The 241,609-nt window shown below is 43.2% G+C and overlaps 3 protein-coding genes across 28 annotated transcripts; 1 reads left to right on the forward strand and 2 right to left on the reverse strand.

Annotated features, from left to right (window-relative positions):
- Nucleotides 1-1,231: 1,231 nt before the first annotated feature.
- On the reverse strand, nt 1,232-46,693 carry CLMP (CXADR like membrane protein). The gene is made up of 7 exons (XM_049799836.1): nt 46,309-46,693; nt 11,090-11,247; nt 10,185-10,386; nt 9,188-9,355; nt 8,690-8,812; nt 6,929-7,070; nt 1,232-5,500 (listed from the first exon to the last, which is right to left on the reverse strand). Exons 1-7 carry the CDS (start codon nt 46,334-46,336, stop codon nt 5,206-5,208), a joined length of 1,116 nt encoding a protein of 371 aa, XP_049655793.1. The 5' UTR covers nt 46,337-46,693; the 3' UTR covers nt 1,232-5,205.
- Nucleotides 46,694-84,728: 38,035 nt separating this feature from the next.
- Nucleotides 84,729-222,969, forward strand: GRAMD1B (GRAM domain containing 1B). Of its 11 annotated transcripts, none has more exons than XM_049801343.1 (23): nt 84,729-84,783; nt 136,233-136,310; nt 188,419-188,629; nt 190,165-190,185; nt 193,444-193,467; nt 196,007-196,027; nt 197,097-197,120; nt 204,441-204,525; nt 205,422-205,525; nt 205,683-205,778; nt 206,238-206,318; nt 208,480-208,595; nt 209,083-209,239; nt 209,942-210,131; nt 210,503-210,646; nt 211,316-211,434; nt 212,897-213,039; nt 213,698-213,801; nt 214,241-214,444; nt 214,663-214,753; nt 217,144-217,251; nt 220,411-220,528; nt 221,271-222,969. In XM_049801343.1, the coding sequence occupies exons 1-23, from the start codon at nt 84,758-84,760 to the stop codon at nt 221,358-221,360; spliced, it is 2,355 nt and encodes a 784-aa protein (XP_049657300.1). In that variant the 5' UTR covers nt 84,729-84,757; the 3' UTR covers nt 221,361-222,969. The 11 variants fall into 11 exon arrangements, with proteins under 11 accessions (XP_049657300.1, XP_049657306.1, XP_049657295.1 ...); XM_049801338.1 differs by lacking the exon at nt 84,729-84,783 and adding an exon at nt 122,612-123,072; XM_049801339.1 differs by lacking the exons at nt 84,729-84,783; nt 197,097-197,120 and adding an exon at nt 122,612-123,072.
- Nucleotides 218,493-236,299, reverse strand: SCN3B (sodium voltage-gated channel beta subunit 3). Of its 16 annotated transcripts, none has more exons than XR_007506123.1 (13): nt 236,103-236,299; nt 234,382-234,545; nt 232,568-232,793; nt 231,384-231,522; nt 230,681-230,777; nt 229,704-230,172; nt 229,281-229,617; nt 225,893-225,998; nt 224,304-224,417; nt 223,977-224,112; nt 222,971-223,131; nt 221,822-221,960; nt 221,268-221,356 (listed from the first exon to the last, which is right to left on the reverse strand). XR_007506123.1 is itself a non-coding variant. In XM_049801350.1 (6 exons), the coding sequence occupies exons 1-5, from the start codon at nt 236,158-236,160 to the stop codon at nt 230,714-230,716; spliced, it is 651 nt and encodes a 216-aa protein (XP_049657307.1). In that variant the 5' UTR covers nt 236,161-236,299; the 3' UTR covers nt 227,595-230,172; nt 230,681-230,713. The 16 variants fall into 16 exon arrangements, 1 of the variants encoding a protein (XP_049657307.1); XR_007506118.1 differs by having other exon boundaries at nt 229,281-229,420; nt 229,518-230,172; XR_007506121.1 differs by having other exon boundaries at nt 229,281-229,423; nt 229,518-230,172.
- Nucleotides 236,300-241,609: the final 5,310 nt, after the last annotated feature.

The raw sequence follows: 241,609 nt of genomic DNA on the forward strand, positions 1-241,609 counted from the left end.
GGTGTAGTTTGGAGTGGGAACTTGGGTGTACAAGGTTAGAGACAGGAGGAGCAGCAGTAAAAGGAAAGGGGCTCCATATCATGGAGCGCTAACTGTCCCTCTCCTGTGCCTTTAAAGATAAGGGCAGTCAATAGGAACCATCACCCTGTATCTGACCAGGTATGGCACGCAAAGCACACTCCACCCTGTCCAGAGTACGCCCTACTGGAGCACTCAGCTCCCAGGCTACACAGGAGATGCTTCTCAGGAATGCAGTGCTAACTTGCCCTGAATACATTGCACGCCAAGTCTCACAGGAGCCATGCTGTTAGCAAGGGATTACGTTTGCATTTTGTTTTTTTAAATCATGAGCAGAATTTCAGTAGGACCCAAGAATAGCACTACCTGCACCTTGAAATTAAACAGTGATATTTAGATGTGCAACTGTACTTTGCTCCACAGACTGATAGCAAGCGAAGGCAGCCTAAAACAACAGTGAGTCAGTGCAGGGAGGAGGGCAGTTTTGCAAATGACTCATTACATTAGAAATTAAAAGCTGTTAACATACTGGACAAAAGTAGCTCATTTACTGTGTATCAGAACAATTAAGGTTCAGCAGGCTGGACACTGACAAGTATTGTGTGTGGAGTTTTTTCAAATGATGAATTCCAACATTATTTTTTGAAGCCAATTTAGAGATCTCACATTAGAGATCAAGCACTGCTTCTCCTTTAAGTGTTTAAAACAGAATTGGGAAGAGAGTGGAGATTGTATCAAAGACACACTTCCTATTCACAACAGAAGTGTTTGTTATGAATACAGCACTTGCATCTGCGTGCCCCGGTTGAAGTTTGAAAATCACACATTTCCATGGCAGTCCCATCCCTTTCCCACCAGGCTCTCCTCCTTCAGTGTGTCAGTACAAACTGATCGAGGTTAAAAATAACCCAAGATTCCCGATACTGTACAAAAGTATGCAGTTGCACAATTCCTCTCAAAATGCGTATCACCTAATCAGGATTTTGGATGTCATCAACTCAGGAGGGAGCCAGTAAATAGCATTTCCTCATGAATCAGGGATAGACAGAAGGACACACCTATGAGACCACTGTGTTGTCACTGTGTTTTGTTTTAAATACTGTGTAATTATGTTGCAATTTTTACTCCCAGATTTCAGTAAAGAAGATGGCTGATGATGGGAGACCTCTGCGCAAAACACCCCCAGGGAAAGAAGGCTGAAGCACTGCAAGAGAAATCAACCACAGTTATGTTTAGTTACACTAAATTCCGCCTACATCTCCCTGACCAGAGATTCCTGTTAGCTAGTTAAAAATGTTTATCTGCAGAGATGATCTAAACTGTCTGAACACAGCTCTTCAAGGTTTCATTGTCATCTCACGCCCAGTTCTGGAGATGAACTGAAACTCAGCGGCTGGTTCAGAAGTAAGGTTGCAGATGCGGGAGTCCAGTGTCACTGGAGTTTTGTATCTGTGCCGTGTCTATGCTGGCACTATTAACCGTACTAGCTTGAAGCATCTACATCCTCAGCCAAAATATCTCAGGTGAAATAGCTGCATGGAAGTCAAAATGCCATTTACTTCAGTACACCCAAGGTTTCACATACTTCATACCATGTCACATAATTCAGACTGAAAAAATACCCAGGTAAAAGACCAGCTTCCCCACACTTTCTACACAAATATGCATGTAGTCATAAAAATGGTATTTTTGACTCTGTACTTCTTTTCCTTGGATTCAGCTTGACAGCATGTAACACATCATACCACAGAAGATGGAATGTTAGTACAAGTTTAGTTGAGCTGCAGCACTTCAGCTGCAGCACATTTATTTATAAAACAACCAACCAAAAAAAAAAAAAAATTACGAAATCATTGATTCAAAGGAATCAATAATAAATATTTGCTTTCCTCTGAGTTGTTCAGACACAGTACAAGTACACCAATTATAGCAGGTAGAAGAGATGTAAGCTTAGTTTAGCTGCTGAGAAACAAAAGCAAGCTACATAACATTGTATGCATTTAATCACACTAGTAATAACTGGTATATGACAGTAAATGCTTTAAGTACACTATTTTACAAAACAGAGTTTGGCTTATGGTTCATTTGCTTCTCTTGTGCAACTCCTGATATTATCATCCGGAGCTCAGAAAACGTCCCTTTGAAAACAGAATACCTTTGAAATGATCCCTTTCTTGTATTTCCTTTGAGTAATGAACTTTTCCCTTTGGGCTTTGTGCTAGCAACTGAAGTGCAGAATTGACTTTGTGTTCACCTGCGAGATCACTGATGTGTGGTCTGAAAAGCACCGCAGCATTTCAGACTTAGTGATTTTAAATCATCACGGTGCCCACATTTTTTAACCAGGGCCACGCATCTTTGCACCTTTGTTCCATGGCAGGATTGGGGCACGGTGCTTCTTCTGACACAGCGGGCATGCCTGGACAGCGGGCATGTGTACCGCCTGCTTCCCAACAGGGCTAGGAACAGCCTGGAACGATCACCCACACCAGGCTTCAGCAATTGCTTCCAACTAACTTCTTTTCCCCAAGGTCCATATACCTTTCGTCCCATGCAATCAGACAGATGGCTCATATGATAAGGAGTGACTTCTCTGCTCCAGGAGAGTTGGAGACCAGGAGAGGGCTGCCACAGCTGATCTATCCTGCAGCCGATTCCCAAAGGCCTCCAGGAAAGAGACTGCCAGGAGCAGGCTGGGCAAATTCTCCTAGCCGGCAGCAAGTGGCTTCTAGGCTGTAGACAGAGCATCCTCCTCTTTGCTAATTGCAAGTCTGGCCTGTGACTCAAAGCTAACCTACAGCATTTGGTATTCGGACTGTAGCCAGCTCAACTGTTTGAATCGTTACCCTTGCTTTGTGGTAATAAGCTTCTGGTTGCTCAGGCATGTATTCTTTACTGAGAAAAGTGCTCCTGTTTTTATATGCATAGAATAAGTACCCTCAGATGCAACACAGGTAACATTAAGCGAAATAAGCAACCACAGAAAAAGCCACGAACTACTTTAGCAGTCCTGCTCATGCTCTTTGGGACTTTCCCAGTTCTGGAGTACCTTGTAAGCACTTTGCAGTGCCTAAGCCTTCGGGGTCCAGGAAAAGAGCAACTGCAGAGGAATCGCAGACACTTAGAGCTGCTGCTTCCCAACAGTGACAGCCACTACCAAATCCACCAAAACACAGCTGATCCAGGAATGTGCCTCTGCAGTATCCAGGGAAACTGTGTAAGGAAAATGACACAGTATCCAACACCAGGAGCTGTCACAAAAGTAGAAGCTTATCAAACACCTAATACCAGATGTGTCTTTTGTTTAAATCTGTGACTTAACTGCACAACAGATCAGTACTTTGTCCTGCCAAAGGTGGATAGGTTGACTCTGGGGTAGAGAGAGCAAGTGACATTTTGGTACATGTGATGAAAATGGGTGACCGCTCCTAGGAAGAGAAGTTCTCAGATAGTATAGGGCAAGTTTGAAAACTATTTCCCATAAGGAAGTAGCCCAAGCAGGGCTTGGCTTTGCTCAGATTGTCTAATATCTCAAGTAAAGAAGCTAGCATTCTGGGTCTCAGTCAGAAAAGGAGATTAATTACAGTCCCTGGAGTGAAAGAATTACAGATCTGTGGTTCTTCTGTGCTGATCCATCTCCTGTAGGTTCATTCCACAAATTGCAGAAAACTTTCCCTCCCTCAAATGAAAAAAAAACCCCACACCTCATTTTTTTAAATAGAAAATCATCAGTCCAGGAATACAGGAATCTAGAACCTACAAGCTCAGTGTCTTGTGTGTAGTAGAGGTCAGAGCCAAGTTCTTCAGAGGAAAATATCAATGACAGAATTATGTGAACATCTGCTTCCAGAGGAAGCCTCTGGAGTCCCCACCTCCTACCGTGTCCTGTTGGCCTTCAACTTGAAGTGTAAGACTTCATATTCCTTGGAAATGTTTATTCTGGTTAATTTAATCACATAAAATATTTTATGATTCTTGCAGTTTTTTAAGAGTCTTGCTAAGGTTTAAGCCTCAACAATAGCATGTGGCCCAGCGTTTGGTGTATAAATGGGACAACACACACAAATATTTTCTAATGGAAGCAGCATTGCGCTTGTTTCCCTGTCCCTGGTGTATTTTCCTCACTATGTGCTCTGTCACTCTATCCTTCAGTCTTACCTGGATGCCTGAAGGTCAGCTCAAGAATGCTGTTCGTTCAGTCTTGGGAAGAGCTCTCCATAAGGCTTCTTTCTACAGCATGGCTCACCCCAAAACTGGTGAATTCACAACTTGGCAATAGCAAAGATATCTTCCAAATGCTTCATCCAGGCTTTTTGGTAGATTAGTGGCCCTCACTTTTGGAGGTACTGCCTTCCTTCTGGATTCAGTGGCCAATTCTCATCACACTAAGGCTCATTTGCCACAGATACCACTCCAGTGGAGTTACTGCGGCTTTGCAGTGCTGACCATATCTCTCTGCGTGCATCATTAAGTTTATTCTGGCAATTAAAGCACCTCTGTTGCCTTGACATTAAAGGGTCCTTTGTCTTTAGTACAGAGATTAGTTCAGACACATGCCTTAATACTGCATCTCTTGACCTTTTTGAGTGATCCTTTCATTTCCACTTCAGTTACAGCCTTCAGAAGTATTTCACTAGAAGACTGAATGCAGAAAACATGAAGCGTCTGTCAGTTCCCTTTGAGGTTGAACATCAGACTACCCTCAGCAGAGAGTCTGCCTCAAAATCTTCAGATAACACAATGCATCTTTGAGAAGTTCTCCGCAACCAGTACAAGAGACTTTTCCCTCCCCACAAAACCTCTCTGGAATATTATGCATCTTTATGTCTCTGTTGATCCCTTTTAAAAAATCCTGAGGTTTGGCTTCATTTCATTTGTACAGCACTTAGCTGTTGTAGTTTTAAAATGCTCAGTGTTCCACTTCCAAAAAAGATAATTTAAAAAGAAGGCTCCCTTTTCCCTCAAAGGTATCTTTCTTAAAAAAAAAAAAAAATTCTGTATCAGAACCTCAGTGCTGGAGGATGTAAGAAAGAGTTGAGTGGGAGGGCTTCTTGTGGTGTGAATAATCACAAGTGATTAAAATTAAGCTGACCAGAGAAATAACTAGCTAATCTAACAATTCCTATGTGGCTGGTGGTACGTGAAGTGTTTCTGGACAGCAGGAGTCTCCAGACAGCTGGTGAGGAGTCACACGGTCTGGAACGCTCGGCTTTGGGCAGGCACCATGACCAGCGTTGCTCCCATTTTCATCAGGTTAGCATAGTCGACTTTCTTTGGCTCAATTTCTTTTCCTTCCGTCTCCCTCTGGCTGTACTGGGGAGGAGTTAGATGGGGAGTAGCTTCCGTTGACAAAGTCCGTTGGCTGCGAGAGGCACTGTTGGCTGTCGACCTGGTTGAGGAGGAACCTGAGCGTGAGCTCCTGGAACCAGATGAAGAGGAACTGGGCTTGACAAGATGGGCCTTGGGTGCCTCTGCATCTTCTCTGCAATCAAACAGATGACAGGGCTCAAATACGGGAACAGAAACGCTTATACATTTTACCAGGCAGAATTGCTGCTGCAATAAGCAGTTGCTTATTGAAGCTGCAAATCACCAGGACATATTTGTCTAGCAGTTTGAGCAAGGTGCAGGGTTTTCTGAATTCTGTGCTGCGTAACTTTGTGGACTGAACTCCCTATTGGTCAAATGGATTTAGAATACATTGCTGCACACGACTGGCTCTTTGTGTGTGGCTTTGAGGTCTGTGGAACGAATGCCAAGGGTCAGTGCAAACAGTTCTGCTAGAACTGTCTGCTCTGTAATCCTTACTCATAATGACAAGTGACTTAGGGCTAGCTGAGACCAGTTTTTCTAGTTTTAAAAAAAATGTGGGTAGTGAAAGAAGTGTGAGAAGTGGGCCCAGAGAGAAAGAGAAGAGCTAACAGTCATGCATGAAAAGGTGATAGAAGAGGCTGAAGCTCAAACTAAAAATGAAAAGGCATGCAAGATTTGAAAGCAAAGAGAACAGGGAAAAGAGAAGGGAAGAAATCAGCAGAGACTACCTTTTTGCTGGCAACCTGACCATCAGAGTAATCAGCTGCTGAATGGATTATAGAGATGCCTAATGGTACATAGATGTTGTACAAGGGCAGGCAGTCTTTTACAAATAGACATAAGGATGGAGCAAGGCAAGGGGTTTCTTCAAGGGCAGGAGCAGCTAAAACTCATTCCTGGAAATTTCTTTTCCCAGCACTTTCCTTCCTGAGAAGTTTAGGCTCCATTGGCTAGAGACCAATCTCTGCCTAGGGGAGTTAAGTGGCAGACCTCACATGCTTGTAACAGATGAGTTCAAAGAACATGCGTCAGCATTCTTGGTACACCCGCTCAGGGTGAGGCTTCTCAAGTCTGCACACAGCAGCTCAGGGGATTTTTCACCCTGAGCTAAATCCAGAAGCACAGTTGTTCAAAAGACTCAAGAAAGACTGTGAGAACCTGCCTGCCTCATAGCATTCCCAACAGAAATTGCAACTGGAAAGAAAAAAAACCCAAACCAAACCAACAAACCTCTCAGAACCACAATGGACAAGTGGGTTTAATTTAGTATGGGAGAGGATTATGCAAATGCTTTTAAATGCTGAAATTGCAAGCATGAGAGAGAATATTTTGCTGAGTTTTATGCTAATTTGTCGGGGGGGGGAAGGGGGGGGGAGAAGGGGGGAAGACATTATCATCTATCTAATTTTCTGGAAAGTCTTCACAAAGATTCTCACATTCAAGAAATGTGTCACTGGTATTTCAGGGAGACTTTAAAAGCTTTTTAGAACAACCTTTTAAGACACTTATACCTAGGTTACTTAAAACTGTAGTGAAAAGATGTGTGAAACTGAAAGAAGGGAGGGTGGGAGGTGGGGGATTAAATAAAAGGCGTTACCTGATTTCATTTGGTGCCTCCTCCTCCTCATATCTCTTCTTTTCTTTCCTCCTGATTGTCAGCCTCACCACCAGGAAAAGGAGGGAAAGTCCCACCACCACGCCACAAACGGCTCCAGCAATCATGCTGATATTTTGTGCATCTGTTGTCCAGAAAACAAACGTGTTAGTCAGTAAACTCTCACTAGGGTCATATGGTCAGATTCTAGTCCACACTACAACTTATAGCACTGGGTATAAATCAGAACAGAATGTATTAGTCTACTTATTTAGGCGTGTCTCCATACAGAAGTTGAACCAGTTTATCTTCAGGTATTGTTTCTAAACCTGAGCTGACAGTGGGATAAGTACTCACCTCTGGAAGGGTGGGATCACAAGTGTTATGCCTTCAGCTATCGGTCAGAATTGCAATGAGGAGGGAAAATCCTCTCTTAAGAGCACAGAACCACAGAAAATACAGAGACAGACAGGACAACCCACATGCGAAACAAAGCACCAGGCAGTTTGCTAGAGGCAGAAGAGTGTTTGAACTACAGATGTTTCCCCATGATGATTTTTTTTCCCCCCGTCAACTCACCCTGAAATGATTACAATCCACTTGCAGAATGAATTATTCAATTGGGGGAAAAAGTGACCTGAGGGCGGTAGAGAGGAAGGAGGAATGGAAGACATATGTGCAGGTGTAAGGCATTTTTCATCCAAAATAACAAAGTTAATGAAAGGATACTTCCTAGTGTATATGGGCCCTTAGTTAATACTTTATGACAACTCTTTTGATAAGAGTGGTTAGACTGGGTTTGGCTGCAAGTTGTTTAAGGCTTGTCCCTATGGAGGGTTTAGCAAACCAAAGTGAGGTTTTCAACCAATTCAGTTCAATTGGCATAAAAGCTGCCTGGACGCTTTTACTTCAGATGCCTGAGGCAAACAGGTTTTCCTTGCTACATGACCATATTCCAGTTATTTCAGGCCTGGCTGGGCAGAAAAATTCCAAAGCTATGGAATCTCCAAGAGACTTCTCTACTAGCAGTCCTTTATCACAGCACTTCCAGCTCCTGCTGATGTCCCCTGAGAGCTGCATGTAAAAGAACCTGCTAAACTGTATTATTTGGATTTGTCCTCAATGCTGATGCTAAACTCCACCCTTTTCCTTATATGCAAAGTACGTAGGTACCTAGACGTGCACACACCCTTAATGGTGTTAATCAGGTAAGACGCTGATTTTAATCTCTGGTGTTCAGGACAGGATTTATTAAATCTAGATTAAAACCAAACTGTGTCAAAAGTGGCTTTTTATTCTGCACACCATTTCATGACAAAATCAGCCTTTCCAGCTGCCTTTAGATAGTTCACTGTCCCAAGTGTGAGAGAGATGTAATTTGGAATTGGAATGATAGAATATCCACACCAAGGTTTTATGCTTGAGAGTGATCTCATGCAATCACTCCACCCAGAAGTACCTCAAAAGCTGGAGACTCTGGAACATCTCGCTCACTGTTTTTTCCCCTCATATTTTCATTAGTCATTCTCAAAATCAAAATTTCTAACAGATGAAAACATCTGAGCCCAAATAAGGTATTTACCCCTTCTGATTATACAGAGGACTGCTGTACAAACCGTAAGTGTGATAAATATGGACTACTTCATGTGATTCAAGTAAGAGAGAGCAAAGGCATGGCACAGAGTTTACCGGTCAAGATGAGACAGCTGTGAAGCAGCACTGCTCATACAGTGGTGCGAACACCAGTTACGTGCCAATACTTACGCTGCACTGTCACTTGAACAACACAGCTTTCTTGTCCAGCCTCGTTGGTGGCAATGCATTGGTATAACCCTGTGCTCATCTGTGTAAGATTCTTCAGTAGGACTTGCCCAGGATTAGAAATGTCTGAAACGGGAGAAACGCCACCAGGATTAATCCAAAACAGACTAAGAAACCTTAACAGCCGATAGGACACAGAAGCCTAAATTGAACTTCCAGATCAAATCAGTTCAAGAGCAATCAATGGTGCCTCACAAAAGATCATTTATCAGCCTTCAGCAAAACGCTAAACAAACTCCTCACACACTTCCTTGCTCAGGGTGGAGCACACCACAACGTCCAGCTGCAGTACTGAGAGGTACTGTTATATCGTTGCTATCGCTGCCACCAAGTAATCCCCATTTAAAAAGCAGGCACTTGACTCTAAACATGCACGTACGTGTGGGCGGCTATCTGGCTTTGAGCGTACTGAGAATTCTACGAGGAAATGACCTGACTTACTGACTCTTGCTGTAGGCGGGAGATGTTCCGCTCTCTCGTCTTCCTCATTTATGCGCTGCCATCGGTAGGAGATGGGTGCAGTGCCAGAGGCAGAATGGCACTGCAAGGACAGTTCCTTTCCTTCCAACAGCTCCCCTTCTAGCCAGCATTTGGGCTTGGAAGGCTTTTCTAGAAGAAGCAGAAGACGGGTCATGTAAACGCAGCAAATGATTTTCTTGGTGGAAACCCTTTCTTTGGCAAAGTATGTAATTTAGGCAGCTTCCAAGAGCTGCCTTCTCTGGAATTCATTAAGGAATTCCACCAGTGATGTTTGTTAGGGGACTTTAGCTGCAACTGTGTGCAACTTCATGGTCTAAGTGGAGCTGGCTGGCTCAGACGTAGAAATGACACATTATAATACTCTGGGGCAATTTGCCTCACAGATATCTGCATCAGGAGCTCTATCACTGTGTTGCTCTTCTAGGTACTATTTAGAGAACATCCTTTCCCTCCCCCTACTTCTCCATTTCTTCCTTCTCCCCACAGCATCCGGCAGGCCGGATTCTTCCACAGGATGACAGTGTACATGAAAAAGCCAACCAATAAACTGAAATCAGGGAAGAGAAATTCTAACCCCGGCAGTTTATTTGTCACCTCCACTGACTTGGATCAGTTTGGGGTCCTGGGACATGAACCCAGAGTCCTCAGCTGGAGATCTGGACAGGGCGATCGCCAACTAAGCTAGAATATCAGTATAGTTTGTGTCATGAGATCATAGAGATAATTTGGAAAGAACAGTTCATATGATTTTGCAGGTGATCATACTTACCTCAAAACAGTTCTTTAGGCTCTTCCTGCGTCCTGGCCTTTGCCAAAAAATGCAAAGTCAGAAACGGAACTGGACAGTGAAACCTGATCATGAAATGTCTTTGTATTTATACCCTGCTGAAATAAATCTCTCTCCAGGAAATGAGCCTAGCTATTTTTTTTCCTTGGAAGAACAATAAAATGACCTTACCTACAACCTTCAGGGTGATGCGAGCCCATTCGTACTGACCAGCATTTTTAACCTTACATATGTACTTCCCTGCATCGCTGGACTGCAGTGATATGATTTGTAAGGATGCATCTCCAGCAAGGAAGTTGGATGTGAAGGAAACACGCCCCTTCTGTTCTTCATTCAGGTCATCATAAACACGGCCTCCAGAGTAAGTGATCACCTGAGGAGCAGAGAGTCACTGATCAGCCAGCTGTAAATTTACTTTCACATGGAACAACAAATCAAAGCATTTCCAGGAACTGCAGACTAAGGTTCTACATGGTTAAGTGACTTGCCAAGGGTCACGCAGGAAGCCTGTGCCAGCGTAGAAAATTAAACCTGCATTTCAAGTCTGAAACTAATACATAAAACTGTATTTGTGCTAGAAATGTATATTGGAGCATTTATACTAGTGTCAAAACAGACGTCAGCTTATGCCACAATATATAAAAGCAGTTCTTAATTTTGGTGGGGTTTGGCTAGATAATTTAAGCTACTGCAGACCTGATTTTATAAGTATTAAACTACTACATTTTTATGTGAAACCAAGGTTTCAAAAACTGGGCCTGCAAAATCCAAGGTCATTTTTGAAAACCTGAAGGGCAATTCTGAAGTTTGTCCAATAATGATTACATAACAGTGTTAGTTTAAAGAAAACTCGATTGTAACACAACCTGTTCCAATACAGCATGCGTGAATATCAAATAAGTTTTACACATTATAAATCTCTCTAAATAAATCAGCTGTTTTCTAAACACTGCTTACTTCATCAGAATAAGTTGCAAAGATCATCACAGAAGTCTCTTTAAATCAATGGCTGCTGCTGACGTCAACATAGAAATAAGACAATTTTCTCAGCAGAAACTAATTGTGGCTCAACCTACCGCTTTTTGTACTGTTTCGGAAATGTGCAGCAGCCACTCAATATCCAGGCTCCCTTGCTCCAGGAGGCCCAGGCGGTGATGACAGGGCAAAGTCACGTTTTCTTCAGCTACTCTCTTAAATTCAGTCTGAGCCTCAGACAGCCAAACAGAACAGGAAGCTGAAAGACAGATGCCGGTGGTCAGAGGCCAGGATTAAGGATGCACCTCTGCACTGAAAAGCGTTGCTAGCTTACGTTTCCCTGGATTCTTCCTCATTTGCTTCACAGCACCAAAGAAAACCCAACAGCTTGGCTTCCTGGACAGATGGCAGCTGATTAAAGGGGACATCTATACATACATAGGTAGTTAGTTTCACACTAATATTTAAGCACGAAGAACAGATGGCTTCACGCTCCAGGGCTGTCAATACCAAAGTTACACCCACATCCTCTATGCACGCAAAATTTCAAATAATCTCCTTGGTTTTGCCTTCACCTTTTACTACCTTAATTCATGAGCAGTATTTCCTCCCAGAAGACCTTCAGAACCCATTCCTTTATTCCTGTGTCAGTCCAGCAAGGCTTGGAGTCTCTTTCCTAATGCTAGATGATGTTTGCTGTGTGCATTTCAGCACTGGAAATAAGAGGCCAGCCTGGGAACAAGAGGGTTAACCTTAAGAAAGGCACGGTACAAGTAGGCTAGTGAAGTGTCTTTGAATAGCAACGTCAAAAAAAAAAAAAAAAATTATAACTTGTCAAAAGGGGTTTGTCAGGATTTTTAAAAAAAGGGGGGGGGGACGGACGAAATTGCCAAGCTGAACCACTAGAGGGAAGCAGAGCCTTTTAAATGTTACCGGTAAACCCCCCAAACGCATGTTAACTGCCTAAAACTTGGTCCAGCAGACGGTGCGCCGCAGAGAAACACGGTGTTCGACCAGCACTGCGTTAGTCACTGTGAAACTCGCAATTTCTTTCCGAGTGTTTCTATACTGCATCCTTACTAAAATTGAACAAAATCAGGGATAGGTTCTTGGCTTTGCCCATCTCTAACTTTTGATAACACGTGGACTCACCGTGGTAAATTCAAACTCAATTAAAATTGACCCAAAAGATCAGAGGTGTGGAAAATTACAGGCACTTAGGTCAGGGACCCCCCCCAGGTCTGCTGTGACACCAAATAAAAAATTTTCCAGCCAAGTTTCCTTGGGGATTTCTGGGGCACAAATGCCATCTGCCTTTCGCGCATGAATCTTCAGAGTGCAGTTGGGTTGTTCTTAAGTTTTGCTGTGCAAGAAGAGAGACTAAAACTGGTTTGTTTTTCCCCTCTATGAAGTGAGATGAAATGTCTTGCTTCTTGGACTAATTACTGTGAAACCGATGAAAACCAGGAGAGTTGGCAGCACCAGGGAGTCACATGTGTGATTGAACACACAATCCTGTGATTACATAGCAAGATTAGTGGCAAGAGCATAAGCAGCTCTAGTTACACAGGCTGAATGTGTTCCTATACTTGTATTTAAACAGTGGATCTTTAACCTTCCCTTTACCTTTAAATGAAGAAAAAAACCCAAAACCATGAAAAATTATGTCCAACATGACACTTCCTCAAGCTTTTTCTATTGCTTCAGGACCAACTCTGGTTTTAGAAAATTCATTCGGCTCCTGCTCCCATTCTCAGATCTGCCTCCGAGTTGTTAGCATGACCATCCCTCAGCTCCTGAGCTTCTGATATTTAATCGATACTTGCCAAGCACTTCTATGAAAGGTATCGTGTACTATGTGCATGCGCACATATAAAACACTTGGAATTTTAAGACAGGTGAAGTCTTGCAAAGGATTAAGCTCTCCTCCCCTGCACAGATCTCTGCATGAATTGATGGAGAGTAAAAGCTCCTTTTCAGCCACATTAGCTGTTTTCTTTAAACGGAAAAGTAATCCAGCTTATCACTGGATGCACTAGTCTCAAAGCTCCATCTGCCAAATACAATTATACATTCTGCCTAAGATGAATGCCTGCTTTCTCCTACAGCCCACATTGCTGCGGGCTGCCTTCGTTAACACACTGACGGTCACTAAATGAGCGATCAATAAGTTTAATCTAAGCACCATGCTAGTGAGCATTCACATAACATTTGCAACATTTTCAAAGTCCTGTGCCAGCAGAGCACTGAGGTTTTGTGCACACCTCACAGGGTATTCTACATTTTAAAATGTAGTTTTACATTAAAAGCCTTAATCAGGATTACAGATCCGTTTTGAGGGATTCTAACAAGCATCATTTTCATTCCTCTCTGGCTTGGACAGACTGTTTTTAGGAGACTCGTTCTGGTTCTTGTTGCCCCTAGCAAACATGGTCTGGATTTGAGAAAGAGCCTTGTGCTCATCTTCTAAATGGAAGTAAGATCAGGGAGACATCCAGCGAGATAGTGACTGCAAGTTTCTAAAGCACACTTTGTTTTTTCAAAGGTACATGCAATCAGAGATAATTTGGAGCTGATTCACCACTGAACTGATGACCAGACTGTTGCGCACATTTCCTACTTTTTCATGACGTGTCAGTCTTAGTAAGAAAAAAAACCCCAACAACCAACCAAACAACCAAACAAAAAAACCCACAAACACTTGTCCCTTTAGTCCTTACTAGTTCTTTAATAATGCCATGAGCTCACACGGAAGCCTGTAAGTTTTGCAGGTGTTCTAGGCAAGACTCTCACTTTATTTTCTTTCCAGTCATCTATACCTATACAAAGTCAAAAGGAAGCTCAAAACACAGCTTCATAAAAATACCCAAGATAGGGTGCCAGTGATGGAAATTATGCAAGAAAAATCCAAAGAGAGCTCAAAGTGAACAAATCTCCTGCCTTGCAATAGTTTGGGTAGGGTCTCAGTGTAGCAAGCAGAGATTAAATGGAAATTTACCTTTAGATACATGCCAGAATTTACAGTATATGCCTCAGAAAGAAAAAGGAACTAGAAAATATATCTAAGTCCCCTCCAGCTTATTTTGTTTTATTATTTGACAAAGAATAAATGCTGTCTGAAGTTCTCCTGCATTTGTGTCGATGCCACCTAGGAAGAACAGGTCAAAGAAATGAGATTTTGCTCACACTGCTTTTACCACCACCACCTTCCCCCAACCAGTTTAAGTTTCATTTAAACGAGTACTAAAGCAGAGTGCCTGCTTATGGACAAGCCCCTACAGCGGCAAACGCCTCCGTATACCGGCCAGGACACACATTGCCTGGATTGCAAAAAGCAGCTTGCTCCTGGCATGGGCTTCTGCTTTGCTAGATGGGGTGGCACAACTGGCTCCATACCTTTCCCCCTTCAAGAGGCTTCGCAGCCACACGAGGGCAGAGTCTACTCAGATCGAACACCTTAAGGGCTGGCTCCAGCAGACAATAGATTAAGACAATAGATGGTTTTCCCAGAAGTCGGATCCAAGATATTTGCGGGCTCCTCAGTTCTTAGCCCCCAAAAACCTCCTCCCCTTCCACATCCTGTGCGCGGGCGGCTCTTTATGCTGCAAAGAGCAATTCGGGAATTGCTTCTTTCAGCTTTACTCAGCCTATGTCCCATGACTTCAGAAGGAGGTTGGTTTGTTTTTCCTGCGGAGCAGGAATCCTAAGCTTATTGCAAACTGCAGCATTTTGAAAGCACTGGCCGTGGGCCTGAAAAAAGAGAGTCTTGAGTGCAGCGCCAGGCTTGCTGACACACCACAGGCAATGCAATGCTCTGTACTTGGGGGGGAGGAGACCCCCGTAATATTTAAACATTTGCTCTATTGTTCAGAGGACAATAACTCACCCAACACCCTGCAGGCAGTGGAAAAAGATTTTTGCCTTTGATCCCTCACTCATGTTTTAAATATCCAAGAAATACAGAACAACAAATACTTTAAACAATACCGGAGCTAGCGCACCTAAACAGACGGTACCTAACCAGCACAAGCACAGATGTGCTAGGGGAAGGGCGCAGACGGAGCCAGGGCACACAAAGGGATTCTGAGCCCTTTCAACAACAGGCCATTCTGCCTTGCCTGCATAGCAGATTTTAAAGAAAAAAATTGTGGACAATATCCCGCATCTTTCTCGTGCAAAGATGCCAGCCAAAGTATTTCCTCGAACTCATTTCAACATTTTTAACGGACTACTGATTTTGAATGTATATAAGAGGGTTTGAATTTCAGAAAAGTCAGCCCTTTGAAATGGGTGTCCCGGGAAGGAACCATTTCCTGGGCAATGCAGCCAAGTGCTTGGCAAATTGGGCCTGTGTGTTTGGTCTTATCACAGATTATGACCATCCACAATAGTGTTTTCCTGTCTGAATCCTTAACATGATCACATATGCTTTCATATACATGCCATTATGAAGCACAGTTTATTCTCATGCCCATCCAATAACAAGTATATGTATATACACAAATGCACGTATATACCAACAACATCAAATATACATAAACATACAAGCAGAATCAAAGTGAAAATAAATGTTTTGCTGACATTTTTATTTGTAGGCAAATTCATGTGCTAAAAGCTAGAGAGCTTCCAGATTTAAATCTTTCATTAGGTTCAGAAGAAGGTTTGAATTAGGGAGCAATGCTAAATATAGATTATACTTTAAAAAAAAAAAAAAAAAGGCAGTAAGTTGTGCTATATCACTGCACTGCTGGAATTAGGAAGAACAGCCCAGAAAAGATTCAGAGAATTGAGATACAAGAAATCCATAATGATGCTTTGTAAACTTGGCCCAAACCATACCTACACCAAGTTCATTTAAGATATGAATATCCAAAATGGGTCTTAAAAAATTTCATTTGCTCCAAGAACATTTGTGAAGTTTATTTTTCAGCTACACTTTTTATAATTTTTATTTTGGCTTTTTATCAAAGACAACATTTGCAATAGGCTATTCCAAGACGTTCATGTCCAAGGAGAAGCAGAAATGCAACCTATAATTTTCCTGCAACTCAAGACATTCTGTACTAGCACCCGACTGAGGGAGGGGACTCAAAAGCAAGTGGCTCAAACCTGCTGCTGAGGAAAACCTTCAATACCAACAGCAAAAGTAGGAAGTCCAATAGTATCTACACACACAGTTTATAGCACTGTCTGGACAATTTCCATTTCACCTGTGATAGGTGCTCTATCTGCTTTTGTTCATTAATATCAAAAAGTTTCCTGGATGAAAGTGTGACACGAACGGTGAATGGCTACTGTTGTCATGGCACATCACATTCTTTCTGAAAGAACAGTCCCCTACAGACAAGTTTTCTCAAGTGTAACCAGTAATTTTGTGGTCTGATTTTGAGTCCTTCTTGGGATACTCTTGAACATTATTTTCACATCTGTGTGATTCCACTATCTGAAAATGGGGTCCTTCTGAGAAGGAAGTTTTCGTCCTGTAGTCCTCCGAGTAACTCACACATTCTTCTCAAAATCCAGGTAGGCTGTTGGAAAAAAAACACCTCAGTGCATCCAACAGTCCCATGCTATAGCTGGTCTCAGCTAGATCTGCAGGCTGAACTGCTTGTGTAAGCACTTCATTTTAGTCAAAATGATCCAAATTAGCAAAAACTGTCTACTTAAACATTTTAAATTAGCCCAAAGAGAATAAATATCCAGAGAATTATTCAGGCTTGTAGTGTTCCTCTAGCTGAATAATCCTGCACATTTGACTCACTTGTGCTAAAAACATTTATCCCACTCAAGAAAGTATTTGAAAACAAAGTATGTCTAAATTAGATATATACAGAAATAATATGTTTGACAGTTAAGAAACAAAAAGCCCAAGACAGCCTGCCATGTTGCAACTTTGCACCACTCCTCCATGCCAGAAATTTAAGATGTTTCACATCTGTTAGAGTTTGATCTTGCTACAGTCTTGTAGGAAATGATTTACTAAGCTTCTTTATGGAAAAGCAAAAGCCTGTCCCCACTCTGTCCAGTCATAACGAGCAAAATCTAAGCATTTTGCAATAAGCGAGTTTAGAATTTTACATGCTTAAATAGAAGGCTGACAACTACTTCTGTGGCCAAAGAATTACATCTTGACTAAAACTTTCAGAGACACTTGAGTGACTTGAAAGCTCAAATCAGCTAAGCGCTAAAGGCACTACAGACACTAATTCTACAGTTAAGTATTTAAGTCTCAGCAAGCCTTAAAATTAAGGTATCTATTGAGAAACCAAGCATTCGCCCCCTGCCCCCCCACTATTACTGTTCAGTAACGATGACAGACACATGCACATTAAGGCTTTTATCTCCCCTTTGACTCTTTTCCCCATTTCTGCTGTGGATAAACCAAGAAAGATGGAGAATACCTATGTTGGTTTGTTCCAGAGCTGTAAGGAGAACCCACAAGGTCAGCACCCCCTGCTCACCCTCAGACCACACTAGCCCTAGCAGTTAGTTACCCTGACAGTATTTTAGGCCAAAAGAAATATAAAGTGGTGTCTCCTTACAGACAGCTATTTTGCATTCTTTGCACAAGGGAGGAGAAGCTGGGGGAAGCCGAACTCTCCTAAGGATAATTAACTCAGCCAAGGCTGTGCTCTGGGACATCTGCTTTCTGTATTCTTTGGCTGGCAGAGACATAAAGGCCAAAGGTCGCCTTCTCCCGAGAGCTCGAGCGCTCCAAGTGACCAAGACCTGGCCCCCAGTGCATGCTGCCTGCAGCCTGCTCCCCTCTGCCTCCCTTTGATTTCAGGAATTTTGGTTGTGAAGCAAAAGCATCTCAAATAAGAAAAATGTGAGCTAACAGTCAGCTCCCACTGGAACAGGCTCGCTGTGTTAAAATAAAGAGGTCAGCCTATCCCCATCCATATCCTCATAGCATTGCAGAGGTTCTCTGTAATTGGAACCACATGTGCTTGGGGCTGGGGTTTGAGGAGGCTGTTAAAACGGAAACCAAAGAGGACGGGTCCTGCACGTTGCCGAGTTTCCAAGGGATGACGTGAAGCATTTGGAATTGAAACCGCCGAGGAGCTAGGAATGCCCAAGGAGAACAGAAAAAGCAACATTTCAGAAAGCAAAGCCTCTGATTTTTTAGAAATTTGCAACGACTAAGCAGGAGTGCGGGAGGGACCTAGAATATGGCTGGTGATACACAGGCTCCTACCAACAGAAATGTCACCATCTGTGGAAGCACGGGCAGGAGTTGGCCACCAATCCTTCCCTGGGCAGTCTTGGATGAGGGGGAAGGGGCATAGCTGTTACCAGCATAGCGGCAGTGCACATGATGTGCGTTCTAAATGCACTACGTCTTCACGCTGGCCCTAGGCACGAATGAGGTGGTTCTCCCAGTGCGGGTCTGGGTCTCACAAATGGTCCCAGCAGCAAGGATGCAATATTTCCTGGGGAAAACTCAGGGTTTCTCTAGTAGATTAAAGACAGATGAGAGACCGATCCTGTGATACGCAGTAGCCACACGCATTCTAAGGATCTTACCTATACATTCCTAGAATCAAGAGGTAAAATTCTGTCCCTGAAAACGCCAACAAGAAGTTTGTCTTCAGCACCACCACACACAATTGAATCCAAAGCCTGGAGAGACTTTGGAATATTGGAAAAACATTGAAGCTTTCCATTAGCTGAGGATCTTCACAGGCAGCCAGCAGCTATGTACATACTGTGGCTGTCCCTTTCCTCATTGCATTTTAAAATCAAGTGCAAGCAGGAGATTCTGGGTTTACATCCCTGGAGACCAGAGAACAGAAAATAAGGCATCAGAACTGCATCTTACTATTTAATGGTTCACAGAACCTTTGTACAGAGGAATGTGTGAAGTCCCTTTAGTCCAGGCAATTTTATCAGTAAAGTGGTCCAGGTGTCTTCTGTTTACAGTAACACAGCTCAGCTAAGCCTTTCAGTAATGCAGCTGGTGATTTCAAGCTGTGTGGACTAGATCTGTACAGAGAGCTTGTCAGTACATATCACAGATTCCTTGGGGGCTGAAGCACCTATGGCTGTTTGATAGTCCCTTTCTCTGCAAGAACCTCTGGGCTGCTTTGTGTACCTTACAAAGCTTTGCATTGAAGAAAGCAAGAGAACAAAGACATTCCACCCCTCGATAACAGAAATTTCATACCTTTTGCCTGGTTTCAAGTGAGGCTTGAAAGTATGGGAAGAAAAATGGTTTCAGTAATAATTTCTAGGGTGCCTTCTGTCTGAGAAGTATGCTTAGGCCTCAGTCTTTCAGTGAGCCTATTGTTGCTGTCAGTTCACGGACATAAAAATGAAGGCGCACAGAAATGAAGTTATCTGCCCAAGGCAGACACCAAGCAGAATCCAGAATACAAACCCAAAGAGACAGCAACAAAACTGTTTTCAAAATAGTATTTGTCCGTCAGATCTTTCTTCACCAATTTCAAAGTTCAAGGAGTAGGTTGCATCAGCTGAGGTAACTGAAAATCAGGTAGAGAAGAAGATACTTGAGTGGTTGGTAAAGATTCCCAATAAAACCATTCTTATACTGAGGATTCCCTCTCCTTTTTTTCTCCTCAGCAGAGTGTAAGACGTTAACCAGCAAGTACTGAACTGATCATATTTTTCTGCTGCTTTTTGTCATAGAAATTCCACTTATTTTAAGCTTGCCAAAACATGTACCAAGAAACCCAGAAGATACTCAAAAGTAAACTTCATCTTTACTTTCACCTCTCTGGATCTTTCTCTCACAGAGATTTTCTATAAAGTTTGATGTGGTTTTAAGGTACAACCTTCAGTCTCTGTTTAGCACATCCCTGTTACCTCAGCGAGATGTTCAGTTGCATACTCATAATTGCACATAACAGTATAACATCTCACTTGTCCACTACAAGCCCTACTAATATGATACAAAACGAATGCCTAATGTATTAGCACTCTGTCACTTTTCATATTCTCATATTCACTCAATCTCAAATCCTCAGCTACAGCCTACCCTAGGGCAGAAAATGAACAGCAGCGGCAGCTCCTCCCCATCACGCCCATAAGTCTTGTGAACAACATACATTAAACTCCGCAGCACTTCTGGGATGAATACACGGTGCAGTCTTCTGGTCTGAGCACAGGACCAGGAACAACAGCAGCTTAACTCTGTAAGAGTTATGTTACAGATACTGTCTAGCCAGCTGTCTGCAGCCACTATTTCTCACCAATGCTATAGTAGTTAGGATCAATTACTTGATATTTACTAAACCCATCAGAGGTTCAAAAATTAAAGAAACCTCATTCTCTTAATCCTCATCCTTGCACTGACTTCAGTATGAACTGGAAGGAAGAAAAAAGGAGGATAGGGGTCTGAATTTTCTTATCACTATGATTCAACTCCCTCCCTGCGTCTTTCCTAGAGTTTGGCACAACAGCATACCAGCTGCAAGCAGACTCTGAGAACAGATACATCTTTTCTCTTGTTTTTTCCACTGTTACCAGGAGTTATGGCATCTGGACATGTACACTAAGGTCTTGGACAAGTGGAGGCGGAGCTCTGTAAATCTCACTTTCTGAATCAGAGCTACAAATTCAACAAGTGAGGATTACCAAGGAATGCAAACCCCAATGTAAACGCTGGAGGAGACACCCACCAACTCCATTTTAGGAATCTGGCATCATGTACACAACTCACTAAATCTCTGCACACTGAATATTAGTTTACATCGTACTGAAGAAAGTCTGATCTTGCATACGGTGAAGCCCTGTGCTCAAAATGATCCCGAGCTTCTTCCCAGTAACATTTATAAACCAAAGACTAGACTGAATACTATACTCGTGAGAACTTGCATTGACTTTAAAAGAGACAAGCATAATTTGGAAGGCATTCTCCCTTCAGAAGGACAGCTTTCTGAAAAGGAGCACAACAGCTATTTTAACTGACAGCAACACTACACAGCTGCTGCAAGTGATTCTGAAGTTAAGAAAAGGACTGAAAAGTCAGACACAGGAAATGAGGAAATGTTATTTAACACAAATTATGATAGATTCCTGCACTTTTTTTTTTTCAGTGACTGTCAGGAGTACAGCTGAACCTAAGGCATTCTCGTGCACTGACAATAGCCAGAGACAGCGAAGTCCGATGAGGATTCCACTACCCACAGGATTGCAGTGTGTGAGCTAAGGGCCAAATTCCAACTTCTGGATCCATTCCACTTAACAGCCTACAATCCTAAAAAGGACATTACTATATGATAAAGTTATATTAATCAAGTTGGTTAAATGCAGCAACAAAGCTGCACCCTAAGAAACAATGTAAGAAAATGATGAGGTTTTGTGGGGTTTTTTTTGCTTCTGTGAAAGTTTTGGACCATTTAAAAGCATGTGGAAAGGCGTGTTGTTTATTTGTTTTCAACTGTCTACTTATTTACTTAAACCTTTGTTCTTTCTTATTTAATCTTAGTGTAGATTTATCAAGACCCTAGTCTTTAAAAGTTCAAAGCATGAATTCGGTTACCATGTAAGCCACTTGGAAAAGGCATAAGGACTAAAACAAAGCAGATCTATTTCACTTCCCTCAGAAATGGAAGCACGCTTAAAGTACTGACTTTGCAAATCCAATTTTAACTGGCTTTCAAACATGCAGGTAGAAAGACTAAAACAAAGCTTTGGTATTATTTGAGCTAAATAAAACCTGCAAACTGTTGGGGCGACAACAGGGAGAGATACTATTCCAGAGTTCAACATCTCAGAATCTATCAGAGCTTAACCACACTGAACTATTTCATTTCTAATGGGCATATCAAACGAACTGTCTCTGCAATAGGAATGAGATTGGCAGGGAAGCAATTTTCTTCTCTGCTCACCTTTGGGCTCCAATGCCAGCAGCCGAAATGCATATTATATATATTTTGCATGTTTGCAAATACCAAGGGCTCTGCAAAGCAACAAAATGTGCAGAAGCCTAGGGCCATTGCTAGGGGAAGCCCTGAATGAGAACATGCAAGCATCATGCCTGCCAAATATTCCTGTGACCTTTGCTCAAAAGAGCAATCTAGTTTTCCTCTGGCACATGTCCCTTCCCTAAAGTGAGGGATGCCCCAAGTAAGACTGGAGAGGCAGAGCCCTTTGTAAAACCAGGCATTGGGTATTGGCATTCTGAGAGAAAAAAAGCCCTGTCTGAGAGCTACAGTACATCATCCAGCTCCGGTGAGCAAGCACAATGTTTCCAAGATGCTGAACAGGAAGAGGGGTTTGGAGGGGGAGGAGGGTAAAAACGGGATTCAGGCAACAGTTGAACAAATCTGCTAATTGGATGTGAAAAGGTCAGACATCTTATCAACATACATGCTGTAAAGGTCAGGTGAAGTATACAGAAGTAAGCCTAGGAAGAATGGGTAGCACACGACCAGCTCTGCCACTGGGACTCTAAATTTTCACCCTCCTGATTTTCAGTTTATCTAAGAGCTCTGACCAACTTAAAAGCATCAGTGAACTTTTCCTGTGTTCTTATTCAGAGGGGTCCCTACCACAACTTGACAAACTGATCTTCTCAACATCAAGAAGCACTTCTATCAACAGCCCTGGCTTATCATAAAGCAGATGTTGAAGAAATCTTGAAGTGTTGGAGAAAAGGCTAGTCTTTGAAAACAAAAAGTAAACTATACTACATTTTCTTCCTATCCTGTGAACCATGTTTTGGATTGTTGTGATCAAAATGTGCATGCATCATCTTTCAGAGTCACTTTTAAAATTGCTGTTGAGGACAACAAACAATATCTGTAGCAGCTACCATAAACTCCTGATGTCTCAGTTTCATCAGAACTGCTTCAGAACCACAGGATAGTGGAGGTCAGAAGGGACCTCCAGAGATCATCTCATCCGATACCCTGCTCCAAGCAGACACTACAGTCCCTTAAACATCTTTGTGGCCCTTTGCTGGACTCACTCCAGTATATTTGTCTCATATTGGGGAGCCTAAAACCAGGCATAGTGCTTCACATACGATCTCATCAGTGCTGAGTAGAGATGAAGGATCACGTCCCTTGACATGCTACCTATACTCTTCCTAATGCAGCCCAGGATGCTGTTGGCCACCTTTGCTACAAGGGCACATTGCTAACTCACATTCACCTTGTTGTCCCAGAGAACCCCAGGTATTTTATCTGCAAAGGGCAAAGGATATAAGCTACAGGATACAGGACTCCAGAGCTAGTTCAGGAATACAAGCATTCCATGGAAACAAGGATCTCAGTGGTTCCGTACTGTCTAATGAGAAGTGATGGAGGAAGAAATTTCTACTGAATGATTTGAGAGACCTGGTAGAGGGGGGAGTTCCCAGGAAATTCACCTAAAGTTCCTGGTAGGAAAGCTCAAGCTAGAAAAGGACCTCAAGCCCTGTTGCAGAAGTATGGTCTCCTGGACAAGCTGCAGCTTTTCTGTACCTCAATTCTGTCTTTTTCAATTTGTGTAAGAAAATCTGCATGCCTCAGGGATGCATATGTAAAGCTTACAGAGGGAACAACAAAATTCTAGAGAAATCAGAGCCAGACTTCTCAGAGGTGCATGATGAGTGGATGAGAGACAATAGACAAGTTCTAAAAAGGGGAATTCTGGTCAGATACTAGTAAAAAAATTCACTATGAGAACAGTCAACCACTGGAACAGGGGGTCACAGATTGTGGAATCAGCATCCTTGGAGCTATTCAAAACTGGACTGGCTGAAAACCTGATCACCCTGATATAAGCTGACCCTTTGAGCCAAAGACCTCCAGAAATCCCTTCCAATTTATGCTATTCTGTGACAAGCTCTAAGTCTTAGAGCAGGTCAAGGAGAGACCCATGAGACTCAAGTCCCACTCCCTAAGCCTTAGGCCTTCCTGCTTCCCTGCAACTTTTAGACTGCCCAGAAAAAAGCATGCAATGCTCCTCTCCCACTGCCTTAGCTACAGAGAAGTTCCCAAGTGCCACAGTTTGGTTTCAGCCACCATGACACAAACTGTGTACACAGCTGTTAGATCAGGGTGGTGGGGTCTTCAATGATTAAGTCCATTGTAATGTCTGGCAGCCATCTGTCAGCCACATTTACAGTAAACCCCAGCCCTCCTAGCATGTGTGGTCTGTGGGGATAACTAAGCACATAATTTATTTGATGAATTCAACCTCTTTTGCTGCTGAGAGTATCTGTGAGCAGGTCACAGCTGTCTCCAGTTTCACTCCAGTACCAGCTTTTTTTATTTTTCTCTCCACATGATGGAAAAAACAATCTGTTATAACTGACCAGATACATCACCTGATATTGTTTCTTGATTGCCTGAATTTGTAAGACATAGATATTTAACATTGAGTTTTCCCCAATATTTGCTTGGGCAATACTGAAATTTATTTCAAAGTGCCAGAAAAATAACTCAATCATTAATTGACTACAGAAAGTGGCAAAGCAAATGTGCTAAGGTAAAACCTTAATATTTGCACAAATGCTCTGATTTGGGGAATTAGATATCTGGGGAGCTCAAACACTCCAGTTTGCTTCCTTTGTCTCCATACCTTATTGGTCACCCTGGAAATCCATATAAACTCAGGTTTGCAGGGAGGTACCCTCTCTGAAAAAGCCACAAAATATGCTTTCCTGCAAGTGGAAATCAGCTTTTTATATTATTGCAATTCAGTGTTCCAATGGGTTAGTTTTGTCTTCAAAAATTCCCAGTGTTCCCGAGCCAGATTTGCCACAAAAAGCCGCCAAAATATTTGGCTAGTCTCTGCAGTACTCATGGGTTTTTGCTGGTTTGGCTTCTCTAGGAAAATCCAGTTCTTTAATAGGAGCTGACACAGCTTCTCCCCCCCTCCCCCCCCTTTAAGAAGGGATTTTCAGTCAGAAGAAAGACTAGACAAAACCCACCATCTAAACTGAGCCCTCTGATCTTTGTCTCCCAAGCTGCTGTTCACTGTCATACCCTTCACTGAGGGCACGCACAGTTGCAGGTTTTCAGCACCTCTGCAAACCAGCCATCAAAAAATCTCAAATAACTTGTTTGTACTTGCATATCCAGAAATTTTGGATGCTCAAGCCTATCTATTACACTTCAGGGACCTGGATATCACCAAAGAGAAATAGAAAAGTACAAAGAAAAGGAAATAGTATATTGAATGAAGCTTGTCACTTATTTACTTTTTTTAAACCTTACAGACTTCATCCAGTGGCAATCAATTAAATAGTTTCATATGGCATAAGCAAAACCATCCTTAACATTACCTTCCCCTACTGGTGCACCACAATGTGACTTGTGCACATTGTACAATGAAAAGGACAAAATCATGACTCTCCCATTGACCCTCCCACGCCAAGGTCTCGGTGTTCTTTTCACAGCCCCTTAGTGAAGGGCCTAACTATCATTGTTTTCAGTTTGCAAAGGAAAAAGCAGATATTGAAAGCTCAGTTTGCCCATGGATAGCTAGGGACGCAGCAAGACTGACCAAGATCACAAGGAAACAGTGGCAGAGTTGGAAATAAGATCTACAATTCACAGAGTCCATCCAAATCAAACTACACACTGGATACACCTCTTGGCTGGTTGCAGAAGGCAGGAGTTCTCAGCGCCACTAATCGCCAGGCCAAGCTTTAACTCCAGCTAAATTAACTTACAGCACAGTCCTTTTGCTTCTTATAAAAGTTAAGTTACATTGAATCTCATGCAAGTTACCATTCTGTGCCAGGAAGAGGCCATGGAAAAAGGCTGTATGCCCACTATGCTTACACTCACAAAGACTGGCACCCTATACAGACCGGGGGGGGGTGTGGGGTGGTGGGTGTGGAAATCAGCTCATGTCAGCTCACTACTTCTAGTTTCCAAATAGGACAGAAAGTGAAGCCAGCACAGAGCTCAAGCTGCAAGGAGGTAGCTGGCTTCTTGCCCAACACATCAGTTCATTTTTCTGAGGCCCCTTCAAGCCTCACATTGCTAAAAAAGGAAGCTGGAAAATGTTATACTGGAAACAAGAAATGCTGCATCTCTCCTTCTCACTCCCTGCCTGGAGGGAACATCTCTAGGTAAGCTTCGGCCACCCAAAGAAAGAAGAGCAGGCTGCTATGATTTCACCTGATTGTTGCTTCACAAAGTAAGCATGGGAATAGTGACCAGCCATCGGCCATTCCTGACGCTCATCATATTCTTGGCGGCTGCTAAAGAACTTGGCTGTAAAATACCGGTGTCAGGTTATACCGCATCCCCTCCAGCTCTTTGAGAAACTCCAGGTCCTGAAGAAAAACAGTCAGATTTTTCACTTAGTGCTGGTGCCACATGAGCAGATCTGGCAACTGACAGTGTTCCCTTCTGAACCTTGCACAATTGTTACAAAAACTAAATATTTTCCAATTTGACTAAAAATGGCAACAATAAAATCCCTATTCACTGCAAGAGCCAGGTTTTCTTGCAAGGCTGCTTCTGCCTGGCACCGCCATCACAGAGGGAACAAACACTCCAGAACAACTCCATCAGCTCTGCTGCTAACACCTCAGTGGTCCCTTTCATCTTCAACCTTCTGTTGCTGATTAGGAAACCAATGTCACCAGTACTGTGTTGATTTTCAGAATCTGACGCTACTTCACTGGATGGAAGATAAGCCAGCCATGTCACCCCAAGCTATGAAGCAGTGAGTTCGAAGAAAACGCCTTCTCCTTTCCAAACCAGCATCCCCTCCCTCCACGACACCTCCCTGCACAAGGTTTTGGGACCAGTGGTTGTGGAAGGCAGTTACGTAAGCGCTGCGGGAACCGAGGGGGAGAACAAATGTCAAAACTTGCTGAAACATGAACCCGGGAGCCTTGTGGATTCAGTCTCTAACATCCATCAAACATGATTAATTTTAATGTCAAAACATTTTAATGTCAATTACTTTTAATGTCACTGCTTCTTATTTACTAGTGCAACCGCATTTTAGAGCTGATAAGAGATTCCCCCAAAGAACTTTTAAGATCAAATAAATAAACAATCAAAAATAAACGCGACAAACGCAAGCAGCAGCCTGGTGCCTCTCTGCCATTGTAAGGCTCTTGATGTGGTGAATCTGACTATTTCAAAGGCTGAGGCAGTTGAGAAATAGAGCATCTGAGGCTTTCATGTTTAGGGCTAAATTACTACTTAGTAAAAATTTGCTTCTACTCCTTTTTTTTCCCTGACTACATAATTTGGCTAATTGAAGATGTCTGTTAGACATGTGGCTTGATATTATTTACATTAGGCTAAGCCCTCAGACAAGGATATATTTTGTTTAGATGCTGCATAGAGTAGAGAATAACAAAGACAGTTGTGATTCTGGGTATCTTAAAATTTGTGTATAAAAGAAGAGACAACAGGGAAGTTGAGACTGATGAGGAAACTCACAGAAGTGGACTTGAGACTTAAGATCTTTAGGTTGTCAAGTGGCTGGGGAAAAACTGGACAGCTGAAGATTTTTTTTTTTTGCACAAGGATGTTAACTCCTCACATAATTTCAAACCCATTCAAATGTTGCAAATTTAAAAGCCTGTACTTTGATTCAAATTCTGCTGGTTTTATATGCTCTTTGGCAGACACTGAGAAGCAGCAGATAGATGGGAAAAGTAATAGCACAGAACAGATACAAAAAGAGGGGCAATGAAAGAACACACTCTATACCCTACATATGCATAGTACTTGCTTGTTGCCTTCTGAAGAGGAATTAAAGCACCTTCCTCTTGATGCAACATTCAAATAGCTGCTCTATATCCAGAAAGTCCATTGTTTTTACAGACTTGATTCAGGCTGAAAAAAACTTGAGGGTACAACAACAGAAAAAACTGATATGTGAACTTCTGTTTGTTAAGCATTTTTTTAAATAGCTGGAGAAGTTGACAAAGCCTCAAACCCCACGGGGTTTCTCAAAACAACAAAAGAAGCCTTGTACATATCTTTAGGATAAATTATAAGACTAAGGATAAGTCAGGCCTCTGTTCTAATACCAAACTTCCATGGGTAAGAAAAGAAGATATTTAAACAGACAAACTAAAGAAAACAAAGACACTGGAGAGTCAGTCAGACAACTGCATGGTCTTTTTTAGAGTCTAAGAACTGACTTGGTCCACTCATTGATATATACTTGTCTACCCACTTTTGCACTTGCCACCTCACTTAATGTTAACACACTCTGCAGCTCAGTGGAACTACAGCAGTTTTACTTCAGAATGCATATTTTAAGCCCATAACAGTTCAACGGGACATTGTAAGTGTGTAGCTCCATCAATGTTAGCAAATTAAGTCTCAATCCATAACACAATTGTAAGAATGAAATGCAACATTTATTAATAGATTTTCAAAGCCAGAATGGATGCGTTTTGATCACCCAAGTTTTCAGTACAGCAGAGACCACAGAACATCACCAAGATGTTTGCAGTTTGACAGCTTGCAGTTCTATTAGCATCTCTTTCCAAGAAATAGCCCTACTTGCTGGTTCAGTCACACATCAGACTCCCTGATAATTCCTTGAATCTTAGCTTCTATCCTGCATTTGTCTGGGTTCGACTTCTAGCTACCAGCTCTTAAAGACCCTTGTATTCTAGATTACACAGCCCTCTGAACAGTTATCTAATAAAGACAGCAGGGGCTGCCCTGATCTTGGGCACGAATCCAGGAAGGCAGAGGTTTAGCATGAACCGACCCTAGCTGTCGGTCGATGTTCGGATCCAGGGCTCATTCAGAACCGAGGGTGGGATTTACATAACTTAATTCTCTCCCTCTTTTCAGGGAATTAATCACAGCACCCCAATGCCTTTATCTGGGCAAAGTGTCTATCATGTCATCCTTATGTCTGTGTTCACCTGGAGACATTGGTGCTCATCAGAAAAACATTTACTATAAAAGGTAAGCAGGTAAAACATGAGAGGTGCCAGCAGATGCCAGACAGCACATTCTGAGAGAGCTTTGTGTATATCTGACAGCAAGCATAGCCCAGAGTCTTCGCCCAGTCTTCAACAGTTCACATTCCTTCCTTGAGCTAAACCCCACTCCGCTGCTTTGTTTCGACAAGCTGAAAAGCAGCCTTGTGCCAGGGGTTTACTGCAGGGACCTTTACCCTGACCCAGACTAAGCAAAACTCTCCAGGCACAAGCTCCTAACAAAGCACCACATTCCAATTATTTACACATTTCTTCTGTCCTGAACCAGCCAGAGAAAAAGAGCATGGCTGTAAGGCTGCGGGGGAGATCTGGAAAGCCAGCTCTTCACAAGACCACCCCAGGCTACATCAAACTCTCCACAAAGACAAAGTTCAAATTCCTCAACAGGTTCCCCAGCCTATCTTTGTTTCAACTCCTCTGTCAATCTGAGAAATGATCCAGCCTGTCTTTTCCATTACAGTCGACTCATCAGATTCACCAAAGTTCAGCAGTTCAAAGCTATATACTCAGCCAGTGTCCATGCCTTTCATTTATACTGAGATACTGGCCATGAAACATTTTTTCCAATAAAATCTCAGTAAGCTCACACTGAAACACACCTTAGGCAAGTTCCCTCCATAGATTGGTTCCTTCTTTTCCATGGCAAGCTGGGTACATCATGTCAAGGATATGTATGTGCTAAATAGCATCCCAGTTTTTTCTCTGTGCAGATATACTTCTGCCACTGACTTAAAATCCTTTAGAAGACAGACTTGCAGTCACAGTGGCCTTGTAATAGAACAGTATACCTGCAGTACCAGCAGAACCTGACACATTGTCCTTTCCCACAACACAAGAACAGCAAAAGCAAGACTTGAGTTTGCAGTTCTTCAAACAGACATGATGGTAAGCACCTAGTGTTGCCGAATTACAGACTAGCAAAGGCAGAAGACCCAGTTTGCTTGGGAAGGCAGATTCAGAAATGGAACATCCAGCTGCCAGAAAATAGATTCAAAGTGCTTAACTTCTGTTCAGGAAGACATTAGATATTCAGAAAGCTCAATCACAAGTTACATTAGATTTATTTCTTCAAGTGTATAAATACATAATTTTCCCTAACTGCCTAATATTCAGCAATAAGTTTCCCACATAAGCATGTGATTCCACACACTATCACTTGTGGGTTTTCTTCCACCTCCATCTGATACTGGACCATTTTGGAGTGAAACAGTCACTTAGATAAACTGTTAGTCACATCTGGTCCAGTAGTTCCTAGCTCCTTATTTCCATGTTTGCTCTCAGGCAGGACCCATCTGACTCACCGGGTGAATCTATGTAAGAGAAGTGAAATACTTATTAGGGTTATTGTAGAGTTTCCAAGGCATCTGTCAGAGTCTGATGCAATTGCGACAGCTCACAGAACTGAATCAAGGGCACGAATAACTGTGGCAAACGTATGGACCGCAGTAGGAAGTATGAGTACATTAGCCATTCGCCGACTATAAGTATCAAGAAAAATCTGGCCAAGGAAGAGTGCCTTTTTTACCCTGTTCCTGTATTCCTTTCCTCAAATCAACTCCTATTAGTAACTGGAAACAAGATAACAGGCTAAGTGGGTATCCTAACCCTTATTGTACCTCTTATTCTGTAACACATGCTTATTAGTTGCTGGCATTCTGTGCAGGACACAGTTTTAATGTGCGAATCTTGCACTGACAATTAACTTGCCTATTTGTTCTTTGATTGCCATATCTGGAGTGACAGGATATATACACCCCTCATTTCCCTATTACAAGCCTGAGTTTAACCTCCCAGTCTCTGCCTCCTGTGTTTCTTCAGCCCAGCAAGCTCAGCAAATGGAAAAGTTGCAACAGCTTCGTAACACTGAGAATAGTTTATTATGTTTGCCTAGTAAAGAAGGGAAAAGAAATCAAATGGCTCCATACTGTAGATAACAGCGGTTCATCAGCCCCAGACCACACAAGTCTCTGCATCTGACCCTCATTAACATCTAGAAACAAAACCAAAGTATGTCTGCCAGGCAATGGGTCTTTCTTGACATTTATGCAGAATAAGCCAAATAAGATGTGCCCACTTGCAGGGTCCCAGTTAATCCTTAAGGATCATTTGGGATGATCATAGGTACCAGCATGATTGGAGCAGGAATAACAGGGTATCCTGAGTAAGATTTACAGTCTGGTTTGTAGTGAGGCCAATTCCCTTGATCAGTCAGCTGCTTCTGGCATCCTTCAGGATAGAAACTGCTGTTTTGGCGGGGGCGGGGGGGGGGGGGGGGCGGGGAGAGGCGAGGGCGGGGGGGGGGGGGGGGACGACATTGTCATGCGTTTGCTTAGAAATGTTTTATTCAGGCTGTTTATCCTCAAAAGAACATTTCCCTTTTAGATAAAATTATCTGGATTATGTTTATTCTAAACACAGGAGACAGGACTAAGGCATTTCCTCTTTTAGGAAGTATGGCTGAATGTATTTCCTACAAAATTTATAAAGAATTGAAGTAAGGACTTGCATGGCTCCTGAAGGTTTCAAACTCTTCTCCCCAAAATGCTGAAAGAGCTGGCTCTGTCAGAGCACAGTTACATCCCAGTGGCATGAAATACAAACACAAACAGACAGCAGCTATAAACTCTTTGGAAGGGGCAGGCTGATAAAAACCATAATCAAACTATTTACCAATACTTCGCATTGTTTTGTCTGAAGACCATAAACCACATCACATAATGAGACATTTCCCTTTTTACAGATGGGGAAACCAAGGCTCCAAAATGAATTGTAAAACCACCTACTGGGATTACGGTTGAGATGAGACAAGTTAATGAACAACAGATCTGAACCTTACCAGTGAGAAGTTTTCATTCCAATAGACTACAGAGTCACCACTGGAACTGGAAAGAAAACCACAGGTTCCTGTATTCCCATCTCTTCTCCTTACAAACAATTCTGACTCTCTTGCTATAAAGATATTACCAAGTTTTATACGTCATTTTCCATGCGTTGTCACACTGTACTTCCTACAGAAAGTCTCTACCTCCACCTGAAGCACAAAGGAAGTGTCTTGGTCGGTCTTCCAGGAGAGCTTAAAGCCAAATAATAAACAGAGCTCCTCTGCCCATAAGGCCAGCCTGTCTCAACATTCATAGAACAGCTCAGGACAGATGCAAGTGTGATGTTCCAGTATCTTTAATCTCTCACAGCTGCCTAGGACATTTTCCCTGGCATCTACCCTGAATGTTCATATATTATGTACTACTTCTGTATCAGAGGGGGATGTAGAGAATATATGAACAGTGACTGCTATTTAAAATGTCTGCAGAAATAACATTTATCTGCTACATCAAGTCTTCCCTGTCTGCACAGTATGAACGTAACTGATGGTGGGTGTTTATAAAGCATGCATAATCATTACCTGCTCAATTACTGTTGTTAAAATGCATGGTTGGCAGCAAGTGCTGCCCATTGTGTGGCTCCACCAGCTCCCTGTACTAGGGGAATTCTTCATGTTTTGTTTTTAATTCTGCATCATAATCAGGCCCTAATTTTATGCATATTGGCTCAGGATATTTTTCCTTTCTTTTACATTGTCAGTCTGCTTGCCACATCCTTGCTGAAGGGGATTCCTCACTTTAAGTCCTTCTCTTGGTAGGGCAGGATGGCCTCTTTTGGTTGAGGATTATAGGCTCTGACAGTGCTGACACAGAAAAATAAAACCCCAGAATGATTTAAAGCAATGAGCAGGGCTGTTCCCTCAAGATCAGGAAGACATAGCTACTACTGTCCTTTCCTCCTGTAACTCAGAACCAGTCTAAACCTGGCTACTTACAGACCTCATCCAGGGAGGGCAAGTCACAGACCCTTCGACAGCCTCCACCCCACCATGCACTCTTCACTTGCTGATAAGATTATCAATTTTTAGTAACAAGGAGACCACACACTGTGTCTTCCCTCCATGAACTAAAGCATTTATGGCCCAGTGTCAACAGACATTACACTAACTGGGGCTGGGACACTAAGGCATAAAGAGATGAAGAGACTTGGACATACTCAATAAAAGCCAAGAATATGACAAACCTCCTAAACCCAGGGTAATTAAATCATACTGCCAGGCAGATCCATACTGAAAGGGTGCTAGAAGACATCTTTTTAAGAAGAGAATATTGAATGAGCTCAGTTCCAATCTATTCCACACAGATGCTTTTGAAAAACAGAATTTATTTTCTTTTAGTGGATTTTTTTTTCCTCCATTCTGCTTATACAAGATCATCATAAAAAATGATGCAGCATTTAAATTGGCAGCAAAGATGGAAAAGCAGTGCCAGTTCCTCCCTGAATAAGCTCCTCCTTTGCAGGAACAGGAAATTAATTTCCCTTCCAAGGGTTAAAGATGTTCCTGTACCACACTCACTACATCAGGTGCTTTCAGCTTAGAGAGATTTTCCACGCCACTGCTATGACACTGCCAGAATCTGGAGATTTACAGCAAACATCCTAGACCCCATCAAAGGCTTATGAAGACCAAAACCACAAGAGAAGATACGCATATAGAATTAAAAGAGTTTCAGCATAACCAAAGCACGTCTCATTGGCATGAAGGACACCAGCAGCTATTGAAGTTGCTCTTTTTCTGGGTAGGCTAGGTTTTCCATGCACATGGTTGCAGAACAGGAAATTTTGAGAGGACAACCCAGAGGACAGGGACTAAAAGGAAAGCTATAGCCAGAAGCAAAGCGTGCTGCACACATGGTTTTGCACCACATAGTAAGGGAGAGGCTGCAACTCTGCTCTGTAAGTAGGGAAAACAGGCAGGAGCGGCACAGGAAGGGGCAAGGTTCTTTCATATGTCATATGCCATTGCAAAGTGATAAAAGTATTTGCATTCAAAGGATTCTCCTCAGGGAAGACAGCCTTTGTCAAAATAAAGGACATGCCTCTGCCCAGCACAGCCTCCATTAACTGAGAGTTCTAAAGTATATAGAAAGTGCTCACTATAGCTGTTTCAGCAGTAGTAAATCACTTTGAGCAAACAATTGGTTTTTTTACTATTCATTTAACATATTTCTGAGCTGGGGTAGGTTGTGCCGTACACCAGTATTATATTCTATAAAACTAGGCAAGCATGAATTATCAGTGCATTGGTTTCTGGAAACAAAGAATGGAACAGGGAACAGTCCACATCGGCAGGAGCCCTCAGAGAACCACTAATAAGGGAGAAACAAATGACAAGATGCCAATATTATCTAACTAGCTAGTTAAAAAGAAAAATACTTCTACATCCAGGAATAATCAACTCTTCTCCCCATCTTTTTGCTTAAAGATGTTTCTAAGGAGAAGATGAGGGGCAAATGAGAGAATGAATCTAAGCAACATTTTCATTACCTTTAAAAAACTAGTATGCAAATTTGCTCTGGGAGCTGAGAAAACCAATGTAAGAATATACCTGAAGAACAGTATTTATGACTTCCCAGATTTAAGAGTCTCTTTTATATAAGAGGACTGCTTAAAGTAACTAAGAAGAAATTTTTGAAATGCCCAGGTACCATGCTTTCAGAAAGGCTTCTAAAGGATCTGTGTTCAAGACCTAACAGATAAACCCCTAAATTAGTCCCAAGCACTTGGCAGAAATGCATGGTGCACAGCACCCGAGGTGTGGCACAAGTCTGCTCCATGCTACAGTAAATCTCTTTTTCTAGCCACGCCAGCATTAAATAAAGAGGAGAAGCACAAGGAGGTCAGGCAAAGGTAGAGAGGAGAGACGTTATAAGAACTGAAACCAGAAATATTCAAGTTATTCAGAAGATATATAATCTTGGTGACAAACTGATGGGAGACTTTTACTACCTGAGGCCTTCAAACCAAGCCTGGCTGTCTTTCTGAAAGAAAGATTTTACCAAAGTGATTAAAATGAGTGCAAGGATAACAACAATGAAATCCTCTGCCCTCCAATGTACTCTATCAACCTTCAACACTGCCCTCAATTTCCTTCTAACTTTACCTTTGAAGAGGGGCAGAGTTCTTTCTGCAAGACTGCTTGAAAATCCCTCTTGCTGTGTGTATATCAGGATATCTCAAGGCTTTCTTACAGGCATACCTTGAATAGATTTCTGTTACATTTTCTTCTGTGGTTTTAATGTGCTGAAATCCAGAGATGCTGAGAAGTCCAATAATCCTAATTGCACACTACAGGGCTGCTTAGTAGTTAGGACCATTAGCAAAGTATAATAAACTTGCTAGCAGATACTGCTTTGTGATCTGGCCAGAACAAGCCCAATTTACATAAACCCACAGTAAGGGAGCACCCTCAGCAACCCATCTGAATGGTTGTTCAGATGTCTGAATATCTCGGGATCCCAACTTTTCTGCCTTCTGACTGCCTGAATTTATGCTCTAGAATTACATGAATAGACGCTAACCTATTGCCTGGCTTGTTTAGACAGCAAGCAGGAACAAAACTAGGTTTAAGAGATTCTGGATTGCTATGCCAGCTTTCAAGTCTGCAGCATTGTAGGGAACAGTGCAAACGGGCAAAGAAACAGTCCCTGCCTCAGAGCACTTACAACCCAGAAAATATCATCCTAAATACTTCCATCTGGTACAATAAGGCTCAGTTTGTTCCATTCACGTTCTGGTTTTGGCTTGCCTCCTCTCTTCTGGTGCTTTCACAGAAGAGGATATGGGGCAGGGGAAGATGCTTGCTGACAACTTGAAAAAAAAAAAAAAAAAAACCACTGCAGCCTCCACTGCATTCAATGCCTTTTACTAATGGGTATGTATTCATTGCTATCCCACAATGGAAGCAACATGCCCAGGGCATTACTAAATAGGAAAAAGATGCAAGCTCAAGTAATTAGAGGGAAAAGTATTGTGCAATGCAGGATCATTAGCTCCAGAGCAGAGAAGCTCAGAGTTTTGAACTTCTCTTGTACTAGGTCATATTAGGTCTGAATTAACCAACAGCTGCAGAATAGTCTCTTCTGTTTACTCCAGGGGTAGCCTTGGGGTAAATGGAAGGAGGTCCAACAAAGCCAGATAAGCTGGGATCCATTTGCCACGCTGAGTGGCACTGATGGGAAGACTCTTCACCCATTAAACTAGTGCCTGACATGTCTTAACAGACTATCACTTTGGACTTTGCAGCTCCATTTCTACACTGATTTCAAAGCACTTCACAGTTCAGGAGGGAAAGGTTGCTACATTTCTGAGTGCTCTTACACTTACTCTGCAGAACAGCAGCTGAGGCACAAAGCAGTTGAAACCAGCATTTTCAAATGCACCTCCAAAACTTTGATTGCTTAAGGGACACCTGACAGCAACACATAGTTGGTGTGACCAAGCTCATGTGTCCCTAGACTTGCATCTTCAGAAGTACTGACCCTTTATAACACTTGAAATGGAGACACTCAAAACTAACAGATACTTAAAAATGGAGCCTGAATTACTAAATCACTGAGTCACCGGCCAAACCAAGGGTAGAATCTAGACATCCTGAATGCCGCTTTGACCGGAAAACACTCACAATTGCTTAAAATTCCCCTTTGGAAAAGAAATTTTAAATCACAGCATTTGTCAACACAAAAGCTATGCTTTGTCTGGTTAAAATTCCCCTTTGTCTCCAAGCAAGAGCTTGAAACAATAGAAATGAAGAAGGATTTTGCCCACAGCGCAGACCACATTAGAACAAGACAAAGCTGTACTGCGGAAACATCCATCCAGATTGGATGGATTGAGTAAAACAGTTCCTTATGTGAAATGCTGAGACTCCTAGGGCATTAGCATCAAGCTCTCTGCAAGTGCCACCTCAGTCACATTTTGCGATGGGTGCCTGTAATGGAATCGACCTACTCCAGGCAATTGAAAAAGAAAATGCCACAAAACCAGAACTGATGACCAGGAATACTTTGAAGGTCTCAGAACAAGCATAATGCCAAACTACTTATCTGGAATTGAGTTTCTGAGCTTTGCTGACAGAATGCATGTGGTCTGCTTTGTGCTAAAGTGCCAAATACCCAGTGTTTGTATGTTACAGAAGCATCAATTCTACAAAAAGACACATTAGGTGTCTACAGGAAAACAGATGAAGCTGGCACAGGCAGCTCGCCATGACATCCAACTCCAGGCAGACCAGAATAAACACACAACATGAGGAACACTACCAGCACTTGAGGAACAACAGGTTATTTATGGCAGTAATAAGTAATCACCAGAACTTCATTCAGCTAGATCACTGATACATATCATTTCCACTTTAAAAAGTAGAGGGTCACGGATCCTCAGTCACCCCATGAAACTACGCATTCATTTGATGCTGCTTTCAAAATCCGCAGAGGTCCAGCATGCAACTCCCATTGTAAATTGACTCAGGTTCCTAAATATCTGGCTCCTAACATCAGACCAGGTCTGCTGCTTGTCATCTACATCAACATAAAACAGTCTCTCCAGTGTTTGCAGAGCCCTGATCTTAGCTGGGGTCTTTAAAGAACTACTATAAAGCAAAGAAAGCAAGCAGCTGCTAATAATAACCCCTACACTCAGCAGGCCCAACTTCAATCACAGCCTAGTGCAGTATGACTAAGGAAATGAAGGGCTTCACTAAGTGTGATTGAAAGCTGTGACACCATTTTAAGACTGTTTTTACACTTGAGCAGTTTGAAGTAATGCTACCAGAGACATCTGAAAATTAGGTAGTGCTTTGACTTCCATTGGCAATCACGTGTTGCTTCATTTTCTGAAGGACACAATAGCTCATAGGCTCACCACCGGGTAAAACACACTGCACCAAATTATTCACTTCATGTACCTAAAGTCAGTCAAGTTCCCTCAGCAAACTCATTTCCCATTTTGAGCACACTAAGCTGCTTCCTTTCCATGAGCAGTACTTTTGCATGCTCATGTCTTACAACATCCACAGAGCATTTAGCAGACATACACTGAAGCTGCATGTTCCTGCACTGAAATGAGTCCTAGTGCCAGTTAATGCCTGGGGAAAATGAAGCAATTTCCTTAATATTACTCAACAAGGCAGGATCTACAGCAGGATTCCCAGCACTCTGCCAGACACAGGCCTCAAGTCTCACTTCAGCAGATTTGCTCTGGAATTACCCTACCATAGCAGAGTTTCAAATCTGGCTCTGCACCTTTTTCTGCAAAGATTTGATAAATGGTCCTTTGTTCAGAAAAAAAAGCCCTGATGTTGGAGAACATGGCTCCTTTTTCCTCTTGTCCCTGGAATTGTGATTGGAAATAATTGGAAGTGTCACTGGAAGTAATCAGAAGTGACAGTCCCTGGGCTATAAGGCTTTTGCTTCAAGTCTAACGATCCCCCCGCAAAACAAAACCTAAATTTAAACAATGAAGTCATAAAGTGATTTGCCTTCAAGGTTGAAAACCCTGCAATTTTTTTTTATTTTTTTATTTTTTTTTTTTAAACAAAAGAAGTGCCTGACTCTGGTTTAGTTCAATATTCAAGGCTTGCTGTGTTATATGAAAGACTTCCCCCGCACACACAAAACCACCCCACCATTTCCTGGCACTCTGCAGCCCTACCCTCCAGATAAAGGTTCATATCTATATTAAACATTTCTATGGCTTTTAAAATTTTATCAAGCCTTTAAGAAACAAAAAAAAAAGCTTAAGCAGTCTGAGCTATGAGATTCAGCCAGCATGGATCTCAAATATTCCAAATACTGGAAAACCACCTAATTCTAGTATTTTAGCTGAGGCACAAAGAGGGGAAGGGAATGGAGTCACTCCTTTTTTTTCTTTTTTCTTCACACTCCAGTTCTGGAAAGGCCTCTTACCAGCACAGTTTGCACTAAATGCCATCCAGGCACATAGGGAAAGACAGTCTCTGCTCAAAAGAACTTAAAGCCTAAATAGCCAAAGAGTAGAAGGCACAAGGCAGTGGAAAAAGAGCTACAGAGGGACCAACATAAACTTGTCAAGATCTAGAACAGAGCAGGGAACTGCATCCAGATTCCCAACCCATGCACTGACCACTCCCTAATGCTTTGCTGAGCTGTTGCTTTTTCTTTTACCTTCAGATACTCCAGCAAAGCACACCACTTCCCCCTACAAAGCAGCCTTTGAGAGGCATTTCCACTAATAGAGTACACTGTTGTTAGAGTTACTATGCCACTGCTGCCAGTTAAAAGATTATAAGGAGCAGTTCAATTTTTGAGTGAATGCTGGTGCTCATGCTTTAAGACAGACATAAAAATATTTCCTTTGTCAAAAGCCACAGGGAAGGACAGGAGACTCCCACCTAGCATTCAGTGTAGCTGGCTTCCAGGTTCTGCTCTGCCAAGCAGCTCAGCACAATGGACACCTTAACTACAAGTAATTACTCCATAGGTATATGTTAGCTAGAAAAAAACCTGGGTTTTCCTCTTTCATATGCAGAACAAAATAATTCAGAGACTAAGCATACAACCCAGAATTTCCTTTATACTAGGGCTGTTCTGGTAAACATAGGAGTCATTCACACTATAAGTAGAGTTTCTCAGCACATAGGTACGAAAAAGTCATTAATACTTTATCAAGTATTATATTATAAAGTAAGGATAAGTCAAACCTTCCCATTGCTTAGAAGTCATCCCTCCAGCTGAAGGGCCTCGGGTCGATAAATTGTAGCTGATGGACTCAGCTATTTGTCAATGATCTGCCCATCACTACTCCTACCCACATTTGAGGACATATTAAAAGGAAAACAGCTTTAAGTCAAAGCTGCATGGATTCTAGACACGCAACATAACTGCTACTTTACCTTTAGGCAGCGTGTGCCCACCCGTGTCTTGGCTTCCTCCTCTGTTAGTTGGGCTTTATATAATTCTCTACCCATTATGGCCCTGCTGGACTGAGTTACCCAAAGCTTTATGTAGGTGGGACACATCATAAAGCACGCTACAGAAGTAGTAGCAGTGCAGCATTATGGTAGACCAAATGCAGTCTAGTCATGGTCATCAGTTGCCTCTAACTGTGCACGCTCCATTTCAAAAGACTGTTTACAGGAGAGCAGCCTCTCTTCTGCCAGTGCATATTATAAGCACAACCAAATTTTCACTGACCTTTTCCTACCAAAGGCAATTAAACTGCAGGCGCTAAGCTGAACTTCAACCTTTCTACCTACTCAGTCAGGAACAAGTCACATACAGTAAGGCTTCATACTCATTTTCCAGCCACAAAAATGGATGTCAGCTACACAGGAGAAGAGAGGGGCTGAAAATACACTGTAATGTATATTGATTCTTGTAGGACAGCAATTCTGACATCATTAATCTGGGTCTGGCCCATTAAGAGAAATGCTGAGTTACAACATTTGCCTTGTTAAACTGCCAAATGCTTTCCTAGAGAAGATGAAGGAGCAGATGAGGACAGGACTCTTTTCATGACCTTCTATCACATTCACCACCTTCAATGCATCTTACAGTTGCTCAGTCCTCTTTGCAACAAAGAAAGGATAGAGCTACCTAATGAGTGGCATAAAGAAACCATGGTACCAAAAAAGTGGCTTAAAAGCCTAGCAATGGTGCTTTGCTGAGGCAGGGCGGTACCCATCCTCCTCACATTGCCTAGTTGTTTTTTGTAGTACTTCGGAGCTTCTGGGGAAAAAAGACCAGCTTTATTCTGGGTTACTAACCCACTGCTAGAGCTCCCAGTCACTATTCCATACACCTTCTCTGTATTCTGCCCAGGGAAGAGCATGTTTTAGGCAAGGTTTGAACTCCTGGCTAGCAGAAGTGGGCTGTTACTCCACTCAGCAACACTGAAGCAGCAGATTGAAGGGAGAAGAGAGTCTAAGAAATGAACAAGACGGAAATTCACCCTCCTCACTTCTGTTGACTTTCCATCACTTCACACATTTTCCATTGTTGTGCTTCCTGCACAGCCATTTCTGCATCCTCCACTATCCTGTCATTTGAGTATCTATTCACAGACCTCAGTGACCTGACTTCACCCTTGGCTTTTTGCTGGGCTGCTTCTGTAAACTAACCATTTCTAAAAACAGATGAAGAAACAGCTTTTGGGGAAAAAAAAAAAAAAAAAAAAAAGACCCATTCATCTTTTAGACAGGGCACCACTAAGTTCCCACTGCACCCAAAGTAGCCTCTTTTGCAACACATTAGTGCATGCAAGATAAGCACAATATTGTGCACACATGAGCCAAGCTTTCTCTGCAAGTGTATAAAATACATTACAGATACACAAGCAATGACTACTGCCTTGGCTAACAGAGGGGACTGATCTAGCTAGAAATCCAACATATAGTTTGACTAAGGCCGCAGGGTCTATTTCTGAGGAGAAAAGGCACAGAAAGCAGCTTGCAGCACCCCACCTCATTGGTACTAGACGCACACTTGCCATCATTTAGTATGGTGTAGGAAGCACACTTACACACAAAAGATTTTTCAAATACACACAAGGCTTTGTCAGAGTGACTGTTTACATTTCTTTTCAGGCAGCTCCTGAAAATTCAAACAAATCCCAGATTGCAAACCTGCTAAGTTCCGAATAAAGCCCTGTATTTGCCTTGAGGAAAACAGGGGCGTTTGTTGTGATCCTGAGGATAAACACCAGGATATCTCCAAGCCAGTTGTGCAATGACACTTCTGGGAAGCTTGTGCTTCTCTAACACAAAATGTTCTTCTGAAGTAGGCCAGAGTACCACAGACAAACAGACCACTAATTCTACATGGAGGAGACAAGGTCCAGGATGGGCACAAAGGCAAAACGCCACTTGCTTTCCATGGGAAATTCAGAAAAGTTGCCTCCCCCCTCAGCTCTATTTCCCATAAAATGAATTCATCTTCAGGATTTCAACTCCACTTTGGCATGCTGCTTTTCCTCACTCTGGAAGGTTACCTTTTTTCCTCCTTTTCTTCCTCAAGGTAAACCAGAAAAACAAAAAGGATAAAAATAACCCCCCAAATAAGCATTTTTTAAATTAGATGCTAAAAATCCAAACTATTCCATATAAACCAAAACACTACAAAGTGTCTTGACAGAAAATATCTGATGCAAACCATCCCTGGCTTTAGAAGAATTTTAGTGTCTCACAAGGAGTGTTAACCCTGATATCCCGCCAGATAGCAACTCAATTATGTCTAGCTCCTTTGAATTCGCCCTGGAGTGCCAAATGGAAACATTGCTTTTCTTTGCTCTCTTTCCTTAGGTATTCCTAGAGTAGTGTTCTATTAAAGAGCTCTTTCCTCTGTCCTAGAACTAAATTCACACTACTCTAACAGGCTGAATCTTGCATACGGTTGATGTTTTGTTGACTGCTTTTAGAGTTTTCATGACAGCAACATTGTCAATTATATGAAGCTGTCCTTGGGAAAATGGTCTTTTGAGCTAAATACACCAAGAAGTTACCTGCGTTCCTTCAGAATCCAGTGACTCAAAGAGAAAGTAAAACCCGCAGATCAAAATCACATACAAAAACCCTTTTCACAGCTACAGATTCTTCTTTTTGTGCTCTAGTACTGAGCCAAGGCTTTGTTTTTGTTAAGTGCTGTAAAAACATAGGGCAAAATCCTTGTCCCACCAAGCTTCTAAGTACATCATGAAGCAAACAGGCAAAAGCAAGAGAGAAGGAGCGACGAGAAAACTAGCAAATAGGAAGTATATTACATACTGTTAGTTACTGCTGAGAAATTCAGGAAATACCTGGAAAATCAGCAGAACTGTAAGATCCATCAGCTTAGTTTTCAGGTTGCTTAAAACAGTCTCCCTTGCTTTTTACTAGTTCCAGGCAGAAGCAGTCCATTAAAATGTAAAACTTCCCAGTAACCTCACTAGGAGCAGGAGTGCGTTTTTTTCCCAAAAAAACCACCGCAGTGGTTCTTGGCTTCGCTGGAGTGTAGCATTGCAAGGGCTTAAGGAGAAGGAACTCAAGGAGATGCGATAGGGCACACTGCAGGTTGCCTGTGCTTTTAAAGCAGAAGAGAAGGCCAGAGTCAGCACACTAGAGCACAGCCTCAGGCTGACCTACCACCGCTGAATGCTGCAGAGCTGCTTCCATATCATCACGGATTTTCAAGCTAGAAGTCTGGTGAATACCTAGGCAAGCGCATGCTGTCAGACCCAATTGCTCATGCCAACAGGCACTGGAAGGATCTGCGCCATAACCTTTTTCCCAGTGCAATGAGACAATCAGAGTCTTGGTGTTCAGTGCAGCGACTGTATACCCCTGGGACAGTGCTGTAAGAGAGTCATTGACCTCAGAGCTTAGAGGGCAGAGCTTGGCAATGTCAGTACAAAAGGTAATTTTACTATTACAGCTGCACCCACTCAAGCAACACCACCCCCATATAACATAGGAATTCTAATACACTGAACACATCTTTGTCAGACAATTGTTAAGTCAGACTCAATGTGCGTTGCGGTGAGCAACCCCTAACACTAATGTAAAGGTTCACTGCCAATAGCAGGATACCAGAAAGCTGGATGACTGCTTTGGCTTGGCACATCTACTGCTTTGAATCTCGAACCCATTTGTTTCTGAAGGGCATAGCACATACAGTAGCCAACAAGTGAAGAAAAAGCATGTAATAGAAGTGTCAAAACCAGGCATACAAGCATTACCCATGCGAAAATATTTGATTACAAGAAAATTAGCTTTTTACTTTAATGGAAGGCTCATTAAAAATATTAAAAATTGAGTTGGAGGGTGTGAAAGAAGGCAAAGGAGACTTCTAGCACCTGAAAATTTAAGCCAATTCAGTAAACCATTTAAATTAAAGCATTTGCTAGTTTTTTACCTGCTGAGGAATGCAACATTCTATTATGAAGTTTTTACACTCAGAAGAGAAGAATCACAGATATTTCCCTTGGAAATTTCCCTTTTGATTTTTGAGTGCAGCACGTTATACAAGGAGTCTGAAACAATTTTGACCAGCTGTAGACTGAGATAAGAATCATGTCACACTTACATGTAGGCATACACATTAGCATGCATCACCTTCCACTCCTCACTCCTTCCTGCTTCATTTACCTAGCCTTTACTAGGGAAGTAAGCATGGTCATGCTCTTGCCCACACTTAGGAAAGTCTTTCATCTTGTCTTGTTTTAAAAGTCTCCTTAAAACTAATTGGCTCCTGTTTCCTGTCTCCTCACACAGCTGTTCACTTGCCCCAGAGAGGTACACAGCGTAAAAGACAAGGACTGTATATATTAGCCGTGCTATTACTATGTTTAAGAATGAAAAGCCAAACCAGGCAACCTTCCTTTCAAGTTTGCTTGGCTTCTCTAACCCCCTTTTTCTACACTAGTCTCTCACTTTATCAGCAAGAAAAGCAGGCCATCATTGGCACTCCTATACCTTTTTACTGCAGAAAATCAATTAGGCTTTCTCTAGCTAGCAAAGGAGGCTCCCCAGCCTCCTTGTTTTCAGGATGATCTAGGAACAGGGAACCACAATACTTCCTTTTCCATGGAACATGCTTCTAATATTGGTGAAGGAAGCTGGACACAGAGCAGGAAGACCAAGTTATCTGTTGACAAGACAGGTAAAGCATGGGCAAGACAAACAGCAGTTCAATGACTAATTAGTACCAGGAAACAAAACATGCCAGGTTTTGCTGTGAGCTTTGGGAAGCCACTTGTCCAAGCATTGGTAAGTGGAGGACAACTCCCACAGAGAGGCTGAGAAACTCACCTCATGGGTGAGGGCATAAGCTGTTGATGGCAGGGACTGTCTTTTATTTTGTGTTTATGTGTTACTAGCATAGTGGAGATGCCTAGATGCCAAAGACATAAGAATAACAGTTATAAAGCCCGTTGTGTTTTATAGATAAAAGCAGCACTAGCCACACAAAGGTAAATTGTCATTACATTACAGCCAAAAGCACCTTTTCTGAAGCAACAGCTTATTCCTTTTGCTCCAAGCCTTCAACACATGGGAATATTCAGCAGCTGAATAGGTTTGGTGGACCAAAGACTGCAGTTCCCATTTGTCTCCATCAGTGAGGTAAGCAACCTATCCTTCTGTCTCCTAATTTCCACAGAGCTGCTTTCCTGGCCATTTCTGCAGGGCTGACCCAGCCCAGACACCTCTAGCAGAAGCCTAGCTGGTCTTCCTAACCTTGCTGTCTCATCTCCTGGAGTCTTCTTTAAATGCTGTCTCCACCATACTGAGACACAAATGGCCAAAGCAAATGTTCAGGGGGGACAAACTGCTGCCTGTACTCCCCTGCAGATTCCACAGCATGTCCAAGCCCACTGCCACATTCCTACAGATAAAACCTTTGCTAACAGCAGTCCCTAGAGCAAAAACCTCTTCTACAATTTATTCAGCACTTTTACAAATGCCGCCTATCTTTCAGATATCTCAAAATCTGGCTAGTCCATGTTTCACACCTGTGACCCTTAAGGAGCAGAGCTGTCCCTGCCACCTTTTTTATAGGTGTCCAAACCCTCTATTCTACCTGTGCCCAGCCACATCAGTCCACCACACTGCAGGGCTCAACTCTTCCTAGGGAATTAAAGACCAATGCACTTTTTCACACCTGTACCCAGGTTCCTGGGGGACAGGAAGAGCCAGGAATCACAGCCTTTGCCCAACCACAACAGATTTCAAGGCTGTCTGCCTGTCAGCAGGCAGAACTGGCAAGCAGAATGGAGACAGAAGCTCACTCATCACATTACAGTGCCTCTGGAGATGCAGAAACCCAGGCTGCTTCTGAGTCAGTCTTGCAGGCAAGCTCCCTCAAAGACCTCAGGGCTGCAAACTCTTTTCTCCATAGTCTATGGCTTTAACAAACAGCTCTCTTCAGCCCTTCTGCCTTCACTCTCCTTTAATGTCTTTAACATCTCCTTTCCCGCTCTCCGCTCCTCTCCTATCAACAGTCAATGTCTACCTCTTTTCTTTCCCTTCTTTCAGCAGCCCTCTTTCTTCCCATTTCTTGCCTTCCCCCTTTATCTCCCTTCTCCCATCCTTTCCCCCCAACTCCTCCCTCCTGCACTTCAACACATCTGTTTCTAATCTTAGGCATCAATTGGAAACAATAACCCCTTTTTATTTTAAAATCTGAATGTTAAATGCCCAAGCAAATCAAAACAGAGTTAAACAAATTTGACACTATGCCCGAAACAAAGACATTTTGTTCACCTTGTTTTGCCAAAGAGGTTCAAGCCCCTTGCTACTTCATTGCTTAAAAGCGCTGCCCTCTTTAAACAAGAAACATACATTCCAAAAGGAGTCTAACCACCACTTCTAAAAAATGAATCCAGATATTAAAAGATCTCTGGCTATCAACCTGCTAATAAAGCAAGAAGAAAATAATCAGAACCCAAACGACACTGAAATTGGAGTTTTCCATAAAAGTTTTTTCTTTACAAATCCCTTTCTCTAGCTCATCAGAAATGAATTTCAGTCACGCAGAGAGGGTGCGTGGAAGTTTGATTAAAAACACTAACAAAACCAAAAAGCCGACCTACCTAAAAAGAGAATTGAAAGTGCAGACATTCCGTCTCCAAGCAAGAGGGACTTTTCCTCCCTTTTTCTTCCTTTCTCCCAGGAACAGCAGACAGACCTGCACAGGATTCAAAGGAACGCCTCTGGAATGCACTGAGTGTAATTGCATCCATGTGCCAGAAAAATAACCAACTTCACTCTTTCTTCCCTTCTGCTATTCATCTCCTTGTCCATATTCCATCCAGATTCAGTGAGAGCTTTTAGACCTCTGCAGCTGGTAATTCAGGCCCTTGAGTTTCTGGAAAAGAAGAGACAGAGGCAGTGCAGCAAGGAGTTCACATCTACGGCAGCATAGAACAATTTTGCTTGTCTGAAAAGGAGAGAAGCAGGGGAAAACACTGTGCTCAATGTTCACCACATGGCTGCCTCCCAGAAGAGCCCCTCCCTACCATCAGCTGGGATTAATAGTGAAGACCAGTCATGTGGGTGAGGTACAGTTAATTTCTAGCAATAATATATATACTTACCTTTGAAGGAGAAACAAGAGGATTTCTCTAGTGTCAAAACAGTTAAGTTTGTAGGCAGTAAAAATCCAGCACAGAAAAAAATCAGATTCGTCACTCAAGGGCTAGAGAGTCTCTTCGGAAAAAAGCACACATGCTCTTCAGAATCATAAACACACTCACATGTATGCATTATCTTTATTCTCTTTTGTAGCGAGTAAATTGCAGAATTAAAGCTTTTAGTCTTAGTGGAATACTTTCTCCATTTGCTTAATGGTTTTCTTTTTTAATTTCTAGGAGAGAAAAGATTCCTAAAAATTGATTGAATTTTGCTTTTATCTGTGCTTCAGTGATGAGAGAAAAAGCCAAATCAAGCAGAAATTGGTTGTCTACATTTAGTGACTGCTATAGGATGCAACTTATAACTCATTCCCAAAGGCCATTTTAAGGCAGCCCAAGAGACATTTACAGCCCATCTTCAGCTTCACCCTAGTGCAGTTAGCAAGTGAGCAGGTTTTTAAAACTGGCTTAGTTACTCTATTCCATTTCTGTCATCATAGCAGTGAAGACAAACCTCTCAGTATCTGTAAGAAGGATCAAATGTGGTAGAGAATAGAGTTCACAGAAGATGACTTGGACCATCTACTGAGCTGAACCAGCCAGAACAGAACTTCTTTATTTTTTAGTAAAACACTTCTAAATCTCACTGCTCACAGCAAGGCTGTGCAAACAGTGATGTTATACATGTGAGCATATACACAACTGTTCTGATCTATTGCACTTTACACGTATACAAGTCATGCTTACACCTTTATATCCCTATGCCCTAAATACATCTGCTTTCCAGAAAAGCAAAGCACTGCCAGCTAGCCTATTTAGATATTAACAGTAGAGTAACACTGGCTACCTGAAACTCTACAGCAGCTATAAAACCATTCAAGAAGCTGAGTAAGCATTTGGGTGGCTATCCTGTGCTGATCTAGGTATTGCCACAGCTATGCAGATACCAGAACTCCAGCTAGTTAAAGTCTGCTAAGGTGCATCTACATAAGCAGTAACTGCATATTTTTCTAAAAAAAAATAGGCATACTCACAAAGAAATGTCCATCATAAACAGCTGAGTGCAAATCAAACAAATTTACCCATCTTGTGCAACTTGGGGACGGAGGAAAGCTTTGGAAGACAGAACAAAAGTACTTTCCTTTAGGAATACTTATGCAAGTATTTCTAAGACCTAAGAGAAAGAGCAGGCCATATGCAAGGCTGCCAGCCCGCAGTTTGACACATCAGACTTCAGTTTCAAGCTTTCTCATTAGCTCCCTGTGTAACCCCATCAACACATAGTTTCTATATACCTCCATTGTAAAACCAGGGATAGTATGCTGCTCTCCCACTTCAGGGATGAAAACAAATACAGCAATCTTCATGAAGTCCACAATGAGAGGCACTATGCTTAGAAGCTCTCTAGGAATTCAGTACCTTAGCTCCTCGTTAGAGTATAAGCTTTTCGAGCATTTACTGAAGACAAGAAACACTGCTACCCTGGGCAAAATTGGACCCTAGATTCAGGCAGATCCCATCAGAGAGAAATAACATGGATGAAAATTATCCTTCTGCATTCTGTTTCATTAAAGTTTCATTTGCCCCTCCGAGCCTTAGATAGAAAGAAAAACAGCATTTGGCTCCTCCTCTTCAAAACAGCTGTTCTCTCTGTAGCAGCGAGGAAGTGTTTTAAACAGCATATTCAACTAATACAGACTGATGCTACAAAAGCAATCATCATCAGGTGAATATAACAGTTCCTACAGAGCAGCCGCATCTATCCCATCCACCCATATTGTAAGAGCCAATTCCTTCAGAACTTTTCCCCACACACTTGACCAAACAGGCTGCTAGTTTTCAAACAGTTGAGTGGATCTGAGAACATCATTGATTTTCAGTGCAGGACATAAATCAATGGAGAAAAGTGCATTTAATCCCTTCCCCCACTCTCCAGAAGCCAAGCAGCACTGAGCTTGTCTCTCTGCATTACAAGTCTGACAGAAGACATCCCAAGCTATGCTGTAAATATCCAGCATACTGCTCTGCTTTAATAGAATCAATGCATCAGAAACCAAGACAGAGAGAAGTGTTGTCACCCTGCACTCACTGCCCAGCCTCCACCGAAATCCACAGAGCTGGGATGTTTGAGGGATGTACGCAGAGGAGGAGGGGGATGTGGAAAATGAGAGGAGGCCATGCATGCGAAATCTCTTCATCTTGGACGAGCCATTCCACAGCCTGTTCTCACATTACATTCAGCCCCTTCAGGAAGCTCCTCAAGAGCAAGTTATGCTTTGGGGTTCAGCGGGGATTCTCCCTCTGGTGTTCACGCCTATTATGGCAAGGGCATCTCACTTGTTTGCATAAGAGTTCCAGCAAGAGGCTAGTAAGGGCTGGTGTAAGTACATATAAGGACAGCCGTGCCACTCGCACCAGCACATGCTCTTAAAGCCTTTGCTGATTGTGTCTGGGGGGAAATAGATCATATCTACAGAACATTATTTTTCCAGAAAGGGCAAATGCTTCTCGTAGGCTTGTGAATGCTTTCACCTGGTACTATACAATGCTAGCACAGCATGGGAGATAAGCATCATGCACTCCTCAGCAGGGAGAATAGCAAAAGAAAGAAACTGATGTTTGATATCATAAGCATTAAGCAAAAAGGGTTCAAACAACCTTTATAAACCGAGTTTAGTTTTCAAGATGCCTGAACTGCTGTTGACAGGCCCCACTTTTAAGTCTGGGGTAGGTTCAGGTTAAAATACTTGTATACAAGAAACTGTAGGAATCCTCACGGGCCACAGACCAGCTTTTTTGTGGCCTTCCCTGCTGCTGTCACAGTTTCAGCCCCTTTCACATTAGCATGAGTAACCCCTTTCAGGAAAACATGCTGCCTTAAACCTTCATGTCCCAGGAGCCTGCCCCACACTTGCTAGCTTGTTCTTGCACCTCAACTAGTAAAAACACATGGGGGGATCCTTTCTTAAAGCCCTATTTTTCTGTATCAGGTTATTCCTTTCCCCTTGCTGCTCTTCCTCGTCCAGGGAAACAGCTCCTCAAGATGTAGCTGCCCACCATTGCTGCAGAGATGCATGCTATCTTCTCAACTCTAACTGTGCTGCATATGCCCAGCAGCAGCAGCTCTAACACACCCATCCCCCAAAACGTAGCTAGAAGCCCTATGTTCTTCTAGAACTGTTATTACATAGCAGTTACACAAACTATTGCTACACAGCTAGCCTCCTGCACTGATCTTTATTAAGTCTGTTCTTCGAGACTCCCAATACAAATTTCTCTCACACAGTAAAATTATTTCAGGAGCTTATTGATACAGCCAGTAGAACAGGGTTCATCCACCAGGAGAGCCAGATGAGCACACTGAATCTCTCAAGCAAAACTATGCCCTGTTCCGCTTTTGGCTTTGCAACTGAAAAAAGCACAAAAAACCCCACTCTGACAAAGGAAAGACAAACCACACAAAGAATCCAGTCTCTGAACGAGAAAACCCAAAACAGACAACAAGGAGTATTAGGGTAAAAAATAAAACCCTTCACACAGATTTCTTTCCACAATAAGCCACTGGTGGAAATGTTACTTTATACATCAGGACGTGGATATTGACTTATAAATCTGTTGTTTTTTAAGAAACTCTCATCTCTTAAGCAGGCTTCAATAATTGATCATAAAAGCACTATTAGTCATTTAATATTAGTTAAAAGTCTCACTTCAACATCCCTTAGCACTCACACTGTCAGTAACTATATGTGAGAAACACAAACAAAAAGCTTCTTAAAGCTCTAGCTAATTTGAAGTGCCTCAGTCCACACAGCTTGTTACTCCAATATATATTTTTGTTTGTTCTACAAGAAAATATGCTTACTACTTTTTTGGATGATCTTATTCTCTATGTAAGGACTTAACTTAATCTGCATTTATACTTTGAGGAACAAAAGTAAGAAGTTCCTTGTACGCAGAAACATTTTAAATCTTTATTGACTAGAAGCTGTTGTTAGAATAGCTAGGAACTGAGCACAACATAAGCTACTTGGATCGTACTATTGATTCTACAGTAGAAGCCAAACCAGGTCAGAATCTGCAAGCTTTCACTTTCATTAACACCAAAAGCTTTAAATACTTTCACAATAAAAGGCTTTTCTTTTTAAAGCCATTATAGAGCTTTCCTGAAAAAGAAAGCATTCCCTTAACTAAAACATTACCAGCAAATCCAATAAAACACAGAAACATTGTAAGCAAACCATAACTTCTCCACACCTCACACCCCAACCCCCCAAAACACAGGCTAATCAAGAATGCTGGGTTTTATTCTATTTCCTCTGAAAAACCTGCCAATGAAACACCATGCTTTAATTTCCCAGCTGTGAGATTGGAAAATTGTCAAGTAAAGCTTATCTATGAATCACAGGTGTGAAGCATATGAGATTACATAGGGAGGGTCTGAACACAGGTGTAGAGTGTATGAGATTAAACAGGGAGGGTCCGAACACAAGTCGAAAAGCAGGTGAGAAGGATGGTTGATTTTTTAGGTAGAGGAGATATTGTAGGAAAAAAGTTAATGGTTTATGAGTTTGAAGGTTTTTATAGTTTTTTAATTTTATATTTTAATGTATATGTAATAAATGGTGATAGAAAATGCTGGAGGAAAAGCTGACTAATCAAGCTAGGAAGAAATATGTATGTGAAAGTAATGGCTAAGAAAAAGAAAAGAAGAAAAGTTGTTTGCTGCTTTTACGGTAAGGTAACTAAACCCCACTTTTTTTTTTATTACTTTAGTATAAATTTATTTTCAAGTAAGTATAATTTTTATATGTTGGGGAATGGTTTGAGCATGTGGACTTAATTTTATTGTAAGTAAAACATAAGAAAACATACAAAGAAAGATGTTGGAAAAAGATTGAGTGAGATTGCTGAGGTGTTGCTCTGCCTGAACCTTAGCTTAGGGAGGCTTGGGTAACTGGTGTTTTTCTTGTAAGTGCTTGTGACTTCAGAGCATTAATAGTTTAGTTCTGATAGTGCTTTTTGTGTTGGTGTAGCTTTCTCTTGGAGAAGCTTTTGCGCTGTTGAAGCTCCTAATGAGAGAAGACGTGTATACAATTCTTACCAGATTAAACTTTTAAAGTTACTTTTCCCAGCATGTAGCTGTTTCTTTGAAATAAGAAGTTTAGTAACCTGACACATTTGAATTGAGCCTTGTTGATTTAGCCCTGTCACTGACCTTTTGTGTGCTATTTAGCACAGTACCCCTTTGGATTTTTTTTTTCCCCTTGTTTTTCTGTACTCCCTTCATATGTAGCACAGTAGTTGCTACTATAGTTACTAGCAATATCAAATCTATGTCTTAGCTGGAGCCTTCAAACATCATCGTGAAACAAAAACTAGGAAGTCTGTCTGCCAAGTGTTTTCACAGTACGGAACACTGTTAATTCAGGGTTCTTTCAGGAATAGATGAAACTAAACGTAAAGCAGAAATTTGTTCAGATGCTTAGAAGCAAAAGAAAGCAATAATGTTGCTTACTATAATTGAACAGGTAAGATATCAATACTGGAGGACAGAATGTTTAAATTAATTTTAATATATAGTCCTATAGCACTGATTAATAGACTTCCAATACTCCTTGCAGCTGTTTTTTGTACTGGAGTGTTTGTCTGTCTTCAAGGGTAATGAAGGTGAGAAGGCTCATCATGAGCACTGTCTGTAGAAATTTCCTCCTTCAAAGGACTCAATAAAGGTTGGTAGAGATGAAGTCTGACCCGCATAATAATTAAGGAGAATTATTTATACCCCAAGAAAAAACGTTTAAGCCTTTTTAAACAAAACTGTTGAAGGGAAAAGGTGAACTTCACATTAGAATTTTCTGTTTTTCTCAGCTTGAAGCAAATATTTCGATACCTTCAGTATAACTATCAGTGCTGCTTTTGAACAAAATTATAATATGCTCCAGAATAGCAAGCCATAATGTGCTTCTGAATTGCTTTCAGGTAACTTCTGTCCAAGTACTTCTGCTGTTGAAAATCTCTTCTACCAATAACTAAACTGAAGCTTACATTCTTAACTGCTTCCATCATAGGATGCAGTTTGTATGATGTGGTATTGCCAGCTGCCTGTAGAAAAGTAAGTCCTTTGGCTTGGTTAACAGAATGTAACGCATCTTGGTTAGCACACAAGATTTTCCTCTCCATATTAGAAGAGATTATTTAGAAGTGCTGACTTAGGAAAGAAGCAGCTTAAAAAAAAAATCAAGGGGAAGGAATAAATGCTTTATGAGGTCTTCCTATAAATATGTTTATGAATGCTTAGCAGTGAACTTGAAGTTGCTGTATATAGTAGGCAGGGCAATCTAAGAATACCCACGCTGAGACTGAAACTGCAAGTCCCAAGCCACAGTCTAGTTCTCTCGCACCTCTTGTTTACACTGCCTTAGAGAAGGGAAGAAGAGGAACCGGCTGGTCATTTCTATGTGGAAATGGTCACTCTGTATGATTTCCACATCCCTGCTATCTTCACTTCTGCTCTCTTAGAGCAGTCACCAGTTTGTTAGCAGCAGTGTTTAACAATTGGGCAAGATCTTCTGTGACCCTAAAAAAAGGAAAGATTCGTATCAAACCAGAAAAGGCAAAGAAGCAGTTTGTATCGTAGAAATTTCTCCCTCTTATCTAATAACCTTGTCATTTGGGATAATGGCATGCATAAAACTGATCTGTTGACTACTACCCAATCAACTTGGAAGCGGGCAAAAGTTTTTGGTGTGCAGTGGCTGTTTACAGAGCCATAGGAAACAAATTTGAAAACTTCACCCAACTGCTTAGTGGGTGTACTAATCCCACATGCTGTTACAATGATCTAGCAGAAGAGGCAGGGGAAGGATGAAGTTAAAATGATTAGTGGAGACTTGTGGGCTCATTCTTAAACATTTTTTTCTAGGTCAATGTTAAAAAATACTGTGAAGTGAAAATGACATGGGGGTAATGTGGTTTTGAATGGCGGCCAGGCAGAAGCCTTCTGTCCCTGGAGCTTTGTTTTAGTCTTCACTAACACAGAGTTTGCTTAGAGTATGTGGAATAACTAAAGAGCCTATTTAATCAAGGACAGCCCATATAAAACATTAACTGGAATGGCATGATGGACTGCTGTGGAGATGATTGTGTGACATTTGCGCACCTGTGTGGTCCTGGATTCTGTTCTTTCACCTACTCTCTGAGATACAACAGGCTGTTAAGCTCTGCCTCTGTTTAGATCGCCATAAATACATTGGAAAAGGTTTTTTCAAGCTGCTTAGAACCTGCTTTTAAGCACTTTGTCAATGTAAGATCAAGGTTGCCCATCTGTAGGTTATAGGTAGTTTGGTTAGGATGGGATCCGTTTTGTCCTTTGCCTTACAATTGTTGCACTTTTGTATTTTCTTTTTCAGCAGTCAGATTTTTCTAACCTCAGTGGCTAGAATGACTAGATAATTTAATTAGGTATCCAGTGTTGCAAGAAACATTTACAAAGCCATTAGGACAAATTTTTTTGTTTGTCAATGCCATGCTGAGCATGTAGTTCCTCGTGGAGTCAATTGTAGGAACTCTCAACAATAATGTCAATGCTGAAGTATGCATGTTTCTATTGTAATTGCTCAATATCTACATTTAATGACTGTTCATGGCTGTATTGATATTTTATTGGGTAAGACTGGCACATTTTCCTCCCTTGGTTGGAGCTGCTTGAATACATTGTTGAAGTATTTTGTTCATTGCTTTTCAGCTATTCTATCAATACTGTGTAGCGTGCAACTGTGCTGACAGGTGCAAATGTGTGGAGTACGTGTTAAGCTGACCTAAAATTTAAGATGTTTCACGGATGTGTTTGCATGTTTGAGTCGCCATAGCTGGCATTAAAATGCTACCCTTTGCCTACAGTATGAGCACCACCAGGTACTTTTTTTCTGCTTAGCCACATGTTATTCATTGATTGGGTACTTAAAAGTAGGTAGCTCCTGTTACTAGTCCATTGCTGCTTTTACTGGAGTTAATCGAGCTCGATCTGGGTACAAAATGGAAAAAATAGAGAGAAAGAAATCAGGAAAATACTTGTGAATGTGCTGTGTGTCTTAGTGTCTCAATGAATGACTTGTCTAGCAGGACATTAACTAAATTTCTTCAACCATTGACTGCAATTGCATTAACTTGCAGGTGAAAAGTTCAACATGTGTAACCCAACTCATCTTCAGTGCATGTGGTGATAAGTTCAAGCTGCTTATGTGTTTATCCATGTTTTCAATAGCAAACAAATGATGGTGAGCTATACTGGCCAGAAGAAACAGAACATTGCTAAATCCGGCAATGCCATGATTATAATGGAATATGAATACTATGGTTTCTATACCTATGTTTGTCTGAATCCTGACTTAAAAGAAGTCCTTTTAGAAAGCAGCTGTTGTGCAACCTGTCAGTTGATACCTGTGGCTTAAGTGGAATATGTATGACAGTCTGCTAAGAGGGGTCTGAGGTCCAGATGCTGAAGAGATACCGAACCTGAAAATGTCCCTTTGAATCAAAAGGAATGTTATTGAATTTGAGTTGACTTCCCGTGTTTTAATGAGTACCAACTTTCAGTCATGAAGCTTGCTCTCTGGACTTGCTGTCCTGGCATTTAAATATTCTTATGTAAATGTTATCAGAACGTTGCATTAACTGTGTGCTGCAGTACTGTAATTGGGCAGGCTCGCTACTGGTTAGAAGTAGAAAATGTGTTGTCAGTGAATTTCTCAGCCTGCTTTTATCTTGGTGTCTTGAACTTGATGTCCCATTCCTACTTACAGATGGTTAAGACTTCATCCAGTTTCCAGGATAGTTAAGTGATGCCTACATTACTCTGAAGGAATGTCTGGAGAGTCTGAACATAGTTTTCTTTGCCTTTTTATGTAGAATGTTCTCTCTGGGCTTGTTTTAGCAGACGTGGTCTTGTTGCATCTGAGGCTACATTGTGGGTACTTTCTCTGTATGTCACTAAATTCTGTATGCAATTCTGTGTACAAGGATTGCTTTATTTGATGACAGCTTTATTGTTCAGTTGCTGCTGTAGACTGTATTGCAGCATGCTGCTTAACGCTATATGTGACTGTTAAATTTAATTACAGTAAACTGTATTTTAGTGTACTGGTGCGCTAATGAATAAAGCTAGGCAAACCTCTGTGTAGGTACCCTGAGGCATTTCTCTTAAGATTTCATGAAATCCCTGAGACTTTTGGGTGTCTGACCCAAGAAAACCGGTGGTTCTGACTTTTAAGAAAAGTAGTCGTGTGCAAGTTTCCTGAAAATGGGAGGCCTCCAGCCTGTTCAAAAATGACTGTAACAATTATAAAATGCTGGCTTTTTGGTATGGGTTCTTAATGGGTTTGGGTTTGTGCCCTGTGTCTCCATATGCTTCAAAAAAAGGTTGAAGCTAGTGAACTTTCCTGGGCATACTTACATGTGCAAACATATTGTTGTACACTCATGCATATATGAGCTACATAATCTCTCAGCTTTTCTGTTGCAGTTTGCTTGAGGCAAATGTCCTGTGAGGTTATGTTTAAATAATGCCATCTAAGATAATCATTTAATGTATATTACTAATTTAATGTGAGCTGTAAGGAATGAAGGTTCCAAGACCTGTTCTTTCAGCTCCTATTAAAATGCCAGCGTGGTCACCGAGGCTATGACACTGACTCTGTATGGCTAAAAGACACTCAGAAAGGTTTACTGCTCAGTTGCTAAACCTTTTCTGACAGTCCCAGTTCTACCAATCAAAGCCATTTAAACCCAAAGGACTCTTTGAGAAGTGATAGGCTATCTTGAACACAGACAAGGGACACAGGTGATGGGAACCTATGATGCCAATGCAGGCAACATTCTTAAAAGTTCCTTTTACAGCTTTGCTTTGTTATTAAGTTGTGACTGGGTGAAATCCACCCCATTCTTCAGAAGAGCTCAAGCAGTGAATGCTGCAGGCTAATGCAGGAAATCCCTCGACTCTTTCCTCACTGTCCCGTGTTCTTGTGTGGTGATCCGAGTGACAGTCAAATCATTTGGGCATCGGGGGCAGGCTGGAAGAATCAGGACCATAAGCTGCTCAGGCCAGTACATTAGGGAGCAACTGCTTTCTGTACAAGCTAGCTGTTTCACAGGAGGTAGTACCTCAGTAGAAGCTGTCTCTCTTGACCCCTGTCTTAGCTTGCTGAAGTGAATTAAGGCTCCTGTCTCCTGTTGTTTAACAAGAACATCTATTCTGACATCTTATCTATTTTTCTTTTCATCTCCTCTGGGATATTATAGCCTGCTTCCTCTTGGAATTTTTTGTATAGATTTTAAGATGGGTGTGCTGGACTGACTCCATCCAGGACTGATCAAGTTCTGAAGCAGAGAGAGAATTAAGACTCCTTAATGTGGGTCTGAAACTTCAATGAACAGAGTTACTGTTCTAGTGTTCACTTTCTTCCCCCTACTGTGACTATTCTTGGGAGATGGCATGGGTTTAAGTATTTGGAAAAGGCTTACCACACGTTTACTGTGCTGTGAATTAATCATGTTATTAAATGAGTAGTCCTTCTCAAAGGTATTCCTGGATACTTGAAACTGGATTTCTGTTGACTGTAAGGTGTTCTAGTTTAAGGAGAGCAGATAGACAAGACGGGTTTGCTCGGGTTTCTTGATAGCTGAATTACAATGGCCTAGCATCTCTAAGGAAACCAATTTTCATGGTCTCAGCAGTAAGGAGAGAAGCAGAAAGATCTCCTTCCTGTGTGCATAGAAATATTCATGAAGATGTTGAGATTGCTAGGTTGGAGTGAGAGCACTCTATTAATAAATAAAGAGCATCAGTATCTTATGACATTAGTGAGGAAAGAATGACATCTTTTGCTTTTATTTTCTTCTATTTTGGAACATTTGGGTTATAGTATTCAGCTCAAAATGACACTTGAAGCAAGTTTCTGAGGATTTGATGAAAAAAAAAAAAAAAACCACAAGTACTTTGTGTTGCACTAAAGGAATCCATTAAACTCAGTGGGGGGTGAGCAGCTGTGTAAGACTTCCCTAAGCTCTCTCCACAGTCACCTCGGTGTCTGAGGTAGTTGGCTCACAGGTTTGAATGTCCTGACTTCAGGCTGGATGGGTCCTGGAGGAATATCAGGAATGCAGGTTCCCCAATAAGCATATGTAGGGAAGGAAACAGAGCCAGCTGGTGGATTTTTGGGATACCGTCAGGGACGGTAACTGTAGTGGAACTTCAAACCTCTTTTTTCAGAAGGATCAAGGTTTTAAAAAAGTAATTAGTCCAGTACTAATTAAGAGATGAGCACTATCTGGCTACTTTGGTATTTGATAAAATCTTGCTCTCATCACGTCACAGCTGTTATCTCTTACATAGATAATGAGGGAATCATTTTTAGACTGTTCTGTCACTGAGTTTCCCTCAGGAACTCCTTGCCCCTTCCAGATTTCCCCATTCAAGTGATCTCCTTGTTGGTCATTTACTTAAGATTTAGGCAGCCTACAGGCTATTGCTTGAGTCCTAATCTAAAATAGATCACCTGAAAGGCAGTATTATTTTTATTTGGAATTGTCTGCTTTTAGTGTATGAAAAGCTGTACCACTGTAGATTGGTGGTACCACCTTGCTGATTCTGTATTATGTAGTCCCCTTCTGAAGAGGAATGCTTCTCAACAGTTCTTCCATGCAATACCTCCTCTGCTGGGCTAGAGATCTTGATCTCTGAGATGGAATGGGGTGGGAGGGAATCCAAGTGTTTCAATGTAATTCACTTCTAATCCAAGTGTATTTAAACCTAAAGCTGACCAACCTCCATGAAAATGTTGAATATGCCCAATAGTCTCCTGGTTCAAGTAGTTCAGCTATTTACATGATTGTTTATTTCCTATTTGCAGCACAGAAATGCTTTGGAAGTGCTGACGTATAGCACAGGAGGAGGCTGTTCACTTAGTATCAATGTAGCCCAGGCTGGGAAGACTCAAAATGTGTAATCCTATAGGTTTTGGAACAAAACTGAGTTTTTCCAGCTGAGATTCTCCCCTTGACGATTAGTAAGGGCATCTGAGGGCTGCTAAGTATCTGGGAAGCTGGAGGTTCCCACATTGCTAACTTCTGGCATCTCTTCCAGCCCCTGAAATGAGCTGGTTCTTACTGTGAAAAAACTGCAGAGGAGACAGCATGCTGTATTCTCACAGAAGAGGAGAGTCTCATCAGGATATCATTAAAGCCCTAGCCTTGCAAATACAATCTGAGGGGCAGCAATCCTGTCTGTGCAGGCTGCATGCACCTCCCCTATAGAAGGTTGCCACTGAAAAGGTGATGCTTGGCCTAAGTACATGTGGCTGTTCCCGTACATCAGTGGAGTGGTGAAAGAGGAGGGGCTTGGCAGACAAACTCCTGTTCTGAATGACTTTACCTGGAGGTAATCTTTTCCACCAGGCTGAGTCTGACATTAAAAATGGAAGAGGCCAGGGACATTTTCCACCCAAAGCTCAATGGGAAGTGGCAGGTGTCAGATTTTTGCAAATTTCTTTCTCTTAACTCACAGGCTTCTGCTGACAGGGACTTGAAGGCTCCAACCTGGAAAAGCTCCAAACTAAATTTCTGCAACTAACTTAAAATACAAAATATTTTTAAAAGGTGAAGGGGAAGGACAGAGAGGTTAAAGGTAGAAATGGAAATTCTTTAGCTTGGAGAAGCAGTGTGGGGGAGAAATCTCATTTGTACACTGCTAGTCACCTGAAGATCTTCACTTGCATGCTGGTTTAGTCATTCAGAATACTGTGCCTTTGCCAAACACTGAACTCAGAACAGGATTTTCCTTCTCTTGTCATTCAAGTGCACATGGAGAAAACTGTTCACCAGTCAGGTCCTTTGGCTAACCCTTCCTGGGTTACCAGCTTCACCTTCTTTTGTGTATTAGATTCAAATATGTGTATCCTGTAAGCTAATTCTCAGCATCATGCTATTTAGGAGTCTACCATCAGATGAGGAACAGATGCTACAAGAAAGTAGATTCCAGATTTAGGTGACTCATTTCCTGCTTCTAACAGATACACGTTGGATCTGCCTTGGGTAACGGTTGTGTCTTTTGTCGTGGCAATAAATTTCATCAAGTTAATCAACCCTGCAGACTATGACTTGGATACGATGCAGTGTTAGAGGACTTGAGCTATGTCGTGAAGATTACATGCTTTAACCGGTTACTGTGTGTCTGTTGCATGGTGATAGTTACCCTCTTAGGCCACTATGATTGCAGGGTTATGCAGCTCAGTTTAGACTGTGATGGAGGAAGACGTTCAGTGCTTAGGCTGTGGTGCTTGGGAACCTCTGTATTAAGCTGATGTTCAAACCAGGTCATGTTTAATGTCAGCTTTCAGACAGCCACTTTGAAGCAGTATGTATATTCCCACCTGGGAGGGAGTGCTCTTCCCTCCTCACCTCCCACTAGTGCTTTCTTAGAAGAATAAAGTAAAACCAAATACTAAACCTTTGACTTAAGAGATGTGTTAGCCCGAGACATGTAATCTAGAATCTGTCCGGGCTTTATATGTAGGAAGTTTACTGTGTATTAACTGCTTGGAGGAAACTGCTTTGCATAATAACCACTTCAGTTTACAGCTAGGGGAATTAATCTGTGTACAATACCTTGGGAGATATTTGCTTGCTTGCATCTGGACAGGAACTAGATGGAGCAACTTGCTTTCAGATGCTTTCAGCTTTGGATTACTGAAACAGAAGAATGTTGGATGTGAATACTCTGGCTCAATTAGACATCTGAATGAAGGACTTGTATTAATAAATACAGGAGATGTATCGCGTTCACAGAATGTCAGTCTGTGGTTGGTTTTGTTGGGAAGGTTTTTCAGGTATGTGATGGGATAAAGTCATACAAGAGTGAGAGAGGAAACAAGGAAGGGAAGCTTTGCTGCCTAACTGACAATGAGATTAATCTGTTTCATGTACTCTAAGTGAGCTATCAGATAACCTGCTACACTTATTTTTTGCTGTCAATTTATATTGGTTCAAAACTCAAGTTCGAAATACTTCATTAAATAAACTTTTCTGCTTCAACTTCTAATTTCAGCTGGCTATATAGGTGGGTTTTCTTAATGAGGTATTCTTAGCCTAGGATTAGAACTTCCATTCCGTGATCAACAGCCATGTTAAAAAAAAAAAATTCTCCATAGAAACAAGCAGCTAATGACCTGTGCAAACTGAAAGTTGAATTAAAAATTTTCTTACAGTAATGTTTAGTGATATCACTTGGATGTTTTACTACTTAAAGCCACTGTGATGGTTTAAAGTAAAAAAAAAAAAAAAAAAAAAAAAAAAAAAAAAAGGAAAAAGTGAGGAGGAAATACCTTGACTTGTGAAATTAAATGTTCAGATATTTTTATTTCTACCCCTCTGTCCCTCATACCTTGTTGGTGGACAGGAATTAAGTAATTGACATTAATGGTCCTGTGAAACCTTCAGATTTCAGCAATACTGCTCACTTATCAAAGGAAAAGAGTTTCATCAGATATATTGCAGCTAACTGTATGAGCTTTAACTCTCCTTCTCTGGCTAGAAACTGCATGCAGAGGCTGTTCAGTTAATAGAATTCCTAGGCATCATTGCTGTTCTGAAAACACTAGAGCTGAGGTTTGGCTTCTTGCCCTTTGTTGTTCCTCATGTGTTACTAGTCTTGTTCCTTTAGATGATGATTCTTTCCTTTAAGTTTGGTAACCTGAGGATGAGGAGTTGGAGTTGGGAGAGGAAGAAAAAAACCCTAGTTCTTTCCTCTTGGAGAAATGTTTTTGGTTGCTTTTGTGATAAATGTTTTTAATGAACTTTTAAGCAAGTTGTCACAGTGTGTTGCTGTGAAAATTAACAAGAGTCTCCATAAACAGGTTGTATTGTGATAGCAATGTGAGAGATGCTGTTACTTTGACAGTGGCCCAAACATAAAAGGTTTTTAATTATACACCCACCCAGCCTCAGCCTAAGAGGACAGCTGCTAGTTGAGAGCTCACAAGGTAGCAGAAACCTTAAGGTGAAGATTGTGTGCATGTGTCCTGGTGAGGATGATAGTATTTCTGAAGCAGCAGCACATTTGTAATGGTATCATACCTGATTCAGCTACTGCAGGGTTACTTAGCAGTCCTGTCTTAGTTGTGGTCATGAACAAGAATATTCTCCTTGCCTAATGGAAGATAAAATCTAAACAATAGAACAACTGTACTTGATCAGAGCAGAAGTCCAGAAATTGTAGTATTTTGTGTGATGCTGGTTTTTAGCAAAATCTTAGTGGATGGGTGTAAGAAGCAGGCAAGCACAGTATGACCTTCTCCTTTGCATCACCCTGATGTTTTACAAGGAGCGATTTGAAGATTCCTTGAGCCAGAGGCTGTAACTGCCTCCCAATGTTTGACGGTTGAAAAATAAACTATTTTAACTCAATGGAGCTGGGGAAATTGGAAGATAAAACCTACTGTTTTCATCTAGTCTATTCATGACTCAGTACTGTTTTGTACAAGTATATGGCTCAATGTTTTATCTAGCATCCCATGACATTTCTGTTTCTGTAAAATTTCAGAGAGCATAAACAGTTTTAGGCTTTACTATGAGTCACTGTATGCTTAGTTATGGTTGTAACTATGCATTTAGATAAGGTGGCCTATCAACATCTTTTGTGTTACAAGTTAAAGTATGCTTGTGCATTAATGCAACTGAATTCCTTGAAGTACCTCATGTTTTTGTACTTAGTGCTGCATTATTCCTGTGCTCAAATAGATTTACATACTGTATGTAATAGCGCACAGATTACCATATCTATGATTCCCTATTAATGGAAAATTGGTCCTTTAACTCTAGTGTATGTAAAAAAAATTGAGCTTTGCATGTTCTTCCCGTATGTAGCTCTGAATTATTTATGACTGACCTTTAAAAAGCAAGGAAAAAAGAAAATGCAGTTAGTGGAAATGCTTTCAAAATGTAAATATATTTTGTAAGTACATTGTGTGTCTGTTTGGAGCTGAAGACAAAATAACATGTCTGGGAGATAAAGCAAAAAGCTCTTTGGAACTTAAATTATAGGAACTTGTGCCCTGCTGTCTCTGAGCAGGAGGATTCTGGGTGATCTGTCACACAGGAGGAAGCAAGTTCTGGCATTGTAAAGCATGCAGATGTAGCTTTTCTCTTATTCTGTATCCCATTGTTCATAGTGAGAAGAAAAACAGTGAGAAAGGGGAAAAGGGGACACTTGATCATTGATATTGTTATAGTTACCTGAAGGGGGATAGTTCTGGTTTTGCTAACAGACAGAACAGGCCATGTTCTAAGCCTTGCTTGACACTAGCATGGAGTTGAAATAGAAGTGACCTTGGCCTTTCAGGCAAAAGGATTTCTTCACTAGTTTTTGGCACCAACTTTTCTGTCACAGGTAGTTGGCTGTTTTGACTTTTAGCTCTTCCTGCACCACCACCTTTTGTTTGGCAGGAGGATTCTGATCACTTTACCGAATAACTGGAGTTGTTAATCCTCTGGTTTTGCCTGAGTTTCAGAAGCAAAGGAGAGCGAGAGGACGACTGTTGCTTTGGGTTCCACCCGCAGTTACTCTGCTGGACTGGATAGGCAGAGACACATTGCAAAAAAGCTGACATGCTTGTTAGCATCTGCTGGGCAATGTACTCTGTGTGATGGGGGCTTAGCTATGTCCTTCTGCTGAAAATTTCTCTTGTGCAAGCAATAATGCATGTGATAGTATCTTCTTTGTTTATGCAGATCACTCTTCCTTTCCCTGTTGTGTATTTTGTTCAGTCAGTTTTAAGTGAAGGCTTTGCTGATACTGAAGTGTTTGCTGTGAGCTGGCTCTTACCTTGTCTCACTTCAACTACAATGAGTTCAAGTAGGAATGCTGAGTAGTTAAAGGTTGGGGGCAGCAGCTGCATTAGTGTCTGAAATTGGTGCTCTTTCCCACAGTGTATAGGAAATCAACTCAGTGTCAAGGACAGCTGTCTGTCTGTATTCTTCCTTTCAGCTTCTTTGCAAAGAACCCTCATTACTTCCTAGACTGTCCCATTACTGTGATGTGAAAAAAAGTTTCCCCCTTAGACTGTGGGAGATAGGGGTGGGAGGGAACATTGAGGGGTGGGAATGTTGATGCAGAGGGAGCAGCAAATATTCCTCATCTTTGAGAATCAGAGGCTAGCTATAAAATGTAGAGTCTTCTCTGCACTGTCAAGGTCAAGTGATTTGTTGCTTGTTCTGTCGACTGATGCTCTGTCTTGAATGTGGATGTTCATTCAAAGTTCTAGATTGACAGGTCCGCAGCCCTTTAATTAATCCATTCCTCAGAATAATTTGGCAGCAAATTTGACATGACCTCACTACAGTGGAATGATGGGATGTCTGAAGGGAAGAAAGGGAGTTGAAGCAGTTATGTAATAGAGAAGGAAGACAGGAGATTAACTTGAATGTCTCATCTGCTGATCAAAAGTGTGATGTTAATGCTGCAATGTGAATTCAAGGCTGGATGTGCACCTCAAGAATTGCATTCCATGATGCTTGCTGATTTTTTGGGGGGGACTGCACGCTTCTGACATGGCTACATGGACATTTTGGGAGCTGTCCCTTGATGTCTGAATACAGAAGTTCTACACTCTGCTGAACTTAACTAGAAGCCTGTTAAAAGGAAAAGTATGTTTCAGGCAGATATGCAAGTTGTTACAGATACTGGGTTTTTTTTCAATGTCTAACCGCAAAAAGGAAAGAAAAATGTTGCTTAATGAATAATTCACAGGTTGTGCTCTGTTTGTTAGGATTAGTGCCTCTAACTGGGCAGATACCTATCAGCATTCCTGTTTTTCTGTAGCTTCTGTGTTGGAATAGTGGTTACCAGATGTTAATCTTTTTAAGTTGTAGGGTCAGATGGAGGAACAAATTGCAGGAACAATGAGGATGCATTGTTGTAACCAAACACCTCTGCCTTCATTTTCTAAATGAGCTGGGTTGTTATAGTGAAAGGTAAAAGAACTGAAATTGCTTTCTCTTCCAGGACTTTGTTGTTGAACAGATCATGAATTTGAGAATTGCAGTGGAAGCCACCTGTTGTGGCATAAATTCCATGCTGACCAATATCACCTGCAAATATTGTTAGGTTCTGTTGCTTCTTTTAATTAGACTTCCCAGTTTTTACGGGTTGATCCTCTCTCACTTAGGCCAGAGGGAAAGGTCTTCTCCCATTGGTTTTAATGCTCCATGTTTGCTTGGTTTGGTATGAGAACAGAACTAGAAGCTGCTGTTATCCAGGTGTATTTAAGTCTTGGCATTAGCTCACTTGTGCTGAGTGTACATGTAGGTACCTGATGAGAAGGGATGGGTAATTCTTGGGAGAAGGGCAGTAGTCTTGGGACTCCTGCAATCAGTGTTAATTTCCTGGCTCCACTACAAAAGTTGTGGGTAATGTGGAGTTATTTGCTTGATCTCTCAATGCCTAGGTCTCCCATCTTTTAAAGGAGGGCTATAAATTCATATTTCTTAACCCGTTAGTGTTTACAGAGCAGACAACTCATAATGGGTACATGGGGTAGCTGCCTCCTGGAACAGAGTTTTGGCCTGTATGGGGACTCTCTTTTCCACAGAAGCCTGGGGAAAAGCCAGTCCCAAGCTAGAAAACAATGGGGAGGATAAACAATAACAATGCACTGAGGGTGTTCATAGCCTGCCTTGCTATGTCCTCAGAGGGAGGACATGAGATGAGGGAAGCCTTCCATGCATTTTGTGGGTTTAGTGTTTGAAGAATAGAAACTTGACTTGTGTGAGAAAAGTCTGAATAAATTTTGGGCCTGTTATTTGCCATTCCTCTGGCAGGAAGGCATATACACCATCTTTCAGAGGGCTTCTGCCATTCATGCATGTGTGCACACAAAACATACAGTGTGTGGTATTTGTCTGTAAATTTTTTTTTTCCTTCAGTTGGTAAGGCGCTTGTGACTGCTGGTAGTTTGGGAAAGTAACCTAGTCCTACTTTGTGTTTTGCACAGTGAAGTAGAAACTGTCACCTTGTTTCAGATTCCCCCCTGTCACATTGATTACAATGATCTTAGAGAAGGACAGGAAGATCTTTAGCAGCAGAACCCATGGCTCTTACAGCTTTTATGCTCTGCAGGAAACACTATAAATTGTTCAACCTGGCTATCACTATCCAATGGAGTTGGAAATAAAATAAGACAATTTCTTATTCCTACTTATCTAGCACTAAGACTTTTTTTTTTAAATTAGGGATACATTCTTTTTCCCTGTTTTGTGCTTTGAGTGTAGTATTGATGAGGAAATCATTGAAGTAGGCGTCACTTGCCCCCTGTGCTCAGACAAGTGAGGTGAAGACAAGGACTGATTTTAACAAACTTTGATTTCAGCTTTGTATCACCCGAAGGTTTTGAAGATGTGAGATGATTGAAAGGTGATATCATCGTGGCTAGGCTGTGTCCTGGAGTTAAGACAGGGTAACATTGGATGTGTTTCTCTCTGGATCTTCCACCATAACTAGAGGCGCTACTTCATTCTATAGCCTACATCGAGAATGTAGGCTTCTGACTTAGATCCTTATCTAGTGGTTCGTAGTGGGTACAATTTTTGCTCACATTAGATACCTGCAGTACATAGTTTGTGGGTATTGACATTGTTGTAGGAGAGTTTGTTACAGTGCTACCATGAGAGAGGAAAAAATGCTAATATGTTTTTTTGTTAAGGAGAAGTATACCTGTTATCACTGAGCTAAACAGAAATGCAACATTTCTCAACAATTGCTGGCCCCAGCATTTTAACAGAAAATTAGAATATTTATCATTTGAAGGTGGAATAGGAAAAATCTCAGAGTTGTAACTTGAAATAGAACAAGGGACAGAAAGGTGGAAGACAGTGGTCTATTCCAGTCATTAAATATTGAGGCATATGTCAAAACCAATGAAACTGATGAGAGTGCTTCTGTTGATGTTATTGTTAGGGAAATTAGGACTGGAGAGGAGATGCACAACAAGATGAAAGCTCTGGGGCATAACAGACACAGGTTTATTAAAACTACACTCCAGACAGTAGCTGATGTTAAAACTAAAAATTATACTGAAGCAAGCCTCCATGTCTCATGCTGTCCCTCAGAGGGGGCAGCTGCGTGTTATTTGAGTTACAGTAGTAGTGAAGAGCCTCACTCAGAGCTATGCACATTGACATCAGATGCTCTACAAATGCAGAACGGATATTGTCTCTGACCTTTTTTTTTTTTTTTTTTTTTTCTTTCTCGGTGTTGGGTTAAGGGAAAACTCGGCCTTCAAAAGCCACTGTGTTTCATGAAAATGCAGTTTCCAACTTCAAAGCTCGGGGTTTTTTATTTGACTATTGGTTAATGGATTGTGAAATAATGAATTTCCCAGGGTCTTATTCTTTTAGTAACGATGCCACCTAGTGGGCTTGATCGGTAGGAAGGGCGGTGGGCTCTGCGAAACGGGGGGGCCAGTTGGACTGGGCAGGGCTGGAAACGAGGGAGCAGAGCATGTATCCAGTGCTTTGGAAAGGCTGGTATTATTTCCCTTTGTCAATGTTCTGCTTATTTCCCTTACCATTATACAGCCTTACCTAGCAACTTAACAATTACTTTTTGCACTTAATTACTCAGTTGCTATCTGGTTACTTTCAACTTCTTGCTGCTGTAGTAAGAGAAGGCCTGTTTGGTGGATTTTAATTTGCAGTTTTAAAAGCAGTGAGTAGTAACTTTGAATTTCTGGACATCTCTATCAAATACATATCAAAGAAATATAGTTCCAATAGCTCATTCATTGGAAATTTTAGGAACTTGTACTTCCTGAACACTGTTTCTTTACTCAAAATTTCAAAGGGCTTAGCTCAGAGGTTGGTTAATGTACTTAAATCCCCCACCCATCTGAGATAGATGAGGCATGGAGAAGTAGCTTCTTAAAAGTTCTTGGTATTTCTAATACCTGGGGCTGTCCTGTAACCCTTCCACTTAACAATATTGCTGAGGTACCATTGAAGAATGAGATCACTTGATTTTCTGTGCTGTTCTCAAGTCCTAAAAAAAGAAAAGAAAAAAAAAATCCTTTTGTGAAAAGAGTTGATACACCTTTCTTCCTCTTAGTGAAACATCTGGCACGTTTTCAGAGGCAAAGGGTGGTACAGAGAACACTTGGACTCTTCGGCCTGCAGCATCAACAAAAATAGTTGTGATTACATGCTGTGATATCTTGTGGCAGTGATGGACAGAAGAAAACACTTTTGTTAATAGCAGAGCACAGGGCAGTTACATGGATTTGTTCTACTCATTTGCTGGAGGAAAAAAGGAATCCTTCTCCCCACTATGAGTAGGTCTCCTTAATTTTTGTAAAGAAAAAAAAGATTTGAAAAATCCTCTAACTTCATAAAATGACTGTCTGTCTTGTTAAAGACTCCCAATGTTTTGCACACTGGCAGAACTCTTTACTGTTTGGGCTCAAGCCATGGGTCTCATGTCAGAGTTAATATGTCCAATGGCTTAGAAGTGGTGGATCCCATCCATGAAAGGAACAATCTGTACTCTTTCCTGTCATTTTCAAGGGGAAGTGATAAGAAAAGGGGGCTTAGCTGAGAGGCTTTGGCTAACAAAGAGCCACATGGGTTTGAGCCACGTGTGTGACTAACCTGGTCATTCACACCTAGCCCTGAACTGGAGTGGGCTGTGTGTCTCCAACCACTCAGCTGACACATGGCAACTTCTTACATGTCAGTAACTGAGTAACTCGTCATCTACCCCAAGCCCCTGAACATTGATAAGCTTCGATTCTGTGGCAGTAGTATAGGCATCACCTCATCTTTCCACCTCTATTCCTTATCTTTCTTTGGTTTGTTAGGAATCCATCCATGTATCACTAGGGATGAACCTTTTGTGTGCTGGGTATGTGACATTTAGACAGTTTTTGCAAGCTGAATCTATGTGGTTCTCCTATAAGGTGTCAGTAGTAACCTGTATATTTCTGTGTGCTAACTATGTTCTTGCTGTAAAAGCTAACCAAAAGAGTTTGTGGCCTGAAAAATTTGTGTACACATACCACTATTTTGATCTTTTCCTTAGAATTCTGTATTTTTTTTCCATTGTTTCACTGTAGAACAACCTGGTTCTGAAAGGGAAAATAGATGCTAAAATGTTGCATTTTTAACTAAACATTTTACAATATCATAAAGAATCTCCTTAAATGTAGAAGGTTGGGAGGAAAAAATAGAAATGCCTGCTTATTAGTTCATGCTGCCTTTGAAATACTAGATTTCTCTGTCACAAGGAACAAGTGTGTGTGAAAGGAGCTCGTGGGTTGCCTGCAAACCAGAAACATCCCTTCTGTTTCCATCTCATAACAAGCATTCCTGGGGGAGACTGCCAACAGTTTTTACATGTTAGCAATGATTATCTTGATACACAGACTAAGCACTGCCTGACAAGGATTTGGGCCCATCAGAAAACATACTTGGCATAGAAACTACAAATGCTAAGGGGATGTGAAGGTATGAAGTAAAAGAAAACAGGGGAGGCTAGCTAGCTGAGAGGTGTTTGCTCTGGTTTAAAGCTGGAGCCTCTGTTCGAATGTAGCCCTTCTCAGCAGGGATTGGAAGGCTCACTTGACTGCTTTGTGAAACAACTTTCCTTTTGTTCTTAGCTCTCAATCACAGATGCTCTGGGAAGGGTAGATCACTTCAGTAGATGAAAAGGTGAAAAATGAGTTTCAGTAGGGCTCAGAGCCTGAGTAAGAACAGGACATCTAATTTTGCCTTATCCAGGTGTCTGCCTCTTGGGTTTGCAGCTGTATGAACATTCTGAAGGTATGCATCAGTGCTGCAACTGTCAGAGGCAACAAACTGCCTGCTGGCTCTTCGTTCCTGTGTTGGGATGAAGCATCACCAGAGCCTGAGGCCTGCCCTGTGTCCCAGCAGATGGAGCCCTCGCTGAGCCTTTCCGTTTTCAGTTACTGCTGCATCTGCTAAACACTCCCTGGTCAGCAAAAAGTCTGGAAACAGTTGCAAAGCAAGGGTTAGTGGGGCAAGGAGGAAAGGGCAGTAGTTGAAGCTTATTTCTTTGCATGAAAGATCCAGAAGATAAAGAAATTGCTACACAGAACAAACAGAGAAAAAAGAAATTGCCCTGGTAAACCCATTGCACTTAACGTCTTGAAAAAAACTGAAGCAGTTTTGACCAGAGCCTAGTGCTTCATGCCTGCTAGGAATTTGGGGAAGAGGATGCAGTAGGTTGGATCATGATCTAACAACAGTTTATTAAGTCTACTCATGTCATACCACATTAAAGTTTAAATATGTTTCTCCCCAGGCCTCCAGAGAAACTTAATGCCTTTCCCTCATGCTTTTATCTTTCTGTTACTTGTACTTCAGTTACAAGTATGCTCTTTTGCTGCTTTCCACAGTAAATTTTTCTAGGTCATGATTTTTATCTGGCAGTGGAAGTTAAGCAAGGTTAGCCTAGGTTAACATTTGAATGAAGAGTTTTAAATAAAACCCACGAAGTCTGAGGAGAGATAATTCATGCTGGATATCTTCCGTGTTACTTTGGTGGGCAATGTACTAGCTGAGATACATTTGTGGTGTGAAAGAGTGAGGTCCTGATGGTGTATGGTTATTGGTATTAAATAGCATGTGGTACTTCTGTCTGAAGTTATTTTTGGTTTTGTTTCAAAGCGGATAGTATCTTGTCATCTTGGTTACTCCATCAAAAGGAAATATTGCCTGATGACTCTTACAGTTCTACAGTGTTTCAGTGACCTGCACTGGTGGCTGCTTTCCACAGCAGCTTAAAAGACTTTTTGTTAGGAGTGATATATATGTAAAATGTGCTTGCAAATGCTCCAGGGAACAAATGTTATTTTGGTGCCAAATGTCAGGGTTTGCACTCTGAAGCAAATTACTGGGTCATGTACGCTCGCAAACCCAGAATGGTCTGCAGGTATGTCTACTCATAGAATGGCCATTTCCCGTACCTGTATGTTTTGGTGGGCAGTAACAGGACTATAGTAAAACAGATTGTATAAAAAAACAGATGGCTGCTTCAGCTGTTCACAGATGTCACAGCAATGGCCTAGTAATGTTCTTTGTAAATACCTGTATATGCTTTTATCTGTTACTGGATGCTAACAAAATCCCCGAAGGGCAAAATGAGGAGCCAGGACTTGTGCAATTAACAAGATTTCATGCAATCATTTGCTTTTTGGGTGAAAGTCCTTTGTGTAAGACTAGCTGGGAAGGCTGCTATTTAGCATAGGAGGAAAGCAAATTCAAGCTGGAAGGTGCTTATTAGGCAATGCTAATTAAGAGCCAGTCTGGATGTGTTGTGTGTTGCTGGTGGACATTTTACCATGGAAAGGAATTTCATGCAAGTGAATGTATGCAAATATGTCTTCTGAATTGCTTAACATAAGAAGGATTCAAGAGGCATGGGTTTTGTGCTTTAGGCTACATAGTAAGGCATAAGAGGGCATATAAGGACTGTGGATTCTCCTGTATGACAGAAGCACACTTGAGAACTTAATTGGGGCAGAGATGTCTAAAATGAGGAATGTGGTAGAGAGTACACTGATGGTACAGGGTGTTGGGGGAAGAAGTGTGATGCTGTTAAAGAAGCATCGCCAGGGGTTTTGTATGAAATAGCGTTGTCTAAGTTTGCTAATCTACTTTCCTCAGCGTCATAAGTGCCAGAATGTCAGCTTCATAAAAGTGGTATTCAGCATCACTGAAACAGATGAACAGAAGCCCTCTCTGATGGGCACTAACATTACAATTTTCCATTTGACCCCAAGAAAGGGCTTTCAAGGGTAAATGGTTGAAAATGGTGTCTGGCTCTTGTCACATCTTGAAAGACTTAACTTTGAACTCCCCTGAGGTACTGTATTAATCCCCCAGGCCAGAGAGTTCAACAGTAGGGTGCATAAATCTATTCCTATTATCATTTAGCATGTAGGAGCCATAAGCATGGACAAGGAGTCTGTTTATCTAGGTGTTGTATAAACACTGAACAAAAGAGAGTTCCTGCCCTACAGAGTATACTGCATGCAAATTAAGTCAATTACTGAAAGGTTAAAATAACTCTAGCAATTGCTGGCATGCTGCAAAGAGGCTCAGCCTTACCACATCCTGTTCAATGGAATTTTGTGGTTGACATCTGAGCAGCTTGTCCAGGCTGAAAGACACAGAAGGCTAGGGAAAAAATGCTGGAGTTCCTCTTTTTGAGCACAATGTTTTTTTTTCTCAAAAGGGAAAGTTTCTGCTCCTTTGCAAGTGAGTAAAATTATCCTTCCCACTAGAGCTTTTAAATCTTCCCTGAGGACCTGTGGGAAGGGTGGTCAGCCTACTTAAAAACCAAGGTGTGCTGGAATACTCCTTAGTGAAGAGACTATGCTTATAGTGCTAGTCTCTTTTCCTGAATGGATGAAAGCAGTGGCACAAAAGCTGGAGCTTTGTCAAGTAAAGCCAAAATTTGTAAAGGGCTTTGACATCTTTAGTTGAGCAGTGGTATTCATTTATGAAGATAGTGTAGGTAGTGTGAGTTAAGATGTTAAGCAAATATTTCATGCGGGAATGCACGCATGCCTGCACAATGGTGCGAGTCTATGTATAGTGTCATGCTCTTGTGTTAAGTGGTATGCTGCCGCCTTTAATGCTCCCTTTTCTGTTCTGCTAGCTTCTGGTACTCAGACCTGAAATCTGACTTCTCAGTTGTCAGTGGCGTCCTGCTGGCATCCCTAGAGAGCAAATGATTTATAGCAATTGGTGTTTTCAGTAGCAATCAGTCTGCCTTTCAAGTGGATAGCAATTCAAGCTGCACTTCGAAAATGTTGATTGAACATGGAAGGCAGCATATATTCTTGATGGAAATAAGGAAGTCAAAGGCTTGCTCTGAAACTAGGTGGTTTGTAAGGTTAGCATGAAAAAGCACAGAAATTTCTGCAGCCCAGGGCATGAGGAACCACTCTTCAGGCTGGAAAACTACAGACTTGAGCACAACTGAGATGAATTAGAGCACCCCTTACATGTTGGAGTGAGGTATGAGTCCAGATACATACTTTACAAAGCAGCTTTTCTTGACCAAAGTGGAGGTCATAGTGAGTGAGGCCTGGAATGGCCAGGTGGTCTGAAAACAAAGGAGGGATTTGTAGGTGAAGTGGTGATAAACTTGGATTTACACTGACCTTGTCACCTGAATGCAATCCCAAAATACTTTGTGGAAGCATCTTGAGACTTAAGCACAATGACAGCTACCTCTGGGTGGCAGCTTCTGAATGCAGTGTGGCTATGCCACCTGACAGCTCGGGATGGGAAATTCTGTGTGTGTCTCCCTGGGAAATAACACAAACTACTTCTTGTGTGGTAACTTTATGTCCTGGCGGAGGTCTCTAGCTCAGTTATAGCTTTTAAGGTAACATGTTGGTATCTAAGGACAGCTCTTCCTGCCCCAACACCCTTTTGTATGCAATGTCTCTCTCTTGCCTCCCAGTTTTGTACAGCACAATGTTGCGGCTTATGTAGCAAAGTTCATGCTTTTTTCCAGTCTGTGTAAATCAACTTGGATGAGGCATGGATTTACTAAAGGAGGCTAGAAGGGCTGAAGCCTGTGACAGAAAACGGTCAAGGTAATGCATATTCTCACTTCACATGATGTGATAGCAGTTCTTCTTCCTCCACTCGGACTGGGGAATGCACATGGCACTGCCTTAAATAAAATAGGAAATGTAGCCTCTGGGAATGCTCTGGATGTGGTTGTGTAATAAAGCCTTATGGGGGAAAAACTGCAGCAGGAACATGAGTCTGGATAATACCGGCAAAAAGAATTAATCCTTCTATATTTGATACAAACCCTGTAGCTGTGAAAAAATGGTTTAGCACGAAGGTTCATGGTCATATGAAGGTCCATAATTTGCCATAGTACTAGAAACAGTGATTGTTCCAGTCTGGCAGACCTTCTACTGCCATAACCTCTCGGTAGTCAAAGTAAGTAATGTGCTGCTGGCCTTGCCTGGCACATTCTGACCCCCAAGGCTTACAGTCTCCTACTAGTTTTCCTTTACATACTGGAGACTGGCTGAAGACATCTACTTTTTAATTCTGGGAAACATGTTTTTATGCTTACTGCTATCCAACCTGTTGTCAACCAGGAAGCTGTTCCGTATCTCACAAAGCACAAATCCTGAAGGAAGGACATGCTAAAAAAGTGAATCGCAGCAAGATTTCTTAGAACAACTCCATCTTTTCTCTCTGTCTCAACAGACAGCCCACACTTGTGTTCTTTAGAGCATTTCACCTTAGAAAATGGTCTTGGTAAAAGATCAATGTGACCCAAGTGTACGTACCAGTACTGATAATGGAGACTAAAAATACAACTGAAGTAGGGGGTAAATAAAAAATTGCTAGCATATCTTGTGTGGCTTTTTTGGTTTAGGTTTTATTTGTTGCACTGAAGGGGAATATTGGCAAATGCCACCACATCTTTTTTCCTCCCCTAGGTTGTTTGCTGGTAGATATTGCACAGAATGATTGCTATTGAATATTGTACTGTTTGACAGGCTAAAACATGTTACCACGGGAAACTATGAATATGAATACTTTCTATTTGGTGAACAATATGTACATAATCTAAGCCTTGGATCAGAGGTGTTCAGATAATCTGGATCTAGGTAATGGAATAATGAATTTGTATGTGACTGGAAGGAACGATGTATGCCAGAATTCTCCAGCCTTTGTATTCAGACAGGCAAGAGGTTTCCCTCTATCAATTCTTGCATGTAAGGACTTGTCTCTTATATCTGGTTAGGAGAATCCTTAGATTTCATATCAACTTTTCTCTGTTACTGAAATAATCTAATCTTTACCCCTAGAAGAGGTAAATTTGCTGTTATACTGGACTGGTTTTTTTACCTGGTGTATTGTGTTAAGACATGACTAGAGCTTTTTTTTTTCCATAGAACTAAGGCTAGCATGCCTGGTTTTTTTGTTTGTTTGTTAATAAGTTTAAAAGTTCAGTCAAAGAATAGTGATTTTTTTTTTTTTTTTTTCTCTTTTACTAGTATGTCTTGGGGATGTTTGCGACAACAGCAACAAGTTCGTTCATTTGACGATAGGTATAAAATTTTCTGCCAAGGCAGCTTGTGTGTAAGACTATACAAAGCAGAACTGAGAGACAGGAAAGCTTATTCAACAATTCTTATTCACTGTGTTCTCCCTGTAATCTAAGGGCAGTTTTACAAACTATGTTCCTTGGGAGATTTACAACTGAGGCCCCAAGGATCTGTAGTAGCATACTACTTGCTTTACCTCAGAAAGTGTCCTTTACTAGAGAAGAAAGGAAAAGTCAAGCTGTAAGGAAATAAGGGTCAGAAAGGAACCTGTCATCCTGTGTTTCAGCTTGCCTAAAACTTAACTGATACTACTGAGAAACACCAGTGGGACTGGTTGTTGCTTCACATAGCAGCATCCTCAATTTACCTCTAGCTGTGAAAGGAGGAAAAAAAAAAAAAAAAAAAAAAAAGCCCTTGCCTAATAGAAGCAAGCTGTATTTTACTGTTTGTTTGAGTCTACTGGAATAATTAGAAAGCTCATACTATCACCACAATGACATGGGGTGACAGAAGGTATGACAGGGTAGCCTCTTGCTAGGATAAAAGGCATATATGCTGCATGTTGTTCTAGCTGAGTTTGTTTGCATACCAGGCACATGAGAAATTATTGCCTGTATCTTGAAACCCTTGATAATTGGCAGGTGCTTGGTGAGGGTTAGGGTTCCATGACTAGAATCACCTGTCTTTGTCCAGCCTTCTGTTCTCTGGTTTAGTCTTAATTCTCTCTGCATCAATGGAAGGAAGTATCAGAGAAGGAACTTTGTCTTTTTTTTTTAAAGCAGGAACTTTTCCCTACCCTTCTTCCAAAGGGAAAGAAAAAGGAACAGTGGCATATTAGCTCTATTCTAGTCCCTGCCTGGACACAGCTCTATTACTACTTAAATGAATTGCAAGAAGTAAAAAGCCCATAGCAACATGATCAAGCAGTTAAAGGAAGGTATTAAGAATTCAGCTGAACTCTATTTCTGACTCTGACAAGGCTCCCCAGGTGGCACACAGCAAGTCACTTAACTTAAATCTAGCTTATAGTAACCTTTCCCTAAAAATGATTCCTCATTGACCCTTTCCAGTGACAATAGCAGCTCTGACTTAAATAAGAAACAGGTCTATATGAATACTTGTGTTTGCTAATCTTGCAAGGCTACCAGTCTCCTCTGCAGGTGCTCTGAAGGCCTTGGAAAGGTGCTTGTGGAACTGCAGGCTTGGATGGAAAATGGCGTAAAGCAAGCCTTTTTCCTCACTTGTATCTTGGGTGGGCTAGGTTGGTACTCACTTGAAGTTAGTTTAGTATCTACGGATGCAATGTGGCAGCAAAGGCAACACCCCCTGCCCCAAAACAGGGAAGGTTCTTAATTTGGTAAATATTCATCTAGTGCAATGGGGAATTCAAACAAAAGAACCTTAGCTACTGAAAAATACCATCAGAGTGCCTGAGCAAAGGCGTTAGCAGTTGCAATCAACACACCTGCTGGAAACCTCCTCCCAAAATGCTCCTCATAGGAACAGTTGGTAGGGTTTTGTGTCAGATGGCAAGAGAAGGGTTGCAGGTGCCCACCCTGGCAAGAACATGGCCTGCCAGAGGTGCTGAAGCAAAGGGCTGCAGGACTGCAATGCTCAGCTCCCCTGACCTGTGTGTGGAGACAGTCATTGCCTGAGGAAAAAAATTTGGCTGAGAGGTGACAAAAGGCTGAGGGGGGGTTGGTTCTGAAGCCTTTCACCGCCCCCCCCGCCCTCGGCAGGGAGCCTGGGCACAGCTGTGGGGCCTGCGCTCCCTCAGAGCTGAGGGGACTCACCTGTGCGGCCTCACTCGCCTGAGGGGATGAAGGCTCCCCGGGGGTCCCGCAGTCTAGTGTGTCCCCCCCTCTGTGTGGCAGTGCCTCTCTGGGAACAAGGTAACTGTATTCCATTTTGTAGGATGAGGGCTGGGGTGGTGGGTGGGCTCAGCTTCTGGAAGGTTCTGCCTGTGTCGGGTGACCCTCAGAGCCCGGCGGGAGAGAGAAGCCTTCTCTGAGGGCTGGTAACGGCCACCTCCTTTGATTTCAGGGGTAATTGTGCAGAATGCAATAGGGTATAAACAGGTAACTTTGTTTTCTTCCTCTTTTTTTTTTTTTTTTTCCCTGTCTGAATCCATCCTGTGTGCTGAGGGCCAGGAGTGTCTGCCATGCTGTCTGGGGGTGAAAGTCCCCCAGGCTCGGGGGGGGGGGAAGGGCTGTTGGAGGGCTGTCTGCTGAGGCTGTGGCTTTTGTGTGTTTGAAAAAAAAACATTAAAAAAGAGGGGATAAAGAAGACTTTAGGACACTTGCTTTTTGGGGGGTCAGCAAGCCTGTGTTCAAGTCTCCAGTTCCATTGAATCCAGTAAATCATCTATGATTGCTACAATTCTTGCCTTCTTAGTGTCCTAGTGACCTCTCAATTGTCTCTGCTGCTATAAAGAGTATCTGTTACTGGTGGCTGGCTTTTTCCTGTCCAAAAAAGCAGGACTGTGAGGTGAAGTTGTACCTGTAGGCTTCTGAGAAGGGGTAGGTCCTTGAAAAATGAGAATTGTTCGAGTGCCTGATGTGTCTGATCTGCTGTGCGTTTGTTGTTCCCTTCACCTCAGGCTTGGTGATGTAAATGGTCATGAGTCTCTGCATGGGGAGGAGAGACTAGGAAAGAGGACTTCCTTGCAGTTATGCTTTATGATTAAGTGTTGGCCTTGACCAGTAGGGTTTAAGGGGAGTTTTTTGTCTCAACCCTGTTGTTTCATTGCAGGTGGGCCCCTTTTTCTGCCTAGTCTTCTGGAAACTGTCTAGAGGCTGATAGAAAACCTAGAGTAGGTGCTGTAAATCTGAGTTTAAGTGTTCTGAGTACAAATGTTATAATCTGAGCCAAATATTTCATTCCAGGTTTTGAATTGTATTAATTTGTTACATGATTTTTCTCCTTTCCTAACCTCATGGTTATTGGTGGATTTAATAGCAATAACTGGGCTTTTTTGTTAATCTGTGGAACTTGAATTTGCTTGACAGCTGCAGAGTTCCTTCTGGGCAGATAAAGGCAAGTACTTGCAGTAAGTGACTTAAAGAGGTTCTTCTGAAGGAAGAATGGATTAGCCGTTAAAGAAAGGGTTTTTTCTTTATCACGTGCTCTGTACATATCTGCATGTTTAAAAAGGTTTTTTTACTGAAACAGTATAGTAGAGGGACATGAAAATGATGAGCCGTTGTTACAAAATTGCAAATCCCCAAATGTTACTGGTGCTGAAGTAATCAATCTTCTGGTGACTCTGCTGGAATCTCAGTTATAATACCTTAGCTGGTGCTCTTGGTTTATAATTTGGGTAATAAAAATAGATGCCATAGTCAACAAATCCAAACAACCCTTTGCTTTCTAGTTATTTTAAGGTGCAAAAATTTTTAAGTTAGATTTGTGAATATCTGGAGTAGGCATGCTTAAATAACTTGAAAAAATATTATAATCAGCTGTTTCAGTGACTAGATCGAAGAGGTGAGAGCAGCTGTGACTTTATTGCTGCATTCTTTCAACTTCACTGTGTGAAGTGAAAGTTTGGTACCTTCTCTGTAGGGTTAAGAAACTCCCTTGGTTTGTGTAGGTATCAACCCCCCTGTTTTTAGGGTGGTCATGCTGAAGCTCTAGGCACCTGATAGTTCTTGTTGCCTAAGCACATGTCTTGGAGTTTAAGGCATAATGAGTTTTCAAGTGAGGTGGCTTGGGGTTTGGCATATCTATGTAAACCAGTGACAATCAATAGTATTCTGTGCTCCCAGGGTCAGCCTGGGGAATGTTTATTGTAGTTAGTTCTATCCCAGAAAGACTAGGAAAGTTAGAATTTTGAAGGCAGATGCTCTCCCCATATGCTCAATGCAATTACTTTTCTGGTATCGCATTGGAAGCTTTCTCATTAGATTTTTTTGAAGAGGAACTGTTTTGCTGTTGAGCAGGAATGATACCCTTGATATACTGGTGATTTTTCACTTGCTTTGCTGTTCTCTTTGCTGTTTTAAAGATTTTCTCAAAGAATGTTTTGTGTGTGGAAGTGCTAGAAAGAAGGGGAAATTGAAGAGCTAAATTTGGACAATGCATCTGTTTGTGTGGAATGTTTTTGGTATGGAGCAAACATTGTGAATATGCTAAATGACTTTAATAAAACAGCCTCAAGCCCTGTCTTTTTCCCTGAAGGCCTGCCCCGGTGGTGGAAAGCTGTATTAATCTTGCATTTATTATTAAACACCCTGTCCTTGAAAGAAGCCTTGAGGCCAGTTTTCCTCACGAACTTTTATATCTCTGGTATTTATTGTTTACTGCTGCCTGTCTGTCTCTAGTGTAATCTATCGGCTTTATGCTTATCTTGGCCTTGATGGCAATAACCACTCGGATGGGAGGGGAAAGGAGTATAGGGAAGATGTCACGACTCTTCTGTGTCTGGTTTCTGGCCTTTAAAGCAAAAGTCACTGGTTGTGGCCATTTCTCTGGCAAATGACTTGGATTCTAGCCCAAGAGGGCGCAGCTCCTAACTCTGCCCTAAGGTTAGCAGCAGGCATTTATGCATTCCCTGAAATGCACAATGACCTTCTATAAGGTTTTTTGCTGGTCACGAATGGTGTCGGGGGCTGAAAGTGGGTAAGTTAGCCATGTAACAATTTCAAAAAGGGCCATGTCAGCCTGTCAAGGACTTGATTGTCTTAATATCTTTGTTTCTTCTCCTTATCGAAGTGTTATGGATTGCAACAGAAACTGATAGTTTAAAAGTTTCGCTGATGTGTAGTTCTGCTATAATTCTGCCAAATACAAGATATGGAGTAATTTTACAGCATGCAAGAGTTAGATAGTAGGTTTATTTCCTGAGAAAAGGAAGCTCAAAGCTATCGCATTCTTTGCTGCCAGGTTTCTTTTGCCCACCCATGTTGTTGGGGCAGTAGGGCTTTTGAGACTATACCTTTTTTTGCATCCAATTACTCATCGGTGCTTTTTCGTTATTTTAAGTGCATGGTCTGAAGTAAACACAAGTTAAGAGTAGGATGTGTTGGTTCACTGAAGAAATTCAGCCACCTACAGTTGAGCATTTCTACCATGAGTATTCAATTGGAGAAAAGATGCATCTGTTAAAAGTATTTTTCAAATCTGGCCTGACCTCCATAACCTGAGGAATGTCTAGTTCTTCTGGTGTAAATGGCATGTAGGCCAAGAACTCATGAAAATGGTTCAGAGTAACTTAATACTTGTGTTTTCAAGTTCTCTGCAGTCTACATGGGCTTTAATTTCTCTGCTTCAGCACTCACAGGTACTAAGATGGCTTTTATTTTCTGAATTGCTTGATGTCTTTGTTTGAAACTAGATTTGGTTATATAGGAAGAAAAAAAAGAAAGGAAGGAAGGAAGTTAGGTCAAAGCCTAGGACCTGCTTCTTTGATAGAAGCACTGTATCTCAGAAAAAGAACCCGTTTCCCCAAGGAACTCCTTTTATGTTTGTATAGTATTTATTAGCTGGCAAATTGCAAATGCAACCTTGCGATCGGCTGACCAATCTTTTTTTTTTTTCTGGTAAGGGTGTTTGAATAGTTTAAACTTACATAATGTGGGCTAGCAAACAGTGAGCTTTTTGCTGAAACATTTTTTAAGAGATGTATCTGAGTTCACTGTTGTTTCCTAAAAGAGAAGGTGAATCCATCTTTGGCTCTGCCATTTCACATTAGCCTCTCCCAAACACTGGATTACATATTCTATCAATCTCCAGTGGGGAACAATCCTGCAGAATGCCCAAGGGAACTGAATAGATGTCTAGTGACCTCTTAAATCATATGAAGTCACTCAGATCCCATGCTCCAGCTGCTTTATGCAACACCAGAAGCTGCTCAATTTCTTCTTGAATTTCCTAAGTAGTCTGCTTTCCTTTCTCCTTCTTCCAGTTCACTGGTTAACTGGTTTGCATTCAAATTTATGGGTGGTGGGAAGGGGATAAATTCCACTGTTCTATTTTCTGTTGGAATGGAAGGGCCAAATTTCACTTCAGGTCTCCTCTAAGGACTTGCAAATGAAGAATGAGGTCTTTTTTGGCTTTTCTTTCTAATTGGCAGCTGAAAAAAGTAAAAGCTAATCACAGCAGTTCCTAGCTGGATGGAGCCAATTGGAGTTGTGAATGATTTAGGAGTTGTACTTGCGGTGCTGAGCTTCCAGCTGCTTTCTCTACTTGGTTCAGGACAGAAATGAACATGTGGCCCTAAACTAATGCTATCTGCAAAAAGCAAAGCAATGGGATAACTGAAGGAGTTCTCTAGTGCGGATAGGGTTTTGGTCCTAAGTTCTAATCCCATGTCTGCCCATCTTTTTCTTTTCTTTCTCTTTATGGGATGGTGTACTTCTGCTTTGAAGGGGTACTACTGTGGTGTTTTGAAAGCAGGGAAGACTACGTAAGGGCAAAGTCTAGTTCTGTGGTTGATTTCTCTAGGAGAGGTGCTGTCTGTGCCTGCTCAGGGCAGGGAGCAACAACTGTATTTGTGTAGTAAAAAAGCAGCATTTGACTGACTTTTGTCAGAAACTGAATGTTCGGCAAAAATGAAATACTGTTTTTACCCTTGAGTAAAGTCTTAGCAGAAGACTTCATATTTGGGGGAATAAATAGAAACCTGTTGTGCAGTCAGACTTAATCCCATGTCTAGGTGGGCTATTTTAAGTGTTTTATTTCTTGTTTGTATAACTGCTTTTCTTTTGCTGCTTATCAATATCCACAAGTCTTTGAGGTCAAATTCCATTCTCAGAAGCACTGGGTTAGCTTTGTGCTGACTCCCTGCTTGCAGAAGAGAGATTAGAGCCTGTGGGAGGTAAAATGGTAGAGTTGGCTGCAGTGGCACAAATCTTTTCTCTTCCCAAGGGAACAGATTCAGATCTGAAAATAGGCAGGTGGAAACCTGATGTCCTATTGCATAATTACTGTAAGCACAGGAAGTATGCTTTTTGGTAGTACTACCGTATTTTTTTACCTTTTAAAAACTTACCATCTCAGCTCCTATGGAAATCCCTGTGTCCCTTTTGTCATTTTAAGAATATTTTAAGCTGTGCCTTGACAGGTCTGTCTTCAAGGATGCTTTGCTGAGCCATCAGGGGATGCATGAAGGAGTAGGCTTTTAGAAAGGGTCAGCTTTGCTTTTTACAGATGATCACTCAAAACGAGAGAGGTGAAGATAACCTTAACATAACAAAACTTGTTTGAGTAAGGGCTGTTTTGAATAATGGCCGTATCTGTAAATTTTGGCTTCTGGGCACAGATATTTTTTTTTCTTCCAGTCTGGGTAGACTAACCCAAGACACTGATTACAATGTGAAGTTTGCAGTATGTCTGCATGATCTCTTGTAGACAGACCAGTGCTCATTTTACTTGTGCTGTCAGCCTACAGAGCACAGTGAACAGTGCTTTACTTGGGGATACCTGGTTAGCTGATGAGCAGTGGCTTTTGATTCTGTACTTGTATATAGTAAGGAATGTAGGCAAAACAGTTTCTTTAGTAAAAGGTCAAGGGATGGGGTGATATTTTGTGGACTGCTAGTGCTTTATGCTGTGATGGGCTTAAACGCTGGCTGCGCTCCCAAGAGAAGGCAAAGTTGCAGGAAGAAGTTCTTTGAGCAAATCTTTTTGCTTAACATCTAGAGAACAGCAGTTAACTGAAGTTGTTGCGAGGTGGCTCTGTTGCTTGTTAATTGCTAGCATGTATATAAATGTTGCTACAACCCAGTGGTAATCATAGCAGTGGTGCATCTTAGCATGTATAATGCTGCTATTCTGTATTAGATCAGAACAATGTGTAAGTTGTACCCTCTGTGAAGGGAGACTTTCCTACTGGGAATTAGGGGGAGACTGTCTTTTCCACTTGAAGGAATTGGGAGATGTCAGTTTTTGCTTTTACTTGCTCTGTACATGCTACTGTGTACGTGAGCCAAGTACTCTAGCAGCACAGTGTGGGTCATGCTGAATAGGCTAATGCACCCTGCTGCTCTGTCTCTGTTTAGATTGCATCTGCTATGCAAGATAACCTGGATATCTGTACTGCAGTGTAGACAAACCTTTAGTCCCTGACTGTGGTTTTGTCTGGCTGCTGTGATGCTCCTTCGTGCTTGATAAGGTTGTCCTCTAGAAGACTACTTGCTCTTTGGCTACAGTCTTTAACATTCTTGCAAAATGTGATTGCACTCAGTCACATGCCCTCACAGGTACTAAAGAACAAACACAAGTTTGCCAATATCTGACTTAAAACTATGTTAGGAAGGCTGAGGTTTGTGTTGAGAACAAATGGTATAGAAGCAGCCCTGAATTAGACTGTCTTGGGTGGGGGAAGAGTGTTGGAGATGGCTGGGGTTTGTTTTGTGGAGGTTTTTTGGTAATCTGCTGCCTACACCATGTGCTCGAAGCTACATTTTTGTTTCTCTGACCACGCTCTATTTGCAGTACATGTTTGGTTCTGACTAAATGTCTTTGGTGAAATGTGCTGCTGCTTTCAGTTTTTTTCTTTCTCTGATAAGGGTGGGTCACATCAACCTAAAAACCAGTCCACCAGCTTTCTCTGACGTGCATTGTACAAGTCAGTCTGTCCCCTGAGACTTGTCAACCACAGAATGGTATCTAGTGTTTCTGTCAGAACTGGAAGTCTTAGGTGCCGTACTGAACTGTGGTAAAAAGTAGGCCCAGATATTGGTCTCAGGCTACATGATGGATTTTGACTTGATCGCGGTTAATGCAGTCTTGGTGTCCAAATCCCTAGGGCATGTTTTTAAGGAGGGAAAACTTAGTCTGTGGTCACTGAATTAAGACAATGTGCAAAAGCAATGTAATCATGGTCAGGAAGAGAGGATCACATCAAAGCTGTGAGCTTGTTTTGACAGAGAGGAGTCGTATTCTCTACTCAGAGGCTTAATGCTGAACAAACCTGATTACCCATTAACCTGCTCTAGCTCAGTACGTATGTCTTCTGTATATCACTCTTGTCTGGAATATATAATCCTAGTGCCCTAACCTCTCTGACTCTGGGAACAAATAAATACTTAAAGTTCCCAAGAACTGTATTCTTGCTGCAGATGGTGGGGACAGATGCACAAGTCCTCTGACCCTCTCTAAATCCACCTGTAAATGGAGGAAGTATAAATATTTGGACCACTCCACTGTAGGATTCAAGCAGCTTGCTTTCCACCTCCAGTACTGTGTTTTTGGTAACAGTGTGGGATTCAGTAGGCACCCTCTTTCCATAGCAGACCCTTGTTCTGCTGATAATGGGTTTTGTTTGTACCTTCCACACCTGCAGCTCCTTTGGGGGGCGGGGGGGTGGTGGCGGTGTTGGTTTGGCAGCTTCTTGTCATTGCTTTAAATCTCTCTTTTAGATTACGTTGCAAAATTCCACCTGATGCGGAAGAGGGGTTTCTCCAGGCTCCGAGGGGATGGATTGGAAAGCACAGGGTAAGGAAGATGCCTTGAGAGAGCTCCTGCTTCCTGCCCTGCAGCCAGAAGAGGGTTAACACGGCGCACGGCTCCTGTGCAGGCAGCGTGTGCACTTGGCAGTGAGAGATGTGCTACAGCGTGAGAGGAGTGGAGCAGCTTTCTCTTGGCTTTGCCGGCTGTCAGACTGACCTTCCATCTCCGGAGCTGGTGTCCGGCTCGCATTGAAGGTCCCCGCCTCCCAAGCCCTGCATCCCGCCTCTCCGGAATGGGATCTTCCCCTCTTGGCACCGCGGCGTCTGACCCGGGCATGCTGCTGTGAGGCGCTGGCTGGCTGATGAATGAGTGTCCCTCCAAGCAGAGCCAGGTAAGACAGCCTTACTCTTGTTCCCCTTCCAGCCGGGAGTCGGTGGCAGTACTGTAGGCACTGGGTTTTGATGGTCGTTGGGAAGCCAGGCAGATACGTGACGGTGCTTGTCTCTTAGCATGGAATAAAAAGTACAAGTCTTGGAGGACACTGTTGTACTGTCCTCTCTGGAGGTGTCTATGAGGAGACTTTCATCGTCTTGTCAGCTATGTTCCCTATTTGAAGCACTGAAGTTACTGCAAGCCGATAGTAAAGCTATTAACATGGACTGTTGAAAAGGCTGTGATGGAAAAGATCAGCTTGTATTTTTGGAGGGATAAGAAATTCTGTTACTCTTCACTTGTTTGATTTCACAAGATTTAAATGTCTTTGAGACAGGTCTTTTAGAGTCACAGTATTAAAATACTACACACCATGCAAGAGTAGAAGGCACGCGTCTTTTCACACAGGAAGGGTGCTGTGTTCAAATAAGTGTATACATAATAACATAGTATTTTGTGGACCTCCTGGATATTGCAAAACACTTGTGCAGACAGTGCTTCAATTTTAAAAACAAGCTTTTTGCTCAGTTCTCATAGCTGCTAATTCAGTGGGGTTTTTCCTCTAATTTCTTAGTTGTTGGGGTTTTTGTGGTGGTGGTTTGTTTTTTTTTTTTTGTGGTGGTGGTGGTTTTTGTTTTTTTTTTAAAGAGCTTTTAGCTCTGTCAACACATTCCTGGCTTGCACACTTAAGCAATTGCCTTGGAAAAAGCGTGCTAAACGTGAGTTAGCAGGCTACTGAACACAGCATGTTAGTCTAGCTTTCTCATTTGAGTTGTCAGAAAAGCTATTACAACAAATTAATATCAGTCTGACCACACTTTTCATAGCTAGTTGTCTATGTGCTTTTAGAATTAACTTAAACAAGGCTCCTGAATGTCTTGTATAATTCATATATATACACCTGTACATATGGCAGGAGGCATTACTTAGCGCAGTAAAAGAACAGAGTTGTCAGAAATCCTTGGCTGGAGCGTGGGCTGAGCTAGGCAAGGATTTTGGCCACACATTGATTATTCTGTGAATACACTCAGCTCGTAAAATGTATACGCACCTAATCTTATTAATAGTGAACCTTTTCAGAAGCAGGCATTAGGCCTTAAATAAAAGATGACACTGTTAATCTTGGTTGTTAGCTGGTTCTGATTCTCTGAATGTTTGACAGAGAACATTTATAAGCTGTTAGCCCTGTATGTTTACAAGTATAGAGTGAATGAAGATATGGCAAACTTTATAAGCCACTAGAATTCTGACACAAATGTCAAACGGAAAGAAAAAAGCAGGTGAAAACTTGACTTAGGGTCTCGGAAGTATTCCCCGTTTTTTTGTTTAGTCTTCTCCACAGCTACTTAGTGTCCTGTTGCTTATAGCAATTGCAGGCATGTAAACTGGAATGAAAGAATACTATGGCTTGTGACCAGAGCTGATCTGCTTGTCTTTCATTTATCTGATAACAAAATGTTGCATGATGTGATATAAAATTCATTGTGCTTGTGTGCATGTTTCACGAAAAAGTGCTGAAGCAAATAGGGGAAAAGAAATTTAAGGTCTGTATGGAGAGATCGGGTGCTGTTACCATTGTCTGCTTTTGAGCTTTCCCATGTAAGAAGCCTGAAACAATTAGGTAAATGTTAAATAAGAGATCTGTTACAGAACTATGACTTTTCATATATTAAAGAAAGACTGTGATTTGGATCTTGATTTATCTGGATTAGATGACCTCTGAATCGTTCTTGTTTCTTTTCCTTTGCAAACCATATTCAGTGAATACTAGTGACAAGACTGGAGCTCAGGTCTTGGAAAGCCAAAAGCTTAAGGCTTGAAGCTCCTGTTGCCTTTTTACTCCTTAAGCATGGAAGCAGGGGAGTGAATACTTCAAGCTTTGGCCTCTCCTGGAAAGAACGTGGTCTCTTAGCACTTTATAGCAACGGTTTTTGTTTGTGAATGTAGGTCTTTATTACTAAAATTCATCTGGCAATTTATCAATTACTTGCTAGGAAGCCAAAGATCAAGGACTCCTAGGCAGAAGAATCTTAGGAGGGAACACAATTAGAACACTCCCTTAACGATGCTCTTGAGGCTCAGCAGCAGCTAAGAATGTGCGCTACTTAAGTACAAAATATTGCTGTAGGTAACATTACCTGGCTACCTTGGAATAATCCATGTGTGCTGAAGAAATGTCTGGTAGAGTTTCTCCATTTTTGAGATGGCCCTTGCTAATGGAAAAGGGAGAATCCTGTTGTCAGCCATTAGCACTGTTACCTGGGGCAACAACAGTCAATTGCATCTGCTATTGGACCTAGCCCGTGTCCCAGCTGTGAAACTGAGTGCTGGTGAAGTCTTGGGAGAGATGGTGGTATAAATCATTGGGCTAAGAGGAAAAGGGAGGCCTGTCCAATGGCATAGAAATGTCTGTATGTGACAGCAGTGGGGAGAAGAACCTTGAAGAGAGGTGGGAAATGGTAAACTTCTTGGGAGTGTACGGGCTTTAAGTCACCCCTCCCCCTGCTTCAAACACCATGCCTTACTGTTGGCTTAAAGTGTCTCTTATTTAAATTTCACAAAGGAAAAAGGATTCTGCTTATTCAGTTGAGAAGCAAGAGTGTATTTTTGACCTCGATGATCGGTACAAGCTGGAATATGTACCGTGTATAACAAATGATTTCTAGAGTGAAGAGGTATTTATGGAAAGGTTTTGCATGCTGCCAAAGGGCAGAAGACACATGATTCTGATTACCTTGCATCTTGAAAATATTCTGAAGCTTGGAGGAGACTGTCATTCCCAGGAAGAAAATGAAGCAAGTAAAGTGTAACACCTGACAGGGAATAATCTCATTGTGTGTTTGGCTGAACTTTCTATGAAGTTTCCATTTATAAAAGACAAAGAATTCATAGTTGGCTGTCTGGGAAATACTATGCTTGTAGTTAGACTGTAATGTGCCTATATCAGAGATGAATTTGAGCGGTGAGTTTGAGAACTTGTTCAATTCTAAATAGCACTACTGTTTACTATTTCTAAAGCATCTGTTGCTCTTTAATTACACGAATGCATTTTAAATGTCTTATTTCATGTAACTATGGCTATTCACACTCAATTCTTTGTCTGGGGTTTTTTTTTGGCTAACAGACTTCTGAAGCCAAGCTTTTCTCTTGAACCAAATCTGATTTACACCATAAAGGATGAGGTCCTGGAGTTCTGGGCTCTTGGTTAAGGAAGAACCTTAAATTGATTTGGGGATGAGCAGTGACTTGAAACATCAATAGTAAAAGGTACTGTAGGACAAGAGAAGGGACAAAGCGTAGCCTTACCTCGCCTAAGGAACGCAGTCGTATTTTGATGTGCTTTCATGGCATGTTTTATTTTTTGATCCCCAAAATGAAATTGCCGATTATAACACTGTATCTTTGGCAATGTGTGTGTTTGTCTGGCATGCCTGTGGTTAGCATGTTCTTTTAGTGCATCGTGCTTAATAAATGCTTCTATATGCATTGCTCTTGTGTGTTGCAGAGCAAGGTGCTGCCCCACTTTCCATATTGTCACATTTGTCACGCATGCTGCAGTTGTGTGAACCTGTAAGGTGTGTATATATTCTCCTGATACTACATATTGATGCTCACTTGCCCTATGCACTTCATGTCTGTCCCAAGCTACTTAATGCAAAGGGTTGTGGTACGCAAGTTTATTAGTAGTCTATTCTGGAAATACAGAGATCTCGGGTCTCAGAACAGAGTTGCATACTGCAATAAGTTTCTATGGTAATGAAATGCAAATCACTCTCCTGTGCTTCCATGCTCTGATAAGTCTTTATTGGGGAGACAGGTGCAGGGTGAAGTTAAAGGCATATTTTCAGTTTTCTAGTCTCTGAAATAACTTCCTTACAGGAGATGAAGTCAGACAATATGCAAATTCAACTGGATCAGGTGTGCATATTGTAAATTTCATTGCATTTCACATGTACAAATTAACAAGTGTGAAACTAACTGTCCCTGGTCTTTTGAAGGCCTTGGGTTTGTCTGCAATCTAGCTATTCATGAAAGGCAGGATCAAGCCTGCTGTTCTTGGATGGCAGATGAGCAGTAAGATTTATGTTTTCAAACTTCTATTTAAAGATATAATGACAGGTTGGTTAGAGAGCTAGCATAGGACGCTTGGAGGCTTAAGTTCTGTCCCTGCTCCATTGTAGACTTCTGGAGGGGACAGTAAGTAGGTCATTTAAGGTCAGCCATTTTATGGGTATGCTGGTGTTGATTTTGTTGGTATCTGAGTGTTGAAATACTGTTGAATGAGTGCGAGCTGTGCTGGCCCTCAGCATCTGGCAAGGAGGATGCCAGCATCACCCTAGAGGATGTTGTTGTAAAATGATAAATACAGAAGAAATAGAAAAGTGCTCTATAGCTGTAATGGGAACCAGATGAACAACTTAACCGATAGACTAGAGTTGTTATTGCTTCTAGACTAGCACTACAGTTTTTCCTTTCCTCTGTTGTCCTCCAGACTGCTTAGGTTTGCTTCTTTCAGACACAGTCTCTTCTCTTGCTTGTGGTAACTATACCATGACTGCCTCCGTGACCTCACGTGTCCTGGACCCTTTTACTTAGCTTTGAATACTTTGAGAGCACTTGCTATGCCATTCCCATGTCTGGTTATGGGATTTGGTTTGAAAATTTGATGTGAAACAAAATGGTAGCCCTGTCGCCTGTGGCAGAGCCTGCTGATGTTGTTCAATTTCGGAGAACCACTCTGTTTCTGTTGCTTGTCAGCCTTGCACAGCAGTGCTGTGGATTTGTAAACATTTCCCTGCTGCTGTGGGGTGCTACACATATTGCTGTGGGGTTTCTTGAGCCACTGAAGATGTATGCTTTATAATCAAAATGTGGCATTCTACCACTATAAGATTGCCAAAATATGGGTGGTGTCCTATGTAGTGCCTCCTGTCTCTAAACCAAGAATAGATGTCATGCTTTTCAGCTGTACTGTTCTGCAGCCTATCTAGTTCCTGTTGATCCACAGCCTTATTTTTGTTATCAGCTTTATGCTATTTCCAGCACTTCTCTCACATGCCTACATCTTTCTGCGTCCTTTTCTACCCTCTCCTCTTCCCTTGGGTGTTTGGCAAGATGGACAGCAAGGAATTGGGCTTTTATAAGGATGATGATACTTTGCTTTCTAAAATAGTTTAAAATGGAGTGACTCCTGTAAGGGATTGAAAATGTCGTTTCTGGCCATGTGTCTGTATCTGCTGCTGGCAAGGAAAAGTGTGGGGGTGGGGATGGAGGTGTTTCAGATCAGGCTGTAGAACATCTTGCCTTTTTTGCAGATGAGGCAGGAGTAATAGAGGAGAATTACCATGCTGTGTTCTAGCTTTTTAGCTCCCATGTTTTGTGCCGTGGTGTGTTAGGCTTTTCTACAACCTAGACCCAAATTCTGAACAGTTGCCCTACATTTTTTCCACCACCTCTTCCTTGTGAGACGAGTGGATCGTAGTGCTCCTTGTGTCCTATGCGTACTACATTGGAAGGAAGAGGGATTGGAAATGCTATTAGGAAATAATTATGACTGACTTCAGCCCTTATGTCTTATACGAGAAGCTAATGTGAAAGAACAAGCTGTTGTCTCTGTCTGTGGTGTGACACTTATTGCTGTGACACGTGATGCAGTAGAAAGGGCAGAGACCCACAAGCTGTAGAACCTTGCTGCCCTCCTGTGCCCTTAAGCAAGGAGGGAACCCATTCAAAAAAGAACAGTTTACCTGATCTGACAGGCTTGGTTTTCAAGTTAATTGTATAAAATGCGGAACAGAGCATGTACAGGGAAGGAGGATGCAAATCCCTGCTGTGCCTTGCTTGTCTAATGCTAAACTAACCAGGTAGTTCAGGTCCTGAAACTGTTTGTGCCATTCAGAGGGGTGTTTGCTTTTGGTAGGACAGAGTACAGCTGGATAGGGAAATGGAACTAAAGGCTCAGTGTGCTGTTGTAGGCTGTGGTGCTGACTGAGTGTGAGATTTCTGCAGAGTTCTCTCTTGCATTTCCATTTCTAACTAGGTCATTTACAGTAACCATGCCTAGCTGGCAGGCCTGACAACTGCAGTATAGCCACATGTTTTCTCTATTCCAATTCTTACTTAAGGAATAAGGTATTTAAGCAGCTCTCGTGAAAATCTGCAGTGGGGGGTCAAAAAGAACAGAATTGGTATGCTTGCAGGTCCCAATGTATATATTAGGTTATTTGATGATACCACAGGAAAAACTCACTCCTGGAACTGTGTTACTCTCTTTCTTACATTTTTAATTAACTCTGTGTCAGGGGAAGAGGACAAACAACCTCAAACATTAACAGATAATCTGTGTTGAAATAGATTAATCAAGGAGCAGCTCTGGTGGACTGCTGGGATTGAGGTGAAACTGCAGAGTCCAGCTAATGACTTACTAGTTGGCTGAGGCCTGAGCCCCAGGAGAGAGCCCTGTTGGGTTAATGTTGTTGGTTTTGTTTGGTTGGTTGGTTGGTTTTTGTTTGTTTGTTTGGTTTTGTTTGTTTTTGTTGTTTTTTTTTGTTTGTTTTGTTTGTGTTTTGAGGTTTTCTTGTTTTGTGGGGGTTTTTATCCAAATGATTTGTGATCTTTCAGCTTGCAGTATTTGCTGGCAGAATATTTTTAAGTACTAGAAAGGAAGATGGGCAAAGTGTATTTATTCCATCTGAAGTTCCTTGAAGCAGTTACTTCTATACCTGCAATTATCTATATGCAAGGCACCCAGCTGTGACCTTGGTTTGCAGTTTCTAGAAACTACCACAGTACAACTAACTATTATAAGGGAGAGTGCAAGTTCAAATAAATGACTTTGCAAAAAGGCAGCTTCTTCTAGACTATGTGTGAAACAGCCCACATAACAGCATCTAGCATGACAAAGGGCTAGGAAGATGGCCTTCAAAGATATCTCAAAGAATCCTGTGCAAATATGCATGTATTTGTCATAAGCTTTTTAAAATGTAGTGAGATGTGCTGTGTTCTGAAAACAGTTCCTGTTTGAAACATCTGCTTAACTACTGTTATGTTTGTAGTATAGTAGATTTCCTTAAAACATGCCACTACCCTCAAGAAAATAGAGAACTGGCTTTACGTCAGTGACTAGTCACGCAAGGAACAAGACATGAATTTATCGTGTATTTTAAAATGTTCCTGTGGAGGGTTAGAGATGGTGATCCTCTGTCTTAAATTCACCTTCTCAATCTGAATTATTATTTAAGCCTTGAGGTTGCTGATCAGGATACAGGTATTACTATGTTGTGATTTACAGATGCAGATCTGTTGGGCGAGCGTTTTCAAGTTTTATAGGAGGATTTGCATTTAAAGGTACACAAAACAAGTATTGCTCCTATGGCATCTGTGGATGCAGCACTGTAAATGTTGTCTGGCTTTGAAAACAGCTTGATCAAGTCTGATATTGTTATGTACATATCAAAGAGCACAATCCACTTTTTTACTTGCATGATGGTATTAAGGGTATTCTTGGATGCATACTTTGAACACCAGTGCCTTGCACTCCAAGTTTGCATGACATTTTGTATGGTATGATTCTGGGAAAGTTGCGTCCAGGTGGCGTTTTGTGATACAACCCACAACATCTAAGCTACATGTGTTGAGATGTGCTTACTAGTGTGTCTTTGGTAGAGCTTAGGCAGGCTGAGACCTGGCACTGTAGAGTTGGTGTGATGAGATGCACAGAGTATCTGTGATGCTAAAAATAGCTCTGTGCCCAGTAATTACTGCAAGCAGAGAAACAATCAGAAGCAAGTCCTAGGTTGCACTGAAAACTTTTTTTTTGTTAAATGCAACTCTGAGGGAATAAGACATACTGACAAATTCATCCAAGGAAGGCAAGCCTTATGCAGATTTCTTCCTCTTCTGCTGAGAGACTCAAGTGATGGATTTATGCCACACAGAATGAGAAATGCTACTTCTATCATCTGGCCCTTGTCTGCCTATTGTGTGTTCTTTCCCTTTGCTCAAATTTAGTTCCTGTCCCTTCAGTTGTCCTCTCTCTGAAGTCAGGCACACCTCTTCTTACATTTTCAATCTGTTTGGTCTGTATTTGCCTGCTAGATGCAAACCCATTTTGTGTTGCTAGTTTTACTCTTGTGACCTTAAATTCCAGGCAGGGAAATGGGAGCTCTGTTAGGCTTGGCCTGGATTAGCTATTGCATTTCAGTGATGATGCTTTGCCCTAGCACTTCTTACGTCTTATGGCCTCAATGTTTTTTATACTTTCTCTCCTTTACAGGTGAGGAAATGGGTGGAAAGAGAGAGCAAGTTATTTGTATAATGTCAGGCACGTATAAAGGTCAAGTTTTGAAAATAGCTTGGGGATTCTCTTTTTTTTGATAGAACTTTGTGGCCATTGCTCATAAATGACTTGTAACTCCTTGTAGTTTCACTTTAAGGTGTCCAGGACTACATTCTCTTTGCAGTATGTGCACTTTGGTTTGTGGACTCTCTTGGGTCACTTCCCTTGTAGGATTCTTAAGCATTTAAAATGTTAAAAAACTCCTATAGGTGATTTTCATAAACTTGCTGTGACATGCTCACAAAAAAGTCAGTTTAGTAATTCTTACCTGTCTTATTGTGAATTCTGAACTTTCAGTAAAATGGGAACAGAACTTGGACATGCTGTAATGCTATCCTGAGTCTTCGGAGCATAAATACTAGAAGGGCCTAACTTCTTGACTGAAGAGCAAGAGGTTTATTGGATTAGTAGAGATAAAAATGAATAGCCTGGTGACAGTAGTGTGTTCAAAACCCCAAGCCAACCCAGGCAGGTTTACCAGCAGTCTTGCTGTAGAGAAAGTTTTAAGACTGATACCTGACAATGCCAGGTCAGTGATCATGCTTAGGATTTACAGATACTCTGCTAAAAAATGGTCTTGAAACAGGACACCTGGAAAAGTGGGTCAGCAGGATGGAGAAAATCAGTGGCTTGTTCATTATGTCTATGTGATTGTTTGCTGTGATGTTTTCCATGGTTATGACTAGTGTAGCCCTAATAAAAGGCATGGGAAAGATGGCTTCTTTCCGTAATTGGTTCCACCCTTTGTGCTGGGAAATGATTACAGAACAATCTGTTTCTGATCACCAGGCTGGAAATCACAAACTAGGGTTGTTGGTGCTGGGTTTTTGGTTTTGTGTGGTTTTTTTGTTTTGTTTGTTTGTTTTTGGTTTTTTTTTACAAAATGGCCCTAATCCTTCTTTGTGCCTCAACCCACACCCCTTGCCTACATTTTCACCCTCAAGTTCAGCTGTGTTATGATGGAAAGAAACATGCACATAATTGTCTTGGTTCGTTTTTAACCTGTTATTCCATGCTTCACACTCTGGAGACCTCTTTAAACAACTCTGTTGGCTGTGTGATGTTTTATCATGAGTCACTGCAGCTGTCATCCAGCCAAGAGGTATACATATAAACTTTTTATTTTAGCCTAGTTTAACAATTTCTCCTCTATTCTTCCTGACTTTTCTTTCTTCTGCCAGTGTTGTTCTCCTTTCTAATATTTAGCTTTTCCTGGCTCTGGGGTACCCAATAATTAACCAGTATTTTACACTTTGGTTTCAGTGTCTTATGAGTGGTTGGCAAGATAAAATCAGTGCACTGGAAACACAAGTTCCTTAGGCCATGGGAATTTTTGTAGCCAAATTGCTTGGTTCTGCCACATTTTCCACTTGGTGGCAAAGTTGGCCAGTTTCCTATGATTGTGGGGGTTTTGGTTTTGTGGTTTGTTTTTTTTTTTTTTTTTTTTTTTTTTAAACTATAGAATCAGTTACCAAATTTGTGAGATCTTTTTCCCTGACTTTCATTTTAATCTCTCTGCTTTATTTTACAGGATAGGGAAACCAATAGGTAACATTTGTCTTTAATCTCATCTGAACTGAACATCTGCTCTTCCTTACCTTTGCCAGAGAAAGCTCTGGGGATCCAGGCTAGATAGAGGGGGGGAGAACCTAATTATTTAATATTAGATCAGTCTAACTGTTGAAAGAGTTACTTTCCCCTTTTGTAACAAGGGACAGAAAGGGAAAAAAATGTGACTAGTGTATACAGAGGCTCTGGGCTACCTTGGTAGTCTGAGAGAAGCTCCTGATTTTATTTTAATGAGACCTTGGGGTACAAAGGCAAGTCTATCTGAACTGTCACTTACCAAAGCTGGAAGAGAGCAAAATGGGTCAGTGTCCCTAAAGCTTTTAACTTTGAACTTCGGTGAGGCAGTCTGCTCTTTCACACCAGCAATGTTTCAGCCTCTGCCCTGCTAGGAGATCACTTGATACTCATGTTTCTTGGCTGCTTTTAAGCTCTGTGTGCAGTGCTATATAGGCGTTTCAGACCTGGAAATGCTCTATCTCCATCTGCACTTAAGTGCTGCCCCTGAGTTAACAAGAGCTTAGCTCAGGAATGTCTGTGCTCCCTTTCCAAGCCCTTGCAATATTATGGCTAGAGTAAGCAGATCAGGCAGCTGTATGTTTACTATTTGTGTAGGTAAGCTTTTTATCTCTTGATGTATCTTTGAGGAAGGGCCTATCTTTGAGTAGTTCAAATTTAAAGATGTGGGCCCCTAGCATCTACAGGAGCTCCTTGGCTCAAATGCCGTACAAATAACAGTGTTGTTCTTGTGTAGGTATTATCCCTGTATATGTGATGGGGAGACAGACATGAGAAATTTTCTGGGGAACAGGAGATTTAACTGGAGCAGGAAATAAAAAAATTACCATTTTAATCTCAATATTAGTTTATATGCCAAACTGTTGTCTTTTTCAGTGAAGTATGTTTGGTGCCAGAGCACAGATGATATGGATTGCAGCTGGGGGACGCAAAGCCAAGCTCCCCACTGCTCAATACTAGCTGATGTAGCTCTATGGAAATCAATAGTTGCTCCACTTTATGCCAGCTAAGAACTTTTGCCTGGAGTGATTTGCTTTTTAACGTGGTCCTGCAGGGCTGTCCATGTCACTGCAAGTCTCTGCTTTTATGTGGCCACATCTTTTCATTCGTTCATCTCCTTTCACTGGTAATGGCAGAAACTGAGACTGAACAGAGTAGGCCAGGTGGTATTACTTGACAGTATTTCACTGGGTGTGAAGAACAAAATGCATGTAAGAGGAGCCTTCCAGAGAATGAATAAGTGCTTTGGTTTTACTTTCTGCTGGCATTGCCATTGAGGGCAAAATTCTTTTTTTAACAGGTCTAGTGCTGTTCCCAAGTTGGCTATCTCCTTTGACTTGGCTTGTTGAAATGTCAATCAACACTAAAAGCTTTTTAAATTTGGATGTCAAAAGGGAGATGGGTTGAGATATCCCTAAATGCTATTGAATACTCTGAGTTTAAATACTATGGAGTAGAAGGGTTAGAGTGGCTGTGGACCTCAGCATTCTAAAGGCAACAGAAGAAATTTCTTGGATGTTTAAAATATGTTGTGAAGATCCTTTTGCTAAAGCTGATGTCATTAAGTACTGTGGCTCAAATTCCAGGCCCTTGAAAACCACTCCTCACCCAAATAGGGCACAGTCACTGTTGCTCTGTTTATTTCTACTTGCAGCTTAGTTTTTATACACTTGTTATTGTGAGATTGTGCAGTGGCTGGTTTAATCTGCCTGTTTTTAAGTGGCAATTGAGTTCTGCAAGCAGGGGTTTTAGGCTAGTTTTGTAGCTTCCCTTTCCGCCATTCATGTCTTTTTTACAAAGTGTAGGAATCTGAGGAGTTTAAGGCCTGTTGTTCTTCTGTGATGTTTATTGATGGTTTTCTGTTGGGTTTTTTTTGTTGTTGTTGTTGTTGTTGTTTTTGTTGTTGTTTGGTTTTTTGGTGTTTTTTTTGTTTGTTTTTCTCCTGGTACTCAGTGAAGGCTTAAACGAAATTATCCTGGGCTATAATTTAAATGTCAAGTGTAATTAATGCTGAAATGATCTGCTTACTAGTGCCCTTCACTCTCTGGAGACATCTCCTCATCCTGAAGGGTAAACAGAAAATGAGATTGCTTGAGGCCAAAACCTGTAAGCCCTGTCGGTAAGAGAGCGTTTTGTCTTGCCCTCTTTGCAATGTGATGGAACTTTTATATAAGAACATGTAATTTTTTATTAAAGGTACTATTAGGAGTAATTGAGTCTCTCTGATCTCTGGTGTAACCCTGAAAGAGAGCTGAGGTTAGCTCAGTGTAGGCTAGGGTTTATAGCAGCAATATGGGAGTCAGCATCTCCTAGGTTATGCCCTTCTGAAGATGGATATTGGCGAGTGGCTGGATGATTCTACACAATTCTGCACTACGTGTTTAGAGCAGATGTTTCTGGGGGTTTTTTGCAACACAAGATTACTTAAGAAAATTCATGAATTTGTATGTCTGTCCTTTCCCTTGCTGCTGTAAGAGCAGAGCTGTAAGACTACCAGCTCTACTTCCTCAGTTTTAAAAAGAAACCAAACCACTATTTATAAAACCTGTGAAATGGCTTTCACTTAATAAGCATATTTTAGTATCTTGTGTAACAGTACTCATGAATCTTATGGCATATTGATGCAATGGAGCAGGATTCTGATGACGTAGTTTAGCTGACTGCAAAACTGCCAGAAATTATTTGAATCTGTTTTAAAAATGGGAATTGGGCATGTTCATTTGCTGCATGGGCTGGTAAGCATGATAACAGCAAAGAACATCTTGTCTAACCTCTGTGGTGGATAAAGTACAAGACGCTTGGGCTTGTGTCCGTAAGAACTTTGACAAGTTGGCAGAGGCATTTAAAGGTCACTTCAGTGACTGCTTCCATGACCTGGGACTAAGAAAAGCTTCTGAAAGGGGTCTGTTCCTTTAGGTATCCTTTTCATGGGTTTACATATTGCTTTTCTTTTTCCATTGGCTTCTGGCTCCCTCCAGACTCAAGAGGGAGAAGAAAACAAATCACAGCAACATAGCAAATCCATGTTAATAGTTTTACTATGAGCATGCTCAAAGATATGTGCTGCATATGTGTTTAAATATGAAAATAAATGGGGTAGAGTTTTGTTGATGGCTGCTCTGAGTAACAGCTTGGTGTATTCAAATCCTAATGTGCTGCTTCCAAAATGTCATAAAATGTATGTGTAGCATTTGACTGTCTGTGTGCCATCTGTGTGTTTTCTAGTAAAGCTCTGAATAACTTGCTAATTGTTACTGTATGTTGTTCCTTTCTTTAGCACCCTTGGATCATAAGCAGAATTCCTGAGATGGTATTTTTTGTTCTTAAGGGTTTAATTCAGCTCATTTTTCTGTTTTACTGGAACTCTTATCTGAGGAGGAAATGAAGTCAGGAACTCCTACACCTACTTGAGTGTTTTGGATTAGGGAGGGATCCCATTAAAAAAAAGCAAAAGGCCCCCACTAAAACGGGCAGAGCTCAGCTTCTATATGCTGAGCAACAAAAGATGCAAGTTAATGCATCAGTATCAGACTAAAATAGAAGTAATGAAGTGATTTGAGGAGAGAAAGAGGGAGAGAACATAATGTAGGCAGTTTAGAGAAGATTACTTAAGAGTAGAACATCTAAACACTCGAGTAGTCTATCAAGGTAATTCTGGTCAGTGGTGGTAGTAAATCTGTTAGAAAGGCACCCCTGAACAATGGCTGCTTTTTCGGTTTGAATTTTGCTTAAGTTACCGCAAAACTGTGGACAATGTCCAACTGCCTGTAGTTCTAAACTGCTATCTTCATCATGTTAACAGATATAATTCTGCAACTGAGATGCTACAAACAGGCTATAAAAGTCATATTCTCCCATTATGGGAACACTTGAATTGTAATGCTAGCAAGGAATATGAGTAACAAAATTAAGAATTTGGAAGAAAATAGGGAATTTACCATTGGGCACTTGGGTGAGTTTCAGCTGTCATAGTATTGGCTGGAAGATGCAGTTAAGGGATACAAATTCTGTACTTTTGAGTCCGGGAGGAAAAAAAAATTGTGTATATATTTCTTTCCATAGAAAATACTGGTAGATGTTATTTGAAGATAGCATCTTGCCCGAGGCCCCCTCCAGCGCTTAGCCCGAGTGTTGCACTATATACTGAATTTTACATTTGTGAAGATTTACTTCTACATAGACGACATAAGCATTTTCTTAATATCTTAAATTTTCAGAACTGGCTAGGCGTAAATACTTGGGAGAAGAATATTCTATGCTGAGGTTTGGGGCAGAGCAAGAAGTACTTGTTTAGCTGTTGTCTTATTCTTGGCTGTTTAAAGCCGCTTAATGGCTTGAGTATTGTAAGTTCTGGGAAAAATGGAAAGGAATTCGTAGGTAAAGTTCAGACAAGCTGAAGAACCTGAAACATTTCACCAGGGAGATCTGCAATGTAAATTCCCTGTAAGTTTAGGACTACAGGTGTGTGCACATTTTTCTCAGGTGTAACTGAGGCTGTGACAGATGTTAAAAAAACTTGTACCTCTTTGTGAATAAAATGGAGCATTAGCTTTATGACACAGGCTGGACAGCTTTATCTGAGGTCTTCAATGCAAACCAAATTTAAAAGACAACAAAATGAAACACCCCTGTGAGATCCTACTGGTGTTTTTAGTCATTGCTACTTGGGATATTTTGACCACATGTTGTCCATGTGGGTGGTTTGCTTCTGAATTAAAGCAGCACCCCGGTAGATATCCCAATCCACTTACTGCTGGATCCCTGCACCCCAGTAAATGGATGCTTCTACATGAGTATTTTAGTGTGGATCAGAAATATATTTTTGAATCCAAACTTCCAATCTGACTTGGTGTGCATCACAGAGCATGCTATTTACATAGCCTGGATTGCTTTCAGATGAAGCTAAATTCTAAGATGTACTCCTTACCATTGAAGTGCATTCAATCCACATAACCAGATTGGGGGGGGAATTGCATCTGGAATGTTATCAGGTCCTCAGTATCAACTGTTTTCAGAGCTCTTTTCACCTGTGCTGCTTGCTAGTGTGGATGCAGCCAGTGAAATAACCTGTGTAATGTAGTCTGTGTGAGGCTTTTCTGCAGTTATGTACCTGCCTTGTTCTCTCATTGGTGTCTCACTGATTACTTTACTACAATTTTTCTTTGCCGAGAGAAGTAAAACATTTTCATAGAAGAAAACCGTTTAATTTGTGATCCAAAGAAAACACAGAGTCTTGCATGAAGTCCATTGGGAGCTGAAGGGCAGCTTGTATTCCATGAAGTCAGACCCAAGTCTTATTGCAAACATATGCATTAAAACTGTATAAATTGGCAAATGTGTGCTGGTATTCTTAAGGTCTTCCCTGATAAAGGAATAAAAAGGCTGCTGTAAGGGCAAAACTCTGAGAAATTCTAGTGATGATAGGCACTGGAACGAATGAATGACCTGTGAAGACTTTACCATTGCTGCAGCCCCAGCTGTAGCATTTTTATGTTCAACACTTTCCAATCCTGTAAGTTGTATTCCAAAACCTTAAGTTAGCTAGAATCTAATCTTCCTACTTTGTCTTTATAAAAACAGACAAAAGAGTTACCTCACTCTTCCTGTTCTGTTAAGTTCCTGGATTTCAGGCAGGCTGTTCATGCCATGCCCCTACTTTTTTCTGGCTTTTCTGCTGTCCTACTTCCGCACCAGAAATGGGTTTGTGTGTGAGGCAGAAGCTCTTATCTTCCATGCTTGGCAGCTTACTTCCAGATACGTGACTCCGCTATGTTCTGGACAGCGCTACTGAAGTGCATACCCTTATAAAACCAAGTTATCTTTGAAACACTTTCAAACTAGTATGGTAGCCAGTACAGTTCCCATTGGTCCTCCTTCCTTTTGTCATTATGTAGGACAACTGTCAATAGGTTGCAGATAAGCATCTATTCAACAGATTGAGCTGGTTCAAAGTAGGACTCCTTCCCCCAAAAATCTATTTGTATGGCACAAATCTTGTTAATGATGCTGGGTGAAAATGCTTACTTGAAATATTGGTCAACTCATTAATTTTCATGACTGTGGATATGCAGTTGGTCTAGGTGTAAAATATTTTGATGCAGCTCAGTGTCTTGCTGGAAAGAAAACTGTTAGGTAAACAAATTAACAAATTGCATCTTTTTTCCTAGTGTTTCTGACTTAAACTTTGCAGAAGAACTGCATGATAATGCTGCTTGTGCTGGGAAAAAACAGCTCTGATGAGATGAATTTGGAAGATGCTTACAACTTAAAAGTTGTAGAAAATGTTTCTTTAACTTCTGTTAATTGTGGCAAGGAGAGAAGCACAATTGCCCAAGAATTGAGAATGTTTTTCAGCTTCAGTCTGTACAACACTGATATGTCTTATGCCTATTTATACAACCTGTGTAGCTGTATGATTGGCAGTCCAAGATAAGCAAGGTTTGTTTGTGCTTTTGAGATGTGAAAGAGTGGTTATTAGAGGAGTACAGGTGTCTATTGAAGCTGTACATAACATAGTTTTATTTGGAAGGTGTTTACTTAAAATTTATTTTCTTGGATTACGTATCCGTTCCTGTTCACTTCACCAACTCCTTATTAAAAATGTTTGTCTGAATGAAACAGAAGGCCCCAGAAATTAATGACTTAAAGTTGTAAACTTACTTTGAGACTAGTTCTTGCTGTAATAATTGCTAGCCTTTCGCCCAAAGCTCAGCTTTGATCATCTTCATAAGCATATGGTGAAAATGAATTCTGAGATCCAAAGAGACCCGTTTCAAATAATATTTGAGTTTTGATGGTTCTGTTCCGGTGAACTGCAATTTGCCTTTTGTGATACCTTTTTTCCCATAGGTATGATTTAACATTCTGCAGTGGAGAAAGCAGAATTTTCCAGCTGTAAATAGCAGACCCATTATAAGGGCTGGAGAGATGGCTTAAACTGGATTTGGTGAAAGATAGACAAGTAAGGCTATTCCTGAGCCTTTAAGAGAGGGGAATTTTATAAGGGAAGTGTTACGCGAGTTAGGTTTTGGCAAACAGTGGGGGGAATGTGAAATCGAGCAGGACAGGAAGAAGATTGAAAGTTGTGGTGTAAGGTTGCAAAAACATGAAATAGGAGTGTTTGGAAAGCCAAGGACAGGGCAGGGTATTGTGAGTGGCTTTGAATTCTGGTCTTATTAGAGAAAAGTCTTGCATTGCATTAACTTCATGAAAAATGGAATAGTTTCTATGAGTTCTGTGTGTGTAGCCTGTCCGTCTGTGAGCTGTGATTGTGTGTGGTTTCACAATATTTCACAAGTTCAGGGTTGTGAAATATAGCTGGATGTTTCCAAAACAGTGTTTGAAGATAAAAGTTCTTTTCAGGTAAATATAATCTGAGAGAGAATGGAGAAGGGAAATGGAATGGGAAAAAAAAACTGAGAAAAAGGCTGCGACTGTAACTCTGTACCTTTTGTAACCTTGCACAAAATGTTTCTTCCCTAATCAGTGACAAAGCAGCCAGATGCTGGAAAAACTGATTATTCTTTTTTTCTGGAACAATTTGAGACACTACCATATCTGTTTGAATGTTTCCTGTGCTTTACTTACCTTCATCAGTGCTTAATGAATGAATTGGGTATTGGCTGAGATAATGTTCTTATTTTGCAGCTAGGGAGTGGAGGTGCAGATAACAAGCTGCTCAGATAGCTTCAAATAACCAGCATTAAATAATTTGAGGTTAGAGGACTAGCATGTGCTGATCAAGAATCAGGTTTGACTCATTTTGCTCTAGGCTTCTGAACTATTTAAAAGCTTATTTCACCATGAAATAACAGCATGTGTTTACCTCGGAGTACTACAGAAGGAGCTCAAGGTAACTGCATCAGACTTTTAGATGTTTAGGGTAACAGACACTTAGCCTCAGTGACTAGAGCACAATCCAACAATAATATGCATTGCTATGGTTTAGTTTTCTGTCTTGTGAAGAAAGTGGGAATTTCCAGAAGGCTTCTTGCTGTTTTTTACACGAGATGGTGCCTGTTTCAGAGTCTGCACTTCCAACATCCCCTCAAAGAACAAATACCATCTTATTTGAAAGTGTCTCATCTGGTGATATTTGTAGACAAGTGGGATGGAAATTTACCAGAAACCTCTTCGTATTTTTCTTTCAGAGCAGGCTTGCAGATTGGTGAGGTTGAGAAATTTTGTGTGTGTGAATTTATGGACCTCTCCTAACCTTTCTTAGCTTGGATCATATTTGATTATGCCAGGCTGCACTGGACTGGCTTCTAGGTTTAGTAGCAGTATGATGTATAATAAGGGTATAGACAGATATTTGTACCCCTCCAGTGCCTGTGGGCACTGGAATCACTGGCTGACACCTGATCTCAAGTATGCCGGGAGTTCTTACGCCATTAGGTCTCAGTGTCAGTCGTGAAGTAGGCAGGTACTTGAATGACAGCTTGCCTAGTTTGCCTGGCTTTTGTTTTACATATTTAGATGATGATCATCTTGACGTCTTCCCACACAACCCCCCTCCGTTCATTTCCTCTGATAGTCAGGGCTTGTTTCCATGGAGCTACTTCATCCATACCATAGGAAACCTTTTTTCTGTTCCCCTATAGACATAATTTGAGGTTTCTATGGCAACATCTGAGGAGGGAAGGCCCATGATATCTTAAGCAAGTAAGAACAGATTCTTGGTAAACCCCATGTATGATTGTTTGCTCATAACACAAATGCTGGCGGTGTTCACTGCCCTATTAGTTATTCTAGCTTATGTCAAATATCGTTAAAAAAAAGCCTGAGGGACTGCCTGACTTAATAAAGCTCAAACTCTGAAAGTTACAGTTTAAAAAAAAATAATTGAGCAGTTAAACTTAACTGTGTCATGCTGTGTATAGCTGTTAAGACATTTGAGATCAAAAATGAATGGTGCAATGTAACTTCATTCAATGGCAGCAAATCTAGAAGGATAGTAATAAGTCCTGTAAATTCATAAGCTTTTGTGCTTTGATATTTAAAGAAGTTCTAAAACAATATATTAAAATGAATTATTTAAAAATAAACTGATTGTCTAGAGAAAAAATAGTTTTTCCTTTAAATTTCTAATATTTATTTGGGGAAGGAAGTAAAATAGTCGCTGTAAATTATGTGAATGCCAACACCAACAGCATTGTGTAATTTCAGGAGAATCAGGAAGCAGAGTTCATTTGTGTTGGAAGCAGAGCAGAGATCAGGAAATGACTGTAGTTGAAATATCGGAGTCTGATCTGAGGCTCTGTGGTATGGTGGGATTGATACAAAGAGTCTAGACAGGAGCTGGTTAGAAAAAGCTACTAGACATTTTTGGGGGAAAACATGAAGGCAGGTCTTAAGCTAACTGAAACAGAGTTTTGCCACGTTTTCTCCTACAACGCCCCGGCTCCCCAGCTAGCTATTTGAACATCAGTTCAAACTGATTGAAAGTGAGAAAAATATAGTATGTTTAACAACAACTACTGATCTCTTAATTTTGTCACTGAAGACAAGTAGTCAAGAATAGGCATGTCCTTCATATGCCTGCATTTCACTGTACTTCTAGAGATGTTTTACTTGGTCTGATAGAGTAAGATGGGAAGGCTCTGCTAATGACTCGTAAAGAAAGGGTAGACTGTGGCAATCTTTGAATTTGAGTGAAGTTCTTTGAGTGTCTGGAGGTGGATTAGCAACCATTGCATTAAAGAAGTGCCAGCAGAAAAATGATGTGAACCTTGGAAGACATGGGCCTTGAGTCTTCTGTTAGAAAACTACAGCTCTCTGTATTCTTGTTGCTTGCCTTTTCTTGTACTGAAAATGACTAATGTGGAGTAACTCCTAGTAAGGGATCAGTTTAACATTCATGTGCATCTTTGCTACTTGGATTACTGACAGCTGTTGTTTCACATCAACCTTCGGTTCGCTTTTTGCTCCTGTTTTGTGTGTATTTTCATAAACAGCACTTAAGAGTGAAGGAACTTGCGTATAAGCCAAACTCCTGCTGCAGTCAGCTGGTAATTTTTGAGGGGGGGAAGAAACCCTGTCAGGCATACCCCAGTTTCTACACATCCAGTCAGACTACTGACCCCTTCTAGAGTGAAAAAGGATGTGTGGAATTACTAGTTGCTTCCGAAAAGTTGTATCTTTAACATTGATTATGTAAAACAATCTCGCATCTCTTGCTGCCTTCTGTCCTAAAAACAGATGCTGCACAAAAGTTGCTTCTTGGAGTACTCATCATCATCAGCGTATGCTTGCAGGCCGAAGGCTCACCTGACAACTGCTCACTTTCCTTCTAGTCCTTGTGGCAGCTGCTGTAGTAGCAGTTGCTGCTTGCAGTTGCTTTCTGTGCTTGCTGAAATGCCAGAGCAAGCTGTTAATTTACCCCACTTTCAGACAGGTGAGGGCCAGTGTTACAAATGTGAACAAACTTTGTTAGCCGTAGTCCTGTTGTTTGTTGCCTCAGGCTTTGCGACTGCTTTTAGGATAGCAGTGGGAAGAGACCCATGGAAGATCTTGCCTGATTCTCACACTGTATTCAGCAGGATTTCCTATGATCTGGTGATCCTCCCTACTCCTCTCTCTCCCTCTTTGCTGTCCACATACAAATCCATACAGAGTGTGCCTTCACTTCAACACCACTGCAGCTCCCAAAGGTGATGAAACGAATCTAGTGCTGTGTTTTAGAGGTTTTCCTGATGAAGACAGCCATAGAAGACTGCCTATGCGCTCTGCTGTTTGTTTAACCCCGTAAGTGCTGCACTACCATGTGCACTGCATACTGACTATTTGAAATGTGTACTCTACTGAGCATTTAACTATTTAAACTTAGGCAATTTTAGTTGAAAAAAGTTTCAGCTACCAGAAGGGAGAAAAGTGTGACAGAGGATGTGCAACAGTGGGTATTAAACAGTCTTGTTGATTCTAGCTTATGCGTTTTTTTTTATGTGAGGCTGTAAGGAACAATAACAGCTTCCTTTATATGTTTGTGAAGGAAACTGCAAAAAATGTGAAGGAGTTTGCTAGTGGAATTGGAGTATCAAAGTGCTATACAGAAGAAGCATAAAGATGTTACTTGGATCAATTTTGTAAAATACTGATTCTTGATCAGAGATGTACAGGTGAAATTACTTCAATACCATTGTGCATACTATAGATATTAGTCTGTAGTAGAATTGTATTTATATGAATGTTAGATGCTTTGTTATCCTCAAATAAGATAAGTGGTGAGAATACTTTGAGAGAGATGGAATTGGTCAGTAAAGTGTGAAGAGATCTCAAGAATGTGAGTTTATACAAGCCTTCGGTTGTTACTTAAATTGATGTTAACGTCTTTTGGCTTATCGGTGGCCAATTTGAGTGGAAATAATGGATCTTGGTCTCCTTTCTATTATACCTAGCTTAGGTTTAGTTTTGTGCTGGATCCCTGAAGTTATTCACCTGGCAGGTAAGTATCATGTTCTACATTGTATAGGACCTATGGCAAAGATTTGACCAACAATATACTGTAAGCAGAGACAGAACTGTGCATAAAACTTATGCTGTCAGTGGTTCTTTTTGGTGCTTAATAAGCAGATCATGTTGATTGTAAGAGGATGCTTATGTCAAGACCAGAAACGGTCTTGGTGTGGCAATCTTTGGAGAACTATGATTTTTGTTGTCATTTTGTCCTAACTGAATTGATCAGCCTTCGCTGGAATGTATCACATATGCAAAGGACAAATACATCACTGAATGCTTCATATATTTGTCAAAGTGCAATATAAATGGGAGAGTTGTCTGCTAGTAAAGTTGAAAGTCAAGGTACTACACAGAATAACCAGTATCAAGCTAATCTAGAGATCCATTTTGCCTTCACCTTTTGGGGTCCATCCTTTTTGCAAGTTGAATCATGAACCAGTGCTCCACTGCTTAGTATCTGAATCTAAGCTCCCTTGACTGGAACTGCTTAAATCAAAGGGTTGAAAAGACTCATTTCAAATGTCTGGCTCAGACAAAATTTTTAGAAAAGGTTTTAGAAAAAAAATAATATCCAACTTTCTGGTAGAAGTTGATGGTAATGATAAGACTTATACTTAGGAGCAGCTTTTAAAAAAAGCTAAATTTGATAGTGGTTATATGTTTGGTTAGTACTTCTTATTGAAAGATTTCACTGGACAAATATTGGACTAAGGGGAAATTGGAAAGGGGGAGAGTGAGGGTAGGAATATCCTGTCATTAAGATATGAGCTGTTCTAGAAAATATAGCAACAGTACCAAAGTATTTAATGTGAAAGCTTAGGATAGGGTAAGGAAGAACACACCTAGCTGGGCAGAAGATAATATACCTATGCTGACATGTTTAACACTAGCAAGGCTCGAGTGGGAAGTCCAAAATGTGAATCACCAGCCACAAATGGTCATCGCTTAGTTCTACATCTCTTTCTAGGCTGAGCAAGAAAAATGATTAAGCGTTTGTTGTTTCAGCTGCACCAAGGCCAAACTGAGCTTTGCTTTAAGGATTGTTTTGAGACGGTTTTAAGTGTGAAATAGTGCTTTGAATGTAGGTATCTGCAAGCAGCACAGTCTTAAGCACACATTGCAAGGCTTGTGCTTAGTGACTCAGAAGGAAGAAGGCCATGCACTGAGTCTTCATTGCCACTTCTTGTGGAAGCATGGGTTTTTCTTTGGCTCTGATCGATTTTTGGACAAAAATCCCCACCCTTGATCCAGCTCCTTGACAAGATGAGACCACAGAAGAGGTGTTGAAGTAGAAATGAAATCTTTAAGAATAGCATCCTACAGGTTTCAAGGCATTGTATGGGTGTAAATCTGGCACCTAAGAAGTAGTTGTTGTGGGCTGCAGTAGTGCAAATGAAAGGTAAAATAATTGCTGAAGGAAATGCTGCTGTGTGTTTATAAAACCTAACCCTGGACACTGTTTTCAGTTTAATATACTACTATGTATGGACATGGGGTTCTCTTATAATAATATAGCAGATGTACATTCAGCATTCCTAAATAATTGATCTGATTTGTGAGGTACATAATACTAAGTGAATAATTTGTATTATGCTTATGTTTTCTATGTATTGTGTGAACAGCTGACTTACTCTTCACAGCGTTAAAAACCATAAAATGCAATTGTCAGCTGATTCCTAGAGGGCTGGGTAACTGCTTAAACTTCCTATTTGGTCTTAACAGTTGATGTTTGCTTGAAATGTGTTATTTCTGATCCCTTGAACTGTTCTACTTGATCAGTTGGCAAAATCCGAGATGGATGAACATGTTCAAATCCCAGTAAATGAACTTCTTTGAAAGTCTGCTACCTTTATGTGGCTAGAACACAAGAAATGTAAGTTTTGTTCATGTCTTGGAGAAGCTTATGATAAAACCCATTAAAAAGGTGTAGCTGAATGCTTTCTGGTTTCTGTTTTACGTTGCTCTTGAGGGAGGTGGAGACCAACGAATATTTAGCCAAATGGAACTATTGTATGCTCTTGAAACAGGCATGATCACTTATTTGTCAATAGGGTGATGGCTAAAGAGAATTAACTTTCTCACCTAACTCGTAAGTTTAGGATGCTGTGTGGAACACTTATGTGTAACTTTGAGAGGAAATACTCAGCTCTTTCCTGGAGTGCAGCAAGGGACACTCGGCATGTTTTGCTGATAGTTTTTACTGCTGATCCCTCTGCTGCAGTCACTCTTGGACTTCCACAGTTTTCCCGCAATTTCTGTTAGCAGCCCTGAGCATCACACTTCAATGACAAACTTAAATTTGTGGCATCCAAATTCTCCACAGTAAATGAGTCAGATTAGTGTCACATCCACTGCTGTCACAGTTAACAACTCTATCTGAAAAGGAGCCCATGCTGCTTCCCAGCCTTTTCACAACACTGAGGTCAGCTGTGGTGGTGGCGAAGAGACTGAGATATCCTGACTCAGTTTGTGTTAACCTGTAAACAGCTGCAATGCTGTTTCTGGGCATTTTGTTCCAGGCTGAGAGGGAACACTGCAACATTGTGTTCTGATTTTACATCTTCATTTGTTTCTCCTTTCTCTTGATGCCCTTCTTAAAAGAGTGGGTTTTAAAAAAAGTCCTCAGACAAGTGATTTGTGGCTTTTCCTTGTTTTGGTCTTAATTTTTTGGCATAGGTTCCTTTGAAAAAATGGCTTGTGTAAGCACCTGCTGAGGAAATGTGTTCCTACCATGCTCACTTCAGTAAATACCTAATTCTTGCAGTCGCCTTTGAGTTTTATGTGGGAAACACCAGCCAGCAGTGACATGCAATGGAGATTCCCTGCTCCCAGGGCAGTGCTGACTTTTATGTTCACAGGTTTGGTGCAAGTCCTCTGGAGAAGGACTAGTTTCCCTAGAGCTGAGAATCTCAATTTTTTTATGCATGTGAGTTTAAAGTGATTTGAGACTGACAGATGATTATTTTTATTTGTGTGACAGAAACCTTCTGGATGTCTTGAGCAGATGCTATTGAATCCTCACTTCTTGAGGGGGAGAGACTCAGCCTGCTCATCCATCTGTCTGAGCTTCTGCCTCATTATTAAGTGCTTTATATTTTAGACGATGTGGCCAGATTGTTTTGATCTGAGATGTAATTTCATGTCTCGGGCATACAGCTCTTTGTGTAGGTATTTGAATACCTGATTTTTCTGTCCAAGTTTGGAAGAATGAAATAACAACTCTTGCATAGTACTTTATGCCACTGAGCACAAGTACCTTATAAAAGGGGTATTAGCAATAACTCTTATTCTAAAAACCTGCTTGGTATGGGAGCAAAAGTTTCACTGGAAGTTGGTGAAAGTTAGTGCTATAACACTCAAGGATTATCTGAAAATCCTGTTGAAGTATGACTGCAGAAACAAAGTATAAGAATACAGACAAATGACCTTCCCTCTATGCCTTAGTTCTATTAGGTAAACATTGGTAAAAGTATTAATTACCTGTGTTGTAGTGGAGATGAAAGCCAAATTTGCTATCTGCAGACTTTCTCTGGGATTCTAATGGTAATTCTATATAGTGGTCTAAGCACATGCTTGAAGCTCATGAGCTGCTTTCCAACGTGCTTAAACCAAGGGATAACTTAAACATACTGATGTGGCTTGAGACAATTTCACATCATTATGTAAAGATCAGAGATGCAACAGATCCAATCTTTTAGGTCACGGATGAAATTTCTGATTGTTCTCTTTGGAGGCAGACTAAGTTGTAGTGGAAGAGAAGGAGGAGCAATAGGTTCCCCGGCTCTGTCCCAAAAAGATGGAAAGAGGTTTGCTGCTTTCTTTGTACACTCTTGGTATTTAAATAAATAACTTTGCTCTGAGAAGTCTTTGGGAGTTGCGTTGGGCAGTTGGCAGCTGTCCTACTGCTATCAGTACCTTTCTAAATATGCCTAATTATAAAGCCCTTTGGTTAATTTTAGATCTAGATCAAGCACTTAAGCTCTGTGCCTTAGATTTAATTGCAAGATGTTATTCACATCAGGGACACTCATTCATCCCATGTAGGTAACTGCCAGATTGCAGTGTATTAAAGACAGAGATTTATCTCGTGCCTCACTGAGGTTCCGCTTACCACAGCTTTTTCTTTTCCATTTGATCTGGGCTTTTTTATTACAACTTCATAAAGGTGTCATTGTGCAGTTTAGCCATAGGCAAACTAATGAGAGGCCCAGAAATATAATTTTAAAATAATCTAATAAGTGTCATTGCTTGTATCTAATATTGGTTGGCTGGGAAGAAGTGGGAGTAAAATTGCACGCAGGCAAGAATGAATGGCAGATATATTTGTAACTACTGAAAAGAATCTCTGAGGAACTAAGTATTCATTCCTGCAGAGGTTATTGACTCAGATGCTGAGTCTGGGCTGAATAATTTCGTAACTAAGAGTCAGAACTTCGGAAACTAAATTCATGGTTCAAAGATGTCATCTCTGCTTTCCAGTTCTGTTCCAAATGCAGTGACGTGGTTTGCTGCAATTGGCTTTTTCCACCCATCCCTCACTACTGCTGGAATTTGACCCTGAGAATAAGATGTTGTTCTGCTTGTAAATTATTAGTTCAGTCTTTAAGATGTACTGCATAGCCTTATGTAGAAATTAAAAAAAAAAATCCCCCCAAACCAAATAACTTTTTAAGACAGACAAATAGTTCAAATTAGAAATATCTCAGAATTATACTATTTCCACACATGCATCCACACATGTTCCCTGTGTCCTCTATCCTTCCTACTTTATATACGCTTCTAAAATTAGCAGCGGTTAATATTTTAACATCCAGAAACAGTCTGCTCTGAGAAAGGAGCCCTTGATTTCTAAATTCGATAGACTGGGCAAAATGGGAGATGCAGACACTTTTGAAAGATTTGATTCAGTTAGTGATTAGCCACAGATGATTCAGCTAGTCTGTAGCAGATACTGAAGTTAAGGGCTGAAGTCCTGATGTGCTTTCCTTGGTTTTAGTAATTGTTGTCCCATTTTCTTTCTTGTATATTTTCTTACTTGCCTAGCAGAGCTATGAAAGAAGGATCAACTTTACCTTGAAAAGTTTTTTGACATCCTCTGCCCCCCTTCAGGGGTTAAAACTGATATCCTTTTTGGGTTTTTTTTTTTGTTTCTATTTTTTGAAACAGAAGAAGTTACTGAGGGGAGAAAAAAGTATAATCAAGCCTGCTGTTTGATCTCTGTGGAATTCAGTTTTTGGCAAAAAGAAGAAATAGTATTAACTCTGTAAAATGTAGTGGGAGAAGAGGATAAAATCTGAAATTGAATCTTTCCTGATGTAATTTCTTTGACTTCATTGATTTGTACCAGGGATTAAATTGTTTGTCAGCGGATGCTATGTACCACATCTTCCACACCTGACTAGCAAAAACCTATCTGTACCTAGCTAGGTCTTTCAGCTTTTCTTTAGAATGTCTGCCCAGGAAGAGCCCCCCGCAAGATTTTCTTGGAATAACCCTCTGAACCAGAAAGAAAGACAAAGGTCCCAACTCAGATACTTGTCTGATTGTGTCTCATTCTCTTATGCCAATTTGGTCCTTGATCTGCTAGTGCCTCCTCATAACGTTTTCCTTTTTAAGTGCATCTGATGTAACTTCAGAACATCTTGTACTCTGAGGCGAGAAGCATGCAAAAATCCTTAGTTTCTATATAAGCATTGAGACTCATGATGATTGAAGGATGTAAAATGAGCAACTGGAATGTTGGAAGAAATACCTTTTAGCTTATGAAGAAACTCTAGTGCTGAGGAGCTCAAATGCAGTTCCCAAAGTTGGTGAAGAGGATCAATAGGTAATCAGAGTTCTCAGCTCTGGGAGAAAGACATTCTGTGGCTCATGGGTAACATGTCTGGCTTGCCTTAAGACTCTGCTGCACCCCAGTGAAATGGTTGACAGATTTCTTGGGGTTAGAGATGTTTTTGCAGGTGGCTTATGAATTTACAGGCTCTTCACAAGAGAATAACACTGTTAAGCATGAAAGTCCGGCAACGTTTAGTGGCGGCCAAATGTTCAAACACTTGCAATGTTGTGTTAAAAGTCAATCCTGTGTGCATGTATTTAACAGCATCTTGGAGGCAAGGAACCATTTTAAATGCAAGCTCATTCTGACCGTGTAGTACAAACTAGGCTGTTATACAGCCTGCAGCTTCTCAACCACTAGAGAGCAGCAGGCTCCCGTTGGTAAAGGGTCCTCTAGCAGCTCTTTTGTTTCTGCCATATTTAGTCTTCAGAGAAACCTGTGGGGCTGTGGACTTTGGAAGGCAGGAAGAGGAACCCGGACCAAATGTCAAATGCATCTCGTTTTAGGGATTCATGACACATCCAAGGAATCTCGGGATGAAGCAGTGATCTGTCGTGGATGTTCCACTTAAATCAATTAAGATGGTGAGAGACAGACTTGTAATGTGAATTTAAGATGCTATCTTTTCTAAAATTTAATTACATGACAAATAAAAGCCACATTTAGTTGGATGAAAGAGAAAGTGCGTAGCCCCTGTACCAAGTAGCTTGTATCTTCTGGTGCTGTTATGGGTAGCTAATTTTAATATTTTTTTAGGTTATCTGTTTTTCTTCTCTTCGTGTAGATGGTGTTGCACATAGTACTGTTACATCGCAATCATCTTGGTCTTTGGTTTAAGAAGGACTTTAAACATAAATTTGTGTCCTTGCATTTTGGAAGTCACCTGTGACTGGAGATTATAGTAAGCATGTGGCAGTAGTCGTGAAACTTGGTAGGAGCTGGAAACAAAAAGCAGAGACAAACAGCAGAAGATACGTTACTGAAGTAGTTGGCATGATGTTTAAGTTGAGACTATTTTCTGTTGTTCACAGTTTCTGAGCTATAGTTCAGACATGGTAGGAGAGAAATTGGCATCACACATAATGTAACTAGAGAAGTTGACTGAGGAGCAAAGCTCAGCAAATAGTGGCCCACTACCCCCCCGCCCCCCGCCCAAATTTCATACGGAAAAAAACACAGGATGGTTAGACTGTCACCCTTACGAATTACTCATTTTCAGCAGAACAGATTTTCTAGTTCACAAGCAGTTGGATTCCAATGCATACTTCAGCTCTGATGAGGAGAGAGAAATAATAAACTACTTATTTTTCTATTCACCACCTTGAAATGGATGCTTGTTTTTTACTGCAGTTGATCTTGTTGGTGACAGGACATGGAATTTCCAGCTTTCATAGCTCAGATGAACTCTTCAAGACTCCTGGACTGTGCGTTTTGACTGTCTTCTGAAAAAGTCACATGACTTATATGCTTTCTTAAATGAAACTTAGGTGGCTCTACCACATCAGGCAGCTCTTTTAACCTCAATTTTATTTGCAAGGAAATTGAGACAAAACGTGAAGCGGCTTTCTCTGAAAGGACAAAAGAGAAAAGTAGGATTGTATCCCAGGAAATTTAATATGCAGTCTCAGCAACAATCTAAATAGCTTATGCCTCATCTCCCTGGCTTTAAGGAAAAATAAAGCCTTTTCAAATAGTTCTGCTTGCAGAAGCTTTATACTGTTTGCAACCCTGTGAGAATTGCTGAGAGGCTATTTACAGGGTAGAAAAGGTGATGTGTGGTGCAAACCCTTTCCTCTGTGATCACACATAAAACCTAGCGCTACTCAAATCTAACATGCTTGCTGGGTAAAAATCTTGGTATATAAAAAAAGAAATTATGATTGTTCAGCATTACTTAAAAACCCAAACAGCTGAAGAAGTGTCACCTGTTTGCTGCTGTTGCTACTTTTATATGAAAAGGCAAACAAAGGAAAGAATTTCTTTTAGTTTATGGTCATTACTGGTGCTTGTAGCTCTGGGGATAGATGAAATAGATAGAGCACAGTCTGGGCATTGTTAGTGTAAGCTTCTCCCCAAAGCACTTGACTCTGACCTTTATTGAGTGCCTCTACAGAGTTTGACCTTGCTATCCCCAATAGTCTCACAAAAGTGTATATAATGGTAAGTTAGAGGGAAAATACAGGAAGCAGACTTCTGGTGATTGCGACATAACCTGACAGTTCAAAACTATTTCATTAAAAGATGACCATTAGGCTGATGATCCTCAGCAACTGTTTGGAACTAGGTCAGTGAGAGACTTTGTGGCACTCGAAATGGTGTGTGTATATTTAGCTTATTTACAACCTATATTAGTGTAGCCTGCTCTGTTGCAGCAAAGGCATCACTAGCCATAACAAATGAAAACGGTAGTAACAGATTGCTGCTGGGAAGATGTAACCAGGAGGGTGGTGTCTGTCATGTCTGAGCAATAGCTGTAATGACTTTCTAAGATAATACAGGGTCTGCTACATTCCTTAGTGTATTGTGGAGGCCTTTATCAGTTGTTTTACACCTGTACCTGCGTACTCGGGTAAAACTTCTGCCCGAGGGGCATGTTCAATGCATTCTTGCTTATAGATGATAAATGTGGCATCTACTTTGACAATGCATGTGACAGTGCTTTGTGATCGCAATGTATAGAACTCTTCCATACTCATTTACTCTAATCTCTACCTGCTGATGCTGCAGATGTGATACATGTGCTCTGTTATGCAAACAAGAAACATGGGTATGAGTTTTACAGTCTGTGCATATTTCATGCATCAGACATGCTTATGGCATGTAATAAACATCAATGGAGAGATTTGTGTCTGTATCCTATGATATGTGCATGTCGAATATGTGCTGGGGAGCAAGAAATGCACGTGGCTGGCATCATTTCCATAACAGCAAGTGCAGGATTGTAAGTGTGAATGACAAAGCCAGCTGGAGGAGATGTTTTTCAACTGTCCATGAAGTATTTTCCAAAGATCTCTCTTTCAGAGATCATGAAGAAAAATGACAGTTGTCATCTGCCATTTGTTTAATTGAAGGAATGGGCTCTATCAGCCTTGCTGCTGCAGTTGTGGATAACTGAGGTGATGGACAAGAACAGTATTTAAATAGCAATTTCTATACGCTTATTATAATATGAGTTTACCGATTACAGGAAAGAAGCTTTTCTGTCCTGCCATTTTGGTGGCTCTGGGGAGTTCAGAGCTAGTTTTGGGGATTTCCATTTGGCCTTGTGCAGAATAAGACTCAAGAAAGTCTTTTTTCCAGTAGGCATTCCTTTCCACAGTATTTTTGCAGGACAAAAATGTTCTACCTTTTCCTATATCATAAAGAAAAAAAGGAGAAAGATGACAGTTGTTTCGGGATTGTTTCTAGTTGTCCTAAATATAAGACAGAAAGCAGAAATACTTAAGACTCTTCCACTTCCAACCATGCTGTCAGAAAATAATGGTCTACAGGTAATGTTACTTATTCTCTTTAAACTCAAGTTTTAGATTCCTCTATTTCCTGTATTAGTCGTGCAAACAGCATGCAAGTCATGAGTTGGGGACCGCTGCTCTTAGCCAAATACAAGTTTTAATTGGAGTCAGGCCATCCTAGGAAGGACAATACAGTACTCGCTAAAGCATTTGGTGTTTTTCTTTGTGAGCTAAAACAAAGGCCCAGGTGGGAAGCAGATCTACGTAACCCCTACTTACAGGAAGGGCACTGCATGTATTTTAGGAGTTTGAGATTCAAGTCTCTGAGTTCTGATTAAAGCTATCCTTTTCCAGACTGCTTTTTGTACAAGTAACTAGTTGCATCTTCCTTGAATGAGAAGAAAAATGGCTGATCTTGTGAGAGTCTCAGTCACCAGATGGTAGGGATTTCTGTACCAAAACATTGTTCCTTCTTTTTTAGTTTTGTTTGGAAGTTTTTCATTTTGTCCAGGTGCAGAATGGAAGCAAATACCGAAACCTAGTGTTCTTGTACTTTGGCTTGTCCTGTTTCTTATGAACGCTGAATTTTTTTCTCCTTTCAACTAGTAACACCTTGTACTTTGTGGTCTGTGCTTGCTTGATCAGAGGGGCTTTTTATCTGTGGAAGTATCTTCATGCTTTCATGCTAATAGTGTGCTTTTCAGAATAGTCTGTTGGGTGCTGATTTTCAGTCTTGGAAGAAAGGGGCTGTTTCAGTTACTTGTCCAAAACCCACAAGTGGTAAATATTACAAGAGCATTGTGCTGGGACTTAAGCCATTTACCTAATATTTGGTGGCTAAACTGAAGAGGGGGAAGAGTTAAGTTCTTACTGAATCTGTTTTGTGAACGTATCACAGTAAAGCAAAATGTTTTTTTTTTTTTTTTTTTTTTTTTTTTTTAGAGAGTAGGGGTTTATATTGCAATATTTGGGTGAATATGTGTGTGTAAAACCTGGGAGAACACTTAATCTTGTGGTGAGCAATGCAGTATGCTGTTTAGCAGTATGTGTTTGTTCACCCCTGCTTTCAGTTGAGAGTCTAACTTCTGTTGCTTGTGTTTGTGAGTATTGGCCGAGTTGCTCACAAATGCTACAAGGCCTAATTACTGCTATGCTGAACACTTGTTAGGGTGTGATTTGGAATCCAGCTTTCTGGTGTTTCTTGCATGTGGTTTAGCAGAGGGAAGCAAGGATTTATTTTTATCTTAACTTTGCTGGTCTTGGGGCAAATAAAATTCAGGCATATTCAAATTTTTAATGAGAACTATGAGAGTTTGTCACACCTGTGTAGGCAATGGGTTTTATCTTCCCAAATAGTTGAATGGAGTTTTTCAGTGTGCTTGGGGTCCTTGAGCTGGTGTCCATGTTTCTGTGTGCAGGTCTGGGTTAAATACAGCAAACTTGACTGACCTGAGCTAGTGAAGCAGGTGTTTTAGCTGGATAGGGAAGAATGTACTGTTCAGAGACCTTTTGTACTTACAGGCTTGTTCTCTTGTGGTTAATGGTGTGTGCTGTGAGCTATTAGGTAAGTGCTGTACAGGTAGAGAATTCCAAGGAATTTGGACAGAGTCCCCTTGTTTCCTTAATATACAATGTATATAGTGCAAACCAAATACCAAGCGTCTATGGAAATTTATTCTAATGGGTTGCCCTTTGTTTTATGAGGGACTATAATTTAGTTGATCCAGCCTAGATTCCCTCTATTAAATTTGTGAGAAAACATGAACTTCCCTTTCGGATGCTCAAGTGAGAAGGCTTTGAGCAGTGTCAATAGGCAGTGCCAAATAATTCACTTCATTTCTAAACTGCAAAGAAAACTCAAACTGAGAAATAAGTCCTGGAACCTTTGCCCTGTTGCCATCTTCTGATGAATTACTGTTGCAAAGTCATGACACTGGTTTAATTTTTTTTGCTTGCTATCCTTGGCTCAAATGTCTCCTTTAATCTGGAGGAAGAGCACTACCTGAAGAAACTAACTGTGAAAGTGCTGTCCTAATGCTGAAAAAATAGATCATGTGCTGTGCTATTTGAATCATGTTTGACGACTTCTGGAATTCTGGATGGCATCTGAAGAATCTGTGGTTTGCTACTGGGTACAAGGTCAAAATTTAAATGCCTAGTTACTCGTGGTACTCTTAGTAAGAATTCACGGACTGAAGTCTTTAATGGTTATTGCTGACATTAGAATTATTTCTTTTGGAAGGGAAGGCACAAACAGATATAGCTTAACCTCTAAGCACAAAGCCCTGTTGGGATCAGTGTTCTTCTCAGCTTCTTAAAGTATTGTTAAAATGACCAGCAACTTATATGTCATACAACGTATGTTCCACAAGTTTTGTTTGGCTTTCGTAGGAGAGTTTACATACAATGTGGCTAAGCCTATTGCAACCCCTTTCTGTCCCATGATGTTACCCACATTGTTGGTGATGACAATGACGTGATTCTGGTAGGAGTTGAGAGTTACTGCTCCTAGTTTTTGGATCAGGTAACCTCTGTAATGCACTTAGCACATGTGTAGGCTGTGCTTTGCACTGTGACTACGAGTATGTATACACCTGTATTTTAATTCAGAGGCCAATTATTATTGACCAAAGTGATATACATATTAAAATTTTAGGCCAGAGGCTGGTTTATGCAATTTATCCAAAAGCTGATTTCTCGCTGACTTGAGACTTGATTGAAAGCACTTCTATTATTTTTGGTCAAACTACAATGAAAACTGTTCTGTTCTTTGGTCAGGCAGCACGGAAGGGACATCCTGAGTCCTTTGGGGTAAAAATGCATTTATGTTCCTCCACAGCATGTTTTTTGGGAGATGAAGAAAGAGGTGCTGAGACAGTGTTTAATCCAAATAATCAGGATTTGTGGTCACTAAACAATGTGCAAGACTGTTTTCTGAATTGGGCTGCTTGCGGAAGAGGTCATGGCAGGTCCTGAGTAAATATTGTGCTTAGCAGGGAAGAACTGGGGAATGCATGGGCCACAGGAGTGCTTCCATCTTGCTTTGTAATACACTGAGGTATAAGCCTGTTGCTGGTATTTCTTGCTCTGCAGCCTGTGAAATTTGTGTCATCTGTCTTGTAACATAGTCCTTGGGATTCAGAGAACAACACATGCAGGTATCCGGTATCACATATCCAAAATAAAATTGACTGTGTATGTTCAAATGATAGCAACTGCTGGTTGGTAGTGCATGATTTAAAGGGACAGATCTGTAGGGCACTAAAGTAAAGTAAGAATGGCTAGCCAATATGTGCTCCTTGCATGTATCCACAAGTTGTCATATGTCAAATTGTAATAGGCCTCATTCTAATTTAATATGCAAAGATGAAGAGATGGCTGAAGTCCTAGTGTAAGGAAGTGTTCCAGTTTCAAAGATAACACAACTGTTCCTGCAGAAGACTGTTGGAATACAAAAGTAAATGCAGATAGATATATTGGGTTTTCGTTTAAACTCACAGAATTACTCTATAATTTTCACAGAAAAAAGAACACCATGCAAGTTTTGGAATTTGAAAATCAGAGTTTTGACCTAGCAGGGATTGCTCTGTAGGCATGGCAGGTTTCTCATGCAGAAGCTGCAACTTTGAGCTGCGTGCGCAGAAGGGAAAATAAGTTAAATATGCTGCTGAACTGTAGGAAAAGGTGAGTTTGGGAAGTTAAGGCTTGAATTTTTCCAAGTCTGTCAGTGCAGTCATCTCCCTGCCTGACCTGACAGAGCTTCTGTAGCCAGACATTGTGTGTCTGAGTGACTTTGTAGTTTTCTGAATAAGTTGTATTTCCTGTATTTAAAAATAACTGCTTTGAATTGATAAATTGTGTTCTTACAGTGTACTCTGTGCCATCTCCTACTCTGTATTCGTCTACCAGGGATGACATTTTGTTGTCCCTTAAACACATGTGAAAGCTGTTATGGAAAGGACTGCCAAGGAATCTGGGCTGGCATTAGTTCATGGTCTTCATTCAGGGAAGGGATTTTTAGTTTGTCAGAGGATTTTTCTTTCCTCTTTGCTTAATTCATAAGTCCTTTTCTAAGGACACTGGAAAACCCAGAATGTTTGAGCAGGAGAAAATCAGAGAGATTGTTGATCAACCTGAAGCATTGACAACCATTTGCTGCTCTAATGAATCCATCATTAGATGGATCATTAAACTACAGGAGTAGTCATTAAACAAGGATCTAGCAACACAGAGGATCTCATGGAAGCAGTCAAATTGTGCTGTTGTGATTTGCACAGAAATAGTGCTTGAATGTGGCTGGTATTTTTCACTTTGTGGGTCAGGTGTTTCAGCTGTCTGTCATTACATAGCTTCTCTTTTTTCTAAGAGCATCAGACAGGTGGCCAGCATCCTCTCTCCAAAATAAAAATGTGCTGAGAATGTTGGAGTGCAAATAAGTGTTGCTTACTAATCAGTGAAGTACTTGGAATTAAAGGGATAGTCTCCATGTATGTGTACCCTGGCCTAAGCGGAAGGAGTCTCATGGCACAGCCTGAGAGAATAATTCTTCCGTTTTGTATGTGTGAAGGGGTCCCTTGTCTCGCTGAAGTGAATTCCACTAATGTTCAGTGTGGCCGAGGGTGAAGAAATTGTACTGGCAGGGCCATGGTAACAAAAAGCAGACCGGTGAAAGGGCCAGTTCTTCCTTGCCAAAGAAAGTAATTACCAAAAGCTACTATTACCCAGAGCAGTGTGGTATGAGTCTCTTGTTGATTAATTAGATAACATCTGTGGGGATTTTGAGGGTTTGCAATGTCCACTGTGCAATTTATTACTGAAGAAAGCATGCAAAAGTGCAAACTTTGACCCTTCTTATTTGTACTTATTTCTACAATTGAATGAGAATCTTGTGTAGTTGATAAAAGATTCCACAGGAGATCAAGCTCATTAATACATGGAGCAAAACTTCTTTATGATAGCCTCCAAAGTGCTACTAATCCCTTCCCCTGAAGTTGCACATACTTACCCTCGGTTAAAATTTAGGAATGATATTGTGGGGTTTTGATTCCCAGATGCCATGGGAAGAAGATGAAAGTTAATTTTCTGTGTTAACAGGTAGCCAGTAATGTTATTTGCAGGTGGCTTTGGAACATGTGGTGATGTGATAGAAATCATGGCAACAGGTGGCTGAAGTACTCAGGTTCAGGTTTCTCCATATTGTGGAGGAGGAAGAAAAGGTATCAGGCCTTGAGAGGCAGAGAGGATGCACAGCTACCTGTGCAAGTCTTCAAATATGGAATATCGGCATTTTGGCTAATGTGTAGATTTTTGTTTCTTGGACTTGAAAAAAAAATGTGTTTTATTTGACTTTTTCATTTCATTGGATGTTTGTAGAAGGCATTCTGATTGTGCGCACCTGATGCATAGATAACAAGGTGAACAGGAGCTCCAGAAATTGATTTGAAGAGTTGCTCAAGCTATTAACTTACAGGATGAGCAGAGCAAAAAAGGACAGTACAACAAAGTAGAATATAGCAACTGAGGATTTAAAAACAAAACACAATATATGAAAATGTTTCCTTCCCCTTTGTTCCTGCTGTTATAAATCTTCCTTTTCTGACATGTTTAGTTATCTATGTCCTAGATGACAGTTTTCTGATGTTCAAAGTTCTTGTGAAGTTTATTTTAAAACAAAACAGAGGCAGTCCATGCAAGAAACTATTTTGATTTGGGTTGACAAATATTTTCTAACTTGAAACAAATATTTTTAAAGGTTCAGGCTGTTGAACAATGAAAACTAAAGCTGTGTAAGATTGGTTTAGAGGTTTGGTTTTTTTACAGCACACTTGAAATTTGCACAGCTGAATTGTAGTTACTCCCTTAAATTCTTTAAGTTTTCTGTCACTTTTCCACCTGAAAATACAGGTTCATTCAGGAGCATTCAGTGAAACTCAGGGGATCTTGATAGAGAATCTGTCACACTGTTTTTCCTTGTTTGGTTTCATTGCCAGAATTTTGCAACGCTTGTCCCGAGGCTGCTGTTCCTCCCAGTGCTTGAACATTGGTAGAGCTTTCTTAGTGTGTTAAATGCCTGGGAATCTTCCATGTACTATGTGTCTTTCCTGGTCTAAAATCTGTTCTGCATGGCTAATTGTCTTTATGTGGTGTGTTTGTTGGTTCCTGGACCTGAGACCATCCATCTTTCACTGTCATTTTGGAAGCAGTGCTGCCCCCCAAGAACTTTTATCAGCTTTCACTCATGTGAACCTGAGCTAAAAAACCAACCAGCCTCCCAGTTCTGATGCCACCTGCTGCTACTGCCTTTTTCGCTATTTCTCAGTCCCTCTCCTTCTTTGCCTTCTCTGTGAGCAGTCAATGGGGACAAAAAAAAATAAATCTATTTGTGAAAGAAGGCTGTAAGTCCGAGTTTGTGCTCTCCCTCCCTCCGTGGGGTGGGCTGGCTGAGCAGGAAGGTGGGACAAGGGGAAAGCCTGTCCAATTGGCTTCTACAGAAGGCTATTACCCCTTCTTACCTTTTTTCATTTGGTTGATTTGTAGTGGCAGCATATTTGGTAATATAAACCCTGTCTCTTGGGATTAAGAGTGCAGTTACACTTGCAACAGCTGCCTGCGTATGTCTTACCCGCTACAGAAAAAGAACATGCTGCTCCTCCTACTCTTTCTCCTGATTTTTATCTAGTATTGTTGCTTCCCTCCCTCTCTTTGTTTCTCTCTCTGACCTCCTCACAGCTCCACGCCGCTCCACTCCATACTTGCTTCGTCTCTCGAGAAGACCACGGCTGAGTTTCCTAGCACTGCCCCAGGAGATTTTTCTTTCCTGAGCCAGCATTAGGCAAAAAGGACAGAAGGCAAAGGGGAGGTGGGGAGGAAGCTGAAAGTGAGCCAAGCTGTTGCTGGCAGCCCTTGTCTCGGTGCTAAACCTACTGCTTTGAGAGAGACCAGGCAGGGGAGGGACTTTGTTTTGTTGAGAGGAGAAGGAGAAAAGAAACTTGAAACTGGCTTCCCTTGTGGCATGTCTGTGTCCTGAACATCCTCTCCCCACCCTGCTGTTTGTTAAATGAAAGCACGTGAAGAACATGAGGTTGCCTGCTTGAGAGGGAGGGCAGTACTGGACTGGGTGAGGAAGGAGGAAGGCAAGTTGTGGTTTTGTGGTGTGGTTTACACCGAGATCAGAGCCTAGTGTGCCTGGGGGTGGGAGCAGAAAGAGAAAGGGCATCTGATGCCAGCTGCCAATATGACAGAAACCCTGCAGCTCCCAGCACTGCAAGTCCCAGAGCAGCAGGTGGTGGAAGGTGGCCGTGCCTGGTCCAGTTCGTCCACCCCAACCCTGCGCAGGAAGCGCTTCAAGATGAGGCGGATGAAGAAAGTGCAGGAGCAGAGTCTGGAGGCCAGCAGGTATCAGGATTCTCCTTCCTCCAGCAAGGAATACCTGCAGCTCCCATCCATTGAAATCACCCCTTCCAGTGATGAGGACACTCCCTGGTCCAACTGCTCCACACCCAGTGCCTCCCCGCGGCGCAAGCGCTTCCTCCTTCGGAAGTGGCTGCGTGTGAGAGAGAAGAAGGAATACAGTGAGAGCAGGTATGTTTTTTGGCCGCTCGCCCTCCCCTGCTTCCAAGAAGAGCCTGTTCACAATAGGTAGGTAGGGTCTGTTGTTCCCCTAGTAATCTTGGCGTGCTTTTCCCTGGGACTTTGTCCTCACCTATTGGCTGGAAGGCGTAATGTAAGTTGATTGGACTTGCTGATGCCAGACCAGATGGCCTAATCCTTATGTGCAAACAGTAGGCACGTTAGGCAGCGATAGGATCTGTCCTTGCTCACGGTTCTCTGCGTACCTCCTATAGGTAATACAGAGCCAGTGAAAAGAACTTGCTTCTGAGTGAGGGAGGCTGTCCTGAAAAAGTGGGTGATCAGACTTAACCTCATTAAGATGTCCTGCAGAGACCCTTGAGAGAGAGGAGGTGACTTCTCTGCTGGGATTACCAGGACAGGGAGTGATGATGCCAAATCTTTGTCAGTGGTTTTTTTGGTGATGTTCATTCTTACCACTGAGATGTTCTCTGAAATCCTTCCTTCATTAGCTGATATTAGGAGAAGGTGAGGACAATAGAGAAACAAGGTAGCCTTGTGGCTAGTACATGGGTCTGCATGTCAAGATGTCTGGGTTCAGCTCTTGGCTGCTTTACAGGCTTGGGAGTCACTCAGCCCTTTGGCTCAAAAGGGGACAAATAATTAATAAAGACTCCCAAGAGCTTGTCAACACAGGAAAATTAATGCCCAGGGAGTTATTGTGTGGCCACATGAAGAAAAAGCTATACCTTATGTAATCAGGGTCTACAACAGGCAGTGTAGTTTACCTTTAATGGGAGAGTGGAATAATCTATCTTTCCTGGAGGCCCAAAATACACAAGACACTTCAAAGGTTTCTCTTGAGAAATTAGCACATTATAAATCCTTATACTAGCTTAGTGGGGGGCCAATTTTTCTTTTGTTGCTTTGCAACTCCCATGCAGCCTTCTGTGTGGGTTTATGCCTGAAAGTATGTACTGTACTTCCATATGTTTCTGCACCCAACATACTAGATGGACTCACTGACTGCTGTGTTGCTCGAGTGTTTATAGGACAGAGCTTTTTTTTCTACTAATATTCACTCTGATTATGTGGTAACTCTTCTCACATGAGGTCCCTTTAGCAAGGTCAGTCTGTGATTTTAAGTTTGGAGGAAGTTTCATCAATAAATGCATGCCATCGAGGATTTGATAATCCCTCTCTTAAAAAGTTACCATTGAACAACATCTCTGGTTGAGAAATATTACTGATTTTCACTTAACTGTGGTGATACAAGTAGTGATTCAGTTATAGAAAACAGGAGAAAGATAATGCACAGGGCATATGCTGAAGTGTCAGAATCACAACGTTAGTGTATGAAGTTCAACAGAGAATGGCTTTTCAGCTGAAAATGTGTAACAGAACTTGGTTCATTCTTGTACACGTGATATCTCCATGGCCATGCTGATAGCTTTCTGCTTATTCATCACTGAGGCATTTCTGCCTTAACCCTGGTTATGTTTTTGAAGCAGTGAGTGGAAAAAAGTTGATGTGGTTGATGGATTAAGTGGCATTAGCATACCAAAGCCAGCATGGCACCTCCTCTCTTCGAATGTAGCAGGCTCCAAATCTTATCCCTTTTGCAATGGGAAAGATGATGTTTTTCCAATGGAATTCTTCCTTTCTAGTGGGGGGGGGATGATGACAAAAAACAGTTTGCCAGTCACTTTGCACTGAGCCTCTGGGCTTGCAGAATGCAAAGATCATTGCTGGGCTTTCAAAACTCAGCAGGCATGGAAACAACACAGAGAAAGCAGAATCTGTGGGGAGTTAGTCATAGAAAAAGTGATGAACCCTAAAGGATTTTGTGGCGTTAATTTGCAAGAGACTAGCAGCTAGTGCTGTGGGGTAAACCTTCCTGTGCCCCAAAGCTGTTGTATGTGAAACCCTGTTCTAAAATAGCAGGGCAGGAAGCTGGCTTTATGAAAGCAGGTAGATACTGCCTGTTTGCCTTCCTCTACTTTAGACTGGGTCATCTAGAGCACTGGCTCTCTCTTGCTGCTGTTTTATTATGTTGTTGCTGTTTGTAACAGATGGTAGTTACGTCATTTACTGTACTTATCACTTGTTTAAATGCAACAGGGACTACCGTACTAGAGTAAAGTCTGAAACATATTGTCCAGCGGTTTCTCCACCAAGCCTTGTCTTGGGGTTTGAGCTACAGTGATGATGCTTGAACCATCCAGCTCGTTAACTGTGACAGTGGTTCCCGATGTGGTCAGTGTGCCATACATCTGCTAGGAGTGCAGGTGGCCTATTAAGTATGCAGGTTCCCAAATTTCACCTGGTAAAGGAGGCAGCCATCAGCATGAGGTTCCCACCAGAGACATGAATGCAGTTTGCTTCCAGTCACGCCCTCTTTCTAGTTAAATTGTTATCAAGCAGTTGGAACTTTTTTAGAGTCCGGTAACCATTACCCCCTTCATGTGGCGTGATATCTGCCTGTTTGTATGGCAGGGTTTTCCCAGGAAAGCTGGTAGTGGAGAGCAAACTGTGCACCAGCTGACTTATTCCAGTGATGCGTGTGTTTTCCACATGCCCCTGAGCAAGAGCAATAGCTCTGTGACCATTAGCATACAGTAAGCATCCAAGTGAATAAACAAATGCTTTTAGGACTCGAAATGCTGTCTGTAATGCTCCAGGTCTGGTGAAGGCCGGCTGCTTTTTTCATCTGTAAACTCCAGCCTACAAAGTGTTTTATCTATATCACTGGTTAGTTTTTAACAGCCTAGATAATTTTAAGGTTTGTTTACCTGCTGATGCTCTAAAAGCTGTTAGATGGCTGTAGTGAGAGCAGAAGAGACTATTTCTTTTCATTAAACAGCAGAGATGGCATGTAAGAGCTTTGCTTGCTGATGACACAGTTTTGTTCAAGGTTGAAAAAGCGGGAAACAGCTGTTTCTTGGGGGTAGGAGTTTACCTGCAACTTGTACAAAATCATGATGACCCAAGCTACAAGTTCGGTGCTCTGAGGGCCTATACAGATGATAAATAGGATGATTTTTATAAGGGGTGCAGGTAGCTTCTTACCTATACTCCTCATCCATCATTTGCTACTCAGGTAATGATAGATGTTATTTACCTGCATACAGCTTTATAAATTATGAACCCTGCACACAAGTGCAGAAATTTTTTATTAAGGAACGATGATGTTTCTTTCCTCACAGGCTAGTCGATGCAATCTGTTGGCATTTTGCTATGCATGTAATGAACATGCATTATTCATGTGGGGATGTGAGAGTGTCTCTGCTTTAATTTATTATTTATTTCTTAAAGCCACCCTTGCTAGTAATCTCCTGAACTGCATGTGATTCTTGATGTGTAAGGCGAGAACTGCTGAGAGGGTAGATCACTTGCGCTTACAGTACTGCTCTCCTGGCATAAGATCAGTATTGGACTGAGGTCCTGTGCTTCCACCTTGCTACTGGCAGAAGCTGAGAGTAAATAGGTGGTCCTGCACTATTGTTGCCTGACATAGGCTCCTCTGTGAATGCTCAACAACAGTACATTAGGCAATAGTTGAAGTATGGTAACTCTTTTGTTCTTGAACAGTTTCCTGCGAGGCAGTCATGCTGGGCAAATATCATACTAGTGGTAATCTGAATGTGCTCCCCTACCGTGAGAAGAAATAAGCCAGAATGCCAAGGATGGTAAAGGGTTTGAATCATCTTTTACTCGTCATTATTCCTTGCTGAATTTGCTTTTGCAGGAGGTTCTGGAAGCTGTGGTGTCCTGATGCCTGCAGTCCCTTCCCAGAGCTCCCTTTCCCTTGAGCTCTCCAAGATCACCCGGTTTGTCTTGCGTTAATGTTTGCCCTAAAGATAAATTTGGTCAGTCACAGTATCCAGAGTAGTTAACAATGAAGTGCAAAATGTTGGTGCTCCAAAGAATGTAAAACTTGCTGTGGATTTTGTTGGGTCAGTGGGGAAAAGATTGTGCTGTAGCTCTTGACATTTCAAAAGACAAATGTCCTCAGTTTGGTCTTCTGCTGGAGACTGCCACTTACTGAAGTCCTAAATGACAGGTTCAGCTAAAGGGAAAGACTCGCCTATGTCCTAAAATGCCTCTAACATAAGATGTTAAAAATGAAGTATATTATTGGAAGCATTCCAACTCATCTCATCTTAGAAAAGAGTACGTGCTCAGGAGACAGAGGTTTCTTGAGCTGCTGGACACACAACCATAGAGGTTTTACAGACAATCTTCATACCTTATCTGATAGTATGAAACAAATGGTATTAGGAAAATGTTTAGTACTGTTCAACTATGTGCTCTGTGGCTGCTGCTCTTCACATTCTGTGGCAGAAAGAGGTAAAACGTCAATTTTTTTTTTTTCTTAAGAAGAAAAGTTCATTTCTGAAGTCTTTTGGTCACCCTTGTAAGATATATCAGTTAACAGTGAACTGCTGATTTGTTGCAACATATGTGTAAATATTTTTAGCACAAGTGTCTTGTTTTGAATTTTCTTATAAAAATAAATGAATCTTTGATTTCAAGTAGGTCATAATGCTTTTGCGTTCCTTAATAAAATAGAAATTAATTCTGAATGTTTCTGGGAATATATTAATGCTTCATTCACCTTTTTCTTCCTTCCACACCTAGGAAAAATATTGTGGTGTGTTCTAGAGGAAAAAGCTCTCATGAAAGCCTGAGACAGTGACGTGATTTTTCTCCCCTAAGTAACTGCTGAATGTGAAAAATAATAAAAAAAACCCAACAAAACAAAAAGCTGCAAGAGTCAAGGCTATAGACCCTCTCACATTACAGAAATGCAATCCAAGAAGACTACTGTCTTTAGATAATATTAGTGGCAGTATTTACTAACCTCGTAAAAAGTACTTGATGAAGAGAAAACTGTTAAAGTCCTGTGCGGCTGATGATTAGAGAAGACTAGAAGGGCTTGGTAGACTAAGGTTTTGTTCACTTCATGCCACGCAATTCAAAGAAGATCCAAAATGAGTAACTGTAAATTCTGTAGTTCTCAGTTTCTCTGGCTTTCATGAACTTCCATGTTTCAGTTTTAAGTCAGAGGAGAAGTGGGGCTTCTCCTTTGGTAGAAATACAGCAAGCTGCTGCAGAAGTGGTAGGTGTGTGTACTGGGGTTATGAGCGCACTTTCGCTTTTTCAAGTTTTGACAAAATTCTTGTCAATCTGATTTGTGTGAGGAACTGATAGCTCCGTAGGGATTTCCTAATGGAACAGGCAAATGGGTTGCCTTTTTTCATGTTCTGCTTGTAGCTGGAGTTCGTTAATTGAGGTTTTCGGGATGACAAATGTCAGACGTGGTGTGTTTTGAAGTGTAGAGAGGTGTTGACAAATTATTTTTTAACATGTTTTAATATTGTCCCAAAGTTTTGGAATACATCTCCCCTTGTTAATCCTTTAAACTATGTGTAAAACTTTGCTTCTATTTGCTCCAGAAAACAGTGTGAGTGACGTGTGAATATCCTATGGATTGAATTTGGGACTTGAATACATAGTTTAGTATTTAACTAGTATTGTTACTCTTGCATCTTCAAAGCAAAAATGGCACAAGTTGTGGGGTTTTTTGGACTTGGATCTCTGTAGTAAACAGCCCATCTTCTCTGCCTTTGGTAGCTTTGGAAAGTCCGTAAGCACAAACTTCCATTTATGTGGTATCTCTTCTCGTCGGAAATGTGAGAGTGCATGAATGATGGCTATTAATGTAATGTGCAACTCGGCTGTTATCGTAGTCTCTTTCCTTTTTGAACCTGCAAGTTCAAATGAGACCTAATTTATGCTTCCAGTGAACTGAATTTTTTTTTAAACTGATGCATGCATATTTCTTATCAAGAGTACTGATGTACTGTTTGCTGTGACTGCAGGTTTTTGTCATTTGTTTATGATAATGTGTGCTAAGTGGCTGTGAATCCCACCAGCTTTTTTTTTTTTTTTGCTGAATCTTACTGCCTTTGTGGTTTTCTTTTTAAATATTTGCCTTTCGGTGTTTGTGTGGTATAGGATGACCAGTCACACAAGAGTGTCAAAATTAACTGGTTTACAAACAGCCTGGAACTTAAATGCTGTTGATCTTATCTAGTCAGCAAATATTTACCATTGTACTGACTGAATTTCATGTCTTACACAGGACTGTGCCTGTTGATGGTATTAAACAATTAATCATTGTGTTCATTAAGACAGTTTTTTCCACTGGATTCTATTTTGAAATTCAAGATGTCTGTTGTTCATGTTGAACATGATGTTGATGAAATGAATGCAGCGAGAAGAAGAAACTTGCCCATCCTGCCCCTTGTAACCTTTTCCAGCAAGGAGGGAAGATGATTCTGCTACAGATTCACACTCTGCCTCTCCAACTCTGAATGTGACTGAAAAGGACACAATTATTGCTAATTCGATGATGGTCTATATGATATATGCAACTGTCCCTTACCTTTTTTGATCATTAATAATGGGTTTAGACTGTAAACATTGCTTTACATCCCTCCCATCAATGAAACTGAGTTATTAAAAAGATATGAATGTCTGGAGTAGTAGGTGCCCCTTTGGTTCTTTGGGAATGCTGGCAATATGTTAGGCTCCAGGTAGTGCATACTCTAAGTTTAGATTAAAAAAGGCACTTGAAACTTCATCTTCCAGCTCTGCCTTCCATTTGTTGCACTGATTTGCTGCTTGAGCTTGGGTACTAATTTTCCTCTTGCCTCTGCATATCCATGTTTCAGCTTCAGTGGAATGTGCATAGAAATAGGGTGCTTGCCTCCTATTTCTTTGAAGAAACTCCTTCAGAGTCGGTCCTTAGATGAAGCAGGACTGTGTAAACAGAAAGGGTGCTGTCATTTAGAAATGTTGTGGTACTTGCCTCCCAGAGGGCTTGGTATCAGTTCAGCAGTTAGTTTGCTGAGCATGGATCTTCCTTACTTTATTAAAGAAGCCTGATGTTACCTTGCTGCCTTCAGTGTTAAGGATATGTTTCCCCTGAAAACTTTACAGTTGTTTACAGTTGTATGCTGAGAGTGGGAATTCGGAGCACCTGTGGGAAAGCTGTATCACTGAGAGGGTGCTTTGGCTCTTAATTCACAGACTGAAAGCTTTAGATCTATCGAAGGACAGCCCTTTTTGATGAGGGAGACTACTGTCCCTTGGAACTTGGGTCAGTGATTTCCAATGTATGTCCCTTATGCTCCTTTCTCCTTCCCCTCCACCTGGCAGTTCCCTGACATTTGTAATGGCACAGTCATTTACGTATCCATGCAACCATAGTAACACGGTGCTTTTGATGACAGGAATTTAATTTGCCAAGGACAATGAGGTGTTGTTAGGCAACTGGGACGTCTGTTTCTGCTGTTTCATGAGAAGCGTGAGGGGGGCTACATTCTGGGAAGGATGAACAGAGCAGGAAGGTGAAATCGAAAGATAAAATTGTTGTTTTGTCTTTGACGGGTTGCTAATGCCCCCTGTGGGAAAACACTCAAAGGGACCTCTTCTTCTGACACGAGGCTTGAAGTTCAATCTAGTTTTATTATCCTGTGTTTATGTTGCCAAGGAAGGATGGGCAAGCACATATATCAGAAGAGTTTTCAACTGAAGACTGCACATCATGGAATTCACTGTTTAAATACTCCATTTTCATCACGAATCTTTTAGACTTAATTAAAAGAGTTTGGGCTTAAAATAATATGGATTTCGACAATATAAAAATACCTTAAAAGATATGATGTATTTAATTTTTTTGCCAGCTTGGAAGTAACCATAACTCACACCAGATATTGGTACTGCTATACTCTTTCTGGTGGCAGTTCTTCAGACATCCTAGTTATTTTGTGATATATTTTAACACGGGTAGATTCAAGTCTTTATGTTTGTAGCTGTGAGAATGAGAAGAACCCTTTAGTTCAAATAATTAAAAAGCTTTGTAAATTTGAACAGAAACCTTGATGCAAGTCCACTGTTCTATTGATTGTCTGCATATCTTTTAGCTCCCAAATCTATGTTGATGACAACATTCATGTATTGTGAGATTTTTTTTAAGTAGTAGCTTTTAGTTCCAAAACCTGTTGCCACAGTTGCTGAAAGCAATTGAAGAATATAAGAATACCTGATTGTCAATGTCTATAATTCTCCTTTTTGAAATGGTTAATACTTGAACCCAAAGCATTATGAATATAGCGATTAATTAAGCAAAATGAATACAAAATATTCATCTGGGTTCAGACCTGAAAGTTTTGCTAATAGTTGTGGATAACAATAGTCTTCTGAAGGCCACAGAGTTTTATGAATAATTCTCCAAACTCATTAACTGATTCTATCTTCGAGGATACAGCCATTTCTTTCCCATTTCTTTGTTTGCTCCATTGTTGAAAAAATTTTCTCTGAATAAAGATCTGCCGAGCACACCTGCAGAAAGAAAAGTACGGTGGACTTCTCACCCCCATCTGGATGGTATAGAAGTCCCAGAAAGTTCCTTGTGTGCAAACATTGGCCCAAGTGTCTGAAGTTTGTGAAATCTGGACAAATAACTTCTAGTAGAAGGCCTGCTTAGCTTGAAAAGCCTGTTCATGCATAAAATAAGATCTCTTGGCTCAGCCTTATCATTCAGAGTCTGTGAAATCTCAGAATAAAATGAGACCTATTAAAAAAAAAAAAGGCAGGAGGATAAGAATAGTACGAAATCTAGTTTATAGCTCAGAACTTCTCAAGAACAAGTGCGAGAGAAACCTTTAAATATTTAAGACACAAAAGCAGGTTTTGAACTTTTTTTTTTAGTGCCAGCAGTCTGTTCACATTCACTTCTGGCAAGATTTGGAAAAGATGATTCTTTTGTGTAACTGTTTTGTGACTGTTCATTTAAGTATGTGTGTGTATGTGGGTCATGAAGTCAATAAAAACTGTTTAAGACTTGTAACAAATTACAGATGGTGGAAAAGAAAGGTAACAGAACAAGCATTCTTAGGAATGTGTTTTTTCTGTAGAAGAGTGGTGGTTGGGTCTTCTGATGTGGTGGAAAGATGAACTGGCAACTGAGCTGATATTGTTAAGAAATAGAACACAGAACACAAATTCGATTTTGAAGATGTTCGAGGATCCGTTTTCCTTTATACACCTATCACGACACACTGCTGCTGTTCAAACTGTATAGAGCTTCTTTCACTGCAAAATTGACTCTTATTTTTCTTCATTATACAGAAGTCTTGCAAATAGTGCAAAATTGATTTTTGTTTTTTTCATCTCCAGATTTGAACAAAGTGGCGTGTGATCAGAACACCTGTTTTTCAGTCAGTAGAAAAATGTTTCTTTTGTATTTGGGAGCAGTGAGATGGAGGAGTGGTGGAAGTAAACTCTTCAAAGATATAGTTGTTAAAAGGCATGGTTAATCTGTATTTAAAACTCTTCATTAGTTTCTGAAGTAGTAAGTAATGTTATGAGTCTGAGTGTTTGCATGAGAATTGAGGGAAAACTACAGGGTATAAACCTTAAAGTTATGTTTAGTGTCTTTGAAATTATAAGAGAGAAAGGGACACACTGGGCCTCTGTACCCTAAAATTTAAGCCTTGTCCAAAATCAAGTTTATTATTGGTGAGATTTGGAATGAGATAAGCTTGTTTTGCTGATTTCCTGAGTTTTTTTTTTTTTTAAACAGCTTTTGGCCTTCTCTGTAGATACAAAACTGACATGACTATCTAAAATCTTCCCCCCATTACTCTTCAGTACAAATCATACCTTTCTTACCTCCTTATATTATCTCCAGTATAACAACAGTAACTTCTTGTTATGCCATCTAAAAGGAACACTGTCATTTTAAAAGCAGGTCAACTTAAAATGGACTGAAAAGCATAATAAAACAATAGGCTTTGCATTCAACTGCTCTGTACGTTTTAGGGAATTGAATAGCTGCACTGTCTAATATTCAGAATGTTGCAAACGTTTTCTTTGTGTGAAAAGCTCACAAACTTTTGCAAAGCTTCCATGCAAAAACACTGTTGTAGTGAAACATAGCTCATGTTGAATACCATCAAATAGACAAGTGGGTAAAAACTAATTTCTCTCTCCTGGTCTGAGTTTGTTTTCATTGCTTGTAATCTGGTGTTCATATGTGACAAGGGGGTAAGGTGTTGTATTGCAATGTGTTGCAATATCTGGATTCCTTTAAATTTTAAACCTTGATTTGGAGGGCTTCCTGAACGAGAGTTTTAGTGATGGGTGGGTGAGCGTGAAAAGGTCTAAAATTTGTCTTGTATAGCTGTCCAAAAGTAAACTTTCACATGGGGTTACCAGCATTGCAGGTGCTATTATTAGGTTGTGATATATTGGGATTTCTCCTTTGGTAAGTTTTGATATACCTGCTTGATCTGAATTGATATGGCAAAGTTTTGTGGGAGGTTTTTTTAATGAAGAAACAAGTAGTTACAGAAATAGTTCCTGCCATGCTTTCTCCTATCAGAAGGGTGATATAATTCCTTTGAATTAGAAGGGAAAATTTGGTTCCTCTTGAGCTCTTTCCAAACCAGTTCACTGGGCCTTAATTAAGCTCAGCAGTACAGGAAAGATGTTTATTTGTTTTTTGAGGTATATTGCTCTTACCCAGCTGTTGATTTATAGCTTGAAGCCAATATAGAATTCTTATTCTCTGATTGTCCTTTCTACAATGAGACACTTAAGAATGACTAATTATATGGGTGTGGGAGCAGAAAAGTGAATCTGTCCCTTTGCTGAGAGGCTTTTGCAAAAATACTTGCCTGTCTTGGCTCTGATGGTAAAACTCTATACTGTGCAATGGGGAAAACAAGCAAAGTATACTCTATGGGATTGCGTGTATGTGCCTTCACAAGATGCATGCCTATGACTTCAGTGCAAAGCATGTACTTTAAATCTGTAGCTGAAAGTCATAAATATTATGTGATTCTTGTGGTTTTGTATGCTAACCTCAAAGGCTAGTTTCTATATTATTCGAGGATTTTGTAAATATCAATCACTAATTAGTTTCTTCTGAAAGCTTTAGGCTGCTCCCCTTTTTATCTTAACAGTAAGGAACAGATTTCTGCCTCATGTTCTGAACAGGCAGCAAAAATAGTGGACAGTGCCAGGTGTGCGTGGTGTCTCAAATGCTAAGTGGGTCCCCAAGACAGCTATTGTGTTTTTCAGAAAGGTCATGTTCAGTAAGATGGAGTCCTTGAAGATCTCAGAGCAGCAGCTGGTTAAAATCAAGGTGGTTGATGAAAATATTCAATAAATGAAAACGACTCGCTGGCTTTTTTTCTTTTCAGAGGAAACTGCAAACCACTTTGGCAAAAACTTTGATCTCAAGGGGGAAGAGAAAGCCCCTCCCTTTCTCTCTCTTTTATTTTAAGAGTGAAAAAGAAAAATGGTGATGTTAAAGGACTGTGATATGCTCACCTTAAAACTTGTGAACAGTTGTCCAGGAAAACAAACTAATTAGAAGAATACTTTGTGGGAAGGACAGGCATTTTAGGAGTTTGGATCCCCCAAAAGTGAACATGGAGGCTCGTTAGAGCCATTTATTTATACAGATTTGCTGAAGAAATGCTGTTTAGTACCAGAGTGTGTAGTTCTCATTGTGTCACTGAGGAACTTGATGGTTCTAGTTCCTCCCCTGCCTGCTTGGCTGTATTTTGTCATTCCTTGGAAGTATGAAGACAAGATTATAGATAAACTCCTAACCTTTTCAAGTATTTTCTCTGTTAATATTCTGCAATGGTAAAAGTAATCCTTTTTTTGCGTGGGACTTAATATATTCAAGTCAATATACATGTTACCTTTTGAAGTATCCTTTCTGTAGTTGAATTGTAAAGCCTAAGTAGGTGTCAGTAAGAATAGCCATAATTTCTTTGTATAAGCATAGAGTACATCTAGAGAAGACAAAAAATTTCTGTTAATTTTTTTTTTTGAGAAATCGGTTTAAAGAGGGACAGGGAAGGGAGTATTGCTGAAATGGAAAGAGAAGTTAGGGAATGGTTCTTGCACAGCAGAAGCAAGTGTTTTCTTCAAGAGATAGGATCCTCCTTATAGTGTTTGAAAAGGTCAAGGCCAGGTAAAAAACCCCCAACCAATGGACAAGTAGACTTCATGGAAAAATCCTATTGCAGTGTTTTCGGTACTACGTTTTCCCTCCAAAATAGATATAACTAGCTGAGAATTATTGCTCTTAAGAATGAAAGGGTACAATTTAGTCCACTTTGATACAGTAGTTGTATATCTGTGCCTTTTGGGCAATGTGCTGTGCAGATCTGTTGACAGTGCAGTAGAAGCTGAGATTGCAAGCATGCATATGCATACCCAAGCTAGCTTTATTTGAATGGTTTGGGTCCTACCAACAGTTGAAGCCACAGCATTTTTAGCACAGCCTGTGTGTGCAGGCAAGTGTACTGAGTGCCTCAGGTGGGACTGTGCAGTTTGTGTTAAAGCTGTGTTGCCATGGCTCCATAGCCAGTGGTACCCTGGCGAGGTAGATTGAAGCTAGCCCAGGAACATCTGCTCTTTGCGCTGCAGTCTGTTACCTGAAGGCAGAATCAGAGCTACCTATTGCTCAGAAGGAAAACTCTTGCAAAGAAATAAAGCTAATAGAAATGAGATGCAGGAACCCTCATGGGTTCCCGGAGCAGGCGGAGGCTGCTAGAAGGGAATAAGGCGAAATCTATACAGTAGATGTACACGGAAAAAAATCGCCCCCAAAACACCTATTTAAAGGGGCAGAGTGACATCTTGTGGGCTCAGCATGCAACTCTCCACCAGAAATTAAGTGTTGGCCCCTTCGTGCTTAGTAAGAGTTCATTTTAACTGTTTTGTCCTGCTGCCGAGAAGTGAGGGGTATATGAACATGCAGCAGTTTGGTGTTTGAATGTTAAGCTGTAAGAAGCTGTTCTGGGATGGCATGATGAAACTGCGTACAGGCAATGTGCAAGGCCACTTTTGTATTTCAGAAAGTTATTAAGTAAGTGTCACTCAGTGAGGTTAAGAGGCTTCAAACCAATCATGCCTGTTGTAAATCAGATATGAATTTAATGTATTCTGTTATTTTCTCTTTGCACTCCCAAATATGAACCTTGTGTTTTTCCTTGTTCTGGCTTTAAACCAGGGTGTTTTGTAGGGACTTATACAAATCTGTCTAATTGCTTCTGTTTTCCTGTCTCATACTGCAGCAGCCAGCAGAGCAGCCAGCAAAGCAGTCACGATGATGAATCATCCCGGTTCTTGAGCCCTCATGTGTGTGAGGACAGGTAAGTCTGTTCACGGCTGAATTGGGGGAACGCCTGGAACCGCTCAGTGAAATTACATGGGCTGGGCTGGTTGAGGTCCTTATTTATTTTCCTTGTATTTCTCAGAGTTATTTAACAAGAAATGTGCTTTACATTGGTCTTACCAACGTCTAAAAAGATGCATTTTTTGCCTACTTAAAAGTAGAACTTGTGGGACAAATGCATCCAACTCGTCAAGTACCCTGCACTTTCTTTTGAGGCACATTCCCCAAAACTGTAGCTGGTGTGGATAGCTTCATCGAACTTGCTGTGTATTGATTAGCAGCTCTGATCTTTAAAAATACAGAAGTGAAATTTTGTATGTGGTCCTTGTCCTCAGCAAAGACAATGTTGACCTTGGCTGCTGTATTTTACTTTTGATGTGTTGTGACAGTCCTAAGGTATCTAGAGCTTATGTGTAGCAGCTGGGTGAGAACTGCTATGCAGTTCCAGAAGCAGCCTAAGTTTCTTCTTCTTTAGGTTGATTAATGACTGCTTCAAATTGCAGCATTGGCACAAAAGCTGTTGAAATATGAATGCTTATTTTTGTGCATGATTTATTGTTGCTTTGCTCAGAGCTGTATGATTAAGTTTTGTTGTATCTTGTAGTTCATCTTTTGAGCCTGAATCTACTTCATTTTTTCTGCTGTGCATGAACTATGAGCCCTGAGCTACTACTGCCTTTCTATTCCAGGCCAGCTCCTGCAGGCCTGTGTCCCTGCTAATATCCTTGGGACCAGCGTTGCATTGGGACTTTGGTTTCTGAAATTCCCATTGTTTTGTTACTGCATTGCACAGTGGAGTTATGTTGCATTTTACTTGGCTGATCTTGTGACTGGGGGTTATGGTGAGCCCACAGGAGGGAGCATATGGTGAGATTTGGGAACGGCTTGCTTTGTGCTGCTGCGTAGTGGGTTACAAGAAGCATCTGAATGTGGTGTCTTCCACGCTGCATGCTTGTATCTGGGCGTGGTCCCTCACAAGAGCATTGTTTCAGGTCTGTTACTCAGTTACTCCACATAAGCTGTCTCTGAGGTCAGAGGTCTTTCTTACAAACTGTATAGTAGGGCAAATGCTTACTGAACTCAAGACTCCCCGTTGTGATGGCAAAGGCCAATGGATTGAGTAAGAACTGAGGAGCAGCTGAGTAGGCATCTGAGGAATTGACTCACTTGAGAGAACATCCTGACCCTGAAGAGCTAATTAATATCCCAACAGAGTTTGGCTCAGAATTAGCACTTGGTAGTTGTAGCTAACCTTTTCCTCCATATGTTTCACTTCAATTACTAGTCTCTGGTGCTGCAGAGCCTGGCATAATTGACTAGTGGGGATCGGTGTTTCCAACCAGGAAATAAAGAACCTGACAGCAAAGCAGATGGGTACTTAGGGGATACCTGGGCTTCCTCTATTTCATGTATGCTGTTATACCATTTGGTCTGGGATTTCATAGGTTAAACAGGGTTAGGCTTCGTTAATACTTAGATGGGGGATTTCTGAGCATAGCGAGAAGGGGAGTCATTTGGAAGGGCTGCCTGTTTCAGATCTAGATTAAACTGGAGCCTCTAGACTGGTGCTAAGAATACCTTCCTGTCTGGAACTGACGTGTTTTAGGCACAGCACAATCAGATCTCAGGCCTATTTATGCAGAGCTGGGGTGATGGTGAACCTTGTGACCTCTCTTATTGGGGACCTGCAATATTCCTGCTGCCTAGACTTAATTACAAATTACAAAAGTACTGTTTTCATGGAGGATGCTGATTCTTAAATAATCCATGCAAGGGCTAGTAAATAGCCTTTGCCACTTTGGGTTTTTTTCCCTTCTTTGCTAATGTAATTGCATGAGGGTCCACTGGTATAGTCTTCCTTTGGATACCAGTGGCTTGTGCTCATGAAACTTAACCAAAAAACCAACTCAAACACATTTTGAGTTTCATGTAAGCTGTGAAGCTGGACAGGAACTAGTGAGAAGGCTAACAAAACGTTTGAGAACTTATTTACTATTCCTGTTAACAAAGTTGAAGGTTGTTTCTGAGGCATCTTGAATCTGCTAGACTCTTGAGAATTGAATTAGGAGGGTCTTTCTTGCTGATCTTATGGTGGTATTTTTGACTGCTAACAAAAAGTCCTCCACCCACAGTTATGGAGCTCTCTGCTTCTGTTACAAAGAACTGCGGGCAATTCTGTTCACTTGATCAATTGACTATTGCACAGCAGCTCTCAAATCCCCCAAAAACCTAAACAAAACCACGACCACCTAGGGTTTCAGCAGGCCTGTTAATTGTGACAAAGGCTGAGCGGAGTAGGGCAGAAGAGGGGAGAGTAAGAAACCATGTGGTATGTACTGGAAGGTGCACCTTCTCTTGGCATGCTGCCTCTGCTATCACAGGCAGAAGGAGCCTCTGCTGCACTTGAAGGATTAGAGGAGAGAGCAAGCGAGAATCTGTAACAACCTCAGTACATCTGGTGAAGTGCTGAAAGAAGCTACTCCAGCCAAAAGTAAAGGGATGCTGAGTTGCTAAGTTGACTCTGGGATAAAAAAATGGAGCGGAATACATAACTGAGGATGGCTGAAATCTGGACTAGGTATAGCAAAGATTTTAACTGCATGCCTGCTCTTACTGTACAAGATGGTACCAGGGGGTGCTGCTAGTGGAGTTCAGCTTCTCAGTGATGGATTTCCAAGGACTATGCTCCAACCCTCAGGTCTGTTCAGAAAAGACTGAGAATTTTGTCCTGCTGCTGGCAGATGCATTCTGTGTTCTCTAGCAATTCTTTTTCTTGAGGTGTGAGTGCTGCTGTTGGCTTGTGCATTGTGAATTACTGCCATGGTCCAGAACCCATACCCTGAAAAGGCATCCTGCAGGACAGCAGTGAAGCAGGTCTGCCATCTGCATGTATCTTCACTGAGGAAAAAGCTTTCCTTCTGCAAAGTCATGTAAGTTGTCAAGTGTCCGTCATGCCTGCTTTATGCTGAGAGGGGGCCTATATAGATTTTATTTTGTTTTGGGGTAACTATGTGTTTTATGAGTATTTTTAGAGCCTCAGAAGGGAGAGTTTAATCAGACAGGCTAGAAAGAGTCAGGTTTTGTATGAATTTAGGGCTCAGTTCCTTGCTCTCTGCCTGGGTGAGTCATTTCATGTTGCTATTAATGAAATAAGGATAATTCCTTTTTTTACCTCACAGGAAAATAGAGGTGGTGAATTAAGTATGAGTTGCTCAGATGCTGAAACACCACAATTGTATAAGTACAAAGATAGGCAGAGCTGAGTTACTGAGTGTCCAAGTAATTGTGCTCGCAATAGCAGCTTTTCTTAAAGTAATTCAAAGGGGTGGGTGAGGTTGGGATGGAGACAGCCAGAGACTTGGATGAGATGTGTCTCACACAACAGACTCCATAATCACTGTAACAAGACAAGAGTATGTATGAATTACCTTGAGCTTTCATTTAGATTAAGTCCAAGTTCATGAGCCTGCTTCTGTTTGATCCAAGGATTTGTTCTTTGTCGTGATACGACAGAAGAGGCACCCATCAGGTTTAGGATGCATACTATGTTTTAATTAAGAATAAAAGTTAAGCTACTGAACCAGAGGAAGAATCCGTCCTTAGACTCATACTCAGTCTAAGGAGGAGGCAAACTGTTGAAGAGAAGAGAGCATGGAAAGTACAAGGATGGAAAGCAATAGGCAGTGGGGAAATGGAGGAGAGAAGCGAGTGGCAGTTTACATGAGATCATATAAAAATTATTTACATGAAAAACTAAATGTAAGTCAAAATGATTTACATTAGCGGTCATATCAAAATGCAGGAGATGGGGAAGAGCAGTTAGTTTCGAAGATGTCTCAGTTTGATACGTTCTACGTCTTGGCTGCAGCTTAATTAGCCCTCTAAACTGTGCAGTACCTTATTCTGCTAGTTCTGGGGCTGTGGGGCTTGTTTTTCCTTTGTGTAAGCTAGTAAGGGTTTCTCAAATAATGGATCAAAATTCACGAAAGAGAGCTTGCAAGATTAGGGAACAGCTTAAGACATAAGCTTATGTCTTAAGACTTACATTATAGACTTATGTCATAGACTTATGACAGCTTAAGAAATTCTGTCGGTTGCTTGGATTCCCAGGAAGTTCTGTAAAGATCAGAAAAGAGGTCAAACTTTGAAAATGTGCCAAAATGACATCCTTGGGGTGTGTGCAAGAGGTCAGGATAAATTCCGTATTTTATTTATGTACCCAGGGCTTGCTTATGCTGCATGTTCCTAGCCTGTGTCCCTTTCCCCTTGATACAAAGAAGTTGGCACTAACATACCATGCCCCTGTGTGCCTGCAAGTGGAGGCACAGCAAAGATTGCTACCTCTGTAGCTTCAGGGATAGTAGAAGGTTTTTTCTATTGGTTGGGGTACTTGCAGATAGACAGGTGAGAACTGAGAGCAAAAGGTGCCCGTGCATGCTGCGTCTGTTCTTGAAAGGGGGTCGGTGGGCAGGGACTAACAGAGCCTTGTTTGTGTGTCCGGATGTGATGATTTTGCAAGGAACAGAGCGCAGGAGCTCTCCGTCACCTGGGCTACGCCAACGCACGCAGCATGGTGCGGGCCTCCTGCATTATGGAGGAGAAGAGCGTATTGGAGTAAAAGGGAATGGATGCCCTTTTAAAGGTGAGGATTAAGTAGAAGCCAGCTGCTGCTTTCTAGTAAGAGCGTAAAATATGGGGGGACTAGCTCACTGGTCTTTCCAACTGTGCTAGCTGTAAGGGATGCCTGAATTTCAAGTCCTTGATAGGAAGGATCCTAATGCTAGTTAAATCCCTGAGTAACTTTTAACCGTCACAGATGGATGCCTTTATGGAGGTTTTCAAAAGTGGTGCTAAAGACTTTGTGGAGCAGACTTGCAAGCTAATGAGTTCTCAGAGGGTCCCAGACCAGAACCCTGGTGCTCTTGCAATAACTTTAGGGTGACTTTGGATTTAGATCTAGCTCCAAACTCCAAGTCAGTTGGACTTAATATTAAATAGAAAGTTTAACCAGAATGGTACAAGTCTCCTTTGTCACGTAGGAAAGATGGTTAATATTTAGATTCAGAACTAGTACTCTTTTTCCCTTTTCACCTTCTGGTTGCTGCTGCTTCCTGAGCCCCAGCATTGATTCTCTGCTGTAGAAGACAAGAGTAGCTTAAGATCAGCTCTCTTACACGTGGATCGCAAGATTGGCTACTGTCAGCAGAGTTAGCCTGAATGGAAGCATCACCTGCTCTCTGTTCCTCATATGCCGACATTGTTTTTTGTTTTAAAGATGGACTGTTGTTAATTGCAGAGTATGTCTACGGTCTGCTGTCAGTGGAGGTAAGGCTGTTCTTTTCGTAGAAAATCAGTATTGGATTTAATTCATCAAATTGTGCTATGTTTGCACTCTCTTTCATTCCCATTCTCCTTTTATTTTAAGGAGACTGAATTGAGAGCACTTTGATTTGAAGCAAATTGGGGATAGTTCCTGTTGTTCCCTCCTCTGTGACTGTGAGGGATATGGAAGGACAGATACCTCTCCTTTGTGTGTCTTACTGGGGCCACAGATGTGGAGGAGACCTTGCAGGATTAATTGGCTTCCTTGTGCCTTTTCCTGTACTGGTGCTGGTTGTTGCTCAGCGCATGGGAGCCTGGAGCTCTGAAGAGTTCAGAGCAAACTTGAGAACTGGGTAGTTTTATGCTATCTAGAGTAACGTAGTCAAATATCATACCTCTGGGTATTAGCTGATTGCCACTCTTGAGACAGTTTTGATATCATGGATAGGTTTTGTGCAGACAATAGGTGAAATAGATTGTGTGAATCCCCACCATCACTAAAAAGAAATAACTTTTAAAATTTGGCCTTCTGTTCCAAGCTATCATGGCAAAATGATACCTGCCTATTTCCGTTCTGAAAACAGTTAGCTCTCAGACAGCGCTTGTAGTGTGAGAAGCTGCATATACAGATCAGTAATGTAACTTCACAAGAAAAAGCATGATCTTAAACTAGATATAACAGTAGGACAAACCAGGATTTGGATCTTGCTCCTCCATTTCCTGATCAGTTCTGACTCTATTGGACTAGTGTTAGTTAAGATTAGATAAACCCTAATGTGCTTTGCATATCCCTGAATGCAGAGGAGGTCTGACAGACCTCACATGGCTGCGTCACTAGCTCGTGATGCTCAGGAACATGAGGAGGTGGTGAAGAGGCGTTTTAATGTCCTTCTTCCCTGAGACACTGGGCAGACTCTTTACCCTTCCTTCCTGTTCCCAAGAGCAGAAGTTTCAGTTGTGTAAGTGTACTTCACTTGCAGACCTTAAGTAATGGTCATGCCATCAGCTCTGTATCCTCTGGGAGTACTGTGATTCTCAGAATATTATGGCAGCTGTCTCGAAGCCTGTGGAGAAGTGGCAGAGAAGGGATGCATTATAATTAACCATCCCCTTTCATCGGTCTCCAGTTCTGTATGTAAGCCTCTTTGGCCCTTGTTAGCAGGCTGTTTTGTGAAGTATGCTGTCAGCTGCTGAGCAGTTAGCATGGTTTCACCTTGCAACAAAGCATTCACTTGTGCCTCCGAGCCTTCCCTGTGTTGCTAACAGCAGGTCTGAGGGAGTGAGGCTACCAGCTGGATGCTGAAGAGCATGCTGGTATCTACAGCTTGGTGTGAGCTACTCAAAGATATTTCCCTGTACTCCTTGGACGGGGTTTCTTGGTGTAAATAACGTGCTTTGAAGTGCCCAGGTTTTGCTGCTTCAACTCTACCAATGAGCGTTACAGTCGAGCTGTGGCTGTGGTGCAGAATGTATTACACTTCCAGCTTTGTTTTTCTGCTTGCATGTTCTACCCAGGACTTCTTTTTAAGTAGACATTGCTGTGAGATGCCAGCTGGCTGTTGAGAGTGAGGCTGGTTGTTCAGAAGACTAACAGATTTGTTCTGCTTGCACCTCCTTCCATTATAAACCAGATGTGGAGAAGGAGGGCATTCTGAGAGGAAAAGTGTTGGCATTAAGCCTGTTTTAGGGTCTTTTGAGATTATTTGGTCAACAATTGGACGGTTTTCAGACAAAGGGCAAGATCAATAAAGACAGACAAGGCCATTGTGGTCTTCTGTTGTAGCACTAAAACTTCAATCCTGCTGTAAAACTAGCCATCAGAGAGTCTCAGAACTTAACTGATTTCAACCTCTCGCAGCCAGAGCTAGGGCCTTCAAAGATGCAGAGAAGTGAGGGGGTTTCTAGGGAGCCTGATGCTTAATTCCGTTAGTGCGTGACCAGGTTTACACAGTGATGCAGAGAGTGACTGCTATAGAACCTGTATTGCAGACTTCTACTTTAAATCTCTAGGCCAGAGTTTCCCAAGGTGTGGAACACATGATGGGGGTGCCTTCTTAAGCTGGGGTGTGTCCTGGGACACATCCAGGGGCTACAACTGTCCTTCCAATTTTATTGCATGTGCCCAAACTGAAGGGTCTGGGAATTTTAACTGTACCAGTGATCTCTCCCCTTCTTGGTAACACTTGTAGAAATGAATGGATTCTAGAAATCAGTGCAGAGTTTCCTCAAAAAGAGCATCATGTAGGCAATGCCTCTTTGTCTCCCTGTCAGAGAAACCCACCTTTCTTCATACTGGGAACATTTCAACTGAGATGTCATTAGAAACCAAGATGTACCTATGAGTCATGTCGTGAATGTGCCTGGCGCTTCCACTGCAAAGAAAAGCTCTGAAAGTACGTTGTTTGTTGCTTCCAACTTATGTGATGTGACTGATTAATACAGTGCAGTAAAACAAAGGTGGTATTAAGAGAAAATGTGATGGGACGGTGTACAGCTCTTCAAGTCCCCTTTTTCTAATCCCTTTTCCATGTGAAGGGACGGGGATGTTTAGGGAAGCCTCTGGGCAAACAGCAAAAAAGCACATCTCAAAATATCGTTCTGAGTTCTGTGTTTCTTCTTTGGTCTTTAACCAGGTCTCTTCCTCTCTTTCCCCCCAGATAGAATAGCTGCAAATCTAGGTCGCCATGTGTTACTGAAATGTTTTGTTAATATTATTTGCATACAGCAATGCCTAGGATCCCTGGTTGTAGTTTGGGACCTGGTGTGCTATTTAAGTGGAAGCAAAAGGTGATCTTATCTGCACAGAACTCAAACTGTAAATCTAAGCCAACAGTCAATTGATGGAGCAGACAAATAGTATGGGAGAATGCAGGTAACAGAACTTGTCCTTTAGCTTCTCTGTGGCCTATAAAGCCAAAAAGCCAGTTTGAAAGGGGCATTTCTCTCTTCAGAATACTGCCTGGGAGGTAGAAATGAGGCCTGTGTATCCACTTAGTAATCACCAATAAAAGACTAAAATGTGATGCCAAACAGACATCCCAGCTGAAGAGGGGACCGTACAGTGTCTCAGCTTATGCTGCTGTTGACTACTCAAGTCAGCAGACTGAGATGCTGATGGCAGTGTCTGTAAGGAGTACAAAGCATCTCTTGCCATCCTTAGTACAGGGGTTTGTAATATCTGGCAGTGGAGTGAGAAGGGTGTCTCAAGGCAGTATCTGCTTGAGTTGCTATGGCTTTAATTTGCCTCAATTGTTAATAAGAGCTCAAAGCTTTCAAGCTTTACCTAACAATCCTGGAGACGAGATGGAGCAAAATCTCCTAATTTATAGTGACTTTTTTGACACACAGTGGGCACAGAAAAGAAGATAAATGCTCAGGTGACTAGGTAGGGAGGAGTATTGCAGGGATCAGCAAGTTAAAACGTACTTGTTGAGCCAGTAAATTGATAGACAGGACTGGCCTATGTTGAAGGGCAGAAACTGAAGGCTTTTTTTTCTTTAGCTCTCCTACTTCAATTTTTTGAGAATCTGGGACCATAGTATAAGTCTAATTCAGAACTGGCATTGCTGTTTACAGCCCTGGCTTTCTAGCTGATTGCTTAGGGAAGCTGAATGCCCAGAGGGAGGCTGATCATTCTGCCTAAGCTTCTGACTGCAGCTGGAGGAGAAAGTGCTGTTGACCCATGCTGCTGCTGCCTCAGCTTCCCCTGAGACTCTGGCAGGTTATACGAGTGGTGGAAGGGCATCTGGGAATAGCTTTTTTCAGCTTGAATGCATGTGCTTCTGCCCTTACAGAGACCTTTACAGGCCCTTGTTTACAGTGCAGACATCAGCTGTTTCTGAACCCCTGCTGCTGAGTGCAGGATATTTCTTCTTACTTTGCTGTAGGGACAGAAAAATTTCCCCAAAAATCTAAGGGCACTTGTCTGAACTGGGAAATCAAATTATTTTGGATCTGCTTGGTGAAACATGCTCTTACTCTTGTAAGATAGCTGCTATCTGTTGTACAGATTGCTCTCAATGTGAGTCCCTGAACAAATCAGCTTTTTCCTAACTTTCCAGTCAGTACATAAACACTTTATTGTAGTCTCTTCCATGCTTTTAGTGCTACGTATCTTTGGTGCGTGCAAGTACTTGCAATGGTTACCTTGGAAAATAAGTGCGTCTTTACACTTTATAGTTGGCTGTCTAAATGGGGAAATAGCAAGCATTCAAAATGAGTTGTAATACAAAATAAGCAAACAATATGGGGTGGGGAGGAGGGAAATTATGTGGTGATGGTAAGTATGTTCTTAATTCTTGCTGCATTCCATGACCATAGGAAATGAGATGCTATTTGGAAACGCACTGCACAAAGAAGAGCTCCTTAAAGTAAGAGGTAGTTAAATGTTACATACTTTACAAAGAGATCCCTGTAACTTTGTATTTTGCCTGCCTCTACATACTTGTTTCCACACTGAGATGAAGCCCATTTAGCAGAGCGTTGGACTCGGTAAGACGAGCTCCTCTGTGTGTCCCTGGGAAGAAGTGTTAATTGGTGCTGGTTTGTTGAGACACCGGGGGCACCTGAATCATCAAGCATAAAGTACACAGGTTCCCCTGTAGTGACCTGATAGCTCAGACTGAGCTGCACAGGCTGCTCTATTTACTAGTGGATCAGAGAGTCCTGGCAGAAAAGGCAAAGAGCAGAAAAAGTTCCTTGTAATGGGTCAAGCTGGGCTCGGAACATGCTTTTATGGACTCTATCTCTGCAAGCCATACTCTGGTGTCCTTCTGAGCTAAGCACTCATGCTTTTTACCAAGAAGAAAACTGGTGGTGGTGTTGATGCTCAAACCAGTTATTCTCCCCCCTGTTTCAGGAGACTTGGGAAAAGCTGTGTTAGCTTCCACCTGGTAATGGACAGCCTAGTTCAAGAAAAATGGTAGCTGGTTAATTCTGGCCTTGAGAATTTCCTTCTGGTAATTAGCCTCAAATTCTTTTTGTTTCTATAGAGAATTCTTAATTGTGTCTTATCTCATAGCAGCAGCATATCTGGCAGAGACTTAAAGGCAGCTGTGCCTTTAAAATTGAATTGCCTGTGATGGAGGAAATCTGAGAGCAGAGAAAGACCAGTGCCTCTTGCGCAGAACAAGCTCTTTGGAGATCTCTCCATAGCTCTGCCTTCTCATCAGCCTAGTCATTGCTCCTTTCCTCTGAGGCCAACTGCAGTGGCTACAATAATATCAGCAAAAGCGGTCCTAGAACTGTCTCAGTGGTGGAATTACATCTTTCCACGGTGGATTCTGAGGTCACTGCGCTGTGCCACTTTTCCCCCAAAACTACTGTGCTTGTGTAAACAAGCTGGGATTCTATCCTCTTTCAATTCAACAGTGTTTTGCTCCCTTGCTGCTGAAGTGACGCTTCCTCAGGGTGCTGGGGAGCACATTGGCACTTGGACAGACTTCCCCATTTCTACAGATGACTGTAACCGTGTGAGTGCTCACTGACCTCCGCATTTCTTTTCCTTCTCCTCTTTCCTTGTTTTTCCTCCCACCCATTTCTTTCTTGGCCTTTGCAGAGTATTTGTTGTGCGTTTTGGTGATAAGATGGCAGCATGCGTCTCCCCACTGCACCATGCATCATAACAAGGTCAGGCATTGTAATGGTACTAGCCAAGGTCAGTCCTTGAGCCCCTCTGCTCTTTTTCCCCCCACCCCCCCACCCCCTTTCTCCTGCAAGTTTGACCTAATACTTTTCCTTAAGACTTTTCTGCTGCTTGTTTTCCCTTTCTTCTGAAGTACCTTGGTTGTAGTATGCTCTGTTATGTGCTTTCTCTTTCTCTCCCTAACCCCTTCCTCTTGTTTACATGGTAGGCCATATGTAATATGGGCCTGCTTGAGGGATATGGGTCTATCAAAGTTTCCAGCATTGTAAGATTTTGTTATTTCTTTACTCTGAAAAAGAATCTTTGCTTCAGGCTTAGAGATGTAAGCACTCTGACTTCTTTATGTGAGCTTGAGCAGGCTGTTGCTTTGTGCAGCACCTGCCATGCGTCATTCCCCTGAGAAACTAGGGATCTTTATTCTGGGTTCCCCAATGGAGTGTAGCGTTGTGGTATGTGACACTGTGGGAAAACAGGCATCTTCTGTATTTGCAGCCTGGCATCCTTGGTTCTGCCCTGTTGCAGATGCCACTGCTACTGGAAGACCCCTTGAACATGCAAGGGGTAGTGAGTGTCTTGGGCCATAGGAGGCTTTCAATGCTGATGTGGAATACTTCTCTGTCTGCCAACTGGAAGCTTGTGTTTAAGACCTCGGTCTGGAGCCTCTCCTTTAGCTACTTTCTTCTGTCTCAGGTTTCAGAAATGAAGGATCCAGGACCTTTCTCTTCCTCATAAGAATTTGCAGCCATTCCTCTAGGGTTTTTATTCATAAAGCCAAAATATTGTGTTGTATGTTCTTGCTACAAGGTTTTCACCCATTTATCTGAAACACACGAGGTTAGTTTTTTGCCCAGGGTAGGATATTGCATTAGATGCCCCATGGGTCCAGATGACTTCAGAAGGCTTTGTTTCTTTGGTGTGCTACCTATGTGTGTCTATGGATTATCCCTTGGGTAGTGCCAGCCCAAAGACTGAAGGTTGTTGGACTCCATATAAAGATTTAGCTTGATGTACTTTTGGAAGACCTAAGTTACAAAGGATCTGAAGAGTCTTGGCTGTTAGGCACTGTAAAATACTCTGATTTGTCAAGACAAGATGTTTAGCATTATTCTGAGTGAAAATGGTGTTCTGTTAAGGTCTTGGGCTGTGGTGTGATGTGACTTGTTTCATGCTGTGAGTTATTTCAGAATAACTTGACCTAAATGAAAAGGGAGGTGATCAGGCCATAATGCTTCTGCCCAAGGTGATGAAGTCTTACTGCCTTTTCACCAGTGGCTGCAAGTTATTTGCAAAGGCAAGTAAAAACTAGAAGATGGCTTTTCATTTCCTGTCGAATTCACATCAAGGAGGAATTTCTCCATGAAGCATGCCATGAGTCATGAAGTATTCTGTTGTTAGCCTGCCCCTTTCAGAGTGAATGAGTTTCTTCTGGGGTGGGAGAGGTTATTGCACCATCTCAAGCAAATGGAAGGCTGAGAGTTCAAAACATGCAAGACAATGAAGGGAAAAAGAGCCAAAAGACTCTGTGTGAAAGCAGCAGTCCTCTTGCTCAAGAAAGCAGCAGTAGCAATCTGAATCATCCCAGTTTCTACCCTCCTGATACTGACCCTCTTTTTCCTTACACAATAGTATTCTTCCTTCTCCAAAGTCTCTATAGGGAATTATTTTTCTTCACCTTTTGATGGAGGGGATCTTTTCTCCATTCTCTTCTTCCAGGGTAGCTGAAGGTACAGTGCTTCTACTGTGGTGCTGTTCTACATTGCTGTCCTTTCCAAGACCCTAAGTTCTAACTTGCATGCCGTGACAAACACTGTATTCACATAGCTTAGAAAGAAATGGCTTACAGGCACTTTCTGTTCTGTGTACAGTTTGACTACAGCTCCCATGATGCCAAGAGTGCGAAATGCATATTTTCCTTCTGGAAATGAAGTCTCATGTGACTTCCCAGCTGCTGCAGCAAAGAGGGAGTCCCTTCTGAGATTTTTTTTTTTTTTTTTTTTCCTTCCCCCAGGGAAATGGAGGTGTGCCCTAGCTTGCAGATGCTGTGATTGCATATGATTTTTCTCTGACAGCAGAGGCTGTAGAGCTGCAGAACACTGACTTGGGAAAGGATTCAGGAGTTTATCCATCTGGCATATTTTCCTGGGGATCTGTACACCTGTACACTAAGGTGCATAACAGTTAAACTATCTCTTCCTTGCATTCTTTGTAGCAGCTCTTTTTCTCTCCCTGTAATGTTTGCTGATCTGCTTCTAGGTTTCCCTCCTGCTAGTTCTGTTACTAACAGGTTTTGCACGCATGTTTCACAGAGGCACAGGGTTGTTTGGGGGTTTTTTCGGCTTTTATTTTAATTTTTTTTTTAACTCCTCCCCCAAATCCTGCAGACTTTCCTTTCTTGCCATATGGGAGAATCAAATAGTAGCTGAAGTGGCGCTTCACAGGTAGCATGTTGCATTCTGTGCCTGCAGGTCACGCACCTTTTCTAGGGAACTAATCTGTCTGAGCCTTCTAAGCCCCTTGTTTCCACTGTGTGGGTACTTAAAGTAAATTTTTCTGTTACCATGAATCTTTCGGAGGTGACTCTGCTCTGGTTAGAGCAAAGCTAGAACTGTAATGATGGGCAGTAGTCAAGCCACAATGATGTATCTATACAGAGGATGCCCTAATGGCTGTGAGTTGTGACAGTTTTTGACTGTTTGAAGGGACAGTGACGCTTGCAGGTAGTGCAGTGTCAAGCAATGTTTTCTTATTTGTAAGATACCTTTCTGGAAGGAATTACAAGCTCAAACCCAGAGCTAACATGACTATTGCTGTAGCTATTTATAGAGCTTTGAATTCTTACCCAGACCTCAAGTGTGTCATAGTGGGTTGTACCCTTCCGAGAAGTAGACTTCCTCAGGAGATGTTTCCTGTTTGCTCTTAAGTTCGTGAGCTATTGCACCCTGCTGGAACTACAGATAGCCTCTGCTGTAAAAAGACTGCAACATGGAAATTCAGCTTTTTCTGAATTGCGAAGTCAGGCTTTACTGGTTCTCTAGCTTAGGATTCGCTGAAGGTCCTTCATGAGGCTGTTGGTTTGGTTTGGTTTTTTCTCCCCATGCTGCTGGGAATACTTGTAGCAAAATGCACACAAATGAGTAGGCTGCCATTAAGGGACTTCAGTGGCCCCATGAAAGAGGGGTTGGGGAGTAGATTGTCCACAGTGTGAGCATTTGCTGTTTGTGTATGTCTGTAACCACTGGATGTCTTGTGGTTACTTTTTGGATTACTGTCATCAATGTTATAGCATAGGAGGTATTTTGGAAATTCACCTAGTGCACAACAAGGATGACAATCCTTATCCTAGTGAGTGTAACTAACTCTGGTGGTGTGGTGGTATTTTTCCTACATGGCATTGGATCAGGTATGTTGAAGCTGCATTATAGCCACAGCAATGCTTGGGATGGAAATAGAGAAATATGTATGTGCTCATAAGATGGGCTTTATGTCCCTGACAAGCATGAGGTTGGTGTATTTGAATATGCTGAGTAAAAGAGTGAAGTGTGCCACCCTTGACTTGTATAAGCAGGTGACTGCATGAATGCATCACAACAGAAACACATACCAGAATTACACGTTCCCTGTATGCTGAGACAGGACTCGGTGGGAGAGTTCTCTGTGTATGTTGTATACTGATGGCCCTTGTTAGAGGTGGTTTAAGTGCTAAGTAATGTTGTCTGTCTGTGGATTGCTGGGCCCTCTTTACTGTTTACATTGCACATCTGCATGATGGTGACATCTGTTACATAGATTCCAGTGTGTACTAATGGCAAGACTGCAAAATACTTACTATAATAAAATGCAGTGGGTCTTCTCTGGGGATGTATGTGCATGTGTGTATGCCTGTGCGCAAGGGAATAGTAGTGGTATGGTTTTGCAGAGACTACATAGCTGCCCTTCAACGTGTGTAAACAGTTTAGTGTGTTGTAAATCATCTGCCGGTGCCCCTTGTCTTTGTGTACTATACTGTGGTGCCTGCTGTGTGCCTGAGCACAGCGTGCTGCAGTGTTGTATGAATAAGCACTTTCAAGCAGTGATGTTTCGAGCCCTCAGAGGCTCTTAATTTGACTGAGCTCTGCAGTGTTTTTTTTCTACCTCCCTCCCAGCCAGGATTGCTCACGTCTGTCTGGTTTGCTAGTGCCAGAGAGCTCTGAGGAGCTGCGTACAACGGTTCCTGGGCTGGCTAGCTAATAGGCTCCAGACTGATTTACTGTAGTAAAGTAGGCCAGGAGGAGCCTGCAGGACCGGGGAGGGAGAAGCTGGGTGATGAACGGGGCGGCGTGAAGTCACTCTACTCCACCAATCCGGGCCCGCCTCAGCCAGGCAGGGCCCCGGCAGCTACGGATGCCTCTGGATGCTGGGACAAATTTTACCTTAGGTGATGATTTGATATTTTCAGTCTGAGCTGAGAGTGTGCACCAAAGAGTTCCTAGTTTAGGCCCAATCATTTCTGAGTGTTACTCTGAGGTGAGTGTTCTCAGTAGGGTGCAGATGACTAGCCTCCACCTTGCATTTTTTTTCTCTGCACGTGCAAATCTCTCTCTTTAAATGGTCTGCCTCTGGTATGCTTATTTTGCACCATTGCTTCTCTACCTGTCTGGCTGAGCCCTTCCACTCTTTCCTTTCAGAAGCTGCCTCTTCCTTCCCTACTTCCATCTTCTCATGTCTGCTCACTCTTCCTTTACCTGTGCACTGCCCAGAATCCACTTGCTTTCTTCCTTTCTCCCGATTCTTTAAGTACCCACTTGGGGGGTTGGTTGCGTCACTCTCCCTTCTCATAGAGCGAGAGGGAGAAAGAGCAGCACGTCTGGAAGATGGGTGACTCGCCTGCTCCCTGCTGAAGCTCAGACTTCAAAAGGAAGCTGGGAGGAGGGTCCCTTCTGTTACTCAGCATCCTACTAGACCTTTGGGTGGTGGCAGGGGGGAGGAGTTGGGGCAGGGGGTGGTGGTGGCGGCAATGACTGAGGTCATGTGCCAGACTCCAGTCAAGTATCTAAATCGGGACCATCTGCTTGAGATGCTTTTTCTGCCCATCTCTGGGGGCAGGAGGGAGAACTTGGGACTAGCTCTTAAGTAATTTTCTTAGTGTTCTCATCCTCCTGTCAAGTTGTTTGTCTTCTCTTCTTCATCCTCTTTTGACTTTCCCTTTCTCTCTCCTCCCTTCTCCTTCAATGCTCTTGTTTACTAATAGGCCAAGCAGAAAACATGGAGACGTCTGATATGGCGACAGCAAAGGTAGGATGGAAATGCTGCCGGCCTCACTGTGCGTAAGTGGTTTCGCTTGGCAACTTCTTACTTTGTCTATCAACAAATTTACTTTCTCCTGACCCTTTTCCCTGATGCTGGGAGTGGTACTAGTGCTGGGGTTGATGATGGGATTCAGGTTCTGGGAGGAAGTTACATTGTGGCCACAGTCTTTGTTTGTTGCTTTTCTTGTAAGATTTGAGAAAATCTTGAAATGTTGATGTTCTAGGCGAAGGTCGTGGGTGGGAGAGAAATACAGGAGTCTGCATTACTGTCAGTGGCAGTTTGTCCATGAAGCCAAGAAGGGAGAGGGGATGCTGGAAGAAGCCTGCTTTGCTGCTGTATGAGAAAGGGACACTAGAGGGTGCTTTAGGGGCAGGATTCCCACTCCTGGGGATGATGTGTGAGTAGAAATGCCTTTTGGCAGCCTTCTTTCTTTCCTTTTTTTTTTTTTTTTTTTTTTTTTTTTTTTTTAGGATCTCGGCGGAGTGCCGAGTGAGAAAGTAATTCGAGCTTATAGATGCATCCGCCCTTTTCTGTGAGGTTTCTCTGTTGCCTGAGCTGCTTGCTTTTTACCAGGTTGTAGGTTTTCCTTTCCTGTGGGCTGGCAGACTGGAAATCTGTAGGAATGGAACTGGATGGATTGAGATGGGTTTGTGAGGTGGAAGTGGGAGATGTATACCATGCATGGCTTCAGCATGAAGCCCACGTGAGACCTGGGAAGCACAAGGCTGCCTCACCATTGACTGGTTGTATCTCGTGGCAGGGACCACTGATTATGTCACCATAGCATACGGTTTGTTTTCTAGTATGAGCCTGCCACTAATGTGACTTCCCTTGGCATCAGCACAAGGTTAAAGTGCAGGGAATGTGTCTGCAAAATGTATCTTGTGCTTTTATCTCAGCAGGGTCTGAAATTAAGCATGGCTGAAAAGAGCTGTAGCTTGGAAAGGGTAGTGGGAAATGGCATTACTAGTTATAAAACTCCTGCTTTTGAGCTTGCGCTGAACTGGATGCTCTAGCATGGCAATATAGCATGCGGTGTTCCAGGAGGCAACTGCTCTACCTGGGGGTAGAAGTCCATGGTTACCCACACCCCCACACCTCCCCCCCCCACCCCCCGCCCCGTGCTGCTGTTAACAGATTGTAGGGCTTATTCTTATGTCTTGGCTAGAATTCAAGTTGAGTTTGAGTTTTCCTTTTTTTTGTTTGTTTTTGCTAAATACTGTAGACTTTTCTAAATACTGTAGACTTTTCAGTTCCATTTTCCAGAAGCCTGAGTGACAATGGTGAACAGCTGCCCTGTTTTGCCCTGGGACTGGGTTGCATGTCAGTGCAGGTTTTGAGGTTTTTAGTGTCTGTCAATAAATGGTGTGAAGTACTTCTGGATAAATGTTGCTTTATAAAGGTGAAATCATCCTCGCTATCATGTTTGCTCAAGTTTCAACGGCTTGTCACTACAAACCCACTTGCAGTTGTAGTACTTGAAAAAAATTACCACTGAGAATGCTGAAGGGCCAGTGGCATTGGAGCCAATTGAAAATGACACTCCATTTCAGTTGCAGCTGTTGTGGCATTTTGAGGGACTCCAGGTTTTCTATGTTGAAACCCAGACATTTTCAAAGACAAAACCGACAAAGCCACTTAAAAATTCTTTTTGTCTGTACCTGTTTTTTTTTTATAGTTTCTTGGTTTTAATTAAAGGAAAACATGATCTACAGTGTTAAGGCACCATCTTAGTGTGAATGTACTGAAGACTGAAAAAAAATAAAATAAAATCAAAACCCCTGAAAAAATGTTTTGGGGAAAATGTATCTTGAGCGAAAAACTGAATCTAATTTGAACCTTCTAAACCAGATATGTCTTGGAAATTAGTTACGATGGAAATTTTACTGGAATGTGTACAGGTTTATTGGACTTACACTATGGCAAGTGCTAATGTTTAGTCCCCTATTCTGTGTTGAAACCCAAATGTTTTTCCATGGTCTGTCTTCTCCTCTGAGTTTGTGTCTGTTACCTCTGTTACAGTTGCTTTGCCGCCTCGGAGCGGTCCTATTCATTTTGCTTAATTTCTGCTGGGGTTAGCCTGGGCCCTGGGCTAGCAAAGAACTTCTGAGAAGGTTTAACAGATTTGTTTTCTCAGTCTGACATGATGCCAAAAGCGGCCATGGGATGTAATATCAGGATGTTACTTCCACGGCTGCTCTCCATTGTGTTGCACTGTCACTTCCTTTTCTGCTGGGGCACCTTTCAGGGTATGTCAAGAACTGGCATTTCCTGACATGCTGAAGAATGGTACCATATTTAGTGCATTAAAAATAGAGGAGTGCAGCTTTTATTCTTTTGTAGCCTGTGCTTTTAATCCCAGGGTAATCAGTCATTCATCCTCATCTTGAGGCTTTTCCGAACTGTTAATGGAATCAGAAAACTTTGTCCCTTGTATGCTATGGGGCACCTTGCTTTGGGATTGTCACATGATGTCATGTCACCTCGAAGCTTTGCTTATATGGTGCCCTGCTAAAAGTAGGAACCCTGATTGTTTTGTCCCTGCTCCCTGCTGAGTGCCAATGGGAAAAGTAGTTAACCTGTTAAAGAGGGGGGAAAAAAATATCAGGCCAATGTGAAGCTAGAATGCTTCCTGGGAAAGCATGAATCACTTTCCAGGTAATCAGCTAGTGGAAATGAGGAACATAAATCAGTGAGCTGCCTTTCATTGGCCTGACGCTAAAAGGTTCTTGTTCCTTGTACTGCAAGTACGTACATGGGAAGTCCTCGGACCTTTTAGGGTGGGGTGGGGGGAGATATTTAAGCACCTGGTTTACTTGTTCATCTTGAAGGAAATGTGTTCCTCTTATGAGCTGTAATGGGAATGATAAGCAAAGCCAGACAAGATGCCTATTTTACAGTCCTGCAAAGATTTTGCTTAGAGATTATTTCCTTGGTTTTTATTAGATAGCAGTTGCTCAGGTTGGAATTGCTTGGAGAAGTATGTGTAAGGGGAAAAGGATGATAGGGTAATGCAAAACAGCTGGTATATGAATAAAAGTGCTAATTGTTAAATACTGTTGTATGACTTTTAATTTCTGTAGCTGCCTCTGTGCTTCCAGCTTTCATCCAGGCCCTGACAAGGGAGGCAACATAAATGCTGCGTACAAATTGCCTGTTTCTTGCCATCTGACCAGAATGCAAGAGAACACCAAGACCTAATTCATTACTGCCTGTCACTTTGTACAGATGCTCTTGCCTGTGCAGAGGGCATGTAAAGCACTGTCTCATCTGGACAGTACCATTTAGTATTTCTTTCCTCCAAGCTGGAGGTCAGGAAAAAAAAAGTAACTCTGGTTTTGTGTATTACAGCCCTAACTTTTTTTTTTTTCATTCATGGCGCCTTGACAGTTACAAGTCAGGAAAGCATCCATTCTTTTTTCTAACTCCTTTTTTCTGCTACTCATAATCTCCAAGTCTGTCTTAAGTTTGAGAAAGTTCTGCATGGTTTTTACTCTGTTGCTGTTTTTAGTGTTTGTGTGTGCTGTTTGACTTCCTCATCCTGACTGGCGGTGGAAGCAACCAGAAGCCACAAGGGAGGCTGTATTCATGGTATTCTTGCTCTGGACCAGAAGTACTCAAAATGTTACTGGCAGTAGGCCAGGGTCCAAATTATCTTGCTTAATCCTTTCTGAAGTTTGAGAATTTTGCCTGGGGGAAGGGACAGGGGATGAGGCAGGACAACAGACACCATGTAAACTTGTCTTACTGTTATTTACTGTTTATGCTTAGCAAATGATGTAGCTAATATTTTGCAATTAAAAAAGGAGACCCCTTTCCCAAACAATCAAAATTGTATTGGAATAAGCAAATTCTTTGACTTACAGATTTTATGGCTAGAAGAGAAAATTATGAACATTCAGTCTAGCATCCTGTATGAAGGGTGGTCACTGGTGAAAATATACATGTGGCTTTGTAAATAGGTCAAATACAAGTACAAAGAAAGAGATTGGTATGGGAAGAAATGATGAAAAACTTGGGTTGAGGCAAGGGAAGAAGGTGATCTGATGACTTTAGATATGAAAGGGAGCTGGGAAGACAACACAACACAAAGATGTGAAGGCAGTCAAAAATGTTATGAAATAGCTGATGGAGGAGGGATAGAAAATAAAGAAGGAAACGAGAGGATAAGGAAGTAGGAGCAGGTGTAGAGAAGGGTGGTGCTTAGCAGGAGGCAAAAGATGCAGTTTTGATATGGGCGTAGAGGTGGCAGTCAACAGAGGGCCATGAGAGGCACAACTGCAGCGTCCCGTAGAGAGGGAGAGGTGTAGGTGAGGGAGGAAGAACCGGGGCTGATGAGAGGTGGGTTACAGAAGTTGCAGGAGCTCAACTTGTTTGATGATCCTGGTGCTCTAGTTAAGTATTTGTACTTTGGGGACTACTGCCTTTCTCAGCAGAAGTGAAGGGCACCTCTGTGTGTTTCAGAGCTGCTGTTGAATTTAGAGATTTTGGTTAGGCAAGGGAGGAGAAGCCGTGGTAGGTGAGACCTAAAGGAGACAACGTTGTTGTGGTGTCTTCAGGATTTTGTCATAGCTAATGTTGGCCAAAAAGATACCTGCTTCCAGAAATCTTTCACTGTTTTCAACCATTATGCTTGTTTTCATGAAACATGAGAAAAAAACTACAAGGAAAAACAATGTTTAAGCTTTTATTACTATTTTTGCTATTTTTTACTCTTCATATGGAAAAATAAAGAAATTTTACCAAAATAACAAAGGCTTGGGAAAGGTCTTTTGCATGCAAAACATATAGTCATCAAAGATTTGTCACTTATATTGACATTTATACAATCCAAAACGATGTATCATTGATGCTTATTACAACCATGTAAGGAATGTCTCCTTACGACTTGTAGTTCCACAGGTGAGTGAAAAGACATGGATTATAGGATTTACCCATTTTCAAAACAGAGTTCTGTAGCAGAGCTGGAAATGGGTTTGGATCTTTCAAGCCACGGTTCTGACTATGCCTTTTTCTGTTTTCCCATTTTCCTGTTTTGTGGGATGGATGCTCGGGATGGAGTAGGTAGATAATTTATCTGGAATTCAACTTGCGTATGCCTTCTAAGTATTCTTAGCACTGCGGAGGTGGACAGGGTGGCTGTGCATAGTCTATCTCTCTTGATACCTATATATGCTCTTTTGTTACCTTACTTAAATTTTAATATCTTCCCCTCCCCCACCCCCCCGGAGTGGTTATGTGCAAAGGATGGAGAAAAAGGAAGGGGCTTGCCCATGCAGCATTAGCTGACACAGGTGGACCAGTCTAGTGAATGTGGAATTGAGACTGTAAATAGCAGTGACAAGCGGGGGCATCTGCTTGGGGTTCTCTGAAGATGGTGGGTGACCCACAGCCCCTTCACCAAGGCTCCTGCTGCGAGGACTTGAGAGAGCAGATCCCAGCTGGATTGTGGCAGAGGTGGCTGTACCTGCAAGCCAGATGCTTAAACAGATAATTTCTTCTAAGTGGTCTGTCTCCTTTGATAATTTCCAAACTCTCATGTTATTTTAAAAAAAAAAAAAAAGGTACATGACTGCTTATCTCTTAATACCTTTCTTGCCTGAGCTTTGATTTCTAAACATGTGACTCTGCAGCATTAGTCTGTCCCAGATTTGCCGAGCTTGCAGGTCTCCTGACCCATTTTACAGCATTGTGATTTGCTTCCCTCCTTGACAACCTGCAGGCCACAGAAGCAAAGCATCTCATGGAGAAAAGCAGAGTCCAAGCCAGGCATCCAACATAGGTTGGACCTAATGAGGGCTGAATCTGGGATTGTGTGGGGTGAGATTTGAATGTGTTTTTTCCCATGCTGTTTGTCATGTGGAAATGCATGTGCCCAGCTTTCGGGCTAAGTTAATGCTTTTTGTCTAGAAATAAACAAAAAGGCATGTCATAAAGTTTGTGTTGGAAATAATTCTCAAAGCAGGTGTTTCAAGTCTCTCGGCCTTGTGTGGGGCTCTCCTGCAGGGTACTGTCCATCACTTTCTTCCACGAACAGACTGGAAGACAGTTTTATGCAAGATGCGGTTTCATACTAGTTGCTTCCTTCTGCAGCAGTCACACCAAGCATGATGGTATTCAATAATGAAGCAAACAGTACAATGTCACGAGTGTTTGGGAAGCTATTTGGATGGAGTTAGCACTGAGTAGAGCTTTCCCTTTGCGACTAACCTCCCCAAACAGTCATTTCAATGTTACTTGCACAGTTTCTGAAACTTCAGCCCCACTGCCATGATCCTGTTTCCCTTCACCTGCCCTGGCATGACCAAAGCCCTACAGAAGTGACTTTCTGCTGTATTCAGAACTGGAACTTTTCTTTTTTCCATCTGTTCAGGACTTGGGAGAATGAGTAAAAAGATCGGGTGCCTTTATTAAGCAAAATATGCAAGTGGAGAAGCATGTGTTCGTTACTTCCCAAAGGGGACATAGGCATCATGGTCTCAATGTTTCCTCGGGCACTAAGGACAAATTTCACAGAAAGCTTTGTGAACTAGAACAGAGCCTTTGAACTAGTACCCCTGGTACTCCCCTCTCCACTGTAGGGTGAACAGAACGGAGGTGGTGATTTTAAAGGTCAGGATTTTTGTATCATTCCCTCTGGAGACATCAGCTGCACTTATTGGCATGGGGGTGTGTGCACGTGTGCGAGTAGGTGCAGACCTTGAGTTTGGGTGCAAAAGAATAACAAATAGCATTGAAAAAACTCCTTCAGGATCCTAGAATCTCTTTATTTTTACATAGCCGACCGCAGTCTTTACCACCCCTGAAATTGCTGAGTTCCTAGGTTCATAAGCAAGAGTCTGTTTCTTTCCCTAGATGAAAGATGTGTGGCGGGGGCAGTATGGGTGTGTGTTCACCCTTGGACACTCCCACGCTTCCCTCTTTGAAGTTCTTTAGATGATCCTTTACTAAGCAATAGTTAACCTATAGGTTATTGGAGAGATACTGCCATTTTCCCTAACAATTTGTGTGCCTGGGCAGTGGAGCAGTAGGCTATGTTTAGATCCTGCAAGATAAACAGAAGAATTCCCAGGGAAAGTGTAGTGTATTGCAGGAAACGAGGGGGTGATGTAATAACTGGCCCTTCTTCCCCCTTTTGGTCAGGCCTTGCCCAGGGTGCCCAGCCCTCTGTGTGCTGCGGTGCCAAAGATCTTTATTGTATGGTGTGGGGGAAGAGGTCTTGACTCTACCGCGATAAGTGATGCTGTGCCACTGACTGTTGGTGTTTGGGGAATGCTGGGCGGTGGGTGTCGTGAGGGTAAGATCCCCCCCCCCCCCCCCCCCCCCCTTTCCATTTCAGCGCAGGAACTTGTCTCCTGCCTCCCTGCGAATTTCCCTTTCAATTAAGCACTCCCGTCGCTTTCTGGAGCGGTTGTTACGCAGCCTGCAGTCGGAGCGGCGGCTTAGTTAATCCCCACGCAAAGAACGAGGACGGGGGGGGTGGGGGGGTGTCGCACTCTGCCTCCCCGACCCCCGGCAGGGCCGAGAGGCCGGGCAGGCGCGTTCCCCTTTTCCGAATTCCCCCCCCCCCCCCCCCCCCCCCCCAAGGGAGCCGCGGGTGGGAGCCCCGCCGCAGGGCGGGCGGGCGGGGACCGAGGGCCGCCTTCTTCCCCCCGCCCCGGGGGGGGGCGGCGCGGCCCGGCTGCCATGGCATGCTGCGCGCCGCGCTGTCCTGCCGGTGCTGCACATGCTCAGCAGCGAGCGGGGCGGCTCTCAGCCCCTGGCGCTGCTAGTGCGGGGAGCCCTCTGCCTCTCGGCGGGGGTCTGGGGGGGGGGGGGCGGCCGAGGGCGGGAGGCGGCCGTGCCCCGGCGCGGGGGGTTCTGCGCATGGGGCTCGGCGCTCCCCGGGGGACGCTCGGCGGCCGGGTCTCCTCCAATATGTCCTGGGACCTCTGGAGCTGTCAGTGGGCAGACAAGGGCACGGGCATCGGATTATCGTGACTGTACTAATGAAAGGGTTCAAGCTCGCCTGGTAAGCAGAGCGCCGGGGAAAGGGGGCGATGCGGTCACCCACCCTCCCGAAATCTTCCTCCTTCCCAGCCCCGCGGCGCGCCGCAGCGGCGGGGGGCGGGGGGGGAGGCGGCGGGGCCGGCGGAGGGAAGGGATGCGCTCCGCTAAGTTGGCCGGTGCCTGCGCCGCAAAGCTCGGGCCGCTGCAGCACCGCCGCCGAGGGGGACATCTCCGTGTGTGCTGGCCGCCGGGGGCAGAGCCGGACTGCGGCTGGGAGGAGGGAGCCGCCGGGGGGGTCGGCGGGAATAGATGCGACGACGGGTCGCTCCTGTCCGGGCATCTCCGCATCAGGACTGTGCGGTGCCGTGAGCCTCCCTCTGGTCTGGCTGCATCTTCCTCCCTGCCGCCGCCACCCCTTCTCCTTCTCTTCCTCTTCCCGGCTTTCGCGATGGCTGTGCATGAATTTGCATCTGCGTCTGCACGCACATAACACCCGCACACCTGAGCGTCTGGACTCGGCACCTATTTGCGTACAGAGAAAAACATGTGCGGTTTTTTCCGAAGAAAGGCGGAGGAAACGTTTTGAATCCTGCGTGCGTGGAGTGGTTCCTGCTCGGCTTGTCACTTAAGTAGCTGCTTTTGGGGATGCACTTCACTGGCATGTTTCTGTAATAACGTGTTAGAGTTGGGAGTCGAGGGAACTAACAGCTTCCTGGAAGGTACCGAAGCGCTCCTTAATTTTTTGATCGTGCCTGGGTGTTTGGGGGGAAAACTCTCCAGGTTTGGACAAGCGGGCAGTGAAAGAAAACGTTGTGTGGGTGAAAAGTCGGTCAATAAAGCTGTGTGCGTATCTAAAATGTTGGCACGTAAATTTTTTTGTTGGTTAAGTTTGTATTTTATATGGCTAGGTAAACGTGTATGTATGTAACACACAGGGATGCAGTTATATGTATCTCTAATATAAACTTGGCCAGCAATGATTTATATGAAGTCTTGAGTGTATCAAAACTATTTTAAACCTCTAGTATGTCAAAACTACTTAGTTGGAGTAAATAGTCTTTGAATTATTGTGATGAAATTGATTTAATCGGAACTTTATCAGATGGGAACCATTCCATAGTTAATAATGGAATGTGACTTTGGATTGAAATTGCAAAGTGGATGACAAGAGCAATGTGCAGGCCTGTTTTTTTTTTTTTAATCCTTTTTCTCTGTAATGAAAAAGGAAGTAATCATAGAAATAACAGCTTCCCTCTCAAGTCTGCTGTTTTGCATCAGTATGAATTTAGTGCTTTGAGATCCTTGTCTGTAAAGTGTGAGAAAACAGTGAAGCTATTTTTTCATTGGATGTTTTATTTATTATCACTATTTTTTTTTTTCTGTGTAAAAAAATAAATGCACTGTAGCACAGCACTAGGCAGCATCTTGTACTGGGCCCCAGGGGACAGACTAGAGCCAGGGATGACTCAATAGGTCATCTCTTTTTCTAATTTCTCTAATTTTGTCTTTTCTTTAATTGTACTGAGAGCCTTTGAAATTTTCCGACGTGTACATGGCCATGTGTAACACAGACTGTACAAGCGATATAGCCATTAGCATTTGGAAATCTTACACAATTTTTTTTCTCCCCCCCCCTTTTTTTTTTAATTAAAAAAAAAGCCCAATTCTTGTACTGATTTGCTGCTTTATGTGGTATGCTATTGGGCTCATGAGTTGCATAATAGCTTAGCGTACTACCGGGAGAGCGAAGCATGTGTTATAAATGCCGTGATCATGTGTATCTGCAATAACATGGCACCCTACTGCATTCGTTTCTGTACCTACCCATGAGCAACACTGGACGTTTTTGTTAATCGTGTAATTGGAGAGCTTTTGCGTGCCCAGTCCTATCACAGCATTTATAACAATTAAGGTTGAAGCCAGTCTGTTAATTTTGTCAGACTTCAGAGCTAAGCAAGTGAGGCTGGTAGATACAGGAGCTGGATGGGGGACATAAGAAGATTACTCATGTGCTGGATGAAATGCTAGCGGTGTTTCAGTAGGTGACGCTCTTCCCTCTTAAGTTTTTTCCGTCTCAGGCTCCTGGCAGGGTCCTAGGGGCACTGTGCTGTCCTGGGTGAGGGTGTTCTGGTGGGGAGTGCAGTAAGGGCCCTGATCGGTTCCCCTGGCTCTTCCCGAAACGCTTGAAGAGTGCTAACTAAGCCCTGCTTGAGCTACCTCTTCAGCATCCCCCCTTCATCTTCCTCTGAATCCCAAAGAGAAACAAGTCAAATATTGTGATCGCTTATCTTATTTAATAAAAATATACAGTATTTTGGATCTTTGCAGTAGTTACTGTTCTTCCTCTAGGATGTTTACAGGTGTTTTTATTTATTTGATTGTGCTGCAACATCCAGGCACAGAAGGGTGAGTTAAGGATGTTATTTCAAGTCCTGTTTCATCTAAGTCTATGTGTTTGTCGCTACTGCACTGATTGGCATGGTTCTAGAGGAGCATAGATCTAAGTATGTAATACAGAGTTCCCTGCTCTTTGCTGTTTGTCAAACTCGGTTAGGGTACTTTAATGTGGGTTGTGCAGCCTCCAATACTTGCATTGAAATGGCTTTACATAGTTAGTATTTGTCTAAAGAAAAAAAACACGTCAAATGTATGGTGTACAAACAGATCTTTTGGTCCTTGCTGTAGAATTGGTGATTCCAGTTCTAGATGGCACTGCTGGGGTTAATGCAGATTTCCTTATGGAGCCGTTCTCAGAAAGACACATGATTTCTTTCTGTACCAGGAAGGGCAGTAGTACAGGGACAGAATGCTGTCAGCAGGAGCAGCCCACTCTGACCGTTAGGAAGAGGACTTGCTCTCGCCTGTTTTTAGAGTACCCGTTCATTTCGTGCTGTTAGATTGCACAAAACAACGTAGCACGTTTTACTGGGGAACTCTGGCCATCTCTGAATCTCGGTGCAAGCTTGTTTTGGCACAAGATAATGTGCTGATCTCTAATACGATGTCATGCGTTTTTGCAGTACGCCACCTAATTCTGCCCAAAATGATCTCATCACCATCTGGTATCGTATCACAGCATAGCTGCATACTGTGGAGTCATTAGGTGGTCACAGTACGCTGCAGTAAAGCAGAATGCTGATGTATAACCATCATAGCTTTATGACATCAAAACATAACTGTATTGTATCATGATACAAGGTCCTGATGTACTAGTGCAATATCATATTGTTCTGGTACAACATTCTGGTATCAGAAGTGATACTGCAGTCCCCTAGTACGTTGTTATTGTCATATGACAACATACGTTTGTCTCATTACAGGGCCTAGTATCTTGGTTTAATAGGTCATCTTCATGTCACAGTGTAATATTTTAATACCGTTGTAGGTGTCTTCATGTTGTGACACAGTATTACGAGAGAGAACTTTTTGTTTCCAGTCTTACATCACCGTTACCTCAGAGATCCTTAGGGACTGTAATGAGCCAGGCCCTGAGCTTTAAATTCCAGAAAGCCAGAAACTACAGCAGCAGGGCAGGCAGGCTTTCCCTCCCCTCAAATCTTGGGTAGTGCTGCTTGCCGTTGGCATTCTTCCTTGTTAGGAGTTGTGGGGAGCTCATAATCCAGCCTAGATGGATACTAATTTGGACCTTTTAATAAAAATAAGAATCAAAGAGTCTTGCAGGCACAAAAGCAAGTGGGTAGCTGACCTTAATGTCCCATAAACGGGATACTGAACAAAACTCTGCTCATCTGATTTTCCTTCCTTTCGTGGTTCCTTCTGCGTTGCTTATGCTGATTTGTTGACTGGAATGTTTCTGAGCCACAGAACCTGCTATATGGAACCTGCAGAGAAAATAAGGCCCAAAGGCTCTACCTAAAATAAATCTGTAATTCATTTTTTTGCTAGTGCCTGTGGGTGAGAAAAAAACCTCTCAATGTTCCAACACCCTACTTATCTGAAGGAAGGATCTATTATATAGTTGTGGGGGTGGGATGGGAACTAGGTAGGGTTACAGAACAGCAGAGCTAAAATTAGTTGTTTGATGTCAGGGAGCAGCGAAGATTAACATTAGACAGTTTTAGTTATGCATGCTGTAGGGCTGCAACTTCAGGAGTTCTTTGTATCTAGACCAGGCTAACGACACCTGCCCTTTTAATTGATTTGTCAGTGTCTCAGGGCCACCAGTATGTAAGAGGGGAGGGAGGGGAGTTCATAAGTTATCACACTAGTCCTACATAGCTCTGTCCTTACAGTTCAGTCTTGCAACTTCTTTGAAGCCTAAAATAACAGGTTAGTGAAAAAGGGACAGGAGGTATGTGTTCTGCCCTCAGCTGTAGAGAATTAGCACTTGCTGTAATACAGAAAGGTGACAAATGTGGGTGTTTGGGATTCTTGCCTTCTTAATTACGTAGTGAAACAATGAAGCCATTTCAATAGTTTTCAATTTCATATAGATACTGCAGAGACTTAAAGAGCTAATGTGTGCAGTGAAAATGAATTTTGTTCTAATGCACTGCAAATGAAAGATAAGTTTCCAAATCAATTATTCCTCAGTGTTTTGGAAAAGGCTTGCAAAGTAGTTCTGTTGAAGTTACATAATTGTGCTGTTGTGCATATCGTGCTGTTCGACCTTCGTGTTACAGGTTAAAATGTTACATTTCAGTGTTCTTTTCTTCTCTGTCTTCATTGATTCTTCTGCGTCTACCTCTTTCTTCTTTGTGCTTTTTATTCAAAAGGAGGAAATAGGTGCTGATAATCCTCCGCTAAAAACCATCAAAGATGACCCACATACATATAAATATCGTTCTAACATTTTAGAAGGAAGAGGCTTTCACTCCTTAAAAATTCTGCAAATGGATCTTACGAATCAGAATGTTCCCATTTGCTGTCGATGCGGTAGGAAGAGGAAACCGTATTAATAGGTCGCTTGTCTCTCCCTGCATCCAGAATATTCTGAACATTTTGACTGAACCTCTGTCCATAAAGTACAGTTTCTAACCTTTCTCTTTGAACAGGAAGAAATGTTATGGTGTTGCATAAGATGAAGACGACCTGAAGAACAACTTTGAGCAGTATTTGTAGATTTATTTTGTAAAGGGTTTCATAGTACAATGAAGTGGTTGGTAGCAGGTTCTGTGCTAATTTATCTGAGCTTTTCAGTAGTGGGAAGTGATAGTAAGCAGTTAGGAGCCTAACCCAAGTGCACTAACGTCAAGGAAAAATCTTGCATGCAGTTCACTTGGCCAGACAGTACTTGTAGTCGCTAACTGAGCCAGAAATAGAACCAAGATCAGCTCATTACCAGTTTTTGTCCTGGACTGCACACTGCCAAACTGAATTAATACCTTCAATGGTAATATGGTATAAAGTATAAGTGAAGTGACTATTTTAGTAACAAAAAAAACCCCAACAACCCCAAACCAAAAAACCCCAAAATTACATTGGAAGGAGACTATTTGAAGAAAAACTGACTGAGTCATTATGAAGCCCTTGATCTGAGATTTGGTTTGCTGTAGCTCTGTGTGATGATAGACTGGCACAAGTACCCCTTTAGTGTTTTTTGTTTGTTATGTGGTATGCTTCTGGCATCAGTTTTCTATTTAAGGTTGGGTAAACGTCCATTATTTTATTATCTTATATATATATGTGCTTATTGAAAGCCCTCTGAGGGCAACTAGACAGAAGAGTTCTTTGACTTGCACCATGAAGATGCTGTGCTTTTCAGAGTTTGCTGCCAACACCCAGAATCTCTCCTTCAGATCTCTCCTTGGGCTGCCGATTATTTTGGCTAATTGAATCCTAATCATTTGTTTTGCTCTAAAATTGCCTTTCCTGCTTATCAGATGGTAAAATCACCTTGCTCTCTCTCACTAGTCCTTCAGCAGCCTCATAAATGTCAAGTGAGGGGCAAACTGCTTGGAACCGTTCTGGAATTCTGCAGCCATTGCTTGCTCAGGGCCTTGAGTTTTGATGAATGAGGCTGCAGTGAGGCTTCTCCAGAGATTCTTTTCCTCACATATGCAGGAGGAAAAAGCACGGAAGGAGCCAAATTCAGCCAAGAAGAGGCTGTAGATAAAATTAAGCAGATACTGTTTTTCTCTCTCAAAGCCGAAGTACAGAGCTGAGACCATTGTGTGCTGTTTAACTGCTCGGTCCCTTCAGATGAGAAGCGAGGTTCTGGCTGTTGGAGCGGGAATTCATAAGAGGCCAGTTTTATACCTGGATCTGTCATTGACCAGTCGGATCACGATCTTGCCTCTGCTCCAGTTTCCCTGTAGGCAAAATGAGGCACACCATTTGTCTCTTCCGTCCCCCCTTGTGCTCCCTCTCACTGAAGCAGTTTGATGTTTACACGTGACAAGTGCTAGAAGCGGTATGTTGAATAGTGTTCCATAATTTGTAAGCATGTGATTCGCCCTGTGTGTGTGTTAATAGTTCTCTTGAACTAAATGGAAACACTCACTTAAAATTTCTGCTCGATCAGGGCTGTTCTGCTCAGCAAGTGGGCATGCTCAAGGTCCGAAAGAGCCATTGAAGCTCTTGTGGCACATTCTGCAAGAATCGCTGTGTCCTGGTCAGGATCTCTTTTGCTTAATCATATTTGCCAACTGAAATTCCCCTTGTGAACAGGACTCTTCTTCGCTCTCTATTCTAAACTAGTTAGTGGTATTCCTTTGGTTGATCAAGCAGCTTCTGTGTTTATGCTTGGATCTTCTCTTGCATGCCTCCGATTTCAGTCCTGGTTAGAAGTGCATCTTAATGTCAGACTACCATTAGTATTATTATAACTGATACTTGCAATGAATGGCAACCGCTAATTTCAGTACTTTGAGTCTGGTGAAAGTAAATTATATAAATTGAGATATAATAGCAATAAAAGTATCCAGGTATAAAATACCTAAGTTCAGGAAATGGAGAGACCAAAACAAATGTTGCACATAAATCAGTAGCTTTTCTTTTTGTAACTTCTGTATGCTCTTGCAGAGCCGTATGCTGAATACAAGATGGTGGAATGTCATCTGAGCTTCTCCTTTACTAAAGTTTTCCGTTTCACCATCTTTAGGTCTGTACTGTTGATTATACTTTACATTTTCCAGTGGTTTATTCTCCGTAACCATTTTTCCTGGACAGAATGTTCTCTGTGGTCACAGCCAAGTGACCTGGGGATAGATGCTCTGGCTTGTTTTTTCAACTAACACAAGAAGTAAAACGCTGCCATTCTCATTTGACAATGTCACAGCTGCTCTATGCATATGGCAAAGGAGTGGAGAAAGAGGAATTTGGGATTTTTTTTGGTGGGAGGGGGAGATATATATTTGGGGGATATATTTTGAATCATTTTCAAACCACTTGGAATACCAGGTTTGGAAGAATGTGGCTTGACCACACCTAATTTCAGGCCTTGGAACTGGAAGGAGGAAAATGGAGGAGAAAATTAGTTAAATGAAAAAGACTTGATGGGGAGGAAAGACGTATATATTCAGGAGTAGCAAAGATTTGGTAACAGAAAAAAATGTCCACATATGCACATAATATAAGACACCAAATTAGCAGGGAGCGGGGCAGGGAGGGAGGATTACTTGTATATCTTTAGTGTAAGGACAGCTCTCTTAAACCAGAATCGTTCCTTTAATGAAATACTAAGCAAGCAAGCCTGTGTTTAAATGGCAGGAGGAAGAGCTGACAAGGTCTGAGGATTCCAGAGAAGTCGTTTGCAAGGTCTCATCCCTTATTTGTGTAGCGATGACACATGAAGTGCTGTGAATTAAAGGGTTTGCATTGGAGACAGAGGCATTTTAGAAAGTTGGTGGAAAGTTAAAGCTATAATTTTGGTGTATTTCTGACCCTGTAGGAGTAGAAATAAAGCAGCTATAGAGGTCTGAAAGAAGTGCCCTCTGCTCATGAGGAGATTGGGTTGTGGCTGTGCAGGCCTCAAAACTGGAATTTATTTTTTTCAGAGCTGTCAACTATTAAGAAATGGTGTACTCATGTGGTGGCTTTCAATCTGATGTACGTTTTAGGAATGAGGTTTGGGATGTGAACTGTTGCTTAGCTGTAGGCCATGAAAGGAGGTATGTGTCTAGGGGTTGGAGCTTAGAGAATCGGAGCAAAATTCAGCAGCTGGTTCAAGGCAGTAAAACTACATCATTGCTTCAAATGCCCATGTTGTTATTTTTCCAACCTTTCCAACAGGAATAATAGGTTTCCCATTGATTCTTTCGAGTTTCTGTTTCAAAGACAGGTGATAGCACAACTGATTTTGGAAATGGATCTGTTTCTAAGATTGTGTTGTTTTACAGTGAGAGAGGCCCTTAAAAGAGGGGCCTTGCTGCACTAGGAGATTTTCATGCACACCTCCAGCTACAGTTTGTGTCCTGAAGAGCTTACATCCTAAAAAGTCAAGATGGACAAAGGGTAGAAGAAAGGAAGTAGTATTAACCTTGGTTTGCAGATGAGATACACAGAGATTAAAGGCGTTTTTACTTTTAACATGTTAATTAATAAAGGTGTACTAGAAAACTTCCCTACTGGAAGCTTGGCTTAGGTGAGCAAAAAATCGTTATTGTTGTTTAAAACAGTTCTTTAAAGAGCGCAAACTATATTGATGTAAGAGCTAGTATCAGAAATGCAAACCGGCCAGCCATATCCCCTGCACTTCTCATAGGTGACTTGTCCAAAGTCACAAACTGAATCGATATAATTGCCCCAACGCAACCTATGTCTTGCTCGTATTTGGAAATGCCGTAATTGTCGTAAGGACAATTGTTCTTTCAAGGATCACAGCCCAGATTAAGAACTTCAGATGATTTAGGTATTGCTTTGCAAGATTTCCCACGTGAAACTCAAAATCACATGGATGTGTTTCACTTGGAGGTTTTGGGAACAAAACCACAGCAAGTCACAAAAATTTTTTATATTGTAACGCTCAAATACCTGTAACACCAACCAAATACAAACCCTTTGAAGAGTCTTGCATTGCTAGCAAACAGCAGTAACCAAGAAGTCCTCAGGCTGGGCTGCTGCTTATTAGGAAAATTATGGAAAGCAGAACTGGAGACAGAAAAAAACTTGATGGAATTGAGGCATTGATCCACGCTCCTGACAATGTGGGACAGTTCCCTGCTTTGTCTTTATTAACGGTTACCTAATGCTGTTTATAAACATGACAAGTGAATGGGTTTATACCACTTGTCTCATGCTCTTGACTGCGAGGATTTGACTTCAGCCCATTTTTTTTTCCCTCAATATAATCCTATTGCTTGTTGTTATAAAACCTTTCAATAGGGCTTCTCTTTCTTTTTGGTATTTACGTTCTTCAGGTATTTGTTGACCACTTCACTTTGTTTACCCTTCAAGTTTCTTTTCAGAAGTGAGCCTCATGAATATTGTGATGTTTTTGTTGCTTTCCTTTGAACTCTGTGTTCTGTAATAGTATTTTTCTAGTTATATGGCACCTTTAGAATAAAGTTCCTGGTGGAGATTAACTGATCATACAGAGCAAATATTTCATCAGCTTCTATGCGATATGATTGATCACACTATGCAACTCTGAATGACATTAGTCTTCCCCGCTCCTGTATTGTGTTGCAAGAATGTGTCTAATTTGCTTTGTGTTCACCCTGCGCACTGTTGAGCTGTGCTGCTTTCTTGCTTTCTCAATTCTTTGAATTGCTGGACATGACCTTCTATTTCCTCCATTAGCCTGTTTGGAATAGGTACAAAATCAAGGGCAAAGGGGTAGGGTAGCGTTCTTCATGCTTTGCCCGGAAGAGAATCAGTCACAGTCTCTTGTTTTTCTTGTGACACAGGTTTTTGTATGTGTGTTTATATACACTTCCAGTATGAGTCACATTGTTACCTTCTGCATTTTATAACCTCTCTGTAGAGGATGGCCTTCCAAAGAGTTTATATTTGGAAATACCCGTGTGTTGAAGACAAATATTTCGCCTGTTGCTGGCTGTGCTGCCTGCTGTTGTATCGGGGAAGTAGATGGTTTGTGTTGTGTCTGATAAGGTTTAGAGAAGTGTGCGTAGTCCCTCTAGCTGAGCAAGACGAAGAGTCGGGATGTCTGTAGCAATGACGAAGTAGTCGGAGAAGAGTGCTTTGTGGGAGTAAGGAAGTTGACCTGAGAGGTAATTGGGTTGCTTAGGTCTATGCTGACTGCTTTGCTCCTTTGTTGTCACAGAAGTACTCCCTGGTTGTTTTTATAGCGGGGAGTACAGGGATATTTAATAAAGCTCTGCTAAAGTGCCCCTGCAAAAATGTTTGGGATGCCAGGGATGTGCGACAACATGGAGAAGCTGTACCAGGGCAGCAGAACAGGTAGGTAAGAGCCGGAGAAGAGAGGACGTCCTGGGATTTCATAGCTGTCATCAGTGGATGGAGCGAGGAGCAGCCAGGGTTAACCGAGCTCTAGTGATGTGGGCTGCAGGGCATTCTTAAAGAGACAGTGGGTGCTTTTCTTTCTAGTGGGCAGCAGCCAGTTCAGATGCCAGAGCTGGGCAGCAAGTTGCAAAGAAGGCTTTGTTTCAGCCATGCCAAGCCGTTATCAGAGTGGGGAATCTTTTTGTCAACCACTTCTGAGAGCATAAAATGCATCGGAGCAGTAAGATTCCTGAATGGTTTAACGATCTCTCCCCCAGCAGAATTGCTTCTGTCCGCAGCTTAAATGGTGGTTTCAGAATCGGAGAGCAGAGGAGCAGGGAAGACACGCAGCTGCGCCCCGGGAAATGCGATGTGGTAACAGGTGGCGATGCAATCGTTGAGCTCGTCCTTTTTCATCTCCCAGGCAGGCAGGAGGACTCCTTCCTGTGGATGCAGGTTCCTTTGTGTTTGTGCGTGTGTTGTGAGGTCAGGCGGTTCCTCAGGAAAAAGGATGCCCTGACGCAGTGCAGGACTGGGACGGAGATACGGAGGGTTTGACTGAGAGATCTAAGTCGGGGTGGAAGGGATGGGGCTGTGGGGAGAGATGCCAAGCAAGACTCTTACAGAGCAACGTTCTGTCTTCTTGGGAGTGGGGGCTGGACTGAGTAGCTGTTTAGTGTTGTTACGTGAGTTTCTGGGTGAGCCCAGCGCAAGGTTGCAGCAATCTGAGACCATCCTGGAAGAAAGGGTCAAGCAAGGTTAAGAAAGTCAATCGGTGAGAGTGGGGATGAATCCCATGTGTGTGAATGGGTGTTGGGATTGAAAATCAGAGGTGGCTCAGGAGGAGTCTGAAGGCAGAGATTGGGGTAGTGCTCTGGGGGAAGGCTTTAGGAGGCTGATTTTGGTTGGGAGAAACAGATTGGGAACAGTGTGGCGCAATGGAGAAGCTGGCATAACTGTAACTGAATTATACGACATAGAAGCACACGCTGCACCAGCCAGTGCTGAAGAAAGAGATCGGAGCCTATTAGTGCCCTTTTCTTCTTCCTTCTCTTCATAATCTCTTCACGGGTCTGAGCTGTTCCGTGTGGCATAGGGAGCGGAGGAGTGGTGGTGGTAGAGAGGATTGAAGGAGTGGGGCATGTCTGTACCAGGAGACCGGGTGTAGCCCAGCCCCTGGCACAGAACAGCCGACGTGCATTTTGCTCTCTCCAATGGCAGCTATTGAAGCTTTATCCAGATGTTAGGGAATTCTCTCTTTGTGCTGAGCTTGCGTAGGAACAGCATATATGAGCATTGCTGCCCAGTTACTGGGAGCGGGGGGGGGATGTGGCTTTCTCATATTCAGAGTGGTATCCGAATAACATGAATTGTTTGGGTTGGGTTTGAGGTGAAATTTTGCTGCTGCTTGTCCCCTGGTGGCTACCGTCGCGATGGAACTGAAAGTACAATGGCATGATGTTTAACTCTGCTCTGAAGGGATAAGAAAAGAAGGATACATAGATAATGGAGGCAGTACTCTAATGATTCCGTAGGGACCTGTAATTAATGGGTGGTCTCCTGTTTCTGTTGTTGTTTTTCTTTGTGTGCATGATAGTCTTCCCCTGGTCAACCTGTTGTTTTGCTTTTTTCTCTTCATCCTCTCTTAACCTGGGCACTGATCTTGCAGCTGGGATGCACTCAGACCCTGGTGGTCTAAGGTGGCTCCCTTGATTGCAGTAGGGTTTGAAATCATTGCGGCCTCTCGTCTTCATGCCTTTCACTGCACGGTTGAAGTCTTGCACCATGAGCTCCTCAGGGTGAGGGCCCTTTCTGTATGCAAGCTGCCCAGCCCTCAGCACGGTGCTATAAACAAATAAATACGGGAGTTACTTTTATTAGTGCTCGATCTCAGAGACATCTGTTAGCATTATTGATGTGCTTGTTAATCTTCATTTTCAAGTACACTGACTGTTGTATGAATTATATGTCAGTGGAGCGCAAGTGCTTCTGGGGTGAAATACGCACCAGCTTATCATCAGTGCGCTACAATAGAACATATAATGGTTTCAGAGGAAAAAAGAGATGGATTTAGTATTGAGTGGAAATTGGCAGGGGACTTAAGGATATGTAAGTGTCTTTGTAATATATGATTAGAAATTCAAGACAGAACTTGTGGGAGGTCAGCTCAGCCAGCCTTTCTACTGCATCATCCCGAACTGGTGGTTTCCAGGCCGGGAGCTATTACCTGTCCATGATCTGTGATGCATTTGCTTTGTGTTCTCCATTTATCCTGACCAGGATGCAATGCCTACCTATGTTGGGATGTGATTCTGTCAGTCTCAACCTACCGGGCAGAGCTGGGCCTACACAGCAAAATTGACTGGTTGCCCTTGTGCTGTCCTTCCTCATCATTTTCAGAGATCACAATGAATTAAAGAGGCCTAAAACTGTGTTAAATATCCCCATGGATAATACTGTTTATGAAAGTCATAGCTGTAGTTACTGTAGGGATCTTGGGCAGTTCCACATGTGATGGCAGTGGTTGCTGAAGAAACTGTCTAGATAAAGATACTGGCCATGCTAAAAATGCTTGTCCTGTGCGATGTAGGCTCCAGCTCCCACTCCAACACTTCGCTTGTTGATGCTGAGCCTACCTCCCCACGGCCTCTTTCCTAACATCATTTCACCTTTCCTGCTTTTGGCTTTCCACGTGCTGATTGTTTGGGCATGGTGTTGAGGACAACAGGTAGGGCTCTGTTTCCTAGGTGAGGTGGGATCTGCTACTTGTGAATGTCTTTAATTCTGTGTGGTTTCTTTTGTGCAATTAAGGAGAGCTAATTAGCTCCTTTTAGTGCAGCCTCCTTGCAGAGGTAGCTGACCTCTTGTTAATCCTGGATTAAGTTCTTACTAAGAACTGGCTCTTTGTGTGTCCCAGTTAAGACGTTGACACTTTGTTCTCTCTCTCCTTGTTCTCCTCCTCCCCCTCTTCCTCCCCATGCCTTTGAGCACATGATTGCCTGCCTCCTCCATCCCCCACTACTGTAGGAATCCATGCGCTCTTAGCAGCCACTGTGTCTTGCTCCATGAAAATGCCTTTGTCGGTTCAGTGGACTCTAAAAAGATTTTTGCTTGATCTGGTACCTGTCTAGGAGCCCATTTTCTGCAAGGGAGAAGGAAGAGTTTTGGCAATGCTCTTTATTGCTTAATAGGGTGAGAATACCGTGGGGTTTGAAGAGTAGCACCCATTTTACATGCTGGAGCCTGGAAGAATGTTCCATGCTCTGAGCAGGAGCTAGCAAACAGGACCGCATGTCCTAGTCAGAGAACTCACCCCGTACAATGCTGTGCATTCAAAAGCAGAGTCCATACATTCATAGTTAAAGAGGGTGTCCGGGAGAAAAGCAGCTTCTGTGTTCCAACAGTGGTATGAGCAAGAAAAATTAAATGTGCAAACTATTCATTACCACTCAGATGCGTCAGTTACCCACTAATGTTAATCCTACTTGCAGATCTTGAGGTTGTAGCACTACACTGAGGTTTTTTTACCCTGAGGACACGCTTTCTTGACATTTCTGATAGGTCTTTTTGAAGACAAGGCCAGAAGTAATATGGAGTGTGAGTGTCCCCTGGTTCTGTTCTGAACTCGGCGGAAAAGTAGAGATGTTGGGGAATAACTGTCTCAATGGCTTTAAGTTTTCAAAATAGATCGTATTAAAAGAGGGCAAAGAATTATTGGGGAAGGGGAAATGAGAAAGAAACGTTACGTGTTCTCAAATCCAGGTGCTCGTTGTTTCCAGACATTTTGCAGACGGACTTTTAAAGGCTGCTGTTTGTTTCCTTATTGCTGGTGTGGCTTACAGGGAGGGTAAGATTGCTCTAGCTGGATATAGAGTTTATCTGAAACCCACTCGTTGCTCTGTAGGCCTGGATGTTCAGGCACTGGACTGTCTCGCGTGTATGTATCCTCAGCCCCGGGCTTTAATTACTTGGACAGTGCATCATTTCCTCTCACCTGAGAGATGCAATATGTATGAGCCTGCTTGTGTTACAGCTGGGTCTGAGACAGTAGAGCAGAAACCAGCCCTGCCATTCAGTCCAGCAGGCGGTAAAGGTACAGCTCATGCTGTCTGCATGAGCACTGAAGAGCCTGCCACAGATAGGCATGGTCTAAATTAGAGCATCCTTGGAGGGAGCGCTCCCAATGTATGACTTTTCACCTTTCTCTAGGGCTTGGTTGTCCTATTTGTCCCACAGTACTTGGGCTGTGGCGTGTGACCATCTCATGCCATGAATAGCTCAGCAGTTCAAGCCCTCCTAAAGCTGTCCTTTGCACATGAAATAATGCCCTAGTGCTTGTCTTGATTCTTTAACACCGGTACCAGGGCAAGGGCTGAGACACATACGTGCAAGTAAAGCCAGTCGATATAAAATGGGTTCTGCAGCTCTTGAAAAAAAGAGGAACTGGTAGCTTTACGTTGAGAAGAGCTTCCTTAAAGGCTCCTGAAGATCCTTTTCTCAGTGCAGTATTATCGAAGTATTATCACCATGAAATAAGCTGTCTTCATAGTAATGCAAATGGTGCTGCAAAGACCCAGAAATGTAACAAGAGTATTTGTCCTTCTGAGAGTTCTGGATTGAATTTTGCAGATCTGATAAAGCTTGTAAAGCATTTGAGGTGTCGCATGTTTTCAAATTGCCCATAACTTTGCCTTTTGCACGCCATCCCAGATAAGCCTAAGAAGCTTTTCTCTCTAAGTCTTGCATTGTTACTACTGCTCTTACAGAGCTTTTGAATGCAGAACTTCTGTTTGATTCATCTTCTCTCCTGACTGTCTGAAGAGTGGGTAGGTCTTAAACTCATGTATTTAATCTATCCTACCACTTCATGACCTGCTCTTTGAGCCTTTGTGTGTTTTCCATGGTTCCAGATCTGAAGTAGCCATTATACTGAATTTCATCAGAGCCTTTGGGTCAGTGAAGCTCTTGTGTGACTGTTGAAAAATAATATCTTGTTCAAACCTTAACAGTCATTCAGACAAAACGTGCTAAAATTTGTAGAGGCTGAGAATCACACTTCCAACCATTTTCATACATCTTTGGAAGCCATGAGGAAAAAAAACAACACAAAACACTGAAAGATTCATAGACTGTAAAATGAAATGGGACCATTCAGATATCTCTCCTAAGTCCTGTCGAATGCAAGGTATAAGGCTTGCCTGAATTGATTCTGGCGTGAGGTACAGAACAGTATTTAGGAAAACACAAAACCTTGCGTAATGTTGTTTGCCACAGATGGATAATCGAGCCTGGAATTAGTTACAGTGGTTAGTTTTATTTACTTCCAAAAATACATCTCTCTAGTCAGAATTTGTCTAGCTTCAGCTTTCAGCACTTGGTACTGTTGCACTTTCATCTGTTATGCAGTATTTATCAGACTTGTGTTCCAGCTGATCATTTAAAGCTTGTAATTTCCTAGACCTCCAGTCTGCGTTGAATGGATTCACTGCTACCGCCTTTATCATTCGTTGCTCTTATCTGAACCCTGTCCAGTTTATCCACATTGTTCACCTGTTGAAACTAGATACGGTCCTAGACGTAGCGCTTCAGTGGGAATTATGCCGTCCTCGGATATGGAGGTGCCGTTGCATTGGACACAGGGAATAGGAAAGTTTATGTGTTACATGCTATTTTCTTTAAATGTGTTTGTAAATTGACCAATTCACAAACTTTTGTAAGCATTTGAAACTTGTAATGGTCACATATGAAAATGAAAAGTCAAGGTGCAAGTTATAGTGGCTCAGCTGATCTTGGTTTTTCAGACGGGATAATGAAATTTTGTTGTACTCTGGTTCGTGCTTAGGTTTGTATTGGAGAAATACTTTAATGGTTTTGGTGAGGACCACAAGACTGCTGCGTGTGGATTTCTCCAGTTGCAAAACACGCCAGGTTTACCCATAAACACTGTGAAACATGGTCAAATGAATTGAAGACTAAAGTCTTGAGAAGAAGGCATTGGAAAATTAAGAGAGAGTTCTGTGTTGGCAGAAGGTTAGTGTGTGTGAGGACAAGATGGTGTGGGATTTGGCCCTAACTCTTCATTGCCAGTTGTTACTTAGCTTTACCGACTTCTCCTGTTGGAGACAGTGCGTTTCCACATAGGTAGAAAGCTCCATCCTTATGGGGACTTGTAGATCTAAAGCCTAAATTCAGATGTTACTGGGTGAAGTGACAAATACTGTTGTCAGCTCTTGTGATTGTGTTATCGATTCATTTTGTTTGGTCCTCTTTGTATATTGCCCACACTTGTAGATGTGTAATGATATGAGAAGCTTTCTCATTTTATCCAAGGTTTCTCCCGGGACTGCAGAGAAAACCTTGAGAACACAACCTGAACACATGTGTGCTAATGGAATTAGAGGAATAAAAACCGGGATTGCTTTTATGAAATTAGATTTTGCGCGCCAGGTTAATGTTTGGAGTGAAAGTTGATGGGTTTTAGATGCTTGTGGTGGCAGCACAGTAAACGGAGGACGTGAAAAAGCTTGGTCACAAAAAGGACGTCACAAAATTGACATCAAGCTGGTGGATCTCTTAATGGGGCAATGCATTTGTTAAAATAGCGGCATATACACAGTGAACCCATGTGTGTTCTTTGAGTAATACGAGAAAATCGATGGCACTGTCATACTATCCAGATAAAGACGTGTATGGTGGTAGCATTTTCAACTTAAAATCACGTTCAGCATTTGAATTGCGTAGTGGCATGAGTCTGCTGGAACGCTGATTCTTAAGAGCAGAGCACCTCCTGCTCCCACTGATTTTGATTACAGTGAAATGATGGATAATCAGCCTTTTGGAAGGATGCTCTTTTGGGACGTTGGTACTGAAAGCTGCTGATTCTAAAGGGAAGAGAAAATGGTCAACCCCATGGATGGAGTGGGTAGGATGCAACAAAAGAAAGCAAAGGGCAGAGCGATGAGTATTTACATAATTTAAGGCACAGCTCCTTCTGTTAACAGTGGGGAGCAGTTAAGTCCCCGAGGGGGTCACTCGCAGCATCTAAATTTGGCTGTCGCCAGACTCCTGACTAAGGTACTCTAAATTATACTCTGGACTTGCTTGCCTGGCTCAGTTGATAACCCAGGGAACTCTGAAAAGAAACATCTAAGGTGGGCGATGTGAGTGTAGACTGGAGGAGACTGGTGAGGAACAGTAAGGTGTAAATTTTTGAAGTACTGTAGCCACACCGGTACAGGACCTTCTCTGGGTACTCTTTAAGGCTCATCTATGCTGGAAAGGTATTTCACATTTAAAGCCCTAAAATAACCCAGAGTACTTTCACACGTGGTCACTAGTGCTTCAAATTGAGGGTGTGAGTACGGGAAGCTGTTCCAGACCAGTTCTACATGATTTCCTTGCACAGACAAGGTCTGGTTTCAATACTGGAAGGAGAAGTGCAAGCTAGTTGGTTGTTTTGCTCTCTTCTTTTTTATCCTTCAGCATATGTAATTTGTGTCGTGGGGGGACTGAAACCCTTCTCCTTATTCTGGCGTGAAGATGTCCATGAGCGGGTGTGTAGGGATACAGCGCTGTGTACGTCCCCCAAAGTAAAGTCCAGCCTTGTACTAATGCTGCTGTAGAGTTGTAAACTTCGCTTGATACCGTTTCTTTAAAAATCCCAGGCCAGTTTACACATGGATGGGCATGAAAAATGAAACCAATTTAGCTTCCTAGATGAAATAAGCTAAATGGAGTTGAGGTCACCTTAATTCTAAATGAGTGTGTCCTCACAGTGTTTAATTCAGTTTAGATTATGCACGCTACCAGTTAATTAGGGTTTAATTTTCCTGACTGTTCTTGCATTGTACGGGTTTCAAAACTTTCTCCCACACGTGCGAACGGTCTAGTTGTCTAACAGGGAAGACGAATGTTGAATTTTTTTTTTCAACCTGCGGGATCTTAACCTGGAGGCTTTGCCCAAACTTTATAAACAGCATCTAAAAGCGACAGGAATAATGAGGGGGGGACCTCGGGGGGGAGAAAAAAAAGAAAATGGCAGGAGCTCCCCCTTTCCCCTCCCCGGCAGCCACGAATCCCGAAGGCGTTAAGGGGGTTGCGTTACGGAAAGCCGGCAGCCCACAGGCTGCGTGTGTGTGCGTGTGTGAAAGCGGGGGGGGGGGGGCGGGGGGTGGGGGAGAGGCGCGCGCAGACCTCGATCGTAATCACAAAGCCGGGAGGGGGGGGGGGGGGGGGCGGGAAGAGAGGCAGAGCCATGGCAGGAGCCCGAGCAGCATGCGAGGGAGCTGAGAGAGGGGGCTGTGGGTGCCCGTGAGGAGCCCCGGGCACCCCCCCGCCCCGTGGTCCCTCTTCCCCTCGGGGAGGGCTCGGGGATGGTGCGGGAGGTGAGCCCCCTCCCACCTCACCGCCGGCCCACCCGCGCTCTCCCCCCCCCACCCCGCACAAGTGCATGAATGAATGAATTCCCGTAGCCGCTCCGCGCCGCGCCACGGTCCCTAATGGCTACCAGGTTAGTGCTTGCTTTGCCGTTCCTTCTGCTGATGCCGCTCTTCCTCTCCCCTCGGGGGGGGTGGGGGTGTGTGTACGTGTGCGGTCTGCCGTCTCTGTGAGCGTGTGCACGCGTGTGCGTGGATGCACGGATGCGTGTGGAAGGCGGGGGCGAAGGGCTTGCGTGCGCTGTGCCCAGCTCGGGTCCGCCGAGCAAATCTGCCGCCCGAGACATACGCTTTCGAGGCAGATTAAATCTGGAGTCCATGTTGGTTGCTGCTGCTGCTGCTCCTTTCTGTTTGGGGGACTTGAAAGCAGGCAGCGTGACATCATGTTGCAGAGATGCTTCGTTTCTTTCCCCTTCCAGGGGCTGATTCCTTTTTTTCCCTTATTCTGCCCCATGCACGCGCCCTGCCTCTCCTGCAGTGGAATTGCTAAAGCAGCCTTTTCGATTGTTTGAAACAACCGATGAGCAAATCTGATTGTTGTTTTTTTTTTTTTTTTTTTTTTTTCCAGCTTTAGTTCCCCTCACCCCTCTTCCTTTTCCCTTTACGCCTACTGTCTCCCCCATCCCCCACCCCCGAAGGGGCACTTATTACTCTCATAACATCTGGGGATATGGAGGGAGGCAGAAGGGGGTTGAAGTTAGATGAACTGGCGATGCGTCACAGGAGGGCAGCTGGAGCTGCTGCAGAAATATGGTGTATTTGTTTGCCCATGTGCTCCCTCGCTCCTAAAAGGGCTCAGAGCATGCACACTGCTGTCTTGGTTCTGCTTTGCTTTCTTCTCTGTGTTTATGTATTTGCAGTGATGGGGAGGGACAGAATTTGTTTTGGTCTGATTTTTCAGGCTGTCCTCCAGAGTCTATACAGGTGGCTTTTTTTTTTTTTTTTTTTTTTTTTTTTTTTTTTTTGGGCAGGGGAGAGCAGTAGGAAACAAGGGCTCGTTGCACTGTGTGTGTTTATAGGCAATGAGAATCTGATGAATCCCCATTCGCTAAAAAATTGCTTTTTCTTAGATTACTGGTGACTAGCATTGTCCTGTCCATCATGGAAATGACTGATTCAGTAAAGAGGATATGTTCCTGTTGCCTTGCTCCTTTAAGTCACGTGTATCTGCAGGAGAACTCCTTTCGAAGCTGGTAGACTTAGGATGGAGCTTGTGATTTTGGCTCAGTAGGATGGAAGAGAACTTCAAGCTGAATCTCAGAGAGATACTTCACATCAGTGTAATAACTGTGGATGCCCAACGTTCTGCCAAGGGAAGCCCCCAACTGCTTGTGCCACTGAAAAGCAGAAACCTGGATAAGGCAAGCGAGAATATGGCATGTAGGGGAACAAGCCCAAACCAGGTCCTCAGGACAAAGGACTGTGTGTGACTTTTGCACTGAGGGTGTCTGACTCTTTCCAGTGTCGGCTGCAGCCCTTGACCCTCTCTATTTTTAACTTTCAGCTGGGCAGTGCTGCTGAGTGGTTAGAGCAAAGGGGAGAGATTGCATGGAGGATATCAGGGTGAGGGGACGTGAAATTGTTGCGTTGTTGCTTTCAGAACTAAAGGAATGAAACATGAAGGGGTGAGCAAAAGAAACTGATTTGATCTCAGCTTTGAAGATCATAGCGCCTTCCATTAACTTACAAAAGCTGATGAGCAGCAGGAGTGAGTGGGAAGATGTAAAGCTCGAGCTTTGTCTTCTACTCCTGGCATATACAATATCCCTCTCCACCCCTGCTTTGTCGCTGATAAGATATGGTGTGAGGCTTCATTAGGCATTTAATCTGTGATTTATAAAACCCCTGCCACAGGATTAGAATGTGTTCAGGTGGATGCTACCTGTGCTGCGGATAAAGTCCTGGGATGCTCATAGCCTTGCTGAAGTTATTAGCAGGAGATGAGCAGAAAGGAAGAGTGCTTGTGCTCTTCTTGACGTAATCTAAAAGTTGTTCCACACTTACGTCCTCATCCAAAAATGAGCATGGATCTTGTCGCTAGCTTTTTAGTTTTATATTGCATTTTTCTCACTCTCCCTTGAAACAAGACACGTGGATTGATGTAGGACAGCGACATTGCGTCTCCAAACCATTGAAAGATTTTGATGTTAGCTTGGAAATAACGAGGTTTAAAATAAGCATGCTTGGATTTATTTTAATTTTATTTTTTACTCTTTGAGCTGTCAAGTTTTCAAACCTTTCTTCACATCAGGGGTGGCTTAACGGTGTTCATTATTATATTTATTTTTTAAGCAAAACTTGCGAGCTCTATTTTGTCCCAAGATCCAGGCTCCGAGATTTTGAAGACAGCATCAGGTATTGCAATGCTTGCTTTTAATTACAAGATCCGTTGGCATTGTGGTGGGGAGGAGAGGAAACAAAGCCCTTATGTGTTCCTCTTTGGGAAGTACAGCCGTAGACTGAGTGACCTGCAGGTGACCATGTTGGGGCTGTGTCTGGAGCAGACATGCCGTCGACTTCTGAGGGATGTGAAATTCTTATTTTGCATTATTTCCCCTTTATTGCTTCCCAGATTTTGTTGTATTTTCCATCATACTTTGTTCCATGTGGTTTGTCTTCCTTTGGAGCAAATGGAATTATATTAATTTGTGAGTGATGGAAGGGTTTAGTGTATGATTTATAATACATGTTGGTTCTCTGCAGATTAACGATCCTCTCTAAATTACTCAACAGTATTATTAAGATCTGTCTTGTTCTATTTCAAAAACATTTTCCAACTTTTTCTTGAGATTTTTGCAATAACTCCAAGTAGGAAGGGAGTGGTGGAAGGATTGTTTCAAACACAGCACAGCGGGAGTTTCTGTAAGATGTCAGACCATTTGTCTATCAGAGTTGATAGTCTGTCTCTAGTGGTAACCAGTATCAGATGATTCAGAGAAAGACAATGACATCATTAATAATACATTTGACCAACCTTGCAGTGCTGTATATGGGCAGAAGGCGAATTCCCTCCTAATGCTTGCAGTGATTTGCTAATCCCCCCGAAGCATAGTAATTGCATTAATTTAATGCTTTCTTTTTTGTCTTTTTTACAGGGAGATGCAATATAAGTATAGCATTTTGTTATTGCTTATAGAGCAATGGCAGGCCCAGGGAATTGCTGGAGGGTATATGGAGGTTTTCGTTCTTGGATTATCAATTTGAAGTGAGTGTAGGTTGGTGATGATCAAAAGTTGTTACCATCTGCTTGCTGTTTGGTAGACTGCATAATGAGTTTCTGAATCTCATCTTTTTCCACTGATGTCAGACTGTATCACAGAAAAGTATCTTTGTAGGCGTCTAATTAACCCCCTTACTAGCTGTTTCTGAGGAGAATTAACTCTTTTTGTACTACAGCCGGGCTTGAGGTGCCTTCTTGACCTTGTAGTTTTTTCTGCTCTTTTCAAGACTTCATCAGTAGAGTTCTGTTTTATGCCTGAGGATCTCCTTCGTTCTTGTTTAGGAAAGCATGTAAGCACAGGCTTGACTTCGTTTGCACAGCCCATAGACTTCAGACGTACAGAGTTAAATATGTGCTTAAGTCCTTTGCTGGTCTGGGGACATAGCGCTCAGCACTTTCCAGAATTAAGCCCAACATTTGCAATGCGGTCGGTAACCCCAGTTTTGGGCCTTGAAGAGCTTACTATTAGGTAGGTGCTATGGACCGCAGGGAGATGTGAGCATCTTCAGCTCATCTTTACTCTTGTAAAGCAAGTTCTTTTGAGAACTGTGCCGGACCTGGAGGCTGCCGGTTAGCTTTCCAGATCAGAAGTTTCTTGAGGAAGTTCAAGGGGTTTAGAAATATACTGCAGGAAATGGTGTCGATGACCTGTTTCTGCTGTCTGAGAAGCTGGTGATCACAACAAAGGTAGGGGGAGCACTGTGTGCCTGAAGCTGCCCCTTGTTCAGATGAGCTGCCCTCGTTGTTACAAATCCTGTGGTACTCTTCGTAACACAGTGATTACTTCTGGCTAAATTCTAATTCATATCCTGCAACTGGCAGATTCAAATAGATTTGGGGTGTGTCTTCTTAATCGGTACGTATCGCTCACTACCTGAGGGGAGAACAACAAGCCGCTATTGTACAGTGCAGCCGCAGATGCTGCAACAGTGCTCTTCTGCAAGCTGTTTTGCCTGGAGGGTGGCTGCTGGCTATTTGGGCACGCGTGATTTGGGAAAGAACCGTTGCAGGGTGCTTGTCTGAAGCCCAGGGATGGCTGTGTTGTAGTGGCAGGCAGAGTGATTTATTTCAGAAGATCTGGTAGAATGGACAGACTTTTCATGTCAGTTCAGGACTGGTTGAATGTCATTCATGCAGAATTTATTTAACAGACTTGAACAAAGTCAGGTTTCTTGCTGAATATTCCATTAGAACATTGCAAAGAGCTGTAAAAATCCCAAGTTTAGCTTGTGGAGTACAGACTGTAGCCTTTCCCAAAAGCTACTCCTGGCTGAAGTCTCTATTCACCGGCTGGTCCAAATCTTTACAGGAAATACGCTGTTGGAGGAGGAAGTTTGGCCTTTTTGCGTCTTGCCTTGTGTCCTCGCTTTGCAGAGCTTCCAGGATAGGGCGTGACCAGGTAGCTTGTTCGTGCATTGCCAAATGTTCGTTCTTTTCCCACCACTTAAAGAAAAGCTCAGTTCTTTGCTATGCTGCTCCCGATATTGAGACTTGTCCTGCATGTGACTGAACAGAGTTTGGCCTCTTCCTAGCTGTGTCATACTTGCTCGTGGTGTTTTCACTGCAGCTCTAATCGTAAGACGAGGTGTTTCTCTTAGGCACAGTATAATCGTAAACCAAGAAGATGTACTCTGCCTTTTGTGCTTTCATATACCCCATGCAGAGGTTTCACCTAGGAGCAAGGGGCTGCTGCTTAGGTGGGCTTGTTTGTGTTCTGTCCCTGACTTAATCTGTTGCATCTACTAAAGGCTACACTGCAGGGGTATGTGAGGCCCTGAATGCGCTCTGGTCAATTAGGTCTGTAAAGCATTATTTATTACTATTATTTTTTTTCAAAGTGGGTCAAGTCGTTTTGGCATTTCAGGCGTTGATTCCTGGTTCAATTGCAGGCCTCGGTCACTATGGCAACTGCAGAAAGCGTTCGTCATGGCTGTGCCTTGGGTTGGATTCAAACTTCAGGGACTGAGCAGGAGCAGCGAGAGTGTTGAGGGGCTCAGGGCAGGGGGAGGCGAGCGGGACAGAGCTGTAGGCTTGTGGGTTTTGTGCCCATCCTCGCTGTGGTAAAGACGAAAGGCTGAATTAACAGGCTCTTTGTGTTCTTCATTGTGTGCACACCCCTGGAGTCCTTCATGTGAGAAATATTCTGTGTTGCCCAGTCATCAGATAGTATGAGGTGGATTCGGACCTCCTGAGTTTGATCAGCTCTCCGCCACTGACTTAAGGGACAGCCTGAGGAGGTGCCCTTGAAGCTATCTTTTTGCCCCTATCTCTGCAAAGGCGGTAATCCATACATACCTGACACAAAATATACGTGTGGATTTAGTTTTTTAAAGCATGCCAGCGATGCTAAGTGACTGGAACACGAACACGGAGGCCAGAGTCTGCCTGAGGCTGTGCTTGGCAGAGCTGGCACCAAAACATATGGTTACGGTAGTGTGAACTGAGCCTGGACAAACGTATGTACGCTAGCTTTAAGGTAGTTAGTGCTGATGCTGCTCCTGTGCAGCTGCGGCAGCATGGGTTACTCAGCCGTGACTGAAAAACCCACCTGAGGAGCTTTGTCAGACTATGGGTGATTAGCTTGAATTGGCCTCCATAGCTGCACACTGCTTAGCTCTATCTGGGCTAGGTGTAAGCCAGTTTTGGAGCATGCCTGTGCTTAGAGTGGAGAAAGCTGAGAATGTATCTTCCATGCCTGTGTGTGAGTAAGCGTGTACTGGAGCTAGCATTAATGTATTTATTGCAGTCCACAAAAGGCAAAATTTGTCTCATTTCTCATTTCACTACACTTTGAGTAAAAGAGTACTGAAGTTTTTAGCAGGTTTTGTCCGAGTTTCATATGCACATGGTGCAGCTGTACCCTGGTTTTGAAGTGGTTATTTTGTGCTTTACTTTAGAAGCAGTAAAAATGCAGTGCTCCTTCATAACTGTAACCTGAAAGCAAGCAGAACCTTGACTGAATTTGGCCTGCCCTTTATAGAGTTGCTTGAAGCTGAAAGTCAAAGTGAAACTTGTGAGTATGAACTCGAACTGAAAATGAGAAGGAGGTTGTGCATGATAAACTCAGTTTTTGTAGAGCTGTAGAAGAAAAAGGAGTATGTCTGTTCAAACAAATGGAGTGCAGTGATATGTGACTTGGGAGCATTGGCTTCAAATTCTTGCCTTGTATTTCTGGGGACCTCTCACATAAACCAGTTTATGTTGAATCAAGCATGCTGGGGGCAAGATTTAGGAAATTTGGTGTAATGCCAGGTAAGCAATAACAGCATGACCAATACAGCCTTAGAATTTAGAGTTCTTAACCATAGGAGTGGCAATTCAAAACCATTTCCTTCTCTGGAAACATTGCTGATGAACTTCAAGTCTTAGTACTATTTGCACAGCGCCTTCTGCACGTACACATAGTTGCTGATTGCAATTGGTACACTAGATGCAATTATGCTGGGTTGTTAAAAAAGTGTGTACATCTTGAGTTTAGCTGGGAGAATTAGCAGGAAGACAGAAAAGGTGAAATGCCCATTTTAACTGGATCAGCTGAAAGCCTGTGAAGAAACCTGATACTTTTGTACATTTCAATAAGATGAAAAAGCCCTGATAATTTTACTTCATGATATACCGAAACTGTTGCAGGCAATGCTGCTGCGAGAATGGTCCAGATCATCTTTTGCTCAATCTTTTGTTTTGTTTCAAATATGATTTGGAGGGATTAAAGCTTGAATATTGCTACAGTTGTGCTGTACACGTAGTTAGTATTCAGTATTCCTGTGTCTTGACCAGAAAAAGGGAGGACATGGTACGCTGTTGGTGTATTTCACTGATGAGGTATGCCATTGTCAGGTGTGAACTGTGAAGAAACAAGCCGAGGGAGGGAATTACTCTGCTGGTCTTCGCACTGGAGCTAACTTGGGGTTCAGGTGGCATTTGAACAAGCAGCTTTTTGTAATTCTATATCTATATGATCCTCAGTCTAATGAGTAGAAATAGGTAACAGAGTGGAGTCTGTAATTTAATCCATCTTTCTTCCTATTTACAGAACATTTTGCAAACCCATTTTCTCTAGCCTGTTCAGTATGTACGTGAACTTTCACACTTCATATTCTTGAAAATATCTTCTAAGGGTTTTCTGTGAAGTGCTGTGCTCCTGTTCTTGCCAATTGCAAGCTCGTTGTGTGTACCAGTGTGAAATTTGATTCTGTTAATGTTTGCATAAGCAACTTTGTTGCATGCTTTCTGCAAATTGTTTAGGAAAAGTGTCATCACTCCTGTGTTAACAAGCAGTGAGCAAATAGAGGATAATTTATGAGACCAGTTCATCTAGTACTAAACCAAACCAAACTAAAACTGGTAACTACTGGAGGAGCGTATTAAATTATCTACCTGTACCTGCTAACTAACTTGTTAAATGTTTTTGGCATCTTCAGACGTAAGAGGTAGATATGATTTTTATCTGAGAATTAATGAAACCTACAGCATGTATTCAGCTTTTCTAGATTCTCAGAAAGGAAACGATCCATTATAAATACCTCACTGTACGTCCCATGGTGAGAAGCAAACTTCGGTTTGCTATGTATAATTGGGCTTAAATTATAGCCCTTAAGAGTTTGATTGCACTAGCTTCTTTAATTCAATCCCTTACAGTTTTAATTCTCTCATCCTTTTTTCTGTTGCCTGCTCGTCTTTCGCTCAGACGTGGCCTGCTCTCTAACGCTCAGAAGATAACAGGGTACCGTAACAACTCAGCATGGCAGAGTTAGCACAAAGTTCATCCTTGGATCAGCCCAGGTTCCACCGTAACCTGCAGGCTGCCGAGTTGAACAGTACCAGCTGGAAAGGCCTCAGAGATGTTTGGGCCGGTCATAAATAGATTTGACTGCTGAAGGAAACGAGTTACGTAGGGAAAAATGGATGTAGCGTGGGGTATTTTGAAGAGTCTGGCAGGAAGAAGAGGCATCAAAAGAGAAGGAACAGTGAGGAAATCTGAGTTTTCCTGTTCTGTATAAATATGTAACTGGCTTTCTGATTTACGTGTTAGGGTATTTGCTGAAGATATCGGATGAGAAGTTCCATTCCCCTAAATGTTTCATAATTTCCATGAAACGACTCTGAAAAGTCTTGCTTTTCCCTGTTATGAGATGGGAATTTTTTTTTTTTTTTTTTTTTTTTTTTTTTTTAAGAATCATGAAAGCTTTTATATCATAGCAAAACATTTTCATGCCCAACTCTAACTGGTGTAGGAAAGAATGATGAATGATGTGATACAGGAAATCATGACTGCATTGTCGGTCATCATGACTCCCCTCCCAGTGCCCAGTTGTTTTTTATGATCTTTAATGGAGTGTTTTCTAAAAGATAGGAATTCATTTTTGTGTATCCTGTTGAGAATAGTTACACCTGCTGAAATAAAAGAAAGGAGGGACAGAGTGGGACTATCGAGAATACACTGATGTCTCCCTCGTTCTTGAGTACAAGTTTAAGTTTTCTAAGCTCAGATCATCATTTTAAACTCTCAGAGCCGACAGGAGAGAATGAGTTCATTCTCACAGGCATTCACCTGTGGTCGGATGAATTGAAGAGTGGGCGGAGAAAGACACTGGCAGGCTGTTGCAGTTCCCTCTGACACCGGTAAATGATAACTGTGTACAGCCTAATTTTACTGGGGACGTAAGTCCTAAGTATGGCATTGGGTGCATTGCTTCAGGAAGCCAGATTTGTCCGCTGTGCTAGCAGAGCATTCTGCGGGTAATGCTTCACCTCAAGGCATGCGTGCAGTTGCTTTCTGTTTGAGCTGAAGATTATTAACCCTGCTCTTTCTTTCTTTCTGCAGTACTGCCAGTAACTCAAACCGCAGCACGCCTGCCTGCTCCCCAATCCTGCGCAAACGCTCCCGGTCCCCGACACCGCAGGACTCCCAAGGAGACGCCATGGTGGAAAAAGGCTCAGACCACTCGTCAGACAAATCCCCTTCCACGCCGGAGCAGGGTGTACAGCGTAGCTGTTCCTCTCAGTCAGGCCGCAGTGGGGCCAAGAACTCCAAGGTGAGAAGCGAGCAAATGACTTTGGCCCAGATGTGCACGTGTCCCCAGTTCTAAACTCTCTCATGCGGTACACTGGCTTTGTCCTGTGCCTTTTTTCCTCTGGCTAACTTTCCTCCTTCTTCCCCCATCATACTTCTGAAAATTCTCCTAACTGGGAGCTGTTTGTGTAGGTCGGACTTCAGCACAACTCTGTCATCCTTTCAGCGACCCGAGTCCATGAGTTGCTGATGGCTTATACTGCGGTTCCATAACGGCTGACGTAGGCTAACGTTTTTGCAGTCAAGGCCCTGTTTCCTTGGGAGGCTCTGTGGTTTTGAGAAAGACCTTGAAAATCAGCTGTTGCAATTACTTTTTATCATCTGGGTCATGAAGGGTCATGGAACAAATGAAGGTTCCTCTGTGCAGACAGCCTGTGAAGGGCCCATGCATTTCTCCAGTCCTGTCTAAGTCCTGCATTGAGATGAGGTTCAAGTTGCACAGAATCAGTTTGCCAATCCTCTGCACATTGCCTACCGTCGGTGCAGTGTTATGACTGTCTTGGCCAGGGTAGATGATATTTTCCCTAGAAAGGTATTGTGTCTTTTCACCATGTTAGAAACAACCTTGTGTTTGCTGTACTGAAGAAGAGGGTTTCGGGTCTGGTGACTCGTGATTTTTCTGTGAGCAGTGGGACCTGGTGAAACACACACAAGGGCCTTGGGACCCAAACATAACCTTTGATTATAATCCCAATGTCAATGGCATATTATAAGATAGGAGCACTTGTCTTTTCTTTTTCCAGATTTTTGAAGTTATTTCAGCCTGAATAACTTCACGGTGTCACAGGCGTAACTCTGATGGCTTGTGTCAAATGCGTTGTCAGATCTTTGCCCGATTTAATGCTGGATTGTGTCACGCACACAAAAAGTCTTCATCTACTCCCCTTTGTGGTCACTGTCAGCAGAGGAAACAGGATTCACTGGCCTGAACTGATCGCTCGCCACTAAGGGGGGCGTATGTGAATTCAAAAGGGGGGGCAAAGGGTTTTTTCAAGATGAATCATTTGAGACCTGTCAGTTCTGAGGTTGCCCTTGAGGTCAGGCTTGCTTCCTGTGCACACAGTGACCTACAAACACCGCGCCAGGGCGGCAGGACCAGATGACACCCTCGTGCGTTATGGTTCCAGCAGTCTGTCCCCAAAAGAAAGCCATGCAGATGGGAGGCAGGCAGGATGCGGGGCTTGCTATGTTTATAGCCACACTGGGGGATGCTTTGTCAGGGAAATGGCGTCCTTGGTAAGGGGGAACTACAGAGATGAGTTTCATTGCCCTGGCCCATAAAGTGCTGTGATTTAAGGCCATGGGAGTGCAATTTTTACTAACACGGTGACTACTAAAGCTTGACTTTTAATTCGTGGTGCTTTTCACAAGGAAGCAGGGGGGATATAATGCTTTCTGTTGGGTTTGTGGGTTTTCCTTCTCTTGATTTGCGAGGTAATTTTTCTTCTTTTCATAATTTCTCTCTTTTCATTCCTGCATGCTTTCTCTCCGATTAAGTCACACAAGCGCCTCTCCAAAGTAAGCCTTCTTTTTTCTCTCCTGTCCCCCACTGTAGAATTGTCTTATCACTCAGAAACCCTCCCCGTGGTACTGAGCGGTGACCCCAGTAAGGCATTCTCCTGGTGCGGCTGTGAGAATGTCAGCAAGAGCTCAGCCCGATGCCTGTAGCTGAGAAGCTGGTTTCACTTACATCACTGGGATCTCATTAATATTTGCTCACATGGTGTGAGAACTGGCCTGTTCATCACACTCCTTCAGTTACTTCCAAGTAATTTTAGCCTGTTTTAAGGTTTGCTTTCCCTCTCCCTTGAAGTGAACTGCTGTCTTTGCCGGGGAGAAATCCACTGGCTTTGGTAGGCTGAACAGTACTATAATCCCTTCTCTTTCCTCTCTTCTTACTTTATGCCTTCAGAAACAAAAGTTGATCTCTGTAACTTCTTGCCTGCTTTTTATGAGGAATAGTAGTTTTGTGGCCAGTGATCTCAGCTTACTGCCCTTGCACACTTTCCTGTGTGATGTAAATATTAAAGATCAGTGATTTCAAATGAATCCAGCTTAAACCTGTTAGAACAGACCTGTCCCAAATGAATTGTGAGAATTCATGGGCTTGCTCTGAAAGGTATTAAGTGGAAGATCCCTCTGTGGGTGCTTGAATTGGAGATAAGCTCGTTTGAGATTTGATCTCACATCTCTATGCTACCCTCAGAAGAGTGTAAAAATCAGAAACGCAGATGGGATGCTTATTGGACAAAGTGCCAGGCTGTTGGCATTTCCACGTGTATACAAGTAAAGTTAAAACCAGAATGGCTTGGATGGCTTCATAATCCACAAAACCAATGCCTTGGCCTTTCCCCAGCTGATACCATAGATTTAATTCTAGGCAAGTTCTTAGAGGCTAGTGGAGTCTACAGTGCTGGCTTACTGTTTTTCCTTGGTCATAATGCCTCTCGTCGCCAGCCTGACCTTGCGTGATTGCTGGTGTCTGCTGGAAGCTTCTTTATGGCTTTTTTTAGACAGATTGTCTTGTGCTTGGTAACTGTAGCTTGGATAACTACAAAGGAGGACTGTGGGACTAGTGTCTCTGGTGAGGTGTGAAAGAAGGTCTGTGGAAAATGCAGATCTGGAGTGGCAGAGAGTCCTGAAAGGATTGCTGGTGAGTAGAGGTGTGTGGGTCAGGACAGGTCATGGCTAGGCTATGGTAGGCTGGAGGCACTTTGCCTAAGCTATGGAGACGTTTGTTAGGAGAGGGACTGGTGGGAAGAACATTGGTAGAACATGATGTACGTGTAAAAAGTACGCGTAGTGGTACGGTGATGTGCTTGCAGCCAGCCCCTTGCTTTTCTGAGAGGAAAAAACCCAACAATTTTAAGACAATTAGAGAAACAGGAGGGAGGCGGACCTCGGATGAGTTCCAGTGTGAGGAAGCTGATGCACAGAGAGAAGGGGATCCCGAGCATGACCTCCGCCAGCCTGCGTGAAGGCTGAATCTCTTTTCTGTGCTTCGCAAGGTGGCTTTCTCTGGTACAAGTGAGGAATCTCAGGTGAAATAAGGCCCCTGGTTCTCCCCACACAGATAATGGTGGTATCTGTTCAAGATAGGAAGAGGTCAGGAACAAAGAACTTAAGGACAAAGATTTTAAAATCTCCTTTCTCAGCCTCTTCTCCTCTTCCCACCCATCTTCTACAAGAAGAATGGTCTGATTTTCCAACCTGTCTCGCTAATGAAATGAAACAGCTTGAGCCCATGAGTTTGATGCTGTGTTTATACACTTGCTGACAGATCTGCTTGAAGTCCCTTCCCCTCTTTTGTCTGTTGTGTTAACTGTTGTGCTGCAGTGTTGCCATCAGAGGGAGCGCTTCACCAGGAGTTTTTAAGCACTGGACTACATCTGTAGGAAATTTTTCCTGGAGCTTGCTTTTCCATGCTGTCCACCAGTGTGGCATGGACCAAACCAACCCATAGGTCTGTGTCAGCCTTAGGCTTTTACTGGCAAACACTGCTGCTTCTGTAACCGCTTTCTGAACTCGGCAAAAAGCCCTTTTTGCTAGCGGCCAGCAATGAAATACATATTTTTAACTCTTTTGCTCTTGCCCAAGGATAAAAGTGATTTTCTCTCGATTGCAAATCCTTCAGATTCTTCCCACTGTCTATAGCTAGTAATGAATGCTGAGGATAAATATCAGGTTAGGGGAAAACATGAATTTTGATGTAGGCCCTGGAGATTGTAGCACAGTTTAGGTTGGAAGGGATCTCAGAAGGTCTCTAGTCCAAGCCGCTGCTCGAAGCAGGGCTGATGTGGTTAGATCAGGTTGGTCTAAAGTCTTGGCCAGCCACATTTTGCAGACCTCCAAGTCTGGAGATCCCACAGCCTCATCGGGCCCCTGTGCTCCAGTGCTTAACCACTCTTGTTGTGAACAGGCTTTTTCCTTCCATCTGAACAGAATTTCCTTTACTGCAGCTTATGACTGTTGCACCTTGTCCTTTCAGTGTGCAATTATGAGAAGAGTTTGGCTGTGTCTTCTCATTTACCTCTCCCATCGGGTGGTATAATACCCCTTTAGATAGTAGGTCATGAAATTCTGGTCATTTTGGGCTGGGGTGAGGGATTTGGGAGTAAATTTCATCAATTTCTTCAAGTTACTTGGCCATGGGCATTTAGAAGCCAGGTGACGAGCTTAGGTTTTGGAAGTACACAGGTCAGGAGAAAGGGCTCTGGAATCCGTTCTGAGCTCTGCCCTCACCCTGGTTCTGTGCCTCTGTTTCCCCAGTTGTAAAATGGACTTAATGATACTTCTAGAGCAATATGGCATGACATTCACTTGGCAAAAGGTTTCCATTCCCCTGGAAGCAATGGCGTGTAGGAGTGTGTTGTGATCCCGCTCCCAGTAATGCTGAAAGGTGGAAACTTGTGTTGGCATCAAGTTAGCAGCCTGAAATTCCTATGCGTGATCCACTGCTTCCCCACTGCACTGTAATGCTGTAATCTTCCATAGCAGTGTATGCAAATATGAGATCATAAACCCATGAAGATTTAGAGGCAACGCTATATTAATTAAAGGCTTAGAGAAAACACCCAATTTTTCACCTTCCTTAAGTTCTCGTAAGTTCCTCCTGGTTACAGCCACCATGTAACTATGAACTCTGGTATCAACTGCTCCTATAGCATCGTCTCTGCAAATCAGTTACATCTTTTCCACTTCTGTGTGCAACTCCATTCCTCTGTTACTTACTTATTTTCTCTTTTCAGTTCTAATGCTTATGGTTTCTTTTTCCAGTATGACAGACTTAACCTGCTCAAAGTAAGAATATGTTTTTCCTTTTTCTTTCTTTTTCCCCTCCATTATACTGTCTCTTGATTTTCACAGTTCAAATCCCCCTATATTCTGACTCTCAGTGAATTAAAATAAAAGGTAAATAAAATTGAAGATAGATTTAAGGACTCAGATAGTCTCCCTTCTCTTTGGACTTCCTGTAGTTCATTCTGCCTGCAAAACAGTGGTCGGGGGGAAGGAATCTCCTCATGTTTAGAACACTTGGTGGAGGCAAAAGACGAAGATGAGGATGTCAGTATAATTGTGCGGAAGAGCTTAAGAAAGGAGCTGGAGAGCTTCTTTATAGAGGAGCCACAGTTTGGGGAAATTCAAATGTGAGGGCGAAGAAAGAGTGACTGTGGTTAATGCAGAAGAGGGGAATGAAATCCTGTTGCAGTGTGCTGACACCACAACATGTGCACCCTGATTTAGAAGACACAGTGACAGCAGTGTCTCTGTTTTGTTTATGCGAATTATAGTTTGATTATGAATTTTTTTCCCCAGAAATTTCTGAGTTATGCCTTTTGCTCATTAAGGCAGACAGATGGCAAAACAAACCTGCAGGAAAATCGCTCCATCTTAGACACTGTGCTGCTGAGGACAAGGTGGTGTGTACGTGGTTTAAGATTAATTCCTCTGATTTTTTTTTTTTTTCTTTTTTTTTAGTATAGGCTGAATTGCATAAGACCTTTTTCCATGTCTTACTTGCAGAAAAGGATGACTTCAGCCAGACCCTTTATGAATGGAGAGTATGGCCAAGTATGGAAAAGCGTAGGAAGTAAGAGGAAATTCCTCTGGTTAGTTGATGAGCCATACTGTGTATTCAGTTCTTCAGTTCATATCCTTTCCCCAGGATATGGGGAAAGGCCTTAGGGGCGTTCACTTTTTAAGATCAAACTTTTGTATTTTGGCCTGTGACATATACTGTGTTACTGTGGGGTTTTTGATTAGAGATCAGGGCAGTGAAACAGGCAGAAATGCCCAAGGTTGCAAGGGATCCTTTGGAAATGTTGGCTCTGTGAATGAGATCCAGATGCCAGCGAGGTTGTTTGCTGGAGTGGCATATAGGCAGCATAGGAAACTGAAAGCAGAGAGGTCTAGGGAAAGCACAGTGTAAGCAACCCCATGTCTTCATAGAAATCTCTGGTCCAATCTGATCTCATTAACCCTTTGCGCTTACTTTCCTATGGTAAACATCCTGTACATCACCAGTCCTGTTGTGGACTATCCCAGTGCAGGTGGTTTCTGTGCTTCTGTGAATATGAACTTAACTCTCTGAGCAAAACTTCCACAGGCTCTGTCACAAGTCGGAGGCCAGGATGTTTTCCTTCATATTCCAGACTGAGTATAAAGCTGTGAAAAATAGTCCCAGTCCAAGGTCAGAAGCAAGATGACTTCAAAGAAAGAAATGCAGTGAAATACTGCTTCTGTCCTTGTCTATTAGACTCAGCTCCCCCAGGTGTAATGTAGACATGCCATTGCTCGTTGGGAGAGGGGGACGGGCACAGCTGTGTGGCTGCTGGCACACAACGTGCCAGCAATATGCACTGTAGCTGACCACCGTTAGTGGTGAAAGGCTACAGTGCCCCCAAGCTTCATTGCCCTGGGGTAAATCCATCCTCAAAAGGGGGATGCATATACTTTCTGTCAGTTCTGCTCAGTGTCCTGACATTGGAAAGCCAGCCTGACTGGAGTGGGAGTGTGAAGCTTATTTCTTCCTCCCTCTGTGCAGATAAATCTCACCTCCATCTGAAATTGCCAAGTGTGACTTTCCAAGCTCAGCTAGCTTTTTCATACGCTCCAGTGTGACATGTGGCCTGTCCTCTCAAACCATCTGAAATGCCATGAGAAGGACAAAAAAAATCACATGTGCAGATGATGCAAAACACTGTGCACTGAAATTCTGGGGGAAAAAAAATAATCCCCAGCTTTTTTTTTTTTTGCTTAGCTTTTCTAGTCATTTTCTTCAGCAGTTTTCCTGGCTCTGTATGAATCTCCCTTTAAAATTTAAAATACTACTGAAAGTGTTGCCTGATGGTTTTTGTGAGTTAAATTGCGTCCCTGCCTCCTGGTAGTTCTTTGAGGGCTTATTTGCACAGGGTCCGTTCAACACAATGTGATTTTTGCAACCTAGCCTGCAGACGTGGAAGAATGAAGCCTCTAAAAGAAATGGCTGGCAATGATTATGATTAGCTCTTCTGTTGCTAGTGGGCGCTGCTGTTCTGCAAAAATGATTACAGCATGCGTGTGCGAGTTTGTGTGTGTGTGCGTGCATGTGGACATGCACACATTAGCCTGAATTGTTTCCTATTATGGACTCGTGCTTCTGGATTTTGTTCTTTGTTCCTGTAACTGGAAATAACTGTCTTGGACCACACTGTGAAATCCATTGAAATCTTCCTTTCAATCCCCCTTTCACTTGACTAATTATACAAACCAGATTGGACCTAGTTTCTCTGTCCATCTTTCTTTTTGATCCTAAGATCTCTGTGCTAACTAATGCTTCTCTTTTATTTTGTCCTTACAGAAAAGCCAGAGTTGGTATAATGTAAGTACTCCAGTTTCTCTTGTCCCTGGGTGAATATGGGCTGGGTGCCTGGGTGGGGGGGAAGGTGCAAAGGGGCTTTGCAGTGGCACTCTGGGGCACACTGACCATTTCCAAAAGGAGGAGGTGGAAATGGCTCAGAACTGGCAAAGGAGGACTGACATCCTGAGGGAAGGGATGCCAGAGAGAGAGAGCAAAAGCTTTGTCTTTTCAGTCGCTCTTCTGATGATCTCCACATCCTGAACCTTCTGGTTTCCCAGCAGAGCTGGTCTCGATGTGGTGACAAACAGAGCTGCCGCTGCGCAAACCCTTTGCATCTCTCAGGGTGGTGCGGGGCGAGAGAGGAATTATTTTCTTTTGACCTCACAGAAACACAATCATCCTTTGCTTCTGCCTTGATCTTGTTTTCGTTCTGCAAGCACGAGTGGCAGCATTTTCGGTACAAAGCTAGTGGTGTGCAAATTTCCACAGTCGGTGTCACTTTTGCACGGTTGAACCCCCACCCCTTGAGCGCTCTGAAGTAGATACCAGCAGTACCATGATTTTGTAGGCAAATGCAGCAGCCATTCCATGTTCAGCAACAGTTCCTACCTTCTTGCAGCCTAAGACGTTAGAACCAGTGATTTTGGCTGATACGGTGCGGTCAGATTTGACAGAGGCATGAGAGGCAGATTTATTTGCTTGCTGTATATAATCAGCACCAGGAGAGTAGCAAGGATGGGAAAAGATGTGATCTCGGAAGCAGAGAGAAGCATAGAGGCCATGACATTAAGAATGAAGTACAAACCATGGCAGGCCAAACTGGTGGAGAACTGGCAGATAAAGGAACGTGGAGTGAGGCAGTTTGGGCAGATGTATAGGCCCAACCAGGCTGCTGTAAAAATGTGGATCTGTGGCCATGGCTAAAGTTGACTTTTGCTATTACGCAAGAGCTGCTTCTGACTGTAGCTGCTGAGATCCGTACCCTGCTGCATGATGCTTTGCTGTGGTCTGCTTCTGTGGGTCTCCTGTGTTTTCATGTCCTCTCTATCTTATCTTTCTGTTCTCTTGTTTTTCCTCCATATATTTTCAGCATGAGAGACAGTACATCCGGAGAGTAAGCACTGGCTGCATTTTTTGTGGTTTCCCCCCCCAACTATTTTCCTTTAGAAAACAAAACCAAACCAAACCAAGCCATATTCTAGATAGTAGAGACATTCTGGCCAGATAAAAGCAGCAGTGTGGAAATACAGATGAGCCACAAACTCCAGGAAGGCAGTCAATCCTGCTTGGCAGTATTATTACCATTCAAAATTTTCTAATGCGTCTCCTTGATATAGTTTCCCTTCTTTGCCAGCTCCTTCCAGGCAGGATTTTTCTGGCATTTGGACCATTCTGATTCTTCTGTTCCTTTCCCCACTCAGAGCAGCTCTAGAAATGAATTTGTGGGGGCTACCCGTTCACAAAGGCTTACAATTTCCTTTACTCACTTTCCCCCACTTTCATTTTACATAAATTTCACTATGCTTGGAGCAAACACCCTCCACATTGTTCTTTGTGCCAGTTCAGCAGCCCTGGGTGCCAGGCACTGTACAAACACAAACCAAAAATACAGTCCTTGCCTCAAAGAGCACACGGTCCTCAAAGATCCCCAGATCTGACCATTGGTGGTCAGAATGCCAGTTTTCTAACATGGCTTCAGTTTTTGCTGCTTTTAACTGGTCTTTTTGTCCTTGTAGCACTGTATCCCTCTTTGCCAGTTGGAACCCTTCCTTTTCCCTTTCCTGGATTCCTTTTTCTCTACTTTTTCCTTAAGATGCTACCAACTTGTCTTGCCTTGTGTGCTCTCCTTTCGATCCTACCAGTGCTTTTTGGGACTGACATCCCTACCAGATTGAGAAGTGGGAGAAAAGGGTTGAACCAAGGTCATGGATTGCTTTGTCAGACCTGCCCTTTCTTGGTCTTGGTGTGCTTTCTCCACTTTGCTTTCCAGAGGACAAATGCAAACTGGTCCAGGTGCACTATGAGATTTAGAAAAGAACACCTGTTTGAGAATAAATATATTCAACCTTATAGGGTTTGCTTTGTGTTCATGTCCTTGTGGTGGAAGACCAGACCATCAGTGGGCTGGCTGAGTTCGCTAGCAGTCCCCGAGATGTTTCTCATGCCTTTACTGAGGAACCGCAGATATGGAGACTCTGGTTTAGAAGAACGGTTATTCTTATGGAGTAGAACTCCATTTGTTGGTCAGCTGTGGTTTAGGCCCCACCCATCTATGCTTAGCCATCAGGATGCAGTTGCATTTGTCTGCTTTGGACTTAACGTGTCTGCGCATTGAATTATTGTTATTTGATTAATTATTTTAAAAATAATTTAAAAAATATATATATATAAAAAAAACACCTCAAAAAGAAACTGTCTCCATAATTTTGTTTTGAAACAGAGATGTGACTTACTCTGTAGACCTGATGTGCTCAGAGAGGTGGGAAATTGGTGTTTTGCTTCCCTGATGACATGAAGCAGGAGGTTGCACTGGCTGTGGGGGTGGCAGGAACTCCGCAAGTTGGTAGAAGAAATTTGTCGCCCAGCAGACGTCATCAAAATTAGAGACAAACTGGAGATATTTTGCTGCAAAATATCTCCTTTGTTCTTTTCCTTCTCTCTGGGCTTTGGGTGAAGGGCCCTGTTTCCGAGCATGGAGGAGCGCTCAGTTTTTGTGTCGTGAGGTCAGTGTACAGCTGAGGCACTGAGCCTAACAAGTCTGCCATGTTTTTTTCTGCCTACTTCTCTCTCAGTTGGACTGTCGATCTTTCTACTTCCCTGACTGTTCCTAAATTAGGGTGTATGTCTCCAATTTTCTGCAGCATTTCTAGCTGCTACTCTATAGCAAGGCTTGCTTCTGTAAATTGCCTCCTGTAGTCCCTGTGCTGGTAAACACCAGGCATTAGGAGAATCTACAGAGCATACTACCAGAAAAGAGAATAAGATGATCTTGAAAAGTTAGAGCAAACACAGTTGACACCAGGGAAGAGGTGAGATATATATCTGTCCACGAGGTTTTCATTTTACTACTTAGATCCCAAGGTCTGCCCTACTCTCTTACTCCTTTCCTTTGTGTTTATCTATGCACGTTCCTTTCACCTGCCTTCTCTTTTGCAACCATGCTTGAATTTGTTTCTTCCCATAGTTTCTCCCTATAACTGACCTGAACCACCCCCTCTCCACCTATGTGTAGCATAGCCCCAGAGTGGTTAGTGGAGGGAAAAAAAATTACAGTGAAAAGACGCTAATTGTCTTTTTCACGTGTTCTGAAATACTGCTAGAAACATTTGCTCTCGTAGTAAGTCTGGAAAGATCAACAGGAGCGCAGTGCTACCCACTTGGCTTTGGAGAGCAAAGTCTGCACTGAGGATTGCACAGAGTGGGACAGGAGCCCTGCACCTGCAGTTCTGCAAACAAATGCTGTGCCCACAGGGCAACTTTCAGCTTGGCTTACCAGAGGTGAAAGTCTCAAAAATAAATGCAGTCAAATGCAAACAGGTAGCCACGTAAAGGATAGAACCTTAGGTTTTCCTCTGGGAAAACTGCAGCAAAAGCCTGTGCAGTAGGAGTTAGAAGGTGGTTGAGAATCAGTGGTGGACTGTGATGCTGCGAAGGGCTTTTCTTTGTAGACACCTTTGAGCAGTGCTTGCAGCTTCTGAAGAACAATGTCAAGTGATCACAAGACTAAATACCCTAAGAAATCAGCCTTTGCTGGTCTCGGTGTGCTGTCTTTTTTTTACTTGCAGCATTCTCTTGGAGACCTCATAGGTGCCAGAGTGGAGGGGGAAACTCAGCTGTTGGGAAGCGTAAAGTGTTCCCTATAGAAACAAAGAGAGAGAAATCATGCATCATTTTAGGGAAAATATCAGAAATAGCTTTCTGATGGGTGGCAGCCTGAGTCTGACTCAGCAACAGCAATCATGTAAACAGGCTTTATTGCAAAAATCCAGGCCCGATGATGAGTTAGCAAGGTGTTGAACAAACAGCCTTTTTCTCTGTAAATCAGTGCAATCATCTTTTAAGTCGCAGTAACCATTTTGTCAAATGATTTCTGGAGCAACGTTAACTCCCTGTCTTTCAGGTATTTTTCATCCCTTCAGACTTTCCATGATTTTAGGTATACAGATTGCCAGGGCTGGCACAGTTACTGTGGTGCAGAGGCACTAAATTAGAAGCGAGCTTTCGGTGCAAGCTTGTGTGATGATGAACTCAAATCCACTTTCCACCCCAAATGGCCAGTGATTACTCTGAAGCTTCCTCCTCTGCTATTCATTCACTTTTAAAAGGAGAAAAAAAAAAAGGAAAAATACCCAGGACCAGACTGGGTTTGGAAGAAGTGCTGCGCGACAGGTGGCCAGTTTCTTTGCTGGCATAAATCAGCAGAGCAGTCGGGCTGTCAGTGGGGTCTAGACTCTCCCACACAAGCAGGGAATGTGTTCTGTTCTTTCCCAGTAGTTTTCCTGCTCTGTCCAGAAGCAATGTCAATCTTCCCTGAAGAGTTAAGAGCAATTCCATCAGTCATGCAAATCGGACAGGATTTTCCTTCCCCCTTTTCTCTCTCCCTGGTGCCTTCTCTCCTCCTTACCTGTTTTCTGTGACGTGTGCTGTACAGGACTATACATTTCTTGGTTCTTCTGTTGTCAGACTTCCCTGTCCCGTCCCCCAGCAACAGTTGCTTTGAATTTCCTGTTGGAGGATTTGTTTGTGTATTAACAGGGAGATCTTACCATGGGGAGTCACCCTTTTCGTCCCCATTTTCCCCCACCAAGCCTCTTCTCTCCACCCTTCACAGTGCCATCCTGTCCTGTCTCTCTCTGTTTGCGGTAGAGTTAATGTTTGCTGTCTCCACCTCCAGGTTAGCTCTTCCGATCACTTGTGCCATTCATGTCTGCAAAGGGAGGTGGGTGGGTATGTAGACAGAAGCATCTTGGTGGGTTGTTTTGGGGTTTTTTTTGGAAATAATCCCATAAGCATTTTCCAGCAAAGAGGGCCATTCAGTAATGCAATGCAGGTACCTCGCAGCTGTCTGTAATCCTAATTCTTTGCCCTTCCCAGGCTATAGAAGTTTTGTTTATTGTTCCCTCATCTTGGGGTGGCGGATGGATGTGCTGCTTCCTTCTGACAGGGCCAAACGGAGAGAGACCTGTGTGCTGTCTGGCACCAGCAGTGCTTTTGTGGCGCATCTGAGCAGACAGAGCGGTTGTCAGTTCTTACTGTCAGTGAGCAAGCTGCAGTCACTGGCCCTCGAATGAAACAGTGGCTTTGCAGAGGCTTTGTTGGTTGCTTGGTTGGGTTTTTTTTTTGAGATCTGTGTGCCCGGTTTGTTAGGAAGAACGAGGATTTTGCTTCAGTGTACTTGTTTCCACAGACTCAGTATCATGGCTGAGCAGCACTGGTGTCGTGGTGTGAACGTTTACCTGTGCATTTCTACACTTGAGCAGAGAGATGGAGAGGCTGGGGACTAAGGGCAGAGCAATACAGGGAGCTCCAGTGCTCCGGGCAATCTTCCTGGGACCTGCAGGGAGTTAATTTGCTGGAGCCTGAAGGAAGCCCTTGCCCTTCATTTCCAAAATGACCTGACTGATGAATGAAACCTAGAAAGATGTGCTTTTTGGCAGGGCTCAGAGATAGGTAGAGGAGTAGCGGAGCCCTTAAGATTTCTAACTCTGTGGGTCTCACGTGGCTGATTTCTCATAGCTATATGCTTTAGGCTGGTCTCTCCTTACGCCCCTCGCGCCTCCCCCAGCACCACGCTCTGTCCAGCAACTTTCCATTACAGGAAACATCTGCTGGGAGGCAGGGCTGAGCCTGGGTTACTGCAGGGCATTGGCCGGCGGAATTACCCAGCTACAGTAACTTAAAGCATGTGCGAGTCATTTTGGTATCTTCCCCCACCCGCTCCTTCCATGAGAAACGTTAGCAAAGACTGAAGCTGCCTTTCAGAGCAGAGAGGGACCAGAGAGGAGAGCCTGAGGCAGACACTGAAGGAATAAGAACAACTGCTTTTCTGGTTTCAAAGGGGAGGGAAAAAAAGAAAAAAGCAGCTGAAGTCTCTGAGCTGTTTACCATCCTGTTCAGTCCTGGAAACTGCAGCTAGATCTGTGACTTACAGCTGGTCCGGTGGGGTCCTGTCGGTCGGAGCTATTTCAGTTGCTGTTTCTGGCAGTCCTGGGCATCAGGCCTCAGTCGGGACTTGCAGATGCCTTGCACAGACCTGCCTGGGACTGCTCAGGCTGTCGGCACTTTTGCAGTGCTTCTTTAAGGGATGTCCACAAAAAGAAGCTGGTGAGACCGGAGCAGAAGAGCACAAAGGTTGCCAGCCAGCACACTTACCCTAATGAGCCACTTTTTCAAAGTCCTCTGGAGGGCAAATCCTCTCTCCGATCTACAGAGACAGCTAGGGCAGACAACCTGAATGTAAGCAGGGAAGTAGGGGAAGGTACGTAAACTTCTGCCAAGCTGCTGTATCTCTTTCGACTTTGAATCTAAACAAGAAGTGGTGACAGCAGGAACAGGAAAAGCGGAGTTTGACTGAGAACACAGGGAGCTGTGCAAGTGTCGAGGGAACGCTATGGATTCCTTGCTGGAGTGTGGGGCTCTCTGGGATCTTGTGCTGGATCAAGAACTGCCATTTCTGCTGTGGGACCTGGAGGGGCTTGCCGACTTATCGCAAGAAAATGTCGGCTGTGGATCAGATGAAATTCCAGCTGTGAGTGTCTCTAAACTGAACTGTGTGTTACTCTAACAGAAGTTCTGGTGCTAAGCAGAAGTGTCTGCTGTAGTGCAGGTTTTAGACAGGTCAGAACATCCCTTACTGTGGGGAAGGGAAGGGAGCACCCCTCCACGTGGAAACTCTACTGCTAAGTTGGGTTGCTATAATACATTGAACCCAAAGCTCAGAGCTGATTATAATCTCTATTCCCCCTCCTTTCCCATCCTGTCTGCTTGTCCCAGGATATCTTGGGCTTGGGCTCTTGCTGGAGCCCATCTCTGACCAAGATCTTTTCCAGATGTTCAGGCTAGAAGTTTGGTAAGTAAAATTTGTATTTCTGTCACCTGCTGGTTAGGAGATTTTATTCAGAAGTAAGATACTTTCCTTTGGGTCCACAGGACTGGAGCAAGTATCTGAAGTGCTGAGTTGATGTTAAAAAATACTGTTTCTAGTTCGTTGAATTGGTGTGAGGAAGAGGGAATGCTTTTGGAGGATGAGGGGTTGTCTGTGTTTCCTGCTTGGATTTGACAGCACTTGACAATTTTGTAAGGCTAATACTAAATAAACCTCATATTCCTCCCACCCCTGCAATCCCACCAATGCCATTCTCAAACAGGAGCTACCTTCTGTAATTGCTTTGATTTTTTGGAGCCCTTGCTGCGAGGCTCTGGGATGTGCCCACCTTTCTGCTTTGGGAGATTTGTATTGTGCAGCTGGAAGAGATAGGAGAGGGCTGTTGAGAGGAATCGGAGATAGGGAAGAGGTTGTATTCCAAGTTGCTTTGCCTTCCCTACGTTTGTGGGAGAAATAAACATGATAGATTTGATGGGAGATGCGGGCCTCCTGAATTTGTACCTGCCTCTGTTTTGGTCAACTATGCCTTCAAAAGATGTTCTGGCTATTGGAAGCAGCTGTCAGCATGGGCATGGTGTGTAGGAGGTGGTCTTAACACTGACAGAGTCATGCTATAGTTTAGTAAACACGAGAGAGGAGCCAGGTCCTGGTCTCCCTCTAGCCAATAGCACTGTTTTCTCTGAGGCCTTCTATGAGGCCAGGTGTCTGCAGAATAAGTGCAAAACATGGCTGAGTCCCTGCGAGAGCCTTCTCCGAGGCCCACAAAAGCATTCTCACTATACCAGCAGGCAGTTGTGTGTTCACTGACTGCCAGGTGGAGCACTCGATGGGGAGAGAAACAGGGATGACTGCATTATTCCTGAGCTCTTCATGACAGCAATCATTCAAGTTCCTCTGGCAAGGCTGCAGCTGTACTAAAGTGCCTGTTTTCTGGGGTTGCTGCGCTGTTCCTGGGAGAGCTGGGGATTGGCGGCTAACTGATGCAATGCAAACAGAGCATGTGTCATGCCTTGTACAGTCTAGGATTCCAGGAAAAGATTTTTCTTCTGCAGCCCCAGCTTCCATGCAGTTCTGTTTTGCTGCCTAGCAGATGTGGGTGTAGCCCTTCTACTCTGTACTTGCTCTTCCAAGTCTCCTCCTCTTCTCACTTAATGCACTAAATCCCAAATCCTCCCATCTGTGTGTCTGCTGTGATGGGAGCTCCTAGCCTCATGCTTTGTAAGTGCATCTGATCCCCCTTCTCCTTACCAAGGTGTTCCTATTTTCCCACTCCCATTTCTCTGTACTCATGCCCGCCCCTCTCTTTAACAGGCACTCTGTTATTTGCAGGTGTTGAGTCCGACATACAAACAGCGGAATGAAGATTTCAGGAAACTCTTCAAACAGCTTCCTGACACGGAGCGCCTCATTGTAGGTAAGGTCAGCCCCTTGGTGCAGTGCTCTGTTGTGCTGGCCCATGGTTTAGGGAGGAAATCCAGCATGTGTGCATGCAGCTTTTTTCTTCTTCAAAGAGGTTGCCACCAAGGAACAAGCCCATTGTGTCTTTCTTGTGCACAGACGGAACCCCTTCTCACCATTTCTAATGGGTTTCATTTGTTTTGCTTCAGGGAGAGCAATGCTGACTTGCATCAGCTATGGCTCTGTTCGCTTGTGATTTGAGGAGCGTGTTTTCGTCCGCAGTGCTCCCCCAAACCTGACGGTGTGTTAGTGGTTGAGCTCTTTCCTCCTTTGGGCAGGGTTGCATGTCTCAACATGCATACTGAGCTTCCCTTTTTTCTAACATCCCCGATGCTCCCTATTTACACATGACTGCCCTTCTCATATCCATTTAGGCTTTGGCCTTGTAGCTGATTAGTGACTGCCTAGTGCTGCATCTGTTCTTTTATCTTACGTAACTGGTATTCTCACGCCAGGTCTCATCCTGTTGAAAAACGCACATCCTAGCAGAGGAATAGAAACTGTTTAGGGTGCTTAAACTGGGAGAGAAATGAACAATGGCCCTGGAAGGCAAAAAGGAAGAGACAGATTAAAATCTGGAAAATAGTACATAGGGTGCTGCAGAATGACTGGCTAATAAGGCAAGATAGTCAGTCAGTAAGAGAGACTGTCTGTGACATGCCCTTGGGAGGAATCATAACCTAGTGGACAGAGCAGCAGCTGTGGCTCAGTTCCTTCTGGCTCTGCCTTTGGCTTTCTGCGGGATTGTGTCGAGTAGCTGCTTCTCTTTATGCTGCTGCTTATCCTCACCTTTAGGCTGTGCTGTCTTCTGGTTTTGGTGCTCCTAAATTATCATCTGTTGTCCACCCACAGATTACTCATGTGCGCTACAAAGAGACATTCTCCTGCAGGGCCGCCTCTACCTCTCTGAAAACTGGATCTGCTTTTACAGCAACATCTTCCGTTGGGAGACACTGGTAAGGCTGTCAGACTGCTGCATTGAGCATGTGTTTTATGTCAGCGTATTTGCTGACACTGCTTTAAGAGCACTCTTTCCGTTGTCTTTCTCATCAGTGTCTCTCTTTACCTGTGTTCTTTTTCTGCCTTCCCCTTTCTGCATGGCTCTGACTGTAGCTGACAGTTCGCTTGAAGGATATCTGCTCGATGACCAAGGAAAAAACAGCACGGCTCATTCCTAATGCCATCCAAGTTTGCACTGACACTGAAAAGGTACATCCCTGAAGCCTCTGCCTCTGGGGCTACCCCTTATGGCTGGCAGGAGCAGGGGAATATGTGTGTTGCGGGATTTTGCCAAACTGACTGCTTGTGCTACCTGGGGCCTCGGAGGAAGCACCAAGGGAAAAGGGCAGGGTGCAGACCTTGGGCCAAGTCTGGAACACGCGTAGCTTAGATGTGGGGTGTGGGGCCAGGTAGAATATCCGGCTTATATAGTAGCACATCTCTAACGAAACTGTTGCTGTGCTCAGATTTGTTCCCTGGGTGGGAGGCACTCGGCCTCTCCGTGAGCTTCAGTCCATGCCGAAGAACTGAGCAGCTGTGCTGCAATGGCTTGCTCCAGTCCTTCTGTGAACTGTAGCTAGAAAGTGATCCAAACAGCCTTGTCTCTTCTTCTTCCCTTTTTGGGGGCCTTTTCTGAACTGATTTTTGTCTCCATCTCTTCCCATTCAGCACTTTTTTACTTCCTTTGGGGCTCGAGACAGGACGTACATGATGATGTTCAGACTCTGGCAGAATGCTCTCCTTGACAAGGTACAGAGACCAGCTCCTCAGTGTTGGGGTGGGATGAAAGGGAGGTGATGCATATATGCAGAAGCATAATACCTGTGACTAATGTATATGCATAAAAAGACATAGGGACAGTAAGCACACGTGTTTAGTCAGAGCAGGTACGTAACTGCAGGTGCAGTTCTCTCTTTTGGCGTGGAATTCTGTCTACGTACAGACATGTCTTGCACACACAGGAGATGCCACTTCGCCTCTGGTGAAGGTGTGGAAGCGCGCATCTCAGGAAGGGTTTTTTTTGAGGTCTGTAATTCAAATGAAACAGCCCAGAAGAAAGCAGTTCCAAATGCAACAGGAATAGCTCACTGCACAGGCAAAGCTTTTAGTAACTGTGCTTTGGAAGCGTAGAGTTCAAGATAAGGACAGAAAAAGAGCATGTGTTCAGGGCATCCCAAAACCAAACAAGAACAATGGTGGCTGTGGGGTGCACTGGGCAAGGACTCAGTGGGTTGGATTCTAAAATAAAGCAGGGTTGTGCACCTGCTACACCAGAAGCCCCATATATCCTATATTTGATCTGTTCCACAGTCCACTGAGTATTTCTGGCCTCACTGCAGGAGTAAGACTCATGAACTGATGTTACAGTGCTACCAGCATTTCGAGATGTTCTGGCTTGAGTTTGTACCGTACTGGAAAGCTTTAAGTAATCGAGCACCCAGAATACCCTCTTCTGAAAACCGGGGTAGTATTTAGTATGCAAAAGGATCACTTTGCATTGGGCAGCTTGTATTGCTACCATATGCTGTAATTTGATCAGCCTTTTGAAGTTCCTAACAAAATTCAGTGCCCTTGGTTTCAAGGTCAAAGCGAATTGGAACTGAGAGGCGGAGTGATAAAGACAGAAAACACTTCCAGAGCTCTTTTTCCAAACGTAGGTAGGATCCATGCCTGGCAAGAGAGAGGGAGAAAGAACCTAGTCCGTTTTTCCTGATAAGACATGTGAATTGGAGTGCACGTGGGAAGAAGGTGAAACAGAGTTAGACATTTTTCTGGATAAAAGTTTCTCATTAGAGGTATTTTTCCCATGCTTTTGATTGCTACTTTTGGGAGCTAGATTAAAAATTTCCTGCATTATCCTGTGCAGTAACTATGGGAATAAGTTCAAGCCAGCAACTCAGAAAAAGTTCACTAGATTTGTTTTCCCTCATTACCAAGAAATCTTTGTCATCAGTCATAAATTTCTCATGGGTAAAAATCCATCCCCTTTCATCCCTGTACCACATATTTAAATCACAAGTTCTCCTGCCCCATTTCTTAAGAACCTCAGAATGCAGTCATATGGTAATCAACTGACCTGCATCCCTAAAATGCCGGGCTTTTGTGAATGGTCTTGATAATTCATTTTCTCTTTCTAACTGGAGGTATATACAAGCTTTTCACAGTAGTATCTGGTGAGACAAACTCTTTTTGATTTTAAACTGCAACAGGAAATGTTTTTTTTAGTTGCTGTTTTAGATTGTTTTTCCTGCAGCTGTAATTCTTTAGGCAGCTATAATTTAAACAAACTTGGAGGGGGAAAAAAAAACCCATAAGGCATTGGGTTTTGGTGTAGTAGGAGACATTAAATGGAGGCACAGCAGAAGAGGTGGGGAAAACTTGTGAAGGAAAGTGCAGGTTTACTGTGCTTACATTATTACATGCATAGCATTGTAGTAGCGGGAAATCTCATTTTGTGTGCTGCTCTGGGTGTAGCCTCATGTTGGCTTTCTGATAGTCTTAAATAATGTGAGATTGTGGCATGGAAAAATAACCCAAGTCAGATTTTAGGGCAGAACCTGGGCTGACGGTAAAGGTTTACTTGGTGAAAGGGCCTCTTATTGCTTGATGGGTGCACTCTCTAAGCCAGCTTGGCCTGACAATATAGGGATTCGTACTCCCGCAGCCCTTAGCCAGTGTGGAGCTGAGCCAGCCTGCTAGTAACACAAACAATCCACCTTGTAGCATCACTGGAATTCAGAAGAGGTAAGCCTGCCGGAAGGCTCTGGCCTCCCACCAGGGGCTGTGTCAGAATCTCTCACTTCTTTCAGGGCAAGGAATGTAATACTCCTGACAGTGGTAGTTCCAAAAATTCATTATATTTTAGTATTCTCAGGTGAAAATGTATGCTGTTCTCTGTTCCCTCTTTTAGCCTCTCTGTCCAAAGGAGCTCTGGCACTTTGTCCACCAGTGTTATGGGAATGAGCTGGGTCTGACCAGTGATGATGAAGACTACGTGCCTCCTGATGATGACTTCAACACAATGGGGTGAGTGAGGAGGAGTAAAATCTGCCTGTGATGAAGAAAAGATGGCCTCAGGAGAGCAGGAGTCCTGATATGTTGCATACCTCAAACTGCTGATTGTCCCTGGTGAGAGATGCTGGGTTCTGGCCAAACGTTTGCCCTTAAACGTGCAATGTCTAAAAACCTGAAAGCGTACCATTTCCTCAGGGAAGTCGGTAGGGACTGAAATGCCTGCCTTTCTACTTGCTGAGCTAGATGAGCAATTTTATAAATGCCAAAGCATCCCAGTCACAAGGCCAGTCAGCGTGTTACATGGCCAGAAAGTGCTGATGCTTGTCAGTCTGTTATAAACACTGGAAAAGTTTGGGCTTGATCTTCCCTGCGCTGAGCTGTTTCTGCTTCCGGTCAGACTGGAAACTTCTATGAAGTATTCTTACTTGCTCTGTGTGTCCAGTTGTAGCTGTACTGAGAGGGGTAAACATAAAAACCTGTGTTCTCTGTGGCGTCTCAGCTACTGTGAAGAAATCCCCGTGGAAGAGAATGAAGTCAACGACAGCTCCTCAAAAAGCAGCATGGAGGCCAAGCCAGAAGCTAGCCCTCAGCTGCCAAAGAAATCTGTCACTGCCAGCACATTGACATCTACGGGAAGCAGTGAAGCGCCAGCCTCGGTAAGTGTTCTTCTTCCTCTGTTGCAGTGGGAGCAGTAATCCTTTTCTCGGGGATCCAGCTGGTAGTCCTTGAATGTATGAGGTAACTAACTGTTAACCCTGCAGCTCCTCTTCCACTGCAGCTGACCTCAGTCCTCGAGTCAGTGATATCTGTAAGCATGGCATTGGGCCAAGAAAAAGGGAGCAAAGCGTACCTGTCCTAAAGGCCAGTGGACGGGGACTCTTGGCATCAAGTGCATTGTCCTTTCTATACTTTTAGATGAAAAGAAGTGGAGTGTTAGAGATAAAAGGGTTATGATTTCTTCTCTGCCTTGGGTTGTTCCCTAGAAAACAGTGTGTGCCCTCATAGCCTTACGGCAGAGGAGACCTTGTTTAGATATAACCTCAGACTTTCCTAGCTGTACAGGGCTTGTTCGGGAGCAAAACCGGTATTGTGTGCTTGCCTGAACAAACAGAAAGCCTTGTGTATGTCCCAGGCTTGAACTGTATGTGGCTCTTTGAGAGGAGGTGATCTAATAAGTCCATGTGTTTTACAAACACTGTATGGTAACCTTCCTCCTCTCTCTATTATTTAACTTCCAGACGTGTCGAGGCCAAATGTTCGAAGATATGAAGATTGGCCCACAGATGTAAAGTTTTCAGAAATAACCCCCAATTTCCAGGTGCTGATCTTGCCCTCATTATGCTCTCTCCTTGCTGCAGTTTGATGGAGTGCTACCAGAAGAGGAGGAGGCAGTGGCAGAGAGTCCTGTGGAAAAAGACCTTGGCATTGCAAATATCATGGGAGAGAAGATAGAGATCATTGGCCCTGTGAACTCCCCTTCCCTAGACTTCAACGACAACGAAGACATACCCACTGAGCTCAGTGACTCGTCAGAGACCCATGATGAAGGTATGCTGGGAAGGGCCGTTCCATTAGTGATGTTTTCAGCCTTCTGTCTTTTCCAGTGAGGGACTGGAGTGGCAAATACTGAATTCCTTTTCTGGACCCTAAGCGTTCAGAAGATGAAAAGAATTCCCATCCTGGGCCACAGAAGGCAAATGTGTTGGGGTGTTTGGAAGGCTGTCCCTAAAATTACCTATGTAGTTAATTACCTGTTCCAACTATTGTCCTGGGATCAGTTGAGGAAAAGGGTTAGAAGTACCGCCTTTGGGTTCCTTCTTTGCAAAGTAAAATATGAAGGTCCTGGTACTGTGAAAGCACAGCCTCTGATATTGGCACGAAGGATCATGGCTGGGGCTTGCGGGCCTGTTTCCCCACAGGGGAAGTCCAAGCCTTTTACGAGGATCTGAACGGCCGTCAGTATGTGAATGAAGTGTTCAACTTCAGCGTGGACAAACTGTACGACTTGCTTTTCACGGACTCCCAGTTCCAGAGGGACTTCATGGAACAGCGCCGGTTCTCTGGTAAGCTGCTGGTAGCAAAGCCCGGTCACTGATGGACACTGCGAGGTGCAGAAGCCTGTACAGAAGGAAGGTTTTGGCACATGCTTTGGAGGTGTAACTTTGCCTGATGATAGAAGGATTGGGTAAAGTTCTGAGCAGACCTTGGGATAGCTGTAGTCTGTACTGTCAGTAATCAAAGGTAGAATCAGCCTTGTTTGGCTATCTAGTTTTATTTTCTAAGAGCCAGGTCTCAGTTTATGGAAGAAGCACGCTCTTTCATTTTTTAACATCAGCTAAGGCCTGATCCTGTGGTCAAGGCTTAACAGCGTGGGGAAAAAGCTCTTCTACTTCCACACCAGACATTGGGACGGACTGTGCAGTTGACAGTGCAAAGAGAGTGTCCTGTGGCATGCTGTAGTCCTCCTTTCCCTGTAAACTGTAGTTTTGCTGAAGAAGGTATGTCTCCAGCCTCTCCCCTTTCCCTGCACTTGAAAGAGGGGAAAATATTTGCATTTAGTACAGGAGACCTTTCTTTCACACTTGGGTGAGCTGTAGTGCTTCTGCAGCCAAGCTCTCCAAGAGGAAGGAAATACCGTCCTGAGCTTGGTTATATGGTTATGCCTTTCCCTAGGGAACTGACCCACAATCCCTCTCCAATTACTTGAATGGAATATTGTTTTGTCCTCTCAGATATTATCTTTCACCCCTGGAAGAAGGAAGAAAATGGCAATCAGACCAGAGTGATCTTGTATACCATTACCCTCACCAACCCTCTGGCCCCCAAAACTGCCACTGTCACTGAGACGCAGGTATGTGAAAGGGGAGCAGGGGTGTTATGCTTTGTAGAAACAGATCTGTGATTTATTTTCTTGTCTTGGGCATGCTGCTTTGCATGTTTTCATTCTCTCTATCCATTTTCCTTTACACGTTTTTCTTGTATTAACTTGCTACCCAGTTATCACTGTGAATATGAATAGCTAATCTGACACTCGCACTGGATTGCATTGCAAGGAAAGGACCATAAATTTTCCAGCCAAAGCAAATGAGTTTGTAAATGAGCCAGCACATTCTAACAACTGTGTTTGTCACCCGTGCTGGTGTTTTTTGAGCTGTGGTCAGTCCAGCAGATGTTATTCATGAGCAGGGCACAAGAAAGTCATACACTGTCTGGCCAGTCCTTCTCACAGCTTGCATAGAGATGTCCAGGCTTTTTTATTACTGGTGAGGAGAATTAGATCACCTGTTCAAAAAGGTAAAAAAAAGGGAGCATCTGCAATGCACTGGGAAGAGTCAGGCTAGCTGTATCTAGTAGGGGCTGCAGCTAGGGAGGGAGGAAAAGCCTCCTTCCTCGTCCAGAGGTGTGTATGTACAAGTGGCCAAAGGTGAGTACTGAGGGAATACTAAGAGGGAGCCAAGAAAAGATGGAGTGTCTGCGCATGACGTTTCAGGGAGAGGAGAATCCCAGTGGCAAGGCGTGCCTTGTAAGGATGGGATGAAGCAAGGTGTTCAGAAACAAAGAGTGTGTGCAGGGAAGATAAGAGAAAGAAAAGGGGAGAGCAAAATTATGGGGAAAGGGAACAGTATGCTTTCAGGCAAGCAAGGCCGTGGCCTATTATATTCTGATTTTGGGGTCAACCACCGGGGCGCGCTTTTTTGCGTCCGTGCTGCAGAGGTAAGTGGAAATAGTCTGTAAGAAAAGCCCCACTTCTGCGTATGGATCTGCAGTTAACTGTCTGTCCCTTTTGTGAGGTTTGTTCTGGGGCAAAGAAAGAAGCAGATCAGAAGCGTTTAAAAGTGGCAATTGTCATGGTTTTATGGTGTTTAGAATCACAGAATAATTTACGCTAGGAAGAACCTCTGCTCAAAGCAGGGGCCACCTCTGATTTTAGATCAGGTTGCTCCCTGACAAGACAGACATCCTTTTAACGAGAAGAGGAACACTTGCAAAGGTCCCAAAGAACTGGTCCTCACATGGCGGTATATGTAATTACATCTCTGACACAAAAAGCTGGAGGTTGAGCTGCTGGAACTGAACGCCCCTTTGGAAATATGCCCTTGGGAAATATCTGAGTGAAACACTTGGTTTCCTCGAGTATTGCCTTCCCTTAAAGGCGAGCTGTTCACGAAAAATGCAGAGATGGGGCTTGGGCATGGGTGTGGTATCCTATTTGTGGTAGAGCTGTTTTTGTAAAGTGCTAGTGAAGGTGTCGATCTATCAAAGCCGTGTTCTAACCAGACTAATGGTTGCCTTGCATGCTGTCTTTTATGCAGACAATGTACAAAGCCAGCCAAGAAAGCGAGTGCTATGTCATAGATGCAGAGGTGCTAACTCACGACGTCCCCTACCATGATTATTTCTACACCATTAACCGCTACACGTTGACTCGTGTTGCCAGAAACAAAAGCCGACTCAGGTACGCTTCTTGTGGGATAAAGAGCTTTACTGATGACCAAAAGTCGCCTTTGGGTAGGAGTTCTGCTGTTTGGTGTGTTAGAAGTGGTTGGGGAGAACTTAGCCTTATTTCTCTGTCCTGTTGCCAGAACACTCCTATCACGAGGAGTTACCGCAGGGGCAGCTGCCTACTGTGGTGACATTGAGCAGACAATAGACCCAATGCAGAGGGGTTACAGCTCAGTCACGGAGAGGATTTACAGACTTCTCTTGCCCCCCTCTCGGAAGCAGTGGTTAATGGGGCCAGTTGCCACGTGCAATAAGCAACAGGACATACTTAGAGGGACTGCGCCTCTGAGACGCACTTGGGGGGACAAGCAGAGGAAAGCTATAGGCTTTTGTGTTTGACTTGAATAAGTAACCCGAATGTCTGCCTGCCACATGGCTGAAGGTCTCGGGAGTCCTTCTGGGGGAGACTCGCTTGAGGCCTTCCTGCCACTGCCTTTGGAAGGACATTTCATGCAGTGTTTCTCCTCAAGAAACACAAAGGGCTGAGACCATTCCAGAAATAACAGACAGTGTGTGTGATTATGTCTCGTATTTACATTGACAAAGGATTGCGAATTGATATTGCTTCCAGGAAGCAAAATGGGGAGAATGACTTCCCTTTCTTCACATAGGGTTTCCACAGAGTTACGTTACAGGAAACAGCCTTGGGGGCTGGTGAAATCCTTCATTGAGAAGAATTTTTGGAGCGGCTTAGAAGATTATTTCCGTCATTTGGGTAAGAGTGGCAATGACCCGAGCTGCAGTAATGACCCACAAACAGCGGCACCTTCCGTAGTTTATGCGTGCCTCCCTGCAAGCGGGCAGCATGCCTCCCTGCAAGCGGGCAGCATGCCAGCGAGATACCTGCTGCCAGCCTGCTGGGGATCAGACCTCAGAGTGGCTTGTAAAAGGGGCCAGACTAAGTTATTGCCACAGTGTTGGTAGCACTTGCTGGAATTAATGAGGTCATCAAATCCTGCTCTCTGGCAGGAGCGCAAGCAGTTTGGGGTCAGAGTTTGTGTAGGGGATGTGTAAGCGTGTCTTCTGCCATGGGCCTCTGAGACTCTTGCCAACTTCTTTGGCCCAGCAGCTATGTGCCATTAGAGGGCTTAAGTCTGCATCTCTGCAAGGCCAGTGATGCTTCTATTAAATGCTTTCCTGTGCTGTCTCTGCAGAGAGTGAACTGACCAAAACCGAGAGCACGTACCTGGCTGAGGTCCACAGACAATCCCCCAAAGAGAAAGTGGGCAAGCAATCGACCGTGCGCCGGAGGAAACGGGCACATGCCCATCTGCGGGTGCCACACTTGGAGGAGGTGCTGAGTCCCGTCACCACCCCCACGGATGAGGAGGTTGCACATCGAATCAAGCATGTGGCAGGTAAGGAACTGCAGACCCCTCATGCTTGGGGATGGATTGCTGGATACCTCTAGAGAAAAGACACGGAGCTTTGCTCACGGAGGGTTAAAGGGAAGAGGGGCCAGGGCGGGGAGGATGTGTTATGATTGTTTGAGTGAGATGGAGGGGTGGGCAGAGGGAAGAGGGTTGCCCTCCCCATCGGACAGCATTTCCTAGCCTAAACACATCTGTCTCCTCAGGTTCCACTCAGACACGGCACATCCCTGAGGACAGCCCCAGTGGCTTCCACCTGCAGAGTGTCTCCAAGCTGCTCCTTGTCATCAGTTTTGTGTAAGTGAGTTTTTTGCTTTCCTTCACAGTTGGCCTTTAACAACTTCGGTCCTTTCATGTTTCTGGTGTTCTGTGCTCCCCTATGCCAGTTTTAACTTCTTCCCTCTCTGGTCCCAAACTTTGTGCGGTACAGAGGAGAGAAAAGCAATGACAGGCAGAAAAGAATTAATTAAAATTTCCCCCAAATGCCCCATTGCTTGTTTTGTCTGGCTTGATCCCAGCTTTTGCCAGTACTTAGCTGGCCCCACTGATCTGGCTCTGTAGGTTCTGGATCGTATTTTATCAAAGTCTCTCCTTTCCCCTGAGTTTTGGCCTTGTTTTAACCAAACACAGGCTTTGCAGACCTGCGTGTTTCTGGGAGTTCTAAATGCAGGTGAGCTATGCTGTCTGGGACACAGGCAACCTTGATAGTGGCAAGCAGGGCAAGGGGCAGGTGTGCAAGGAGAGGGAGTCAATACCTAAAAGAAAAGAAATCCAACAAGTAGAGAGAGTCTTTTTTATTTCAGGCACTCAGTATAGAGGTTTCTAGGAACTGTGGGGGTCTTTTAATTTAAAATAAGTCATTTAATGTAATCTGCCAGCAAACTAGCTGTTAATCATGAAAGATGACCACGCAAAGCTCTCTGGGAGTTACTGTGCTATCACAACAGGGCTCAGTGTATGTGAGAAGTCTGTCACTTCTTTCCTCTGGTCTGGCAAAACCTATTCGGGTCTGGTCCTGGGTGGCGTTTCTGATGAGAGATACCATCTCAGAAAGAAGCTGGACCATTTAGAGACGATTTCTGCAGAATAAGGGTAGAAACACATAAAGTGAGAGAGATTAGCACGATTTCGCTAGTTCAGCTGCAAGGATTACGTTTGGTTTGGGTCCCTTTTCTGCCACCACCTTTCACCGTTGCTTGGACTTGGCTGGATGTGTGCTCCAAGTGAGCTGGGGTGCGGGCCCCTCGTATCCCTCCGGCTCAGCCTTTATGCCTAAACCCAGGTGAATTTACTGTTTCTCTGCCTCCTGGGCTGACGGTAGCTTTCATGAGTTAGTGCTGCAGCAGTTGCTGGGCAGGTGCTATGAAGCAGTACAGTCTAAAGGAGCAATCTAGATATGGCGCGTTCTTTCATTACTTCGGGAAATGGAAGCATACTGTTAGCCCCGGAGGAACAGCAGAACTCGGGCTCATTCTTTTCTTAAGCTCCACCCACCTTTCAGTCAGTCAGGCGGGAAGAAGCTGAGATTTGCAGACTGAGGTTACTTTTCAAACTGAGCTCCTTTTTGCATTTCCTGTTCCTGGGGGGATAAAGACTGCAGAGGTTTGCAGCAGCAACCCAGCCAGTTGCTGTAAAAATAAGTAAGGTAACGTCAAGTAACGTAATGGTGAGAAGAGAGTCTTGTGCTACTTTCTGCGTCTAGATGGGTGAGATGCAATTAAAACTTAGGGTAGGAAGGCACAGAAGCTTTACGACAGTCTCTCCTGACAGGCTGCTAGCTCATCTTAGAGTGGTCAGAGAGCCCTCCATAATGTTTTCAGAATACTCTTCTGGCCAGTTGCCATCCGCCTGACTGAATTGGGCGATAGTGGGCTATTCTTCCAGCAAAATAGCTGCACTATTCAGAGACAGGCACGAACATGTTATTTTGGAAGCTGTTCCCCGAGTATGGCTGATGGGAGGAGTGGTACAGTATCTGCTCAAAGCACTGGCGTGTAGTGTTGTTCCCATCGCTGGGTGCGGTGGGAGTGGGCAAGGCTGGATGCGCCCAGGCTGCAACATGCATATCTGCATCAGACAGCGCCCTGCATGGGTGCGCTTTGGGCTTGTCTGCAGGAGCCGCACACAGCTCATCTTTTGCTGAGCGAATTTCACCATTAATTGCAGGCACATGGTTATTTGTCTGTCCTTCTTGCCTCTCTTCCCACTGTTCCTTTCTTCCCTCCTCTCCTCCTATATATCTTCTGCACTGTCTGTTGAGCCTTCTCTGCTCAGCCCAGTTTCTCCTGTTCTGTGTCAGTCTGTTTCTAACCTGCAGCTACTCCGTCTTTTCTCTTCCCTGCTCCCATTAGGATCTGTTTCAGGTACTGTCTCTCTCTTTTTTTACCTCTTTACTCTGCCATTTCCCTCCCTTTTTCTGCATTCAGCCCTTCCACTCATCTAACCTGTTCTGTCTGATCCATCATCCTGTCTTTCTGTCTGCCTGTCCTCCTTGCTCACACATTTCTCCCATGAGGTGAAGTTTTGGGTTCTGATCACCTGGCCCTTCCTCAGATTAAAGTCCCACTCACATGCAGCGTGGACCTGGGTCCCAGACACCTTCTTAAAGCCTTGGGCGTTTTCCCAGGTGTGATTGGCAAGCAGTGGGCTATGAAGCACTCCTAGAAGACTGTTTTCTTTATTTCCAGTCTGGTGCTGCTGGTCATTCTCAATATGATGCTGTTCTACAAACTCTGGATGTTGGAATATACTACGCAGACGCTCACGGCATGGCAGGGCTTGCGGCTACAGGAAAGGTACTGTCACACCTGCTGTCTTTGCCTCTCCTTGCATGCTTCCTGTGGATGTTAGAAGGCTCTCCCAGAACACCAAAGCTCTGGGCTCTCACGTAGACGGCTTCCTTTTTGTGTAAACCAGATGAAGCAGGTAGTTAGCTGAAGCTGTGGGGCCAGCAGCATTTCCAGATCTGGAGCTGCTGAACAGTTGCAGTAGAAGACAGCAAGTTAAGGCAACCACTGCTTCTTCCCAGCATCCCATGTAACGGAGGATGCTCTACAACTAAACGTTTTGCAATGTTGGGCCAAGGTTGTCACCTCCCCTCCTTTAATGGCTAAACTTCCCTCTGTATGAAAAGCAGTGTCTTAGAAAGAACCCGTTGTACTCAGAGGAGAATTTGGGCCTGTGACACACAATCAACTGTTAGGTAAGTGTTCCGAAAGGTGCGGGTCCAGATAGCAGCAAGTTGTTAGACCATGGGAGGAAGAGAGATATCACGAGGAGGACGCAGGATTCTTCTTAACGACCTAAGCATTCCCTGGCAGTACTAGATGGTAAGCAGTGTTGACTTCTAGTTTCTTTAATAATAGGTAGTGTGGAACCTTCTCCGAGGCTTTGCGGATGTCCTGTTTCTGTATGGTGTCCACGTGGTGTGTGCTGAGCTGCACGGAGCTCTAGGCTCTATGGCAGCATTTCCCCATTTCCTTTTGCAGAAAGCAGGGTGTGATAGCTTCCAACCAGACTGAATTTATTGTTGGCATCAGTCTTTATATGGACTCCCCCATCTTGTCTAGAGTCAAAGGCAAAGCTGCCAGTCTGCATTTCCCAGGATGTGCTCAGATCACGTTCTTGTAGATGGCATTTACAGTGCTGACCTAGTGTACCGTAGTTGTTTGTTTATAACCATAGCCAGCAATGTTGTGTTTTGAACTCCTTCTGGCATTTTTAAGTTAATGCTTTTTTATGTACACAAGTGTGTGTGCTGGGTATTCTGCCTCATTAGTCTTTTCTCCATTTCCAGAGGTTGAGAACATCCCAGGTCCACTTCGCTAAGATGGTGTTGTCCCCTTTCTGGCTGTACTTTTGTGCGGTCACAGTGGTTCCCTTGCTAAGTGGGGTTTGACTTTAAGCATGCCTAGCCATGTGCTACTGTTGTGATGACTTTTTTTTTTTCATGATTTGTCTCATGATATGGGCTTTCTCCTTTCTCCTCATTCAGGAAGGGAATTATTATCCTCCCTGTAATAATACCCCTGCTACTTTCCCAGGGATAGGTACATTAAGTGATTTTTGTCTGCTTTATCTTCCTTGGGCAGTCTTGTTATTTATTCCAAGCACTACACTATAGTATTTAAGTATAGGACTTACAAACAGAGTGTAAGTATGCTGCTTGTAATGTGCGTGTACTGGAATTACATAGGTAGCTCTATTCCCCACCCCCTTGCACAGGTACCTTCATTGTGTTGGAACCATGATTGCTGCAGAAGTGGACAACCCATCTGCTGGGTCAAAGGCCAGGCGTGCTCAGAAGCATTCAGTCTGAGGCTCCGAAGACATTTTTTTCCATAATCTGGTTCTACTCCTGCTTAAGTTCGCTGTAGGCAGGGGCAGTCAGCAGTCCCCCAAACTAAGTGTACCAATCCCAAGTCTGTAGCCTCTCCACTCAGACAAGGAACGCAGTCTTTAGTAGTAGTTGAGTGTTATTTGTTAGAGACAAAGGTTATTGACTATGGGGAGTGGGTCCATGGTTTTACTTGTGTTGCTTTTTTAATTGTCATACTAAATTACCATTTCTTTGTTTTATTTCCAGGTGTGGAGCCAGCTGAGCAGGGCAGATGCAAGCACGCAAGACCCTGATGACCAGGCCTGGCTGTCCAGAGCTGCCATTCAGGGCCATGTGATGGGCCCTGGGCAGGTACCAGCCATAAGCCTGGTGAGGAGGTGAAACTTGGCTGGCCCAAGGCAAGGATAAATCTCAGTCGGAGGAGAGTGACACAAGGAGCAGAGTCAAGGCAGTTAGTGCAGCAGTTGGCATCAGCAGGAAGGCGCAGCACCCTACTCTGCCTGTTTGCTAAGGTAAGAGGGAACAAGTTAGACTATTGCCAGGGAGGAGAAAGGAGGAACTTACCCAAGGAGGAAGTTGTGGCTGCAAGCATGGAGGCTTGAAAATCTCTACTGTAGCCTGAGAGGAGGGATTCAGCTATGTTAGAAAGTAGCAAAGCCTGAAGAGGTAAGCAGAAGACAAAATAGAAAAGACTTTCAGTTGTGTTAGAAACCAGCCAAGTCCAAGGAGGTAAGGTGGAAGCTATGTTATAAGGTAACATGACTTAGCTATCTTAATAGGGGGCACGCAAAAGTGGAGAGCCATACCTTTCCAGAGAAACGGGCAGAGCGGGGTACTGCGGCCGTGCCTTCCTGCCAATGCTAACTGCCTTGACTCTGCTCCTCCTCGCTACGCTCCTTGCGTTGCTCTCCTCGACTGAGATTTATCCTTGCCTTGGCCCAGCCGAGCTCCACCTCCTCACCAGGCTCACAGCTGGTGCCTGCCCAGGGTCCATCACATGGGATGTGCTTGCATCTGCCCTGGTTCTGCTCCACTCAGCAGCCTCGAGCCTGTTCTGGAGGGCTAATTGGGCCTGAAGGGAGGGGCTTGATAGCTACACTTCCCTGGCATTAAAAAGAGAGCCAGTACTGCTATTATAATAAAGAGAAAGCCTTGTATTAAATAAAGACTGACACAGCATGTCTAGAAAAAACAAAACACAGAAACTGTACAGTGGTACCTGTCCCACAATATTACATTGCGTTGCATTGCATTATTCCTCATCAACGGCCACGGTGCCATCTTAGAGTATACACGTCTTCCAAGCAATGAGAGCATGCTGGCTTCTGTCCTCAAATTATCCTAGCAAATGGGCCTTCAGTTCCACCCACACTACAACTTCGGCAAAAGGTGCACCTTTGCTGTTAATTACCATAGTTAAGACAGAGTAACATTGGTATCCAATTTAGGAAAATACTGAGCGCATTTAAATGCACTTTTGCTCAAGAAAACCTGCCCCTTTAGGGTGGAAAGATTAGACAGAAACTGATAGAATCTACATCCTCCCCCAATCCACTTTGCTGCCCCTTGACTTCAGTTTCCCTATATTCACTCTTGCTCCTATTCTGCCTGACAGGTTACCCCAATCTCAGACAGAGTGGGCCCAGTTACTAGAATCTCAGCAGAAGTATCATGACTCAGAGCTACAAAAATGGCGTGAGATCATCAAATCCTCGGTGATGCTTCTAGACCAGGTGAGACTGCCCGGCCAGTTAGTGCCATGACTAGAGGGTCACCATGTCCTCCCAGCCACCCACTTGCAATCCATCAGCCTTACCTGGTTCCACTGTAGTCCCTCAGGCGTCACCTCCGCTACTGCCTCCCTCTAGATCCGTCTTCTGACGTAGCGGTGGGCAGCAGGTCCCAAGGGTTTTTTGCAGGATACCGCAGCTTCTCCATCACCTCACAGGGGTCTGCACCTGTCAAGGATAGAATTCTACAGGGCCAAACCCCTTATATTAGCACATCTTATATCTAGTCTCTAGGATCCCACTTTGGAAAAACAAACTTTTTTTACCTCAACCCTGGATTCATATGTAGCTTGCACGGATGAAGCGGGGGACGTGCTCTGCGTGGGCCCTTAATAGCACAAAGCCAGGGGTTTTGGTGTCCGCTGCCTGAAGAGCTGCTTGTACACCAGGCTGCTAGGAACGGTGTTCATAAATGAAAGCTGCTCTCCCCTATGGAGAGAGCCACTCACCCTGTACCTTATTCTGCTTGCCCCTTCTCTGTTATCTTGGGGAACAGTCTCTCACAGGCTCCTGTCGCCTCAGTCCCCATTTGTACATCCAAGCCCTGACGCGCCATTCCCCAAAAAACAGATGATTCTGGTATTGATACTTTACGTGGACGGAGGAGGCACCAATGAGGAAGGAAATCCTGAAGCGCTCTCAGCTGTAGGGTAGCATCACAGTGGAGAAATTTCTTGTCTTGCAGATGAAGGATTCACTAATAAATCTTCAGAATGGCATCGGGTCCCGGGACTTCGGGTCAGATCCAGAGGAGAAACGGAAACGTTTCCACTAACAGGCAGGAATGCAGGAGGCCAGAGGACGGTGTGCAATATGTGTAAATAGGATATATAAATATATATATATAAATATATATATACACAGAATATAAATATATATATTATATACAGATTTTAAGAGAAAAAAAAAGCCTATGTATTGAGAGAAGGATTGACCTCCAACACTGGCTGAAATGGAGCGTCTCGGTGGTAGCGTGGTGTGTGCGTGTGTGGGAGGGCTGTGCTCTCCCAGCACTGAGGTGCGCTTAGGGGCATGCCTAAGCGTGCTCCCCTGGGCCTGTGCACCACTATTCTGTAATATTCCTGGCTGTTTGTCTGTCTGTCTGTCTGTTTTGGTTTTGTTGTTTCAAAGGGAAGCATCAGATTGAGTGCCCCCCCCATCCTTCCCTGGGCATGAAGGTCCCTGATTGACTATATTTATCTATACGTACAAAGGGGACACTGTCAACTTTCTTACCTTGCTGGCTTCCGGGCAGAGAGGTTTTGGCAATCGCCATCAATCCCTGAGAAAATTATTCTGCATTTGGAGAGGAGGCTGCTGGCAGAATTGCTGTCGGTCTGTAGAGAGCAGATCTCACTGGCAGTCACCTTCTATACTACTTGGAACAGAAATACAATTTGCTGTCATGCTGGCCAGCCTAGTTCAGAGAGCAAAGCACAGAATGTAGACGAGCTGAAATGCTTTCTCCAAACACTAGTTTGCCACCTCCTCTTACTGATACTGCGTTAATAGCCACAAGGAGATGGTGGGGAGGGGAGTTGCTGCCTGCAAGGTACATGGATGGAAGAGAGCCACACTGCAGAAAGCACACTTTCCTTCCCTTTGACAGTGTCCCCTTTACATTTTCTGTAGTTCTCTGCTTTCTATGTGCTTGGGCCCCTGCCATTAAGCCATTCCTGTGCTGAAGAGCTACATCGGTGCTGAAAGGGCGACTACCTATGCGACTTCCTGCAACAGGGGGAGTACCCCAATTAAAAAGAAAACCAAAATTGTATTTATTTGCAAACGCTCCCGCTACCCTGCTCAGCAAATTTCGCTCCTGCCCCTGGTCTGTGGGACCATTTTGCTCATACCACCTAGCCCTTACCTTGTCTTACAAACTCTGCAGGAAAACATTAGGAAGAAAAAGAACAACTTCCTTTCCTTCACTGGGATATTTACGTGACTGCATCTACATAGCAACAACCCTCACTCTGGATATTTACATGACTGCATCTATATAGCAACAAGACCTCTGAAAGTCCACGAGAAGTTAGGAAGGGTCACAAAGACTGAAAAAGGAAAGAAATGAAAATAAAAAAGGGACTGTCAGTGGGTGGCAGGATAGATCTGGAGAGGCATCCATGGTGCGAGGCATCTGACTAGTCTCTCGCATAAGCTGGATAGTGAAGCATTTGCTCTGTAAGAAAGTCAGGCAGTAGAGCTGCATTATAAAGACAATAATGCATTTTTGCTTGTGCTGGGGGACAATTCCAGACTCCCATTAGCAGCCAAATGAGGAAGAGGAGCAGTGAGGCTGTGCTGTGTGGTGTACCAAACACCTCTGTGACTGGTTGGGATGCAGGATGCTTGTCTGAATGTTTAATAAATGCTTTCTCATCTTACCTAGCCAGGTAGATTAGGTGATATGTGAGGCCCTCAATCTCCACCTTGTTCAACAGGAGGATTTTTCCACCTTCTGAATGGCAGGAGGGACTCAGCTACATATTCCCCATAAGCAAGCGGTGCAGTTCTAGCTCAGCTGTTGTCTCTGGCTCCAATGGGTGCTGAAAGAGCAGGGAACATAAGGGTGAGTAACTGGTCTTTGTATCTCTGTACCAGAAACGTTCATCTGCACAGCTGGGTGACAAAGTGGAATGTAAGGAAAAACCTCACAAGCTCCCGCTCGTGCATCTAATTAGGGAAAGGTAATGTACGTAGAAGTAACCCACTGATATCTTCCAACCTACTTACAATTTTCATGGCCAAGTGCTAAACACAACATGTCCCGAGGAAGACGACTCACATTTGAAGGAGCGTAGATGAAGATGGGTTTTCAAGAAGACATTTAAGCGTGTGAAAGCAAGGTACAATTGGGAAAAACATGCCTCAGCAACTACAGAATAATGTGTATTTATGACTATTTATTTAATTTAATGCTGCTGACTACTGTACTGCTCCCTGACTTTTTTCCAGGGAGGCTGCTGAAACGGCTACTGTACAATGAAACTGAGGTGCTAGTGCCTGGGAAGGGCATTCTGTGGCTCATCTTGGGACAGGAGGGCCCCGACTCCCTGCTGTAACTTGTCACACCGGCCAAGAGTCCCATTTCCCCATTAGTCACTCCCACAACTACTAAGCACAGAAAAATACCCTGCTGCCCATCCACCCCCTTTCTAGAATTTCATTCCAAGCACCAAGAAAGAAGACAGAGAGGAAGCCCTGTGATTGCCACCTTGCCCATGCCAGAAAAGAAAAAGGCCACATCTTGAGAAACTTGGAACGTGGGGTCTCTGCCACCTGGCTGTGAGGGTTTTTGTACATAGATGGACATAACCCATTTAGAGGCAGAGAAACCCACATGTCTGAGAGGGTTGGAAATAAATGCTAGTGATCAAAGTTGATTTCTTACCAATTTCACATTCTCTTGCTAGTGGCGGAGGCAAGAAATCATTTGCTCATCCGTGCATCCTTCTTCCTCTGAAGCATTCTTCCAGTCTGCCATCGCGTTAGGTTCTGGATGTTCCCGCTGACACAGCTTCCTCGGGCTAGAGACAGAATTGCACAAGCTCTGTTAAATTAACGCAAGGCCACGCAGAGGCAGCTGTAACAATCTCAAGCACTAATACTCATTCTGCCCACCCATTACTTTAAGCCGGGTTTAACATGTTTGACATAGATCCTGTGCAATGCAATCCTATCCTATTGCTGTGCAATCGTGCATTCATAAAGTAGATACCAAACGTATCTAGTGCAGCACTTGCGCGTAAAGTCCACAAAGGACCAAAAGACACAGGTTATTCCAGGGGGTAAGATGAGAAGCATACGTTCCACTTGAAAAATAGAAAGGTACCTGCAACAGTAAGAATAGGAGTTAGCTATGAGTTAACTGGATAACCATGCTTTTTGGGTGCTCAACTATTAACCGAAATCCAAGACACACTTCAGTCAGAAAACATTGATATTAATTGATATGAACTGAAACTAACTTGCGCATAAATCCCTTCCGGCTCCCTTAAGTCCTTTGGGAAAAGAGAAAAAAGGTCACATAACTTTGATCTCCCCTACCATAGCTCAGTTATGTTGCTGACATAGAGTATGCACTTACACACAGCTTACAGAGTGCTGTATCAGTCCGGGGCAGCAGTCTGCCATTTGACCACCTGATCCCACTTGTCTGCTTTAGATCTAATAAAGGGAAACCTAAGAGACATGCAGCATGCCTTTATTATAAATATAACCCTGTATTTAAAGAGGCAAGGTTTCAAAGCACAATGCTTTGCTGGATTTAAAGCCCTGGCGCAAAACCACCTGTGAAATAATGATGCCTGTGTTGCCATATCCCCTCTCAGAAAGCCTAGCATGCTTAATCTGTGTTCTTATCAGACAGACTCTGTTAGTTTCAGAAGCTCACCTGGATGTAGATGGGGACAGACTTTTTAGCCTGCTTGTCTCCTCAGCACTAAACCATGTAGCCTACGTAGATGCTTTTTCCTACCTTTATACAAGAAGGTAGAAATTTGTTTTCCAAATCGTAGCTGAAGACGCTTTTGGTCTGGGTACTTGAAACGAGACCTTTTGAATATGTGCTACAGTCATTTCTGTGCAGATATAAAGGCGATGGGAAGGTGCCTTGCGATACACCAAGGCTGAACGAAAGACTCACTTGCAAACCTCACGCTTTGGCTTTCCACATGTCAGAAGTGCTAACCAGAAGGATTTGCGTACATGCAGGTTTTGGTGAATACAGTGCTTCAATGGTCATGTGGCCTTAATACCTCTCCCTTTCCTGGCAGCTTTGCCTTTCATCGTCTTTGAGCAATCCCAGGGCACCTAAATAGAGGGGACAGAGGGCAGCCTGCAACTTTCACACCATCCAGCACTAGGACGGAGTGGTGGAGATAGTCTCCAACCCTAAAAAGACCAGCACTGCTTGTGCAGAATGAGCTGCAAAACAGAGGTTAGTGGCAGATGTTTTGGGGGAGTGAATGGCTCCTGGCTTGTTAGATGGGTCTTTCTGCGCCACTAGGAGTGGGAAGACATTTAGGACTCCTCTTTCCTCTTGGGTTTATTTACATGAGCACAGTTAGCATAAAGCCAGCATGGGAGTTAATGTCTATGAAAAAACAATCTGTGAAAGGCATTACCCAGGTGTAGCCAGTCTCTAGCCTAGTGCACTGATCTAGGAAGAGGCTCTGTCCGCAGTGGGGCTCATAGTATGTGGCAAACACGTACAAGTACTCCTCTGCCATTGGTGCGGAGATGCTGCGCTCCTGAGAGGACTTCTGCACAGAACGTCCTTACAGTGTGTCTGTGATGTGTACTAACCAGCCATTTTAACCAGGTAGCGCTCTGTCAGTCAGCATCTGCTCTTCCCAACGAGGACGGAAGCGAACCACTTCCTGATTTAGAGGTGGGACTTCCTGGCTCCAGTCTGCGGAAAAGCACAGTTAGTAACAAACGCTTCAGAGCAACAGTGCCTGGCTCAGGGGAGGCAGTTCTGTTGTGTGTGTCGAGGCAGCTGCTGCCCTCCTACAGCTCTTGACAGACCAGTGGCTTTCTGCGCTACCTGCTGAACTCCAAAGTGATCTTTCCAGCAGGATCTCTGCCAGGCTTGCTGCCACCGATACATTTCATGGCGCAGTCGTGTGGACTCTAGCTTAAGTCTTTTGAGACAGTCTAGGCACTCATTAAAATATCTGGCAGGGGCTTGCTTAAAACAATACTCAAAACAGAGGCTCTTAAACCAAAGCATCTGAGGTAAGTGGCTCACAGAACATGTGTGTCAGCGTAGTTTCCGAGACACCACTGTGCTGACTTCCTGGCCCATTCCCCCTGCCCGGCATGCTCTGATCTCTATGCTTTGCAGTCTCTACAGCTCAAGTCTCTCTGTGCCATAATACCTTTCTTTTTCTAGATGTGCACACTGGCCAAATAAGATACTCGTGTCTTGATCAACTGCCGATTATTTCCCGATCTAGCCAGACAGCATGGGCTTATCTCTTAGCATGGCTCCACGGCGTGCCATGCCCTCCTCTCCCACCCACGTTTTGCAGTGCTTGCTATGGCTTTTCCCTCTCCTGTCACACCTTCGCTGCTGGACAATCACTCCCTGTGTCGTAGATGGACTGACCTGGTGCTGTCCCTGCTTGCCTTTCCTTGCCGCAGTCTGTATGCTCTTTAAGTGAATGTGTTTTATTGTTTTCAGTAGGGAAAAGGACTTCCTTCTGCTGAAGGAATTATATTTGCACATGGCTCAGGGAGGTACCTCCTCTGGCCGTTTCTGTTACCTCACACTCATTTAGGCCAATTCCATTGCTAACATTAAACGGCCACCTTCCCCAACCCAAACTCCGAGAATAGTTAGGGAACAAAACCAACGTGCAGCTCGGGTTCTAGAGCCATTCGGTCGTGTCTCCGTTTCGGCCCAGTCTGCCCCAGCGGCATTAGGATTTGGGAGAGCGGCTGTCGCAAAATGGTAACTTTATCCAGCAAAAAGGTGGAGCCTGCACCACACGCCTGTCGTTCCCCACCTTCGCAAACCCACCTCCCTTGTAATAGCACTTAACAGATACGGAAGCACTAACCTGGCTCTTGGCCTGACGAGGTCAGAGGGAGGGAGAAGCAGCAGAACCGTTGCGGTGTTAGAGCCGCCAGGACTGGCATCGTGTGGCTGCGGCATCTCTGGGACGTTGCCCTTCTCAGAGCAGTTCACCTCCCACCACGTGCTCCAGGGCTGAATAAAGCTGCTAAAAACCTGGAGCATGTTCTCCCCACCTGAGGCCCTGGATCCAGCAAACGCCCGTTGCTGTGCGTAATTGCAAATTAACGAGGATCGCCTCGTGTCAGCAAGGAATGGGAGTGGGTCGTACAATCACCCGTAGGTGTGCGCTTCCCTTCTGGATTTCACCCCGGATCCCGGGAAGCAGGTGGCTGTTGGCCAAGTCCGCTGCGCCGGTAGCGCTAACGTGAACTCTAGGGTGGGGTGGGGGAGGAACCGTGGTTTTGTTTTAGGAGTTGTCTAACTGTCACAAACTTTGCGCTGTGCGCAAAATGCGATAAAACGATAATGAAACTTACCTGCTAGAACCTAGGAATTGTAAAGGCTATGCAGCCAAAACTTAATATAAAGTAGCTAGTACAATGGAAGTACGGTATAAATTAAAAAAAAAATTATCAAACAAACAGTATGACTCGTGAGTGCTTTGTTCTTTTTATTATCCTGCCTATTCTAAAGTCTCTTCTGTCATTTCCAAATGCAGAGAGAGTCTTTTCAGAGACCAACCAGGACCATCTCTTCCAGGACACAGCCTGCCTTTAAGACCACCCTTGAAAAATCTCCCCCCCGCCCCCTTTTATTTTTTGGTTATTTTTGTTTTGTTTTTTTTTTTCTATGAGAATCTCGAGCAAAATTCAGACCATTTTCTCCTGCCAAGAACAACAGAGGGCACTAGTCATATCTGTCTGCAGGAACTGGAAAAGTGAAAGATTATGTCCAAAAAAAGCATCTTAAGAAGATGCGTGTAAGATACCGGAAGGTGCAGGACTAGAGGACGGCCCTTCTCCACCACCTGAGGTAGCTCTCGAGAAGTTCTCAGTTTACTCCTTTTTTGACTTAACATTATGACAGCAGATGGTTATCAATGCTTCACTGGGACTGAGGAGCCGAACTGAAGTGGGAGAAAGGTTACGTGACCTTACCTAAAAATTTCTGTGGGCATCAATGCCACAGTCAGTGACGGAAACACTGGAGTTACAATCCAGTCCCTCCTCCAGTCCCTCCTCTGTTGCTGTGGGTTTAGAGTTAGGATTATGCCCAAAATTGCCCCGAGGCCAGGCAAGTTGGCCGAGGGAAAATGAAGACATCCAGCTGAATTAGAAGAGGAGCTGCTTTTCCCCTTTTGGGTATTAAGTTTTAAGGAACCAATGCCCAGACTACAAGTGTGCTTCATGTGGAAAATACGCTCAAGTTGCCAGACTCGGCTCTGGATTGCAGTAATTTACTAAAGTTGACACCCACTCTGAAAAAGGAATTTCGAACAACTGCCAGTTTGAAATCTGGCCTGGGACTGACTTACAAATGGAGTAATTTCTGTGATTTTAGCAACACATAAAAAGCAGCAGAACAAAGCAGAGGAAATTCCATAGGTGGGAAGCATGCCTTGATTCACAAGCACTTTGTAACTATTTAAAAGCGGTCAGTGTAGCAAAATTTGTCAACTCTTGCAAGCAGTACAGGCTCCATTGCAGCAGGGATGTAACAACATCTGTTATATGAAAAATACAAACCTTTCCCCATTTTGTCTTAAGGTACAATTCCACCCCGGCCAATGTTTCTGTCTTTTTTTCCTCCTTGTAATACTAGTTGTTGAGCTCAACTGATCTACACTTGAGGCCAGAAAACAAATTTTACTCTGCTTAATCCACTACAATTGAAAAGGTAAGTTTGCATGGGAAACACTGAATTTACAGCATGACTCCTGTGCAGCAGCAGATCACTTACAACGAATGCTGACTATTCAAACCAGTGACTAATTATCACAAGAAAGAGGTACTATTAACTAGGAAAAAAAATAAGCGTTTTCTATCTATTCCTCTAGGTGGTGCTACACTAGTATGAGAAGACTATCACAGTTACAAAAAGTACTACCATTTTACAAAGCTGTCAGTCCTTTTCCTGTGAGGGCTGTGCATCCTATTTAGTTTCCTTGCCTACCTGCATCAGACCATCTTCCTTTCGGGGCTTTGCCCAGAAACAGGTGAACTGCATACCTTGTCCTACTGGCTTGCCTGTTGCAGAACGTGGCTCCGCAGGTTATTCCTATCACTGTGTCTCTGCATACTTGAGGAGTAAACCTGCTATGCAAGGCAAATGGAAGGAACTAAGAATTTTGACACTTGCTAAGTGAAAGGGGGGGGGGGGGGGGGGAGTACAGGGGATTCTTATACTTACATCATACTGCCTCCCAAAGCAGGAGTGCTTCAGGATCTATATTCTCAGTTCCCTCCTTCAGAAGCAAGTATGAATATGGCACAGGGACTCATCCTTCCTACTACACATTTTCAGCAATTCTAATGCATCACAGTCTTCATCCTACTCTGCCTGTGCATGGGCAGCCCAAAGTCCAGAGCAACTTACCAAGCAACGACCAACTAAATTCTTCCTGACTGCTCGGGCTGTAACATATGGAGGAACATCACCCTAGGATGACCTCATTCCCAGTCCTGCAAGTCAGAGTAACATGAAATACATACCCTTTACCTCTGCAATGGAGAACTAGCATATTTAGCAAATAAATGTGGTGACAGCAGCTAAGAAATGACACTTAACATTTACAAAGCCATTAACGTGATGATGGGGCTGAAACTTGGGAAGGAGCCGTGCTGCCCACACCCCTGTGCCCTTTGCTCAGCATGCTTCAAAAGAAGAGGAGTCCTTTAGCAAATGGGCTGGCAGCTCAGAATGGAGTCATGAGGCCAAAGTCAAGGCTGTACAGAGTCCAAGGCAAACGGAAGAGAATTTACACTTCCCCGTATTTCCTCCTGACGGCGCAGAGCTCCCCCTCAAACCTGGCTGGCATGACGCGGTCCTTCTGTCTTCAGAGCCCCTGCAAGTGAGAGAATTCCTCTTGGAGTGCGAGTCATTTGACTTTACTGAAGTGAGGATCGTGATATAATTAGCATGATAACTGACAGGACGTGAACAAGACTTTAAAAGATCTAGATTTTGGTCTTTTGCACACAAAGTCCTTCCTAGCAGATGCTTCCTTTGGAAATCGTGCCCTTATATTCCTCCTGAGCGCAGCTCCCCGTCTGCAGGGGACAGTGACTATTCCCAAATCCAAAGGAACGGGCAAAGGAGGAGTAATTACACCATGGCCTGAAAGCAAACCTATGTGTTCGTTAGGGCTTTAAAATAATATTAGTACACCCACCACCTAAAGATACCTATATTGCTTCTAAGGTCACTGGGGAAGCTCCAGAGAAGGAACACAGCCAGACTTCAGGAGTCTCCCATCTGCCTTTTCTCCAGCCCCATACCCATCTAAACCCACTATAGCAAGGCTGAAAGATTGACAGACACAAGCAGTGATTGACTGTTTCCTCATCACCTACCTCGGTGCCGTTTGTTCTGCTGACTCCTCTCTGCTACTCCTCCACAGGCACGGCACAGTTTTCCTTGTTTTCTGATGGAATCGCAAGATAGTCTGTCCTGTAGTTGGAGGGAAGGAGGAAAGCATAACCTCAAGTGCTACAGTGCAAAAAGCAGTTTGGGTCTGTTCACCCTTACAGAGACACTGAATGCCTGTAAGTATCTCTAAAGCAACAAACATCACCTGTAGACGATAACTTGCGGTGGGAAACTCTCCTCAACATAATCAGGAGCAGACACTGAGTCTTCCCTACTGTAAAATCCTATGCACACAGCCTTCCTACAGTGTACGAAGAGCGCCCTTATCCAAGCCAAGTACGTAGAAAGGTGGGAACGGGCCAGCATAAAAATCGGAACATCTCTGCTGTGTCAACTCCGTCTGTGAGTCAGATCTCTAAAAGCAGGCCTTGCAGGAGAGCATCTCTGCGCAGTTCAAACCGGGCCACTTCACAATACCGTGCACTGTGGCCACGCTCCCTACCTGGTGCATTGTGCAAGTGCACTGTCTCTTTTGGTACTCCTAGACACTGCCATGATTTCAGACATAGCAAACATCAGCTAGAAACGTGCAATAGCAAAGCTCAGTCTTCCTGCAGTCTGATCTGGACTGAGACATCCGAAGAACCCTCGCAGCACAGCTCGCATCTGGAGAGATTTCACACTTACGCATTTTCCTGGGCAGCCTCCTCTGCCTTAGAGACTTTCCTGTAGCAATAGACCATTTCTATCAGTAGCCATAAGGTGAGGAAGACCAGCAGAATATACATCATAATTTCAGAGATGACTGAGGTGAAGTCTTCTCCAGCTGTTAAGAAAATGATATAACCTCTGATCATTTATATGCAGCTATCGGAGCAGAGCAGCCCCACTGACACTTTCCACCCCTGTAATCCTTCCTAAGCCCCCTTGCCAGAGATACCCAGGTGCCACTACACTGCGAGGGGACAAAAGAGAGGGAACAGGTGAGGCTGCCAACAGGATATGCCAGCAGCAATCCCACTGTGCGTTTCCAGGGGAATCGAACACCACACAGGCTTGCATGTGTCTTGCATTCTCTGCCACCCACACATTCACACGGATTGCTCACCGTTAGCCTATCTCATCTTCACACTCTGTTTCCTTTGCACGTCCTACTCGCTGGTGTTACTTGACTGTATTGTGCCGCCGGTGATTTGAAAGAGATCAAAACACTGAGATGCTTGTGGGGAAGAAGGGAAGGGAAGACACAGCACAACAAGATGAGGGCTAAAAGCTCTCATCCCTCCCTGGAGAGAAGAGCAGAATTCCCACTGATTTCTAAGAAGCCAGGATTTCAGCACTGAACTGAGCAAAAAAAAAAAAAAAGAGGAACAGAAAGACTCAGGAGCACTGCAAAGGGAAGGAGGGATTGGGAGAGGGTGGAAGCAAAGACTGATATCAAAATGGAGAACGAGTCGTTCCAAGAGGGAGGGGGCGGAAGCAAGGAAGCAGACGCTACGGGTAGCCTGGCACAGGCTGTGCTCTAGCATCCTAGAGCCGCCAGGGGAGAATCAAGGTTTCTGAGCGGAGAAACTAGAAACCTTTGCTTGCTTCTTGTGCCTGCCCAGCTGTTGTCCCAGCCTGCCCAGCTCATTATACCTTGCCGCATTCACACACAACCACTCTGAGCCTAAAAAAGAGCCTGCAGCTGGCAAGCAAAGTGCAGATCTTTCCTCCTGGACCCTGTGTAGTGTTTGTTGGTGGCAAAGACAGACACAATTATCTGTCAGCTCAGCCTCCCCTCTCCTGCAATGCAAGGAAAAGCTATATCCCTGGATGACGACACCCATGGTGAGTTAAGGCACAACACGCGTTCTGCCAATCCTTCATACCCTCCTCCACCACAGTAAGGTGGATCACTCTGGAGCTTGTGAAGAGAGGTCGGTGAATCTCAAACTCAAACTCCCGGGTGATGTTACAGGTGTAGATACCCGAATCGTTCAAGGTCACATTTAGCACAGTGATGGATACGTCCTGCATGTCTTTACTCCCATTCCACTGTAACCGACCACTGAAGCGGCTTGGAAACTCATGGATCTTTTTCTCGTACTTGTAGATCTGTGAGGAAATGTGAAAGGGTATGCTGATTAATCACTGACTTGTATCTCGGACAACGACACAGCATAAGCAAGGAACAACGTCATCATCCTCTAGCTGCGCACATATATGTTCTGGGCTACGGCTTCCTTAGTAACAGCAGCTACTCACATTCTACCATCCTTTACCTCAAAATCTCAGACTGCTTTACAAAAGACAGAAAACGGAATTATCTCCATCACAGAAGTAGAAAAACTAAGGCACAGAAAAGCAGACACACATGTGGACAACGACACAAAAGAACAGCAATGGAACTAAAAACCAGGATCCTGCAGCCTTCGGTCACTGCACTTAAGATCATCTTAAGAAGGACCCACAGAATAAACACAGCAAAGACAAGCAGTCATTTTTGGTAAGCCCTGGGATATTCAGCTGAAGTGGAGGTGTTGCAGAATCAATATGACAGTGTGAAAACGGCACATCAGAAGAACAGGTGGCTCTCGCAGGCCTAATCTCTTGCAAGTTTCTGGCTGACCCCAGTCCCCATCATTAAACCGCCCGCCCCAGCTCGCTTTGTTAGCATTCTTTGGGTTGCCACTGGCAAATGTATCACGCAGATCACTGACAGTGAATTCCCATCTCATTCCTTAGCGCGGTCCCTTTAGTTCTCAGACAGTGGGAGAATATTTGTCGTCTTGCCGGGCCCTGCTCAATTGCGATGAAATGCAACTACCGATCTAACGCTTCATACTCAGATAAAATAGCTAGAAATGTGTGCACTCAGCCTTTATTTTACTCTCCGTTTTACCATTCTTTCTTGAATTCCAGCTGCCCCGTGTCCGTACAATTCCCATTTTGATTCACCCTGAAAACGAATTTTACCTTTTCCTGACAGGGATCCAAAACAACTCACAGAGATCATCCCACAGTCAGAATACCACTGCTTTCTCTGAGGCAAAAAGAAGTAAATCCTGTCCTGCAGATTTGTTAGAGCCCAATTTAACCTTCAAAGAACAGCTTTGGGATTCAGAAGTGTCCTAAAAAGGGAGACTTGGCCAAGGGTACCAGGTGTCACTCCATACTTCTGTTTCCCTTCTTGATTTCCTTACATACTAAACTTTATGTCTTCAAGGAATGGAGCTAGAAATTAACATTCACGTATGTACGACCCCAACTGTCTGAACTCAGCAATAGATTCTAGCTTTTCCTGCCACGTGTTCATGCTGTGCCTAAGTTTGGAAATCAGCTAAGCGAGGAAAAGACACTTTAGTTACTGCTTAAAATTGGTGCTGTGGTACCTCCGGGTGAAAATGCTGCAGAAATTGTGAAGATCCACAGCTTGGAGCTGAACTCTAGGCTCGTCTCTCCTCCATGATACGAAAGCAGGCTGCCGGGCATTTCTATAGGCTTTGAATAAGAGTCCGGCAGAAAGCTTTGGTTCATATTTGGGTCTTTCTCCTTCCTTTATACAGTCTTCCTTGGGGATCCTGCTGCAGGACAAACTTACGCTCTCATAAATACCTTTTGGCTTCTCCCAACATGAGTTCACTGGACTGTGTTTCACAGAAAGACCTATGAAAACAAGAGCTCAGCTACCAAACATACATACAGGTTCATCTTTTCCACCGTCTGGCCTGTAGAACCATTCCACCATCGTGCTGGCTGTGACCTCTTCCCTCTTCATGCAGGAGATGCAGAGCAGCTTCATGTGTGTTCCTTGGACAGCCTCTGTCTCTGATGGAACTTCAACACATACTGCAGAACAAAAACCAGCTAGGGGAAAAGGAGCAGCAAAGAAGAAGCATAAGATGGCATTAGAGAGACATCAGTTACCCACATCTCAGCATTCATCATCGTATCATCCCCAATGGAAAACGGTTTGATTCATTACTAGCACCCTCTGACAACAGAATACATCTCAAATGTCAAATTTTACCAAGCTTTCTTCTCTGAGATATAAATAATTCATAATTAACAGAGGGTGATCACTTCATACAGATCCACCTCTCCAGCATCTGCTTTGCCACAACTTTAATTTTTCCCATAGTAATTAATGCCACTTCAGAAGCATTGTTTGTTCTCTCCCATGCATGCTGAGCCTGCTCCTGTTACAGTAGCGGTTACAGTCTGGTATGAGAGAAAGCCCGGAATTCAAGTGTGGAAGAACAGCTTGCTCTTGTGCTAAGTTAAAAGATCTGAATGTTTTAATCCGGCAATGTGTTCAAAACAAACTGGGAGGATTCGCCAGCCTTCCTGTTTCTAGGTTTCATAAGCAGTACTGGGAACCAAGGGGCTCAGACTCGAGTAAATTTGGCAGCAGGAGGAGTTATTGATTTTGCATGCATTCCTGTTCAAAATGCTTCCAATCGGATTTGTGCTAACACTAGCAACTATAAAATACTGCTCTCCCAAATAAGACAAAAATCATTGTCTGTGAAGCTAAATACTTGATAAGAATAGGAATGCTTCAGCACGACATCTCAGACTAAATTGCTGCTGACATTTGTCCCCTGGGCTAAACAATACTGGGTCCTGTCTGTCCAAACCTGTCTCCAAAGCCTAGAGTTTAGCTCACTGAAGATGCTGACTTTGCTGGCTGCTCCCTCCTCCTCGGCCTCTGAGATACCATTAACCCACCCTCTGGAGCACTGTATAACCCCGGGACCGATCCTGGAAATAGCCAGATTCCAATTCTCCCATACTAGCGGCTCCATGGGTAGCACCAGCTAGTAAGGAAGCAGCTATGGGATCATGCTTTACTCCGGTTAAGTCAGATATGCACACGCCAACACCCCCCCCGCCCCCCGAGCTATAGGTATACGTGCACATGAAACGTAGCCGTATTGGCAAAACTAACCAACGTTTTCTTGGCTGCAGAAGAAAAACCGTAATCGCAATAAAATGATTTACTCTGGGTTATATAGGCTGCATGGAAAACTAGCACTAACACACACCGCTCAACGGTTTGCACATCCTCCCCGAGGCAACTAAATGTTAAATTACACTGCAAATGTCAGAACGGCAGCGAACAGGAAACAGCAAAAAACTTGCATGCGTATTAAAGCACACGCTTTGTGCCGTAAGTCTACTTAGCGGTAACGTATTTTCTCTGCTCGTATTAACTCCGTTACATCGATACTAGCTCCGCGGGAATGTCATTTCCTTCTCCTCTTGCAAACAAAAAAAAGCCACTTCGAAGGCTGGTCTTCGCAAGAGCGTTAAGGGAGCCTCGCTAGCAAAAGCGGTGCTTTGAAGCAGCACCCTGCAAGAGGCGAGCACCGGATTTGGCGGAGCACCCGGCTGAAGGCGAGACGGAACGGCGGCACCTACCCCAGACCACCAACGCGACCGAGGACGCACAAACCAGCCTTGGCAGCGCAGCGGCCATTGTTCCGAGCCAGGAGGCAACCTCCGCCCGGGGAAGAGGCTCCGTCGGAAGACGCCGCTCTTCTCCCCTCCTCGCCTTGCGCCCGGCGCAACAGGATGCCTCGGGGCCGCGCCGCGCCCGTCGCTCCGGAGCCGGGCGCGGCAGCGGCGGCGGGGCTGGCTCGGATCCGCGGCCGCCCCCTTCCCCGCCGCGCCGCGGGATCCCCGCGAGGGCTGGGCTGGCTTCCCGGCGGCAGCACCACGGACAGGGCCCCGCGGCCCCGGACAGCTCCGCCGCCCCGCTCTCCCCCCGCTCCCTGCCCGGCTACCGCGGCCGCCGCTCCGCGCCGGGAGGCGCCGGGCTCCGGCGGGGCGCGGAGCAGCAGCAGGTGGCCGCGGGGAACGGCGCGGCTCGGCCCGGGGCTGGCGGCGGGCGGCAGCCGGCGCTCCTTTGTTCTCCGCTCCCACCGGGGGGAGAGCGCATCGCTGCGCGGGGGCGCAGCCTCCCTGCCCGCCGCGGCCGTGCAACGGCTGCGCGGAGCCCAGCCTAGCCCGGGCGGGGGGCACGGCCGGCGGCAGGCATGCGCGGGCGCCTCCCCCCCGCCCCGGCCCCGGCCCCGGGCTCCTTCCTCCCTCCGTCCCTCCCTCCCTCCCGCCGGCGGCGAAGGAGCCCGGGGGGCTCGGCTGTCCCCGCCGCGGCAGCAGCGAAGCCGGGCTCCTCGGCCCCTTCGGGGCAAGCTCCGGGGGCATCCTTCCTTCCCGGAAGGGGCAAGCCTGGCTAGAGGGGCCGGAGAGTCGGCAGCCTTCGTCCGGCCTCTGAAACAAAGCCGAGGCGGGGGGGGGGGGGGGGGGGGAGAGTTAGACATGCGGGGTCACGGAAAGGCCTCCGCCTCTCATCAGTTTAATACTAACGTTTGCACAGCTCTCCGAAGGTCACAGTTGCAAATACTGGGAAATCCTCTCTCCTCGCGTTCTAGTCCGATTCCCAGGAGTTTAATGCCAGCAGCAGGCTGGGCTTTCTCTGCTTGGACTGGGGCCACCGTGCCCCGAAGGGCTTCTCCAACTTTGAAGGTCACAGTGGACAGAGAGGGAAAAATGAAGCGCTTGCTAAATGCGCTCCTTCTTTTTAAAGCATCTGCTCCGACGGCAGCTCAATAAACAGCACAATCTACCAAATTAAACCTGACCGACCCCATCAGGGAACGGCACGTGAGCAACGTGCAGTGCCAAAACTCGGAGCGCAGACGGCGAGACCCACCCAAACAGGGCAATTTGCGGCCATCAGAAAGGATCAGCTTTGAGCCCTTCAGCTGCCCACGGACTCTCAGCTGGGCACAACGCCGCTGGCCGTGGTCACTACCATGGCTCCGCGGCGTCCCGGCAGGGCCTGGCACCGGGGGCTTGGTGCTAAGGGGGCACACACGCAGTCTGGCCCTTACGCTGATTAAGCGAAGCAGGCAGAGAACAAAGGCAGCCAACGTTTTTCCTAGACATCATCTGATCATGTTTGTATCATCAAGCTGCATTCATCATCTGCCAATAACCACACACAGAGCAACTGCCTCCATGTCACCCTTTATAGTCCACTGTGACAAGTCCGAGTAATTCCTAGCTAAGGAGAGCTTCCCAATTCCTTGTTCTGCTTCGTTTTACTGACTGGACAGGTTACTGTGCCCTGTTCCAGCCCAAGTCGGCTGTGACCCCTGAAACCTTTGCAGCCCTGAAGTACTACGGCAGGGACAGACCAAAGCCACAACAGTCCCTACGTGCCAGCCGTCGGGTTTCACTCGCTGCCCCCCTCTGCTCCTGGGCTTCTTTGGGTTACCGTGCACTCCTACCAGCAAACTACTCAAAGAAAAGACCTCTTTAACGTATGTATCTCCAGAAGCCAGGCGCGACTATGGAGACCAACCGCTTGCGAGTCAGTGGCCTGCAGATGCCAGCAACGTGCTGCCGATTCCCCCCTTAGAAGCCATCCATCATGAATATCCAAATCTTAAAATCTGACTTTTCTCCACTGGAAGACAAAATGGCAGCCACGATGCCCAGAGATGATGGAAGGATGTAACCTCCTACAGTAAGCCATTTGCTTTCCTCCCATTGCCCCTTGCTATATTCACCAGAACTCAACAAAGGGAAGGGTGTGCTAAGCCACAGGACTTGCTCCTAACTCTTCTGTTACAATCCAGCCCGTGCATGGCTGCTGAGTGCTGATGGTGGGGTTTTTTTATAGATACAGGAACTACTGGACAATGTTGCCGGCTATCTCATTTGACAACCACCTGTTTCATGAAGTACAGTGGAAATCACATCTGTTCTCAGGAAGCCAGGTGCACTGCCAGAAAACACAGAACACGGATCAGCAGAGCTGTACTGTTTGTGCTATGGCTGCTCTAATTACATCTATTACAGAGAATCCTGCCAGGCGGGGGAGAGAGGGTCTGAGAGGATTAAGAGGAAACAGCAGCAGCTCTACAACGCCGATTCAGTCGGCAGCCACTGCCTGACCCTTCAACCCTTTCTACTCCTGCCTTAGCACAGCCCTGCTGTCAGGTGCCTCGGTGCTCCCCCAGGTAGAAACAGAAGCCTTTTTCTCTGCTAACCCCAAGCACTCCAGAACTCACCTGCCAACCAATTTAAATGTGACAAACATCCTAAAAAAGTAATGAGTTGTCCCTCAGAATCCCTCATGTACAGGCCTCAAGCATTTCATGCTAGACTGGCGTTCTAGCTGCTATTTAAAGAAGGGAAATGGGGTCCAGAGATGAAGAAAATCTCTGGTGAAATTGGGCTTGGATTTGGCTGGATGGTAACACAAAAAGCCCCAGGCCAGGGAAGCAAATGGAGATCACGCCCTCTCCCACAGCTCTGGAAAAGTTTATTCTTCACCTAGACCATGCTTCACGTACTACAGACAAAAGCAAATGTGATTTGAAATAAGTACTTGTAGTCAGTCCCGTTTATTAAACTGCCAGAACCTGTGGGTTTTTTGGTTTTTTGTTGTTTAAGAAAAAATTCTCTCAACTTATTCAGGGATACTGTATGATTTTAGAATGAAATGATAAGATACTTTTATTCTTCCTATACTCTGGGCTTAGCTGGGAACCACTCCAATGTCTCCATGTGCCTGTTTTGAACAGGCAACAAACACCACCCAGCCCTTTTCAGGAAAACTTGCAAATAAACGGGATGCCACCTTGGAAGCCTGTTTCAATTTTCAGCCCTGGTGTGCTGCGAAAGAGATGGAGAGCACACATTCTTCAAACCTCAACCAACACAAGGATGCACAGCAGCTCCTTCTTGCCCCAACAGAGCCCTGATGCCTCCAGCAAACGGGCTGGAGGACAGGCTTAACCCTTTGGGCGCAGGATGCTCTGCACCACAAAGCCATCAGCCATTTTGGCACTCCAGGGGAAATGGTGAAGGGGACTGAATGTTTAAAGAGAGGAATCTTGAATGCTGCAAGAAGCAGCCCAACTTAACATGCGGGGGTTGCTATGGCAACCCACCCAGTTAATGCTTCACAGGGGGGAAAAAAAAAAAAGGAAAAAAAGGAGGAAAAAAAAAAAAAAAGACTGACACTTTTGCACAGGCACAACAAGATGAGGAGATAAAAATAATTTCAGCACCCTGCCCCCACTAATCCCTCACTCTTATGGTCCCTGAGCCAGGCTATGGGAGTGGGAACACAAAACCCGCGTGTCTGGCCTCCCTGCGACAGCCATCTCAGCAGCTTCCTCTGCCATCCGCAATCACATCAGCTTGCTTCAGTGCAAATGTCCTCTTTATTGTGCAGCTAAACAACAGCAAAGCTTGCTCCTTCCACAGCCCCTCCTGTCTGTCAGGAGCCAACACATACACACCACTGGGATCAACCGCTCCTAGACAACCATCCCAACCTCAAGGCCACCAGAGCTGGGCAACAACCAAATAACAGTGCTGCAATTCTCCGATGCACAACTGCTGGGAGAAACAGCACAAAACCAAAGAGAGAGCCCCCTTTACACTGGCTCCCACAGAGCAGCCTCTAGTTGGCATGAAACCACTAACGGTTTGCAGAAAAGTCATACAGGATAACGTATACCAATTTAAAACCACTGAATTTAATAGATGTAGGCATCCTTCCCACACACATTGAAAATCATTCTACCGAAATACGTAGCAAGGGAAGACTTCTCTAGTTGCCTTTACAGGGTGCCTGAAGGGCTATAAAAGCTCATTCAGTTTTCTCTTTTTCACACGCAAGTTTTAAAGTGCATTCTCCATGTACCTGCCAACATCTGGATCCCCATCATATACTCTACGCTACAGACAACTCCAGCTGTACTCTTCACACATCTTTCCATCTGTAGACCTACATTTCCAGTTGATGCCCAGTGCCCAGTGCTGGGGACTAGGTTTGCAGCGTTCAGCTGCACCCGGCCCCAGTTGCCTGCCCTTCTCACGCCCCCCACCCCCAATATTCAAGAAGGTATTGAGGCATTAATGCTCTTAAGACGCAGGTACCCAGAGTGACTGTGCTATATTACATGCTCTCTCTAAACAAATACCTGCCTGCATTTGCACTACATCATTTTTTGCCAGATCTATTTCCCCATGCAATGTAATGGAGTGGGGTTCCCCATGTGCATAACGCGATGATTCCTGAAAGCTATACTCCGTACTGAACAACTGCTCTGTTTTCTGTCACATACATGCTGCAGGACCTCTTTCCACTATATACAGATAGCCCATGTTCTTAATTTACTGCTGCTCTCTGAGCTTGGCTTAGCTTCCTTCACGCCTGTGGAGGAGTCCAACCGATTTCCAAGGCCTCTGTTCTGGATGGGCAATATTCTGACCCTTTCATGCCAGCTGCTCTCCCTTTCTGCTTTCGCTGAGAATCCACAAGGCACAGTCCATCCGCCACCCTTATCTCCCAGAGAAAAACCAGGCCATTCAACTTGCCTCTGTTTATCCTCGGCTCTGAGAATTGTTTTCACTTCAGGACTAAGAATGAGAAGGACTGGATATTAGCAAGTCCTCCCTTCTGTGAACAAGAAGTAGCTGTCCGGGCAAGTAGACTGCCTGAGCCGTTTGTGAGCCTTTAATGCTTTTCGTAGCGGTGCTCCCTGACAGAGAAATACTTCCTCAAATGCAGAACAGCCTTGCATAAGCCAAAGCCTGCACATGCACAGAGGACTGGCAGGGTCTGGGGACTTGGATCCCTCTGAGCAGCAGGTGCGCTCTGAAGGCTGGGTTGAAAAGTCTCCCCTTTGTGTCCAAGAAATGCACTGAGCTACATTCCTGCACGTTGCTAACACTTTGTGGTCAGCAACTAAACACACACATTTTTTCAGACCTTTAATAGAGGCCATATTTAGAGGTGTGTTATTGTATACATCCTGGAAATTCTAAGCCCTGGTGTCAGTCCAGGTACTTTTGGGGTATTGTTTTCTGGGACTCAATGCCAATAAAATCAAGTAGTGCAT

Source organism: Accipiter gentilis, chromosome 5, assembly GCF_929443795.1.
Source record: "Accipiter gentilis chromosome 5, bAccGen1.1, whole genome shotgun sequence".
Classification (NCBI taxonomy): domain Eukaryota; kingdom Metazoa; phylum Chordata; class Aves; order Accipitriformes; family Accipitridae; genus Astur; species Astur gentilis.

Coding starts and splice junctions, on each gene's coding strand:
- CLMP (XM_049799836.1), bottom strand. CDS start 46,336: ATGTCTGCACTTTCAATTCTCTTTTTAG. Junction 11,248..46,308: donor ACTTTCAATTCTCTTTTTAG/GTAGGTCGGCTT, acceptor TCTGTCTTTCAG/CTTCCTGTTCTGTTTGGCTG. Junction 5,501..6,928: donor GAGGCACCAAATGAAATCAG/GTAACGCCTTTT, acceptor GTTTGATTGCAG/AGAAGATGCAGAGGCACCCA.
- SCN3B (XM_049801350.1), bottom strand. CDS start 236,160: ATGGCCGCTGCGCTGCCAAGGCTGGTTTGTGCGTCCTCGGTCGCGTTG. Junction 234,546..236,102: donor GGTCGCGTTGGTGGTCTGGG/GTAGGTGCCGCC, acceptor CTTTTCCCCTAG/CTGGTTTTTGTTCTGCAGTA. Junction 230,778..231,383: donor GAGGCTGCCCAGGAAAATGC/GTAAGTGTGAAA, acceptor CTCCAACTACAG/GACAGACTATCTTGCGATTC.
- GRAMD1B (XM_049801338.1), top strand. CDS start 122,711: ATGCCAGCTGCCAATATGACAGAAACCCTGCAGCTCCCAGCACTGCAA. Junction 208,596..209,082: donor GATGACTTCAACACAATGGG/GTGAGTGAGGAG, acceptor GTGGCGTCTCAG/CTACTGTGAAGAAATCCCCG. Junction 217,252..220,410: donor GGCTTGCGGCTACAGGAAAG/GTACTGTCACAC, acceptor TCTGCCTGACAG/GTTACCCCAATCTCAGACAG.